Here is a 288358-nt window from a genome sequence, read left to right as displayed (position 1 = left end):
AGCCCACGTATCTCCCAACCCATGTGCATCATCTATTGTTCTAACCTGCTTCCACAAATCTACGGGTAGGAGTACAGGAAATAACAAGTCAATATCGCCTAGGGTGAACACTGAGGACTGCAAGACGGACTCTATCTCTTTATAGAATCCTGTCGGATTTTTCCTAATGTCAGGAATAAATTGCCTAATAGTGTCGTGAAAACGGGACGTGAACAAACTGTGATACATAATGTGCAGGAATGTCCACAGCAGCTATACCTGCTGCAGCATTAGCGGCAATCTCAACTTTTGGGACACATGTCGGAGGTACCTCTCTCATAGGCAACTGAGATATAGGCAACTCCGAATGCTTACTAAGCAACAGGGCTAAGTCATGTGCTAAAGCAGTCAAAGAAGTGTCAAGTGAAAAAGCTCTCTTATACATACCCAGTAACTCTGTGGGACAATTAACCTTCTTCCTCACACATTCATCCTGCAGGTACGCTACCATTACCTGAAATCACCTTCCTCTGCATTTCTAGCGTATATTGACTATATGTGTCATATACCTCAACCGGAGTTATCGATAAATCCGAAATCCATCTAATCGCATCTCTTGTACAAATTTGTGCTTCCTCAGATGCCCATTTACGACACAGAAGAAATTGTTTCTGTACATACATACTCTCCTCTTCGTCATTCTCATTCCGTAACTTCTCCAAATCTCTCCTATACTCAAACAACCTCTCGACATGCTCATGTACTTTCTCCACAGTATCTCTTGATAGTGCTAAAGTATTCAGGTCCCTCAGCCCTTGTGGGAGATCCACATTATTTAATTTACCCTACATTATGCATAAATGAATCCCTAAACCTTCAATAAAAACATTTTTCTCAGGAAAATTATCCATATTAGACAGTGTGACAAAAACACTAGCTCGATGATCTCTCGCCATACAATGCTTAGCCCATGCAAACAAATCCCGCTTTTTATCTGTAGGGACAGTATTACGAGTAACAACCTTCGACCCCGCACCCCGATCAACTATAGTCGGTACAGAACCACTCGGGAGTGGAGGTGCAGGCAGATTCAATGGAGGTGTTATTACTGGTGCAATGGGAAGAGGTAGTAGAGCAGGTGGAGGAACAACAGCCAGAATAATAGGAGAAACAGGTTGAGCAGGGAGAGCAGGAATAACAGCAGGAAGAGGCAAAGCAACAGGAAGAGGATCATACGGAGGTGGTGCAGAGGCACCAGGCCTTCGCTCATTTAACAATTTGTCGAGAAACTCGTCAGTAACATGAAGGTCTTTAGAAGGATAGATTTTCTGAATACCGAGTGAGAAAGCCCTATCCATATTCTTAACTGACTCAGACTGTTTGTCCTGATCATATAACAATGCCTTTTCAGCGTTCGTTTTATGACGGCGCGCATGTTTTTCCCTACTCTTAAGCTGCTGCAACGCTTCTTTTTTCCAATTCTGTAGAAGATCAAATGCTGCGGGTCTGGCCTTTTTCTTTAACAAGACCGACTCTAAGTATTCAATACGAGGGATCTCAAAACTACCATTGATTGGCCACTGAAGTTCGGAGGCATGTCTGGTTTGTCTGTGCCAAATATCATTAAATACTACACTTCCAATGCCATGTTTACAATACATTGTAAACGCCAACGACCCCTCCTGTGGTGCCGGGTGGCTAAATTCCAAAGATTGTCGATCGCTGCGGAATAATGCCCTAAAGCAGCTAGACAATTTCCCAGGCATTTCTCAAAAACTTGGTATAACCTGGTCAATAATTGTGTCTGCAGATACAATGCGCCAAATTCAAATTGTGAGGATTAAATTAAGAGCCGGGTTACGGCTCACCTGACCAAACCTAAGGAGGACCGTACGGTTCATCAAAGAACTTACCTAACGAATTTTACCTTGTGTTTGGTGATTTCAGCAAACCTGCCCGCCTCAAAAGTGGACCCTTGTCAAGATGCCGTCTCAGACCGCACGGCTATCGTCCAAGGATCGGACCGTGCAGCACTGTAGAGGTGTCGCGTCTCGTTCAGTCGGGCCTGTAGTATCACACCGTCCGATCCCGGTCCGATAGCATGCGTCAACCTTCAATGGTCCGGCATCAATCTTGATGGTCCCTATTCGGGCGCCAACTGTGAAAAGAGAAAAATACTATGAGGCCGGGAAACCCAAAGGAAACACACCAAACACTGGTTACAAAGGAACATACAAAGTACTTTATTTTAAGGTCAAGCAATGACAAAGTCAATGACGGGTCAGATAGCTATCGGCCCTTAGTGCAACACAATGAACTTCAACGGGGTTCGATGTATTCAGTGAGAGACTGTACATTGGGACATTCAGGCTTTTATACATTTCTCCACCCTGATGTCCAACCCCTTCGCAGGTTAACCATTCCATGAATGTATTACTGGTCTAGGGTCTCTGCCGGGTCAATTTTAATTTATTAATTAGTATGTGCATAGATCAGTTCCGTTGATACAGGTAATCCATTTACATGCGGGTCAACAGAAGGACAAGGTCTCAGTTCACAACCCTAACAAGTGGCTTGCAGGCAAGTTATACATTAGCTGTACAGAGGTCATGTTGACCAGATTCTGTTCGGAATGGCATCGTCCACCATTTTGATGTACAGGGTGACTTTTACACAGCAAGGGAACCTAAAATGGCGGTTTGATTCAAGATGGCAGCTTACATCAATTTCTAAGGTCAAGACCTTGCCGTAGAGAGTTATTCGCGTACAGTTTTATGCGACTTGGCGTAGGCCAATATACATACAATCGTTTACAATAGGAGGCATAATTTAATATCCAATTTGACAACTGCATGACAGGCAAGAGGCAATTGAATTATACCCATATTAGCCACATACCAGGCCATATATCTGGAGAGTTCCCCTCGGACCATTTGCATATCTATTTGTATTTTTACTTACTAAGCAGGGCATATGTCTCGAAGAGAAGTACTTTCAGACTTTCAACGGTATGCTAGTCCTTTAGTGAGCTACAGCACAAAGCAAAACGTATTGCATGGCAGAGATATGGTATGGTAGTGATGGGGTAGGAGCAGCACATAGGCTGGGGACAAATAGGAAGTAAAGTATCTTCTCTAACAATTGGGGAGGGAAGACCGAGGGTGGGTGACATGGTAGGTCACAGTAAGTGAAGTGGTGATATAGGGGGGTCTATTCATTTAGAGGGTGGGTGCTCCTTCATGGTGGATGATGTGGTGCTTGAGAGCTGATTTGAATGAGTCTATGGCGGTGTTGTTTACAACTGGGAAATGGCCAAGATGGGGAAAAATCTCAAATTTATATTCAATGACAAGTTTTACGGCACTTCGAGTGGCCAACATGGCCATGAAGGGTTTCTTCCAACTCAGAATATGGTGGAGAATTGTCCCTTTTCCCCTCCTTTCCAGGAAGTGTGCAGGCACTTATCACACTGATCTTACCTAACACAGTATATGCAAACAGTATGTATCTGACCCCCCCCCCTAAGTATCCTATCGATCAGCTTCAGAGGGTCCCGAACACTGCAGCCCATCATCTCCTACACATGGGCTACTTCAAACACTTCTCCCATCCACTGCAACAACTCCACTAGTGCACATTGCTTTTTTATAACCTTCGGCTTCACTTCCTGGTGACCACATCTGCTGGCAACACACCACAATGGACGCAGAATTCATCAGCTGATGTCTTGATAACAGTACCCCGTTTCCGATAGTGCAGATACAAAGGTAATGCATTCTCTGTCAGAGCCCCAAATCCTGGAACTTGTATCAAAGGCAGGCAACACCTCTTTCAGAAAAGATCTGAAAATCTTCCTTTTTCTCCACTTGACCTCTACTCATGGTTATTCACATGCGTAGCTTTCAGGGAGAAGCCACTCCTTTAGCGAAAGTGCCTTTTACAATGGCCCTTAATGTAACATAATGTGAAGCTTAAACAAGATGGTACATTACTAAGTATGGGCACCTTTTTGTGGATGCATTCGCTGCCTACATTGGTGGATATTAGATAACGCACCATATTGGCTATGACAACATTTTGCACACAGGGATTTTAGTTTGCCTTTAGTGCTGTCGAAGATGGAGAAAAAAGATATAAACCTTTGGCCAATGGCACCCAGATGCATGGTATCATAATATGGCCAATGGCATCCAGATGCATGGTATCATAATGCAGCAAATGGCTCACCCAGAAGCATGGTATCAGAATGTGGCAAATGACACCCAGATGCATGGTATCATAATGCGGCCAGTGGCTCGCCCAGATGCATGGTATCATAATGCAGCAAATGGCTCACCCAGAAGCATGGTATCAGAATGTGGCAAATGGCACCCAGATGCATGGTATCATGATGCGGCCAGTGGCTCACCCAGATGCATGCTATCATAATGCAGCAAATGGCTCACCCAGAAGCATGGTATCAGAATGTGGCAAATGGCACCCAGATGCATGGTATCATAATGCAGCAAATGGCTCACCCAGAAGCATGGTATCAGAATGTGGCAAATGGCTCACCCAGATGCATGGTATCATAAAGCAGCAAATGGCTCACCCAGATGCATGGTATCATGATGCGGCCAGTGGCTCACCCAGATGCATGGTATCATAAAGCAGCAAATGGCTCACACAGAAGCATGGTATCAGAATGTGGCATATGGCTCACCCAGATGCATGGTATCAGAATGTGGCAAATGGCACCCAGATGCATGGTATCAGAATGTGGCAAATGGCACCCAGATGCATGGTATCATAATGCGGCCAGTAGCTCACCCAGATGCATGGTATCATAATGCAGCAAATGGCTCACCCAGATGCATGGTATCAGAATGTGGCAAATGGCACCCAGGTGAATGGTATTAGAATGCAGCAAATAGCACATTGTGTGTGGATTAACATGACAAATGTCATTGATAAGTACTGCAGTTTTACTTTCATAGATTTTATTCATGTGTATGCTACTTATTGGTGTCATTTAAAAAAAAAATACCTTGATCCTCTAGAAACCTGTTGTAACTATCTTTGAACTTTTTCGGAGGCACACATATTAGCACATGTTCCCTAATTCCTAGCTGTAACTATGCATAGATCGTTGTCATGTGCAACGTTGTGTTCGCATAACTCTACATACTATCATAATGTAATTTCATCTCTGGTAATAATTGAACCACCGCTTGGAATTATAAATAACATTTGCATTCAATGTAGTGTTCTTTTTATTTCATGCCTGTTCAGACTACGGTCTGAAGAAGGCCCATTATCGCCACCGAGCTTCAAAGCCATAACAATGAAAGTAAGACGTTATATAAATATACACATGTCAAGTAACATAGCATACAATGACACAGGTGTCTTCAACCCACGGCTTTGCCTATATTTTGGACTACATATCCAATGATCCCTCACCCTCCAATGTGCTGGTTGGGAATGTTGGCATTTGTAGTCAGTATGACATAACATTTGCCAAGGCAGCTTCCATGGAGTCGTGTTTTATTGCCAGTCGTTTCAACAAAGCTGCCAATAATATTAAGCCTCTAACTGGATGTGGGATCTTCAGTGGAAAGACTGTAATGTCTGCCTTATGATCCTCGGCACTGCAAAGTCATGCGCTGAACAGCTCAAAAACATCTGTTAAATTATTAATTATGCAATTGGTCGTTCTTCACAGGTGTTCACCTACCCTGTTATAATGCGCCAGTCTCTACAGTGTTTATTTAGTTTATGTTCTGGTATATTGAGCATGGACCTAGCTTGGAGAAGCAGCAGACCGCTATGAATCAATGGGGTAAAAGAATACATTTAAGGGAGCACATGTTGAATCATGTCTGTGTCACATATAATTATGCAAAAAGGAGCAGTAATTGGGTGTGAGGTGGAGTCGGCCAGTGGGTGGGTTATGGGATGTCTACAGTAAGTGAAGAAGTTCATGCTTGAAGAGGAGTTTCTTGTGAATTATACAAGGGTAGGTGTGCATCTTATATTGACAGTTGTGAGGTTCTACAGCCAGTGGGGCATAGCTCAAGAATGCCTGTTTACTATGTCTTAATTTTCTTTCGTGCCAGGTCTAGGCTTCTTGTTGAGCGTTGGCCACCGGAGATAGTGACCTTTTCAGCTAGGTAGGGAGCATGCAAAGTGATACGTTAATGGTCCAGCTGGTCTAGAAGGTACTACGGACCCCATTCCTACCTCCCTTATCCCTAATATTTACCCTCTCTTAATACCTTATCTCACCTGCTTCTTCAACACCTGTCTCTCTACATCCACCTTCCCCTCTCCTTTCAAGCATGCTACCATCATCCCAATTCTCAAAAAACCCTCTGCTAACCCTCATCTTGCATACAATTTCTGCCCGATCTCCCTTCCTCTCCAAACTTCTAGAATGTATTGTCTATTCTCAACTCTCAACCTTCATCTCCACCCACTCCCCCCCCCCACCCAATCTGGATTCCGCCCTCTTCACTCCACTGAAACTGCTCTCACCTCCGTTCTCAACTCTCTCCGTTCTCAACTCTCTCCTATCTGCTCGCCACTCTAAGCACTCTTCTATTCTTATCCTACTTGATCTCTCAGCTGCCTTTGATACTGTTGACCACCCTCTTCTCCTCAACTCTCTCTCATCATTTGGCCTCAAAGACCCCATCCTCGACTGGTTCTCCTCCTATCTCTTTAATCGTACATTCTCAGTCTCCTGGGGTGGCCATTCCTCACCTGTCTTTCCTCTCAACCACGGTGTTCCCCAAGGCTCTGTCCTTGGCCCCTTTCTCTTCTCACTCTATACTTCCTTCCTTGCCCCCATTATATTCTCCTTTGGTGTATCACACCATTTCTATGCTGATGACACCCAGCTCTTCCTTTCCTTTTCCTCCTTCACACCTGACATCCACCTTAAGCTCTCTTCTTGCCTCTCTGCCATTAACTCCTGGATGTCCTCTCACTTCCTTTCTCTCAACTCTGATAAAACTGAGCTCCTCTTCTTCCCTACCACTACTCTTCCTCCTCCCTCTCCTTCTCCCTTCATTTCCTTCCCCCCTCCCAACTTCCCTTTTCCCCTCTTGCCCGCAACCTTGGTCTCCACATCGACCCCCACCTATCTCTTTCTCACCACATTTCTCTCACTGCCAGATCTTGCCGCTTCCACCTCTACAATATCCGTAAAATTCGTCCTCGCATAACCTTCCATGCTACTAAACTCCTGATCTCCTCCCTCATCTTCTCCAGACTCTTCTACTGCTCCATTCTCTTTTTTGGACTCCCCTCCTCCTACCTCTCGCCCCTCAAATCCATCTACCACTCCGCTATCCACTCCCTCTGCTTTCTCTCACCTCACGACTCTTATCTCCTCTTCCCTTGACTCACTAAGATGGCTCCCTTTTCACTCCCAGCTTAAATTTAACTTCCTCTGTCTAGTCTTCAAAGCCCTCTATGGTCTTAGCCCTCTATGGTCTTGCCCCTCCTTATCTATCCTCCCTTCTCACTTTCTACACCCCCCTCGCTCTCTCCGTTCTGAAGATCTCTTCCTTCTTTCTCCTCCTCCACCCTCTGCCCCTTCCCGCTTCCGCTCCTTCCAACTTCTTGCTCCTTACTATTGGAACCGCCTTCCCCTCCCAATCCGCTCTACTACCACCTATCCCTCATTTTGCACCTCTCTAAAATCCTACCTCTTCCATTCACCCCCCTAGCTCTCTCTGCTTCCTCCTTCTCCATTGAATCCTCCTCCTCCTCCTTCACTTTCTAACCTTCCTCTCTCACTCCATCTTCACTTAACCCCAACAATATTGTAAATTGTTCACTGTACTGTTTTCTGGTTTGATTCAATGTTATGTATTGCTTGTTGTAATTGCTTGTTCCTCATGTAAAGCGCTTTGGCTTAAAGCGCTATATAAATCTAAATAAATACAAATACAAATACTACATGGGACAACCACCTTAGTTCCATGAGTATCGGCGTAATTTGGACAAAAGTGTGGCTGCATTTGACGAGGTGGGCCGCGGCATGGAGGACACTTCTCATTGCTGCCAGGATGGAGGTGGATAGGCCAGCAAGCAGGATGTTTCCACTTCCCATGTCAGAAAGGATGGGCACCTGCACTGTGGATCAGGATTTACTGGGGCTTGATTTTGTTGGTACCAAGTTCTTTAGGTTTTTTGCTATGCACATTTTGGAGGAGAGATAGCAGTAAGTGTGGAATCCCAGGACCTTGGCACATGGTGTCGGCAGTGGTGTGAAGCTCTCCAGGTCAATGGAGAGGAGGAGGAATTTTGTTTTTGTGGGTTTAAGTGTGAGATGTGGGCCAAACATCCAGGTTTCAGAGTGAAGCGGGCCTTGAGCTGGTGGATGTCTTCCATGGAAGAGGTTTGGTGGTACAGTTGTAGTAGTGTCTGCATATTAGTGGATGTGAATGTTGGTAATGGCAAGGAGTGATCCCATAGGCTCTGAAAAACCCATTCTGGCTGTGATTAGTTGAAATGAGTGAAATGACTGGTACTGATAAGGAACTTTCAGTGCTGTTCCATGGTAAGTATCTGCTCCTGTGTGAATGCTTTCTAGTGTTTTCCAGTGCAGAGTCAAAAGTGCCTTTGAAGGTAGACTTGTCTCTGTAAATATACAGTAATAATAAAGCGTGAACCACCAACTATATCCCTGAACTATAGGAGCAATAGTTATCAGCATAAACACAGGTTCCTACAGGGATGCTCTCTAAGATGATCACTTCTTACTCTGCGTTGGAATGATTCTGTAGAACGTTATTAGAGGGAAACTCATTTCAAGCAACAGGTACTATAGTGTCCAGGTATATAAGCTGAGCAGGAAAAAAGGAGTAGAAGGGAAGAAGCACAGAGGTGGTGCTTGCTGTGTGTAAGCCTCCTAATGCCCAGAGTGTAGGTGAGGATTCTAGCGGACTGAGAGGTAGATTGTGATGTGGTTAAACACTACACATCCCAGGACTTCGGACTAGTGGGGGAGGAGAGAGGCAGGACAGCGATGTGCTGGGTTTCAGGGTTGTATATGTTAGCAGATGTTTTTTTTGCTTGCTACCTTGCAGCGGGATGGGGAGTTTCCAGTTGCCAGGGAAAGGTTGATGAGAGGAGTTATTAAAGAGCATATGAGGGGGGGCGGGGCTTAATCACAGGAGAGGCAAACGGGGCAATGTGATTTGTCAGTACCTTGTATACAGCAGAAGACAGTACACTTTTTCATACATGGGGATCTTCCATGTCAAATCCTGCAAGCAGCTGCAATAAAAAAAAAAAATATCCTTTTGCCCTCTAGGAAAAGGGAAACATGCAGCACAGTCATCAGAGTGAACTACTTGCTGAGTCCGCGTAAGAGGACTGCACTACTTATAAGAACAAACATATATTTTACGGTGCTTTTCAAAGTAATTCAGGGAGATTTTTTTATTCTTAAGGTAGTGGTTTCAAACCTTTTTGGCCTGTGCCCGTCTGAGCAAAATGTGTGCAGGCCGGGCCCCCCAAAAATGCCAAATGGATAGTAAGTACAAATGGCTATGATCTATTGTGCGCCATCGCTGCAACCCTGCTCCCAGTATAGTTCCTGGGCTCTCTCACCTGCTCCCAATAGTCTCTAGGCTCCCTCATTCAGTTCCTAGCCCAGTCCCTGGGCTCTCCCCACTCCACCCCACCACAGGCCATGGGCTATCCCCACTGATACCACCAATGACGCTGGGCTCTTCCCACCCTGCACCCACCACTATCCCATGGCACCCCCGCCCAATCCTGCTCCCACCAGAGCCCCAGGGTTTACCGCACCCTGCTCCCAGGACAGGCCCAGGGTAAGTGGCGGCTGTTGAATGTTTTTAATGGAGGGTCATAAATATTTCCCCCAGATATGCCATAGCGACCGAGCATAACAAGGGAGCCCTGAACAAATCAAGGGGGAGTCGGGGATGGGGAAGGATACACCCCCCAACATTTTTTTAAATAATCGTTTAAAATGCTGCATTTGAGAGCACAGTTTTTTTTAAATGGCTAAAAAGATGAACTTTTTGCAATTGGAACTGGGGCTACACGGAGGAGAGGCATGGTGTTTTGGAGTGGATGTCGGCGACAGCTACTGTACTCCTATAAGATCCATTTATGTTCTAGAAAATATTAGAATTCCACTAACACGCAGTATGCTAAGAAAAAATTCCCAAGATTACTAGAACTTAAAGAGGCTGAATGGAATGTTACAGTATGTCACACGTGCACATGGTATGATTACCCTTTTACCCAAATAGAGCAGTGTGAAATATAGGGTTTGGAATATCGGGAATCTGATGTGAGCTGCTGAATCCAAATAGGACAGGTTGGTGCGTGCTAGCCGTAATACTGCGGGAGTCTGCCCGATTCTCATCCGCATCTTATTGAGAATTGGTTTGCAATTATATCTCTGTACATTGCAGTTTGTGTAGCGCTTACACACTGGGTATCCAAGCGCTTCCTTCTTAGGTGAGTGGCTGAATGCCAGGCGTCCAAAGTCCCTGACAATTCAATCCATCAGTGCAAAGTCTTCATTTTTGAATCAGGCAAATGCCACGCTGCATTTTTAGTTTTGTAAGATGAACAGACAACTCATTTTCATTGCAATACAAGGGTACAATCTTTTATACCATTTAGTTTACTTAGAAGTTAGATATTTTATTACAAATGATGTGTTTTCACAACCTTGTAATTGTGTTCTCTTATCTGAGGAGAGCGACCTCTCTTGCTTACACCTCCTCTTCATTTGAACTCGAACTATCAAAACCATGCTCAATTTGGACAAGTTCTATTAATCGCTCTATGCTCCACCTCTCTGCTTCCGATCTCAATGATTTATGTCCTTGGCACTTCCTAGTGCCAATAAACCTGGCTACCATTATAATGATTTAGATATTTAGGACCTCACCAGACCCGTCATTTATTTTACCGCCGCCTGACTTCCTGGTGCCACTAAGCTATTACAAGTCGGGTGGCCCGGGAAGTCAGGCACCAGTGAAATGCAAGTCCCCATTCCCATGTAGGGAATTGATAACGGTGCTGGTGCTTCCGTGAACGGTCTGGCTACCATGGCTGCAACGCCCGGCCAGGTCAGACCTGTCGGGCACAGCGGCCACAGCAGGCAGAAACAGAGTTTGCCGGTCCAGAAACCAGGGTGCCGGTGAGCTTACCGGCACCCTTGTTTCTGGACCGGCAAAATTCTAATAAGGCCCTTAAAGTGTGACAGTCTGTTTCCAGAATTCCCCTTTTGTACTTTGAGATAAAATGAATTATAATTCACACTTCATGTCCTTACTTTTTATGCTTACAAAGCTATTCTATTTTACTTGGTCTGAAATCTTCCCAAGCATCGTTGGGAAGCACTGGGCTACCTGTGATGTCCGGGTTTATACATACTCGTTGGCATTTGCCAGCTGGCTATATGTGGTCTGTTTGCTAAATTTGGTCTTCAGCTTGCTGTGGATATTATGTGTAACTGCACCAATCCCCTGCATACAACTATCATTGCAGTACATTTCTTTCTGTCTGCAGAACGAAATTTAGTGTAATGATAGCCATATGCAGGGAAATGGCACCATTACACATGATATCCATTGCAAGCTGAAGACCAGATTTGATTTTTTTTCTTTTTTTTATTTTTTTAGTCTACATTCTAGAAAGCAAAATGTTTATTTCTTTCGGACGGTGAGTGTGTGACTCCCTGGACATGAGTTTGTGCCCCCCCTGCCCCCCATGGGGGTCGCACTCCACAGTTTGAATACTGCTGCTTTAGGGAATAAGAAATAGACAACTTACAATACAAATGTATGCTTTTGAAAATGATGCCATCTGATTTTTAACTGAAGTACCCTTGTAGGAATTTCCAATAAGAGCAAAATAATGTGGAGCAGAATACGTTTAAACCAGCCAATGTCCTCTGCACCATCATAGCAAACTATTTGATAACGAATACAACAGAGGGTGGCCCATTAATGTGCAGGCTGCAGCGGCCCTACAAGAGTTGAGAATGCAGATATGCTTGCGAATTCTGAGCGATAGTGGAGGTAGGAGGGAGCTGAGAGGACTGAGAAGTCTGAACAAACCAACAGGCAAGCACGACTTAAACAACTGAAGTTGGCCCACGAGGACATACCAGATAGTGGGTGAGAATCTGTGAGACTGAACTTGGCCCATGATAGCAACCTTACCAGAGAGGGTTAATATCTGGACTGGCTGTGAGATCGAGCAGTGTGCTATATTCCTAGTAGCAGAGGAAGCCAGGCATTTTATTCTTCATTCCGAGTTTATTGAAATGCACTGGGCACTATTGCCCTCTAAGTGAACTGGTCAATCTATCCCTGGAAGTGGGCACTGTACCCTTGTAATTTACTAATAGGGTATATGTGTGTATCTAGTGATAAAGTATACAATTGATCAGGGCACCCCGAATGGACGAAAAACTGTTGTGACTCAGAGATGTTTAATACAATGCTTTACTCATGACAAGTTTCCAGAAGAGTTTAGTCATAACAAAATGAGTTGCCGGGAAAACAACAGAAACACATTTCACATTGGTGCTTCCCAATCACATCAGCAGTGCCACTCACATTACAATGCTGCCCTTCATTGTGAGTTCAGCAACTTTGATGCTATCAAGATAGCAATGTAGCCTACCTTAGAACTATCAAAGTTCAAAGGATAGCCAGGGTAGAGTGACCCCTCACAACTTGCAGGTGACAGGAGAGGGGGAATAGGGCAGACAAGACTCCAAAGTAATTTTGCGAGATACTTTACATGTGCATACCAAATACAGGAATTAGGTGATGCATACTTCACAAATCACTTAAAGGCCCAGAGTTGTTCCCGCTCACAGTACCCTGATTAAAATGAGTATAAGCAGTAAAACAGCTCAGCAAGTTAAGTAACGGACTCGGCCTCTCATTATGAGATCTGTAGATTGAGTACCATTGAATGTTTTAATGTGAACAGACATTATTAAAGCTCTTAGAAGCTCTTAGAAGGATCAGGAATCTTCCAATGAAGCAAAATATAACAAGTTACATTATTATTTTTGGTAATATAATGGGCTAACAATATTTACTTGTGGTGGCTGGTGAATTTTTTAATTGGAAGGGCATACATGGTTCCCACAAATATTGGGATACAATTATGAATTTTCAGTATATTTTTTGTGAACAATGATTAAAAGTCCACAGTTTGAAACTGGTTTTGTAGAGTAATGCATGACTAAATCCAGTAGAGGCAAGTCAGCAACAGTGTGCAGGAGCATTTTCCAACTCATTTTCCTGATGCATTTGCCCAAATAATATGCCATTATAAAACACATGTTCATGCTGGCTCTGCTCATACATATCTATGAAGGCTGCACCAATCTGTACCAGTATTACCATAAAAGTATATACTCCTGTTGGCTAAATACAAAATACCATGCCAGAGTAGCAACATATGCCCATGTTGCCCATTCCAATGTAGGCAAGTGTAGACCGGTAACATCACATATCATGTTTGCTTCACCCTTGATGTTTAGTAATAAAGCCATGCTACAGTTATATCTCTAGGCTAGCAGCGCAAATATAGGCCAGTCTATCTAAGCCAGGGGTCTGCAAACTTTGACTGTCTAAATATTTTGTACTATAATTCCCATCATCCCTAACCAGCATTGTCAATAGTAAGCTATTATTTTTTTAAATGTACTTACATATTTATATAGCGCCCAAGCTCGCAAGCATCATGGGAATTGTAGTCCAAAACATATGTAGAGCCAAAGGTTGCAGACCCCTAATCTAAGCAATAATACTCATCCTGTTGGCTTCACCCTTGATTCCCAGTAAAAAATGCCATATCACAGTATGTTAGGTTATATTGTATTTGTACAGCGCCTACTGCCATGTGTCATGGCTTCGAAGTGCTACAGGTACAATGGCAGATCGTAGTCTGAAGAGACAGGAACAGAGAAGCATCACATAGCATGCAGGTAATTGAAGCAATTCACGTAGCAGTTCAATTATTGTACGTAAAACAGCAGTGTATCAGAGCATGCAGATAGTCAAACTAATTATGCGACAGTTCAACATTTATTAGCAGAGATGACTAGTGCAGTGACATTATGAGGCTGTAGAGAGAGGTTTTTATAGGCGAGAGGTGGTTTACTCTCTGACAGCTGGACCACATTTTTCCGTGGGACTCAGCTGTACTCTATGAGCTGCAGCGCTGAAGGGCGGAAGGCTGCACAAATCAGTAAAACTACCCCGTGATCAAGCATCTACAGTTGCGGGCTCTGCTATATATTTCCTGCAGAACACACGCAGGATGGATGAGATCTAATCAAACGCAAAAGGCCATGCACAGATGTCAAATAGGGCTAGGATACAGTACAGAATGTTACTTGTCATGTGATGTTTGAGAATGACATTAGTTATAAACCATTGACGGCAAATAACTGGTGACAACCGTGCCTGTGTACATTTAATAGAAGCTATTTGAGATTGTAAATGGCCTACATATTGTTCTCATGGACTCAGGGTGGCAAAAGGTTGACAAGAGTGTGAGTATAGGCGCGTGGCAGCCTGCTCAGATCTGCCTGCAGTGACTAGTGACAAAGTGAGAACTATGGTGGGATTGTTATGTTGGCTAAGAATCTGGATGAACACAGTTTCAGCATGCTTGCTTAAGAGTGTAGGCTTCCAAGCACTCTCTGTATGGAAATGTGCACAAAGGATCACCGGGAGAGGTCAACAAAGCATGCATCTGTAGTGTATCAACCATTACAGATACAATTAGTAGTTTGCATCTGTTGTCAAGTGAGACCCACCACACCAGTGCCCTCGAGCACTTCATCCATCCTAGCCACATCCCTGGCATTGTGTTAGTGAGTGGGTGAGGAGTTCGAGGGGTTTCTTGGTGGAATGGCTGGCAGCATGATACAGGAAAGAGGATGTGCTGGGGGTAAGACAAAATCACCAGCAAGTGTTTTGGTACCGTACCAGCCCCCAGCAGAGCAACCCAGCCCGATGCATCCCCAATGCCCATGAAACCCGAGGGAAGAGGCACATCCCAAAAACAATATGCAGAGGCAGAGTTCAATCTATCACCTCCCCCACCGAGCCAACACCCCACTGCTAGAATAACTGCTATGTTGTGCCCCTCTATGGCCGTACTTAATTAAAACGTGCTGAAATATGTCCCATGATTCTTCCCATAAGTAACCCTCCTTTCCCCGACTAGTATATTTATGGGTAGAGAAACTGAAGCGCGGCGAAAATAAGAGTAATCTATAGACCTGCAAGACGGTCCTGTACCAGGTTTCTTCTAAATAGTCCTACCTAGTGCTGTGCAAGGACACCTACAGCTTAAGCAATATAATACCATTTGGACACCCCACCATTTAAAGTGTACCTTTTCAAGGAATCTAACCTGTTTAAACATAACATCGAAAATATCGGAACTGATGGCGAATTCCGCATAGGCATGCCCCAACCAAATGCCTCGATTCTGAGTGTGAACCAGTGGTAGAAGTAGAAGTGTACCAACATTAAGTAGTGGAACTGTGACCTCAGTGGGAGACAGGGTAGGTAACAGCACAGTGCACCATGTGGCAAGGCTGCAACAATGTTCATTAAAGTTACCCCAGGAGTGCATTGCAGTAGTCCAAGCGACTTGTCACTAAGGCTCCTATTACAACTTTACACTTGCCCAGAGGCATGAATTGATAGTAGCCTGCCAGATATTTAAAAATGATCCCATGTGAAAGACATGGACCTTTAGAAACTATATTGTCCTTGCATCTTCCATGAGATAACAACTTGAAAAGTATTCCAAAAATCAGGGTGAGATGGAGTGAGAGGAGAGAGTCCTTCTTAGTGTTAGCAGGACCTCCCCCACTTTCCCCTGGCTAAGATAAATCCAGCTTGAATCCACCCAGGCTATGTCACTTAGAATTCATAATGGTATTGTCAGATTTCAGTTTAGCTTCACCTGCTATAAGATGGTAAAGTGAAGACCTATGTTCTAACTTCAAAATGTAGCATTACGGAATGGTCAATATGGTTATAAAATGTACTGGAACTGTTAACAGAAAAAGAAAGTAGAGGAACAGTCACGATTGATTTGGCGGTCACACTCAACTCAGGGAGTCCCTCCCCCAAGCAAGGTGGCGCACAACAAAGCGCTTTGCAGATTCAACTTCAGTGAGGACTCCAACCTATCTCGTGCCATTCAGCAAATACCCTCTTTATCACCAATGAGCTAGGTACCAGGCCAGTGTATAATATGAATATATATTGATTTAAGGTTTGACAATGAATAAGAGAGCAACCAAGACATCACCCACCAACGCCGTGGCACTACACAATTTCACAATTTCAAATTACTTGCACCAATTGACTGCTTTATTTTTCTAATGGACTTACAGATACTACAACACACAGGCACAATTTAGAGGTGGACAGTCATCACTTTACATCAGATTTCTTGCAATTGCACCCATAAAACAATATAATTTACACAGTGATTGTTTAGTTTGTTATAAGGCTCTTTCCTACCAGCAACCCCCAACCTCAACCATCAATTAGAAATGACCCCTCTGGTTTTAAAGCAAGGTACAGGGAGTGGGAATACAATGGAGAAATTGGTTTGTTTTTTTATTTTATTAGAAAAGCAATGTTTGTAAAAGAAATTCCATTGGGAACATTGTTTGGGGCTTTTTATTTGTAAGGCAAGGTTTGGAAAAGGAACTCGATGGGGAAAATCGCTTTGGGCTTTTTATTTGAATAAAATGCAGGGCCTTGGGATTCTGTTTTGAGATGCAAGTGAATACATGGGAAATTTCGTTTTGCACACTCTACATTCACTTGAATGGCAGAGTTTTAAGGTTACTCATATTGGGAGTATGGACACGCCCCTTCGATAAGGAAAACAGGGGTTTCAGAAAGGTAGAGTCACCCAAACACTTTATTCTCGACAGCGGCTCTAACACACTGGGCACGGACTTTGTTAGTTTCAAACTCTAACAACACTCATCCCATGATTTTTCTAGATGGGAATTCATTGATTTAACTTTAATTCAATGTTCTAATGGTCTACACAGTTTCACTCCCTCCCCCACAATGTAATGGTATCGATTAAGGCAGGCAGTTCCCCAGATGACTATTTAAATGTATAGGGTGGTTTTCTATCGGGAATTCATTTGAGTTATATTAAATCAAATGTGCCAAGGGTCTCCCCTGTTCCACCCTCCTATCCGCTATGTGAGATGAAGATTAAGGCTGGCAAATTCCACCCCACCCCCACACTTTTGTTGCCATTTGGATTAATCAACTTACATGGGAGGCCCTGGTTATGGGGCATCCAGGGAAACAGCAGGGATCTTCTGAGGACAGCACAGATCTGGTCAAAGGCTTCAGTCTAGAATAGTCCCCAGCTACCCAGTCCTCCTCTGCTCCTCAAATGGCAGGACCAACTAGTTTCTAATTTTTACAGTCTCTGTCTCCCATGCACAGTTTAAGGCATTTCCAGGTAATCATCTCTTCTTCTGGCAAGGTTTACCCTGAAGGCCTGGGTAGCTTTCCTTGCCTCTCTGCTAGATGTTCCTTACAAGAGTCCAGAAGTAGACCACCTCCAGGAATAGAGTGGAAAAGTCAAGCCAAGAGCCTCTCTCAGTTTGAAAACTGATCTCTTATAGGGCTGGAGATACTCCATTATTATTATAATTCCCACAACATAAATTGGCTAGCTCTCTTCCTCTCCCTCCCCCCAATACGCCCACTGCCTGCTGATAGGACAAGGAGTTGGGAGGTGTGGATGATGGAGGCTGAGGGAGGAGAAAGATTCATCATCCCAAATTGACAATTGGGTTTAACTTTTTGTGTTCCTAAAAATCTCACAACATGTCAGCTACCCTAATTTTTCATATAACTGCAGGCACATATACATATTTGACTTCTATATTTTATCATGAGTAGGAAAATACTAATCTTATTTTGCCACGCCCTTCACAGGAGGAGCTGCCATTTTCTTCGCTTTGCTCCTCAGCCGAAATAGCTAAAGATCCGACACTTCAAGATTCAAATATTAATGTCCTCCTCTAGCACCACACCAACTTTCCATTTCCTCAGAATTATGAGAACGCCAGATCATAATTTTCTTCATAACTCACGTTGTATACATCACACAGTATTCATGTTTACATGGTACCGATGGGCTTTTTATCCTCTTTAATATAAGTCTGAGATGAGCTCACTTGGACACACAATTATCTTTTTATTAAGGAAAATGTAATCCTATGTTAATCAGCCAATGATTCACATATGCCTCTCTGTTTCAAAATAGCCCCCAACTTTAAGTTTCATTTCACTTCTGTCACATGACATGAACATCTGTTTATCAGCAGGATCTGTCTTTTACAGGGTTTCAAGATTCATTAGTATCTCTGTAGGCCATTTATTGAGGTTGAGTCAGCCCTAAAAAGGTCATTTCTGTTGCCCACTAATGCATAGTTAATTGTGAGGCCTGACCTTAAAAGTATTTTCTGCTGTCCGACTTATCTACCCCTCCACAATTCTGATCTAATTCACTGTAATTCTTAGCATTTAACTGAACACCAGGCCTTTTTCTCCTAGAGCCCCCAAAGTTCTGGAGATCACAGCATTTCAGTGGGGGAAGCAGCAGCTTACAGTTGCATCGATAATTCTGAGAAAAATGGAATTTTAAATTGAAAAGATGTGTTGAAATGTAACAATTCATATTGCCTATGGGGCTTCTGTCCATATGTTAATATACTTCTTGCATCTACTGGTTTAAAATAGATGAGTGTTCCTCTTAACTTGTCAGCACATATGATATTATTTAAAATGGGAAACCAGTGTTGCTTTTTAAAACAAAGCAGGCCTTTCTTTTTTCTATCCTTTTTTGTCAGTTTATTTGTGAGAGGTAAGTGTCTTTCTCCATGTCAAATAAAATATGTCACTTGGCTTGCACTTTTTAAATGAAAGACACAAGTCCTCCTTTTTATTTTTCAAAGGCACAGTATTTCTATGTATATTTTCCCATGTGTACTGCTGCTGTTTTGAATCTGTCAAAAAGTGCATTTTCCCAGTTGACACAAAGTCAGCATATGCAGCACCACCTGTCTTTTCCCATTCATTGGGCATATGCGTCAGTTTTAAGCTCTTAGGTAGATTCCCTTTTACTTGAGCACTTGTCCATTTTAGTAGAGTTGAAATAGGCCAATTTCGTTTAATTTCATTAGGCCTTATGTTGGAAATCGCTGTTTTGAACTCGCTTTTATATTTCAATGGGACTCTACATTAGCCAGCTTCACTCTCACAATAGGAGCCAAGCATGGCCTCTCCATCTCTGTCACTCTGGGCTGTATTTTCACCCCACATGACACCGCTCCAGACCGTTACCATGACCACTGGTGCGAACCATATATCCTGTGTACATACATTGTTTTGAGCAGAAATTTTCAAACCCAAGCAAGTTAATCCCACACGATCAATTAAAATGTATATTCATGTGAATTGTGTTACAGATATTTGTTCGAATTAATGCAATTCTGTTGCAGGAGGCTTGTAATGCCCCAAGGCAACTTGAACGCACCAAGCTGCCCACACTCAAGGAGGCACCCAGCGTGGCCTCCTTTCAGCCTCACCCGCCAGCAATTTAACATTGATCCTCAGTCCCTACAACACGCAGAAGAAACCAGGGCAAAGTTTTCACCAGTAGATGCTTTTTAGAGAAAATGAACCAAATAACAATCTATCCAACATAGCAGACACAGGGAGCAACTGTTCAAAAGCAATTTTGAACTCTTGCCAGCCACACAGTAATCATATCAATGGATGTGTGCCTGCCTTCAGTTCAGATGTACAAATGGATGTTAATACACTGATATAAAGTCATGTTGGCATACATTACATCTCTCTAAGCTGTGTTTGGCCACCCAAAGGTTGACCTTTATTCTGAGAACAACCCGAGGTCATGGGGAGAGCACAGACAGCCTTGGCCAGCGGGGTGAGAGAAAGGCTAGCCACAGCAAACCTAAATGCAATATACCCCTAAAAAAGAAGTTACATGTTTTGTGTTTTCACTGCGGCCTTGTCATTACCCATGCCACTTTGAAGACTCCAACCACCCTCAACCCATCCATAGAGCACCCAGGCAAATTTCTGCCCCAATGGGATTTTCTACAGAGACGACTGAAGCAAAATACCTTGTGCATGAACTCCATGGTATAGCATCTATGATACTACTTCTCACCACACAATAGTTGTATGCAACTGCCATACGTGGAAGGCCCACACACAAGAGTACAGGTGGACTCAGCAATTTTGAGTGTAACACTTCTTAGCTGAAACTTTTCTTTCAAGGCCAACACTTGAAAATACATTCAATCAGCACTGACCAAGCATGGAATTTACACAAAGAAGCACCAACACAGCCTAACTGAAATGAGCAAGCTCAAAATGAGCAGCAAAGACAACATACCTGGGCAGTGGGGCATAGGGGTGTTGGCATCGTCTGCTGCTCTGAAATAGGATGGACTCTCACCAATTAGGGTGGTGCCAAGTGTCAACCCATAACCCTGACTGCCTCTTGTTTTCACCATGAGCAAGCATACTGTAAACAACATCACGTTCTGGCGTCCCTAGCTTTTGTGTGATCAACTCCATCCCACCTCATGGCAGTCCCCACTGCCGGTGAACACAGTTCTATTACAGTGGGATCCTCACTGAAGAACTAACAAACACAGCCGAAAGACGGGCAAGGTTTAGCCCCACTCACACTACCTCCGCTGCACCCCCTGCCTGCCGCCCTTATCATGAACAGAACACTGATACATGAAACACACGCCCACACTGCATCCCATAACAATTCCACACCCCAGTCTCTCACTTTATCCACCAACCCACCCATAACAGAGACTAGAGGGTCCCACGAATACCTCTAGTCCCCACGGATTGGATAGTCTGCTACTAAACATGCACTCCAGCCATATCTAACTGACTGCCCCCCTTAGAGCCCATTTCCTCCTGCCCTAATCCCAAAACATTACACTGTGTGTAAGGCTCGCCTGCAGCTATACCAATCACCCTACCAATGCCAAAGCTACAAGTTCAGTAAACTGGCCATCCAACTATGCCTATCATCAGGAGCAACTCGGTACAGATATGTTCAACGACATCAAGACCTATCCAGGCAAGTCCTCGACTCGAGTTCCCTCCATGCACCTTCACTGGACCTATTACCAGCATAAAACACCCTACCAATTGATCAATACCCTCCCACCCCACCACCCTAGAACAGGTAGCATGCCCAAATCCCAGCGAACTTTGTCTTTGAGACATCTCGTCCCAATCTGAGACCAGAGAAGAACCAATGTTCCGAGCCCTCACTGTACTGCACCACGACAACATGACATGAATTGAAATGGGATTCTGAACATTGAGAAACATCCTGCTTCCTCTTCCAGATGTGTCTAGCATTGGTTAATGAAATATGGAAAAAACACAAAGGGTGGTAGAGAAAGCTTGGCACACAATGCATATGCTGATGTGTAATGGCACTCACCTCATGGTGAAAAAACAGTTTGAAGAACAATACCCGCACCATCTTTGCCGAGAAAGGCTGTGCATGGACACAGACTGTCAAAAGACAAGGCCCGATATAAGAGACACAACAAAGCTAAATATACATTATCAATATTTCCATACAGCCACCATTAATACATCACTTTGAAAAACAAGATATAATGGCTAGATGATGGCGAATCACTCTAGCTAAAAGTGGATATTCTTACCATTTTCCAGGAGCATCTGAAAAGCCCTACTTACTTGGAAGCTGTCTTGGTTCAGAAATATGTCCATAATGGCCCCACCAATGTGGGTCAGTATCACGTAAGAATACACATAATGCAGACTTAGCCCAAAAAATGGCATACCACATTTAAGAAATATGTTTAGACAGGCCCACCAGTGTAGGCCAGTACCAAAATGCCAGGCCGTGGTAAAGAAATATGCCCAAACTGCTCCACCAACGAGAACTAGCAACACACAAGAACACTCATCAGGCTGGGCCATTACCATGTAGGAACACTCATTATGCTGCCTTCAACCTTGATGCCAAGTAAAACATGGCATATCCCATTAAGGAAATATGTCCAAACTGGCCCACCAATGTGAGCCAGTACAACGCAGGAAAACTCATTGTTCTGCCTTCAGCCTTGATGCACAGTAAAGAATGGTATGCCACAGTAAGAAAACATGTCATCCTGGCTGCCATCCCTCTCTTTCCCTAAACAGGGGTGTGCTTCCTGTCCTCGCAAACACACATCAGCATTCATATAGCATAATTAATTCTTCATTCACTCTCACATTCATACATGCACACTCACATCAGCAATTGTATGTCATTCATTCTTCATAGACCTCACGTTCACACACATGCATCAGAAGTCATTCTTCATTCACTCTCATAATCACCTGCACAAACATACAGCAATCCTATATTCTCCCATTTACATGCCCACCCAAACAACACACACACTCTTTCAATCACACGTGCACTCACAAACACAAACCCTTGCTTAGAAGCACACACATACTGTACACATATTCATATGTTTTTTTTAATATTTTCTTACCTTCATCCCCACTCTAGTTGACTCAGCCTAACTCAGCCTGCTGAAGTGAAGGTCTTCCAGCTCGCATGCATCATACAACAGTACCCAGGAAACTGAGTGTGTTCCTTGATCCTGCAATTGCACGATGAAACCAAAGCACCTCCATCACGCTCACCGATAGGGCCTGGATATGTGGGGAAGTACATGAGCACCAACATGTGCATTTAACGATGGAGTACCCAAGCCTGCATCCCCAATTGTCCATGCAGGGCTTGGGCACCAAAATGCCCCCAGCCTCGCATGCCTCATTGGACATGCTTTGTGCGGTATTCAACTGTCAAAGGGGAAAACACATTCTCATTTGACAGTTCAGGCCATGAGCACTGCCTCAGCTGATTGAGGTAGCTGGAGGATTGCTCAATGTTTTCACTGGGCTGGATTGGCTCATCTATAATGAATGGCGGATCAATGTCAACAACATTGGCATCTTCAAAGTCCTCTCCTGCAACTTCCCACTCTCCCTGACACAGTCACCTTCCATCCCATCTACAGACCACCTAAACCCAACACTGCCTTCATCGGAGACTTCACCGACCTGGCCACCACCATGTCCCTCACACACGCAACAACATATCCTAACACAAGACTAACACCTTCCGGCAACAAGCCCACCAAATGGTTGATGGAAGGTCTCCTTAGCCTTTTCCACACCACCAGCCTCACACAGCAAACGAAATAGCCAACACACGAGAAAGGTAAAATACTCAACCTTATCATCATTGCACTTTCTTCCCTCCACTACAGCTCTTCTCTCCCACTTGACTGGTCTGACCACCTAGTTGTGCCTTTCAACATCCTGCACACCACCCCAGTCAAACACTCCCAGCAGACCCCCAGCAAACAAACCTTCAGGCCATTCAAGAATTTCCAGTGGAAGCCCTCACAGAAGTACTCACCAACCTACACCTTACATTGACCGAACATCCCCAAACGAACTGTGACTCTCTACCGGGAGCACTCGCTGCCACCATCTCAGCCTCCATTGACCGACACTTGCCTCAGAAAGAAAACATCTGCAAACTGAAACTGTCTGCACCCTGGTAAACACAAAAACTCAATCTCAGCAAAATAGTCATCAGGAAACCAAAGAAAACCTGCAAAAACTCAGACTGCGTCCGAACTGGCACTCCTCAAGGAATTCCGAACAACCCGTCGAAAACTAATAAACACAGCCAAGACCTCCTACTATCAGATTGCCATAGCAGAAACTGACAACAAAAGCACAGCCCTCCTCAAAGCGGTCAAGCAGTGCATCAACCCACTACTCAAACCTGCCATACCACACTCAATTGAAAAATCCACTGCCATGAACACATTCATCGACAAAATCTGCAAGATCCGCCAGCCCATATATACGCCAGGTCTGCATCCACAGACCCACCTCATATCCCTCCTCACAAAATCTCCACACCCTGGACAACATTCAAGACACTCTCAACAGAGGACCTGGTAGAAACCCTGGCCACCCTCAAAGACACATCATATTCAGATGACATCCTCCCATCATCCATCCTCAAGACCCTCCCTGCAGAAGATCTCCTTCCCTACCTAGAAATCATCAACCGCTCCCTAACTTAAAACACCTTCCCATTGATTCTAAAAACTGGACAAATCTTACCTCTACTAAAGAAACCTGTTCTGGATACCGACGGCCTAAGTAACTATTGCCCCATCACCCATCTTCCCTTTTTAGATAAGATTATCAATAAAGCATTAGACATGCACCTTCAGTAACGCATCAACACCAACAATCTCCTTCAAACCTACCAATCCAGATTCAGACGCTGATGCAGCAAGGGGACAGAAACTATACAGGTGGTCAACGATGCCCTCACCCTCCTTGATGACAGCCACCCCTGCACCCTGGTTCTACTCAACCTCTCGGCTACATTCGACATAGTAGACCCCCAGGCACTTATGGAAACCCTATATTGGTGCATGGGGATCAGCAACCTTGTCCTACGCTGGTTCAAGTCCTACCTTGCCATCCACAAGCTGTTTGTTCAGATGGACTCCTATAGATCGCTAATGCTACCCGTCACATGTGAGTCCCATAGGGTTACATCCTCTCCCCAATGATCTTCAATCTATACATGGATCTGCTGGGAGCCCTCCTAGCCACACACAACATCCAGATTCACCAATACACCAACAACACCCAGTCATACCTCAAGATCGACTCAATCAAGGACATCCATAGGCTCAAAACCTGCCTCTCACTGATCCAGTCTTGGATGCCCAGTGCATACTAGAAGCACAACCCCTCCAAGACTGAATTCCTGCTCCTCACCAACAATACTGAACACCCAGACCTGACTATCAACCATGAACTCTGAGGGCATCACACCCGAGCACACCTCTTGCTCCAGGTCTCTCGGGTTACACATCGACAAACACCTCTCCTTCAAGGCACACATAGCTAGGAAAACTCAGACAGCTTGGTATCGCTGTCTAGTCAAAGGATTGAATCTAAAGGGTCGACGGGTCAAAGAATCGACACCAAAGGGTTGACAGGTCAAAGGATCGAATTTTTTTTATTATTATATATATTTAGTTAGGTTTTTGTTTAGGGGAAAAAAGTGGTTTTTAGCAAAAAAAGGGGGTTGGGGGGGGACACCGTTGGGGGGGACCCCCCCCAAAAAAAATATATATATTCGATCCTTTGACCTGTCGACCCTTTAGATTCGATCCTTTGACTGGCAACCCTTCGTATCAGCTCTGCCTCATGTGGAAAGTTGAGCCCTTCCTGCCTCCAGACAGCTTTATATCCACTGTTCAAGCGCTGGTCCTATCCCAACAGGATGGGGGCAATGCAATCCTCGAAGGCATTCCGTCATCCTCCCTTGTGCCCCTGAGAAGTGTCCTAAACGCAGCTGCATGACTCATCAATGGTTTACGCAGATACAACCACATCACCCCGCACCTCAACGACCTTCACTTGCTCCTACTGCATGCACAACTCACCTTCAAGTCTTGCTGCATCATCTATAAGGCAGTCGCCCTCAAATCACCCAGCTACCTTGTGGAGAAACTTTACATCTCCGGAAGCCACGGCACATGCAGACTTGAAATACGCTGCTGCAAAAAGGAAAGCCTTCTCTGCCTACGCCCCAAGATTATGGAACCTCCGTTGAGGCAAAGATAAGATTAGCTCTGATCAATGGGCCCACTCTTGCCAGGGTCGAGATCCGGTCTCTGATACCCCCCTGGATATCAGATGCAGCTTGCATCAGTGCAGACAAGGCCTTACCGAGCCCCCAGCTTCACAAGGGAAGCTGGGGGCTCTGTCATCTAATCTGCTCTGTTTCTATTTTTGTCAGACTACCACACAAATACCCTGTAATTTGTGTGCCCCTTAGTTTTTTTATCACAGCTTATATTTATAAAGATGTTATATGCTTGTCAAATTGTTTAATCACATATAAATGCTTCTTTGGTGCTGACAGCAATCATTAGGTATTTAAACATTGGGTTCGTAAGTGCCAACTTTTGATTTTCACTGCACTGACAGAAATGCCCCCACCCGCGACCCTGAATATAAGCAATCGTCCAGCCCATCCCATGACCTGGCCAAACACATTTTATAGCACTTGTTTTTATAAGGAATTACAAAAAGTCATATGATTAAAAAACAGTTTTTTTATATGTAACATCTCAGCAACGGTCTCTCGACCTGCTGAACTACCCTGGTAGCCCTCTACTGTTGAGGGCGTCTTTGGATCCCTTAATGTGCTAAAAATCACTGCATTACCAACCGTATTTTGGGTGCGCCACTGCCATGGAAGTGATTTAAAGTGGAATTGATGTACAGTGTGGAGTTTGGAAAGAAGCAGTATAAAAGAAATTGCACCATTTTTAAACTATTATTTTGAACATGTCCTTTGAGCAGAGTTCAACTACCATGGCCGCCACTCAGAACTCTGCCCCCTCCTCCAAACTCCACCCCCACTGTGGGATACCCCTTTCTATTTTTCCCATTTCCACCACTGGATAAGATAAGGGCGCTGGACTTGTGCAGAGGCGAGATGCTCAGCTCAAAGCAGGGCATTTAAGCGCGGCTCCTCTGATGCCATGTTTTGGCACAGCTCCTTTCACTGCAAACAGAAGGACACAGGCACCCCCACTGGTCACCACATGTTTCAGTGCTAATTTGGCACAAAGGCAACTTGAGATTTAGAATAAGACTGAAATGTCAGCAATTCTAAATTGCCCTTGCACCTAATGAAAGATGATTTGGATACTGTACACAGCCTGTGAAAGTGTGAAATGTTCAGGAGATAACTCATCCCTGATTAGGTGCAAGGTCGATTTACAAGTAGGCTTCAATGTCAGCTGCTAAAATTTCCCTCGCACCAAAAAACCTGGCATACCACTGTGCCAGCGCGGAAAACGTATCTGCCACTACAATGGTGCCCCAAAATGACCTGTATTGAAAGGTTGGTACCAAAAGTGGGCACACCATGCAGAGATTGTTCTACATACAGGACCTGTCCAATACCACTTTATTCAAAGCAGCACTGCCTTTAACTGTAGTAAAAACAGCATTACCACATCAGTAATTCTATTACCAATGCACTACCACCACATTACCCTCCCACTGTGGTATGAGTTTGGTGTTAAGGTGGAGGATAAACTTCCAGCAAAAAGTTGGAGGTGAATTGTCCATCTTACTTTCAAAAGTCTAAAAAAATTGAGGAATTACTGCCGGCGGGATTACCAATGATAATAATTCTGCTGAAATCTCCAGTCCTGTGAACTCCAAAAATGGAATTGCGAATTGCGGTGGAAATTGCAGTCGGTGGCAGAGTCTGCTTTCTCTGGCCACCGTATCTTGTGGGAGGACCCACTTCCTGTTGGCAACACAAAGACTTTCCCGACCACGGAGCGAATTGCGGTGGAAATTGCAGTCAGTGGCATCTGTGGTGCTGGGGGTGCCTACAAATTTGTCTCGGCAGACCATGGCTGCGCTAACAGCCCGAGACAGGGGACCTAGCAATCCGCGGCCGGAAACCACGCTGCTAGCCCCTCTTCTGAAACGGAGGGCCGCCAACTGAGGAGCACCAAAAAGCAAAAGCAATCCAAGAAACATGGGCCCGACAGGGAGTTTGGGCACCTGGTAGACAGCAAAGCGGCTTCCGCCACGGCACAGGCGGAATTGGCTGACTCGGCTGACACAGAGGACAATGTGTCCTGCTCCCGACACGTCCCCTCCACTCGGCCGGGTAAACCTCTGCAGCCTGTGGAAACCCCGGGTGCGCTTCTTGCAGGAGAGGCTCCCCCGATGGACACAGGTAAGGAGGCGGGCGCGGGTGGGGAGCGTGACGGGGGGCGTCGGACACTGGTTTGACTTTGCCCTTTGCACAATCTGTGTTGGTCAGCCACCCGGAAGATGCCGAGCCTTGTGTTTGCCTACCCCTGGACAGTATGGCACCCGGGGAGACGCGGACGGCCTCCTCCTTATTAAATGTGCCCTGTTTGCCGCCATATAACCTGTCCATTGTTCCTATTCAGCAGCACCCCCGCCCGTCTTTGGCTGGGGTGGAAGAGTCCTCGGGCAGGCTGGAGGGCAGGTCACTATCATCTAAAGTCCCACAATGGCCTAATGACGATTTGGCAATCCTGGGAGACTCATCCCTAAACTTGTCTCCCCATTGTATCTGACGCTCACAGTAAACTAAAAGCTCCTCACATCTCCAAGAACCAGCGCCTACAGAAAATCAAGTCGGGCCCGGCTCGAAGAAAACGCAGTGCCCATATTCGTCAAAAAACGGGTTTGAAGGCACTACAAACTGTTCGCCCAAGACACTCAAAATCGTCTTCCAGCCCAAATAGGACAATTCTCCAAGGGATTACAAAAACAGGGGCGGCAAGCTCACCTGTAAAAAAACTTTTTGGAGAATTTCAAAAAATGGACAGACCTTGTGTCCGAAGAACTTTCTGATGCTGAAATTTTGACAGTGGTTACCGACCAGGTTTCTCCCCCCACAGTGATGACGGACCAGCAACAACCAAAGGGGTGCCCAGCTAGGGGCCCGGTGGTAGGGCTGAAAGTTCCGGCCCAGCTTTCCCCCTCTGTCAGATGGCACTTTGGGTCTCCGGGTCACCCGGCTCTCCCTCGGCCGCGGCTATTTGAGCCTTGTGTGTGGACGGGTGAGACGGGTGGGCCCAAGGTCCCATTAGGACAAGTGCCCCGGTCTGAGGTGGGGGAATCTCACTGGCCTCCAGTTAACGCAATCCATCATTTTAAAGCCTCCTGCTTTACCTGGAAACCTCACCTTTTCACCCCCACCTCCTTCTGTCAGCCTCAGTCTGGATGCTGTGACTTCCGTGCCTGTGAAGGTGGTAACCTGTGATGTGCCTACAGAGTGTGCGAGACGACGAGTGGTCCAGTTGGTGGTAAGCTCGGGAGCGGTCCTTCCTTTGGCGGCTCCTCCATCGGTCTCTGCACTGCGCTCACCCCCATTGGCGGGCGCACCCTGTCCTCTTCAGGCAGTATCTACAGTGGGCCAAAGATCCTTTTCTGCCGTGGACCATTTTAGAGGTCAGAACACCTTGCAAAGTCCTCCAAGAAATAGACGACTAAGTGAGTTACCTGTAAACACTCCGAAAGACTCGCCGGGGAAGAAGCCCGACCTAATGTCAATTATGTCAGCAGTTACTATCGCTCTTGCCCCGTTCTGCAAATTCTATGAGTCTTTACACGACACGCTGAAAGACCACACTTCAATCTCTGCTATGATGAATAGACGTTTGATTTTTTTGGAGGGGTACATAAACGCACTGATTACAGCAGAAAAGGGGCAGAGGGGCCTGAGTGATCTGGATAAAGCCCCCTTCCATCCCACCCCCACAGCAGCTGTATCCCCTATGCCTGCTATTTCAACAATAACATTCAATATTAGCTCTCAGCAAAAAGCTTGCAAATGGGCTTGCAGCAACCTCCTCAAGCAAAGGACTTGTTAAACAACAAGGGAGAAACTTCTATTTGGCTCCTGCCTAAAGCTTCTGCTGGCACTACTGTGACTAATAAATCAAGCACATTAAAAAACTGGGCAACAAATCAAAAACTTACAGAGGAAGAAACTACTCCATGCCCTGCTCCTTCTAAAACCCAAACGGAGCATGCTGCTGACGAAGAATTAATGAACTTGAGCGTTTATTCGACTTCAGAAGGGCAGGTTGATTCTCCCTCTTCAAATACCATGGAAGGTGATGAATCACAATTCCAGACTCTGGAGCATCGGTGTAAAAAACTTATAGGCAAACCCGTTTGGGGCCTAGAGAAACGAGGAGCTCTCCGCTTGGACACACACGCCAAAATACCAAGACTAGTAGAGAAGGTTCACCGCGATTAGACGCATCAAGCAACAGAGAAGAGGTAGTAACAACGCGCTCCCCGTCTCTTGCGCCTAAATCTAGAAAGACTAGTTGGGTATATGTTACTAGAGACCGCCGGCATCGAGATCCAAGGAGGGATTCCAAAGACTGTACAGACTCCCATTGTAATAAAGCAACCACGCAGCCAAGACAAAACTCAAAGTCAAGATCGCGGAAATCATCTCCACGTGTAAAAATGGACCACACTTTCACGATAGAACAACTTTTGGACAATAAAAAATATATCATTCTAAATCGCAGCTTTGTGCTAAATCTCTTCAAATGTATTCCATCCTTGAGCCGTCTGAGGTCGGACGACATTGCGTTGGTAGAACCAATGCACAAAGGTAAACAAGCCACTACTTAACTTTGTCTCTTCCACTTCGGTTAGAAACATGATTGCGGATGCTGCCGTACACCTCCTGAAACTAGGATACGACCTTTTTGAACTTGCTGTAAACGAGCAATTATCGTCAAAAATGAAGCACACAGACGATGTCAGGCCACTTAATGTCAGAAAAACGGTGCATTATGAGCCTGCCTTTCCAAAAGCGTCTGTAAGGAAGTCCAAGGAGTATCCAGCAAAAGATAAAAACTTAACAGAATTAAGAGTTAACTCGCCTAATGATTCGAGAACTGGCGGCCGTCTCGGCTCGCGCCTTACAAATTCTACGCATCCTGTGATATTGGAAAAGTTGGAGAGCAATGCAAATTATAAGGACCCCTTGGATATAGGCCTCTGTCCGAAGGGGCCCTTTGGTCTGATTCAGCGAACAATATCTCAGGCTTCAACTGCCGACGAAACCGTTGCTCTACAAAAAACAAAGCGGGCTCCATTGGCTCAACTCTGGTCATGGATCCCCAAAGCCCTAACTAGCACTAAGAAGCAATAGCAACGCGTCAGGCTTCCTCTAGAGGTTCGAACATGCCGATTGATGTCAGCGAAAGAGGAGTTAGTGTTGGGGTCTTGGAACACAAGGGGCTTCCTTCACCTGACCAAAGAGGGAAATTTAAATCTAGGATACTTTGACATCCTTTGTATACAAGAATCATGGATGATGAAGAAACCCTCAATGGACGGGTACGTTTTTAGCATTTGCCCCAGCTAACAAAGGGGCCTTGGGACGTCCCTCTTCAGGACTACTAACTGCGATTCATTCCGGCAGTGGGTTACATCTTCAGGAAACATTGCTGTCATCCACGTATCTCCTTGTCACTTTATTACGATGGGAGCAACCTTCATACCAACAGCTGTTGGGTGTCCTGACCCACGTTTGAGCTATCATGCTGCAACATTTGGTGCTTTTGGGCTTAAAAAATCCAAGATGGCCAAAAAGCCCACATGTGCGCCAGAATCCAGGAGAACCACGCAGTTTGTGCGTACACCAAAATGGCTGCCTAACTTGCCACCCACCAGTGCGAGCATGATGGGCCAGGGTGCCATGAGTGGAATGGGTGCCAAAGGTAAAACAGCAGTGCCTGTTAGCTCAAAAACGCTTTAAAATTACCTTTGGTTTCTCTGAATGCCAGCTCAAAATGCCTATTTTCAAACATTGCAACACATCCAAAAATCTCACTGAACACCAGCGGACATCTGGCAGAATGAAGTATGTGTGCATACAAAATCTGGGAAGATGAAGAGCCCAAAACAATGTTCATAACAAAACTGGCTGAGCTATGCATGTCAGCAGCCTAACAAACTGGATTAAAACCACCAAAGTCGAAATGTTTAAATTAACTGAGTGACCTTCTTTTGAGTGTCACATAGTTTGTAACTGTTAAAATGTCATAGTTTTGAACTTAGAATCAGCACTCTAGCTGGATATGTAAAAATTGTATTGACTTAAACTGGGGAACAAAAAGTGACATTTTAGCTGAAACCTGGCTGCATGAAACTGAATTCTGCCTGACATCTACCCCCACAGGAGTTAAAACCTGCTCAGCCACTCTTCCCCTTGCCAAAAGGAGATTAGGGGTGGAGCAGCTGGGGACTACAGGGAGGTGAACAAAGGCCTGTCCTGGACTCCGGCAAATGTTATATTGAGGGTGTCGTAAAAGTGGCTTCCTCGTGGGAGGAGAAGTGCCTCTGGGATCCACCCGAGCTGGAGGCGGGGACAGGCAGAAGCTTCGCCCATATGCATTGGAACCTAAACCACACCCATCTGGGCCAGAGCATAATTTTAAAAAGATAGATAACTCAAGTGCGGACTTGTCAGAATTATATAAGTAATATCATTATTTTTGTGATTTTTCTGTGACCATTTTGAGATGCGTTAGGACCCTGTGGTGTATTCTGGGGGGTTGCTAGCGGAAAATAGGGTCTCACTCCAAATGTCTGCATGTTAAAAATTTGACACTTCATTAATTAATGTCCATACTCCTTGCGCACATGTGTGTAAATTTGGGTAAATGTCCGGTATTGCAAAACCTGTTAAAAAGCGCAAAATGTTGTCATTTTTGAATGCAAGCCCCCAGGAAGATCAGAGGCGGACAAGCATGGACCATGAGGAATATATAATGTGCACATGTAATTTCAACAAATTGTATATCTAGGAAGGATGTATTTGAATCAAATATAGATTTGTGGGAAAACTGACAAGGGGAGGTTCCTCTGACCATAAAACCTACAGCATCACTCTGACTCACATTTCCTCCCCCCAATCATGGGAGAGGTGAGAATTGGGCCAATGACAAGTAGAGAGGGGCAGGCTTAGCTAGGCCCAGGCACACACCCATTTTCAAAACACATAAAAAGAGACTGCTGGGACAGGTAGAGAGATTCAAATCCAGTTGCTGCGGAGCGTTTTGCCGGACCACACAACATCCAGAAGATACCAGTTACAGACTGACTCCAGCTACATACTCCAGAACCTAGAACTTATACTTTAGAACCTAAATCGGAGGCCTAAAACCACAAGCTGAGTTCTCTGCAGCAGGCCTCAAATCATTGCAAGCTACTCACAGCCGGTCGAGCTGCTTGAATCCCTTGCCAAGAACGTTTGCCAGGACCAGTGCAGAGATCCAGGAGCGGTGCAGAGACCGCTGTATCCGGACAGACCAGACCAGAGATCCATGACCCAGACCGCTGTGAGCAGAACCAGAGAGCTGACCCAGATCACTGTGAAGTGCCGAGACCAGAACCGGAGTCCAGTCCAAAACCTGACCAGATCCGTGGCGAGGCCTATTTCAAATTTATATTGTGAGTACCTAGTAGGACGGTGTAAAACCAAATCTCTTAGTTTAAAATAATCTAATCCAAACTATTTTAACCCAAGTAGAGCTGACTCCTAGAAATCGTGTCATCTGTCATTTTTAAAGCTGTACAACTGTCACCTGTCCATTCTGAAGCTGCAAGCTGTCACCTGTCATTTTGAGTTTACTTTAAATCCGAAAAACTACCTTTATTTAATCGTCCGTATCTCTGGAACTGTTTGGGATAGGAACGAAATTGCCACCACATTGAAAGCACTTGGGCCTGTGTTTTAAAACTCATACCTGTTTTCTCTAAGCTTGCTGTGGTGGGAACTGAATTTCGTATTGTATTTGATTGCATTCCTGAGAACTGTGTGCTCCTCTTTCCATCTCCTTCCATTTCTTACATTGCATAAGGGAGGGGGGTGAATTGCCAGAGAAAAAGTGATTATCTTATCTTTTGATAAAATCATCTCAAGTATTTCTGTACTGCATTTTATTCCTCATTGCTTTTCCCTTGAAATCATAAAAGTATTTCTGCTACTTGATCCATCCTATACTAACTCCTCATTGATTGTAAAGAAGTGTGCTGGTGCCAGATTACCCATTGTTGAGTAACATTATATTTATAAGGGCGATATCGATTATTAATTTATTATAAAGTGTGATATATATTGTTTAAATTCTCAAATAAACCTTTTAAACTTGCAAAACAGAACTACTTTTTGGCTCAGTGGGTTCATGGGGTTTCTAAGAGAGGGGTGTTATATAGGGGTAGTCATCCAGAACTCATGAACTGGACATAAAGATATATCAATAAGGGTTTCCATTCAGTATCCCAGACTAGGCATTGACTTAGCTGTAGTGTTGAATTGGATCTTCTTACACAGCCATCTGGGATATCATGGGTGATTGTTCTGAATGCTTATTGGAACCCCTTGAGTATGGCCGATAAATCTTTTCTTTTGATGGTCGAACAGGCCATTGATGCAGCTTTGGTGGAGTGCCCTTCAGCTAGTGTAGCAATATGTGGCGACTTCAATGCTGTTTGCTGCCCGTCGGATGAGCCCGTTCCCTACAGAGAAGTTAGAGGAAACAGCCTGAATGCTCTAATGATATCGATAGAGGGCTCCTAAATGCAGGCAATCTCTTCCCGAGGGCAACTGGAGCTCCCACCTGGTCGCAAGGAAATTCCTTTGCGGATCTTGATCATATCTTTGTGAGCAGCTCCTTAGCTGCACTACCTGCCTCTCTTGAGGTCACCATTTCAACTGCCAGCAGCGACCACAATCTACTGGCATTCAAGTGGAAATCGCCCAAGATCAAACAGCTCTCCATGTTCCACCAAGTGGAGTGCAACCAGCAAAGGAATCGCCTAAAACTTTCTGCCAGATCTGTGACAATGATAACATCCCAATATTTAAAGATCTCGCAGCGCATCCTGCAAAAAACCTCCCTGGCGCTCCTGACTATCAGCCCTTTCTGTTGCCCTACACATCTTCAATAAACAAGTTAAAATCCACGCCTGGTCCAAGAAACCACAAATATTGCAAGATTTTTGTGAATAAACATTGAGCATTAAGGAAATTGAAGCGGTTAGTATGTTTACAGCCTTCACAAGCAAACTTTGACCTGCTTCGCAAAGCACAATCTACCTACAATTCATGGGTCAAGCAACATTGTCTAATTTTGTACCAGCAAGACACGGAACACATGCCAAAACAAGTGTTAAGTCAAAACCACCGTGAATTTTGGTCACTATTGAGGTCAGTTGGGGCACCAGACGAGGTATCTCCATCAAATAATATTAGCGAGGAGACCTGGAAAGATTTCTTTAGCCAGCTTTTCAAACTTCCCCCAAAATCTTTTGCTACTAAGGAAAACACGGCCATGGAACCCTGGATAGACCTGAGTAACAAAGAGGACATTATCGAAGTCATACGCAGACTTAAAACCTCCAGAGCGCCCGGCCCGGGCGGCATTACAAATATTGACCTAAAATAACATCCGTAGGAATGGGCGCAGTTGATCAGTGCGATCTATAATCGCTGTAAAGACACCAAGTCAATTCCTTCTTCCTGGACCTCTTCCGTCGTTGTTCCAGTTTTCAAGAAGGGCAACAAAGAAGTGCCCGGGAACTACCGCCCCATTGCATGCCTGGATGTAATTGGTAAAGTTTTCGGTGCTCTTTTATTAAAGCAATTCCAGTGATGGCACAACAACGCTGACTGTGCGGATCCTTTTCAATCTGGATTCACAAAAAATATTGGGGCAACTGCCAACATCATGTTTATGACTGCTCTAAAAAGTAAAGTCTTGGAGGGGGCACCTGCGTTTTTGTGGCCTTCATTGATCTGGCTCAAGCATTTGACCAGGTCAACTAGAGAGACATTATGGAGGAAACTTCAAGATTGGGACTGCCCAAGTAACATCCTAGAGCCCATTCACGCCCTCCATAAGAACACTTGACTGTGTGTTAGGCTAAACCAAGCCGGTCTTCTTTCCAAAGAAATTTCATCAAGAAGAGGAGTTAAGCAGGGATGCCCCCTAGACCCAGCCCTTTTTATAGCATATATGGGCGACTTTAAGGACACAGAAAAAAACATTCGTTAATTTCCCCCCACAATGGGCTCTGAAAAAACGACACGTCTGCTATATGCGGACGATATGATCCTGATGGACCTTACTCCTATTGGCCTCCAACGCCAACTTGACAACCTGGCAATATTTATACACGGGAACGAACTACAAATCAATGTGGCAAAAAAACCAAGATTTTAGTCATGGAAAAATCCACAAGAACTAAGGAACATCTACGCTGGTTCCTCGAAGGAGTTGCCTTAGAAAAGGTCCACAAATTTAAATGCCTGGGGGTAACACTTGACTGTTCCAGAACTAACGCGGCACTGCAAGAATCTCTCTTGGTAAAAGTAAGAAAACTTTCTGCCCAAGCTTGTGCGCTTGACAAGAAATATGGCCGCTTCTCCTTAGTTCCGACAATAAGAATCTACCGAGGTAAGGTGGTTCCCTCTTTGACATATGCCGCCGAGGCCATGCCACAGACACCAGCGACCCTTTGGACCCGGCTGGAAGGGTACAGTTGGTGATCCATTCTGGGTCTCCCAAAGTGTTCCTCTTTGGTTGTGATCCGAAGAGAATTGGGTCTTCTCTCACTGGCGGCAACCATCGAAATAAATAGCATGATGCTATACAGAAAAATTCTGCTTCCGAACTGTCAAACTATCCTAGATATAATTAGAAAAGAAACGCAAGGTATGAGATGCAACATGCTAACAAAGTGGGAAACTGCTTGCAGATCAAAGTTGAATGAAATCTCGGCTTCTGAAGTGGAGCTCTTACAGAACCCAATGAAAATAAAGAGCAAAATCGAGGAGCTCGACTGGATAAAGACTCTGGAACTTGCCACCGAGTTTAAAAATACTAGCCATCTCCCCCCCTCAGCCGAGCAAATTGAACTGCATTCCGAACTATTTGACTAAATTCCCCAGTAAACCAATAAGAAACCTTTTCCTGAGGGCGCGACCAAACATCCTTGAAACCAATGAGATTCGGGCGATAAGAGGCCTATCTAGCTCCAAAAGCTGTCGCTTTTGTAATAAAGAGGAGGAGACTGAAACAATTAGGCACCTGCTTCTGAACTGTCCGGGAACCCAGCCAATGTGCAAAAAATATCTGCTACCGCACTTGTCGGCATCCTATACTCAAGATGAAGATTTGTGGTGGAAAAGACTAATAAGTGGCGAAAGAACTGCTTGGACTATCGCCACAGTCCAGTCATTGAAACAAATTTTAGGTTCCCTCCCTCCGACACCATTGAGCTCCAAATAGTAGGTCTGGTTTGGCTCAGTTATTCTGTTTCTGGTTCGAGCCCTCCAATCTCCCTGAGTACTCTGAGTTTCGGAGACGTTTGTTTGCTTGCTGATTGACTTTTTATTAAAAAAAAAAAATTGAGTGATTGAATTTTCTTTTTATGTATTCGTCTTCCTTGTAAAAATCATTAATTTGATTTAAAACAAGTAAATATATATATATTTTTTTTAAATGGAACTTACACTGCCCTAGCACCACTTATAATCCTCTGGCAAATCCACAGGACCAAGTGTCATGAAATGCTAATTCCGTTTGGTGGTATTTTGGTAGATTAGCCACCATTATACAGCCAAACTCATAATGAGACCCTTTGTTTGGAGGCCTCGCTACAGCTTTTTTTAGATCCCAGCAATAATTCAAATAGATTGGCAAAGACGATATTTATGCATAAGTAGGTGACTGACTGAATCAATGGATAGATGAGTGGCATGTCATGGGTGTATGGGTTAGCGGGTGCGTGAATACTTGATTGGGTGAATATAATTGGATCGGTGTATGAATGGATGAACAAGTTGTGAATATGGTTGGATGGAAGGATGTGCTTTATTGAGGCGAGGAAGCAATCTAATGCAAGAAAAGAACCAAGACAGGGCCAATCAAGAGGGTGTGACTTGGGTTTAAGAGCCAAACGGAATTGGGAAAGGAATGGAAATATAAATCTAGGAATCAAATATTTAAAAAAAAAATGAAAGTGACAACATTGTATCAAGTGAACATCCCTTTTTCATTTGACGGAGGAAAAAAAATCTTCTAGAAACACTGCTCCGAGAACACTCAGAGCGGTCTTTCTGAAGCGAACTGTCACATCCCTGCCACACACGAGTGTGTGAGGGCTGGCAGGCACAGCCATGAATGCCACAGGTAGGTTTATGTATGTGTGTGTGTGTCTGTTAGTGCTTATGTGCGTGTATTTCTGTGAGGCGAGTGGAGGGTTGGTTAATGGTGTTAACGGGGTGTGGGAGCAAAGGGGAGTTTGGGGGTGAAATCGGCTGGAAAAAAAAAGTTTTTTGTGTGTGCTGCCTTCAATATTAAGACATTTCTCATAGAACCCATAATATAAGTTTTGCATTTGTATACACTACGTGTAGTTCTATTGTCCCTATTACAAATGCAGGGCTTCAAGTACCAAAATGAATTGTGATGTGCGCCAAAAAGTAAGGACTGGATGCTAATTTCCCTGATTTAATGGAGCACTTTGAAAGACCTGTAGCAGCACACTCCTGAAGCATCTGTGTGATAAAGGGCCTGATTCACAGAAGTGTTTTATAATGGTGCAGTCCCATAGGAAATGCTACGGGCCTCATTACAATTATGGCGGTAAGGCAACAACAGCGCTGGTATCACTACCGGCACCGTTGCCACCGTATCGCCATACTACGAGTTGTGCTCGTGGGTCTCGCTCTACCCGCAGGTCCGACTTGGTGGGCAGTGTGGCACCCGCGAGCACAACTCGTGGATGCACCAGCACCGTTCTGAACGGTGCTGGTGCATCCAAGCTCCCCATTCCCATTCAGCCCTATCGGGCCAAATGGGGATGGGGAGTCCCTTATTGCCAGTACCTGCGAATGGGCAATTACCGGGTCTGCCAACCTCGGCATGACTCGGTAATTGCCCATTCGTGGGTGCCGGTTAAATCATGGGTCTGGCGGGAGCCGTGCCTTTGTTACAGGCATAGCTACTGCCAGCCCTGTAATGAGGTCTTATGAGAATCAGGCCCCCAAGTCTATTGCTGCATTATTTGAAAGAGGCATGCTCCTTGGGACCTCCAACAAAAATCTTGAGAAGCTCCAAGTAATACAGAACAGTGCCCTACGCGCTGCACAAGGCATTGCCAAGAGAGAGCACATCACCGCTGCCAGAAAAGCTTCCCACTGGCTCCCCATAAAGGAGAGGATCCTATTCAAGGCCCTAAGCATCACCCACAAATGTGTCCATCTTGCCGCCCCAATGTACCTTTCCCAGATGATCCACCTGGTCTCCTCCACAAGACCCACTAGATCACCTTATGCCAGCATGCTCTCAGTACCCAGGGTAAAAAGGACCAGAGCAGGGGGCTCCAGTTTCCCGTACCTCGCTGCCGTACACTGGAACACCCTCCCTAGCTCCCTGCGCTCTGAACCCTCACTGACCGCCTTTCGGAAAACCCTGAAAACGACCCTGTTCATCTAACAATTACATGGCCTAGCCCTCATAATTCTATTGTATGATGTATTATGTGGTATATCTGATCACAGGTCACTGCCTTACTGTAACCCAAGGCACAACCTGCTCACATTGTAACTAAGTCTTCCTTTCAAGTAACAGTGCCACAATGCCCCTGGGCTGCCTGCGCGCTATATAAATTTAATAAATAAATAAATATGCATGGTGTACATACAATTTAGTAGTCCCACCAAAAATTGAAAACAGTTTTTGCTTGACTCCCCTGAATGTGTCTAATTACACACAATTGTTACCCCACCTGATACAATCAGGTCATGTAGGCTTTATAATGGGACGACAGGGTGCAGAAACGATGCGAAAAACCTTGAATTTGATTCATGAATCGAGTGAGATGAGGGGTGGGCCCGACCGTTCTCTCGGTGGATGCTGAGCAAGCGGTTGATCAGGTGGAATGGAGCTTTCTCGAGGAGGTTCTAGGCAAAGTGGAATTTGGGTACAGGTTTAGGAGAGGCGTAATGGCAGTGTACACTTCCCCAGGGCATCGGTGGCTTTTAATGAAGATTACTCCTGCTGGTTCAAATTAGTAGGGGCACAAGACAGGGCTGTCCCCTCTCGCCAATTCTATTTGCCCTCTCACTAAAACCCCTGGCACAGAGAATTAGAGGAGACTCCCAGGTGGAAAGTCTCATGGTATGAGGGGTAGAGTACAAAGTGGCTCTATATGCGGATGACATGTTGTTGCACATTAGGAACCCCTCAACCTCGTACCAAGGGTGATCCATTTAATTGAAGAGTATGGTGAACTATCAGGCTTTAAGATTAACAGGGCCAAGTCGGACCTATTTCGAATGAATAAGGTTGGGCAAGGAGATGCAAACAGCTTTTCCCCACTGCGACAAATGGTTAAATGGGACACATTGCGATACCTGGGGATTAATCTTACAAGGAAGGCGGGTGCCTTATTATTTGAAGTTTATATCCCCTCCCTCATGGCTGGATTGCAAGCTGACCTTGGAAAATTGGGGGAACTGACCATATCTTGGCTTGGGCGCCTAAACGCCCTCAAGATGGTTTGCCTACTGAGGTTCTTATATGCATTCCAGATGCTCCCCATCCACGTCCCCGAGTCCTCCTTCCGAGATACAAAGGGGGCGATCCTAATGTTTTTGTGGCAGGGGAAGAAAGCAAGAGTGGCATATGATCTCCTCGCATTACCAAAAGATAGGGGGGAGTCGGACTTCCAAATCTGAATAAGTATTATGAAGCGGGACAGCTCAGGGTCCTCGTACCCAATCTCCGAATGCAGAAGGAACTCCAGTGGGTGGAGCTAGATAATAACAACTTAGCCCCCGCCACTGTGGCAGAATGGCTGTGGGTACCGAGATGTAAGCTTCCATGCAGAATCGTGGACAACCTGATTCTGGGAACGATATGGGAGATTTGGCGGAAGAGGGTGAATATGCAAGGAGTCACCTCATGGCCATCTCCCCAGAGTCATATCTCGGCACCTGGTGTCCAGAAGGAGATCCCAAACCCAGAGAGATTTCAAGCATGGTTTGAGGCGGGGCTGGAGACGGTGGCCCAACTCTGGAAAGCGGGCACCTGTATTACAATCATGGACCTGGAAGTGGCATTGGGCATAGGCGTTCTGTCTTTTGCTACCTTCAATTAAAGGGAATCCTCATGAGCGAAAAATGGAAAGAGGATACAGAGGGACCTCAGCCCCTTCGAACAGCTACCAGATAAAAGGAGGGAAACCAAGTGCTTGCTCTCTGCTATGTACAGTGCATTGTTGAATGCAGGGAAGGGGTCAACTTTGAACCTGAGGCAGAGGTGGGAAAGATATGTGTATAGAAATAGAACCAGGGCTCGGGGGGTGACTATGTAGGGGGGCTTCGCGGACCTCGATCTCTAGTCAGTATAAATTACACGCCATTAAGCTTTTCTACATATGGCAATATGACCTGGTCAGGCTCTCGAAGATGTTCCAGTCAGCCAGTCAGCAAGTCCCATGTGCTAGCCTTTATGTGCGGAGAGGGCCGACTATTGGCACATGTGGTGGAGATGTCTTCGTATTACAGTGTTTTGGGACGAGGTGCTTGGTTGGGTTAAAGACTTAGATGAGATCCACCATATTAAAATGCTGTTTCTGATGCTATTTGGGATGGAGGAAGTCGATGGGTAACTCAGAAGGCTGACAGGGGTGGTAGCGCCCCTGCTGCTTGCAGCAGGGGCCTGCCTAGTTATGAAATGGAAAGGCACCAAGACAGCAGGAAAGAAAGAGTGGATCAATGTTGCTATAAACATATGCACAATGCAAAGTATAACTGCAGCACTTCATGGGAAGGTGGTGCCGCACAAGGTGGTATGGGGTGAATTTATGACCAGATATTTGAAAAATGAGCAAAATAATGCTATGTATAAAAAGTTGCCATAGAGAATGCATTGGGTAGTGATGTACAGTGCAGGTGTGACCAGTCCCACCCTTTTAAGAGACTACCCCATCTGGACAATATCGCGTTAGTGGGGAACCTCCTGTGAGGCGGCCAAAGACACTGCTTAATAGCAGGTGGAAAGACTTTCTACCAGACCACAACCAAAGGTTTAGGTTTTTGTTGAATTTTGCTGAAGCAGACACCTTTCAAGGGAGGGGGAGGGGTGAAGGGGGTAGGGAGGGGGCTGATGGGGGGGGATGGAGGGGGAGCGAAGGGGATGGAGAAAAGTAGCTCAAGATTAAGGGAGTGACCTTGGAGGGGGCGGGGGGTTTGAACTGTACAAATGTCATATTTCCATTATTGATGTTCTTAATATATGAAACTTGCAATAAAAACAAAGTAAAAAGAAAAAAGGTACAGTGAGCTAAAATGTGGTTGTAGACCCTCCCAAGTGGGCGCCTATGTTTAGAAGCTTGAGGTTTGACTCTAAATTACTCGGGGTAATCCAGACATGGACTCTGAAGCATTCAACATGGGGACACAGATTCAGTGACCAGGCGGAGGTGGCAAGTACAAAAGGATAGTCTGTACTTTAATCTTCAGTTGCAGGTTAAGATAAAGACAGAAACAGAGGGAGTATACATCTTAACATCTCTAGTCCCATGCTGAAGTCCCTTCCAACAATCACTCTCGGAACTCCCACACACTCAGTCTACATTCCAAAAGGCATTTCATAAGCAGCACCCAGGAGACAACATGCAGAATACCACACACTCCTTGCTCTATGTGCTTAGAGATGTACAGTTTCACCTCAACGGTGAGTCACAAGAAGGCTGAAACATGTGTCTGGGGTTAAAGTTGGTGCTCTGTTCAAAAGAGTATTGCCTAGCATTTCAGTGCTGGACTGCTCAAGTGGGAGGCACGAGATTGATATGCAAATTAATATTTCTCTTCTTGGAAAGGTACAGTGAACTAAAACGTGGCTGTAGACCCTCCCGAGTGGGAACTTTCCCGTTAGAAAAGGTTATTTGGCTGTATTCCCAGATCTCTTTGTGTACCATCTAAAACAGAGATACTCTTCTTTCCATCATCTTCCACCTTTCTCCTGTAAGTGACTTCAACCCGGCACTTCACCTAAGTCAGTGCCTAGCGTGTGATGCACAGCTGAAACCCTTAATTAATTATTTGTGTCAATAATTTCTTTTATTTCTGAACGATGTACCACTTTATAACATGCCCTACTCTTTGAATTCCCCCCCCTCCGGTCACACTGAACCAGGAAGCAGGCTGGTTTGCAAAGTTAAAAATATTTATTTTATGTATTTCACAATATATATATATCACACTATTTTTTAATGGTTATACAATGATCACCAATGGGTGATGTTACACTAAACAATCTCTTTAATCACAAGGAGTAATGATTGCAAAAATAATGCAGCATAGAAATAATACCTGTGTGTGTTCAATCAAATGGCAAAGTGGTTAATATTTTCCCCTGCACACCCCTCAAGCCTCCCAACATGCAATATAAAGAGACAGGTTTCAGGAATGCAGAATTCAAATACAATAGACCAATCCCAATTTCCCCCCGGCAAACACAGAAAGAGAAACAGGAATGATTGCAAACTTGTCAAAAATGGTTTTAAAGTTGGCTTTGCATGAAATGGGGAAAACACTGGAAATGGCTTTAATTCACTGAAATTATTCAAATACTAATGGGAGCCGCTTTATCTGGTTTCAGACACACACTAGCAATGAATTGAGAGTAATGAGCAAGTTGAAAACTTAATTTTGAGGTCGGGTGCAATGAAAAGCTATTTCACATGTTATAGATTTGAGCCAAATGAAAAATTTGCGGCAAACTTTTCTGCGCATGGTAAGCATGATTGCAGAAAAACTATAAAGAGTTTGGATGCTGTTTTGGGTTCTTTATAAAGCTTTGGATGTTAGCTTCAAGTGGACACTTAAATTATGTTTCTAGCATAAACGGTGAAGAAGTTATAAGAGGCAAAATTGTCAAACAAGGATGCACTTTTAAAATTACAAACAAGGTTTCTTTACACTACGGGTAGACAATGAAGATGCAAACTACACGACAGTGCAGCCACCAGCCCAGGATATCTCTGGTTGGTTTAGCCTGCCGAGATGCGCGCCTTCTTCAGAAAATATATTGGCGCAAAGATGATAAAGATGATTTTAACACTACTAGCACAGAAGATAATCGGGATGAGATGGAGAGTTCAGGCAGTTCAAAAATATTCTAACAATGCAGTTTTGGATAGAATAGAGAATGAGTTTGGATATGGATGACTTAAGGACTGTACATATGCTAGTGACAGTCCTATACTAAGGATACTCACTACCAATGTTTGGACAGAACCGCCAGGGATTCAGGTCAGTCAAGATTTCTGGACAGGAATTCTGCTGGGCCACTTGACTGGACAGCAAGGCGCTCTGTACACCGCACGGTGGGACTGGACTAGATCTGCTCTGGTTCTGGTTCACAGCTATCTGGTCACAGCACGGCTCTACTGGGTTGGATCTTTGGATTCTGGCAATAATTCTTAGCAGGAAAGCAGCTACAGCACAGCAAGGCTGTTCTTTGGTTCCCCTTAGAGGTCTGGGGTAAAATCTTGTTTCTGAGAATGGTTCAGCTTTGGAAATGGGCCTTTCTGCTTTCAAAGTTTCTGGATTTTGGAGTCAGGAATATGGATTTCTCCTGCAAAGGGATCCTCCTGCAATCGGCTGGTGGGTGAATGTGTGTGTGTCCTCTAAGCCCTCAGCTTTCTCTATTTGTGCATTTACTAAAGGGGTGGGTATGCTGAATTATCCTAAGCGCACCCCATAGGTATTCTATTGGCTAGGGTCTTTCCTCTCTTGATTGGAGAAGAAAACAAGAGTGTCAACATGACGATGTGGTTTATGAGGCAGGAAAACTCTCCCCTTTGTTTCTGCACATGAAATCTACTTTTCATATAACACATTTTTACAATTTTACGAACTTGATAGCAAAATCATATCTAGATCACATATTTTGTGGAGCAAGTATTCATCCAAGCCCCATCTCTGTAGGATCTTGGGTCTGGATTTGACAAGTTTTTGCACTTTTTTTGTCCGGGATGCAATATCTATTTTGTTCAAACTTGGTACACATGTGCGCATTGCATATGGGCATAAGTGTGGGAAGTTTCATATTTCTGACATCAATGCATTTGCTATAAAACCACAATTACTACAGTTATGTCCCAGAACATAGCACAGAGTTCTGGCACCTCTTAAAATGTGCACCCAAAATTTAGATTCAGAAGTCTGGGGTTTCTATATTTTTAACAATTGTCCACAGTAGAATATCAGTCTTATTAGAAATGTGATTTTTGTCCATTTGTGAATCCACAAAAATGTCTATCCCCGCCTCCAAAGTTTTCTTCTAGCTCAAGAGCAATCCCTGCCTTCTTCCTTCTGGCAGAGAGCACTGTTGACACTTTAATCTGCATATCCTTTCAGCCCAGGAAGGTCCTTTGTCTCTCCCAGGAGCAGCAGCCCAAATCTCCTCCGCCCCCCTTAATCAACACCTGAATGTAAGTTCCTGGCCTTTTGGTGGGAAGCAGAAGGAAGGTGCCTTGTGTTGGGGGAAGCTTGTTTGTTGTTTTGCTGAATCAGCCTTACTTTAAAAGTAAATTTGTTAAATTTTTCTTTGTTGCAAATAAACTTATAATTTTAAAACAAACATCTAGAACACTGATTCGAGGCTCTAAATCATGGAGTTTAAATAGTGACAACCTAGTTTGCTCTTGATAACACGTCACTTAGATTTGAGACATTAGATCTTAATGGTACAACTTTTACAGTTTTAAAACCGGCTTTTGAAACAGTGACAAGCGGCCGCTGGTACTGCGCCCAAATTTTGACAGCTTTCCCAGGCAGGCAAACTGGCTGTGGATGTTTTTGTGACCAATCCAACTTTCCTGGATATTGCAAATGCACCAGAATTCCTTGTATTCCATAGCATGGGACACCCTGCAAGAAGATTGGGTGTTTGCAGGTGTTTGGGGCCAGCATTCTGTATTTTTTAGCAACCAAGAAAAGATTTAAAAGCAGATTTCGGATTTCTTTCCGCAAGCGCTTCTTTTCATCTGTGCTCCATTTTTACATGTTGGACAGCCCAATGACATGTTTCAGAAGTGCGGTCTCCATTCCACCACTGACAACATGCATGGTAGATTTGGCAGCCATCTTTTTGTGCTTGGTGGAGCACAATTTCCTTAGGTTTTGGCGCACATGGGATTTTCACGGCCATTTTGCTGATTCTGGTGCCACCAGCACACAGTGATGCCGCAGGGCAGAGCCTAGTGGGTCAAAACATCCCACACTCCCTCCCTCCCCAGGCCTTTGTTTCCCTCCTTCCTTGCTTCCCTTTTCCTCCTTTGCACGTAACCTCATTATTATCTGTGACATTTCACTCTCTTTTTCTTCTACAATCTCTTTAAACTCCTGCTACTACTGCTTTTATCTTCACAACATTCATCAGATTCATCCTTTTTGTCTTTTCACACTGTAAAACTCCTTAGCATGTCCTCAATTTTCTCCTGCATGGAGAACTGATCGGGCCCCTGCCTTCCTCACACCTTAAGCCTCTCAGCACATTCTTCAACTCTGCTATATGCCTTCTTTTTCCACTTGCCCTCACTCTTCTATTTTCCGTTCTCTTCTGAGTATCTCTCTTCTTCCTTACAACTCCGGTCTTCTTTTTCACTTTTTCTGTATTTTTTTAAAAAAGTTATCACAAACTTGCCCCTCACTACCTTGCTGCTGTCATCTCATCCTATTCCACTTCACATCCCTCTTGCAACCCCTTTACCTTTTATCTTCCCCTAGGCCTCCCAGTGCTTGTTGTTGCTTCTTTAAACACCTGCACTGCCCCACCTTACATTGCCTTGCCAACACTCACTGCAAACACACATACACACTGACCCCCGCGCACACTGGCCTCCAAACATACTGCCACCTGCATATACATTGCCTGCATACAACCTTTGCTCACACACACCCACCAACTGTCAAACACACATGTACTGACTGCCCACTAATGCAAACCCTGCCCATACAACCCACATTGCACACATTCTTTTGCCCACATTGCCTCTCCACATACACCCTCCCTGCCCATGCACACTGTCCAACATGCACATGGTCCCCAAACATGTACACATAGCAACCACATCTACAAATGCAATACACGTACATACACAAACCACGAAAAACTGTCCCCTCACACTTCCCACACACAAGCTGCTCCCAAACACTCCCCATGAACACTAACTGCCACACATTCTACCCATGCTTCCACACTGCCCCCACACTGCCTCTCCACACACATTGCCCCCACACACATTTACCCCATTCAGACATCCCCTCACACATATTGGCTATCTCAAACATGCATTGCCCACACACACACTAAAACTACCACCCACCCAAACCCAGATTGCCCAAACACACGGCCACCTGACAAACACACTAAAACTGCCCCACCCACCCAAACCCAGATTGCCCAAACACACGGCCACCTGACAAACACACTAAAACTGCCCCCAAACACACTTAACACACTTTTCCTACACATCAACACACACAACAGGCACACACTGCCCCCGCATGCACACTGTTCCCAACAAGCATACTTCCCCCACAATCCTCTGGCCCCTACACATACAGTGCCCCCACACATACACTTCCCCCACACACACACAGGCATATACAACACACTTCCCCCCACATCAAGACAACCTCTACACACACACAGACAAACATACACATTGTCACCAGAAACACTCTCCGTTCATACCCATTGACTCTACACACCTTCCCCAGACAAACCGCCCACACAGTTTACACACATACATGTTAACTGCTCACACACACTCTCCACACAAGCACACTGCCCACATACACTAACACTGCCATCCCACACTACGCTACACACCCTGCTCAACACACAGCCCACTTATACACACACGCACGCACGCACACACACACACACCCTCCTGTAAAAACACACAGCACACACTTCTCCCTCACTAACAATCTGCTCATCCTAAAACACACCACCTACATCCACAATCTCCCCATACACAGACCCCACACCAGGTGTATTTTGCCACCCAGGCATTGCCCCCACAAAGACACTGCAACCCCTCACACACACACCCCTGCACACCTCACCCAGGCAAGCACTGCCCCACATGCTGCCACCACACATTTACTGCTCTCACACACAGCCCCCACCTGCACTGTCCTCCCCCACACAGCCCACCACACACACACACACACACACACACACACACACACACACACACACACACACACACACACACACACACACACACACACACACACACACACGCATTGGCTGTACACACACACAGATCCCAAACACACTGCCAACATACAGAACACACACACCCATGAACACTGCTCCCCCGCACAGACGCACATGCTCTCTATACATGCACACATTACACATTACACATAGTGATACAGTGCATTAAAACGCAAACACACAGATAACATTGTTGTGCGTACTTGGGCATTTCAGGGCATGCCAAGGGTTTGTGTATCTGGACATTTGAAGTCAATCCCTGGTGATGATGCAAGTGCATGGACATATTTGGCCAATAGCTGCCAAAAGGTGTAACCAGCTGATCATATCATGGTAAAACCTGACAAAACTCTGTTAGCAATGGCCCACCTTGTGAGGCTTCCTCACAGCTGCTCATTTATTGAGCTGGATTGCATGGTCAGAAGCCATTTACTTGAAATTGGGGTGGATAACCCTCCGGCTATCCCCCGGCTGCCTTCATTGATTTCCACTTGTCTTGCCATAGGAAAAGGATGATGGAATGGGACAGAATCTAGTCACTTACCTACCTGGTAGGTAAAGCCACGTATGAGAAATACACTCACCAAGGTAATTTCCTCGATAGAATCCCGTAGTTACCTTACTAAGTTCCACTCTCCCCTTCTCATACAATTTGTTTTATATTTTAGAGGTGAACAGTTGCCAGTCTTTGCCAACCCAGGTGCCTGTACTGGGGTGCCTAGGGAGGAACGCCCGACATGGGCTCACCAATTACTGCCTCTTGACTAACTTTTATTCTAAAAGTTATGTGAAATGTGGTGATCACTGGTTTGACCAATTATGGAGTGCCATATATTGTGCCGAATCCTTGCTTATTACGGCGGCTGCATACCACATTTAGAACCGTATCGAGGACATGCTTAGTTGACCGATTAACCAACTTTAAATAACTCTGTGGCAAGCTCCTTCCTTTCCCCTTCTCGATGAACTCATATTGATGTATTTGTATTGTTTTTCAACTTCTCTTTTGTATTACGGCTTTTTAACCCTGATGCTTTTTCCTTTTACGTGATTTCATAACATGATGGCCGCTTTTATTTGTCGAATGTTATGGATTCATGTGTCATTCATCCTTTTTTTGATGAGTTATGTTTTCTGTTGAGCTTAAATGTCAGTGTATAAAAGGTTGTATTACCAATGCACAATAAAGTATACAAAAACATACTTATACAGTGCCAAGACAAAATTCAAAACTGTTGGCTTTACCAATGCCTGCTCCATCCTTCTTAGTGCGCGGCAAGGCATTTGAAAGCAGAGACCCCTTCTTTTCATCACAGGCAGCTCTAAAGAGAACTTGGTTTCCATTAGGAAAAGGTTTTGGGATTGAGTCTCAATACTTTACTCTCTGCATGGTTAATGTGCGTACCCAAACGCGCAGAAAATGTACAAACTGCCTGGCCCTCATTCTCTTAAAACAGCACTTGCAAGAAGCAAATCCCTTTGCATTATAAAAAATAAGTGGTTAAGAATTAGGGTCAGGCAGTTGTGTGTAGTGGGCTGGGCAGAGCAGTGAGGTGTAGTTTAAAGCGGTGGAGGCAAGTGATGGGTGTACATTAAAACATATTCCTTTACTTGTCGCGATATTATTTTAATTGCACCTATGATGCCCTACTGTTCCCAGCAACAATGCCTCCAGAACCTGTCACCCGTGGTTGGATCCCAGCCGCCGGGGTAAGCGCCATCCAATCAGGGGTCTTTGCAGCCACCTGACAGCATTCCCTTTCAAGAAATAGACACGGACATGTATTCACCTTTTCCTTTCAAGCTCCCAAACAGCTCGAAGGGGAAAATGCATTAATTCAAGGCATGTCACTGTATATATTGTCAAGGTCAAAATGTCAATAGGGAGGGGGCTGGTCCCATCCCTGCACCCACATGGGAAATCAATTATGGATCAGTGAATGCGCTTCCCCATCACAAGTGGATTCATACGAAGGCTGAATAGGGCGTTTGAGAGTTTGCGACTACTATCTGAGGACGCACAATCCGAGGCGCAGATGCTAAGGTGCCTGTATCACATTGCTTTTACTTGCAATCGTGAAAAACAGACAAGATGCCGCATGAACTGGAGTGGTGCTGGAAGCTTAAAAAAAAAAGAAACCTTTTCAGTGCTTTCGAGAAAATAACCAGTTGGCATTAGAAGTCACTTTCGACAACCGCTGAGATTTGATTTTTTTTTCCCACGTGTGTTCTTGTGAATGTGTAACAAACATTTCAGCTGTATTACACTAAACCTACCTGGGCCAAAAGACGGTATCCGTCTATTAAATGCAAATAATAGTATTGTAAGAGGACACAGAACAAAGATCAGACCTTTTTAAATGGTGACATTTGCGATCCCTGGAGGTCTGTGCAAACCTCTGCCACTGTTTGGAGGAGATGTGCTTACATAGCTACCTCCATATGTGTTTCACTGCCAGCCACTCCTGGCATTCTGGCCAACAGGACTTTGATATGGCTGACTGATCCTTGGAGGGGTCATATGAATAACGTGTGAGCGATGTGATGCTGGCTGCCACTCCAGGACTGACTGAGGGGTGAGCATAGCCGTGGGCAACTTGGCAACATTGCGTATTGCTTTCAAAGGCACATATTCTTAATGCAGCCATTGCCAGTGAGCGCCGCCAGTGTTTGATTTGTAGGTATCACTCTTGCCGTACACAAGTGAGCATAAATAATGTATAATGCATGTGAGCAGAGCCATTTGTAAAGGTGCGTCAGACTTGCATGTTGTTTTGTTCTGGTCTGACATGCAGGGTACCTGGGAAGGAATAATCTAACTGGTAGGTGGCTACATTTAAGGGATGTAGGGTTCACCCAAAGTTGATTCTGTCTGTCGGAAGGATAATTAATTTGGAGCTTCATTTGTTGTTGGTGGGTTAGGACTTGCTATTTTGGTGACTGGTACATCACAGTTGGTTGTCCACTTAGCCAGCACATATGAAGTAATTCTCTGATGTTGTATCATACTAGCAAATCAGAATTAAGGTTACATGACACTTAACGGAGGAAACTGAAAAGTGTGTTTCCTCTGTGGCTTTTCTCTTCCTCCATGCTTGGACTCTAGCACATGCGCCTACCTATCTCCGTGAAACTTTAGGGCATTCTTGAAAAAATTCGAGGGTATTAAAAAAAAAACATTATTTTTTGTAGAATGTGGATTTCTGTAGCCCCCTCACCCTCTCTCCCCAAAGTAATCTTTTGGGGGTATGTTAAAAAAAAAAAAACAGCTTTTTCGTTTTTATAATTTCTGGGATGCACTTAGATCTTATGGGGAACAGATGCTCACAACAACATGCAAACATCGAATCAAATCGTTTTCAGTTATTCACTTTCCAACATGTTCAAATGTACCTATATTTTGGGAAAGCACAGTAGATAACAATACCTCTTCTACAGTACAGCCCATTAAAAAACACAGCCCATAACAAGTGATCCTGACTTTTCTCAGGGACATCATTTCACCAAAATGCCAAGGGTAGTGGTAGTGACATCACACAACCCTTGACCTCTGATGACATCACAGGGAGTGATGTCATTTGATCCCACACTGAAGTGATATCACCGTAAGTGATGGGACATGACCTTTCACCCCTTGACAAAACAGGAAGTGGCATCACATAGCATTGTTCCTAAGTACACTACTAAAAATATGGTTACGATATCACTATAATGTGATATACATTTCATGCAAGAATGGATCAACATGTGTATCGTTAAAATGAGTGTGTATAGGCCCATATCACCAAATGACTCTGAATGCAAGCAGACATCCAAGGCCAAAAGATAATGATGTGCTATTATATAGCACTTACGCTTAAGCGCTTTATATAGATCAAATATACATAGAATATCACCCAACCTGTATCGACCTCAGAAGAATAAAAAGCTGAGTTGAGGTGTTTAAGAACAGACTAAAATCAGTGATTCAACCTGTCTAGCAATTATTGTGTAGAATTTGAGAAAGACAAATTATTTGGTATTCCAATTCTTTCTTATTTAGGGTCACTGCTGAAAGTGTTAGACTTGTGGAACCACTGTTTTTTTTTTTTGTGATGCCTGAACAAGAAAGCCAGCCACTGCAGAAGCAAAGACCCAGATCAAGAAAGCCAGCCACTCCAGAAGCACAGAGCCACAACAAGAAAGGCAAAACACTCCAGAAGCAAAGGGCTACAGCAAGAAAACCAACCACTCCAGAAGCAAAGAGCCACAACAAGAAAGCCAGCCACTACAGACGCAAAGAGCCACACCAAGAAAGCCAGCCACTGCAGAAGCAAAGAGCCACAACAAGAAAGCCAAACACTCCAGAAGCAAAGAGCTACAACAAGAAAGACAGCCACTCCAGAAGCACAGAGCCACAACGAGAAAGCCAAACACTCCAGAAGCAAAGAGCCACATAGTGCTGGCCAGAGCCCAGGTGCTTGCATTAAAAAGAAAACGTTCTTTTTTTAGGGGTAGCCAGGGAGACCGCAGGGGTATCAAGGGAGACCGCAGGGGTATCAAGGGAGACCTCAGGGGTCGCAGTTGCGAACCCTGGCCACCTCTAAATGACGGCTCTGTCATTCCTGCCCAACCAACAGCGTTTTCTGTAAAACACTTCATACTTTGCATGTAAGCTGATGCTGAACAGCTTTTACAATTCTCAATGGATTGAGTTCTTTCTACATACAGTGGGGCTTCAACACAGCACAGAATTTCTCATTGACTGTGGGTTTGCTGCAGAGTTACAGCAAATCCAATTGTCCATTAAACACATTTCCCTCCTTCATATCTCAGTGATGTTTTGCATTGTTTTGTTTGGTTTTATATAGCACACACCTGTAACAGATGTTTTCAAGTAAATTGTTAAGGGTATAGGAAGGATAGGTGTAGCAGATTTCCATCTGCTTGGGTGAATAGATCATATTGTTGTAACATTTCTGGAACTCTAGTAAATTGATTCTGCCATGTTGGGTTTGTCCTTAGGTGGGCCTGCCTGCCATTGGGTGTATCAATTAATTTACCAATATATGTATATAAGACACCCACTGTATACTTGCTGCTGTGCATCATTAATTGGCATTCCAATAATAAGTTTAGCAATGGCGTTTCACTTTTAGAAAATGCTGCAGCTGATTTGTTGACAAACGAGTGTAAATCTGTTTGCATTGCCAAATGTAGTGCAGAATTGGTATAAGGGGAACATGCATGACAACTTCAGGAAGGTGCTCTTCAAACAATGTATTGCTGGTATTTGAAGAACCAAAGCTATTTGACATTTCACATTTCTTTTAGTAAAGCATGAATCCCTTTCAAAATAACCCATTTTCAATAAAATTGTACACCCCCTAGACCTGGTAGCAGCTTGATCAATACATCAGTACAGACTTTATCTGGTTTGATAGGTTGGTCTAGGGGAATATGTAATTATTCTGACCAAAATTATTTGGTTGTCGTTTGATTGCCAACCTAGTTTCTAGTGACTCTCAACTGTCAGGACCATTTGTGTGTCAGCCCTCTGTGAATGTGTTTCAACCGCAACAAACAATTTCGATAGCTAGAAACCAGTACTACAAAGGTGTGTCCTGACAGGACAATGGAGAGGTCACACCAGGGTGGAAATTACTGGATACACTTTGAGGTGAGCAGACTGGGTATCTGGAGGAGTTAGATAGTAGTACGACCAGGAGAATAGTTTCAGCCAAGAGAGGGGTTCCACCAACTTGGAATTTCTTATGCCACTCACCTTTCCTCTGCTCTGTCTCGACTTCCTGCAAACAAAGCGCTCTGGGAATAACATCATTAGGCAAAGACTCTTGGACTGGATTCTCACAGAAGTCATGAATTGGACCAATCTAAAGCTCCTGCAGGTCAAGGCAGTGGTGTTGTGTGATTCAGTTGTGCAGGATAGGCTGCCCGATGATACGTAGCATGCAACACAACTTCCATGCTCCCAAGTCTTTAAGAACCAATGGATTTGACCTCCTGCCGCAAATCCCTTGCAGGACAAGGCTGTGGTGTTGTGCAACAAAGGTGCGCAGGAGATGCTGCCCGATGATACGTAGCACACACAGCAAATTCCACACTCCTGAACCTTTAAGACTGAGGCTCTGCGCAATTTAGGCTCGGCTTCTTATGGGCTTGCACATTCATCCTCTTTCTGCCCATCCCCCTGTGTGCTTTCCCGCTGCACCTTAGGCTCTGCTTCTCCTGGCCTTGCCCTTCCTTCCCTATCCACCTGTCTCAACACGTTTTTTGCCCCGCAATTTAGGCTCTGCTTTTCGGGCCCTTGCACGTCCTTCCCCCATGCTTCTTCGGTCCTTCTCCCTTCTCTTCCTTCCCTCTCCAGTTCCCCCAAAGCTGTGACTATTGTATTGTATATTTGTTGAATTGCTTGTATTTTTCTTCTTACTCCTCTAGGTCCCCCAGGGTTCTAGTGTTATGCGTATGTTGCACTGTATTTGCATTTCCCCTCTCACTCCTTTGTCCCTCCCCAGTGTATTATCACACATTATAGCACTGTCTCCTTCTCTTTAGATCCCCCCAACTGCGATTATGGTTGTTACGGTACTTTGTGCTCACTGTACCTGCCCTCCTCTTGTGCCTCCCTCCTTTTTGTGCCCCTAGTGTGTGACCCCTCCACACAGCCCCTCCTGCTTGGGCTGCCTCCTCCTCTTTTGCTCTCCGCTTTCCACCCCTCCATGCTGCTCTCAGTCTCCCCTATCTTCTCTAACTGCTATTCTATCTAATATCATATCCCTCTCGCTAAGTCTGGTAGGAAGAAGCTCAAAAGAGACATCCTGGTTCACAACCCAGACCTCCCTATTGATGATACCTACACCAGTGCTTTCTCTATACAGACCCTCATTGACATCCTCTTTGTTGTTCCTGCTCCAGGCATATGGACTCCCATATGGTCCCTGTTCTCGCTCCTTTTTCTTCCTCTCCCTTTAATGGTGGCAATCAGTAGGAGGTACTCCTAGCCCCCTGCCAGTCCTCCAAGACCATCATTAATGTTTATCTGAATGGCAACATCTTGGTTCAGGGCCATCAGCCCAATCTCCTACTTTTTGATAGACGCTTTCTGCATCTTATCAACTTCCTTCCTGCTACTCCTACCTACACCTCTCTGGCCCTCCACCACCTTCTTCTTCTGCCACCTCTCTGGCACGCTCCTCAGCTTCTCTGGTTGCTCTGCCTCCTCCTTCCTCCACCACTTCTCAGGCACCCTTTTCTTCCTCTATGACAACCCTGCCATCTCCTCATTCCTCCTCTGCCCACTCACAGGCACCTCTAACACCTCTGCAGGGCATACCTCATTCCTGTACCTCTCCACATTAGTATTTCAAGTGTGGCAATCTGCTCCACGTTGCTACTCTTATCTCTCGCTCTGCTGTCAAACACTCCTCTGACATCGGCCGACTCCTCGATGAACTTGAACTGGATGTCCTCTGGCTCACTGAGACATGGTTCACGGCTAGCTCTGTCACAAGTTTTGACACCTACTTGTTACAAGATCCTCTCCAAACCTTGATCCAACCACCCAGGAGGTGGAGTAGCCCTGATCTTCCTGGAGTGGATCCCTGCTTCTGTCATTCCTACACAGACCTACTCCTCCTTTGAATGCCTGATATGAAGGCTCTCTATCTCTCCTGGCCTCTCTCCTATTGTGGCCACCATCTGCAGGCCACATGGGCAAGTTGCCCTCTTCATCTCTGAGTGGCCCGGCCTCTCATCCCCCCCCCCCGCCTTGCCTCTACCTCTCAACTTCTCCTCCTCTGAGACCTCAAATTCCACTTGGATGTATCTAAGCCCTTCACTGTGCTCTTTAGCAATCTCTGCAACTCTCTCTCTCTATTCTTCCCTCTGGCCAAGCACACTTTGCTGGGCACACCCTTGATGATCTTATACAGTCAGACATCCCCCTTTCCAGCCCTCTCACCAATCCTCTCTCTTGGAATGACCACTTTCTTCTCTCCTCTAACCTGTCGCTCTCTGACCCCCAGGTAAAGTGGAACCAGAACTGCCACCCACCTTCTCAGTCATCGGGCCCATGAAGCATGTGTCAGTGGAGGCTTCCACCGCTACTTTCTCTCCTCCTCCTACTCCTGAGGCTGACTCACACTCTGACAAACCCTCTCCAACCTGCATCTCCCAATCTCTAACACTCTTAAGTCATTGCCCCTGTAGCGAGGATCCGTCTGAAGCCCAAATCCAAGTGCAACTCTTGGTATTATTCCAACCTCGCCACCCTTAAACCCAAGTGCAGGGTGGCTGAGAGGAAGTGGAGGGCATCAGGCTCATTCTCCAAGAAACTGGCCGTTGCCTGCTCCTAATGCAATTTAGAGCTTTTGTCCTGTCCAAGAAGAGAGCTTATATTGTGGGATATGTTTACCCATACCAATGCGCCCCACTGCACCCCTTTGCCAATGGGGAAAGAAACAGCCAATAATGGATGCGCTAACCCCTGTGCGGGCAAAAATCTGCAAATCTGCACGTGGCTCGCCATCACAAAAGGTATACCCCTGAAACACGCAGTCAAAGTTGGGGTAAATACAGAACTCACTGCAGGAGAATGCCAATGGGTGCTGTTACATTTAACATGAAGCAAGGCCACAGAATTGGGCTAAAACCCGAAAATAACTTTTAAAATGCAGCTTCCCCAACCAATTGCAACCTTCAAAGTGCTGTTTTGGTGCTAAATTCAGTCATTTTCCAAGTGAACCATGAAAGTAAAAGTGTACTGAAATCACAGATCCTCCAGGTGGCTCGGAGAAACCGGGCCTCACTGACTGACAGCAGCTAAGAAATATATTTCATGAAAAAGGCAACCCAGCAACCTGTATTTGAAGTTCCATGGGAGAAATGCAGATAAAAGTGGCAACATATAACAATTTCAGCTGTGCAGAGCTAAACTCCAAACAAAAGGCTGGACACATATCTCCAAACTGGAAGGAAAAAAAAAAATCCCAGCCCTCAAGGACAGAAATAATGGTGCATAAAATGTGTGGGTGCTGCAGAGGAAAAGCTGATGTAAAAGAATCAGTTTAAACGTGCTTTTCCCTGAAGAAGTGAAAAATATGCCTGTTTAAAAGCATGTTTTTGTGAAGGGCTTAATTCCTTCAATTTTCAAAATCCCTGATAAACTATGTTCTTTGTATATATTTTAAATGCAAAATTGTAGGTGAATCTTAAAGTAACCCAGTTTGGAGTTAACTGGTTAATTCTAATTGGACAGTGCCCAGCCTGGGAAAGATGACACTTAATGCTGACACTCTGCTGCTACTAGGAAGGCTTAATTGATGCTGGAGGTTCTCGCATATTTAGAACAAAGACCTCATTAGACATTTGTCTTTGGCTGAGCCAAGGACAATGGTAGGCTGGACATTGATCCCTTCTGGGGAGGGGCAGGAAACTTCCCTCTGGACCCCCACCCTGACCAAAGGGATCTGACAGCTGTTGTCTGTTGAAAGGAGAGAACAAAAACTGCTAAAAGAAATCTGTTGTTAAAAATGCCTATTTGTGATTAAGTTTTGAAAACCTTTAACTTTGCAACATGAAGGAGGACAAATCTAAAAATTGGCAGTGATGCATCTAATTCTATGCTCTTTCTGTGGAGACGTTAGTGAACCCTGTACTACATAAGGAACCAAAGTTACATGAAAAGAATAATTGTGGCAAAAATATTAATGCTGCAAGTCTACTATTGTATACCCAAGTTCTAGTAGGGATTGCACAGATATGTACTGAATTCGGAATTGTTAGGCCAAATCTTTGATTAAAATGTACAAAATTCCACAGAATGACAAAGACCGCTCTTACTGAGATGGGAGTTAGATGCCAGGATTCCCCACAAAATATGGAATGTATATGTCCAATTTTATTAGAGGGCATAATTATAGGAATGTGCATTTTTGGGAAAGTTAAATTGTGGTTCAAATCAATGTGGGAGTTCCTGAATCACACCATAAAATATGACAGCTCTTTTCTGTCTTCCAACCAGAACAAGGCAAGTGCCTTTGACCACTCACAGCCATGGGGTGTGGTTTGAAATTCTGCCCCTACCATGAGCTTTGTGATGTCACTTGGCATGATAAATATAGGAACTTCTCCACATACAGACACACACTGATTCCTGACTACATCCTGATTTCCGCGCAGCGCTGTGTTCCTGACTTGTTCATCTTGTCCTGATCCAGACTACTTTGCAAAACCAAGGCCCAGCATTTGCTGAACCCTTTTCAGCTAGCCACAAATCCTGAACTTCCCAAAAGAACTTCAGGAATTTAATTCTGATCCAGTCTGGCTTGCTACCATTAAGGCTTTCCTGCTGAAACTCACCATCCCACTAATCTACCATGTCCAGTGACCAGAAGGGCCAATCCAACCCAAATCCAGTCTGTGGTGCCAGTCAAATTGACCAGAACCGCCCAGCTGACCACCCTGCCAGTGGTGCCCTGCTGCCGGTAGACCCGATCCGGGATGACCAGAACCCCGACAGTCCAATCTTAAATTGCAGTGGACTGTAAGTTTAAACAGAAATTGGGTGTGGCTAACCAGCCATGTAGAAGGCTGGGTTGATCTGGAGCTCCTGGGAATCCGACAATGATCCTGAAGAAATCAGCTGCCTAAATGCACCATCCTAACCCAAAAACCGCAGGCATGGGAACACACATGGCGTGTAACCTGCAAACCGGAGCAGAATCCGATCTACTTTGAAGAAGTTACACAGAATGAAAGGAAAGCGGCGCCCCGGAGGACCTTCAACAAAATGGCCGCCTTCCCACTGAACAAAGGACTTGGGGACAGTATACCGCGACAGTGAGGAAGAGGGGTCCTGCAGCGCAAGCCAGCAGAACAGGGTCTAGGGAGAGCTCTTTGGCAGGACTGGAGGTGCATAGGAAGAAGAAGCACACCCTGCCAGGCAGTTTGACCCAGCAGTGCACACAGGTGAGGATTGGCGCGGTGCCGCCGCAGGAGCGACACATTGGGGCTGGCACGCATCTGGGGGCTGGGTGGCACCGGAGGGATGAGCGGGGCCCCCGGGTTTCGATGCGGGTAGCGCCCAGAATCGAGCCCCGAGGGTGCGCCTGAGGGGTGCGGGCAGCACCATCTGGATGGACGGTGCGGAGATGGGAGGCTACGGAGTGGGCAGAAAACGGGAGGCACTCCTTGGCAAGGAGGGGCCAGGCGGACCGCTGAGGCCCGCTGCACGGAGGCACCATGTAGCAGGACGCCTCCGTAGTACAGCCCCGGGCCGGACAGCACATCCTGACACATAACAGCCCCCACCAACTGTCCACCCCCAGTGCATTCTAACGAAGAAACAGACCTGGGACTCGGCAAGCACACGCCCGGCTCCCAGTGTAGCCCGCCTGCACAAGGCACATGGCTACATTGTAACCAGAAGACAGCCATAGTGGAAGAATGGACTGCAGTGTTGATGTCCCTTAATACATGAACCTGGTGCATCTAAAAAGCTCACAGAGGCACACTGGGAAGGCATATCCCAACGCACGACTACACCAAGATGACAACCTATTATAAAAGTGTGCTACCCCAGAGGACAAATACCCGTGAATAACGGCACACTACCTACAGGGCACATAAACAAGGGGGCACTGGCCTGTGACATATGAGGGCCATTCCTCACCGGGGCCAGTCAGACCACAGGAATACAAATAACATATGCGCTGGGCCATGAGTGAAGCTACGCCAGGCGACAGTGGGGCCGCAGCTCCAACAGTCAGACAAGGGGGACCACTGGACATAAGCCCACCCTGGAGGGCATGTAAGGAGGATGGCCAGCCAAGACACAGCGCACCCTAGGGAGCGCATCGCCACCCACTCAGGAGGGACACACACTGTCCCACAGTGAGGCGCCCCCACCAGAGCTATGCCGAAGAAGAAACTGGCCATATTTACTACACTACAACCAACACACACCCACCTCATACAACCACACAAACAGTACAAGCACAATCTCAAACATCAGATGCAACCAAAAAACCTAAACCATCCACTCACTCTCTACTAAAGTACCCTTTATGCACTATTTCACATTTTAACATAGAACAAGACAGACCTAGAGGCTTTTGCTATGCTTGTTTTATATGTGGGCTTCTTAATAAGCTGTGCTAATACGACTTTCCTTTGTGTTCATTTTAAGTTACTTTTAGGTCTTTCATTATTGGGCTAATGAGTACCACTGGGTTCACAATCAGGTTCCTCAGATCGTGAGCTGATACGATACACCACCATCTTCTCCCCACCCTTCCCATCCTTTATTAACTAATCCCAACCCCCCTACCCAACCTCACTTACCTGATTTTTGCTTCGCTCAAGCCTTTTACTCGGGCTGCCTGGCTGTTACCAGCCAGTATAACCTGCGGAACAGGCACGTTAACACTATATTATTGTGTCAGGCAGTGTTACATGAGATTTTATGAAGCAAACTGAAAAATGTCTACTGTCAGATTTAATCGCATCCATGGATGCTCACTAAATCTGGCAACATTGTTGTATGGCACAGCAGAGTGTGGGCACCTTTTCTGTGTAAAAACTGCCCACATTTCAGTTTTCATAGAACAGGGTTTTCCATAACCCAAAAAATACTACACAACTATCTAAAAGTGGCCCACTTAAAATAGAGATTTTTTGGCATGCATCAACAGCTTATTCAGGGTTGTCTAAAGTTAAACAAATTCTAAGTTGTCCATTCTCAAATTTCAAAATGTATTTGTATTTTGGGCATGGACAGTTGATCCCACCAACACACAGACATGGATGTAAACAGTTAACAAATGTGCAATCCCCCAAATACGTTAGCCAAGCAACGAGTTTTATTCAGACTTGCACTGAACACTGATAACACACAAACAATGCCCTTACATAAACATGGAAAGCACAAACGTGTGTAAACAGAAGCATCAAATAAAGATCAAAAAAACAAAAACACAGAAACAAAAAGGCAACTAAATCCATTTGCTGGGCAAACACCGGAATATGTACACACAAAAAAACATGCATGCATACACACAACCACCAAACAATGTCACTCGAAGAATGACATACACAATTTGGCCATACGAAGATGTGGAAAACATATTAAATTGGAACCCATATGCATAAACAGACCTAAAAGTATAGCCAGTTACCTATGAGCAGTTTAGATTTGGGTATGCAGAAACCAGACATCAAAGATAAAACATACCTGCATACAAACAAGTGGGACAAAAAGCACAAAATCCAAGACAACCATGGGCATATGTCAACCTTTACCCTTTATTTTTCAACATCCTATGCTATTGAAATCCATTCACTGAGCCGCTAGAGACTCTTTCCAGTACCTACACACACTCTCCACATCAAGGATGCTCAGAAATAGTGGATGAACAAAGAACATTTGCCAAAGATGTTTCACTGTACCGCCCTTGTGCCCAATGCATGGCAACACATGTCGCCAGTCTGGTGTAGAGGGCCACAATGTTTGGATATTGTTATATAGCAAACCCAAGGCCATCAACTCAACAGTAACGCTTAAGGCATGAGCCTTAAGTGCAAGTCTGAAGTGGAACAAAGTCTCTAGTTACCTTATACTCTGATCAATTTCCCAATTTGTTCTAGGGAAGGGTTTTCGAAGTGCTCCTCTTCAAGTCTGGCAGGAGCAAGTTTTGCTCCCTAATGAGGATACATACAAGAGAGAGGCTTTTGTGTCCGTCAATCTATCATGCATAACCAGTCCATCTTGCAGAAAACTGCATTACAGCGGCTGCCATTTTATGAGGCCAGTGGAGTTGGTTAAGTTGTCGGGATAATTTCAGTAGTGACAACAGTCCAGAAGAGAGTAGAAGAAAGGAAGGTGCTTGTAAGTTTATATGAGATAAGGCAGAAAGAGGTGACAGGTTGAATTTATCGACAGATATCGATCAAGAACTTAAGCGATGGGAGGGAGAAGAGGATAGGGCTGAAGAGGTAACCCTCGTACAGAGTGAATGGATGGGAGGACAGATATACTACTCAAGTTACATGGAAAAAGCATCAAGGAGGTGAGGTGAAGAGAAGATAAGGACGGGCAAGAAAATAAGGACAGGGAACGAGAAAAGAGATTGAGGGAGTATGAACAAGGAAGGAAAAGTAGGGATCAACTGGGACAGATATGCAGGGAAGAGCAAGAAAAGGACGAAAAACGGGCATAAAAACAGAGAAAGTACATCAATAGAGAAAGAGCGACAGAAGAAAGGGACAGGAAGGAAAGCAAGAGAGAGGAGGAAGAAGCACAAAGAGTGAAGGACAAAAGGTTACAGAGAACAAGAGAAGAAGAGGAACTAAGAGAAGGAGTAAGGAAGGAAGAATGAAGGCAGGAGGAAGAAAAAGCTAGAAGGGATGTGAGTAGGTGAAGGGAAATAGATCAAGAAATAGAACAGAATAGGAGGCAGCAAGGTTTGGATGCCAGTTTCATCCTCATGGAATAAATGAGGCTGAATGTAGAAATACAGTGGGATTGCATAAACGAGATTCTCCCAACAAAAAAGATAACACCAGAAACGCCTAGAGTAGTGCCAGAAGAAGAAATATAGGAAGCGGAAGGCGTTGGAGAATGGATCGATTAAGGTCTATCAGCAATTAAGACGAGGATGTGATTATAGAACTCGCTGGAGCGGAAATCGGTTCCTGGTACCTCAACTACGAATTGAGGAGGAAAACATGTTTAGTGATGAACGCTGAGCACTATCTTTGGGCATATTACAATCTAGATAGAGGTGAGGGGGATGACAGTCACACTAGTTGGGGTCTAGAAATGTCAGATGAGGAAAGATAGTCAGGTCCTGAGGCAGAAGGAGAGGGTGCGTGCGCCCCACTGGAATGCCAACAGATGGCCAAAGAAGTAATATGGCCAGATCTGCAACACCCGAAAGAAATAACTCCAGATCCCATAGCATATCCTGAGCTCCTCGGAAGATGATCATATAGTGAGAAGGGAGAGTCTCCACCATATGTAAGCAGGTTAAAGTCGCTACCAGCAAGAAGGCAGATAGGGATGATTACCCCAGCCATAGATAGACTTATAGTGGGACCAACTATGGGATTGACATTTACACAGTTCCAACTGCTAGAGAAGGGGGGAGCAAGACCACAATACACTCCATGGCCACAGATGGATAAGGATAACTTGAAATGTAAGCTCCCTAGTTTGACTTTGGGGGCTGGGAAATGGATATACGAGCTAGAGAAAATGACAGGAGGAAACACACTGGCCATAGAAGACAAAAAAGGTCTCCTAGCAGCCATTTTTGGGGAGAGGGCAGATGACATATGGGGCAGAGCGGGGTATTCAAGTGTGACTGCACAAAACACAGTGCATGACGAAGCAGCATGTTACAATTGTAGGGAAGATGTGTGAAGGGCTCTCAGGGTACAGTATCATGACACATCGGATATGGGTGCAATTATGGCATAAAAAATGAAAGAATATGAAGACCCTATTGCTAACATTCAGGATATTCAGGAAAAATGGCAGCTTGAAACTCATGAACCGTGGAAAAACACTGACCTTATTTTATCATATTCTGCGTCAGGGATTATCAGACCAGTGCAAAGTCAGATGAAAAAAACAAGTGGGGATAGAAGCGAAGCGTGGCTGAGATACAGTTGACTATAGTACACCACTCTCGGTTATTACAATAGAAGAACAAAACAAAGAATGAAAATAGAAAAATCAAGGAAGCCAAATTAGTTCAGAAGAATTGGGATAGTATTGACAAGTGGAGAAGGATGGGGAATGCCGGAAGCGATAGCTACATCACAGGTGAATAATTCACAACTGATGGATCAAGGTGGATATGTGAGCCAGAGTGTGCAGGGAGGATATAACCAAGGAGGGTGTGCAGGAGGGCCACCCCAGTGTGTTGGAATTGTGGAACAAAATGGCATATTGCACGCTTGTTCGGGAGCCAAGGTAGTGTACAAAATGGGCAGTTTTTAGGGGGAGGCAGTTTATCCACTGCCATACAGTACACAAACAAGAAAGGACTTTGCCAAGGATCACATATCCTATCGGGCACATGCGCCACATACACAGTAGACCCAACAGCAGGGACAAGTGCATTTGCACCCATCGCAAGGAAATTCGCACCAACCATCTATACAGACACACCAATATGCAAACACAGGTCAATTATTGATGCCCAGAATAGGAGGTATCACTGTGGTACAAGGAAATCCTTTCACTGGGATGAGGATGAGCTTGTACCCTCAATATGACGGCTCACAGGGTGACTTGATGTGTTCAGTACTGTCTGTGACACCAGACCCCCAAGAGGAACCAAGGGTCAATGTGACAATAGGGGCCAAATCCTTTTCTTTTCTTGTAGAAACTGGGGCAACTCGTTTCTGTATATGAGAGGGAAAATACCCAATGTCTGGTATTGCCACAAATGCTCAAGGGTTCCCTGAAGCAACACATTTAGTTACTTTTACTGATAAATTAACAGTCTCCATAGGGGAATGTGACATGTCCGTTCCTTTGTTACATTCACGACAGACACCAGTTAACATTTAGGGAAGAGATTTAATGACAAAACTTAACATGACAATTTTATTTACTGATCAAGGAATAGTATGCTCAACTCCAGGAATACAAATGTGGGAGAGTTCATACTAGCATTCACAGGGCAAGTGGCACTTCAACGCGTCCCAGTAGATCCAGAAGTCTTTTTATATGGAGTAAGCATTCTGCTGAAATGGCTACCTGGTCTGGTAGGTAAGATTGTGAGGCTATCTGATGTATTTTTGTTTAGACCACAAATGATTATGGTTGAGGAAGATGGACAGATGATCCCTATAGAATTGGAAGCAACTATAGTTCAAGGAGAGATAGAAATGTTTGAAGGTGTAGATGACGAAGGAAGATCATGTAGAACAGTGATAGCTCTTGAAGAGGGGTACAGATTGACTGACATAACAGATGAAGATATGTTCAGAGATGAACATATCAAAGACCAAGTAGTGTTCTTCATGAGAATTACATACTGAATAAGGATCAAGAAGAGAGAAACCCCACAGCGAATGGCGCTAATGCGGCAATGACCAGCATTTTATTAGGAGGATCTAGAAAAGGTGCTATGAAACATGGGCCCCTATAATGTGGGTGTATTAAACGGAATAGGGGAGATTAAAATAAAGCTTAAACCAGGAGCAATTTTGCCCCGAGCGAAACATTACCCCATGTCCCGAGAAGATGTTGAAGGTATATTCCAAACTATTTCAGCATAGCTGAATCAGGGGATCCTAGTGCCATCAGAGTCATTGTGCAATACTGTGGTGTATCTGATTAAAAATTCTAAATGGGGGTCGTGGAGATTTATCCAGGATTTGCAACCTCTTAACCAGATTGTAGAGGCAGAGTTTCCTTTAGTTCCTAATACTGTGACAATATTGTGCAGCATCATAGTCGAAGCTCAATATTTCATGGTAATCGATTTGAAAAATGCGTTTTTCTGGATCCCATTGCATAAGGCCTCACAGGACCTGACTTCAATTACGTTTAGACAAAAAATAATTAAATATACTCATCTTTCTCAAGGGTACTGTGAGTCCCCATCGATCGTTAATAGTGTCCTACAGATGGATTTAGGAAATATCGATCTTAAGGGTGAGGTGATACAGTATGTAGAAGACATATCGATATGTATTGCAACAGAGGATGAATGTAGGCAAGACTCTGTCCAACTAATGACTATTTTAGCAGGCAAAGGATATAAGGTGGACAAGGAGATCTTCCAGTATTTCCAGGAAGTGGTGTTGTAAATAGGTCAGTTGATTTCACATGTAGCGAAGAAAGTGACACCCTAAAGGGCTGAGGCAATTATGAAAACACCAAAACCAAGCACAGAAAGACAGATGCAGCAGAATCTGGGCTTGCACAATTGCTGCATAGCCTGGGTATTTGATTACAAAACATATACCAAGCCACTTTTGCAAGTGTTAAAGAAGGCACAAGTTGGTAAGGAAAAGATAGAATGGATTGAAGAAATGGAGGTAGGATTTGAGGAGTTGAAAAGAGAAAGTTGTCCAGCTCCAGTTTTAGGGATTCCCAACTATGAGGAATTTTATCCATTCTCGCACACAAATGGGGCAGTTATGACAGCAGTGCTTACATAAAGGACAACATTGGGGTAAAACCTAGCGCATATTACAGCAGGATTTTAGATCCAGTTATGAGAGGATATTTCCCATACGGACAGTCTTTGGCGGATGCCGCTTTTGTAATTGAGAATTCTACAAGTATTGTCATGAGCTGTTCTATGACACTTTACGTGGAGCATGCCTTATTTGTCATTTTATAGAACCCCATGGGTGTGTTAACATACCAAAGAGCTTGCACTTATGAAGTAATGATTTCCAATCCAGTGATTACAATTGTTAGATGTAAAATAGTGAATCCAGCCATGTTTGTAGCTGAACCTGCTGAAGAAGTTGATCATGTGAATGACTGTGCAAACTATTAAGTATAAAGTGTATCACCCATAAGTGAATAGGATACGTGAGAGAGTCAACTGCCTCCTCAAGGAGTGGATCGCCAAGATCAAATTGACTTTTAAGAGGGGATGGCTATATTGCCTAGCACTAGCCTTATATGCCCTTCAGAATCAGCCAGGTTCTGACCAACACCTCACCCCTTAAGAATTAGTGACAGGGCATTGTATGAGAACACCTCTTACATCTCCATCTAGGATTGGGATTGATACCCAGTGTGTAGCAAAGACTCCATATGATGAAATGCATGATTATTTGAGATGTATGGCTGCCAGTATTTCTTTCATTTCAGATCAAGTCAAGCATTGGGGAGAGAGGTTTAAGAACACGGAAGAGAATGATCTGGTGATCAATCCAAGTGAACTATTGCCACCTCCAAGATTATATTTATATGTATAATTATATATAATTCTACGTGTATGAGATTACGCTAGTGTGACTTCAATTACACTGCCACAGTGTATCATTGCTACAAGAGGTCACCAACTCACGGTCACTTCTTTGACAGCTTAGCCTTTGTGCCTCCCCCGTCTGTGCCTCCACTAGCATACACACGAGGCTCGAACAGTGCCACTTCCACTCTGTACCCAATTCAGTATATTGGGCTATGATCAGTACTGCCTGTTATTTTACTGTGAAATCCTTACTTGAATCTCTTGCCCACATGCATGTGTTACACATTGAAATGGCGGCATAATGTATAATGCACCTCAACTGCACACGTGACATTTAGTCAGGTTATTATTGACCGTGCCCTCCAAACAACTTAAATCACATAAGTGGCATAATGCCTTCTCAGTCTGGACATAGTATGACCAGGCCACACCTTATTTAGTCTATCTTTAGCTCAGCCTTGCTAATGCTCTACCTCACAACCACTACGCATGGCATATGTCCGGTATCTAACCTACCTATCCAGCATTGGTAACTATTGTGCACCGTACTCAGCTTGAATTTTGTACTCCATCTTGCTTCCACTCTATTGCTGCATACTGTACCAATGCTTCTAGCCTTACCTCCTAATGTACATCAAGTTCAGAATTAGCCTATGTTACTGTACCTTCCTTGCTCACTTCCTTAAATTCGTAAGTAGCCCACCTTCCTATTTGCTATTAGCGTGCATCTTGCCTATTATACTATGGTGCACTAAATTCGCATCTAGCCTTTGCCACTGCACTATTGTAGCATATAGTATCAAGTTCACAAGCAGCTTATCCTCCTATGTTGTATCTAGTTCGTTTATAGCCCATCTTCCCATTGTGTTAGTATTGAATAGTGCACAAAACCCCCACCTTGCCTACCTACTTAACATTAGGCCACTGCTGCATACTGTATCTAGTCTGTACCCTACCAACCTTATGTTACAAATGTATGATGTATCTAGTCCACCATTCACCAAAACACAGATGCTCTTAAGTAAGGCCAACATGCACACTGTATTCCTTACATTCCTACTTCTGCTTGCCTCTTTTAGCACCATTATCTGGCAAACCTATTTATTGTACTTATCGAACGAGCAACACCACTGCCTCAAAATGATCCCAACTAAAGCAGCAGCTCTCAGGATTGACGCCACCCCCTTCTTACCTTCCTTAACATTATTGATGCCTCACTTAGGCCTACGACATTCCTACCTAAGATACACCAGGACAGTTTAAAGCAATAATAAGATCACTTTACCCAACGTCCTCACAAATAAGAGACCCTTAAGTCCCACCTCGGCTGCACCCTACCAACAGCCCATACATCAAGGACAGAAACCATAGACTACGTTCCAGACTACTAACTGCCTTTCAGCCAGTCCTTAAAAATAACTTCAATAATTCTACCACTAATGTCATCAGATACCCCCCAAGGGGACTGTAGTCACTAACAGGCCCTTGAACCGCCAGAACATGAATCAGAAATAACCTAAATCTAGTGTCGCCTCCACTAACGATACTAACCTCACCAGCAAGGGAGCCTTCATAAATGCCAGGTCCATGGTATCTCACACTACTGACTTAGCAGACACCATTCTATCAAAAAATGTGGATTTCCTGGCAGTGACAGAATCCTGGTTGCACCCTGCAGCAGGTGCTTCACTTTTACTAGCAGTACCAGATAACTATTCTATCATTAGGGTGGACAGACCCGATTCGAGAGGAGGAGGTATTGGCATTATCTTCAGAAGTATCTCAGACTTAAGATGAATTACCTCGCTACCACTCTCTTCATGCAGACTACTCTCAGTTAAACTCCAAACATCACATAAGAGTACTATTACTATCCATCTAATCTACAGACCTCCTGTGCCTTTAGGCTCATTCAAGGAAGATCTAATGACTCTACTATCCGACAACATTAAAACTGCTTCGCAAATATTAATAGGAGATTTTAATCTAGGTTATAACGACATCAACGACCCATCAGCCACCTCCCTACATAATGTCTTGGCCGAACACAGATTCCTACAAAAAATCACTCAGCCTACTCATGTGAAGGGGAGGACCCTCGACTGCGTAGCAGACCTAAACTGCAATATCATAGTGAATGAAATCCTACCTCAACTGTGGACCGATCACTACCTTCTCTCCTTCGAGTTCACTTTCAACAAATTACCAAGCAAAACCTGCCTAACAGTACCACCTTGTCCCACAAGACATAAACACAACATTACCCCAGAGGCAATTATGCCCCTCTAAATGCACTTCTAAACAGCAATGACCCCAACCTATTAGTAGACTGCTATAACTCTACCATGTCTAAAGCCTTAGACACAGTTTCACCTCTCAAAATGCGTAAAGGGAAACCATGAGCACATGTTAACTCCTGGTTTACCCCAGAGTTAGTCACTTTGCGCTGAAAAAAGAAAACTTGAAATACTCTGGAAATACACCCCCTCCCCAGAGAACAAAATAAACGTATCCAACATCTTAGCTAAATACAAAGAAGAGATCATTCACACTAAACGTAACACCTTTAACAACTGAATTAACCAAGCTGGGTCTAGCACTAAAGAGCTCATCATCATTCTGAGAGAAATGGAGACACCCAATCTGCCGTCTGACTCATGCCTAAAAGACAAAACCTGGTGCACCGATATTCAGAAAGCGCTCACCAATAAAATTGCCACCTTGCAGCTAAAAACTGCTGACAGAGTAAACTATCTAACCTGTCGCTACCAAGCCAACTCAAACTCTGCTCTCTCAACAGCCCAAAGGCTTTGCATTCTGCAAGGCATCTGTTCCAGAGCTTCAAAAGATTATCGCCTCCTTGAAACCCTCAAGGTGCCAGGGAGATAGTTGCCTGGCACAGCTCATCAAGAATGCAGCCAGAGACCTGGCCCTATTCATAAGTAAATTAATTAACATGTCTTTCTCAAGTAGTAACATACCTAATAATATGAAGGAATCTTGGATACTCCCATTGCTTAAAAAACTATTTTAGACCCTACTATCCCAACCAATTATAGACCGATTACAATGGTCCCATTCTTGCTAAAAATCTTGGACAGAGTTTCATACTTAAAATCCAAGACTATCTAGAGGCTAACAAGCTTCATGGGACTCGCCAATCTGGCTTCAGACCACAACATGGGACTGAAACAGCCCTCATTGACTAAAAAAGCCAGACTGACGAGCTCAACGACAAAGGATGACTTGCAATATTTTTCCTCTTGGACCTGTCGGGGGCCTTTGACCTGGTCGACCACATGATACTCTTCAACCACCTTGCCACAGCGGCCCACTTCTCCAAGACAGCTATAACATGGATTCAATCCTTCCTAAATAACAGGACCATACAAGTCTTTTCACCGTCTGCAACAGCTGACCCAATTCCTATCACTTGCAGCGTGCCCCCAGGACATGCGTATCCCCCACTATGTATAATATTTTTATAAAGCCCCTGTTTGATCAACTGGACAGTCTGGGTGTCACGAAACTATGCAGATGACGCTCAGATTTTCCTACCTCTAACAGGCATCTATGATACAGATGTACGACTGGTGAACAAAATCTAGACAATCATTCAGGCATGGTGTTACGCTCACCTGGTCTCTGTGGGGATGTTGGGGCATGGTTGCAACCCTCCCAGGAAGTAGAATCCCCCTGTCTGCTTTCTACCGCTGCAAATAGGCTGTTGGCTGCTGCAATGAATTGCTCCTGTGTAGGTATGAGAGGATGTACGTTTGCTGGCCTGTGAGTGAATTTCCTCTCAAACCCTTCTTCACATAGCATGGTTTCTGTGAGCATGCATCAACCCATTAAAGCTCACCTGTAGATTATTAATGGTGAGCTCTCTGTCCTGCTACTTCTGGCAGGGGCGCATTTGGGATGAGGACCGAGTTCCTTCACTGATCCTTCATACGTGATGTTCAGTCCAGCTGCGACTATTCCATGCCTTTCTGGTAAGTGTCTTTCAGTTTTATCTTTTATATTGTCTTTCTCACAGCCTGTTGTCAGCTCTGTAATAATGTCCATCTTTCTCCCAAATAGGTGTGATTGCGGCCCAGTAGAGCTACAGAGCACGAGGTGGCTCCAGATGAGGAGCAGAGGATCCAGCGGTGGTCCAGCAGCAGGTAAGTGAGCTTTTAATGATAAGCACGAAGAATTTAGCAAGCGCGACCTCAAACTGAAAGTTCGTAATGTCGTGCTGCGGTGCCCAGAGCTGAAGACCTGTGTTCCGGAGGATGAAGAAGATGTCGTGCTGTTGGGCCCAGAGCTGAAGTCCTGCATTCCGGAGGATGAAGAAAGGACACCAGGCTCAGCGGTGAAGAATGCATGTGAATGCTGACTCCAGGAGGTAAGCGTATGGGCAGGAGACTGGATGCCCAAAGGTAAGTATTGCTTTATCCCAGGCGGCAGTGAGCGTTACGCTGCATGCGAATGCAGATTAATGCGAAGCGTGCGCCCTGGGGTTAAGTTGGCTTTTATAGCTGAGCTCTCGGGGCCATGCCCACTAGTTATGTTCTGCTTGCCACACCCTGCCACTCCTTGAAGTTGCACATGCATCTTAAGATGGAAAGCCACACTTGCACTGACTGCACACATGTAGGAAGTTCCTGAAAAGCACTTCTGCCCATAATAAAGAGTCTTGCTTATGTTTCTCCATGAGCCTGGCACCAAAGGCGCCACGACTGAGTCCAACTGGGCCCCCGGTGTATAAACGTCCCAAAGGGACCTGGGCAAACTATGCTACCCCTTGCTCCCACAACCTGATGGTGCAGCTCCTGTCATCCTGGGCAAGTCTCCATGACAGCACTCCCCCTCAAGACCCCTCTCAAGGGTGGTCCTCCTCCTGGTCCTGGTTTGGTGGGGTTGTCGCGATGGAACTGCCTAACGAATCGGGGAGCATGGACATGTTCGCTGGGTTCCCAGGATCGGTCTTGAGGTCCATATCCTATCCAGTCTATGAGGTAGTATAATTTGTATCAGACCTCCTTAGAGTCTAGGATAGTTTTGACTTCATACTCCGGCTCCCCCTCAATCCGCATGTTGGATGACAACTCCAATTTCATGGCAGCAGGATTGATTATGGCTTTGATAGTGTAGGGTCCCGAGTACCTGGGGCGGAAAGCTCTTGGTCCTTTCAGAGGGATGGTTTTTTATGCCAACTAGACCTTGTCTCCGATTTGGTAACTGGGAGCTTCCCTTCGATATTGATCTGCAAACCTTTTCTGTCTCTCCTTGGCTCTGACCAGATGCTTGACTGCTTCTTTAAAAACCTGGTTGATGGTTTTGTGCAGGTTTGCAATTGCTGGCATTATAATTTGTCGAGTGGATCGAAAACAGATGTTCATGGATGCTGTCCAAACACAGTATAAAATTGACTTTTCCCTGTACTGGTGTGAATGGAATATTTATATGCATAGTCCATCAACCAGAAGATGTCTTTCCAGGAGTCTTCGGATTGTTGTAACATGCATCTTAAAAGTCTGGTTGGTTTGTTGGGTCTGGTCATCGGTTTGAGGGTGATGACTTGTGGACAGCCGAAGGTCGATTTTGGCAATTTTACAACCCCTTCTCCAGAATGCTGAAACAAACTGAATTCCATGATCTGATATTATATTAATACTGATGGGAGCCCATGCAGTCACACAATCTGTTCCAGCAACACTGTCGCAAGAGCAGAAGCAGTGGGGAGTCCTTTCAAAGGAATGAAGATCGTCCAGACAGGTAGCCTCGACAATCTTATTTTAGATCCGCTCTTGAGGAATGATAGCCACAGGGTCCGGTGTAGTGAAAGCTTCCATTTCCTCGCTCATGCAGGAGATGGCGTCCACTTTCCCGTTCCATACTTTGTATTCCGCAAAGAAGAGGGCCCAACGTAGTTGGCGTGAAGATTGCGCCTTAGCAGACTTTAAGTATTGTAGGTTGCAGTGATCTGTGATGACAGTGACTGTATTTCTGGCTCCTAGAATATAATGTCTCCATTCTTTAAACGCTGCCTTGATTAATAGCAATTCTTTGTCAGTGATTGCATAGTTCAATTTGGGAGCAGAAAACTTACTGGACCAGGATGCCACGGGGTGTAACTGTCCGGTTTCAGGGTTCTGTTGTGACAATACAGCCCCCATTGCTATGTTGGAGGCATCAGTTTCAACCACATACAGTAAGTCTGGTTGTGGATGTCATAGAACTGGTGCTGTGGTAAACGCTCATTTTAGTTTTTGAAAGGCTTCCTCTGCCTCTGGGGACCAGCAGAATTGTTTGTTTTTTCGCAGCAGAGAGTTAATAGGATGGACGATCTGAGAGAAACCGGGTATAAACCGACGATAGAAGTTGGCAAATCTGAGCATACTTTGTACTCCTTTTGTAGATGTTAGTGAGGGCCATTGAAGGATAGCGTCCACTTTGCGTGTATCCTTGTGAACGCCTTGTGGTGTGAGAATAAAGCCAAGAAATTCAACCTCTGTTACATGGGAAACAAACCTATCCAACTTGGCAAACAGTTGATGTTGCCGAAGCTTTTCTAGAACTTCCCGGACATGACCAATATGCTCTTATTTGGATGTTGAATAAATGAGAATGTCATCAATATAGACAGGTGCGCAAACGAAGAGTAATTCAGAGCATGCCGTTCATAAAAAAACTGGAACGCCGCGGGGCATTGCATAGCCCAAAGGGCGTCACATGGTATTCATAGAGGCCAAATTTAATACGGAATGCCATCTTTCACTCGTCTCCTTCTTTGACCTTTACAAGGTAGTAGGTAGCTCATAGGTCTAGTTTGGTGTAAATGTGAGCATTTTTTACCTGATCCAAGAGTTCTGGGCTAGGGATAAGTGGTAACGGGTATATATTCTTCACCGTGATCTGGTTTAGTGCTCTATAATCAATGTAAGCTCTTAAGTTGCCCTCATTTTTAGGCACGAAAAAGAGCGCCAAGGAGGCAGGGGATTTGGATGGACGGAGAAGCCATTGGCTACGTACTGGTCTAGGTAAGATTTTAGGTGTCGGTTTTCCTGCTCAGTTAGAGCATAAATCTGACTGTAGGGTATCTGGGCTCCGGGTATGAGATCAATTTGGGAGTCGTAAGACCTGTGCGGAGGAAGGACGTTTGCTTGTTCCTTTTGAAAGACATCCTGGTAATCTAGGTATTCGAGTGGCAAGGAGCCAGTGAGACCCAGTACGATTCTTAGTCTTCGGGTTGGTGGGTGTTTGAGTGTACCAGGTGTCAAAACAGTCTTGGGGAAAGGTCAGAACTTGTTTTTGCCAGTCAAATTTAGAGTTGTGGGTCTCCAACCAAGACATTCCTAATATCATCTGGAACTGAGGAGCACCGGTGAGATCAAAGGTAATGTCCTCTTGGTGGCCGTCCTGACACAACAGCTTGACTTTTTCGGTATAATGTGTTACTGGGTTGGATAAAAGTTGAGATCCATCTACTGCTGTGACACTTTCCGATTTCTGCTTTTGTCGGAGAGGAAGGCCTATTTGGATAGCCAGATCTTGGTCAATGTAGTTTCCCACAGCTCTGCTGTCAATGTATGCTTCCAAAGCATATATTTTTGACAGTTGTTTGTGGTCTACCAAGAGCACCGAGTTGACTAGATGTGAGGTCTGTACAGGTTCCTTTTCACCACTCGACTAGTGGACCTCTATGCTTGCCAGGCGTTGGAGTTTTCTGAGTTTTGTTCTCCTTCTTCATCTTTGTCGGTTGCTGCGACTATTTTCCTGGGTGGCTTCACGGGCATTCTCGGAGAAAGTAACCTGCTTTTCCACAGTACAAGCAGAGTTGTTGTCTCCTTTTTTTCTCGTTCTGCCTTGGTGAGTGGACTCCGTAGTCCCCCCAATTTGCATGGGTTCAGTCTGTTCATGTGACTTGGGTTGATTATTACGAGGCCGCACATAGACCCGTTGCCCTTCAGCCCTTGTTTGATCCATTTTTTGATCATGCAGCCTGTGATCGAGCTGTACTGTTAGGTTGATATATACCGCACAGCCCTCTGTGGGATTTACCACTTGAGCTAAAACGTCCTTGAGTTCTCCAAGCAATCCACGTTAAAAGAGCGTAGTCCTTTTTCCTTCTGGCCAATTTGTTTGAGCTATAAGACGATTGAAGGATGTGATGTAGGTTAACAAATCCTAATTTCCCCATCTGAGTGACAGTAATTCGTTGTCAAGGGCCTGTCCTTGTGTGTGGCATGCAAACAATTTCTCTGTTTCATGCTGAAAACCCCTAAGGTCCAGAAGGAAAGGATCATCTTGATTTACCAAAGGTATTGACCAGTCCGCTGCACTGCCTCCCAAATACGAGAGTATAAACGCCACTCTGGCTTGGTTGTTGGGAAAAGCCCCACAAACAATGTAAGCGGTATTGATTCATAAATATGGCGTACTTGTTAGGGTTGCCTGTGAAACGTTTGGGCAGGGCCAGAGGAAGTGCTCCTGGAAGAACCATCTGAACTGGTGGTGACTGGTGCAGTGTGGGAGTAGTCCCTGGCAATGGGACCTGGCCAGCTTGTGCCTGGAGCCTGGAATAAATGTCTTTCCAAACCATCAGTACGCTCTCGGTTCAGAATAAACTCCCTTCTTAAGGGATTGGTTTCCTGCCTAGAAGCATGAACTTCAGCCCGTAATTCACCTAAAAGTTGTGTCAATTGGGCAGACTCTGAGGTATCCATAACACCCAGGCAGAGATTCATAGTGGCTTCGCATTCTGTTACACTCTCCTGGTCTCTGCAGGGATGTTGGGGCACGGTTTCAGCCCTCCCAGGAAGTAGAACCCCCCCCTGTCTGCTTTCTCCCACTGCAAATAGGCTGTGGGCTGCTGCGATGAACACTGCTCCTGCGTAGATATGAGAGGATGTAAGTTTGCTCGCCTGTGAGTGAATTTCCTCTCAAACCCTTCCTCCCATAGCGTGGTTTCCGTGAGCATGCATCGACCCATTAAGACACACCTGTAGATTATTAATGGTGAGCTCTCCATCCTGCTACTTCTGGCAGGGGTGCATTTAGGATGAGGACAGAGTTCCTTCACTGGTCCTTCATACATGGTGTCCAGTCCAGCTGCGACTATTCCACGCCTTTCTGGTAAGTGTCTTTCAGTTTTTTCTTTGTCTTGAAGTATTTGTATTGTCTTTCTCACAGCCTATTGTCAGCTCTGTAATAATGTCTGTCTTTCTCCCAAATAGGTGTGACTGCGGCACAGCAGAGCTACAGAGCACGAGGCGGCTCCAGATGAGGAGCGGAGAATCCCGCGGCGGTCCGGCAGCAGGTAAGTGAACTTTTAAGGATAAGCACAAAGAATTTAGCAAGCGCGACCCCAAACTGAAACTTCGTAATGTCTAACCTTGCCTTTTGTCCTTTTACAGGGTCCACCTTCGTGGATGAAGAAGATGTCGTGCTGCAGTGCCCAGAGCTGAAGTCCTGCGTTCTGGAGGATGAAGACGATTTGCTGCGGCGCCCACAGCTGAAGTCCTGCATTCCGAAGGATGAAGAATGGATGCCAGGCTCAGCGGTGAAGAATGCAGGTGAAAGCTGACTCCAGGAGGTAAGCGTATGGGCAGGAGACTGGATTCCCAAAGGTAAGTGCTGCTTTATCCCAAGCAGCGGTGAGCATTATGCTGCATGCAAATGCAGATTAACGCGAAGCATGCACCTTGGGGTTGGGTTGGCTTTTATAGCTGAGCTCTCAAGGTCACGCCCGATAGTTCTGTTCTGCTTACCACACCCTACCACTCCTTGAAGTTGCACGTGCAGCTTAAGATGGAAAGCCACACCCGGACTGACTGCACACATGTGTTAAATTCCTGAAAAGCACTCCTGCCCATAATAAAGAGTCTTGCTTATGTTTCTCCATGAACCTGGTGCAAAAGGCGCCAGGACTGAGTCCAACCATTCTAGCAATTCGGGTGGGTAGGTCTATTTCAACAACTGGAAACGTATTTGTGCACGTCGACACAAACAAAGTGGGGACGCCTTAGCAAAAACAATACCAGGCTATTGCAAAGTCACCCATTGTGTTACTAACATCACTATTGTCTGACTACCAAATATTATGTGAACACATCACAAGATTTGAACTATTGCTTATATGTCTCTTTTTTATTTGTGTTGTTTTATGTATAATGAGTTGTACAATTGTGACCTAGTGGTCTGTTTTTATGAGAAAAATATAATAAATTGACGAAATATGTTTTGCTAGAATTGAGCCTACCATCTCTTTATATTTGCTAAAAGATTGATGGTCTGTGATCACGTGTATCTGGTGTGAGATCCAGTTATGTTGACCTCTGGTGAGGATATGTAATGGTAGTTTGTTGGAAATCCCTCTTATGTTTTGCTATATATCTGGTCCTCGTGCAACAAACCCCTAAAAAGAGGACTCATGCTGTAAAAGCGTGCTCATTATTTTTGTATATACTGTGTGTTACATAAAGAACAATCTATTAACAATCGTGAATTGTCACCTATATGCCTATAGATAATTCGTCTCAATAAGCCATACAGAATTTTTAATTTTGAAAATACTAGACTTACACAGTAATTGATAGCATCACACAATCAACATTGTGTTTATAATATGCGTTTTCATTTTACATATAACCATGATCTGCAGTCACTGTTAGCTGTATTACAAAAGGCGTTCCTCTGTCTTTTAATGCACAACATGCATATGTAATTTATATATGCCACAGCATCACTCTTTATTTATAAATTCTCAGTTTACTGAATGTCCCAATACATTATAATGCTAATTAACCCATTTGCATTTCTCATATGTGCTGCACTCCTGAGAGAACAGCTCCTTCTCACATTATACGCGTTTCCCCTTTCTCTTGCCATGATGAAAACCTTGAGGTTATGCCACATCTCCCGCTAGACACGGGCCACGCGGTTCACCTCTTCCCCTCCTGAGCCCAGGCAAGATTGGCAGTGTCCTTCCCAGCTGATCTGGGCAATGTAACATTTCTTGCCAATGTTACCATCAGACGTCTGTTGTTTACATGTGTTGTCTCAGGTTTCCGTTTTATCAGCAATCACTCAACATGCCCAACTTCAAAGCTCTCAAACTCCCATATCCGCTTGCAGGATGAGAGCCAGTCCTGAATAGCGGAAGTGTCATTACACAAACTCTGACCCTGCCAACCCTCCATATTACAGCTCGAAGCGTTTGTGGAGTGAAATTAAATTGACCACCATGCAGAGTTCCCTGTTCACCCAGGGCCTTCGGGTGCTAGGCGAGCTTCTTTGGCACCTCTGAGAAGCCCATCCTCCATCCATGGATACCAGGCTCTGGGGATTCCATACAAACGTTTACCCGGGACTGCACCCCTCACTCGAGAGTAACTCCCTACCTGACATCCATCAACAATCTTTCTTATGGGGTGCATGAAAGAGGGAAAGCACTATGTTCCAATAACCAACAAGGGAGTACAGTGAAGAGTAACAAATACGTGTTTATTTGGCACTTTCACATATATGAAACACATATGATTTAACATTCATTTCACATCAGAATTAGAAGAGTGCAATAATTTTCAAGTGATTCTGCTGAAGCCTGGTCGAACTTTCTCAAAAATAATCCACAGGCTCCAGTAAATACTAGTGAGACTAGTTGGGAGATTAGCAAGAGGATATAGAGTCCTGTTCGTCTGCCAATGTTATCCAAGTAAGGTAGCACATTCAAATCTGCAGAAAGATATCCAGTAGATTTCTCTGCCTACTGAAGAGATGCACCTGTAACAAACAAGTCCCAGGTTTGATTCTGGGTAAGAAGAACTCAGCCTTTCATTCTTCTGAAGTTGATATAATACATTTGAAGTGGGGAGTTGTAAAATTGCATGTCAGACTAGCAAAGTCAGTCATATTGCACACATGCATATGTCTGCTTTTCATCAATCAGGGGTTGACATATTCTGTATCTGTAAGGTTTATAATATCGCAATATAGGAAATACATATAGACGTGGTCCTCTGAACAGCCAGTGGGCCTGGAGAAGAGTATGTTACACATAAGGGGCGCATCGAGTTACATCCTTCTGAGTTCACTTCCATTAGGACTGCTGAAGTTATTTAATTAACAGTAGGGAGAGCCCATGGGTGTTTGTTTATGACCTAAGAAAGACCTGTAAGGCAAAGGCAGAGTCAGGCACATGCCAAGGATTCATGATGTAGACACTAATGTCCCTTAAAGGAATACTATTTAGTTAGATAAGATTGCAATGTTATGAGCTCTGTACCTTGAAAAAAGCACATTACAAATATATACATTAATAGGCATATGGTTGAAGGGAGCACCATGCATGCTCCTGATGATGTGTGCATGATGACTAATTAGCGGGCAGTCAATGTTCTGCCCTGGAAAATTGGAAGCTTGCTTGCTTTGGAGTGCTGGGTGTGTGAAGAGGAGGGGCTGATTACCCACACCTGCTTTGGAGCCAATCGAAACTGTTTCTTGTGGCGAAGGGTGGAAAAAGACTATCTCTGCAGTCTGTGCTGTAGGCTGTGGGTTTCGGAAAACTGGAGGTAATTGCCATTACATTTCTAACTGCTTACCTGCCTAACTACCCTATGGTGAAGCTCATTAGCTGTGTACATTCTGTGTCATGGTCTGTCAGATTTAGCAGGGCCTTAGCAGGCTCCCCAGCGTGTGTTCTGTGTTCTCAATCCGGAACAATTCTGACGTAATTAACAGGAAAAAAGAAATGCGTGAGCAGTAAACATGAGGTCTTTTGCTGTTGTTGTCTCCCAATTGTTTGCTTCTTTGTCGCCAAGGCTTTACCTCCCATCTCTCGTGATTTGAGGCTCAGATTCTGATTTCAGACATCCCAGGAGTCTATTGAGCCTGCCCCGGAGTTTTAAACCCCTTGAAGACAGGGCACTGGGGAGTGGTGCTTTCCAATTCTGAGGCTCTCTCGAGGTCTGCGTTCTTCCCGAAACCCATGCTGCGAGCCGTGTTTGGGTCTCCTATGATTTGCGTTGTTCTTGCAGTCTCAAGCTGCAAACCCTTCTGAACTGTTATGAAAAGTGTTGGAATTATTGTTGCTTTTCTGAAACTTTGTATCTTATGAAGCCCATCTCTGCCAGACGTCGTAAACTGTGCGTTGTCGTAATTTCACAAGAGGCTGCAGAGTCGGTCTATGGAAGCTCTTTGAGCCATTCGGGCGTTTCTCTGGTGAGCTAATCTCGTTATACTCATCATTCATTTATTTGCTGTATGCATTTTGGGACTGGTTTTTCAGACTATTTTAGACAATTTTGTAGGTGTTTTTAAGTGGTTTGGGGTATGGTATGAATGCAGTATGAAAGTAAGCATGGGTTATATAAATACAGAGTGAAAAGTTTTTATGGACTGGGATGTACTTCTCTATGAGAGAGGAGAGCAAACAACAGATCCCTATGACATTTTTATTCTTAATTAATTGTTAAATTAAGAAATACTACATTTTATTGAATGTGCATAGTCAAATTGAAAAATATTGAGAAAATGTTTGTTGTTTATTAATTGTGTGATAAATTGCTATAACTGTAAAACAGAAAAAGATAAAAAAAAGTTTTTTATTTACAATATGGTGAAAAAATACAAAAGAACTATTTTTGATACAATTTGGCGTGATACATGATAATATAATTAGTACAAATCATGTATAAAAAGGAAAAACCAGATTAGGACTTGGGGAAGCAAGTGACCCTGTAAACATAGTGTATTGTTAAACAAAAGTCTTTGGTAGAGGGCTGTTTACAAGTGGTCGTTAAAAATAGTACCTCTGGTCTCTCTAAGTTGATTTTAAGTGGTTTAGGCCATCTTATTATTTGTATGGCCAAACGCAAAGCCACCTCCAGCATTGCGGCCACCCAGGGTCCTTAAATACACAAAAAAGTCAAGGAGAGGGAAACAATTACTACTGTGGAGAATCCTGTTATCAAGAATGTTACTCTTTCCACGCCTTCCTTGTTGGGCAATTCTGGGTTAACCTGTACCTGTTCCCCCACTCCTGTATAGAAGGCATACCTATACCTATACTTGGAGATTCTGGCCCTGTATCTGCCCTGGTTGCTGCCTCTTTCCTTCTCCCGGTGCATGCATCTATCCCGGTATGTCCAATAGAGTGCCTCTGGAATTACCTGAGTGTCCTGGTGTAATTAGTATGGCAGGGGTGTTGTTTTCTGTAATCCCACTCACCTGACCACTTTTTGGGGTATTGGTCAGAATCTAAAGGGTACTAGTGTTATGCTGTTCTTATGGATTGATGCCTTCTCTTCCTTTGTTGACATCTGGACTTCCTTATCCTTCCGATCCTTTCAGTTTAGAGGTATTGAAAAAAGACACTGTCCCCAATGATGAATTTCATGATCATCTTTAAATCAGGCTTTTTTAATACATTGTCAATCTTAGACGACTCGTTAAGGAAGTACGTTGCATTATTAAGTGCTCCTGATAGGCATTGCTTGAAGTGTGCTTTCTCTGGAAAGTCAGATGGCTTAGGGGCCCTAAGCACCCACATTGGCCAAACAATTCAAATTGAAGAAGGAGGGGGTTTAGGTAATGAGATGGTCACTACCCATGTCTGTGATGTCTCAGTAGATTTACATGTTCCTTCCGACTTACATCTGCATCAATGTTCGCTCCCCTTATTTCCCTCTCGGCACCCCACTTCATCCACACTCCAAGACCCCTCAGGCCTCCAAATAGAGACCAGATGATACTATGAGAAATGCCACTGAGGATATTGGGAAAAGTGGTCAAAAATCAGAACTTTTTATAGCTGCCCCCCGAGGCTTTGCCTTTAGTTGGAGTGATTCTGAATGTGCCAATGTTGGAGATTGGGTCTAGAGAGGAATGTAGTGCCCTGATGATCAATAAATCAACTCAGTGGACTAATACCAATATCCAGGGTAGACCCATTGATCCACATATAATGCTAGTGGCCATAGTGTCCCATGGATGGGACTCATCAACAAATCCATAGTTGGGGACTGTGTGCTAGTGACTTTTAAGCATCCAAATGTGACTAATTATTTTATTGCTTCTAATATAGGCCTACCAAACTTAAGCGTGGGACATGGATGGTGTTGTTGAACCGTTTCTATCCTTGTGGAAGGGGGTGGGAACAACTAAATTAGATGGGTCTGGTTTCAAAAACTTTAGATGGATGTCTGAGATATGTTCGACTGCCATTCCTGTAATTGCTCAGGAGTAAATGAGGGGGTTCCCAGAAGTAGAATGGCCAATGGTCATAACTCAATGCCCTCCCTGAACCAGTTTGCTTGTCTTAGCGATATGGATGATATCAAACGACTTTCGCAGTCAGGGCCAAGTGTTTTTTGTACCTCCACGGCCAATAAAGGTGCTCTCCATGGACCCCTAAATGCAATAACACAAGCTGAGCAAATGTCATTCCTGTCATGGAATCTGTCAGGAGTTAAAACAAGGTGAGCATGGGCGAATACGCAGTCTCTATTTAAAGCAATGGTTATCATCTTGTTGCAAGAGATGTGGTCCCTGGAGGAAATGAATGTGTATGTTCATGTTTCTTATCTGGAGAAGACCCAAAGAAAGTCGAGGTGGCTGAACCATGGAGGTTTGTGTATTTTGGTTATGTAATCTGCTAAGTGAGTTGGTGGTGTTGAAGTTCCCAGTCCCCTTTATGTTAATGGTAAGGATTATATGCTAGTTGTTACCTTTGATAACAGTCTGCACACACAATATGAAAAAAGAAATGTTTAAATGTCCCCTCCTCATTACTAGAGGATTTTACTTCACTGATCTCCTCGAAAAAAAATGTGTGCTTGGTGGAGACTTCGAACTGAAGCTGGGAGGAGGCCCAATTTTGTTTTAAAGTGGATTCTATTTTTTCATATTCTTCTGAATAACACTTGTACACCCGCATGCACCGTCAGCATCATCTATGATCAAACACTAGCACTGAATTCATTTGAGATGTTAATGTCACCAGCATTGTGACCTGTCCCTACAGCATGACCACCTCAATTTTGGCATCTGTATTGGCACCTATACGTACACCTGTTTCACAACCAATATTACTGACACCCGGCTCATGAACATCAAAAACAGGCACTGAAATATCACCCTGTTTAGTTGTACCAACAGTATCACTAGCCACAATTGTGTGCCACTAACTTGCACCCATTCCTCTGCACAGTGGTCATCAACGCATCTAACTTGTTCACTGTGTTAATATGTATAACAGAAGTAAAATCCGGTTGTACATATCTCACGCCCCCTCACCCACCATCACCACCTGAGTGTCTTCCCGCAGAGACGGTGTAAGCTCGCCCTGTTGGATAGATGGCGAATGAAGAGCTGAGTTGTCAACAGGGTGCAATGATGCATTAGCTAGGTTGCCTACAATTTTGACAATGGCGGAGCTGTATTATTCTTGCCTTCAAAACTAGCAAAAGCTACACTCTTAGAAATACTTAATGGTGCAACACCTTCATTGTCGCTAATCACAAGCAAGCCACTCGTGACACCCCCCAGCTGTACTCTTGCAGTGAACACCACCTTCTGCCTCGGTGTAAAATCCCAGGCCCCTCGATTGTGACCATTTTTCCTTGAGCAGCAGTCGGCACTCAAGACCCTTACAACATTGAGCTTGTTCTCAATATTGTGTTGTAACTTTTGCCGCTCGGATCATCGAAAATATATATCGGCACACCCCCACACATGCTTCAACACTAGTCTGGCCTGCGCTTGTATAATTTTAAAGCAGGTTTCACCCCCACCAAACCAGCAAGAGGTGTGCCTGAAGTCACTGATAATACAGGGTCCCTGACCCATGCCCTAACCAAGGAAGTTTGGGGTTTAAGGATCTGGTAATATCCACCAGGGTCCTTAATCATGCCGTGGGTTCAGGGGCAACTCCATGGACAGGGTTTGAAACCAGACCCCCACCTGTGCAGCTCCAGGTTTGGTGACATTTGAAAGCTGCTACCCTGTTTCCCTTCCCCTGGCGCTGGTAGAACACATGGGGAGGGACTGCACCGGCAGAACACCCATTAGGCGTCCCTTTGTCTGGCCATTTCCAAGATATTGGTTATCACGGGCCAATGTGAGTATGCACTGAGAGCATAATACCCCCCTGGATCTCAGACACTCTTCTCCCCCTTGGTGTGGCCTCCAATCCAGCCTTGCCCATTCCAGCATGTGAAGAAAAACTTTATTGCATCGAGACAGTCAATCCTTCATACCTTGCAAGATGTTGCTGATACTTCAGAAACACATGTCCCCATCCTCAGATCCCAGAACATCTGTGATTTGGTGATCCAGCTGCACAAATAACCATAGATCCAACCGATGCCTGGTGTAGGGCTTCACAATCCACATCCAGAGGGTATACAGTGATCCAATCATGGCAAAAATGTCACCTGTACAAATAATTGCAGCAAAAAAACGGTCGTTTGACACCATTTAAGGGGAGCGGGGATTGCGGGGAGTCCTCCACACCCCTTAAATGGTATAATGGGTCCGTGGGTTGTGGGGGTGTCCCCCACATCCTTTACATGGATTGCGGTGGCAAAACCACAGCCTTTTTACCGCAATATGTTGTGTCCATGGCCATTTTTCCCATCATTGTTACACATGGAACCCATCCAGAGACTCTGCCCATTGCATCATTCAGTTGTTGGAAGACATGTTGGTTCTAAAAAGACAAAATATAGATTCAGGATAGGTCATCCTTTACACTGAAACAGACCACCATCAATACATGACAGAACCCCATACATCTCAAGCCTGGTGTAACACCTCAGCACACGTCCCCTTAAGAAAAAGAAATCTGTTATGCCGGCTGTTTGTACAAAATAAATATCTGCTATAACATTTGCACAACATGTTTGATCTCTGGCACATACTCAAATACAACTTCACAATGGCAGCATTGTCAAGAGCGCATAAAACAACGCAAAAGTAGAACTATATTTAAAAAAGTCTGGACACATTTCTATTTCTCAGTTGTGTTTTTAAATTGCACAGTGCAGTTTTCACATGTAAATAAAGATGTGGGTTAACAATCTGTGCTTTCCCTTTAGACAGGGCATGCACAAATTCTGTTTTGTGCCACTCTGCATGCAGAATGAACTAAAATGTAGTACCTGCTTGGAAGTACAAAATGAATTTGGCATAATCTAAAACATGCACTGGCACATAAGCCAACTTTTACACATTCACAAACATCTCAAGCCCTGTATAACACCCTGGCATTTGCCACCTTTAAAAATGTCATCAACTCTAGTACTTTGCACAAATAAATCAGGGCTACAGCATTTGCGCAACATGTGTCATCTTTGGCACATACTTAGCCCTCTGTGCTGAATATTTTACACACTATAAATATTTCATCAACCTATCGGCACTGTGAAGCTGAAACACAGCATTATGTGCATGCAAATATGGTACATCATAAAAAGAGTGCACCGAAAGTGCAGTCAGCGTTTTTTTAATGTTTAATTTAATGTTTGAAATGTTAAAAGGGCTGTGGGTTCCAAGCTTTAATATTGAAGTGTCTCAATGATTGTGTAGTAGCGCCATAAACACTAAGCATGTACAAAACACTCTATACACATTTTCAACTTCTTCCAAAGCGTTGTAGTCAAAATCTCAAAAACAGTTTTAGAACATAGGTTCCACGCTTAGAAATAGAATCTAGCGCAAACAATATCTATGCGCTATCCAGATTGACATGCATTACCACAGAGCATTATAAGCAAACTATACATTTTCAAACACGTCATTAAAAGTGCATAGCTGTTTAGTATAAAAAATCACAGCCTGTCTCTGAAACAGCCTGCCCCATGGACTGTCTCAAAAAACCTTTTCTATCGATAAATACAGTAATAAAAAGCCTTATAAAGCATTAATTAAACCAGATAAATTGTACAATCCACAAACATATTCACTGTATATCAAAACTGATATAAAATAGAAAACACTTACATTCAATATATATTTTATATAAATTTGATATCATCCATTTTTATATCCTCTTTATATCAAATTGATATTAAGTTTATATCAAAGCACATCAAAAGGGGGAGGAACTAAGACCGGAAGCAAGGGGCGTGACCACCTGTCAAAATGGTGACTTGTGCAAAAGGGGGTCTCATCTACTAGTTGTGATCAGTGAAGGCCATAGCTGTTTAATAGGGAATTATAAAATAGAGCAAGTTTAATTGTGCCATTTATACTCCCAAAAAAACGATGTGGATGCAAATTTTCTAAACTGCACAGTAGCACTAAATTAGGGAGGTGAGAGGGGAGGGACACTTATACCTGTGTAATAAAATGATCAAACCAAGTAGAAATAGCCTGTGCAATCTACATTGAAATGTTTGAACTCAACAGAGGATCTTAAGTCTCAACTGTTTATTTATGTCATTATTTATTTATACATGCTTGGCAATTGACAAAACTTTCACATTCAACAATAAGAGGTCATTGAATATGACACAATATGTGCATACACAATCACTAATATTTCTCACTTCATTACAGTATTCTAAAATGTTTCTTAAAAATCCATTAATTACAGTCTAAAAATCTAAACATGTCACCCAAATGTTTTACAGGTGCTATAATTAGTGGTACACAATTGCCCTTCCAAATGTGGTACAATAAAGCATCTGTCTATACTCCATTTGCATTGCACACAGACTTTCCAAGATATTTATCCCTTGTGTCATTGTCCTGGACATTTATGAATGAGATGGTATATGGCTTCACCAGGAGCATTCAAACTACACAATCTGCAGGCTTGATCTTCCTTTGGCAGCCTCAATCTTTTAACAACAATTGGTTGTATCGAATAAATATTCAGGTGTCATCTTAAAAAAATGCTTGCCTTAGTTTAGAACATAGAGTTATCTTTAAGTATCTTAGGATGCTACCATGGTTTGATTTCTCCCACACATTATCTGTGTGTAATTTGTAAGATTTGACTTGTGTCAGTGTTCTATCCCAATCATAGTCCCACCATTTCTCCTTTGGATTGCTTATTAATACATCGGTTTGCACATATAATTCTTGTACTTTTTTTACATACATCTACAAATTCTGTGAGACAATTGACACAGAAGTCAATTGGATAGTTAATATCTTTTAAGTAGTGCATTTCGAAACAGATACATTATTTTTGCATACATCTGTGTCTCCAAGATATTATAGCTAAAATAGATAGCAGTCCAAGCTCCTTACAAATTACAGATATCAAGATGCAATGAAGGAGTTCTAATACAGATCTCTACAGAAGTCATTCTAATGCATTAAGAAAGAGCTCAATTAGATTCATATAAAATTCTAATCCATGAACTAATCCTGGGATAATGTTTTGTTTTTAAAAATTCAATGCAGGGATTACTGAAAATCTCCCATAACAATGTTTCTTTTTCTTTAGTTGAGCTAGTGTGACTCTTATTCTACGATCAAGAGCCCCCTTACTTGTTCTTGATGTCAATAAGAATCCTAAATAAATTAGTTCTTTCTCTACAATGATTTCATCTCTTTAATCTAGGAAGCCTCTCAGCCACTGATCCTGCAAAGTAAGATATGACCTTTTGTTTAATTTTAATTATTAGGCCATTTTGTTTGGTATAATTCATTAGGCTAGTAAGACTTCATTGCTTATCACGATATCATCAGCAAAGGGTAGCCAATGAATTTGTGTCTTCCCCAAATTTGGTGGAAAGGATGTTGCCCTTACTAATGCTTCTCCTTGATCAGAAAGCTATAAATGAAACCGGCTTGGGGCCTTCCCTGTTTAGATTCCATTTGTAAGGTCCCCCTTTAAGTTGATTCTCACTTGAAACATTGAATTAGTGTGTGACAACTTTACTAGTAATAACATGCTAGTGGGCATCTTCCACTCATTTTGTTTCCTCTAAAGGGTATTACAATAGTCGGTGGCATAATCGCCTGATAAATCAATACTATAGAATTAAATGTTTATGCCAGATTTAACTGCCTTTGCCTGTATCAATGCCTTTATTAGGCCATTCATAGAAATAGCCTGCTATGCCTATTGCTTTTCAGAATTAAACATATGGAAGTTGCATAATATAAAAAAAGTTGTTTGTATGAGAGAAACAGTGAGATTGATGCATGCAGGTTATCTTTGTGCACACAAGCTGCCTGTGATTGTGTAATATTGTAGTAACTTCCCCTACATACATATTGGGGACCCTCTTTAATGTATTTATTTAAAAAAAAAAAAATGGATCAAACCATGCTTTTCTTGCCCAGAACTGTGGGGGGGAGGTTGTTTACTAGGGGACATTAGATCATGGGTTCCTGCTTAGTGAAGGAGCCATACATTACGCCAAATATATCTTCCACACCCCACAAGTTGGTGTGGAGTGAGACAATCTTTTATATTACTGAAAATAAAAAAAAGTTCGATTTAGAAAGACCTCTCTGAGACCGTTCAGAGCAGTCTTTCTAAATTGAACTGTCACACCCACCCCTGCAGTAACAATTGGGTGAAGGGGCTGACAAGAGCAGTCAGCCAGGAAGATGGAAGACACGGGTGAGGAATGTGAAGTGTGTATATATGTGTGCGTGTGTGCTAAGAGGCTTTGTTTGTAAGTGGAAGGGAGGGACGGGGAGAAGGGAAGTGTAAGTAGGGTTGTGAGAGGTTTGAGGAGTGTTCATTGCATTGATGGAAGGGAGGGGGTCGGGGGCTGAGTAAGTGTGTGCATTTTGTTTGTGTGTGTGTCTGTGACGGTGAGGGGACGGCATGGTTAATTTCGTGGTTGGGGAGGGGCCAAAGGTGCACTCAGGGGGTAAAACCCCATGAATTAAAAAGTAAGGGCAGACGTGGATCAGTGGTTAGGGGGTTTGAGGCGTGAAAACCCCTCCCCGAAAAAGTGATGAGTCCGAATATTGAAGGCCGCCCCAAATCAGCTGAAAAAATCTGCCTTTTTTTGCATGCAGACTTCAATATTCGGAAAAGTCCCAACGAACAGCGAGTTAGCTGTTGCACTATGCACTTTCAAAGAGGTATTGCATGGGCTGCTTCCTCTTTGTGAATGGTTACCGCAGTACCTGGACAGTCAGTAACCATGTAAAGTGTTGTGACGGCGCAAGTGTTCACAAATGAGGGATACCTTTCCTTCCATGTTCCAAGGAAGGGGGTGATTAGTTCCCACACACCTTCCTCATACAATAGTTAGCAAACGTACACACTGCAATTAACAATGAACTTTGCAAATTACAATGTTACATCAAAACATTGTGATTGTTGGAATCTCACATTGTGCTGGGTTTGCATATTCAAATCCAGTTTATATAAATGCTAGTCGTCTGTGTCATGCTGCGTTCCCTTCTCGGCCCCCCTTAGGACTAGCCAGTCCTTTTTAGGACTGGCTAGAAAGAGTTACATCGTTATGCCAGACTTCCTGAGGATATATACTACAGGGTCCCTAGATTCTATAACGTGCTGCATGATGCAGAGTGAGTGCATCATGCTATTGTGGCAGTCATTTTCTACAAATGAGTGGAAGTGTTTAAGATGGTTAGAGAGTTGTCAAACGTTATTTTCAAGAGCTTCTTTTGTTTCCAGGCTTCTCGGTGGAATATCTTGTTCTTGTAACAGCATTACATCCTTGTGTTGATATGGAAAGTGCTGGTAGTTTCAGAGTTAAGTGCCGTGGACCAGTGGGCTTTGACTAGCAGAGTGATAGAGGTTTCTGTTTAGCATTTGAGGTGACTGATATCACGCATTTCAGATTTAATTTGAATATCTTGAGTTGTGTTCTGATTTTAGTTTGAGAGGTTTTTTTTTTTCTTCTGTGTTTAGGTTTAGGACCTCAAACTGCAAGGAATCTCCCCCCATGTCTCACTGAATCTTTTGAACCTGGATAGTAATACATTGTTAGTATGTGTTGGCCTTAACACTCTTTGGAATGTATTTGTTTATAAGTGGGTTAAAATAGTTTGCACCAGAAAGTTCAGAAAAATGTGAAATTACATGAGCACTTGGTTCTCAAGGGGAAGCAAGACACAAACTTTCAGGCCTTCTGAGATGTGATTACAAGGTTTTAGAGGCCAGCGAAGCGGTACTGCTTTGTTTAGTAATATTTGCATGGGGTTGATTTATAAATATAATTAAATGGTTAAAGATAATTAAAGGGTTAAATAGTGCATTTGTTCCTCTGAGTTCGGAGTGCAGGATTTTAAGGCACCTGTACAAGTATACACAGTGTCTGATGCAAGTGTGTTTGGTGGGTTCCCATATTCCTGGAGGAGGTGCTCCAGGTGGCATAGTTGCCAACATGATCCATTCCAATCTGTAGGTGCTTATGCAGTTCTGTTTTTGTTTTTGCATTCTGGGACTTGCAGTTAGAGTTTTATACTGGGAAAAGCAGAACTACCAGTGCCACAACGCAAAGAAAAACAAACAGGTCTGGATAAGCACCTACAGAATGGAATGGATCAATTTGGCACCTATGATGTAGTATAGCGTGTCTTTGCCTGGCATGCACTGCCCATGCTGCATAGCATGAATGCCAGTATTTAAGGATATCGTTCATGAATGGGTACTGCTTTTGTTTGGTGCTTCAGTGATTGACGTCAAGGGAAGGCAGTTAAACTAGTATTTATTTTTCATTCTAGTTCTCATAGTTCCTCATTCATACATGGAAATTGCCTGGCCAAATACTGTCAGAAGCACCAGCATTTCTCTTGGTGGAGCAGAAATAGTCTCTTTACAAATCCCAGCTCTTGACATGTGCTCTTGGGGAACAACACGCTGCATTCAGTGGGCAGTGGGCAGTGTTTGGGTATGAGGCGTTGTTGGTATGTGCTCATTATTTCTTTGTCTTTCTATGAACATTGTTTTTTAAATTATATTTTATTTAAAACACACGGGAACATTCTATCTTGTAATTGGTTATTTCTAATGCGCTTAATACCCGGAGGTTTCTGAGCGGGGAACAGGGATCCAACCTGTCTTACTCCTAGTCGTCTTGCTTCCAAGGCATACACTTTGCCCCTGAGCTATCCTCCCGAGACAACCTATAACAGATATCTTTTCCCTTAAGTTGGGTTCTGCACTGAATATGTTCAGCACTTGACACGCTAGGGAAGCTCTGATTCTGCCTTTACATTCGAACCACTGACCTGTACACAAATCCATTTGACAAAGATGCAACAGCAGAGGAGGAAGCAGGGGCGCCCTACAGAATCAATGACACCGATGTGTAAGACTCTGCTGCATGGTAAGGCATGTGCTGCAGAGCAGCCCAAGAAAGCTAGCGGCATCGGTTTCATCCAGGGCATGAGGCCTACTAATTGCTTTTCTGGGAAGGCAACTATCGTGCAGAATGTTCTCTATGTTTATGGATGTTAAAGTGCTTTGCTTTAAAATTAAAACAGAACCACACCGCACCCAACGTAGGGTCTCATTGCAATTTGGGTGGATTTTCTTTGTAGGAATACCACCATAGATAATTACCACTACCACTGGTGGTATTCCTGAATATCTGACCAATTAGGACTTGACCACTCACCCAGTGGTAAGGGCTTTGGCACTGCTGGAATACCAAACGTAGTACACCAGAAACACAATTTTTATATGTTCTGTACATTTTTACATTCAATTTGATGTTTAAAAATGTACATGAGTGGTTCAGAAATGCCCACGTTTTGAATTCTCTCCCCTCTACCCCTTAAAAACGTTTGCCCAGGAATTGAAGGGGACTCCCTTTCTTTAAAGGAAAAGAGCTTTTCAAGATTTCTGGGAACTTTTTTACAATTTTGACTTCTGCATCTAAATTGGAGGTAGAAATTGGCTGATTAGCACCGAGTGATCCTGCTGCATTTACTGTATGTATATACCTCTGCAATAGGGGGAAAAGGCAGTATTTGAATAATTGCACTGGTTCTACCATTACCTTCCAGCTTGTAATGGGTCCATAGCTTTACCTGGTGTTGGGTGCTCTGTCTTTTTAACATTCTTCCCCATATTACTCATAGCTTCTTCGTCCTTCCTGAATTCCTTGACTTTCAGCACTAACTACCCCTGTGTTGTAGGATGGAGTTGCATACTGGCCAATGGATCATCGCCTCACCTGAAACAGACCCATGTCAGTGTCCTACACAGATACTGAGGTCTTTTTGGTAAAGAGGAGTTTCTTGGGCTTCTGCTGTAAAATAAAAGCTGAGTGAGACTCCAGCGTGGAGGCGAAGTTGACAAATATGGGCAACAATATCGGGTTTGCAGTCTGCTACACCTGATTGTGAGTTACACCATGATTTTGCAGATGAACTCTTAATTCGGGTGAACTTGTGTATATATACGTGTGTATGTGATTTATAAAGTGTAAACCTAGCTCGGTGGTAACGAAGCACTGTAAAAAGGGATGCAACCCAGGGTTACACATAGGAGGCAGGGGTAGCAAAGGAGCTGAGATGGGCAGGGCGAGCGGGGATGGGAACTTCAGCGGGGAGTAAGGTTTGAGTGGAGTGATTAGTGATTAGCAAGATGCCTGCTGAAGACTAAGGTCTTCAGGCCATCACTGAAGCGTAGGATGGAGGGGGCAGTCTTGTCTGTGTTGGTCATTTGTTCCAGAGCCAGTGTGCATAGCAGAAAATGTCAGTCTTCCAGTCTTTTCCACTTGCAGTTCTTTGTTTGCAGCCAGACGGCGCTGTGACTTCTCGTGGCATGCTGGCCTTCGAAGATGGTACATTTCTAAGTCAAACAGAGTAGTGTTTAGGTTGTGACTGCTTTACAGGCTTTGTGGGCAGTCTGGAACATGATGCATGCACCTTAGATCCAAGTGTTCAGGTAATCCATTTTTACTGCATACTGCGGGCTGCTGAAATTGTTTTCATCTTTTGGTGCAGAATCCTGCCTGAAGTAGAAGTCTGTGTACCTTTGGTCTCTTTCAAATAGCTTAAAAGTAGCAGTTTCCTCCTGGGTGAAACACAAAGTGCCGCGCTTTGAACTTAGAGGCCCCCTTTGCCTGTTGAGTATTCTCGTTCAGCTTTTGCAATTACGCTTAATATAAGATGATGGCTTTGTACTCTTGACTTTCCTGACCAGCATACTTGTAGAGGTTTTCCCTCAGGCAGGGTAGTCTTATAATTCATACATCTTTCGATTTTAGCAGCATCCTGCATCCTTAGCGCATTTTTGGCTACCTTTTGCACCGATCCTTTAACTACAAATATTTCTTTGTACCATATGTCTCTTTAAGCCACCTTTCTTGAAATGTTTCCTGCGGTGTGGTGTTGTCTACCAATAGCTACAAAGGCTGCTGATGCACAGCACTTTGGAAATCCCTGCTTGCATTAGGCACTGACTTACTTAATGCACTAAAACTGGTTTAGAGCATCGTATATACCGATTGCTGAATAACGCACTCTGTTCCACAGAGTGACTACTGTCGCACCTTACACATTCTTAGGTCATTGTGGCATCCTACATTCGTTCGCCATGCTGATGATTGAACTTTGATACTTGATTGCTGCATCTCAGGTGCTGACCCTCCATGATTGTTGAAAACTGTATGTTGATCTTTGATTGCAGGGTGACACTGTATAGAGGACTAATAGCTCAATTCAGGCTTTACATACAGTGATTCTTGATTGACTTTTTACAAATGTGCCTGTTTGTTAGTTTGCATCCTTCACTAACTTGCTCACCATTCTCTTTCCCATTTTAAGTAACATTCCTACTAGCAAATCGAATCTGGGCCATCTTAAGCACTTTTGGGGCCCTGGGCACGGACATCTTTGGGCCCCCCCCTCCACCAAACCAAAGGAATTAAGGGATCAAGAATACTCGTCGCTCCCCGAAGCCGTCACGCTCACAACCTATAGGTTGATATGCTGACTTGCGGCATAATAAGCATGTTTACTCCCTTTAATTCCCTTGCGCTCTTCATTCTTGCTCTAATCAGAATGATAAACAGGTAGGATTTGAAGACCAACATTAGGGTTACTGTTCTAGTACAGACAGGATACTTTTTTTTATCAATAGCATCCAGGAAGGTAGATGGAGTATTAATGCAGGACCATATGTAAAAGGTACATGTAACCCATAATAGACAGAAAACTCACACTAGCTGCTTCACAGAATGCAAAAGTGCTCATGCATGGATAGAGACCTCCGATTGGAAGGAAGGAGAACGCTACACATACCGTAGCATGGATAGTGGAGGCAGATTAGAAGTTACCAGTAAGGTGTCTTTATCCAGACAGACTGAGATTAGATGTAGGATATGGTTTTCAAATAGTGTTGCCATTAGATATCAAATGAAAAAATGCCTGTGTTGTGCAATATAAATATGCTCACTATTAACACAGTGAAACCATGAATACGGCTTTTATGAATATCGTAGCATGAGAAGGCAATCACTCAGAAGGGCTGACAATTTTGAAAGGTTTAGGGACTGGCAATATTGAGAGGTTTGGCAATACAAAATTAAATTAGATACTTAGGATCACACATTGGTTAAGGGGTGAAGCTGGCATTTGTGCCAACTCTGCATTTTCTGCATTTGAACACTTTCTTTTCCAGTTCTTACCATGAACTAAAACAATCTTATTTTATTTAAAAAATGGACTTGGAAAGTACACAAATAATATTACCAAACATGACCATTTTTAAATAAAATATTATAGAATGGTGTTATGCAAAAGGAGAATGATTCTAGCTTCATTCTCTCCATCCTCGAGGGAAGCATGAAGAACCAGCATACCAATCGATGTAATTTAACACATTTAATGTGGGTTTGTCTTTTGTATTTTAAAGCTTTCAATATTTCCAAAACAATGGCTTGTGACATTTTCATTTATAAATGTGCATAAAAAATCTTTGACTTTTACCAAAAAGCAAACCGTTTTTTGTGTCAAACAAGCAGATCTTAAAATATGCTTGCCTGAGGCCTGCAACATACGGTCTGCTCTCTTCTGTCTACCAACTGTCAGGTGTCTTGACCCAAGCTCAAGTTATTATGCTGCAACGTTTGGTGCTGTGGGCTTAGAAAATCCAAGATGGCCGAGAAGCCCACATTTGCGCCAGAATCCGGGAAAACCGCGCAGTTTTGCGCACACCAAAATGGTCACCTAACCTGCCACCCACCAGTGCGAGCGTGATGGGCCAGAAGCGCCATGAGTGAAACGTGGTGCCAAAGGAAAAACAGCAGTGCCGGTTATCTCAAAAAGCGCCTTGAAATCACCTTTGTTTCTCTAAAATGCAAGCTAAAAATGCCTATTTTAAACATTGTAAGATATTCAAAAATCTCACTGAACACCAGCAGACATTTGGCAGAATGTGGTCTTGTGTGCATACAAAATCTGGAAAGATGAAGAGCCCAAAACAATGTTTATAACAAAACTGGCTGAGCTGTGGATGTTAGCAGCTTAACTGAAATTGGATTTAAAACCACTAAAATCGAAATGTTTAAAATAAATAATTGACCTACTTTTGAGTGTCACATAGGTTGCAACTGTTTAAAGGTCATAGTTTTGAACTTAGAATCAGCGTTCTAGCTGCATGTGTAAAAATTGTAAGTTTGATTTGAATGAAGAAAACTGGAACAAAAGTGACATTTAGCTGAAGCCTGGCTTGAAGAGATTGAATTCTGCCTGGCAACTACCCCCGACAGGAGTTTAAACTTGCCCCGCAACTGCATTCCAGGCCTGGCTGCCTTCTGCTGTTCCCACCAAAAGGAGATTACTCCTCTCTGATTGAATCAGGGGAGGAGCACCTGGGAGCAGGGAAACAGAACAATGAGCTTTCCTTGGCTCAGGCAAATGTTAAATTAGGGGGGTTGTAAATGGCTTCCTCTTGGAAGAAACTGGGAGGAGCAGTGCCTCCGTGAGCAACCTGAGTTGGAGGAAATGGACAAACCAGAAATTCCACCATGTGCTTTGGGAAACCACACCCCTCTGGGCTAGAGCATAATTTTAAAAAGATGGATAATTCCTAGTACGGACTTGTCAAAATTATATAATGAATATCATTATTCTTGTGATTTTTCTGTGCACATTTTAAGAGGTGTTAGGACTCTGTGGTATGTTCTGGGGGGTAGTAGCGGAACATAAGGTATTACTCCGAATGTCTGTATGTTAAAAATCTGACACTTTGTCATCTGATGCCCATATTCCTTGTGCATGTTTGTGTAAATTCTGGAAAAGTTTAGAGGTTGTGTTCTTGATGAAAAGGGCATAATTCTGTCATAAGTGGACACAACATCTTACAAAGACAGGGATTGGATGGTTTGGTGCTGCAGAAACTATGTTAACTGGACATATAATATTAGAAAAATGGTACATAGATAAATATGTATTTGGATCAAATATATATTTGTGTGCAAATTGACAAGGGGAGGTTCTTTCTGTATGCCATAAAAATGACACACAACTCAGTTCCCCAATCAAGGGAGAGAGGAGGACTTGGCCAATGATAAGTTGTGAGGGGCAGGCTTAGTTATGCCCACGCACACACCCATTTTCAAAACACATGAAAAGAGACTGCTTTGGACATGCAAGACACTCACTTTCCATTTTCTTGCGAAGCATTTTGCCGGAACAGACAATATCCAGAAGGACCATCTCCAGAACTTAGAAAACCAGACTCCAGATTTCAGAACTTGCAACAGAGAGGCCTAGTCCAAAAGCTGAATCCTTTTCAGAGGCCTCAGCATCCAGCAAACCTAACCAAACTATTCAACAGACGGGCAAGCTGTTTGATTCTGGCCTAGAACCCTGTGCCAGAAACACCCAGAAAGCAGAGCTGTATCCAGAACCAGAGACCAGACCGCTCTGCAGTGCCAAGAAATTTTGCCAGAACCAGAGACCAGACCGCTGTGAAGTGCCGCTAGCAGACCCAGACCAGATCGCTGTGAGCAGAACCAGTACCAGAGAGAGCAGACCTGACCAGACCCTGACGGCCTATTTCAAATTTATAGTGTGAGTACCCAGCTAGAACTGTGCCAGAACCAATCTCTTAGTCTAAAATAATCTGATTCAAACCATTTTAACCTGTCCAGAACTGCATCATAGGAATCGTGTGTTCATTCTGTCATTTCAAAGCTGTAAAAGTGTCATTTTGTCATTCTGAAGTTTACTTTAATTTCGAAAAACTACCGTCACAAAATCGTCCGTATCTTTGGAACCGCGTGTGCTACTCCTCATAGTTCTTCCGTAATCGCGCTCGACGCACTCAGGAAAAAGTGCCGCGATTTGCGATTTGGCTCAAATTTCTTCACCTGTCAAAATAGCCGCTTCTGCTTGAACTGGTAAAATTCGTTTTCAAACTACTAATCCCTCATTGAGTATTGCCAGTGTGACGTGAACTAATCATAAATAGCTATCACCTACCCTGAACCTCCTACAGGGAATTAAAATCATTTTTAGCATATTTTCCCTTCTTTGCATACCACATTTAAAGGTACGTTTGCCTGTGTTTAAAACCATCCCTGTTTCTCTAAACTTGCTAGGGGGGGAACTGAAATTCGTATTGTATTGTGATTGTATTCCTGAAAACTGTGTGCTTCACTTCCATCTCCTTATATTGCATAGGGGGGGGAGTGAATTGCCACAAAGAGAAAAGTGAACATATTATCTCTTGTGAAACCCTATTGGTTTATTTCTGTACTGCATTCTTTCCATCATTGTTTTTCCTTGAAACCATAAAAGCATTCTCAGTTACCTTTTCCTTCCTATACCAACTCCTAAGTAATTAAATAAGCATACAATTGTAATATTATCCATTGTTGATCACTGTCATACTCTTAAGTGTGATATCAAATATTAATTTATTATAAAAGTGTAATATATATATATTGTTTAATTTTCCAATAAATCGTTTAAATTGCAAAACAAACCTACTTCTTGGCTCAGTGAGGTCAGGGGGTTTCAAAGAGAGGGGCATTATATAAGGGTTTGTCATCCAGAGTATAACTTGTCATAAAAATATATAAATAAGGGCTTCCCTTGGGCGTCCCAGACGAGGCACTGACTTAGTGGGATTGCTGAATTGAAGTCACTTAACACAACCCTTCCACCCAAATGGCTGACATAAGAAAAAAGATCAAGTAATGGGCTAAATGATAGCAGCAGCATGCAAGAAGGCAAACCTCACAGAAGACAGCAAAGTAATGTAAGATCTATTAGATGATTTGACCACGATCACTGTACCGTCTGTTGGCAAATCCAGGATACAAACATGAACGCTGTCGTTCCATAGTCTTCAATTTTGATACTTATTCATCTCTTGGCCTACCAATTTATGCCACCATTGGAGATGATTGCCTAGGTTTTACTACACCCCATCTGAACAAACCAATTTCCAGACCTTCACCATACGGATGATATGTTAATTTTTATAGAAACCCTTATCTGGTAACGGTATATTGCTGATAATAGGAGATGTTGTTCTGCAAAACCAAGTACATATGAAGGCGGGTTTATAAACTTCAGACATAGGAAAGGCTCAGCCAGCCTTGCTGGAATGTGATATTCTAGTTTTACATATGAACACATATCTCTGCAATAGGTGCTTCACACACTGAGCTAACTTCTGAACCATTGTGGCACTCAATTTATAAATATGCATTTCACCATTGCCTATTGCACATGATCAACATACTTTCCACAGGAAGGAAAGAATGCTACAGAGTTGTGCCATAAGGAACACACAACCTATGTATACCACAGTGAACACAGAAAGCAATATATGATGTGATCAAGGCAGAATGCACTTGCCTAAACAGAAAGGCAATGGGTTTGGAGCCTCAGCAGAACCCCATAAAATATCCTGACATATGCTATTTAAGACTGATGAACAATGGAATCTTCTTCAGATCAGCTAACTTTGTGGGGCCCCCTCCAAGGTGGGGGCCCTGGGCAAGTGCCCCTTTTGCCCTCCCATAGAAACGTCTCTGAATCGAATACTGCAGAAGACCAACTGCCGTAATCCCGTCCCCTGCCAACACTGGCACCATCCAGACTGAACGCGGCAACCACCAGCTTGTCACACACAGCACTCTAAAAGCACTTTTGCAATCTTTCCTCTAAGGGCAGAGAACATCATTTGCAAGCTTAGCAGGGTCGCTACTTCTGGGGGGTCCTTTCTGGATACACACGTGCCATCGCCACAGCCACACCTAGAATCATAAAGGCACACAGAAAACTGGTTATTTCAATCCATACTCATAAACACTGGAGAATGTGCATCTTGCCTCTCCTCTCACTATTTCCTGCCCCTCTTTGCAGGACTACTAGCACTAAGAAGCCAGAGAAGAGTCAGAAGTTGGACTACGCAAGGCCATGTTACAATACATTACATTTCTACTGGAAGATGAATTGTCTTCCAGCATACTGTGGGCCATAGTTCCATGTGGTCAAAGGCTCTCATTACATGTTTCCAGGAAAAACGCTGGTAATTCCAGCCTGCCGGTAGTATCCGTTTCCAGCAGGCCGACTGCCAGAATTACCAGAACATTATGGGTCAGGAGCGTGCATACCCCACTGCCGAAACGGTAGTACCAGTGCGCTGGCATTACCAGCAGCAGCACAAAAGTGCAGGCGTTTCCAGCAGAAATGTACTCAAAACACTGATACCGACACCCAAACTGGCCGATTCACTGGGGCCTGTATTTCTGATGGCAGAATTTCCGGCTCTGGTGTTGTTGACACTGGATATAGCATCATCAAAGGAATGAGAAGCTTGCTAGTGGCCATTTTAAAATCCCAATCCACTTTAAATACCCCACTTCCTGCTGCCATCTACCACATCTGAAACTGCAGACATGTAAGGAGATGGGAAATCTAGAGTCCCAGAGGTATGTCTTCATAAGCAGAGGTTTACAGAGCCAGAACTGACTGCCCTTGTGGATAATGTGGTCGGGAATGCAGAGGGCTGCTTTGTGGCTGCTAATCGCAGGACCTGGAGGAAGACAGCCATCTGGCAGGTGGTGTCCAACAAGGTCACACCTGTGGGGACTGTCCCACACACATCACAGGACTGCCACAAAGGCTGGGACGATTTGCAGTTAAGGGTCTGGAATATCCTGGCTGCCAATAGGAGTGAATCTGCTGCCACAGCTGGAGGGTCGGTGGCACCCCGACCCTTATTTCCTGGGAGAAGATGTGCAGCTCTATCTTGCACATGGAGGGCATCAAGGGAGTCAGGGCAGCAGAGGCCAGAGCTGGGACCCAAGTCGATGGTGGTAAGTATAGCAAACCCCATGTAATGCAAATGTTGAGTCCAAATACATGCATCCCCAGGCAGAGAAACACCAAATGGGCAAGGGAACAGGTCCAACATGTGTCAGCCACAGCAAATGGGCCAATCACACACATGCCAGGGGTTGCGGGCGGATGTAGTCATGTACAAGCACCATAGCCAAAATGAATTGCCCCATACATGGACTCATGACATGCGCCCATGTGCGCCAAAGGAGAACAGGACAGGAATAATAGGTCCACCAGACACACAACAACAAGCCACCTTGGCAGACCAACAGTCAATGTGCACTCCCAAAGCCCACATGCAGAAGCACCCAATCAGAGCAAACAGACCAAATAAACAGCATGAAAAGAGCAGGACACACACAATGTTGCATGAGTGTAATGCAATGTCGCAAATGTGACTCCAAGAAGAATAACTACATGCTCATCTCACCCCAACAGGCACATTCTCTGACAGAGACATGGCTGGACCATCGTCAGGCTGAGCATGTACAGGTGGGACAGCTGTACCACTACCTCCTGCAGCATAAGCATCACCTCCTCCTGCAGGTTAAGCGCCACCACCTAGCACAACCATCACCTACTGCTGTGACAACTGTGCAACCAGAGCTGCCACAGTCTCCTGCTGTGGCAGCTGCACAACCAGCACCACCACTGCCTCCTGCTGTGATAGCTGTACAACCAGCACCACGACTGCCAACTGCTCGAAACAGCACACGTGTGATCAATGGCCACACCGTCCCTCCTGTGCCCTACACAACTCCATTGCCGCACCGGGCCACCACCCTATTGTGCCAGGTAGAGCATGGAAGAGGAGGAGGAACTGCAGGAAGAAGATGACCACACCCCCTACCCAACCCTGTCCCTCAGCCAGGCAAGAATGCACAGACCCCCTTCTCCTCCCTTGCCAAACATCCAGGACATGGATGTGTGGCTCTGTGAAATGGAGGACAGGCACAGGGAAATCATGGTGCCTGCCCAGCAGCATCTCCATGAACTGCGACTGCTGCGGGAGTGCATACAGGCCAGCAGCTGCAGGAGCACATGGGAACAAGGCTGCACCCTGCAGACCTGCTCATGCTCACATAAAGGGTTCACAAAGGGAATGAGGGGATCTCTGCCATGGCAGATCCCCTCTCACACAACCTGAAAGTCACCCTAGAGCACTTGGGTGCCCAGGGGTCTGACCCTCCATCCAACATCACTAGCCCTGGAGCTCACAGCTGGACAGGCCAGATCGCCTCTCCCAGCATATTTCCTCCACAGCTGGGTCAGACAAGAGACAGCCAAGATGACTCTTGGCATGACACTTTGGTTCACTTATGGACTATGGGGTGTTTTGGGAGGGAGAGGGGTTTGTGTTTGGGGAAGTGGGGGGGGGTGTGAGTTTGGGGGTGTAGAGAGGGGAGAGGGTTTGTGGGGAAGGGAAGGGTGGTGAGTGTAGAAAGGAAGGGGTATGTGTAGAGACAGGGTGTGTGGGGAGGGGGAGGTTGGTGTGTGTGGGGATGGGGTTGTGTGGTGATGGGGTGTGTGGGGAGGGGGAGGGTGTCACAGGTGTTTGATTTTGCCTTTAATATTTCACTACATTGTTTTCACTTGGAGCAATGAGTGGAAATTCCTTATTTGGGTGAGAAAATGTTATTTTGCGGGTGCATCATATGCAGTAAGGTGCAAGGGAAATGCAGAGTGAAAGGGGTACTCGGACAGAGTTATCAATTAGTTATTGACGTGCTATGCTCCTATCCCTGGCCTCCATGTGCACATGCATTGGTCTGGCTGCCGCAGCATCATCATCATTCTCTGGCCAAGGAATGTACACATCTGGGGCAGGGTTATGTTGCATCTGATGCACATATTATGCAACACTGCATATGCCAGGACTGTCTGCCCCACATTCTCTGGCCTGTACATGAGAGCTCCCCCAGACCGGTGTAAGCATCTGGAATGTGACTTAAAGAGCCTGAAGGTCCACTCGATGGTCACCCTGGTCCCCACCTGCGTCCTGTTGTATGCTATTTCCTCCTGCATCTGGGGATCCCTCAGAGGTGTCATCAGCCCCAGGAGCAGGGGGTATCCTGAGTCACCCACAAGGAGTAAGGACACAAGGTTAGCCTTTTCTTGCATGTAGCCGAACCGTGTAAATTAGCAATATTTTACACTTAGCCTGTATGTGTAGGTTAGCCACATTCAGCATATATTCTAATAGTATGTCTAAGCCTTATGCTCCCTGCTATGTCTGTAGAAGGCACTGTGCAAGATCTGTATCGTGCTGGGTTATATTCCCTGAGACGGATTCTTGGGGAGGGAAATGCATCTCACTTAGATGGACTGTTGGAGGCAGGAAATGTATTGTCACTGTCGTCTTTATTAGTCAGGTTGGTGGCAGAACTGAGGTGCATTTTCTTACTGCTGTGAGTTAAATCTGCGTGTTTAGGAAGAGAATAACAGGGGCAGGAGCGCTCCATGCTGTGTACCGGGACCAGTGGAGGCAGAGTGTGGAGTCTGCAGGAGGCAAAGTCTGTCTTCCCTGTTCATTTTTGGAGGAGGCCTTCTGGCGGGAAATTAGTATGGAAAAAAAGTAGAAATGAAGAAGTGAGAAAACCGAGACAAGAACAACGAACGGCAAACAATATACAAGAAGTAACAGTATGCTCATGGAATACTAGGGGACATACACATCTGTTCCAAACAGATCGACCCGAATTAAATTCAACACAGGTGATATGTTTACAGGAGACATGGCTATCAATCCCCCCAGTATGTGAAGGATTTCTAACATACATGAACCCGGCTATTAACAACATAGGAGGAAGACCATCAGCAGGCCTCATTACTTTAATCAGTCAAGATTTGGCAACTGAAATTACTGAATATCAGAATATTGGAAACTGGGCACAAAATACTCTAGTCAAAAGACAAATGAGGACAGATCCGCAGAGGAACAAAGAGCCCATAAGCACCCAATACCTAAACATCACCAATATATATTGGAATCCAAAGAAAGTTCCAGAAGAAACGATAATTGATTCTATCTTCACTAAGATAGACAGCATTGCCCAGGAACATAAAGATGTAGAATTTATTATATGTGGAGATCTCAACCTGCATATTTTTGATGACAAAGGAGACCTAAAAGCAGATCAACTGTTGGAAAATAGAGCACGAAGATGGAAAATAGAGACACGCAACAGAAACTTTGAAAGATAGGATGCCCTCAATGCAGTAAAAAAACCAATACCAACTTGGTCAAGAGGGGAAAATAAATCAATCATAGATTACATCTATACTAGTACGGGAATCACCCAAGCAAAAGTCGAAGCAAAAAATCTATTCAGTGAACATAGCGACCACTATATACTAAAGTGGTCTTGGGTAATGAATAAAGAAGAACGACACAAAATAAACATACCCAAGTTGATGCTAGTAAATAGAATGAACCGGTTGAGAATTCCGCAGAATAGACTAACTGAAATAACAGAAACATTAATGAATTCAGAGCAGAAAGATTCCAACAAAATCAATTATGGGTGGCTAACAGACCAATTCCAAATGAAACAGAGATCGAATCAATCACCAAAACCATAACAGAAATATATCTACAATAAAGAGATTGCAGAAAAGAAAAAAGGGAATCTATTAAAAGAGCAGAAAAGGAAACCCCACAATCCAAAAAAAGAATAATCGGCCAAGCAAAACAAAAATTCAAAAACTGGCACAAAAACGCCAAAATGATGCAAGACCAAGAAAATGCTGAATCCATGATGGCCACCCTGAAAATTCGTAACACCAGAAATTTGTGGGATCTCTTGAAAGCGAGTAAAAAGGCTGAAAATGCAATGATAGTGGATGTCCCAGAAGCAGCGTGGGTTGACTATTTTACAGCTCTTTATGAAGAACGAATAACAGTGATAAAGGAAATTCAACAACATCCGCCAAAGCAATGGAACTTTATTTATGACATTGAAGAGATTACCAAAATAATAAAAAAACTAAATATATCAAGGTCACCAGGGCCGGATGGCATGTCGAACGCAACATTAAAACAAAATCCAGAAGCTTGGGCACAATTCTGTGGCAAAATTATAGATCTGATCAACTGCACGAAAAACGTGCCCGAGTCCTGGAAATTAGCAAGGCTAATCCCAATATACAAACAGGGATCATCAAAAGAACCGAAGAACTATCAACCTCTTGCACTTCTGGATCCACTAGGGAAAATCTTTGCTAACCTTATACTGACAAGACTAAACATATGGACAAAACAAACGAAACATCAAGCGGTGCGCCAAACAGGATTTGTGCGCAACGTCGGAACAAATGTGAACCTCATGATTCTAAATCTGATGAAACATGAAGCTGAAAGAACAAAAACAAACACAATAGTAGCATACGTCGATCTGAGCCTGGCATATGATAAAATTAATAGAGATCTGCTGTGGAAGAAATTGGAACAATGGGGATGCCCTAGTGACATCCTAGAACCAATTAAACTTTTGTATACCAACACAAAAATACAAGTAAGAATGACACCGGATGGAATAATAACAAGACAAATAAACACCTGGCACGGCTTAAAGCAAGGGTGTCCGCTTGCAGCGGCCCTGTTCAGTTTATTTACGTCGGATTTTGAAGAGGCTATAAATACACCAATCATCAGTCCTCCAAAATTAAATGCGATTGCGGTACCTTGTTTGATCTACGCGGATGATATCATTTTATTAGCAAAAACACTGTGTGGATTACAAAAAGCTCTTAACCAAACCTACGAATACATGGAACAAAACAAACTGATAATAAACACTAAGAAAACAAGAATCATGTATCTAACAAAGAAAAATGCAAATGGGGAAAAAAGCATTCCAATACTACCTCCAAGAAAGAAAATGGATCCAGGTTACCACCTATAAATATCTAGGGATATGGATAAACCAATCATTGACAGAAGCACCATGGGCAGAACAGCTAAAAGCAAAAACTAGAATGCTAGCCAGTCAAGGCCTGTCAATTCATAAGAAATTTGGAAAATTTTCGCTCATACCATCGGTAACTTTTTATAAACAAAAAGTGACAGCGATCCTCGCATATGGGGCAGAAACCATGATTAATCATGATAGAACCATATGGATGAAACTGGAAGCGATGTATTGGCGGAAAGTATTGAGTCTACCTCAGAACACGCCTATGATACGGATACGATATGAACTGGGTCTCCAATCATTAGAATCAATAATCGAATGGAAAATAATAGATCTCTACAGAAAAATCAACAGCGAAGAAAGGATACCGGCATTAGAAATTCTAAGAACTTCAAAAGTACACGTCAATAATGTTGCACTGGACAAATGGAAAGAAGCATCCTGGTGTATATGCAACAAAAAAGGGATTACACTGGATACATTGACGAAAATGCCTCAAATCGCAAAAAAGAAACTGAGTTGAACTGATTGGATTGAAACCCAAGAGCAGAAAGATCTATATAAGATGACACTTAAATGTGAGGGAGAGGAAAGAGCACTTAATCAACTGCCAAATTACTTAAAATTATATCCGGATCGAAAAATCAGAGACATGTTCCTGAGATTCAGACTAAACCTACTGCCAACAAGAGAAGTGTTGGGGAAATGGAGCCAAAATAAAAGTGCAAGTAGTGACTGCAGATTCTGTCAGAAATTAGGGAAAACCGAAACACTCTATCATGTAATTATGGAGTGCGAGGCACTAAATCAAAAAAGACTGATCTTTAGCGCCAAATACGCTAGTGCCATAATCGAAAGGGGAAAAGAAGAAAGATGGAGTCAAATCTTAATGGGAAATAATAGAAAGATGGTCGCAACCATAATTCACTTCTGGGAAAACATCATGTCGGACAATAATAACAATAAGGAAGAAGGATAAAAGATAAGACATTGGTGTTTGTAATTGGATTTTTTATGAGGAGAATAATGTAGATTGAATGTAAACGATAAATGTAAGGTTTAAGATGTAAACCAAATGCATTTTAATTAAAAAAAAAAATGTCACTCAACTGCACTAAAAACTCACCACTCTGCTTATGCACCCTCAGAACTAAACTCAACTATACATCTACTGGACCACTAAACCCATGCTCTTTGCTACACCCGAAATGAAACCAAAGCATAAACAATCATGCCACATCACTGCATGACAGCTACCGAACGAAATGCCCCAACAATCAGTGACCGGTGTCTCTGAACCTGTAGTTCATGTAGTTCATTACGTGTGGATGTCCTTTTGAGTTTGAAATGGCTTGGTCAGTGACTGCTATATGTCCAGTCATGTGCTACTCCTCTGTGTTGTGGCCTGTCAATAGAGGTGTGCTCTGGTTGGTCCTGCATGTGCAGGGTGCTTGGCGAACATGCATTTGTGACATATCCCCACAACTCCTTTGCCTGTGACCCATGCTGCAATGTAGGTGTAAATGTACATGTACTCACCCAATATTGAAGTCCTTTGTCCTCTGTGATGCACCATGTAAGCCTGCAGGGTGCTGTTCTGCAGGACCATGGAGTTTTGGATTGATCCTTGGAACCAGGCACAGCAGTGCATAATGGTCGGGTCAGCGTCACAGGTCGCCTGGACATTGAGGGAATGGAACTGCTTTCGGTTCCTGTAGACATCCTATGAAGTGTGGTGGGGGCACCAGCTCTATGTGCGTGCAGTCCAATGCTGCCAACACATTGGGCATGCCCGTGTCTTGGTGGTGTACATCTGTGCCTGGGTGGTGGGGAGGGCGATATGCTAGCCCACATGGCACAGGATGGCCTCCAGTACCTGCACAAGCACTCTGGAGAATGCAGGCTGTGAAACGCCATTCAGCTGGCTCGCAGAGTGCTGGAACGTGCCATTGGCCAGGAAGTGGAGGACAGAGACCAGCTTCAGCAGCAGTGGTATAGCTATCCTGATGCCGATCTTGCTCCCAATGTCCTCCTGGATAAGGTTCAGGAGGTCATGAATGGTCTCCCTGTTTAGGTGGTACAAGGGTGTGCATCTGGCTGCCTGTGAGGGCCCAGGGTAGACCCCTGTGCTAGGGATAGTGACACACCTCCAATTCACCACTTGCATCACCTGTAACCCTATTCTCCTCCTCTTCCTCCTTGTCCTCCTCCTCCTCTTCCTCCTTCTCATCCTCCTCTTTTTTCCCTGGCCTCCTGTTGCCACTGCTGCTGCTCCAGCACCAGCAGCTGGACCTCGGCTTGGAGCAGCTCCAGGTCCATGGTGGTGGGAATGAGTGGCAGCGTGGTTGTGTTGGAAAGTGTTCTTGGAGAAGGTGTGGTCCTTAAGTACGACTCTTGTGTGTATTGGGTGCACCTGAGTGGATTGGGTGCACCTGTGACCTTATTTCCCACACCTGTGTCCATTTATTGGATGCTCTGAGGTGATCTTCTTAACAGCTTGTTTTTGCTGGTATTTCCAGCAATTATCTGCCGGTATTAGTAGCAAATCCGGTCTCGTAATACCACTGTGCAGGTATTACCAGTACAGCTTTACTGCATTGCCAGTATTTGTTTTGATGGAATTACCTGCCCTGGTGATTAAGACGAAATGCTGTTGGCCCTGGTAATCCCGGCAATGTAAATACCAGCAAACATATACTTTGCTGCATCAGTAAACGATTTTACCAGCACTTTTACCATTTTTCAGCAAAGTTGTAATGAGGGCAAAAGTATTCTGGTCAAGGTGCAGTTCTTGGCTCTCTGGCAGAAAATTAAATCTGAATACCACTTTAAGGATGGAGGGTAAAATGCAAGAGTTAAATCGAGCAATAAACTTTCCTTTTTTTTTTTTTTAAATTTCATTTGGTGGACTTGTACCACGCTAAAACAGGCTTAACTTCACCCAGGTGCAGATGAAAGGAAGGACCCGATTCATACCACAGATGTCTAGTTGTCCAAATACTTTGAATGTTTGGAAGCAGTAGGCTCCATCGTCCTGGTACATAGATTGAAAAACGCTGATTGGCCCTTTGAATAATTTGAATGGTGTAATCACTAAAAGTTGTTTGTCAAAAGATCGTAAAAGGCGACTTGACTCATAACGGATCAACTTGGTTGATAAGCATCCCTGCTTAAGATTGTTTAAGCATTTTTAAAACCAAGCAGACGATTGTAAATGTATTCCTCTGTCTAACGGGAAGCCAGCGTAGTGATCTGCACAGTGGGTAGGTTAGTGCAATTTTACGTGGTTTGATTATCAAATGTACTGCAGCATTCTCTGCTCTCTGAAGCCATTTAATTTGTCTATTACTAATACTGGAAGGGTGACATTCCCATAGTCCAGTTTGGAATTAACCAATGCTTCTACGGCAATTGCAGGATCTTTCTGAGGGACAAATGGAAGGGTGTATCGAAGCAAACAGAGTAGAATGCGAATGAACCGTATATGCTGCTCGCACCCAAGATTGGACTGCCATAGGCACTCTAGATTTTTGACCCAGAGAACAAAGGTCATGGAGGAACCAAGCATACATGGTGGAGGCAGAAGATTAGCACAGTCGGATGTTTCAAACGGGTGTTTCGGCCAAAGCAGAATCAACTCTATTTTGTTGGGGTTGAGCTGGAGCTTGTTGGAGCTCATGAAGCCACCCACTTCTTCGATGTATTCCACCATGTTGTGCAAGGTCTCCACTGTGTTATTCACTCTAACAAAAATCTAGGTATCATCTGGATAAGAGTGATACCCTAGATTGAATATCCTGAAAATAGACATAATTGGCTGCAGGTATACATTACATAATTAAGGTGACAGAGAGGAACCCTGAGGGACTCTGCAATACAGTTGATTTACATCAGATAGGTAACCACCAAGTTTCAATCGCTGGTATCGGTAAACAAAAAATGTGCTAAACCAGTTTGGTGCATGGTCCGAAACGCCACCCACCGAAGTGAGTCTAGACAGCAGGATCTTATGATCCACAGTGTGAAATGCCAATAAAAGGTTGAGCATTAGCATGAGGGTTAGATCCCCTTTGTCAGCTTTTTTAGGATATCATCCCAGACTGCAACTAGGGCAGTCTCGGTTGCATGATGAGGGCTAAATCCTGATTGGAAGGTGTCGAGCAACAACAGCAGTTCGACATGTTCTTGCAGCCGATCAGTAACCACTTTCTCCAAGACTTTAGCAGGTTAAGGGAGCCCTTAAACATTTTGCCCGGAGCATATTATTTTGCAGTCACTCACGTTACTGTGTGCCAGATGTATTGGAAATGTTTTTGTAATGTGCACTGCATATTTTTGTGGAATACTTTCTGTTCTGCTTCAATAAATACTCTAGCCCTATCATACATTTGCTCCAAACGACATTGTGTATTGTAACTAGAGGTTTTAGTTTTAATTTCTCTTTTTATTCATTTTAGCACTGAGAAATTGAAATCATTATTAATGATGGGTGTCATTTATTCATGTTACGTGTAGTAGTATATGCTTTCGTAGTGATCTCTTTATGAGAATTTTCTGCTTGCCACTGTTATGTATGTTTATAATGTTTTGCACACTAAATCCAATTATTTGCAATTCTTTTTCATCTTTTTCTCAGTATATCACAGGACACTTTTATAAGACGGTTTTGTGACTGGTGTCAGAAACATAATGTATACATACATCATTACACACTGGTGTACTTTCAATAACATGACTTGTGTTATTGTTGCAGTAAGCATAACTATGCTAGTATGTGTAGTACAATTGGTGTTGAATGTCTCATTAGATCTTCTCCAAACAGAAACCTCTGCCCACTCTTTGTGAGTCACAAAGGCCCTCATTACAAGTCAGGCGTTAAGGGGTTAACGGCGCCGCCGGTGCCGTTAAACCTTAACGCCTGATTACAAGTGTCCCTTTGCGGGTTGGTGTTTAACGCCTGCTTTTAGCAGGCGTTAAAAATCCAACCCGCAAAGGGACTTTGGAGCTAATTACGGCACCGAAATTTACGTTGCCGTAATTAGCGCCTTCCCCATCCCCATTACGCCCTATGGGGCAAAAATGGGAATGGGGAAGGGCAAATGGTGAATGGGGAATTACCGCCCCACTCACCTTGGAATGGGGCGGTAATTCCGCCATCCACCATGGCGGAATCCGGCATGGACCATGTTGCTAATAGCACCATGGTCCACCGCCTGACTTGTAATGAGGGCCAAAGTGTCAATAATGATGTGGGGAGCTGAGTATGCAAACTACTAGGACAGTGTGAGGAAAGTAGGAATATTGGGACAGGAGGCAGAAAGAAGGAAACAATTGCCATGGCAATCTCAACAGAACTCTTCCAACAGCTAAGTTATTGCAGAAAAAACATATTTGTGGCAGTACCAATCCATCTGTGTACCACTTGCAGGACTTTCCAGATATAGTCAATTGTCAGACAGCCACTTTCTTTTGCCAGGATTTCATGCGCAGTGACGAGTTCAGTAGTTATTTGTCTTGTGCACCAAGTACAGATACCATTTCAGTGCTACCCTTAGCATCTCTGTGGGATGCAGGGAGTTACTGTGGATGAGTGTGTTTCCAGTTAATACCCTTGTTTTCAATTAAAGGTGGTGCCAACACAGGGTTTAAGTCATTATCCAGCATGGCCAAGCATGTGTGCCTTCTGGGTATTCTGTATTCGAGTGTAGTACCCAAGCTCAGCTAGAAACTGGCTCTTTAAAGAAGTGTATGCCAGTTATCCTTAAAAATATGGGTATTGGTCTGGCACCTCCCTTTCAAAAACCTCCCCACATGTGCAATTTCACAAAATGCTTTGTCGTGCTCATTGTTTTTTTTTTCCCCATGTCTTTCTGGAATCCATATGATATCATTGACCACATTTAACTCGTAGTCTTCTACTTTGACTCTTCTTGGTTGATCTATTATTTCTTTTAATCGGGGTTCCTCATATAAGAACAAATAAAAAGGTTCACATTGATCTGCACTAAAATTCAGGTTTCAGGAGCCCTTTATCTTTGGGCTTCTTTCACATTATATACAAGGACGGGCATCTATTTGAATATACAATGACACAAGGGTCATACAAGGACCTTGAAAGCATTAGCACTCATGTAAGCAGATCGGGATAGCAGATAAAGGACTCATATGAGGCATCAGTGGCATTAGCAGAACACACGCACATGCTCGAGTTGGAGCATATGACCCTGTTCATAAAATATATGGCTAGAGCGGTGCAACAACTGTTAGAAAGTGGAATGAAGATGGGTGGGGAAGAAGGTTTGCTCTAAATCTGAAGGAATACTCTTTGGGTGTGTGATGCTGGAAATGCCTTATGGAGGGACAGGTCCTCCTATTCCTGGTCCTACTACTTCTCTGTGTGTGTTTTCTCTATGTTTTCTGTGACTGAGGTCCAGTCTGGATCTCTGGCAATGCAGCTCTTCATGTTTCTGTTTTGGTGAACAACACCGTGGGATACCCTTATAGCACATGTGGGTGGGGGTACACCACTGTACCCCCTTATGTGTGTTTTTGGGCACTGTGTGTTGTCCACAGAGCAGGTTATGGGCTGGTGGCACCTACATGCTGACCTGGCAGTGTCAATGAGTGTCTTTCATTTTTGGAACACCCAGGCCGCACCACATGAATCAATGGATTCCTCATAGAAGGCAAGATGGTCACTGTGGCCCCTGCTTTCTATTGCCTTTTACCTTGTTTCCCAAAGTTCTGTATGGCCCTGATTCTGCCCCTTCCACCTGACTGGCTGTTGGCTGGAAATACCATTTATGGTTCCGGGGCTGCCTCCTGTCAGACTGACTGGAGCCCTCACAAGGGCTGTGTGTTGTGGGAAAGTAGGGGTGGGACCTGTATGAATGGAAGTTAACTCACATTCTGTGTTATGGGTGTCTGCTTTCTATGTGTATGTGACACAATGACTTATACAGCCCTGACTGAAACTGACATGTGGCATGTGTGCTGAAAGGCTGGGTTCTTACCCCAATCCACATTCTTTGTTATAGTTGTCAGTGTGGAGTGTATGGCCTGAATGCCTGTGAGCCTGATTGGCTACCTGCCTGCATGAATGCCCTTCTGCATGATTGGTTGACTGAGCCTGACTCTACCTAAGTGAATGGGAACTAATATGTAAAAAGGGGACCTCTCACTCACCAATTTATTCAGAAGCTGAAGTCAAAGCTGAAGCAAGAATACGTTGTTCCTTGAAGCCCAGCTGGAGGAGAAGTCTGCTGCTGCATTTCTTTGTGTAATCCAAAAGCTGCCCTGTTCTTCCAAGGACTGATCCAGAGAGGACCTACAAAGGAGACCTCTCCCTGAGCTACGAGGGACCATTGTGCAAACTGCTACTCTTCATCTGAAGTGTTGTGGAAGCCAGTTCTGTGTGTCTGCCGTATGGAGAAGGGGTTTTCGTGCGTCTTGAAGAAGAGGGACCGGACAACTCGAGTCAAAGAAGTCGATTGGTGTCACCCATGGTCTGGAGGTGCATTTTGTGACCGCTGCAAGCCGTTGCAGACTACCGCCCAGAAAAGGGCGTACCATAGCATAGTGCTGCTCAGGGGTGTTGCTAGGTCAGGAAAAGATCCGGGGCTACGCTAACATCAGGACTGTTGGGACTCGGGGCTAGCTAGCCTTTTGTTTGTAGCCCTTGAGCTTTTATCTGGGGCTACAACCAAAGGACCCGGGGCTATAGCCCCCTCAGCCCCCCTAGCAATACCTCTGGTGCTCCTGGACACCTGGAGCTGCAAAAGTTCAAAACTGCCTAAGAACATTTCAAGCAACATCCTTCCCATCATCACTGGCCACTTTTTTCCACTGGGGAGAGTCCAGAGTAGCTGAGTGCAGAGGAAGGTCCTTCGGTGGGTCACCTGAAGCTAACAAAGATGATCCAAGGGTCCACACTTGGTGAGGGTCTGTAGTCCACTCCAGCAGTCGAGTCCAGGTCACCAGAAGGCATCCAAACGTCTTTGCTGTGTCCACAGCATCAAAAAAATGAAAGCCAGAAAACCGCGATATTCCAAAACTCGACACCAAAAGTGACCTATGCATCCGTCACCGTCAGAAGTCATCAAATGGTCCCAGGGGTCTCACTCTCATCTGTCAAGCCTTAAAGGAGCCCAGAGAAAGTTTCTTCTTCACAGGACTCCTACAGTCAGAGAAATACTGCGAAGGAGAGTACTGTGAAGAGCAAAACGGCTGCACTTAGAAAGACATTGATTCCATTTGTCTTCTTGGACTCAGCATCCCAGTGGCTCCTTCTTCCAAGGGGGGTCAACCCTCGAAGGGAAATATCGAGTGAAACCGAGAAACTCTGCCACTTCGCCTGCCAAGGCACCAAAGGTACTGTGACGAGGAAGAGCATCTTCTAGCCTCAGGGGTTGTCCATGGGTCCCAGATTCGTCTTGGATCCTGTTCTCTTGTGGCCTTTCAGGTACTTTGGGGTGGTAAAACCTTTTAAAGAAAGCATAAGGTTATTGAACATTATTGGACTGGGCTGTAAAAGACAAAATGCGTTACTTTAAGGGGCTTGGGGACTCACTGTACTTAAAAACCTGCCTGCATGACCTCCTGGGAGCTTAAGTCTTGTTTGCTCATCCATTCTACCATAATATAGAAACTTGGCTGGGTTACTCTGTGTATTTGCAAGGGTAGTATAGCTCAGTGGCAACATGCCTGTCTTGGAAGCAAAACTAAGCAGAACAACACAAGTACGAATCCCGGGTCTGTTCCTAGAAACCTCTTCGGCATTAAGAGTGTTATAAAAAGCTAATTATAAGAATTATAATTTGTCCCAACCCTATGAGGGGCAGAAGGACAGATATGCCCCACCAGTCTTAACAGGGTGAAAGGATAGAGAGTACTTATTATGATTATCACAGGCATATTGCGGCTTAGGACTATGTTGTCATTAGAAACAGATAGTGCCAAAAGGGATGATCCCTAGAAATGTAACATGACTTATGCTACCCTCTCTGTCAAGTACAGAGATTCCACACGAGCATAAGACTCCTGCCCATGGGGGCAGACCTTCTCTGGAACCCAGCATATATTTAAATCCTGTAATAAAGTTCTGATTTCCTTTCTAGTGCTCAGATCTCCTGGAAAAGTATGAAAGACCAGTCTACCTCTGGAATGAGCACACTAATAGTGAAACGACCAAGAACTTTGCCCTTGGTGGCTAGCCTGTCTCTGGACTCACCCAAACCAAATGTGTACATTGAGGTTAGTCCAAGTAGTCCACTGTTCACTTTTCTCATTAAAAAAAAAAACACACAAGGGACTCTATGTGCTAAAGCGGTATATTTAAATGCTCTTTCAAAAGGAAATCTGTTGAAGTTTAGGGGTTACAGCACTCTTGACCTTTGACATTTTCGATGTAAATGGGCTGCAATATTACCTGGATAGCTGGGCTTGTTAGTCTCTGTTACATCCGTACAGTGTCCTAATTTGTCCAAGACAGAACATTTCAACCTAGGCGCCATCACTGATTCAAACTGAGACCCACAGGAAAAAAATAAATTAAAGCGTTGGATATGGATAGACAACAAACCTCTTGGACATTAACATAAATCCCATTCACAGACTTGGAAACAAAGACTAATAAGAGCAAAGATAAATCAGAGCACTAACCTATATGTGTGGAAACAGCACTCTAATCATGACAAATTAGTGAGACTGTACTCAGTCTAGTAAGTTACCCCTCTTCTCTTCCATCAGTTGTAAGACACAAACGCCACCCCACAATCGTCATAAAATGGAACCCAGGACAGGAAGAACCCCTTATGTGGGCAGAAAACAAAATGGCAAACTTTCTCTCGCAGATCAACGGTGGACTAGAACTCAAATGGTTTGGTCTAACACTAAACTCGAATAGCGGGACTTTGCATGGACCACAATCCCCTCTCCTCCCCCTAAATTACCAACTTCCCTTCCTCTCTTCTAGCACCCTTATACCATGCACATGGACCCCTACACGAACAGTAGTATATGAGCGGAACCCCCACCACCTTCATCTCAGCAGAGGAGCTCACAAGTGACTGCATGGCCAGCTACAACGTCCTCTGAATGCGGCTTTCCCAGTGGGTAAGTGTTCTCATCTAGTTGCTCTTTGGTTCTCCCCTCCGGATGAAACACACTGCCACAAACCAGAGAGAACAAAACCAGCACTGATAACTCAGGAAGAAATGGCACTCTTCCACAATTCAGGTTTCACCTCTACCGCCCCCTCTATCCTACCAACGTCCTGAGTCTCTCCTCTTTCCTTGCAGAGACACACAGAACTAGACCGCCAAGATGGCAGAGGTGTGCTATACAAGACCACTTTACAATACACTTGATTATAGTAAAGCATTAGCTTGTGTAACCTATTTTGGAAATGTAGATATAGTTTTGATCTGCACTGTCCCTTTTCAGCAAGGCTGGATGGGTGACATTTTTCTTTTCTTTGCGAAAAGACAGATGAGAAAGATTTCAAGGTGGATGTTAATTCTGAGGTTGGTGCCATGAATCAAACTGCATCCTCTATTGTTGGTAGACAGGTTCAAGCATTTTAAATTGCAAGGATATTGATTTCACTTGCTTCTAGTATGCAACGAGGACACCTGCGTAGAGGTTCCCTGTGAATTCTAAGTAGATTGTGAAGGTCCCAAAAAGTGTTTGACCTTCGCACCACTGAACTTTCACTTCTTTAGCATGTCTTTTACAAATGAGAAGGACTTTACCTTGCCAGAGGTAGACCTATATAGTGTGCTTGGAATATATGTTGCTAACAGACACTCTCAGAAGTAAACCCATTGTACACGCCTTCTTTGAGAAGTGCGCTTATCAATCTTTTCCGTCAGTACTTATAAAGATTAAAAGTAAACATGTCTCAGTGCTTCTATTGTAAGATAATGCTACATATATCAATACTTAAAGAGACAGGGACGAGCGTAATAATTTCTATCTTACTTGTTTGATAATTCACATCAAGAACAGCTTGAAATGAAATTTCAGGCGTACTTTCACCACTGAAAGAAAAGTATGGCATGTTAACATGCTATTTACATTGTTGTCTTTCTAAGGATGCTTTGCAAGGCCGACCAAGGAGAATAAAGTGGCTATATTTCACGGGTCTGAAGTAAATTAGGGGAGAGCATGTTTGAACTAGTACTGGATGAATTTGCAATACCAAAAAGGAGTATTGGAACCGTTTGATTACATTTGGATTTGGGGTTGTTTTACCGCGGATGAAATGTCTGCGATGGAAATGACCGCATGAGAAATGTATATTATACAAAATTGTTTGTACATTTCCATTACGGACATCCACGGTAAAACAACCCCAAATCTATAGAAACATTAGCCCCCCACCCACACCTCTGCCCACACCGCCAACACACCCCCACGCCCCTACTTACCTTTCATTGCGAAGCACTGTGTCCCTGCAACGCTGGTTCCCTTTCACTTCCGTAATCAGGAACCAGCGCTGCAGGGTCCTTTCCTTTTTTTTTTTGTGTGATTGCAGGACAGCTGCGAGGGTCGCCCCTGCAGCCCCCACAGCCCTTTTTTCCGAACTGCAGGACAACTACTGGGTGTCACCCCCGCTCACTGTACTATACAGTACAGTGAGTGGGTTGTTGCTGGGGACACCCTTGCAGCCTTTTTTATTGGGGGGGCTGCAGGACTGCTGCATGGGATACCCCCAGAATCCCTGCTCACAGTATAGTAAGCCCCCCGCAGCCCCTGCAGCCCCCCGCAGCCCTAGGCCAAATCCAAATTACCTACCCAACCAAAAGTCGAACCTTTGGTAGGTAGAACATTTGGTACCTATTTTCGAACTTTTAGTAGGTATTTGGATTCCGTCTTTTTGGCTGAAACCTACATTTGTTATGTTTTTAAGTTTTTGATGGGTCTAAAAATGTTTTTTAGGTGGCACTTCCCGACAAACAGTTGCAAAATCTTAAAAAGACCCATGAAACATTTGAATTAATTTACCAAACAATTCTATGGGCCTAATTGAGCAAATAAAAAAGAGAAAAGCCTTAGTTCCCCGCCTACGATTGTACCACCCAAAACAATTGGGCGGTGAGCTCATTCACACAAAATATTCTGTGCTAAATCCAATAGAGTAAATTAAAAACATTAGCACCATACACACCCCGAGCACGCCCCAGATCCAGATTATGCCTTGGGCCTGCATTGCGCCAGGAACATAAGCGCTAAGCAGGGGATTATAGCAATTGTGTGGCACAATCAAACGGAATGCTTTAATGAATGATCAAATTAAATTTCTGTAGTTGGTATCACTTGTACACCCACTCTCCGTCACCATAGTACTTACTCTATGAAGGCGCTGAGCCTTCCCACAGAACACCTTCCTAAAATGTTACATTCTCCTCATTTATCTCCCTCCCCCACACAGACTGGGGTATAAATCACCTGACCAATATCATTAACCACCAGATAGTGTAAACGCTCTGGGACAATTTTACCACTGGGGATGGAGAGGAGGGTGTCAGAATCATGATACGGAACAGTAGAACTACGAGTAATGAAGAATACTGGTAAGTAATCCAAGCATTACCTCCACATGCCTCTTCCACATCAAAGTTATTACTCCATAAAATATAGCATTGGTCCACATTCTGGACTGGCATGTACCTGCACTGCAAAGGAAGCACCCTCCTCCACCACGGGAGCAGTGGCCAGCTCATGGAGAGTCACAAGGAAACCACCCAAACGTGAAAGAGGGAAGTGTAGAGGAAATCCCTCAAAGAGACAAACGAGACAGCCACAAAGCCACTTGCAATGGACAGACACATATCCAGACCATTCAAGAGGCTGATGTCAGGCAGGCTGAGGGCCTTTTCCTTGGTTAGACCAAACCCAGGGACAACCTTATAACTGCAGAAGTCCCAGGTAAAGACCAGGGTAGAAAGCAGTCCTACGTCAACATAACGTGCACAAAGCCAAAAGGAACTACTGAGCAAGACAGAGGCTCAGCACTGCCTGTTAGGGAGAATGCTCATTCTATGGCTAATTTCCCTCACCTAGTGAGTCCCCAGCAGCTTTGCTGGATTTCTGGAGTTTACTTTTTCCACTTGGTAAGAGTGTGAGCCTTTTTCCCACCCTTACATGTGTATTGCCATGTGTATTTTTACTGTTTATGTGATCGTGGGCTCGGGATGACACCACTCCATGAGCCCCACTTGTATGTGTGTTACACAGCACCTTCAGTGCAGTAACGCGGGGTTGTCTTTGAGACTTCCCACTGACTCAATTTTTCTGGGGCTGACTACTGTCCCCCAGAAAACAGGTAAAGTTGCCATTTACTTTACATAGTCATTTAAAACTACAGACCCAGTACACCCCATCTTACATGGAGTACTGGAAAGGGTTAACTCCTATCCCTTTTTGTCTGTGCCTCTCTGAGGTTTGTTTTGCTCTTTTAACAATTAGACTTGGCTGGTGGCAGCGGTATCTACCCTAACTTTTCTACCGCGAGTATACTATATAAACGTGGTACTGTTCCAGGCTATCATATTAGCCTCGAACATTAACCTGCTTGACCAAATGCTCTTTCTTTTGGCTCTGTTAGGGTTTAGTCGCCATTTCTTTTTGTTAAAGTCCTTTTTGTGTTTTACTTTGCACAGTAAACCAGGTTTGCCTTCTTTGTTCACTGTCTTTTGGCAGGTTTCTCTCAAGAAGCCCTCCTTTTGGCGCCTGGGTATCTAGGTGGGCTGAATGTGAGGGAGGGGTGTAGTCACCCCCTGCACAGGGTATCCTTGGAAACCCAAGTCACAATTTGTCATGATTGGCTGAGGTGGTTGTCCGGGCCGGACAACCCCCCTGCTGTGTGATTGACAGCCAGGCTGTGTGAATGGGGGATTTTCGCATTAAAAGGCAGGACTCTTGGGCTGGAAGTCAGAGTCGCCACTGGAACTGCAAGGAACCAAAGAGAAGCAGAGAATAAGACGACTGCTGCAACTACCGAGTCCCGTCGGAGCCCTGCTGCAGTCCTGAGCTATCTACCCTTCAACGACAAGAGAAGATCCAGTCCGGAGTCTTCTTCCCTTGAGCCTGGCGGGATCAACCAGCTCATCTTCAACAGGCAGAGGCTCCTCTTCTTGGTCGAAATCGCTGCACACAGCTGTAGTGGTCCGGATAGCCATCTAAAGAGCCTCTCCTGTTTTTAAAGGAGCACACCTTTTATTCACTGTTGCTTTTGCTTCTGCTGGCTTCATCCGTGGGTAGTGCAGATCGATCCAGACATCCTCTTTCTTTTCCCCACGACTGAAGCCACAGGAACCGTGAGTCTGCAGGAACTACCAGGAACAACTGCCGTAGCACCAGCTCTTCTTCACTTGAATAAGGTACTGTGTCCGACCTCGAGGAACTAGGGTGAACCCCTGTCTCCTCACCAAAGGCTTGTCCTTATCTTCCTTCCCTCTTATAACTTTTGCTTCCTCTTTTGACAATATCTAAGTACTCCTGGCAATCGTGAACTGTACTAACTGTGTGATCCTCGACAACAGTATCCCTGGTCCACTTGACACTGGCGAAGGCCTATTGACTTTTATTCACTTGTAGGAAAGTGCCCTCTGATTCTATCTGCCTTGAAAAAAGTATTGCCTATGATTTTTTATCCCCAACTCTCTTGTGTTGATTCATGTGCTAAGTGTTTTTTGATTCCGGTGACATTTCTTTCCGTGGGTACGCGTATCTTTAGTAAGACCGAACTGTCATCACTGTCAAAAAGTAATCTCATCTGTCCCCCCGGTAACGTCTTTGTTTCCCAACACCGGTCTGCCAAAACCAATGGTACTTACCTTGAATTGTGGTGCACAGAGTGAATTGGTTATGTGTAGGGCATTTTTCATGTGATTTTAAACCAATAGAAGTGAAGTGTTTTACGAACAGATGGTCTAGAAATAAATGTACTTTTACTTTTCAACCAAAAACCTTGAGCCATATTTGCTTGAGTCACGGTAATTGTGGTCCTTTGTGTAATCTCTACTACTGCTCATTTGCTCTTGAGATAAGTCTGGCTGCTCTGCTACTGCTACCACTCTAACAGTGTAGTACAGGCTTGTACCAAAGGTGAATTTGTATTACCACTTGTAGTCTTAATTGTGTGTAGAGGTCCCTAAGGGCACTGCACAGGATTCTGCCTAACACTGCCTGATGCATAAAAGGTCAACAACTGCAATACTGTTTACATAGCTATACGATAAGGAAGATCCTAGCAAGAATACCCCTATCAAAGAACACTACACTGACACATGGCCAGTGGAGCTCCAAGTGTGGGACTGCCTAACCATTGGACGAGGGAACCAAAGGGATTAAAAAGAGGTGCCAGGGTTTGAGGTTGACAACAGAGAACCAGGACATGTTATACCAAATGAAGCAGGAATGGAGGATGAGGCTCCCAAGACTCTCACTCCGTTATGGTCTATTACCAATGAACTGTGTTCACTGGTGCAGAAAATTCCTGTGAATGAAGGGCATGAGCTGAAGTCCCCCTATCCAGTAGCAAGTGCCTCAAAAATAACATGCACTTATTCCAGCCGACCAAACCTCAGTCCCTAGAGTTGAATGTCAGGTAGGATGAAGAAGCAGACACTGAAGTGGGCAACACTGGTTGAAAAGGTGCCCAGAGGCAGACCCCCATCGACAACAGTTAACATGTTGCCCAAGCAGATCCTGAATGGCACTACAGAACCTGAAAGATCCGTGGTGGGAGCATAGGAGGGCATAGGCTGTTTCAATGTCCAGGCACCACAAATGTGCTTCAACAACTCAGGACCTAGCCCACCAGCATGCTCAGTATGAGAATGACTCCACCCTGAGAACTAACAGCATGGTGTTGGGGGAATGACAAGGAGAACGCTATTTACCATTTCCCAAAGTTCTAACCATGACACACTATCATACTGCAAGACCAGGCTATCTGCCTTCAGCTGTAAGAAGCTAGGACAGTGGAATTCCAAATGTTGGGCTGCCTCCCATATCCAGAGCCCAAAGGATGTCCATGGGGGTGTGAGGCTCGTTCAAAAGAAAATATGGTGTGTCTAACAGAACATATATGCAGGTCTGCCAAGGGACGGGGCTGCCAACAGCAAGGCTCCTTTCTGAAGTCATAGCTGAAGCTTAGTCGCCAGCGACCTCAGGCACTGTTGACTTTAGTTGCTTTCCTCCAGCACTCTGCCATTTTGCAGGCCTTTGGATATCCATCTGCAGTCACCTACACGCCCACAAACTAGGCATCTTGGTGCTCAGCACAGCCAAAGCTCATGGGCTGCCCTATCCTCACCAAGCCTGAGACTGCCACCTCTTTTGAAGGGTTCCATGTAATTTTTCCGACGGTAATTACTTCGAAGAAATTTACTGCAAAGTAATTAATTTGAACAATCACTTCAATTTTTTTTATGTTGGGCCCAAAAGCATCTTTTCCCCATACACTAGTACCCCTACCCTAAGCCTCTGCCCACCCCATTGAACCCTTAACTCACAACCCCCTATATAATTCAAAGTGTTTTGGAAGCAAATTACTTCAAACTAAATACTGTTCGAAAAACCACGGGATAACCTCTTGAACTACAAGCATTGCAGGAACTCGGGAAGAATTCACAAATCACATACTTAGACCCATAAAGCCCTGTAGTGGGGTCAACCCATTGGAGAAACAAGAAAGCAGCCCAGCTGCCCTCCCCAGGGTCCACTGTTTGGAAGGCAACTGGAGAGTCATGGGATTTGTCATGTGCAATATACCCCTGGCTATGAGGGTGTGGGCCAAACAAAGAATATAAAAGAAGATTTATTTGAATAGGGTTCTGTTGGAAGGCGGAGCATCTTCATACATTAAGTACCGTGTTGAGAATGAGGGATGTGGAGGAAATAGGTACCCCCCTCCCCCAATCACCAGCCAGAGACAATCTGTGACAAGCCCTATCATGCAAGTGCTTGCCATACAAAAATCAAGTATACCAAAAAGAGGGACTGGCAAGTGTGAGTCACTTCAGCATGCAGCAGCATGATGTGAAAAGCTATTACATCACAAACTGCCCAAACATCAGTTCTCATGGTAATACTGCCTGTGACACACCTAGCGCTGAGGCAACATTGCTAATGTTGATAGATGTAGTGGTCCTGCCTCTGTTGGAGCACGTGTGGCCACTCAAACCTTACGCTGGAAACCCATGAAGGCAAATTGCAGCTGTACTTGACGGGCCACTTGGGGTCCACTCTTGGTTACTTGACTATTGCAAGCACAGCCCCGGCTTCAGTGGTAAGGTGATGGTGCCTTGATAGAGTGAGATGTGGATGATTATCAGCTAAGGGGTGACTGCTGGAGGTGGAATGGCTAGGCGTACCAATGCAGGGAAGATGGCCACCATGGACAATGTTCATGTCACTGAACATAAGCAGTCAGTTGTGCAGTTTATGACTTGTGCGCAAGAGGTCCCATAACACCAACTACATTATGATACTTCCCATGATATCTGAAAACTCTTCGGGCAACCGGATGTGTGTGTGTTGTGGAAACACTCCATTCAATGCATCACAGCCTGAAGAGAATATGTCTTTGTTACTTTCTTTGCCTATGATGCCGGTGCATCATTAAGACATTCCACTGGACAACAGTTCACTGTGTGTAATGCACACTTACCTGAGGTGACCATGGATAGTCACTCCTTCTCTAATGATGCCTCCATTGTAGAGGATTGGGCCTTCAGTGTACACGTCTGTTGAAGTGCAAACCCACAGAGGCTGTTGGCATACAGGTGCATGGTGGTCCAAGTTGTCAGCATGTTGGGTGTCTTGATCCATGTTCAAGTTATTATGCTGCAACATTTGGTGCGGTGGGCTCAGAAAATCCAAGATGGCCAAAAAGCCCACATTTGCGCCAGAATCCAGGAAAAGCTTGCAGTTTGCGCACACCAAAATGGTCGCCTAACCTGCCACCCACCAGTGCAAGCGTGATGGGCCAGGAGTGCCATGAGTGGAATGTGTGCCAAAGGAAAAACAGCAGTGCCTGTTAGCTCAAAAGCGCTTTGAAATCACCTTTGTTTCTCTGAAATGCAAGCTAAAAATGCCTATTTTAAACATTGCAAGATATTCAAAAATCTCACTGAACACCAGCAGACATTTGGCAGAATGTAGTCTTGTGGGCGTACAATATCTGGAAAGATGAAGAGCCCAAAACAATGTTCATAACAAAACTGGCTGAGCTGTGGATGTCAGCAGCTGAAGTGAAATTGGACTTAAAGCCACTAAAATCGAAATGTTTAAATTAAATGAGTGACCTACTTTGAGTGTCACATAGGTTGCAACTGTTTAAAGGTCATAGTTTTGAACTTAGAATCAGCGTTCTAGCTGCATGTGTAGAAGTTGCAAGTTTGATTTGAATGAAGAAAAACTGGGAACAAAAGTGACATTTAGCTGAAACCTAGCTTAAAGAGATTGAATTCTGCCCGGCAACTACCCCCGACAGGAGTTGAAACTTGCTCAGCCACTGCATTCCCAGGACTGGCTGCCTTCTGCTGCCCCCACCGAAAGGAGATGACACCTCCCTGATTGAATCAGGGGAGGAGCACCTAGGACTGGAGGGAAACAGAACAATGAGCCTTCCTTGGCTCAGGCAAATGTTAAATTAGGGGGGGTCGTAAATGGCTTCCTCTTGAGAGAAATGGGGAGGGGCAGTGCCTCTGTGAGCAACTTGAGTTGGAGGAAGTGGACAAACCAGATATTCCACCATGTGCTTTGGGAAACCACACCCCTCTGGGCCAGAGCATAATTTTAAAAAGATGGATAATTCATAGTACGGACTTGTCAAAATTATATAATTAATATCATTATTCTTGTGATTTTTCTGTGAACATTTAAGAGGTGGTAGGACTCTGTGGTATGTTCTGGGGGTAGTAGCGGAAAATAAGGTATTACTCCGAATGTCTGTATGTTAAAAATCTGACACTTTATCATCTGATGTCCATATTCCTCGTGCATGTTTGTGTAAATTCTGGAAAAGTTTAGAGGTTGTGTTCTTGATGAAAAGGGCAGAATTCTGTCATAAGTGGACACGACATCTTACAAAGACAGGGATCGGATGGTTTGGTGCTACAGAAAATATGTTAACTGGACATAAAATATTAGAAAAATGGTACATAGATAAATATGTATTTGTATCAAAAATATATTTGTGTGCAAATTGACCAGGGGTGGATCCTCTGACCCATGAACACACCTCATCACGATGACTCACAACTCAGTTCCCCCAATCAAGGGAGAGAGGAGAGCTTGGCCAATGATAAGTTGTGAGGGGCAGGCTTAGTTATGCCCACGCACACACCCATTTTCAAAACACATCAAAAGAGACTGCTTTGGACAGGCAGGACATTCACTTTCCACTTTCTTGCGACACATTTTGCCGGACCAGACAATATCCAGAAGGACAATCTCCAGAACCAGAGACCAGACCGCTCTGCAGTGCCAAGAGCTTTTGCCAGAACCAGAGACCAGACCGCTGTGAAGTGCAGAGCAGAGCTGACCCAGAGAGCTGTGACTTCAGAACCACCCGCCAGGAGTCCAGTCCAAACCTGATCAGACCTTGACGGCCTATTTCAAATTTATAGTGTGAGTACTCAGCTAGAACTGTGCCAGAACTAATCTCTTAGTTTAAAATAATCTGATTCAAAACATTTGAACCTGTGCAGAACTGCATCATAGGAATCGTGTGTTCATTCCGTCATTTCAAAGCTGTAAAAGTGTCATTTTGTCATTCTGAAGTTTACTTTCATTTTGAAAAACTACCTACACAAAATCCTCCGTATTTTGGAACCGCGTGTGCTACTCCTGATAGTTTTTCCGTAATCGCGCTCGACGCACTCGGAAAAAGTGCCGCGATTTGCGATTTGGCTCAAATTTCTTCACCTGTCAAAATAGCCGCTTTTCTCCACAAAATCGTCCGTATCTTTGGAACCGCGCGTGCTAGGAACGAGATTTGACTTTCATTTTAAAGCTAAGATTCTAATCCTTCCAACAAGCATAGAACCGACTCTCTATTCATTATAGTTATTCCGTAATCGCGCTCGACGCATTCGGAAAAATTGCAGCGAATTGACATTTTGCTTCATTTCAACCACGTGTAAAAATATCTGTCTTTTGCTTCTGTTATTGAATTCCGTTTCAACCTGATAACCATGCCTGAATCATTGCCAGTGTGACTTGAACTAATCTTAAGTAGCTATCACCTACCCTGAATCTCCTATAGGGAATTAAAATCATTTTTTAAGCATATTTTCACTTCTTTGCAAACCACATTTAAAGTATTTTGCCTGTGTTTTAAAATCATCCCTGTGATCTAAGCTTGCTAGGGGGAAACTGAAAAACATTTGATTGTATTCCTGAGAAGTGTGTGCTCTCCTTCCTTCTCCTTATATTGCATAGGGGGGGGAGTGAATTGCCACACGGGGAAAAGTGAATATATTATCTCTTGTGAAACCCTATCAGTTATTTCTGTACTGCATTCTTTCCATCATTGTTTTTCCTTGAAACCATAAAAGCATTCTCAGTTACCTTATCCTCCCTATACTAACTCTTAAGTAATTAAATCAGTGTGCTAGTGTAACATCATCCATTGTTGATCACTGTCATATTCTTAAGTGTGATATCAAATATTAATTTATTATAAAAGTGTGATATATATATATATATTATTTAATTTTTCAAATAAATCTTTTAAATTGCAAAACAAACCTACTTCTTGGCTCAGTGAGGTCAGTGGGATTCAAATAGAGCGGCGTTATATAAGGGTTCATCATCCAGAGTATAACTTGTCATAAAAATATATAGATAAGGGCTTCCCTTGGGCGTCCCAGACGAGGCACTGACTTAGTGGGATTGCTGAATTGAAGTCACTTGACAAGCAGCACCATTGAACTTACTTTGGAACCGAAAATTGAAGTCATGACATTTACAGAAACATCTACCCATGAGACAATGGCATTGTTGATTCTACACTGACAGCCAACACTGGAAAATGACTGTGTGATCTCAATGCCTGTTTGCTGCCTTGTCCATGGATGTAGATGACTGGGCTGGTTTGAGCCAGTGAACATCATTTATCACATTCATCAATAACTACAGTGGCATTGGGCACTATGTCAGAGGGTGAAAAGGGTGTTCATAAGGAGTAAGGGATAGACACTTCAATATGTCTTGACTTTATGGTGTACTGTGACTGGATCAGTGAGTATTGAGATTGCACTGACACCTTTCTTCAGATAAATGTCACAGGATTGCCATGAATGTCACACAATTGCTATGAACATTGAATAGAGTGAGGAATGAGGTGTAGGTGACAATGAGAGACATTGTGGTGAGCAAGTCTGTGAAATCTCAAATCGAGTAAAATGAGGTTCAACCTCACTGTGTCTGTACTTGAAAGTGGGAGGCTGCCAAATACTACTAACAGCAAACCTGTGGTCTAATGGTGTTCATGAGGAGAGGAATTCACTGACGGGCCCATAGGTCAGCGCTCACCCTCTAGAACTTGTAAGACAAGATAGCTGTACCATGTGAGGATTGGGGGTGCAGGATTCACTTACTCCAACACGACTCAAAAACGAGGACGTAATTTGGCAAAGGGAAGTCTGTTTAATTACATGTACATTAAACAGGGAAACAAAAGGGAATCAGCATTGTTGTGATCACCTGTCTCACTCCAACTTCCTCGAACCTCAGTTGAACAGCAACTTTTATGCATAAAACTCGTCATCATTGACATCTAACTCTACAAAAATTGTCATGCAATATAATTGGTTAGGAAAGGTAACTTAAGTATAGGTGCTATATCTGTATATGGTAATAGAGCAAGCGGATTGGATAACTATTATCGGGTGGGTGTCAACACCCAACCCTCTACATCACGTGTGATAGACGTCACTATAACTATGACGTCCCATTGGTTCTATGATCTATAGGACACTAGATAACTTGGTCCTTTGTGATTGGGCGGGTTACACCCCTAGACATAAATCCCCATTTTAATTAGCAGCACGCAGAATGGACACCCAGGTGCCTGGTGTCCCAAGTTTCACCATGCCTCCCTTCCATCAATCAGTAATTTAGGGCTATGTGTCAATTAGCTGGCTGGGTATGGCCTCGGAACTGTAGCCTCTTATCGGGAGAAGTTATGGCATCCTTGGGTTCTGGATGACATCAGGCGGTTTTACTTCTTCGTGCCTAGCTGGTCACATGTCTGTTCACCATGAATCTGCTTCAGTTTCCAGCTTTTATTGTATTTAATTCTGCTTCGGCTCTGCCACCTGCCTGGGCCTCTCTTATCTTGACCTTCATGGGCGAGCTGGTATGCTCCGGAGTTTGATTCTTGTGAGTTGACGCTCTCCTCCCCTTCGATTTCCCAAGCATGAGCCGCTCTCTGTTGAGTTTCGATTCTGCTCTTCCTCTCTGTTCTGTCCTCTCTGTTCTGTCTGGGTCGTGAAACTGGGCCTGTTAAACCTCGGGCAGCCTGGGCACATTTCAGCTTCACAAAATGGAGTTGCACTTGTATAATGTGCTTCTTGAGGTAGGTACATAGTTGGTGCATGCCGGTTCTATTATTCTACTAAGCATTGCAAGCAGTATCGTTTTCTTAGCTCCTTGCGTTCCAAGCCTATTTATACATGTTTGGCTGGTAGGTTACTTTCATCCTGTCTTGTAACACGTTTCCTTACATTTTAGCATCGTCTCTCGTCTGTGTCTATTACGTCTATTTTCATAACTGCTCACGCTGGCGTGTTATCTTCGTTAGCTGTTTTGTTAATTGGCGAGTCTGTTCAGGCACTTATGTCATTTCTACTGGCCTTCCATTAAGGCTTTTTGGGTCTCTTCATGGATCACATGAGGGCACTCTTCATTTCGCATCAGCGGCTGGTATGGCTGTCTGATAGGGTACCGTGCTGCCCAGGGTTGTCTAGTTATGGGCACTTCAACAGGCACAGATCTTCTAATGTACACTGGGCAGAGTCCCAGTGCGGCTCTCTGTTGGTTCATTTGTTCTTCATATGTCACGTACCTTGGCAAGTACCTTCCTGGTAGCTCGAAATGGGGGGCAGGGGTGCAGGTTGTGTCTGGAACCTTCTCTACTATGGTACAATAAGGTGCATGCACATTAACCATAGTGAATATAGGGGATGCTTCAACACATCTTCAATGTGTGAACTGAACCTAGTGAGCTGTAGGCAATGTGGGTGGGGCCCTCTAGCATGTGGGTGTAGGGGGGTGACATGCCACTGTCAGTCATGAAGGAGTAAATGTAGTGTGTGGGGCACAGCTTGCAAATGTGTGATGCGTGTCATGTAGTTGAGTGCATGCAGGGGAACATTACTCATCATGTACTGGGTGCTGTTGTAATGCATATCTGCCCTATGAGGACATGTGTGATGTAGCTGCAAAGTCTTGTCCATGACGGTGTCTGTGAGCACCAACCTCAAAAATGAGTGCAGATGGCCTGTCGGGCTAGCAGGGAGGCAGAGGGGTGTAGACATTATTACAGGAGGCACACTTGAAATTTGAGGAGGCTGACATGTAGATGTGCTAACTCATGGTCCAAAGTGGTCCACACAATAACTATAACACTGTATGTCAGTACGACCCGTAGGATGGCTGAAAGAGGGATGGCCAGTGACCTAACAGTGAGAAACCGAAGGCAGGGGCATGGAAGCACCGGTGGGTGGGGCAAAGTTCTCATAACATACAACCACTTCCACCAGCTGTCCTCCTGTGCAGTGGCATTTGTTTCCCACAATGTGAACAACCTCTCTTTCAAGGTGCACATAGCAATAATCAAGGAAAAACAGCACTATCAATATGTTAGTTTCCATAATGAATCACAAAACACACATCACAATAAATTAAATAACACCTGCCTTCGAAAACCTGGTCCCCTCGCACATTCATCTCCTACATTCATCACTCAAACCCTTATGGACACTACACTTACATACTAGAAAGGAGTCCAACACGTTGCACCATCGCCCATAAAAGGAATGTTAAGTCTAGCACAGTTAAACAACCTTCATTAAACAGCATTGGAACACACCTCAAATACAGGTCAGCTTCAAAATAGCATGCACCATTTAGGAGCCTTTCTTCCTCAAAATTCAAAGGCACCCTTATGGTAATATGTGTATCCCTAAAGCAGTAATAAGGAAAAGGCGCCTATTTGGCTGCACTCCCACATTGTCAATTCTCCACACTCTGGCCCTCCCGCATTGTGAGTTCCCCACACCCTTGCAATAATCCCTTGCCAACTGCTCCCCTCCATTCACACATTTCCATATGACTAAGTAAGTGCACTGTACCTTCTTGAATCAAATTCCACCATCGAAGAACAAACACATGAAATAAATAGCTAAACCTCCACCAGCCCCCATCACCGCCTTACAGAACCTTCCACCCACCCTTTGCAGAAATAAACTGACTGTGTGTCTACCAAAAACTGGAAGCTGCAAATCAAGATGTGTGTAGGCCGGTCAATCAACAACTGATGAACACATCACCTGTAAACACTGATCAATGACCTTTATAAACTGAGATATACCAACATGGAGCCATGAAGCATGGACACTTATCCTCCAGGACCACGTCCATTACCACAATCACCCACAGAATATTGCACCAAACCTTCGGATACTCATACTTCAGGAACATGGAGATTAATCAATTAAACAGATAGTGTCATGCACAATAAACCACTCTTACAAACATACATCAGCAAAGCCAACAAATACACCAAATGCTACAATAACAAAACCACATCTGTGATAGAAAACTAAATAATGCATTATAATGTATTAAAAGCACAGTTCTTGGCCAACGCTCCCTTCACAGTGGCCTAGGCCTGGCTCATTCTTGCTTCAATGTCTTGGCCACCCCTGCATTATCCTCCATGATCACAGCCTGAGCATGGGATATGCACTTCTCAGCCTCAGCCACAGCCCTAGCAATGCAGTCTCTCATGCTGCAGCCCTTGCTGCCCGCCCTCCAGCTTCTGACTCATGTCCTCATATGTATGCACACCCTTGCAAGGGAGATGGCCCTCACTTGTTGTGCCTTTTGAATATGCCTTGATGGAAAAGTCCTGCCTTCTCTTCCGTGATAACGCTCGCTGACTGGCAATACTCCTCTGACACTGGCTCTCCCTCCACAAAGATGAAGAGCTGTGGAGAGAGGAAGGCGTGTTTGCACAATTCTGGACAAGGTCTTTGGCCACCACAGCCTGTTCTCCACTGTGCACCATGGCAGGCCCAAAGGCCACTACATCTGTCTCTATATGGACCTCCATCTTCACCAGGGACAAAGGCACATCCAAAGGAGCAGATGGTAGTTCAGCTACAGAGGAGCCAAAGGAGATGTGAGTCATAGAATCATCACTTGAGGTTGCCTAAGGCACAGAAGTGGAGGAGGAGGAATTCATCATTAAAGTGGCCTGTCTGAAGAGCCACCTCTGAGCAGTGTATCTGCTAGTTACTTGAATAGGGTGAGCATCTCTCTGTAATGCAGTGTAGCCTGCTCTTGAGTGGCAACCACTGCATCATGGAGTGCAATGATTCAATGCAATCCACCTACAAGCACTGTGTCAAGGATGGTCGCTTTTCTATGATATGGCATTTAAAACGTGCCTGTACACAAGACAAGGAGCGGGAAACAGAGGGAGAACAAAACAACAATATTACTGGACCCTGTGTCATTCAGATCACGCGAGTGCAGGCAAGTGTAAGGGAAATAGTGCTGAGGTCAGGGGTGAAAGTGCAGGTAATTCAATAAGTGAAGCCAGTGGTTGGCTCATAAGTGCAGAGAGAAGGGACTGTAGGGTTGCAGACACAGAACATAAGTGCTGGACTCGCCAAGAGGCAGTGCGAGGGTAACTGGACATGCAGGAGCCTCCGCCCGAGTTCAGCGGGTAGACAGGTGACAAGTGCATGGAGCAATTGAGACATCAGCAGGGGAGAGGAAGAGAGAAAGCAGAAGTGAAAAGGAAGGGCTTGAGTTGCTTCCGGAACCGGTGGTGGTTTGAGAGAGGCATGGAGGCTGTTCCAGAGAGAGGCTCTAGACGAAGAGAGAGAGATCTGACCCCAATTCTCTGGTTGGAAAAGGGAAAAGTGCCTGACCGTCAGAGAGTTGGAAATGGATGAGCGGAGAACTCGGGAAGGAAGATTTTTAGGGAGAGAGAGTTGGAGGTAGTGTGGTCCCAGGCTGCAGAAAGGCGTGTGGATGATGCAAAGGATCTTGAACTTGATAGTTTCTGCCAAAGGGGGCCAGTGAATAAGTTTCTGAGCTGGAGAGATATGATCCCTGGGCTTGAGACCGAGGACATGTCTTGCAGTCCTGTTCTGGATAAGGTGTAGAGGTCGGAGAGTATAGGCAGGCAGGTTTAGAAAGAGGCTGCTGCAGTAGTCCAGCTTCAAGAGTATCAGAACTCAGGAAACAGAGAGCTTCTGGGGGAAAGTGAGGAAAGGAAGAATAGCTCTGAGGAGGTGCAGCTGATATTTTGACTTCTTAGAGACATCAGAGATGTGAGGAGAGAAGGAGAGGGTGGAGTCAAAGATGACACCAAGGTTCTTAGCCTCTAACATAGGAGCAGGAAGAGGGCCCAGAGTGAATGGCCAGAGAGAGAGGAAAGGAGGGAGCTGGTGTTCCGATGAGGAGAATCTCAGTCTTACTGGCATTAATGCAGAGATCATTAGTGGCACACCATTCCTGAATTGCGGCTAGACAGTTTGGTATAACAGAAGGGGAAGAGGCAGCTAAAGGGAGCCTGAAAGAGATCCGGGTTTCATCCGCATAACACTGAAAGTTGGAGCAGAACATAGTGGTGCAGTGGGCAAGAGGTGCCAGGCACTGGTTGAAAAGCCAGGGAAAAAGGTTAGACCCATGGGGAACACCTCAGGTCGAGAAAGAGATAGAAGAGAGGAAAGACCCCAGACGGACCTGAGAAGGTCGGTCAGTGAGAAAGGAGGTCAGCCAGACCAGGACCTGATCAGTGATACCCTGGTTATCACGGAGATGATTGAGCAGGATGTCATGGTTGAACATGTCAAAAGCAGAAGAAAGATTGTTGAGAATGAGGACAGAAGGAAGGTTAGAGTCAAGGTTAGAGATCATGTCTTCATGAGCGTTTAGGAGAGCAGATTCCGTTCATCTGGTAGCTCTGAAGCCAGACTGATGGTTGTGGGGACAACCAACAGATTCAGTGTGCAGATTTAGTTGGGAGATGGCCAGCTTCACCAAGAGTTTGCCCATGAAAGGAGTGATGGAGATCAGGTGATAGCTGGGGAGTAAGGATCGGCAGAGGGCTTCTTTAGAAGGGGGTGCACAAAGGAATGCTTAAGGGGAGGGGAAGGTTCCAAATGACGAAAGAGTGATTACAGACATCAGCCAAGGCTGTAGCAAGAGTGTCAATATAGTCCTTGATGGTTCTGGATGAGCAGGGAGAACCTGCTTTGACGAGGCTTTCATAGATCAGACTTGTCTAGAAACATCATCTGGGGTGAACAAGGGAAAGGAGTAGAAAGGAGGAGAGATGGCCGCACGCGGGCCACGAGTGGATGAGGAGAAGGAGGAGGTAGAGGAAGAAAGGGTGGACACGATGTCCTGAGTTTTAGTGATGAAGTGAGAAACCAAGGCTGTGCAGGGGGCCTGGGATGGAACAGGGGAGGTAGAGACTGCAGCAGGAATGGCCAGCTCCTTGCAGATTTTGGAAGAGTTTGGCTGAGTTGTTAGATGCCGTAGATATGCAGGCTTGGATATGGGCTCTCTTCTTAGCGAGGACAAAGAGTCTGTATTGCCTTTGGAACAGGCGGTAGGCCAGTTTGTCACGGTGTGTGTCTGATGCCCTCCACTTCCTCTAAGCCACCCTAAACTTGCATTTAAGGGGGACGAGGTCAGAATCGTGCCAAGAGTTACACTTGGATTTGGGCTTCGAATGGATCCTCATGACAGCAGCAAGGATATCAAGAGTGATAGAGATAGAGAGATGAAGGTTATATAGGGCTGTGTTAGCCAAAGGTGCAGGAGGACAAGTAAAAGTAGTGGCAAAAGCCTTAACTAACACACGCTTCATGGGTCGGATGACCGAAAAGGTAGGTAGCAGTGCTGGAGTTGGCTTGGCCTGAGGGGTAGAGAGAGGGAGAGGTGGGAGGAAAAGAGAAAGTGATCACTCCAGGAGAGAGGAGTGGTGAGAGGGTTAGAGAAGGGGAGGTCTGAGGAGATCAGAACATCCAGGGTGTGCCCTGCAGAGTGAGTCGGGCTAGAGGGGACAATAAAGAGAGAGAGAGAGAGTCACAGAGATTTGTGAAAGCATCCCAAAGAAGGGCACGTAGCATCCAGGTGGATGTTCAGGTCTCCGAGGAGGATAAGTTAAGAGGGAGAGACGAGGAGGGAGGAGGAGAGGTCAGCCCACCCAGAGAGGAAGAGGGCGACCTGGCCAGGCAGCCTGTAGATAGTGGCCACAGTGAGAAAGTGAGGCCAGGAGAGATTGAGAGCCTGCAGGCCAGGCATTAAAAGGATGAGTTACCTGTATTGGAATGACAGAAGCAGGGATCCACTCTGGGAAGATCAAGGCTACACCCCACCACCTTCAGCAGAAGGAGCGGGCATTGTCTGGGTGGAGCCATCAGATAATGTTCTTAGTACTGCAGTTGATGAGCCTGGGATAGAAGATTGTGCAGACTCCTCCATGATGTCTTGCACAGACTCCTGTCCCATATACAGGTTCGCAGCCTGTGCATCCCCCTCTGATCCTCCACCTGACACCAAGGGCAGGTGTTCAATGTCCTCTTCCACTCCCCCAAAACCCAACCTTGACACCCCAACTGCAGTCACCTGAGAACACTTCCCTGTCCCTCTGCTGCTGCAGTGCCCATCACAATGACCGCCCCCGGGTACCCTTCTTCAACAGCAGTCCCATTGGATGACACCACCTCCACAGGCATATGCTTCTCTGTGGGCGAGAGGACACATGGCATGCCTGTGGCTAGGGTGCTATCTGGAGAGCTTGCCACTGGCATTTATCTCCTCTTCATGTGCGGGACCCTCTTCAGCTGCATACGCACATCCAAATGTCACATTTTATTGTACTAGTAATCCATAAAACGTCACTACACCTCATTTACACACATACACACAGCACACCATTGCCTACTAATCAGGTGTCAAGTTTCACCAGCTAAATGGTAGTGCCAAGTGCCAATAATGAGCCCTACACATGTCATCAGGAAACCTTGATATGTGGCTATGCAGCCATTACAACAACATGTCTCACATTCTCTCGGCACAGATGTATTTCTCTAATGTTTGTCTGCTCACAGTGTGATAGAAATGGCCCATGGCTAAATGTACACATGATCTCAGATTCAAAGCGTGATGTCTGTTCTTCTGATATGAGCATCGCGGACAGTCCTCAATAACTGTATGCAATAGATGTGTAATTGGCAAGAGTATACGGTGGAGTCTCCAAGAGACTTACAATAAAGGTCATCATGTACCCTGACACCCTGAAACATGCTCTGTTTACTTCTTTTTGTTTGCAATATCATACAGCAATGGAGAATGAAATGTTTACCAGGAATGGGAATTTCAAACAAATGGCATCTATCCATGTGTATTATACACTCCTGTCCCATTCAGCTCTCACAGCACCCAATTGCAAACAACCCTCACATGTATGCATCATACTGCAGCACATGGGTGTACTGTGAGACTTTGTCGAAAGGACATGTCCTTCAAGACTTCAGTTGCATGAGCACCACCTCATGTGTACATAACAGAAGAAAAACATGTGCATACAAGTGTTCTCACATTTACATGACCACATGCCTTGGACGGCAGCCAGAGCTTACATCTACTATTTGATGACTTGGCCACTGGGCCTCTATGTCCCTTACCATTGTTGCAGTATGCCATTAAGGCACCAGACAGGTAACATATTTGACAACACCCAGTTAGAAGTAGACACACCCTTTCGTCACATTCCTGCCATCTCATCCATAAAATTATAACAATGTAGGAACCAATTCCCTTTGAGTGCCTACCTGCAGTTTGGATCCAGGCCTGCAGGTCAAGGACCCGGTCATGAAAAACTGGATTTACCTCCTCCAGGACCTGTATTGCTGTTACACATTGGTGCCATGATACCCACGGTGTGTCCATCAATAATAGGCACCCCCACCTTCTTCTGGCTCTGGATTTCCATCCCAGTGCTTATTGATGTTCTCTACAGTACAGACTGCCAACCCCACCACATTGAAGGACATTGTGATGTTGTCCCAGATTCAAGGAGAGGCAGAGACCCCCAAGATTCTTGTCAGCACTAACAAGTGACTTGTAATTCCTCATAACCTGGACACCCAGGAGTCCAACTTGATTGGTAGAGAGTTTGACAGCCCTCAGCATCACCACCTTGGTACTTGAGAAGATGGTGTTGCCATTGCAGAGGTGAGGCTGGTAGAGAGGAGAGTGGTCTGTGACATTACCGGAACAGAGGAGCTGTAGTGGTACAATGGCGGTATGGTTGTCCAGATAAAGCTGTGACAGGTTGTGGTGTCAAACAGTCACTCCAGGGGAGTGCAAGTGGCCATCAACCAATGACAGACTACCACAAAGGAAGAGTTTTCATGCAGAGAGGGAAAATAAGGAAGAAAGAGGCAATAGATGAGGCAAGGAAGAAGGAAAACAAGGTATGTGTGGCATCAGGGGCTGTAAGAGGCACCAGATGGAAAAGAGTAGAGGATAGGCCCTTAGCATGTAAGTCATACATGTCATACTGTAGGTGCAATGCATGCACAGTGTATTCGCGTGATGATGAAAAAGGGGTCACAGGCACATATTGATAGTTAGAAGTGCTATCACAAAAGGAGCAGTTTGATTTTAAGTCATGCAAACACAAGGATTCTGCAATGCATTTGCAGGGTGCACACTATCACATGCACGGATATGATCAACAAAAGAACCATGAGTCAGAGGGAGTCACAGAAAGAGAAAGGGCCACAAGAGGAGAAGGGGCCAACTCAAAAAAGGCCCACATGCACAGAATGGTCCAAATCCAAAAAAGGGCAAAACTCAAAAAAGGGGCTAACCTAAAGGAAAGTCCCAAGCTCAAGAAAAGGGCCAACCTCAAGGAGTGGGAAAAACTAAAGATAAGAGGCAACCAAGGAAACAAAGATTTACAAGTGAGGAAGAAGTCACCCTCACTGAATTTGTAAATGAGCGTCAGGAGGACCTCTATCCTTGGCAGGCAGTCACTTCTTCATTATGCAAAGTGGTACCTGTGGAATGCGTTTACAGACAAAATCAATGCTTGTGGGGTTGAGCATTGCACTATCAAGGATGTTTCAGAGTGCATTGGTTGATCTCACAAGGTGAACTAAGTACAACGTGAGGCGAGTTAAAATCTCAATTTAGCCCGCTCAGCAGGTGGAGCATCCTCCCAGATGGAGGAGCTGACCAAAGTTGAAGAACTGGTCAGTGGGCTCATAACAAGTGATTAGGTCATTGGTGTATGTGGCATGGACACATATATGGATATCAGGTGAGTTACATGTGTGCTTGATGTATTTGCTGTTGTCCACACATTATATGTGTGCATAGGTAAATGCAGCATTTTTCAGGGCATTTCTCTTCCTCCCCTCATTCCTCATGTCAATTGAACATGTCCTGTCCCATGTAATGGGGCTGTTGCAAGTGTGATGAAGGCATCATCCCAGGGAGAATGTAACATAGCTGTCCTTTCACTCATGACTCTTTTGTTCACACATGAGAAAACGAGTCACTGGTAATGTGACATTTGAATGCAATACATATGGTACAGCGGGCATTCCCTGTGACAAGTCTGGGAATGGGCATGTGACCTGACTGCAGTTGCCTTTTCCTGGGTTAGACCTTACAGCTGTTAATGTATGATTCATATCTTCAGGGGCACTAGCAGCCACTGGGCGAGTAGCTGGCACAATGAATGTTTCACATTCCATCTGGTGCCTTGTGCTCACCCAAATTCCTTAGGTGGCAGGGATGGAAAGTAGGACATCATGCCGTAGCCAGACTGTGAGTGGCAAGCAGGGACTGAGTAGCGATGTCCATTGTGGCCATAGGCACCATGAGTCATGCCACACATGTTGTGGCTGCATAGGAGCATGGCCACAACTCCAATGTACTTATCTAATGTATGAAGGTTAAGCTGATGATGGGGAAGTTAGTCCCACATGTCCTTTCATGCGTGGTTTTGTAGTTAGCCAGGACAGCTGAGCCTCAGGGGGAGAGATTAGGTAGAACCCATATACACATATATGCCACAACACACAAGTTTAATACTGCCAGAGGACAATGTTGCACCTGGCATGCCCATGTATGTAGGTTTGATGACAGGCACATCATCTAAGTGCCTTGATTCAGAACCCCTAGTGTGTGCACATGATTATGCTGTGTGTACTGTTCAATGTGTTGGTGTTTTGCACATTTGTTCTATGAATTTGGGAGTGTATCACATGATAGCCAGTACATGAACCCATAGCCCCACAGAAGTGTCTGCCATTTTAGATGTCCATCCTTTGATATTGGGTACATTTCCAACACTGGTTGCTGTTCACCCATCCTCAGTCTGGAATGTGTTCTTTCTGCTTCTGGCACACGCATTGGACAGTGGTCAGGGTAGAAACCGTAGTGATTGCTACTGAGTAGGTGTGTTTGACATGGCTGTGTGAGACACATGTGCCCTGTCACATGATGAGGTCTGGGTGGTTTGAATAGGCCTGCCCTTACAGGGCAATCACCATACACTGCTTTACTGTGTATGGTCTTCCAAATAGCCTATCAGGAAGTGTCAGGTAAAAGGCAGCAGACTGTGGTCAGTGACTCTTCAAATCTGTGATTGTCGTTGATTGGTATTTTAAAGGCCATAACAAAGCTGCCAGGGTATACAGGACATCAGCATCAGGGAATATAGGATGTGGCATGTTTTTTGTGATTTTTCAGCATGAATTGTGCTCTGAGAGTAGGTCATATGGGTTTGTTGTAAGGCGCCAGTAGGCTGTTAGAATGCATTTGATGGTGTGTCATTGTGGGGCATTTTATAGTAATGTTAGCATATCTGTGTAGGCGTTGAGGTGTCTGATAGCTTTGTCTGTTATTTTGCAGGTGAAGATTCCCCAGAGGAAGTTCAGGCTGGACCATGGACCAGTATAGGGCAGCAGCCGGTGTCTGGTGAAAATCCACAGTGCTTGCAGGCAATGGTGAGCAAGCCTCAGGATTTTTCCTCCCTTCAGGGAATATGATGTGGGTGACATGTTTGGAGAACTCATGCATGGGCCTGAGCACCCAAGATGGGATGAGGAGGAGATTATCTGGTTAATGTCAGAGGCTGAGTCGGAAGAAGAGAGCCTGAACACCTTGGACGTGTCTCGTGTGACCATGGCACAGCAGCCATCAACTGGAGTGGAGCCAGGGGCAATTGGTCACCTATGATTCAAGAGTCAAATGTGCTTGAGCTGGTGTGACCACAGCTGCAGTGCCTGCATTATTATCTGCAACATTGCCAACTACTTCAGTGAAGTCTGCAGTGCTGGTTGGGTTCAATACATCTTGTTTAAGATGCCATCCACAGACAGTTGTGTCATTATGACAGGGCAGACCATTTTCATCATGCCTGACTTTTCCACACACCCATGGGGGCTGCTTGTCTGGCAGCCATTCTGAGTTGGAGGAAGAGTGGCTGCATGCAAGCAGCAGAAAGGGAGAAGTCTGCACATTTTGTTTCAGAAGATCTCCCAGATGGGCAATGCAGTGGTAGAAGACAATGGGAATCTTCGCCTTGATATGCACGTATTGTGAGTGGAAATGCACCAGGACATGGTGACATTGAGGTAAATCATACAGCAGGAGATATTAGCATTGAGGGAATGCATACAGCAAGAGATGTTGGCATTGATGGAAAGCATGCAACAGGAGATGGTGACTTTGAGGGAAAAGATTCAGCAGGACTTTCTGGCTTAAATGGACAGCATGCACTAGGACATGGTGGCATCAGAGGACAGCATGCACCAGGCTATGTTTGCTATTGTGGTGTTGATACGTGCCACACTGTCACACATTGTTGGGGCTGCAGAGGCTCGGTCCTTGGCGGTGCATGGTTTGAATGGTCTCCCAGTCGATCATGCACCATTGGATGGTAGTTCCCAGTGACTGTGGACATCTGCCTCGCTTCATTGGCTTTCAAGTTGTATACATGCTATTTGTTTGGGCCTGCCCAGTCAGTGTGTATGATGTGTTTCTCCTTTATGATGTATATTTGTGATGTGGTCTGCTTATGTCGTGGCCAACATTTTTATTTTCTACAGTTTTGTTCGTCAGAGTCAAAGTTATGTGCCAATGTACAGGCTTGTCTGTGATCTTTCATCTGAAAGTGTAAGTACTTAGATACAGTTACAGCGAGTGGACTGCTCTGCAACACATACGGATGCAGATGTCCTTTTTCTGTATCTTTTGGGGTTATGAGCTCTCACACTGATGAATGCAGTTTTCTGCCAGTGTGAAGTGTGGTTATGTGTATTCTTTTCCATGTTCAAGGGCTGTGTGTCCTTGTGTTTTTTTGTGTGAGTCCTTAAGATGTTGGTAGCAGTGTTTCATCTCCTGACGTATGTGTGTCTCTGGGGTTGCTGCATTGAGCTAGCGTAGTAGGTGATTTGGAGACTGCTATGTTATGTTCAGTAATGTGATATTGTATTTGTTTAGCATTGCCTGCTAATGATAGGCATGTAAGCACTGCAGGATGCTTGTTGCATCAGCAGACAATAGTCTGAAAAGATAATGCAGCTGAATTTGTAGTTTAAGCACTCTCCTGAATGCAGAGACATGTAGTGTGGTGATGTCTGAAGCCAAAGAGAGGATAGAGAGGTGGCAAGGAATATATCGAAGAGGATAGAAGCTATGTGACAGCTGGAATGATTTTGCATACAACTCTGCTGTATGCTATGGGTCAGAGTGCTACTTTCAACATATTTGCACAGTGAATGAGATGCCCTCACATGCTATATGATTTCATCTGATCTCTTTCCTTGATTCAGCAGTGCTGTTTCAGCACACCTTACTGTTTATTGGCAACATTGTCTTTGCAGCATGGCACATGAACATGTGGTAAATGGACCGTAAGTGCTCTTGTTAGCCCACTGCAACTATCTTGTTCTGAAACTATTAGTGTTCTTTCTGCACTTTGCTTGGTACGTAAAAGGGAGGCGGGTATTAGGTGGACAGTGGGACAGGCCCTTGCAATACAAGTGGTGGTGATGGGTCCAGTCAGAAATACCTGGTTCCTGTGTGCAAACATGTGTTCTAAGTATATTCACAATTGCGAAGAAGCCAAGGTATGATAGAGTACAGTGGTGTGGGTCTGGTTAGCTGCTTGTGTAGGACAGATTGATATAGCTAAAGAGGAGAGATTAGTCATGGTTTGGTTTGTGTGTTAATGATAGGCCTGTGGCAGCCATCTGTTGAGGGTATGTGTGTGTGCAGTGGAAGGAATTGGGAGATCTTAGAAGGGAGTCAATAAATCAGGGGAAAAAGCGGAGTAGGCTGAAAGGATGAACATTTAATGTGCCTGTGGTCTGGGATGAACAGAAATCTTCTCTCATTTCCTTTCATTTGGACAACATAAGGGACATACGCTTCACAGGACTGGAAGTGATCCCTCCCAATTTCTAAGGTGGGGAAAGGGAACTACACCTCTGACAACACGAAGTGAGACTAATCTGCAGACACAGATTTTTGTCCACTGGATTAAACAAGGAACATGAATTTAATGTATTCTTGAAAATGTCCATGTACAATGTCATAAGATTCAATTCTATCATACAAAAGTGTACCTAACCCTTTCCATTTCTTTCCCTCTACCCGCCTTCACCTTTCAGCTGACTGACCCCCGCTCCCCTTAGCATCCATCAGCCTGTTGGAAGCAGTCCGCCATGTATGGCATCCCGCAGTCTAGCCCCCAGGAGGAGACCTTTTAAGCTGACTGACCCCCTCTCCCCTTAGGAACCCTCAGCCTGTTGGAGGCAGTGAGCCACTTATGACATCCCGTAGTCCACCCCGCCCACCCAGGAGGAGACCCCCAGTGGCCCTCCACCATCCACTTGGCCCTCTGTACCTTGCTACCAGCACAAGCATGTGACTAACCTGCACTAGATCCCCAGAGCATTCATATGATCTTACCAGGTCTATGGAACACTCCAGACCCCTTTTCTTCTCCCCCCTCTCTAATCAGACCTCCCATGTGCTGCTCTGCATTGAACTCACTATTAATAATGACATGGAGGGATACTCCTCCGCCCACCAGCACCTCAGTCACCTACAACATGCTGATCAGCTTCTAATTGGTTGTGCATCATGTCAACCACGTTATGACGTTGACCGTGCAACAGCTCTTTTAAGGACAACATCCAACATGGTGGCTGACACTGTATTCAGTGCAGCTGGCCAGCCATATGATCCAGCCCCACACGGCCCATCCGGTAAGGAGTCCACTCCTACAACTCCTCTTGTTCCCTTCATACATACCTACCCTGCACTGACGCTCCCTCTGGCTGCCCGTTACTTTGAGCGGTCTGCTGCACACATTTTACTTTCACCACTGAACATATTGATACGTTGTTAATTGGACTATGCACGCTCTACTCACTAGAGCTTGCCACTCTGTGTTATTATCAATAGCCCAACCACCCCTCCACAGTGGCTGCCGCATCCTCATGCGTGGACTGTCGTCAGGGTAACATCAGCCTCTGTTGTGCTGTCAATTGGCATAACAATCATGCCCTGTGCCCCCAACATGCACTCTTATTATGTCCCGCTCAGTCGCCGTTAGGGGCACAAAGCCCTGCCACGACTGAAGTTGGAAGTCCCACTTCGTGTTGGGGCCAGCACCCCAAAGCGCATGCCTATTGTGTGTACATGTTCCACTTAGCACACCAGGTGACGCACCACCACCCTCTGCAATGAGTCTCACCATTTAAAGAGGCCTAATCTGCTTCTGCTCCGAGGTCAGCCACATCACACCGGCGGCCACGCATTTCACCAGCATCACTGTGGAACATGCACCCAGCCCTTTGATAGTCCACGGGTTGTACCTACTCTCAGTTCACCAGGTACTGGAACCAGGGCACCCCTGCCCAGACACTATTACTCACATGCAAATTCACTGGCTCACAGCACCTTGCTAGCCCAGCACAACATCACCAATGTGCCAGTGGCCTGTTGGGCGGCGCATAGTTCACAGAACTTCACAACACTCAACACCTGCCCACTTATAAATGTATGTATGCTCTTTTGAAATGTATGTACTACAAGCGAATTGCCAACCACGATCACTCTGTATTGGTATAGTCATCAAAACGTAATCACCAACGGGCAATAACTCACTTTTCGATGATTCACTGAATATAAATTGCCTGTAGTTTCCAATGTTTAGCCTTGAAAATTACCCCTGAGGATCGAAATACGTGCTGCCTACACAATTTAATTAAAACACTTGTACACCTAAACCAACGATTTAGATGCAATACTAAAAGAGAACACACTCTCACCCTCATTTTGATTCCTGGCGTGAGTGTGACGGTTTCAAATCCCCAGTGCAACTTGTTATCCTAGGACAGTGGAGCACCGTCCTCAGTGAACGCTGACACACATAGAAGGTTGTATAACCTAATCAACAAATCAAGTGCAAAAGTCCCGTGTTTCCAGTGGTCCAACCCACTCCTCATGTTATGCTCCTCCCCTCCCACTACTTAATAATGATGAAGAGTCCATTGGATGATACAAATCTTCAAAGAACTAGCAGTGGACAGGGATGCTTAATGCACCCCTTTTGTGATACTGTCTTTACTTAATATCCTTTAGTCTCTCTCTGTCTCAGTCATTATCACATGCACATCTAAGAGAAATTACACCAAGCAGCCACCTATACCAATATAATGCCCTGCAGCTGCATGACTTTCTAGTCCTTTCATGTGGACCAAGGGTCTTTCGACTGTTTAAGAGTCAATGGGCCTCATTACACGGAAGGCGGTGAACCATGGCGCTAATAGCGCCATGGTTCATGCCGGTAAAATACTGGCACCGCCTTGGTGGAAAGGGGAATTACCGCCCCATTCCAAGGTTGGCGGGCCGGTAATTCCCCCTTCCACCATTGCCCTTCCCCATTCCCATTTTTGCCCCATAGGGCTCTATGGGAATGGGGAAGGCGCTAATTACGGTACCGCAAATTGCAGTACCGTAATTAGCTCCACTGATCCCTTTGCGGGTTGGTTTTTAACGCCTGCAAAAAGCAGGCATTAAATTCCCCAACCCGCAAAGGGACCTTGTAGTAAGGCGGTAAGGATTTACCGGTACCGGTAAAATACCGGTACCGGTAAACCCTTACCGCCTACCGTGTAATGAGGCCCAATCTCTCTTGTTACCTTCTTTGGCTCTTTGCAAGTGCACACATTGGGACTCATTATGAGTCTGTCGGTCAGGAAACAAGGGTGCTGGTAGAAACATACCGGCACCCCTTCCGGACCGGCAGACGACACCTCTGCCCACCTGAGCAGATGCGCCCAGCAGGTCTGACCTGCCGGGTGCATCGGCCCCGGTAGGCAGGGAAGAACGAGCACCGCTGACAACTTCCTATGGGACTCAATGGGCACAACATTTTCTGCTGCCTGATATCCTGGACCACCGGGACTTGTCTGGTGGCACTGCGATCTCTAGCGGCGGAAAAATTGTGTTGCAGGGTTGGCGACAATGGCACCGGTGGTTTATGGCCAACCTCATAATGAGGCCCATTGTCAGAACTCAACATTGGTTCGACAAGGCATGATAATCATTGGATGTTTCCCTACTGATGTTCAATGGTAAGGCACTTAGTTATAAAGAACATTTTTGTACCATCAAGAATATTAGTACCCGGCAAGAGTCAAGCAGAATGCAACACGCATTCTGATTGGCTCTCACCGGGTCCTTACCCGGCCGAGAATCTTTCAATTCTCGGCCCGGATTCCAGCCGCCTTGTCCTCGGCGGGGGGCATGGCAGCCCCTCAGCCAATGAGAAGAATCAAAGCGGGGCCATCCCCGCTCCGAGCCTCTCTGCGGCTGAGAGGATACCTTCGCCTCTCAGGTAAGCTTTTTTTTTTTTTCTTTCCCTTCCCTCCCTCCTCCCTGCCCTCCGCACCCCACTTAACTTCTTGCCCCTGCGTCCCCGGTGGGGGACGATGGCAGCCTGCAGCAGTGTGGAGACTCGGAGCGAGGCCATCCCCGCTCCGCGCCTCCACACTGCTGCAGGCTGCCATCGTCCCAGGCCCGGGACACAGGCACGTTTTTTTTTCCCTCCCCCTTCCTTCTGCCCTCCTAACTGCACTTACCTTCTATTTTTTTCGGAGCAGACGCGCTGGAAACGCTTCTGTTTCCAGCGTGTCCACTCCCGATGGCCACCATGTAAAGGGGAAACAGACTCCGTTTTCCCTTTCCCGGTGGCCATTTTCTTTGTCGTCTTATTTTCATTTTTTTTGTTAAAGCTGCAGCGTTTCGGGACATAAAAAAAGCTTTTAGTGCCCCGGTCACACAGTTTTTGCGGGCCGGGGTACTAATAGCTATATGCCCCTCGCGGCGGGGGCATTACCGACTCTTGTTATAACTATGGGCCCCGGGGCATTACCTGAGTCGGTAATGCCCCCGCCTCTCGGGGCATATTGCTTTAGTAAAACACTGCCAGCCATATTATGGTCTTCAAAAAACACACATTGTTATATATAATTGTGATTATGTTTCTTGCGTGAATTGGTAAGACTTTTGACAAATAGGATTATGAACTGAGATGGTTTACACTGTGAAATCCATTTCATATGTGTGCAATTGAAGTGAGCGGACCTTGAATTGCCCCGCAATGCGCGCATGTGCAAGATGTGAATGACTGAGAGCGTAGCAATGGACAAGCAATGCAAATTAGGAACAGATCTGCAAACCCATCCAGAGAATGGTCATTTCTCAAATGCGTAAGAAATCACTTGATGCTTTTCTCCCAAGTTATAATTTGCCCCTGCACCCCTACCTGGCATAGGACAGGGACTTCGGTAAATCTACTGGGAGTATGTCTACTATATTTAACACATTTAGGAACGGTTTCACGTACCACGCTGATTTCCGTTCTGTGTAAGTTAACTTTATTCATGGTTTACCTTATCATATGCAAGTTCCATGCGAGGATCTCGATTTTGCAACTGATCTGAGCCCTGCAAAAACTGTAAACACACAGAGTTACACAAAAAGCATCAAGGAGCGTAAAAAACATCTGTCCCAACCCCAAGTGAAACACCCTCCAAAAGACTCTTCAGAATCACTTTATGCTGCCTCAAAATCTATCTGTCCCCCACCAATTGTGAGGCTACCATATTAACCTTCCTGAAACAGACCAACGAAACACTAATGTGAGCAAAATGTGCAGCTGGCTTTTTGTAGAGCCTCAAACCTCCTCTTGGAAATTCAAGGCTTCGGATTTGCGACTTAGGAGCCCCCTGCGAAGTCTGATAGACCTGTTTATTTCTTTCAATGACTATGAGATTCAAATTCCAAATTGTCATTTAACCAAGAATTTGAGAAGCGATTATCTCACTAGATAATTCAAATCACCCCCTCATGACACAATAGGATCGCCAGTCTATTTTGGGGCAATTTGAAAACTGTGCTGCTAAATCAGAAAACAAGATTTTATAATTATAATATGGTGCAACTAGACATTAATTAATTAATTAATTTATTTATTTATCTATTACATTTATATAGCGCACCTAACCCTGGGGCATCTGGGCACTTTTACTTAAGAATATGTTTACAGGTGCGAGTGCATTTAGATGAACATGAAATTGGTTACATCCAGTTACATTCAGACTTAGATCAAAGGAGATTGCATGGGGCAAATGTTACAATCAGTTACTTTCTGCTTAGTCCTTTTCGTGTACCTTGTTGCCACTGGGTACAAGCTTGCTTAAGGATTAGGTTACATCCGGTTACATTTAGCATAGTCCAAGTCAATGCGGATACATCCAATTACATTTAGCACAGTCATAGTAAGGTACATACTTTCAAATTGATCATAATTTGCTACGTAAGAGCTAGGTTGTCTCCTGCTGGAGTCAAGCAGGGTTGGGGTTCGCGTTCATGGGTTCTCAGAGTGAGCTGCCATATTGCAACCCAATCAGGTGAGGCTGAGTGTGGACGGGTGGTAGGCTCAGTGCTCATTTTTTAGGTCTTGTTTGAAAAGCCAGGTTTTGAGCTTTTTTCAGAACAACCAGAGTGAAGGGTCTGTCCTGAGCTCAGGGGGCATGGCATTCCAATAGTTGGCGGCCATAACTGGGAAGCTGGAACCGTTAGCTTTTTGTCTTCTGAATCTTTGGAAGGACAGCTGGCCGATTTATGGTGATCTAGTGGGTCTAGAAGGTTGGGCTTTGGTTATTAGGCTGCAGAGATAGCGAGGTGCAGTGTTGGATAGGCATTTGTGCGTCAGTGAGAGTATCTTGAATTTGATCCTATCTCTGACTGGAAGCCAGAGGATGTCTCATCTGGTGGTAGTTATGTGAGCTGATTTAAGGATGTAAAGTGCAGCTCGAATAGCATTGTTATGAACAATCTGAAGTTTGGATATGTTTTTGGGCCGAGGAGCCTGCAAAGATGGCATTGCAGTAATCGATTCTGGAGAGGATCAGTGCTCTTGCAAGTGTGATGCGGTTCTCTACAGTTAGTAAAGGCGTGCAGGCAGTAATGAGCTTTTCTGTGTAAGCAGAGGCTGATGTTATGGCAGTAACTTGGCGGCTGAGAGTTAGAGCAGAGTCGAGGTAGACCCCAGGGTTTTGAGCTCTTTGGCCACTGAGATTGTGTTCCCATCGATGATGAATGAGGTGTAGGTGGGAGAGAGGTTCTTCAGTCTGGCAGGGGTGCCTATGATCATGATCTCTGTTTTGTCATAAATGAGGCAGAGTTTGCATTGTGCCATCCAAGCTTGGATGGCAGAATAGATGGAATTCAGGGATTTAGAGTCAGTGTCATGGTTACCTGTGATGGGTATGAGTATCTGGATATCATCATCATAACTGGTGTATGTGACACACAGTTTGTCAAGTCGGTCAAAGAGTGGTTTGGTGAATGCGTTGTAGAGTGTGAGGGAGACACAAGAGCCCTCTGGAAACCCGCAGGTGACTGGGGATGGGGGAGCTGCTGCTGTGGGGGAGAAGACTCTCATGGAATGGTTTGAAAGAAATGATTTGATCCAGTTTATGGTATTGTTGGAGAAGTGGGCATCACTGGCCAGGTGACGGCATAAGATGTTATGGTTAACCATGTCGAACGCAGCCGAGAGGTCCAATAGTAGGAGAATGGCCAAGTCGCCTCTATCTCCATTTGGATTTTGAGATCAACCAATGCTGTTTCTATGTTGTGGCCGGGTCTAAAGCCTGATTGGCTTAGTCCAAGTAGGTTGTGCTTTTCGAGATAATTCTGGATTTGTACATATGCCACCCTGTCTAGGATTTTTAGAAGAAAGGGCACTGTGGTGATGGCCCTGTAGTTCGTGGGAACATTTGGGTCCAGGGTGGGTTTCTTCAGTAATGGAAGTACCCATGCTTCTTTCAGATTTTTTGGTACTTTGTTGGACGTAAAGGAGTTGTTCATTAATGATGTGATGAAAGGGGCAATGTTCTCAGCACAGTCTTTGACTAGGGTGGCCGGTAAAAAGTCGCCTTGACATTTTGATGGTTTGAGGCCGTTTATGGTCTTTATGGTCTCTTCAACTGTGATAGGTGAGAATTCAAACCTAGAAAGGAACTTTGTGGGGTTGGGTTCTGTGGTGGATGTTTGGGCAGGAGGGGTGAGTATCATTTTCTTGAGATTGACCTTCTGTTGCAGTGAGATGATTTTGTCTAGGAGTGCTCTTTGAATGCTTTCGCACCAAGCCTGATCTTTGGTGGGCGTGTCTGGGGCCTGGGATGGTGATTCTCTCGTAGTACGGAAAACAGCTTTTTGGAACTGGATTTTGCATTATTTATGCGTGTATTGTACGCATTGCTCTTAGTTCGTAGGATGGCTTCTTTGTATTCTGTGGCTAAAGAGGCAAAGTGTGTCTTATTATCAAGGCTGGGGTTAGACTTCCATCTGGATTCTGCAATTATTTTGTTTTTGTGCAGGTTCTTAAGCTCTGGGGTAAACCAATGGTTGATGTGGGCTTGAGGTTTGGCTTTGCAGGTGCCGAGGGGGGCTATTTCATTAATGGCTGTCCCCATGGTCTAATTGTAGACATCTACTAAGGCTGTGGGCTCAGTGATCATATCATTGTGATCTGTGATTGTGGTGAGTAGTGGGAGCATATTGGCCGGTGTGATGTTGCGCAGGTTGTGAACTTGTGTAGCAGGTGCGATGACAGTGGATGTGCTGGGGTGTGCGGGTATGTTGATGGTGAACAGTATTTTGTTATGATCTGACCAAGGGCAGGCGTCATTGTTAGAAATGTTGATGGCACAGTTGTGGTCGGCTAGCCAATCAAGGGTGCGGCCGTTGGTGGGTGTGGGGCCAGTGGTGTGGATGGAAAAGCCTAGAGCTTCAATAGTGTTAGCTATTGCGGAGGCTTGATTGTCATTGTTATCATTAAGGCCAAGATTAAAGTCACCTAAGATGATGACCTTGGATGTAGGCTTGAGGTCCATTGTCAGTAGTTTGGCTATGTGCTCCTCGAGTGATGAGATTGGTCCTGGGGGTCTGTAGATCAGGTGAAGGAGGATGGATGTTGTGGCCAAGAGTGTTATGTTGGCAGATAAGGATTCCCCTGATGTGATAGCTTGGTTGAGTAATTCTCTTATGTTTAGATTTTTTGGTAATGGAGGCGACTCCGCCTCCCTTGGAGGTGGTTCTGTCCTTTCTAGTAACCCTCTGGTAGAGCGAGCACAAGGGCTGGACCAGCAGCCGGGTGTAGCCATATTTCTGTTATGGCGATGAAATGTAGGCCATGGATGGCTATGAGGTCAAAGACATCTAGGGCCTTTGCATCTGGTGTTTATGAGGCCGCCTTTGATGACAGAGGGCTGGATGGGTTCTTTGTTTTTGTTGAGGGTTCTATTTGTTGCAGGTGTGATGTGGTTGCCTCACTTGGTTTGATAGGTGTTCCTAGGGTGATGGATGGAAGTAATCTTATTCAAGAGTCTTTCATTTCTCTGTGTGATGGAGGGTGCGGAGGAGGCATTGGCGGTTGGTAGGGTAGTGTTGTGGAGTTGATTTGTTTGACAAGTGGAGGGGTTGATGTTTGATGTGCATGGCTGAGTGTCAAGTGGACACCGTCGGTGTGTGTAGTGATGCTCAGCAGGCAGGATGCAGATTTCAGTATCAGGGATTGTTTAGCAAGGCAGGCTAAATGCAAGTTTCAGTTACGGGCACATTTAGAAAGGCAGGCTAGATGCAAGTTTCAGTTACAGGGCACATTTAGCAAGGTAGGCTAGATGCAAGTTTCAGTTACAGGGCATATTTATCAAGGCAGGCTAGATGCAACTTTCAGTTACAGGGCACATTTAGCAAGGCAGGCTAGAAGCGCATTTCAGTTTCAGGGCACATATAGCAAGGCAATCTAGATGCAAGTTTCAGTTACAAGGGCACATTAAGCAAGGCAGGCTAGATGTACATATCTGTATCAAGGCACATTTAGCAGAGAACTGTGCCGCACACTGCACGTCGGCACAAACAGGCACTAACAGGGGTCTTATGTGTGGGTCTTTGGTGGGGGCTGACTTTCACCTGCCGGCTCCCTATATTTCCTTTTGAGGCGATGGTGGGCCAATCGTGTTAGCCCCCTGATCCCAACAGGGAATTCAGGTGTGCACTCCGGTGCCGTGTGGTGAGTACGCCAACTTTGATGTGGATCCTTACTGCAGCGCTGTGTGTGCTCGATAAGCACAAAGGGCAGGGCTTCTAGAAAAAGGCCTTCAGGAATATCGGCCATGTAGCGCTTTTCGATGGGCATCAATTGAGATAATTTGGGTTCCAAAGTATTCCAGGCAAATACTTTGTAGGACTCGTTATGTTTAGAGCATGAAAGCCTCTTAGGGCTTACCTCGACTGTATCACAGCGTGTAGCAGGCAATCTGTGCGCTCCCTCATCATGGCGCAGCTGCGTCTCCCTCTGCAATGTTGTGGGCTCTCTGATGTGTTCTAACCAGGATCATTTCGGCACCTGCAACAAGAGATTATTTGTAGGTTTTTGAGCATAGATCTTCTTAGGGCCATTTCCTGCAAAACAAAGAACAGTGTATTGCTAAGTGTTAGATTACTACATAAGTCTTAAATTGTTTTCAAGGTGCATATTACTCCCTGTATGTCAGAGACTAGCAACAATTCTCTACAATAGTCATGTATTTGTTCGAGTTACATGGCTGGCACCAACCACAGAAGCCCCTCAGCTGCTTGTAGTCTTGGGTAGAAGGAATGTGACCGAGTAGTTCGGTCTAGACAATCCCTTTTGTCTGATCTGCATATGGTCTTTGACCTTCTTTAACAGCACTGCAGGTCGAAAAAATGGATGGTCTGGAGTATTGCCTAAAGCAATTACCAGTGGTAAAGATATATTCATAGCCTTCCAGCCATCAACATCCTGTTTTGCATTTGTCACCCCGAGACCGCCATGCCCAGATGAGAGCCCCAGATCTGCTGTGCCTACAAACCCAGGCTGCACATCACTGAACACTTGTGTATGAGCACGATATAAATACATTGTCATATCACCTCACTGATGATGCCCAATGAGTCTGAAACATGTCTGGGGTTGCTTGCGGTCTACTGCGGAAGGGATGTGATCAAGCAGTTTGGGGTATGTTGTCTCTTTTGGGGTGTAACAAAGCCTAGTTTTCACATGGTCTTTCTCCTTCTATAATGGCATGGTAGGCTGACTGTTGCCTACAGCAATTGCCAATGGTTAAGATTCATTACTATCCTTCCAGCCATCAACATTCTGCTTTATATGTACACATGGCAACATTGTGGCCCTAAAATATCCCTTTAAAATGGGTGAGACACCCAGGTTAGATGCCCTCTATCGTCTAACAACTAGTTGTTTACTTTTTATTCAACAGGGACTGAAGCGCTTGTCCTTGCATACCCTGTCAACGATGCACACACGCCAACACTTTTCACTGGCACATAAGCGTTCTGGTGCACAGCATAGTGTACTTCACAGTCAGTGTAACATTTTATTTTGAACATTGGGCATTAACCTATCTTTGGGAAGTAGCAAAGCATTATTGATCAGTAAGGTTACATTCATAGTTTAGATATATATGAGTGGTGAAGGCACAATTTTTACATCTTAACATTTCCTGCCAGTATTCCATTTCGGTTAGCAGGGCATACTTAACCTTTGCTGTAAGTGTGCATATGGCAATTGTTGGCGGCGGTAAAACTAAGCCTCTGCCGGGGATGCAGGTAAAGCTGTCCCCAGCCACTGCATTGATGGTCTCTTACTGTTCATCCGTTTTTATCTTTGCATTTTAAGTGCAAAAATAGAAACATTTATGTCTATTAGCAGAGCATTTTAAAAATATGATTAGCGCTAGAGGGTTAGATGGCTGCAGAAAAACATTGAGTGGGTAAATGGGAGTGACTTTTCTTAATGGGTGCCTTTAAGAGTTGTGGAAGCTGGGCGCCTCACGTTTTGAGGTGAGAATAAAACTGCAAGCTGCGTGAACCAATGGCTACACGCAGGTTGGCTTATCATACATGTCCTTTCCCTGCCTCTTCCATATGAGTAAAATAAAGGCCAGTAGTCCTGTTTTGTTCAACATGTTCATGCAACAATTTATATTTTGTCAGATTCGTTTATTATGGGAGTTGTGCACTTTTCAAGTCAATGCCATAATGCAGAAATGTAACCATTGGAAGCCAAACATGAGCACAAAGCTATACCAAACCTAGCTGGAAGGTGTGTGGTAAAGTGCCTCTATTGCATACTGTGCTGAAAGCCCAATTTCACCACATAACCAAAAGCGGCAGTGATTATCATACAAATACAGTGTACTTCAAACAGGCCCACATGGCGACTGATTGCAGAGGTTCACAAAGGAGACAGGAAACCCCAAAAACCTTTGATATGTAACTGTGTCAACCTGAAGCCAGATCCTGCTCTCAGTATCATTGACAGTGAAGTGTCATGTGTGGGACTGCACATTTACAGTTATCCTCCCCGGTAGGGGGACGACATTCATCAGGTACGAGGATGAAGTATGCAGGAGCCAGAGAGTATGGTCTCGCTGCAACTTAAAGGGAGACCTGATGCTTTCAACAGGAACCACAAAGAGATCCATTAACCAGAGAGACTCTTTGATCAACAACAAACAGGAAGATGGGTGGGACTTAGTATCACATGTTTTCACCCCTTTACCTTTCCTGTTGCAAAACACTCTGGTTATGACCACATGCACACAGGAGATTGTTGGTGGGGACCACAAGATTGGTTCATTAAAATGGGCTTAGCCTACACCAATTACTGTGGCCCATTTAGTTTTGAAAGAGGGCTGAGCTGAGGTATTTTGTAGTTTTGCTAGACTGTCTGTTGTGATATAAATAAAGAAGAAAATGTTGATACAACCTTAACTGGACAGTCCCTTTTATCATTGTTTAATAATTTAATTTTTGCTCTGTTGCAACTAACTAATGATGGGAGATATGCCTGCCATTTCGTCCATGTTAACAAAATTGGACAATGAGGTTTATAATCTGCTATTCCATTCTGTTTGGATCTCTTCTGGTCTACTAGAGGTTTAGGGCTGATTGATGGTTTAGAAACTGATATTTACCCAGAACCACCGATGCCCCGGAAGCTGATTTGTCACACAATAGCAGTACCTCTGTTCTCCATGTCCACATTGACCTTTTTGGATAATCGATTTATCCAACCTAACAAGAACTTGTCCTTGTCTCCACCTTCCTTCCTCTGTCTTTTGCCTGTCTATTCACTTTTGCATCAGTTTCCCTGTGCTAGCTGCTAAATGGTGGAATGCCCTGCCACACACCTTGAGAACAGACCCGCCTTTCTCATACTTTAGAATGAATCTTATCAAACATCTCAATGACAAAAATATGTAATGTATTGCTAGACACCTTTGTCGTGCTACTTTATCTGAACTGTATATATGTATTATTAGAGATATACCATACATGTAAATAATTATAGTAACACTGTATATAACCGACTGCTTCGCTCGACAGCAGTGCCTTAAACTTTTACCAGATCTGCATCCTGCTAAATTTGTACATACTTATCTCTCTACCACTGTAAATGTTGTAACCTTGTAATTCCATGTAACATTGAAAGCTTTGCATATTCTCCTCGCTGCGTCCGGTTACCCATGGGTCTGGCGCGCATTACAAATAAACAAACAAACAAACAAACATTTGCCTGCTCTTCATTTCTCTGCTGCCGTAACAGCACTACCTCTTCCTCTGTAAGCCTCAGTGCTTCTTCCAATTTTTGCAACTCCTAGGCCTCTACTACCATTTGCAGTCTATCCTCTATCCTGTTGGTAAAAGTCCTAATGTCCTCTTATGCACTCTTTCTCTACTCTTCATCTCCTCTTCCGACTGCCGGCCTCATTCTCTCTTGTTCCTCCACATTTAATCTCTCTGCTAACCTAACAGTCCTGGGAGATATTCCTTTCCTGCTCTCCGTTTTCAACCTTTCTACAACCCTAATCATTGAAGGAATTATCCTTCAACTTTCCTCAATATTCAATTTTCTAGGAATTGTAGCTGATGGAGACATTAGAAGTGTCCATCTCAAATCCACAGGAGTGGTTGCTGGAGAAAATGGATGTTCGAACTCGGGGTCTGTATACCCTTCTGCAGGCTTTGATATGATATGATATGGTATTTGTAACGCGCCTATACACAGGTGTTTCAAGGCGCGACGAGGCAGGGAGGGGAGGAACAAGGGGAGACAAAACAAACAATCCTACTAGGCCAGGTGTCATTCAGATCGCGCAAGTGCAGGGGTGGGGGAGGGGGGAAAAGTGCAAGGGGAAGGGGAGGGGGGAAGTGCAGTAAAGGTGAGTGGCGTAAGTAATAAATAAAAAAGGGCCAGCTAGTGGCAAGTGCAAGGTAAGTGCAGAGCAAGTGCTGGGGAAGGGGGGGGGGCTGTAGGGATACAGAGACAGTCCCGTAGTGCAGAGGGGTTCCAGGGGATCAGTGACTGGGACCAGGACCGAAGGCAGTTTAGAGTGGTCCAGTTGCAGGATCAGTGCAGTTTAGTGAAGAATTAATTAGCTGTTCAGCAGGGGAGAGGGAGAGAGAAAGCAGAAGCAAAGAGGAAGGTTTTGAGGTGCTTCCGGAACCGGAGGTGGTTCTCCTCAAGAAACTTTAACGGATAGCACCCATATTGAGGCGGTGCAGAAGGAATTCCTGCCCCCTCCTTTTTTCAACCCTTCGTCTGAGTTTTTAACATTACGGACCTTCACACCTTTTTCATATATGGTCATTTTTGAAGTCTTCACCTTATAGCCAGGAAGACCCTGACACAAATGATTCAGCTGAGTCTCCATACTCCAACCCAATGTATCCAAAATCATGTCACAAAGCATCACACCAATGTCAAACCTGCAGCACAAAACTACCACCAAAGGAACCCTTTTTATCCCACCCTGGTTTCTTAGTCTTCCCCCACAAACACTCACCTTATTTGCTTACATCACAATCACCTCACTTAGCTATTTACTTTAGTTATACTTCTCACTCTTGCACAAAAGACAGCATCTTATCCAAAGAACACATGTCGGCCAATATCTCTGAGATATCTCCTTCACTCAAGCATAGAAGGAGTGCAATGTTTTCCACAACAACACCGCTGTTCTTGCTCTCTTCATCACTAGTATGGTATTCTCAACTACAATACCATCTTTTCCTGACTACAAGAAGATACCTTTCAGTAATAGGACTAACTAAGAAAAGCGAGGTGAGGGCTCAGTCTGCACAAACATTACAAAATGAAGGGTGCCAAGGGTATTCTTCAGGAAGGTATCTACGAGTGGATTTACTATAAAGATGCCCCTTGTAGCCTAGATGAGGGCCTCAACCAAACAGATAAGTAAACTGAAGGGTATTAGGACAAATCTCACAATGGATGTGCTGGTGCAGGATACCACCTCACACCTCTAAAATGTGAAACTAGGTAAACATATATACAAAGAACTTACAACATGAAACAGTTGACTCACTTCTTCAAAGCATTCACCCTTTTAATCCCTGTAACCTCAGCTAACTCCACACTGGCACTCCAATTCTACCCTTACCAAAACCCTGTAAATGAAAGTAACAGCCCTCTTTTTCATCTTTTCCCCTTTTGCTTTACCTCCAAAAGTGCACTCAAATGAACCCAAAGCGCTCCAAATTGGTGTTCCTTCAATGCACCCTGCACAGCTAGACCATGGTACCATGCCTTGAGGGAACAGGCAGGCCTTAAACTAATATGGTGCCCATAAACCTCTCTTTTTCACTGTGCATGGAAGACTGGAACCTGCACAGAAGTGCTGCAGCTGAGCTATGCAGACAGGAGACTCCCAACATCTAGGAAAACTTGAGGTCCCTTCGTGGTCACCAAAAATACAGGGGTAGACCTCCAATCACCTTAACCCAGAGTAGGCTCACCTCTTAAGAAGCGAGTGCAAGTTTATTGTACAAATGGCCTGAAGGGGCTAGATGGGTCTATGGAGTCAAACTAACCCAAGTCTCCCTGAACCACAGAAGTTGACACATCAGATATGTTTGCAACAGTTAAAACACTCCCATATATTTTATTGCAAGCCACCCTCACACGTGATTGGTTAAAACCTATACTAAGAAATCCAATCTTTCTCCAAATCCCCCATTCTCATTGGTGACAGTTATCTTAACAACTATCTTCAGCTCATGTGCAGAACACACCTGTTTTTAGAATTTTGTCATGGCAAGGTATGACATCACCATACAGTTACATATTCACATTCAAACATAATGTCACGCTCACCTGGTCTCCATGGGGGCGTCGCACGAAGTTGGACAAATAATGTCTGTACTGGCATTACACAGGGCTGAGTGATGAGGCTTGCACGCAACATCTGCTTCACTGTCACTTCCCAGGAAGCGTTTGCCTAAAATGTCGAAATAAGATATTAGCCAGCCGTAAGGAGCGGGTTTGGTTCCCACCTCCCGTAACCTTCTAATGCCCCCTCTCTGCTTCAGCCTCACCTTGGGTTTTTTAATGGTGGACTCTCCGTCCTGCAATCTCTAGCAGGGGCGCAATATGTTCAGTCTTTCCCTGGATCGAGTTCCTTCACTGATCCTGCGGGGGCTGTAGCAGAGTCTTGAATAGCTTGACTCAGCAGGTAAGTCTCTATGCCAGTAGATGCTTGGTATAAATGCTTAATGTCTTTATTGCCCAAGTTTTGACTTTTGTTTCTCTTTTCTTTCAGGCGTGGCCTTGGGTGGTTTTCAGATGAAGATTTGCCTCTTCCTACAACGCTGAGCAGATATCCTGTGGGTGAGTATAGCGCGAGTGCGTGGCACTAAATGTCTTTAATAATGGTTCCTTTCCCGTGCGCGACTAACCTGCTGTTTTCTTCCCTTTTCTGCAAAGCAGATGCAGCGCGGCTCCGGAGTGGCGACCGGACAGATCGCCTCAGAGAAACTCCAGAAAAAAGAAGTCTCCGGGTGAGTATTGGCTATTCTTGCAGGTGCTTTCTTTTAAAAAAAGTGGTTGTTCTCCCGTCCCCTGCACACTTTCTAATGTCTGAAGATCAGACCAAACATTCAAATAGGTAATCAATAGTTCATATTAACCATTTGGCATAATTGACAATTTGATACAAGAAACTTTCTTTTTCAATATTTCAGTAAAATACAATATTGTATTATACAAATAAAGAAGCCCAACGCGTTTCGAGTCACAAACTCTTCTTCAGTGGCAATATCACAATTCATCAGATTTCTAAAAAGTAGAAAAGAAACATCTTAGTGTAACATTTCACACTGTAATTCAACAATAAAGTATTCTTTAACACAGTAACTACTTTTTAGCAATTTTTTAACAAATCACGTATTAATGCATACTTGGATCAATCAGGGTCCTCTATATCCTAGAGGTAAATCAGCTAGTGTAGCTATTATTAGAAATGTGGAGAAAAAGAGCTTGGCTCGGCTCAAAATAACCAGAATTCTATCGAATCAATCCGCACATGCAGTCAAGAGAGAGAGATTGCTGTCAAAAGGTCTTAACTCAGTATGGTCGGAAGAAAAGCGGACAGCACTTACCCCAGCAAGTGGGTGTCTAGATAGGGAAACAATCCTAGAGGTGTATGTATTCATGAAGTAAATGATTGATAGGACCCCGCGTCCAACAATAGATCAATATTAAGTCTGCAATACAAGTAATAGCTCTAATTAGGAAAAGAAGTAGAGCCTCGGTGGAATGTAGTAAAATAAAATAGATAAACACTTACATCAATAATAATGTCCTGCTCAACGGTACCCAGAAGAAATCCTAACCGCAAAAAGCTGAAAGTAAGAAGAAAAGGATAAGTGCTAGTTCGAATAAAGAGTCAGTCCATGGTACAGGGAAAAGTACCTAAGCTACTTACAGAATTCGCCAAAGATCAACGAACGTGGGAGCCGAGGAGCGACACATCTCACCAAAGTAGGATGCGTTGTTCCAATGGGTGCCTTTTATTTATACTCAAAGGAGTGTAAAGGAGTGCATGCGCAGAAGATTGCGCGTGCGCCTAAGGAAAAGGTCAAAGAGCGTCATAAGGCTTGCTTATTGTTGGAAAAATTGAAAGAAAGATTGAAAGATAGGGGATACCCTAATGAGGATTTACAAATAGCAAAGGAGAAGGTGGATGCCAAAACCAGAGAGAGCACACTTACACCTAAAGACAAGAAACAATCACCAACTCTCGTATATGTATCGAAATACTCATCACAGAGCTTGCAAATTAAAAGATGCATTAACAAGCATTGGACAATATTACAAAATGATGAAAGAACCAAAAATCTCTTCTCAGATGCTCCGACCTTTGCCTATCAAAGATCCAGTAATTTGAGAGATATGTTAGTGAATACCAGAGATACAGTAAAGAAAAAGATCAATCCCAAAAGAACAGGAACTTTTCCTTGCTTCAGTTGCAGCAACTGCAATAACATCATTAAAGGAGGGGTGGCTCCTCACAAATACTCTGGCGAAAAGATCACAATTAAATGCTATGCTACGTGCAACACAGAGAACTGCATTTACTGCATACGACGCCCATGTGGGCTATATTATGTAGGACAAACGGTCCAAAAATCAAAACTCGCATGAACGAGCACAAGTCATGTATACGCAACCAAAATATTAACTCGGCAATTGCGAGACATTTTAATGAGAAGAAACACCGTATCACACAAGTGAAGTTTCAGGTATTGGAAACTATGGGGACACAAGGCTCCCACGTGGACACCAGAAAAAGAAGACCGCAGAAAGAAGCCTATTGGATGGACCGATTAGAGGCACTGTGCCCGAAAGGTCTTAATGAAGAATTGGATCTAAATTGTTTTTTATAAGCCCAATTTGTTTTGATTTCTTTTGTCCTACCAACATAATATGATGATGTGAAGAGTTACATACATATAAACATTTTAAGTTTCAATTGAATGTAAATGTCTAGACATCATCACTATTAAGATACAAATAATAGTACTGGGCCCTTTAACAAATGGCTAAATTGGTAATTCCCTTGCGCATGTCATAAGAATAGTGTATCCCACTTATACCGTATTGACTTCTGCTCACGAATCTTTACCCGCTCTGCTAATTCATCCATTAATTATACATATGTGTGTACTTATCCATGGATTTATAAAACTTAATATTGACCCTCTGTGGAGCACTGCAATAGTCCTCACCAATATAGAAATAATGTAAGAAAGTACGCTTTTGATGAGAGCCACGATTATTGACAGGATAACCAAAATGCCCCTACCAAAATGGCCGACACGCTCAACAGCGTGGGGCCATATTGGTACCGAGCGTTGACATAGCAACACTTAGAATCGTAAGCAGCATTTTCTACCAGAGCGCAAGCGAGAAAGAACGTTCAAACGCCTCCGCAAGGTAAGAGATCATGTTCGAATAGAGAGTAGCGATCGCTACTCACAATATATAGTCTATCCAGCCATACCTTCAGCACAGTGCTAATACGATCGGCATTTGATTATCCTAGAATGCAACTAATGAAATTAAGCATCTGCGTATTGAGAGAACATACAATGGCAAGCAGGTCAGTGGCCTCCGTAGAGTACACAACCCCACTGGAATGATTCACGACTTCAATTAAGTTACCACTTAAGGGCAGCACAGACAATACATGGATAATACCAAGTGAACATGGACATGGTTTGAAACAATATAGAAAACACAGTGATAGACATAGTCACACCTACGAGCATGTCGAGTTATGATAAGAACACGGTGTATAACGATAAGTGCAAAGTACAGAATAAACACAAAGGAGATAAAAGTGACACAATCCACTGAAGGATTACATTTGCACCAGGCATAATTAATGGAGCGGATTCACAGATGTTATAACAAATTGGAATTACGATTTGCCATAACAAATGCACTGATGAGACTTTCTTGTTTATGTTTTTCTTACCTGTTGATTGTATGTATGTAACTGTGGGCGCCCTGTATATTGTGAATTGACTAAATGTGTCACACACAACGTTAATATATGAAAATTATGCAAATATGTGAATATACAATATATGTCTTTTTGTGTTTATGAATTAATCACAACTTTATAATCAGGCTCTGAAGAAGGATTTTTAATCCGAAATGCATTAGCCACATAGGGTTGAATTTTTTGCTTGCCTCAGTAACTGCCTAAATGGTCAAGCTATACTTTTTTAGCTTTGAGAAATTGAAATAAAACAAGCATTTAAGAAAATAAAGGATCTTAACATATCTACACTTGAATGAAAATGTATTGATTTAGTAAACAAAATTGCTGAACCCAAAAGTGGGTAAAGGGTGTGCGGCCCACACCGAAGCCTCAATAGTCTTGGTCTTTTCTTCTAGTTCACTTTTTTAGTGCCCTACACGGTGGCACGCAGTGATTTCTGTTTTAAAGGGGTTGTTGGTATGATAAACTGATTTTTGTTCTAAGTCATCCATGAATAGGTTGGCCAGATCGGGTGCGAACGTGGCCCCCATACTTGTTCCATGCAGCTGTTGGAAAAATGTATACCCTCCACACATCATTAGACGATCAATGAAAAGGCCACAGAACACCGAAAGATCTCGCTGTTTAGAAAAACAAGATAGGGCACAAGAGGACAAGATCACTTGCGTGTCCACTTTCTCGCCAATCAGCAACGACTTGCGCTGTTGCATTTTAAAAAATTGGTCTCTAATACAAACAGAGGATTTCTTTGTACAGAAACCACGTTTTGCCTTCAAACGTATGCCCAATTTACACGACAAACTAGTACACACATATAAGGTTCCAAAGACACCTCCGACTTCATCACAAACAACATTATGGCATCTACCGCCAGTAACTGGGCACTTTAAATGTGGCAATTGCTCAGTATGCGAACTAACAGACAACCTAAAATCTGTCGATTTAAACAGTTTCACTTGGTATCTCAAGAAGTTCATGAATTGCAATACATCGTGGGCTATTTATGCCATCACGTGCCCCTGTGGGCTTATATACATTGGCAAAACAAAGAGACCTATAAAACAAAGGATCTGCGAACATCGTTCATGCGTAAAAAACGCAGTGCCTGAAAAACCATTAGTGGCTCACTTTGTCAAAGCCAAACATACTGTCAAAGACATCCAGTGGGTTGTACTTCAAACAGTACCATCCCCTTGGGGGAGACAGAGACCGAAAATTGAGACAGCTTGAACAAAAATGGATTTATAACTTGAACACAGTCCAAGCTGGCCTAAACATTGGGATAGAATAGAGTTTGTTTCTTCACAAATGATCCATCTCTTTTGTCTGGTTATGGGTGCCGCTTATATTAGTTGCCGTTAACCACACATTTGATCAGTTTTTGTGGCAGCGCGACATTTTTAACACCCACTATACTGTCTAGTCCGCTAAAATAAATCATTCAGTCCTTTCCTGCAGAGACTTCCGCGTGCATTATAATCATTCCCATTTATTTTCACTTGTACTGGAACCATTCAGTTCCTCTCGCCGCGATCACTATTAAGAATTATAATAGTTTCTTTTCACTCACAATAATCCGTTTGTGGGTGCCAGCAACACTGTGACAAACAACATAATGCATGTAACATTATATATTTCTTTCACTGAAATCTACTACACTTCGCAGTACTGTTATCTGCCATTTTTTCATCTAAGATGGCGTCAAATGCGATCCATCTCGGTAGCACATTTACGGTCTAGTTTCGGGCACCCAAACATGGCTTCACCCAACCTGCATCTCTCAGTGTTTCATTCAGCGTTCGGCACCGCGACAGTCTGCAATCCTCCGGCAGTGAACTCCGGTTTCCTAATAGGTAAGCGGACTGAATACTCGTGCTTTCACTAGGCTTTAAATAGCGCTTCTAGTCACTTACCAGCTTTTTTTCCACTTCTCTTCAAAGAAGCCACACAGCGTATTTCGCACTAGCTGCACTATTCTGGTCAACATCGGGTCGATTGACATCAACGAACAGGCACTCTCCCGCCTGTGCATGAAGGTAGTAATCGTTACCCGCACGCTTGTCAAACTCTGCACGCTAATGTACAGGCCTTTTTAATCTTCTAACTGTAGGACTATCAACAAAATAAGCGGACAGTTTTCCAAGAATTAAAATTCAATGCCCCAAGCTGCCCACTCAGCGAATTTGCATCTTTTCACACACTAATGAAAATACAATTCATTAAAAAACAAAAAATTGAGTGAGTTTTCACAGTTATAACTATCGAATTCGGTCTACATGGTCACCAAATCCGATGCCACACACAGCTGCAAAGTAATTGCAAGGTTAGTGCTAATAGCTGCACGTGTACACCCATAGAGATTTCCACCCAGCTTTTAAGGTGCCACTAACACGTTGTTTTTTTGTGTTTTGGTTTTTAGTTTAATCACTGTGCCCCTGACATTTATCCTGTGGCCTCACAATTTATTGTCCTGAAGACGGGTTCAGCACACGTCTCATAGCAGTCTAACGTCAGCTAGAGAGTGTTTCTTTACAAAAACATCTGCTGGGACCCAGAAACACATTTCTCTGTGTCGACAGAGTCAAGGACAAATAATAATAACAATTGAGGATATATGAAATGTTAATATCACACTTGTACTAACCCCACGACACTGTTTAAAAATGACGATTGCAGTTGTTGTCTTCCTGGTTAGGAAAAATGCTGATTTTCACAATATGTTTTGTATAAACGAAATGCATTGTTGTTTTTTAACGTGTCGAGTTTTCTTATGTACTAATTAAAATATGTTTCTCTCTATTCTTTTTTTTCCTGTTTGGATCTATAGACCAACACGATTTGTTAACACTTGGTGCAACTAGTTACACCTAGCATGTGTGTAGGCGGGTAGCTGTATTTAGTTGCATTCCGTTTATACACGTTCACAAGGGGTTCTACATGACAAGTCCCCTTCCTAGCATGTGCATTATGAAAATCTCTTCGCCCAGCTTCTAGGTACTTCATAGCACACCGTATCTGGATCGCGTTTATATTTCATTTGGTGATTTTGACATCTTGTTGCGCGTGTGCAAATCTATATGTATCAACTTGAACACAAAGTAACACTTAAAGTAACACAACCCATTCACAGTTAACTACACTGGATACATATAGAAAATTGCAACCGTGCCCTTTCTTTGCCGCACCCCCAGTCACAAATGTGGCACACACAACGTGAACCTCTCTTCATCATTGGGACCTTTCCTGACCACCCCAACACTGGTGCTCACCAAAATGCTCGATTTACTATTTAGTACTCCATGAGTCTGTGAACTCTATGTATTTAAGGGAACACATTTCCAATTTAACAGGCCCAAGAATCTACTCACACTCTTTGAATTCGTTTACGAGGAGGAGTTCCTGAAACAGTGCTACAGTATGCAATACTAGATTCAAATGAATGGAACCTGAGGGTGGTTTTGGAATGCTGGGACAAATCTGTGTCAGTGTGGACATATCAGTTCCAAATCTTCATCACCATGGGAATGACACCTCTTTACCACCAACAGGTAGTGGGGTTTGTTTTTCTCCAGAGCTAATGGCAAGCAGCAGAATTTTCTGGAAGTTGAGTTATGATATCGGTTGTTGTCAAAAAGGCTTAGTCTGAAAGGATACCAAAGATATAGGGAGTCAACTTGAAGAGAACCGATAGAAAAGGTAGGTATGCAACTCAAGAGAGGCAACATGAATTACGGGATTCTGTGGTACCTCAACCGGTGTGGTGGAGATTTGAAAACAAGCAGCTTAAAATTAAAGGAACCAAAAAAGCCAAAAGAGGACTGCAGTAATGCAGTGTAAATGCAAAGGTCTTCTTCCATGAGAGTCGTATGTGTATACAGTCACACTAGAAGTGCGTAGTTTATGGGGAATGAGAATTTGCCACATTGCTATCAGTATTGTGCACAAGCTAAGGAGACATGTCTCTGTTGTGTGTCATGGAAATGTGCTTCCTACTTTTCCCCTTAATAGTAAAGAAAGGCCACGCAAGAATGCCACTGCGTGACTGAACTGTGCTCCAGCACAAGGCATGTTTTTTCAAGCAGCAGCAGAATGCATGATTCGGTATTGACAGAGAAAAGCAGCGATTTTGGCTGTGTGAGCACACCTTTGACCAGAAAGTGCCCAAGCTGAGATGCATTAGTCCATGTTTCAGTCACTCTGAATCTTTAGATGAGTGGTCTTCAGGAGCAAAGTCATGAGTGTGATAGTTGCTTAAACCCACGAGGGATTCTGGGGGCCCGATTAAAAAAGATTTCGATTTGGAGTGTGAAAAGTGTAATAGAAAAGTGGAAAAAAACAAGTGTAACATTTTTACCTGAAAGCAGTGACACATATTGATCAAAGCGTGGATTACTTTGACTGTGATGTAATGGAAACAATTTGTTACTCAAACAATTTTCATTTTTGGTGAATAAGGTTTCAGGTGTGTCCCATATTTCAATCGGCCGCACATTGCTACAACTCCAGACACACACATTTAGGATAGGCAGGATGGGTTTTAATGGTGGTTCGGAGTATCCTGCCCATCAAGTTACATATCTGGATGTGCGCAAATGGCACAGAAACGCTTGGTGAAAAAGGCCCACTGTGCTTGATATCACACAATCCTAAACGGGCAGGACGTTATGACTGAATGAAGACACTGAAGCTACAGGAACAACCTACAAACTGCATGGTTTGGACACACTTTGACAGCTTTCCACAATCACATTGTCAACATACACTTGAGCGCAATGTGGTTCTTAGCCAGGTCACCAAGAATGCACAGTAACACCAGAAAAGGACAATCTATCCCACAGATGAACTCTATGAAAATCATTGACATGACAGTTCTTCGCATGGGTCTGTCAACACTTGTCAAGCACAAGAACTAGAACTCATTGGGTGTGAGGAAAGTGCCATGTTTGGCCTTCTGTAAAATTCCTAAATAAAAATAAAAACTCTAATTCAAGAATGTCTCATTTAAGGAACCATTGGACAGGCAGCGTGGCAATGAAAGCAGCAGTCTATTTTGTCATTCTTTCATGTATTTCCTAACACTGGCAATGTGGCTGCATGAACGACCTTCAGGGGAAAGCAACTGAAGGGTAGACAATTCTGTCTGCATTTTAAAACCTGTGCACTGAGAAAGAAAAGCAAATAATTGATCAATACACAGTGATCATAATGTACATGTTTCAAGCTGCGTAAGAACTATGTCAATCAAGGCAAAAAGAGTGACCTTGCCTTTGCTGTACTGGACATATAATTGTCATTTAAAAAGCTTTATGCGGATTGGCCATTAGCAAAAATCAACAACATAATCAATTATACAAGGGTAGTCAATAAATAGATCTAAGACACACACACATATTGTAACAATTAAGAAAAAAAGAACAATTTGATGAACATTTTTATAAAAAATTCTCCTGGAGATGATACCTCCTCCCAAGGAGTCCTCTGTGAGGAGAACAAGCTCGCAGCTTCACGAGGATACCCAACAATAATCACAAGGTACCCAGCAATCTACTTATAAAGAGGCAAGCACGGTGCACGTATCTGGCTGTAGAGAAAATAACTTTTTAGCTTCTTATGCTCGGCTCCAGCAAAATGGTTTCAAATACCTTCGTTCCATATGAAGTGAGTCAGCACAAATTAACATAAAATGCAATCAAGTTTAATTAGATGTTCTACAAAGGGGGCAAACCCCAGAGTTAGAACCGGACCATAGACAAGGGTAATTAGCAGTATGTAGGAACATATATTTGTCCTTGTGTTAGATGGAAGAAGCACTATAATATTTTAGGATCATTTTACTACCACTTACATGAGCCATCTGAAGGTCAATCACCAGCTATGATTATAATGTAATAAAATGGTGAACTGAAAATGTTTTTAAAGATATAGATCAGAAAACCAACTTTGGAACAGAGCAGGCTATTTACATGGGTGTAAGGCTTTGTAAGTCCAAAACAATGACTACTCAGAGAAGATTTTCTTCTCCACAAATGCAGTTCTGTACGTTTCGGAAAAATCAGTGTAAAATCCCCAAAAGGTTTAGGGAAGACATAATGATTTTAATGTTATTACAAACTAAAGACCTTCGGGTGAAGCAAATTCTCTCGTTTTATACAAACACAGATATGAAGACAGAGGGACATTGTGACTCATGGTGCACACTTGGTCCTACACTGCCATGCATGTTCACTGATGGACACACACAAAAAAGCAATTGTCTCCATGAGTATTTGAATAACTGAAGACTGGTCAATGAAATAATTGGAGCCTGGGCCACAGAATGAGTTTATTTTATGGTGACACTGAGGAGCTTTGTGGAGGCTTGACCATATTGATCCTGAAAGTGAGATAACTTATCCAAGTTTCTGATAGACCATGGCTTGTGAACCCATCTAAAAGCAAAGTAAAGTTGTGTTTTCATAATAACTTTAAAAAAATCCTGAGGAAGGGACGAATTCAGTCTTGAACCCTAGCAGCACAGAAATACTTTTCAGCCTAAGAAGGGTATCATCTCTGTTGCTTTTTCATTATTGTTATTTTTTTCATTTTCATGAGTATGTACTTCTTATGCTGGTAACACAGTATTTCTCCTACTTTATCAAAAGGCTTTGAAAAATGTTGCTAAGGAAAAACAGTGATATACATTCATTGTGAATGCACCGGGAAGTTCTCTGGGTTTTGCTATTGTTTGGATCGACCGGCTCATTGCTAGTTTCTTATGATGTCAACTGTACTGGTTTCAAAGCTTTTTTATGTGGTAAATGCAAAAGAGACTATGGAGAGGACAGAGGAGTGACAATTAAGACCGCCAACAAATTTGAAAATAAAATTCAAAAAGAAAAAAGAGGCATGCCTAAATCAAAGTATCAGATTCGTTGTGAAGTCACCAGAAATAATTCAGAGTTACTTCTTAAGATTATTCTCAATACATTTAAAGCATAGGTTTACTCCCCTTCCACTTGAGGCAGAAGGCATCCCACTCTTGTTATGCCCAGCCATTCTATGATACCAAAGGGTGCAATGGCAAGAGCCTGACAAATTTCTCCCCTCGGAGAGCAGCATATTAACCTTTAAATAATCATGAACTTGACAGCAACAGCAAAAGCAGTGTCAGAGGGCAAACGCCTGCCTAACAATATAAATACAGCCCCTATGATGAAGCCAACTGCCCAGATCACCTTTGAGATGGCCCATGTCTCCAATGATTAGCATCTTTGTGAAAATAAATAGCCAAGAATTGGAATGAAGGATTATTTTAATGAACCAACGGAAGGCGTAAGAGCTTCCTGGGCTCAGAGGAAAGGGGCGCAGATTCAACAGTGCAGTGTGTATAATCGTTGCACTCACTACCAGCTTGCAAAACTGCCATCGTCCAGACCCCCAGAGGTTTGAGGCGGGCGTCGACCTTAAGCGACTGGTAGTAATTATGATTGATTCCTTATACATTCTTGTTTTTCAGACTTACTTCTGCTAACTTTCTTTTAATCTCGCAGACCTCTGCAGGAGTAAATCAGGCGTACACCGGAATTACAATAACCGGTGGCTCCTGAATTTTGAAGGAGACTTTGCAAGATGATGTAAAGCAAATGTCTTATTTTGAATAAGGGCCAGCACGCTCTGTAGCGCGGTCTTGTCACATGGCGTGCATCTGGACTTGATGTCGCTCAGCGCTCTGCAGCACTCCCGCAGTCGGACACTAATATGGGCTGTCAGGAAGCTGCGGCGGACATCAGTAATGAGAGGAAACGTGCCAGGCAGTATAAGGAAGGGGGAGAAACATGGAAAGAATGTATGTGGGGAGTTATTTCAAAATTCTGTATTTTTCCATTCTTGTCATGGTGTAAAGGAAAACATATGTTCTCTACGCCTGGGTCCCGGTGACAGTTATATGGATTCTTGTTTAAAATGCAGTCATTTGCTATAAGTGTCCTTCCAGTGGGGGAGGGGAACATCTGCTTACCTTAGTCATACATTTCAAAGATTCTTCGTTAGCAATATAAACCTGAAAGAAATGTAGATAATGCATCAATACATTGGAATATACAGCATCAATACATTGGAATGTAATGTTCTATTTATCCCCTAAACGGCAGATACAATGTTAAGTGGATAGGACTCTGCATGTGTGTAAATATGCACATTTATTGAATATCAGTTATTTTTTTAGAGGGCAGTGTGGTTTGTAGGAAAATATATGACAGGTATTCACAAGGTTTTTTTTTAGAAAATCAGTCAAGATGAAGGGTATGACTGCACCTCGAGCAGGGAGGGATTTTCTCATTCTGCTAGTAACCGGAAAGATACACGTGAGCAGTAGTAACATCACACACCTGTGACAGGATGCCTCACTGCACACCAGGATTGAGGGAAGCTGTCTCTGGCTTTTACGGCACCATCAAATCACTGCAAGATGGTTTGAGCATCCCCAAAGCCCTTCCAGCCACTGAAAGGACCCCAGGCAGCTGCTTTTGACATTCTACATTTTCAAACCTCTTCCAGCAGCAGAAGCCACATTGCCTGCCTGTTCTACATCTTCTTCGACTTTGTAGACTATTGTTGCTGCAGAACCACATCGTGTCATTGGACCCAGTCGAGCTGGCTTGCCACTGAATCTGAATCACGGCATGTCCGCAATTGTGCCCTCAATGAACCACATGGATCGCTGGTTGTCTCAGGCTTCTTCAGGACTTGAGCTGTTGTCACATGGTAAATTGTCCTCTTTACTATATCCTGTCAAACCAGCTCGACTGACTCAAATCTGACTCTACTCACAGGAAAGCACCCAGAAAGAAGCCCGGCTCGATGCTGTGGAGTCATTGGGCCTCATTCCGAGTGGGGAGGTAAGGGATACCGGGCACCGGTAAGGAGACCGGTGCCGGTAATCCCTTACCACCCTACTACGAGTTCCCTTAGCGGGTCCCTCCTTTAACGCCTGGTCTGACCAGGTGTTATGGATGGGACCCGTTCAGGTACTTCAGAGCCAGTAACGGTACCGCAATTTGCGGTACCGTTATTAGCGCCTTCCCCATTCCCATTGAGCCCTATGGGGGCTCAAATGGGAATGGGGAATGGCTTTTTCAATGGGGATTTACCGGTCCCCATTGAACCATACCGGTGCCAGACCCAATATTGGAGGCAGTCATGGCGCAAATAGCGCCATGACTACCACCAATCTCGGAATGAGGCCCATTGACAGAATATTACAGGCATAAAACAGTGGTCCTGTTTCACTGGCATTGTTCATTGGGCCCTAGTGACAATTATATCTTCAAAGACTTAGGGCCTCATTACGAGTATGGTGGTAGGGGTTAACAGCACCGGTAAGGATGACGGTGCCGTTAACCCCCTACCGCCGCATTCCAAGGTCCCTTAGCAGGTCCCACTAGGGCCAGCTGGTTTTACCAGCCGCCCTTAGTGGGACCCGCTAAGGGACCAGGGAGCTAATAACGGGTCCGCTATTTGCGGGCCCATTATTAGCTCCTTCCCCATTCCCATTGAGCCCTATGGGGGCTCGAATGGGAATGGGGAATGGTTTTCAGAATGGGGACTTACCGGGTCCTCGAAGGTTGGAATGACCCGATAAGTCCCCTTTCCAACTACCAGGACCCGGACACAGGTTTGGAGGCAGCCATGGTGCTAATAGCACCATGGCTGCATCCAAACTCGTAATGAGGCCCTAGTCTTGCAATTGCATTTTCTCGAAAAACTGTTTGTTTGCATACCCCTCTGCTTCAAACCCAGAGAGCTCTTTCCACTCATAAGTCTGCATTATCTGGGCCAGATTCTCCCCCAAAATGTTTGGCGTAAATGAAGAGATGCAAAGTGGCAAATAGCAGCCCATTCACAAAGGCCATCAAATATGCACTTATTCCGATGCCCTCCCTCCCTCCCTTTGCACATTTGCACACAAAAGGGGTCCTTTCTGCGGATTAAAAATTGCATCCCAAATTCACAAACTGAGGAGCTTTTAAATGCACAGGAATGTTTGTAATCTCCCGCCTCACATGACTACTTAACTAGCAGTGATCACATAATGAAGGGTAACAGGCACAGGTGTAACTCCTTCATCTATTGCAGTAGTGTATGCTTTGGGCAGGCTGCACTTTTCTAGCTATGTGGGTTAGCAAAGCGTTAATCAAACTAAAATACAAATAACGAATAAAAACACCAATCCCCTTCTCTTAAAGGAATACACAGAATATGTAGACTTTTGCAGGAAAGGGTGACCTCTGGTTCTGAAGGAAGGAGTAGATAGGCAGTAATCTCTGCAGCAATATTTAAGACGTTATTTCTTTTAAAATGTATCTTCTTCTTGGGTGGCTCTTCTGTGTGGATTCACACTTCTGGACTATTTCAATGGGCCAAAACAGTGTTGGTATGGTTGAGTAGGGTGCTCCCAAGGGACTGAATCAATGTTTAGATGGCACAGTAAGTTGGGCTCAGTCAAGCAATACGGTGTGGTTGTGCAGCGGTGATCGGCTCAAATTGGCCAAAGAACAATCGAGTCTGTCTGATGAGTATCAGGCAATGAGATGCAGTTCTGCAGTGGCAATTATCTCGAAGACAGCTGGAGTGCAGGCAGGTTATGGTGGAAGCAGATTGAAAGAGCAGTGCCTGTGAAGGGCAACTGCAAGGGACCAGCCACAGCTTGAACATGACTCAAAAGTGCTCAAGTCTGCCTGGAAATGGATTTAGGCAAGAAAGAGATCACATAGCTGTTCCTTTGCTTAATGGTTGTTGGGGACCCAGTCCAGGGTCCCCAGGGATATGCTCAGTCTTTTGTCTGCCCTACCATACCTACAAGGTTGCCAGAGACCACTTGCAGGAGCTCTCAACTGCAATGATCAGTTTCCTGGTTACCTTGTTCAAGCAGCAGGCAGCCCTTTTCCAAACTCCAAATGATCTTCTAAGGCAGAGAACTTCGGTCAGAATGTACCCCAATACAATTCCGTTTCCTCTAATGTCCAAAGTTGATCCAATTAACTTATAATCAATTTGCAACACCAGATTGGTCCATTTCAAGCCTCTGAAAGTGTTAAGTCCTGGCTGGTGCGAGCAAAGTGCTTTCCTGGATATTTGTTTATTTATTTATTTACATTTATATAACGCGCAAGCAGCCCAGGGGCATTGAGGGGCTGTTACTTGCAATAACTTAGTTACATGGTACAGGCATGATAGCGGTTGTTGACACATTGTGAATGTTACAGGAAAACATACTGTTGTTACAGATATTGCTTTTGGTCATATAATACAGTATACATGAAAAGTCTCAGAGTGCTTTGTCTGCAGGAGGTGGGGAGGCGGCACAGGAAATGTGTATGGTCTAAGAAATCCCAAGATCGTGGAAGCCCTCTGTGGACTCCAACTACTCTCATTGAGTAATCTGACTCCTCCCTCTCCCCTATCTGCCCTTCATCAAAGGGACACCAACATTTACTATATTTGCGTACCCTCACCATTATTCTGCCAACTCTCTGCTTTGAAGCACTAGTTCTTAGCTAACCCAAGGTGGCATATGCTGTCCTTTGGGGAAGGCAACCTGTCTTCCCACTGAAAACAAAGCAAAGCTTCTAGGGCTCACTCAAAATGGTTGGTTTTGTGTGAAATCGGCCCCACCCGGCTGATAGACAAAAGGCTCTGACAGCAGAGTATGTCGCTAGAAACTATGCAGGCAATCAAATTACATCAAAGGCGTTTGGACAGTAGAATTGTGTATTGGCGTAGACCACCATATTACAGCAGATATGCAGGGATGTCATTTAGGGAACGCCAGAGGTCGCAACTGTGACCTCATTTTCTCCCCTGCCACCTCTGTGGTCTCCCTTGCAACTTTTTTTTTTTTTGTAATGCAAGTTCCTCGGCTGTGGCCAGCACCATGTGGCTCTTTACTTTTGAAGTGGCTGGCTTTCTTGTTCAGGCCCCTTAAAAAAAGAAGAAAAATAAGAACAGAAATACCACAAGTCCAACACTTTCACCAGTGACCCTAAATAAGAAAGAATAGGAATACCAAATAATGTGTCTTTCTGGAATTCTATACAATAATTGCTAGACTCATTAAAGGTTTATTTCAGGCAAACGTCAGGGGGTGAGTCACTGAATTCGTCTATTCTTATACGTCTCAACTCAGCCTTTCATCCTTCTGAGGTCGATAAATGAGTACCAACACAGATTGGGTGATATTGGGTGTATATTTTTTCTATATAAAGCGCTTAAGTGTAAGGGCTATATAATAACACATCATTATCATTTGGTCATAGAGGTCTGCTTTTATTCACGGTAATTTGGTAATATGGGACTGTACACACTGATCTTAATGATACATATGGCGATCCATTCTTGTATGAAATGTACATCAAATTATAGTGATATTATAAACATATTTTTCGTAATGTACAATGCTATGTGATGACACTTCCTGTTTTGTCAACGGGTGAAAGATTGTGTTCCATCGCTTCCTGCGATATCACTTCGGGATGTGGCCAAATGGCATCACTTTCTGTGATGTCATCAGGGATCAAGGGTTGAGTGATGTCACTTCCGCTTCCCCAGACATTTTAGTGAAATGACGTCGCTGCAGATATGGCTTATATTTATTTATTAATCTACCACCAGATTAATGAAGACATATATCCTAGCAAAGCCATGCTATCACCCCGCTTGGAAGGTTTACATCTATGAAAACGTATAGATGTATTCTCCCTCAACCTTTATATCTTGTTCAAACATTACTTGTTTGAGCAAGAGAAAACACACTCAAATCTATGTGGAGGGATTCTCTTCACAGAGTGGCTGGGGCTACCAAGTATCAATTCAGGGAAACTGTGTGATGGCGCACTATCTTTTCTGTAGGTATTTTCAGGCAGTTCAAATCCCAGTTTTAAATTGACTGAGCACAAATAACAGTTATGATTGACTGAGTCTAAATCGTGGCTAACTGTTGAGCACTCATTAATAGCATGTCCCCTTCATCACATGATATCAAAAGAAGAAACTTCCCTGGCGGTGCATGAAATGCTCAAACTTCAGGCTATTCTGAAAGACCAATACTCACCTTGCAGCCTTCCCTAAACCTGTAACACCTCTTCACTTCAGCCCAAACTTTTTCTAGGCATACTTTGAGGCGTAGAGAGGGGGGTAATGTTTATGTCCCACTTGAATCAGATCCTTTTTCAAAGATACCCTTTTCAGATATTGGGTAAGAACATCCACTCTGCTACTAACTAATGCAATGGGTTTTGCACAGAACACTGAGATCTATGAGTTAGCTCACCCGCTTATGTAGATTAATAATTTACTCTCCAACGTGTAAGGGTTTGTTCTTCAATAGGTATACAACACTTACTTTCCCCCCAGTAGTCAGACCCCCGGATCAACACCTCTGCATGGCATGAATACTTGCAGAGTCCTTGACAAGGAGCCAACAAGTTATAAGTATGTAGGTACATGCTGAGTAGCCCTACAAAACACCACTAGGTCATATTGCACCAAGCACTTTCAACGCAATAAAGGAGGTCTATGCAGGCAGTGATGCTGGTGGGGGTGAACATCTTCCATATTTGCCATATGTGTTGGAGATGTCCTAATCTGGGTTGGTTTTACAACAACATTACATCAGATATTTAAGGGAGTACAGATTCTTCTTTACTGCTTATGCCACAGTCAGCTTTTTTGGAGATCAGCCACAGGGATATATCCAATAGATCATGACAGCACATTTCAAATAACTACATATAGATAGGACAACCACAACTTCTCAATGGAAATCTGCACAGTTCCCTGCCACTGCCAAATGGCTTTCAAGGATGTAGGCAATGCTGAGTGAAAAACAGACCTTTATGCTACAATGAAACCTTCCAACATTTTTCAAGATAAGCGGCCCATTCCTGGACTTTAATAAACCTACCATCAAATGCTTCACTTTCCCGCACAGGCTTTCAACTTTAGACCTTATGCTTTTATATTATTTATTCATTTGGTGATTTGTAAAGCCCCACTGGTATTCAGGATACCTATGGAGTAATGGGCCGAAATCCGCTCACCCCTTTGCTCTGGTAGGGTTAAGGATGGGAGTCAGGCTGGTCTTTTACTATAATGTTCGCAAGGGATGCAGTAAACACACCTTGATACCATCAGGCAATTTATGTAATAATATACCACTATACAGACCCTTTAAGAAAGACCCTTATTCTGTTACAAACTGGCAAATATTAATTGGAGATTTACAATGATTCTCTCATGGGACTTTAACTTTTGGCTAGAAGGCAGACAATTAAAGAAACATTATCTCATGGCAGGAATAATATTAAGAAGGTGTTGGACCGGTGAACAAAAAGTGTCATCCTCTTACTAGACAATCAACTGTAGATTAAGTCGGCCTCCCCTTTGATCTGGTCCAAACACTTTTCCCTCCCTTTTAATATTTGTATTGCCCTTTGGAACGAGCCAAAACAGTGGGCGATGACATGTGGTAATTGAGGAGTACCTACAAGCAGTCTTCTTAGAGACTCCCCTTAACAGAGCCTCCCACTGACCCTCTAAAAGAATAAGGAGTAGATGAAGTGTTGTTTTCCAGTAGAATGAGGGATACATTCAAGCATTACTTGGCCAGTGTAGCTTGCCCAATCTGTTGTCAGTGTTTGATTGTGCAGGTGAGGCAGATCAACATTCTCAGTAAGTAGAGAGGGCAACGGGGTGATTTCCTTGTGCCTAATTATACCCTATGTGAAATCGAGGGATGAAGTGTGACCTTGAAGTGAGTCGTAAGCCATTTGTGGTTTCAGGGTGTAAGGACAAGCATTTCACATCTAATGACCAATGTTCTTGTAGAATCGCTCGCTGTCTTCAAGTCTGCCCTCTGTCTGATATACATCAAGCAAGAGCTCAAGACATACATGTTTTTGCGGTGTATAATCTACTCTGCATGTGCACTCATGCAAAATAATCTTGCCCCCCATAACAAATGAATGTTGCTTGGTTCTAGAGGTATGGACTCGGTTTCTTAATATTGCCACACACAGAAGATTGAAAATAAATCTTACCTTGCTCCTTTGCCGTAATCTCCAAAACCCTTAATAAAATCAATATCAACTGGATTTCACATGTGTATACCTGCCTCGTCAAATGCAAATGATCCATTAATCTTGCGTCCCTTTGACTTTTCTCAGCTGCTTGGGCTTAAATTAAGTTTCTCGCCCACTTTATCTATGGTGATATGACATATTTTAAAAGATCAATAATGATTTCATATTTGGTTATGACTACTTTTTAATTGGGGCTAAATCACTTATTGATCACATTATTTCAGCATGGAATCTGTGTTTTTGTTAATTTGGCAACATGAAAGACTTATATAATGATTGATGAGTAATTAAATGATATTAAGGCTACCGTTTTTGATAGAGACATTTGTACATATCACTTTTTTATGTGACAAATCAGCTACCGAAAAACGTTTCCACTATTTTGGACCCAATTTATCTCTAATGCATGCTGGATGCAGACTTCGAAGAGACTGTTTATCATTTTACCACTGGATAGTTCCGAATTATTTAGAAGAATTTGAAGCTCCTGATACCTGCATCACCCGGCCCTGCCCCAAACACTCTGTGATGGGGAGGAGGAGAAGGCAATGGCAGTGCGTTTTCTATTTAACACTACAACGTGGTGAGAGTAACAATATGGCATTAATTTCTTGCTGGGCCCATTGGCAACGGGGAAAAAAGTAATACATTTACTAGTGGTAACTGATACAGGCAAAATATCTCATAGCAGATCAAAGGGGGAATCAAGTGTTGGACAATTTTACAAATGTTAATGAAAAAAAGGTGATGGTAGATAATGGTTTACGTCACTGTTCATCACATAGCAAATGGGAGCGGAGATGTGGCCTTCGTTGGAAGGCCAACAGTCAAAGTATTTTTAAACAGAATTGGGTGATGATCTCTCTAGTTCCTGAACCTTTATACCTAATCAAAAAATCAGGTCATGATGTGGTACACTGATTTTGCTTGGAATTCCACAAATTGCTGAAATCAAGCCCAAGTTAGTCATGTTCATGCCAAAGCGTGTACTTGACCGTTATTATCTCCATCTTTTCAAAAATAAAAACCAACAGTATAATGATTTTTCATTAGGAACATTTTAACTCTATAGATTATGAATTTGTAGAGCGATTTTGGATTGTAACCTAGGGGGCAATGCATAGTGGTGATTCACAAGTTTTTTCTGTCTGTTTTGCATTTCATGCAGATCTTTTGAGTGGACATATTTGGGGCTGTCTGTGCCTCTTGACTATTGAGGCTGTCATGACAAACTGATAAAACTGACACTAGTCCTAGAGCCTCTGACTTTACAGTGAATATTGAAGGCCTTTGGAAATAAGACATCTCGGATAGCAGGGCAAGCACCAAACAACTAGCCTTCAGGTGCTAAATAGTGTCACATATGTTGTCTTGTCTCTTGAATGCATATCCAGTGACATTTACACCCACTTGGAAACTGAATACTTGGTGTGATGCTCAAGTGTTATGTATCTGTATAGGTTTCGAACAGTGCTGGAATAAGTCATCAATGACCAGGAGTGAACCAAATTCATTGGCATATATAGATTGGTTCACAAGCTTCCTTTCGGCCCTCTTTGGTCCTCTGTTCTTCTAAATATTGCCTTTTGTACATGTTAATGAGCAGTGGATGCCCTTCTCCCACAGTGTGCAGGTGAGCCGATTAACTTAGGTTAAGAAATGGTAGCAACCATGATCTGGAGTCATCTCTGCCTCATGGATCTGTTTATTTTTCGAGGCATATTGAAAGATGAATTTGGTGAAGGTCTTGGCACAGTTGCATTGTAACTCTGAATGCCTGAAGTAAATCCAAGCTTCCCTATGCTTAACTTGCTAACTAGCGATCGTGATGGGATAAAAACGGGTTGCCAGCATGATGCGAGTGGGCTGGGTTGGTTCATTTATCCATCACCCGATAGGAGTCAGCATTGGCAATGTGATGCCTCTGCCCTTATTCAAGGTTTCACCAGCGTAACCCTCAATTGGTTGGAGGGGCCGGTTTCAAATGAACCGTTGTTGATATTACATCCAAAGCAGGGGTCTCTGTTGCAGTCTGGTTTTGTTGGTTGGACAAAGGCAGGTTAAAAAGAACAGTTTCTGTATACATTTTTTAGCAAGTATAAGATGCTTATAATTTTTTTAAATGTCTTACTTGCATGTATATATTATTATTATTATTATTATTATTATTATTATTATTATTATTATTATTATTATCATTATTATTACTAGTAATTGTATGATTATTATCATTATTAATATTATTATTATTATTATTGTATTTATTAAGTGTGGGCCTAGCTTCGAGAAGCAACAGAATGCTTTACAGAGGTATACAGCAGTACAGATACATAAAGGAACACTTTACACAAGTAGACAACAGTACAGATCCATAGTGGCATGGTGGAGTGCTTTCTAGAGGTAATAGCAGAACAGGTATACAGTGGGGGTAGGATCTGAGGGGCACAGGGAAGGGTTGCAGATGTACTGGGTGGTGGGGAGGAGAGGTGCGGGTGGAGACTAGCGAGTCAGGTGGTGGCGCAAGGGGCAACATGATGGCCTATGATTTGAGAAGGAGAGACTCCATGAAGAAATTGGTCTTGAGTTCTTTTCATAATTGTAGGAGCGTGGGGGTGAGTCTGATGCTGACGGGGAGGAGGTTCCATAGAATTGGGGCATAGGCGGGGAAGGCTTGTTTTCTGGTCCTTTCCTTTTTTGCAGCAGCAGAATTCAAGTCTGCACGTGCCTGGCTTCTGGTGGTATGCTCTCCGCCGAAGATGCTGAGTTTCTCCCTGAAGTAGCAAGGTGAATCGAGGGCGTCTGCCTTACATATGATGCAGCCAGACTGGAAGTTGATTTGTGTATGCAGTGGGATCCAGTGAATGTCACTGAGGGTCGGGGTGATGTGGTCATATCTGTGTAGACCCTTGAAAAGGCATGTGGCCGCATGTAGGATAACAGGAGACCATCAAAGTGTGCATTGCCCCCATCTTGGTGGGATGCAACCAGTGTTTGAACAGTGGATCTAAAGCTGTCTGGAGAGAGTAAGGGCTTGACTTTCCATAGGAAGCAGAGCTGATACCAAGCTGTCTGAGTTTTCTTAGCTATGTGTGTTTTGAAGGACAGGTGTTTGTCGATGTGGAACCCAAAGAACCTGGCGCAGGAGCTGAGCTTAGATGTGACGCACTCAGAGTTCATAGTTGATAGCCAGGTCTGTATGTCTAGGAGTTCAATTATATTGGTGAGGAGTAGGAATTCGGTCTTGTAGGGTTTGAGATCAAGTATGCACTGGACATGCCCGACTGTATCAGCGAGAGTCTATCTGAACAAACTGTTGGTGATTGGCGAGGTAGGACTTGAACCAGCGTAGGACAAGGTTGCTGATACCCATACACGGATGTAGGCTGTCCGTAAGCACCTCATGGTCTACTGTGTCGAAAGCGGATGATACTTAAGTTGGTAAATGTTGGTTTTGATCTGCCTACTATAGCTCTCGCTTGGGCCTTGGTCTGGGCTGACATAGATGTGAATGGCTTGAACACATTCTGCTGGGATAGTGTGTTGTGTGATAGTGGCCTTTTTTAATGAGGTGGCGGCAAATTGGCATGTATATTTTGTTATTTCTAAGGACAGCGGCTTTGTGCACATTTTCTTTGGGTAAGGGGCAGTGTCAGGTGGGTCAGGGAGTCTGCAATCTGCTTTTCTGGGCTTGTTGGAGGAACACATGTGTGTACAATCGAGGCATGTTGTGATTGCATTCAATTTGCCACCCCTTCTGACATGGAATTCTTGGGTCTCTCTGTGGATCATGCAGTTTTATTAATGATAGCGAGCTCATGCAGTCATCTCATATTGAAAGCAATGCAAATGCCCTAAAACAACCCCACTGTGATTGTGTTGTTCATAGGGTTAATTTACAGTTCACTCAGCAGTTCTTGAGGATGGGAAACCCATGCCATTGACAAATTCAAGACAGTATATTAAACAGATACAGATTATGTATAAAATGGGTATATACAGTACAGGGCCATATGATATGATATGATATGGCATTTATAACACGTCTATACACAAGTGTTTCAAGGCGCAACGAGGCAAGGGAGGGGAGAACAGTGGAAGACAAACAACGATCCTACTAGGCCAGCTGTCATTCAGATCGTGCAAGTGCGAGGGTAGGGAGAAAAGGGAAGAGTGCAAGGGGAAGGGAGAGGGGAAAGTGCAGTACAGTACATGTAGGAAGAATAAATACGAATAAATAAAAAAAAACAGCCTGATGGTGGCAAGTGCAAGGTAAGAGCATACATAAGTGCAGGTAAGGGGACTGAAGGGATTTCAGAACCAGCCCACAAGTGCAGGGGGGTGCCAGGGAGGCATGGCAGGTGAGCAAAAGTCGTGACCTGGCCCCAGGATCAGAAAGGGTGGCCAGGTAACCGGTGCGGAATCAGCAGGGAATTTCAGCAGGGGAGAGAGGCAGAAAAGGCGGAAGCAAAGAGGAAGGTTTTGAGGTGTTTCTAAAACCGGAGATGGTTCTCCTCGAGTTTCAGGGAGACAGGAAGGCTGTTCCAGAGGGAGGCCCCAGCCGTGGGGAGAGATCGACCACCAACTCGTTGCTTGGATAAGCGGCTGACCCTGAGGGAGTTAGAGGCAGATGAGCGAAGAGCCCGTGAAGGAAGGTATTTAGGAAGAGAGAGAGTTGAAGGTAATGAGGTCCCAGGCCCCAGAAGACCTTGTGGATAATGCAGAGGGTTTTGAACTTAATCCTTTCAGCCACTGGGAGCCAGTGCAGGGATTTCAGTCAGTTTCATAGACACTGGCATGTACACTGTCATAAAACATGAACACACTGGTGGTACCAATTTAATTGACAGATCATACAGTAAAAAATGTCCTTCTATGCACATCCTTAAGAGATGCGCGAAATCGGAGACCACATTAGATGCCAACAATTGTCAAATGCGTGTTCATCGTTCTGTTTATTGAAAATATGTTATGCCTGATGAATACTACTGTACATGCTTATTGATAATACAGATCTAAATTTAAAAGGTTGACAAATACTATGCAATCCTCATTGACAATCTGTCCTCTGTCGAATTAGGACCAATGGCAGAAAGAAAGAGCACCTAATTTATGAAGAATGAAAATCAAGATGTTTGCACCCAAGCTAAGGCATTGGAACCCTGGTTGCCTCTCGGGTTACCCCTAGCAAGATGTTTCACTTTGGATAGTGCCTCCTGGCCAGTGCTTTAGCTGAGGCTAAACCCCTGGGTTAATAAATCTAGTATTTTACCCAGCTGCAGAGCACAGGAGGTCTGCAACCCAAATTCCGGCCAACATGCGCCCCTGCAAGTGTGTTACTGTTGCACTCAGACAACCTCCAGCCTGGTGGAGAGCAAATGCAAATGTACCCATGGCATCTTCAGCATAGATGGACCATGCACCCGGCATGGGATCCAAGGCGGCATCATGTTTCTCCCCCTCCTACACAGCAGATGAAACTGGGGGACAGCAGAGATATATGTGGGCAACCAAGTTGTTGCCCTGGCTACAGACCAGCAGGTTGCTGAATCCAGCCACTCTAGGACTCTGCACCTGTAACGGGAATGCTGATTAACCTTCGACTTGACACATTGGCAAATTATATTTTTCACAATTAGGAGTTCGTAATTATTCCATCACTTGCAGAAAGTACTTTTATCTGAGTACCTATCCTTACATTGGAGGGAGTGGGTCGGGTGTGGCCATCACATGATGTATGTAAATAGTGCTGGGAGAGTGGAAATTCGCTAATCCTCTCCAATGAATTTGTCTGTGTTGAGAATTTTGTTTTTATGTTTCACTTAAATGACCAACTTTTATTTCAAATATGTTTTTAATGTGTTTATTTAGGGTTTTCATAGATCCACTCTACCTTTGAAAGGCAAAATCTATCATATCACCACAGTAGTGTTCTCAAAGCATCTAAAGTTGTCCAAGCTTTAGGCCATACTGTGTTCCCTGCCCCAGATCACCAGCTCTTAGTCTGCTGTGCTGGAATAAAATGAAATCAAGGGAATAAAGATGGGAGATAAAGGATAGGAAGGAAGGAAAATAGAAATGGAAGGAAGCTTGAAGTGTGTGGGCATGGGAATGCAAAAGATGTACGTAAATAATTACATCAGGATGTATTTTTTGGTTGCATGATGAGGTCAAAAGGTGCTCATGTTATCCTACATATAACGAAAGGCATGATTGACTGGGTCACCAATTGGCCAGACTGTGCCATTTGAAGTTCTGCCAAGGCCAAGGATGTTTTTTGAAGAAAGGGTAAAATAAGAGGAGGGCGAGGGTTCTAGGAATTATCTTTGCTTTGAAATACATATTTAGAATTACGGGGTTTACTCCAAGGAACCAGTCATGTGTAAGTGTTAATAACAGTGGCCATGTTTTCTGTTTGTGAGAGTAGGATCTAATCTGGTGCAGTTAGCCCATGAATATCGAATTCTCCAAAATTAAATGATTTTAGCACCCAGCAAAGGGAGTATGGCATCCTCCCAGCCAATCAGGAGAATCAGAACAGGGGCTTTCACACATGATGTTAAAGCCCCCATTCTGAGTCTCCTCGAAGTGGAAAGCTGCCATCTTCCCCATTGGGACTCAAGTAAGTGCGTCCCTGCACTCCCCCTTCACCAAACCATGTAACCTAATTTCTAAATCACTAATCAACCTCAATTCCCCCCTACCACTTACCTGGCACTCCCACTTACCGGTGCAGGGAACACTCAGTGTTGCCAGCGCATCCCTGTCATGACAATGGCTGCTAAGGAAAGGGAGAAGGGACAATTTATAGTTCCCTTCTCCCTCTTCCATGGTGTCCCATTTGAATTGATTATTTTTTGCCATAACAGAAACGGTAAATATGCATTTTCTCAACGTGAAAAAAACCTATTAGCATCCCAATATAACATGCCGCTATGCTAATAGCAATAAACCTGACACTGGGGGGACAATACCAGTCAGGTTATGCCCCTGGACTATCTATAAGGTCCTTGCTTCACTCTGGCCTGTACTGTACACCCCTGTTACATTACTTGACCGGTAATGCCCCCCCAAAATCCCCCAGTTTAGGGTTTATTGCTTGGGGTTTATTGCTTAAATAACTCTAATTTAACATCAGACAAAGTGCACCAAATTCCCACCCTGTCCACCCTCCTCTATAAAATAGACTTTAACATCTCAAACATCTATTGCAATGTAACACCACATAGGCGGGTATAGCCCACTTACATGGAAACATGCACTAAAATAAAAACAGATTCTAATTGGATGGAAGTTCTTTTCTTCCCTTCCCAGGTAGTTGGTTTATTCCCAACCTCCTTCCACTCAGCCAAACATGGCATCCTTTGTCATGTAGGTGTTGATGCAAGCATAAGCAATGCTGCTGCGGCAACAGCTATAAAGATACTTGATTCAGACCTTAGTCAATACTCTTGGAAGTTAACTGTTCATTATAAGGCTCACATGCAGAGTGTGTCTGGTTCCTTAAGCACAGAATGGCCAGCTATGACAGACAGGAAAGCTTGGAGGGAACACAGGCATTCTTAAATGAGGGTCAACTTTCCTCAAAGGGTACATAAACCCCACCTTGATCTGTCAATTGGAGAGATTGTGAACCCCCCTTCCTTCACCATCACTCTTTCCTGACTTCCTAAAAAGGCCTGTGATCCAAACCAAATGTTTATGTTATGGATTGTTTTAACTAAAGACCCAAATTCCTCTAAGAAAGATAATGCTTTGAGAGAGTAGACCCCAGCAGCTGCTAGCCAACAACAGAAGGAGGCAGCAAATCTAGCCATAAAGACCATAGAAGAGTTACTGAGTGTTCTGGACATGAACCAATCAATCACCCTTATTCTGCTGGAATTATCTAAAGCGTTTCATATTGTATAACAATGAAGATCACTCCATTCTCCTTCATGACCTCTAAGCCTGTATTGGAATTGCAGACCCTGCTCCAACCTACATTAAGTACTGCAACCAGAAATGCAATCGCCATAGAAAGATAGCCTGTTTCCGAACATGCCACAAGATGATCTGTGCAGTTCCTTAAAGTGATTCCTTGTCACTACATCTTTTCCACATATATATGCACGTACTGGCCTCCCTCATCAACCACTTTTGGATGCAATTTCAGATATATAAGGATGATAGAACAGGAACTTGTTTCAAGACATCACACCGTGTCCCCCCCCCAAAACCTTCAGCAAAATCAACATGCCCAATACCGTTCAAATGTCTGCTGCCACTGGACTGTCCACAGGAACCAGTTACTAAGGCCAGCAATATGTCTGTTCTCATTGACATGTCAGTCACTTTAATCCCACAGGTTAAATTAGTTACTCTGAGTGATCACTGCCAGTTGGTCACAAAGCAGACTTGGTTCAACAATGAACACATCATCCCATTAACACCCTCACACCTGTGCACTGTCTCCTGATAGAGCCAAGAAATACATGCCATCTTTCTCTTGGTGCAAGGAAGCTTACCCAGCATTACCCAGCACTTCACATGCAATCGGCCTATGTCTGTATAAGAGGCAACTGTCCTATTCACGTGAACTGGAAATGCTACAGAGGCAAGACCTTGACTGCAATGTGTTTGAGAACTTGGAAAACCTGAGTCTTGTGGTGAGATTGAAACAGATCTATATTTGTATAAGCATTTGGGGTCTTTAAGCAAAAATATAGCTAGGAAGAAACATAGCGCTGTACTTGTCAAAGTGCGTAACAAATGAGGTAAGGAGAGGAGGGGTTACAATATGTGGCTTAGAATGTTACACCCTAAGTTACACAGTCTTGCAGCTGGCTAGGAAGGTGTGCAACTGGTGGTTAAAGTTCTGGGATATAGGCACTTTTAAAGAGTACTCTGGGAGGGGTGGGAAGCCAGTGCAGCTCTCTTACGATGGGAAAATTATGGTTGAAATTCTAGTTTCCATTTATGAGTTCTGTCGTTGCATGTTGGGTGACTCCAAGTGGGGGTTGCTGAGTTGCCAGAAAACCAGTGAGGAGGTTATTTTCACCACTGATCTGGGAGATTAAGCAGGCCTGAATTGTGGTTCTGAAGTCCTCAGGTGGAAGAACGGGTTTTGTCTTCTGGAGGAGAGTTAGCAGGTAGCAGGCGCTTTGGGCCTTTTTCGATGATATGTGTATAGAAGGAGAGAGTGCTGGCTACAATGAACCCAAGTGATTTGGAAGTCGGAGCCAGCTGAGGTGCAAAGCCATGAAAATGCAAATCATTTAGCCACCCTTAAATGGTATGCTGCTTGGATGGGTGAATGAGTAGGACAGCGTCAGTCTTTGTGGGATTGAGATTGAGCTGTATACTTGTCATCCAAGATTGGATGGAGGGTAGGCAATTCCTGATGTGTGAAATGTTGTGGGCACCACTCACTTTTGGTGCTATCCATGTATTGGTGCAGTGAGATGTTGGAGTCAGTGAGAAGTAATTCCAATGGCACCATGTATAGATTAAAGATAATCTGGAAGAGTATTGAATCTTGCGGGACTCTTCACGTGACTGGGCGGTGGTATGACCTGAGGTTGACCATGTGGACAACTTGGTGGCTTCTTAAGTGGTACTATGCGAACCATATGAGATTTGTTTGCAAGATGCCCATTGCATTCATGTGTAGGCAAATTCATGTGAGGTGGTTGACTGGGTTGAACGCGGCAGGGAGGTCACAGAGGACTGCGATGCATGCATCATCTTTGTCTGTGAATTCATCATCTCTGGACTGGATGATGCCTATTTCAGTTCTATATTTTGGCTAAACCCTCAATTGGTAATCGTAGTGCAGGGCCTGTTGGTTAATCCAATCATGAAGCTGGTTGGCAACTGCCTTCCCAATGATGTTTCCAACGACTGGGGTGCTAGTGATCTATCAGTAGTTTGTGATATCATCTGGGCTGACAAGGTGAGTTGTTGTTTAGCCACCAATGAATGATATTCTGCTTAGATTTGTGATCAAGTGTGCTTGTCATCCTGACCTGGATGGAGGTGAGGCGATTCCTGCGGTGTGAAACGTCCTCAGTACCGAGGGATTTTAGGAATATTTTGGCATCATCCAGCTATTGATAGAGTGAGATGTCCTGGTCATTGTGAAGTGGTCCCAATGGCTTGATGTATAATTTAAAGATCACCAAGGACTAGCCTGTTCTGACTCAATTGGTGGAATTTGGGAATGAGCTAAAGACCATTCTCTTATGCCAAATATTTCCTCTGTGAGTGCCAATATGTGACACAACTTGTTGTCCAAAGTTTCTTGACTACATAACATATGCTCTTGCTTGGCAGGTCAGTTCCAAAAAGCAGGGGTCAATATGATTGGCTATGTAGCTCCCAATGTGTCATTGAACAGCCTTCTTTAATTGCCTTTCTCCTTCACTGAAGACAATGGAATGAGGCATTGTGTGCAGCTGAGAAGGTTACCATGTCCCATCCTCCTTTGCCTCATTTCTAGTCAGCACTCAGAAACATTTTGCATGATGTGCTGAAATGTACAGTTTTACAGACAAAGACATTATCTAGGAGCAGTTTGAAAGATAAGGTGATTTTCTGGGGTTTACGTGAAAGTGCAAGCAACAATTTTCTCTGTCAATGATGAAGAGTCATGGAGCCATCTTTTTTAAGGGTAATTTGAAAAAACCATGGGGAAACATTCTGTTGCATTGCAAAATAATTTTGGCACAGCATCATAATTGTTCTTTTCTAATTATAATTGTTCTTTTATAATACAGCTAGGTTTCTGAGAGTGGTATCAGGATTCAAACCTGTGATGCTCTTCGTTGTCTTGCTTCCAAGACAAATGCATTGCCCTGAGTTATCTCACCTGACCAGTATTTTGGAGGGAATGGCAAAACATGTTTTCAGGGGACTGTTGAAAATAGCACGGCATGTTCTTAAGTGAGGACATGCTGACATAGCACTTTTGAAACCGATATGACATTTTTGTGAAGATAAAGTGTCATTTGCATTGTTGTTTTCTGCAGGGCGTTTTGGAAACAAGCCTGGCACTGCTGTTAGCTGGGGAAAGACTAACACGGCACTACTGAAACTGACTTGGTAATTTTCCTGAGGCAATGAGCAGTTGGCATTGGCATGTGTGGAGCAATGGGAAACCTAGAATGACAATGTGCTTAAATAGTAAAGTAAACCTGGCTGGCATTACATAAACAGGCAAGGATATTTACAGTGATACATCTGGAGTTCATTAAATATTTACCAAGACAGTGTGAAACTGGCCTAGACATTTGTTTGTTGGCAATGTATAAAATAGAATGACAATGTGCTAAACTAGAGAACCACTGGCAAGTTAGATGGAACATGGCATGATAACTTTCGGAAGGCAATTGAGAACATTTCTTGACAGTGTCTGTAACTGGGATAAATCAAGGATGCACGAGAGAAACTGCCATGACTTTGAGGGATTAACTGGAGCAGGTTGAAGCCGGCTTGGCTTCACTTGTGTAAAGTGACGTACGAATGCTTAAAGTGACAAACTAGCACACTCAGCGCATTAAGGCATATTTGAGAATACAATGATTAAATTGATCAGCATTCTGGAAAATTGGCAGCTTGAACATCCTATTATTGTCAGCAATCTGAATTATGTGAGCAACACATTTAAATTTAACTTGCAAATTGATGAAAATAAACTTGATTGTATTTTATTTGATGGCATTTTTTCGATCCATTCTTGTGTATATGTTCACAAGTAGAATATGAACAACGGTTTGGACCATATTCTCCGTGGCAGTATTTTCAACTGTTGCAATTGTATCTCACTCAACAGTACTCAACATTGGTGTAATTACCATTATTAGCCTGGCAGGGGCAGCTAGCCAATCAGGTGCCTAGGAAGGCAGGCTTGAATCACCAGTGAAGCCCACGTTCCATCCCACCTGATGGCCGTCTCCACCAGCTGCCATCTTCCCCCTACCCTATATCCTGTTATTTTAATTTGTTTTGTCCCGTCCCACCCACCTTATTTCTGTGGCAGCCATATGCCGTGCCACCGCCGCTCCTTCCTCTCTGCTCCTGTAGGCCGTCATTGAATAGGAAGAGTAGCCCCGCAAGGAGCCCCGCTTCCCTTTCCATGACTGCCATCTTAGAAAAATATTTTCCTTCGTTCAACGGGAAGCCATGTGCTTCCTGTTGAATGAAGGAAAATACTTTTTTTTAGCACCGTGGGTTACCACTTTGGACGCTCGGGGTGCTAATGGCCTTAAGCCCCCGTCCCAAGTACTGGAATGGGGGTAACGGGCCGGAGCCCTCGTTAATGGCCCTTGCTTCACTTGCTCCATTAAATTGGGTTGCCCGGCCGTTACCCCTGAGTCCAGCCCTCGGAACGGGGGCTTAATGCCACTTTATCCCTTAATTCATAGGTTTCCAGTGTGAGATAGTCCATATTGCACTTGACATTATTTCAGTGATGTGGCACACATTTATGTGTCCACTATTCATCCAGTGTTTCTATTAGACCCAATTTTCTGACTGGCACATACATGATTTGCTGAGGATTGCTGCCCGGATCCCTCAATAAAGAGTACTGAATTGTGCACTATTTGGGCTGACTGTCTTTGTTCTTTTCAGGAGAGATCCCCTGCAAATCCATCTGGCGACTGAGGGGCTTTTTTGGGGCAGATGTGCATCTACTGCCTGCTTGAAAATCATCCCCCCGCCCTGCAGTGTGCGCCAGTACGGGCCAAACCAGTGGCCCACATTTTCCATTGAGATAGATACGTGCCCTTTCCATATTACATTGACCAGAATGAAGAAGCGATTGATGATAAAGACAAGTGGAATGCATGTCAGCTGAGTGATGCTGAAGGATACACGAGCCAAGGCCTCAGGAGGTTACAGAAGGATATTAATCCAACAGCATTAATTTACATGAGGCATTAAGTAGAAAGGGCAGTTGTAAATTATAATTGTTCAATGAATCAATACATGCCGTGCTACTGCTTGTTTATCCCGATCAATCAACATTATCTGGATAACAGACTCGTCGGCATTGATTTTTTGAAAGAGACCTTCAAAAGTGATGCATATTAATTGTCTGGCGGTTGATCAAATCCTGAAGGGGAGCTGTTTTTCTCCATCCAATATTACACAATAGCTCCTCCAGGCCGACCATTCCGGTTTCTTTGGATCCAGTAGTAGCAGGATGGCCACCATCCAAATTGTCAAGGACACCATATGGATCAACAGAAAGGGTGACCCTTGGTCCTTCTGGATATCTCTTATGTGTTGTGGCTTAATAATCTCCTTTGGGGTTTGCTAAATGGGACAGTTCATTCCAATAATCGATAAACCTTTTGGGGTCTTTCTTCCAATGACAACCATCTAAGTATCTCACTGACAACTCAACTGAATGAGAAAAAGAGCAACTTGTAAAATCCTGCTCATGGTACCAGGTTCAAAAGGTGTTCCCCATAGGCGCTGAGATTCAATCATGTTGTTTCTTTTCAAACTATTAATTTGAATACTTGTAATTTGAAGAAATAAACAAGAACAGTACAGGCATCAAACGATTAAAATTAAACCAGAAAGCAGCATAGCCTGTAGCTTAGCAAATATCAGTTAAACACCTAAGCTTATTAAAACTGTAATAACTTTGATAATAATCAAAAGGATTTAATATAATCTAGGCTTGGAAAAGTTACGTGCAGAGGTGTACAGGGAATTGTACACGTGATAGGGTGTAAACATGTTCCCCAAACCGGATTAGAGTGGGGATCAGAATTTTAGAAGAGTGAAAAGTGAGCTATTGACAGATTTTCCTGATTTTTGGAATGTGGAGCCTGGCAGCTGTTGAGGTAGGGGTAATAGAATGGTGGAGTTTAAGATTTTATATGAGAGCAACTGTAGGTTGTGATTTCATGAAGATTGTATAATTTGGTCACTTGCACCCTGTGTTTTTACAAAAGAGAATGTATTTTATATTCAGCTAGAATCCTGTTTTTATTTTCAAATTGCACTTTTGGTTGTATGTGGCTCAGTGCTTTCAAAGGAAATCGCATTTTGATTGGCTAAACTACTGTGATTTTTCTAAAATTGCATGTTTTGTTTCCTAGGGCCCTGTGTATTTAACTTAAAGTGTTGGGTTCCTAGGACTCCATACGATCATCTGACAACCTCGTAACTTATCTTTCCTTTCCATGCTTCTGCCAGTCCTAATTCTCCTCCTCACTGGTTTTCTTTTGCTCTCTTCTATGGCCTATACACACTTCCCCCTCTTCCTTCTCTTTCCCTGTTCCCCTCTGTCTGTCACCTCACCCTCCTCCTTAACACTCCTCCCACAATCAACTCAGGCCACGTCTCGGTAATGGCCAATCTCTAGGCAAACAAATCTCCTTTCTTCCCCTCACACCAAACTATGCATGATGGGTATCATCGAAAGATGGATTTCTTCCAATGACATGACCACAGTGTACTTACTCCTTCACACTGACTTTGACTCTTCGCCTCTTTCTCTCACTCCCCTCATCTCCGAAAAAGGCTTTGGTGTTGGTTTCATGATTAGCAAGAAATATCATTGGCCTGCCTTCTCCTCTCCGATTTCACTCCCTTCTCCTTTGATCTTATCTTGCTCCTTGATTACACCCCATTCTATAATCCTCATTTACAACAGCCGTGCACCCAAAAGTCCTTGACACCATAATGAGCAACTTCACCCCCTCCAACATGACTGAGGTCCAGCAGCTCCAATTTGTCTCTACTCTCTCGGTAAACTCACTAGTAAACCTACATAAACACATGAAAGGCAACTCTCATCAAAGAATATTCTTATCTTACACCCTGGACCTCTCTGCATGCAAAATTCTCCTCTCCTCCTGTCGTAATTCCCTCGTTTCCTTTACCATCTCTATTCCTTCCCCACTCTCCTGTCCCCCTCATTATATCATGAAAGGTAAATTCAAGGTCAATACCATGGCCCTCTACCTCAATCATGCCAACATCTCATTCCAAACTCTCTCACCTTCAATTGCTCACTCCATTGACTTTGGTTTTACTGATTTAAACTCAGCACTGTCCACCCCATAAAACGATCCTTTATTCCTTACTGCCCAAGTCCTCTGGACACAGCCACATCCTCCTATTGCACTAAGCTTGTTTCTTCTATATGATCACATGCTCTCAAACTATAAAGAACCATCCAGGCTATGCCACCCTAAGAATTACTCAGTTTGCTCTTCTTTCTCTGCCAAGGACTTTCTCCACTAAATCACCAACATATTGGACACCCTTTCCACACCCTCTTTCATACTCCCCACCTGCCACCTTCTGCACACTCTCCTCTCTATCCCAGTCTCTGCCATGGCCCCTCACTGAATATATTCCAAACCTGCCCCCACATGAAGCCTTTTTCACAACAAATTGTAACACAACAAGCACCTGTCACCTTCTCTAATCGTTCTGCCGTATTCAAATCTCTCTTTCTCTCTCTCTGTTTCTCTCTCTCTGTCCCTCTCCCTCTATCTCTTAATTAAGAGTAATCATTGTGGATAGTGTAGGTGTCTATAGATCCAAAATTGTCTGGTAATTTGTTATGGTGTTTCTTGATTTTCATAAAGTTATAGATTGGACGGCAGATTTATCTGCAAGTTTTATTAAATTAAAGAAACAGGAAACAGAATTGGCTTACTGGTGGGACAGAGGATAAAACCTGAATAATTATTGAAAATGAAAAATTATATGGAATACACAAAGCAGAGTTTCCCTTGTCTTTTGACATTTAATTACTTGAGATATATAATAGACCCTTCTCTGAGACGGTTCATGATGAGACTGGTTCTCGAAGGAAGATTCCTCATGAAGCGTGCATATGCAGAGTTTGTCAGATAGAACTGGAGACTATACGTCATCTACCGACACAATGCCCCACACTATAGGAAATCGATAACATCCATTACTGCAAAATGTAAGTAATGCTGCACATATTAATCTGGATCAGTTTTGGTATTGTGTGTTCGCTAGTAACTCTGTAAATCAACACATATTTAGCCTAGCAAAAATACCCTGTCTCTGACTGGGTTCTGTAGGCAGACATGATAACACTGATCCTGTAGGTTAGTGTTCCGATTTGCTTATCGCTTGATGTGCTTTGCACCATGAAGAAAACTGCACTGAGAATGGGTATGTGTGGCTGGGTGGCATACCCCGCAGCAGATGTTGGGGGGAGGTGACAGCTGGTGTGCTGTTGCATACTGGTTCCTTCTGAGCCCTCACCCCAACTGTCTCCTCAGCCTGTAGTGGTGCATTGCAGTCCAAATATTTTGGAGACCGTGCATCCTAGGGCCTGGACCTTGTGTTTTGCTCCTTGTGTCGGGACCAGTTCTTCTACGACCACATTGAAGTTTTATGCAACTGTCTCATGTGTGAAGATGCTGATATCCAGGGAAAGGGGTGGGGTGTAAAAATGTCATGTAGCTAGTAATGTCTGGTGGGTCCTCACAGGTATCTATGTAAAATGTGGTGCAGATTGATGAAACAGTGTGGAATTGTATATGGAACAATGCTTCACAAAGTCACAAACACATTTTGACTTGTGCTGAAATCCAGGGAATGGGGTGGGGTGTTTAAATGTCCTGTAGCCAGCAATGTCTGGAGGGTCCTAACAGTTACTATGAAAAATGTGATGCAGATTGTTGAAAAGGTGTGGAATTGTATAAGGAACAAAGATTCGCCAAGCCTCAAACCCACAAACCCACACATTTTGACCTGTGATGAAATCCGGGGAACAGGGTGGGGTGTCCAAATGTCAAATAACCAGTAATGTCCGTAGCATCTTAAGAGGTAACTATGCAAAATTTGGTGCAGATTGGTGAAACAATGTGGACTTGTATAAGGAACAACGCTTCGCCAAGCCACAAACCTACAAACAAATGTTGACTTTTGCTAAAATCCGGGAAAAAGGTGGGGTGTCCAGAGGTCATGTTGCCAGTAATGTCCCAAGGGTCCTAACATGTAACTATGCAAAATGTGGTGCAGATTGGTGAAACAGTGTAGAATTGTATAAGGAACAACGCTTCACCACAAATCCTGCTACAAGTAAAAAATGTTTAACTTTCTTATATATAGATAGTTATACACAGAATCTATGGTAGTCAAATCTTAAGGGAAATGCATATTTTTAAACTGTATATACTTCTGGAATGTGATCATCTACATAATTGTAGTTCTAATCTTTTTTTTATAGTATGAAGCATTAAGGTTTGTAATAAATCATCAACTCTAAAACAACGTCTGATCCCAAAATCCCCCCATTCTTCAGGTTTGCCTCTCTCCTGCCCTATACTCTCAAATACTTTAGAGGGCTGTCTTCCGCAGCATTGTCAACTATCTAGAGGTATACTCACTTGCTGACCCCTTTCAATCTAGATTCCTGTCTAAACACTCTAATGACACTGCTCTCATCCACTTCACAACTTCTCTTACCACTGACTATCCCTCTCATTGTGCTTCCATTCTCAGCCTTCTAGACATCTATGCTGCATATGACACTGCATATCATGTATACCTCCTTCTAACTCTTCCACTCCTTGGCTTCAAGGGAACTGTACTCAATAGTATGTCCTCCTATCTCACCACTCTTTCACCATCACATTGGACTCCAGAACCTCCTCCCAGACACCTTAACTAGTGGGAATTCCCACAGGATCAATCATACGGCACTCTTATCTTCATCCTATGAACTTCCCTTAGCAGCAATCTCATATTCTCGTTTGCTTGAAATATCACCTCTTTGATGACAATACTCAGATGTTCACCTCCTGCCCCTCATTTACTCCTGCAATCTCTCAGCGCACAACCAACTTCCTGACCCCCATCCACCACAAGATGGATCCATGTTGCCTCATGCTAAAATACTCAAAGATGAAAGTCATCTATATTCCTGACTCCAACACCAAGCCCACCATTCCCACTCCTGTGTCTTTCCCATTGAACTCCTCACCTGCTGACCCATTGCTCATGATCTTGAGGTTCTCTTCAACAAAAACCTGAAATTCTTCCAGTTATTTATGCCTAGTGCAGCCAGATTCAACATCCAATCAATAGAAACAACTGTCCATGTGTCATGGAGCCAAGGCTATGCCCCCTGGGACAGAATAAGGGCAAAGTGGTTGCAGGAACTGTGGGGGGAACCTTTCTGAGCAGGTGTCATCCCTGCCACCTTTGTAGATGCACCTGGTGTGGAGGAAAGGGTCTTTATAGTGGCAAGGCCCAAGGAAGACTACACTTCCCAGCAGCCTCATGCCCTAGGACTACAGCCCCGGCACCCCGGATCCCTTGTGAAAAGAAATCAGGCACACGGAGCCTGCAAACAGCTCAGGGAACACCCAAGACAACACCCAAAGCAACCCGCATGCGCAAGGCAGCTAATGTGCATGCGTGATCCTGGAACGCTTGTTCGCGCTCTACACAGCTACCGGGAGGATGCATTCATCTGAGCTCCAGCAAAGCCACTCGCGGAGCCGCCTCGCTGCTGAATACAACCCTCTGGCCCTGCGGCATAAAAGATAAGTACATTATTCATCTCTATGTTATGAAGCATGTCATGAAACTTACCTGAAGACAAGTAACGCCCATAGAGACTCTGGTTGTTGTTAAAACAACCAACGGAGTCAAACAAGTTCTAGGGAGATTGCCTGAACTAACAGATGCCGTACTAACAAACCTGCATACCGAAAATCACGGTCACCTTTTGCGGGTGTTGTAACTTTACACTCGCCAGTTGCGGGTGCTTGTAACTTCACACTCGCTTGTAGCGGGTGCTTGTAGCACGAGATCATAGACTAACTGTTTCCTTTCTTGTCAGGAGCATACCGATATCCTTCACTTCACAACCCTGGTATCCACTGGCCCACAGACTGCGGAGCCGGCAGGCGAGCACAACTCGAGTAACTCGTTGGAAAACTGAGCTAAGTGTTCTAATCATGTTTAATGTGTAACACGTTTGCCTGATGTTATTTCGAGTCACAGGTTAGAGGTTCGAATCCCTACTGAACTAAGGAATATAACCCTGTGTCAATGTTAATTCGAGTACCTTGGGCAATACATGTTTGAGGTATCAGTTGCTGAACCAAACTCAGTGCCAAAACAAACTGAGTGGTAAAACTCGCCCAGGGTAATGCATGCATGAGAGCCATTACGGAGCATAACTCTGTGCAGAAGTCAAAACAGAGTGCTGAGTCTCGACAGGGTAATGCATGCATGGGACATGAGTGCTTGAGTGAATGGTAAGAAATTCAGAGCCAGTATTAGGCAAAACAGACTCTTTAAGGTCAGAGTCAAGGAGCATGTCTTCCCCATTAAACCCTTCCCTGTCCATAACTACTCCCTAACCCTCTGACCGGTTTACCTACCACCCCGAAACCCATCCAACCCGTAGACCCTAACCCTCTTTCCCCGTGCTGGTCACGGTGTCCAGTGTTTATCCAATCCAGGCGCCAAGACCAGCTGCCGGGAGGAAGGAGTTCTTGCTGCTTCTGCGTTGGGACGGATCTCGCCTTGACACCATGCCTCATGCACCACTCAACTAAAACACATATCTCTACTCTTATGCCCAGCAAACCGAACAACTGCACAAGCTTATTTACTACTTGTTATACTTGCCTTTTTTTTCTCCTCTCAAGAGTGTCCTCGGCTTTGAAAGATGCACCCTTTTCAACATACTAAGGTCCTCCTCCAGTTTTTACCAACTGTTACCATGCTGGACGAGTTTTCCATGCGAAAACGCTCTTGCTTTGAATTCCTGCTACTTGTTTATAAATCCATCCATGCTCTTGCCCCCACTACCTCTATGGTTGAATCACGTTGTATACTTTCCCTCTTGAATTCTGCACTTTCAGTGGAACTGTTCAATAGATGATGCAAATACCACTTGCTAGTGATGGACAAAGCCCCCCAAATCTTTCCACCCTCTTATAACAAACTAACTGCTAAACACACCTCTTCTGCAATCTGTCCTCTCAACAACTCTGTGGTAAGTAAACTACTTGCAGGTCTGACCTGCTGGTGGTTCTGGCCCCTACCGGCAGAGAATTGCCCCTACCACCGGCGCTGGTACTTCTGGGCAAACCCATTTCATGGAGTCCTATGGGATGCCATGTAATGTAATGGGAATTTACAGCCACTGCGGACACCCGTTATATCCTGGTAACACTGGGATATCGAGCACCAGTAACGGTAAGGTTACCAAGAAACTCGTAACAAGGGCCAAATGTGTCTGTGCTAGTTAAAATAAACTGTTTATTGCTTCTTTGTATTTACTTAATTCTGAAACTCACGCTGTACAGCTTCATTATTGTCATAATTGACAGACTTCAGTATGTGTTATTCACTATAGCACAGAAGTTGATATCGGGAAACAGACAATACCATACCACCTCCATGTACAGAGAGGCATGGTTCTCCTCACCATACCAGGGTGGGCTGACTGCCAACTTAAGAATAGCTTTAAAGAACTTCTAATGGCTTTGTTTGACGCCTTGGTCTGAGACTATTCCTTTCGGGATAAAGGGAAATACCCAGGTGATGTGGATCTCAGCTCGGATAAAACCTTTTTACTCCCCGCTTGTTAGAGCAGCTTCCAGCACTGCTCAGGAAGGTGTGTTTTTTTAATAGTGGCAGCCTCCACTCAATTGCTTCATTTTCTGATCATTTTAAATCAGGCCACATTCCTGCTCTCCGGGTCAGATATTTATATATTAGGGATGAATGAGGCTTCACGTGCTCGACTTGACAGCTACTTTGAAACTTTGGAGAAAGTCATTTGAGCCTCCAATGAGCTTGCTCACAAACTGAATTGAGCCCAGTCCGTAAATGTTCCATTAAGCTTGAATCACTTTGAGCCAATTCGAACCCATACATCACTATAGCTTGAATTAGTTTTAAAAACTTTAATATAATTGTGGGTTTTAAGACAGAAGGGGGTAGATTCTCAAAACTTTCTTTGGCTGATGTGTACCACTTAAAGCACCCCCTATTATCAAAGTTCGGCTAAATGCACACACCCAGAGACCATTTTTCCCCACCTTTGTGCATTTGCATCAATACGGGGGTGCCACACTGACGTTAACTAATACTCGAGGTCCGTTGCTGGCTACCTGCTATAATTGCATGTTAGAGGAGGAGACACACAGCTGAGACGAGTAGATGCACACGTAGCTATAGTTTACTGAAGAGGAGAACCTGTATTTGCTGAGACTGCTTTGGTTGCTCTTGCTTAGCAGACAGAGGATATCCTGGTGAATCGCATAGACTTGAAAGCAGCTCCCATGGAAGTGCACAAGCCTCAAAGTGGTGATGAGAGGCTCCTCCCCCTTGAATTCAGAACAGCATATTTCAAGCTTCCACACGCAGCACCGCAGCACCACGCACGCATCGAGCTGAGTGCTTCGCTCGAGTGCTGTTTGCAGTTTGTGGGTTGAGAGGGAGGGGGAGAAGTTAGAGAGTTAATTATTACGCTTTTGCATCCTCCGTGATGGCGGCTAGTATTGCAGAAGGAAACATATCTAGCCTGCAAAATACCAGCGTGTGTGTGAGCTTGAACGCTGTGAAGGGAAATGGCCTACCAAAGGAGAGAAGTGGTTATGCATAGCCCTTAAGACACCATAAAACCTGCACACCTATGGCGATTTCATCCTTTGCACCAAGTGCCATGAAACACCCTTCAAAGATGACCAAATATTATCAAATGTGACCTTGGAAACAGCCTCAAGGGAAATAATGCATGACCTCAATCAGTCCCTACAATGTGTTGGGTCAATATTTATCTAACGAGTTATGAGCCCAACTGTCTCCTGTGAATATACTGATATCCCCTGGGCTGAGAACAGAGGTAATACAACAGCCATCAGAACAAACTTAAGTGTTGATGGTGACGATCTAGCTGCAGAGCATAGGGTGAGTGTGAAAGCGCCCAGCAGCAATTTGCCAAAACTATGAATGTGCTAACAGATACAACTTTAGCCGATACTCCATCTAGCCATTCGCAAGTGGTGTTGCCTAATTGTGTGTTCTCTGAATCACCAACTAACCCCACAGTGGTTATGATATCCGGGCTTCTGGCGATAGCAGCACTATCACCACTTGATGTTAATATACTGCAGTGTAATAAGAAAGGAGACAGACAGATTGTTAAATGTGCAGTGATCAATATACTATCTGCCAGCAGTGCTGAAATATGCTACAATAACTTGCTGGATGGCTTTGAAGTAATTGAAACTGAATATGGAAGTGAATGTGTACCTGAGCATGTGCGTAACAATGGAATAAGGTGTGAGAGTGAGGAAGAAACTCTGATTAACCCTCCTTTTCTACTACTATTAGTAGAAACAAGCCATTCTATGATGAAATCCCAATCTACTTTAGTCAGCGACACTATAGCTACACCTGCTAGTCTTACTAATTTTGAAAATGTCACAGCCCTAGCTGCAGAAAACCCTCCGATTAGTAATGAGATTCCAATAAAAAGTCCTAGGCACTTAAATCTGGAACTATATCAAACTTGCAGTGTAAATCTGCCTGACACACTAGTTGACTGTGAGCAAACTCAGAATTGTAGCGATGATAGTTTGATAAGTATTACATCGAGCGTGATGTTTGACATGCTGGAAACATTGCTAACATCGGAAGTAGGTTGATGCATATGAATGAATAATAAACTTGATGTGCAATCCTTATTGCTATAGAAGAGCATAACCCGTCAAAGGAAAACTATCAAAGAACAAAGTACAAATATGCCCATTACAATATGTGATGCGTGCCTTGCTCTGGAAATACCTGATAGAGATATCAGTTGCCCAAATATCAGTACCTTACCTAGACGGAACACAAATCCACTAGAATCGATTGAAATAGCGCCACTTCCTTTGATTCCACCACCAAAGACATTGGCCCTCATTACGACCCTGGCGGAAAGTGACTGACCGGACCGCCACAGCGTAAATAGCGTTTCCGCCATTGCACGAAGGAGCAAAGTGCGGCCCATTCCGACCCATCGGGCACGAGCACCACGCCATGGCGGAAGTGCAAAGTCCGCGATGGCGGAAATGACCCCAAAACGGCCCACACCGCCGCCGTACGGCGCCCTAGGTGCAATACCGCCACCCCTCTTAGCGGTCACCGCAGTGTGCGCCTACCGGAAAGTACGGTGACCGGAAATATACGGAAACGGAAGCTAAAACATGGGCCCGGAACGGGAAACATCCCGCCGTACACCTATAAAACCACTAAAACCACACAACCACTAAAATCACTACCCTGAAACACACCCCAACCCGTCATCCACCCTAGCGAAACCAAGAAAAATGGGAAAAGTAGCGAAGAAAGCGTGCGACCGCAAGCGGCAGGTCCACTTCTCCCGTGAGGAACTCACCGTGCTAACAGAGACCCTCCAGGAGAATGCTGCCGTCGTCTTCTCCACGCAAATGACCAGAACGGCACTTGCAAACAAGAAGGCCATATGGGCTCTGGTGGCACAGCGGGTAAGTGCGGTGGGGACCGCACCCCGCACCCCACAGCAATGCCGCAAGCGATGGGACGACCTGCGGATACGCGTCCGCAGCATACTCTCTGCCAACCGCAACATTGCCACAGCCACCGGGGGAGGTCCTGAATCACCCATCAAGTTGACCCCCTGGGAAGAAATCTGTGCCTCCACCATCGGAATGGAGAGCATAGAGGGAGTCGGAGGGATGGAGAAAGGAGTGCAGACATCCGAAGAATCAGGTAGGTGGGCCAAATAAAACAATGCCAAATCCACACAGTCCATCCATGTGAAGTACCATGCGTCCACATAGTGCAACAGAAACACATGTCCAGGAGAACGTCCACACACATCGGCCTGATAGCGCACGTTAAAACCCACAATAAATACATAAATAATTAAAAACCCCTAAAACACGCACTACACGTGCAGCAGGCACACCCTAACTGCAGGCTGCCAAACAACTGCACCCTCACTCCACACACAAATGAAAGCACCTCCAAGGCCCCGACCCAAATCACCCTCAGGTACCACCCCAATGCATGTGATACAATGCCATTCCAATTCCCACAGACCCATCAATAACCCTCGCCCTCCTTTACTCCACCACAGGGTCCGATCCAAACGACGAGCTACAGGACACCCCTACCAGCACACCTGCAAAGAGGGCCAAGACCAACGGCCAGAGACCCTCCACCTCAGCTGCACGCATCAAGACACGGCAGCAGCACAAATCAGGTGGCAGCACAGAGGAGGGAACATCAACAGGCACCCCAGCAGCCAGCATGCCCACAACACCACCACCACAGGTGCCCCAATGGATGCCACAGAAGGCACTGCCTCTGGTGGCAGCAGCACCATAGGTGACACCCCATTGATGGCAGCATGCTCCGACACAGAAAACGGGGATGTCGAAGTCAGATCCATCCATGACCTGTCCCAATCCCCCTGTCTGTCCCATCCCGTACAACATGAGGATACCACGCAGGGGCACCCACAAGACGACGACTGGCCATCCCCCACAAGCCCTGTGGCAAGGCAACATGAGGACAACAGCCCCTCTGTGACACCCCCGCAAATGGCCATGGCCCAGCAGAGGCAACAGTCCCTCGACCAGTTAATCGTGCAACAGCAGCAACTGGCCACGCTCCTCAAGGACCATGCCGATGAATGTGGGGGCACTAAGGCAGACATAGAAACATCAACTGAGACACTTAGGGCAGAAATGGAGAGAGGTACAGAGACGCTAAGGGCACAAATGGAGAGTAGCACCGAGAGCCTGAGAGTCCAAATGGAGAGTAGCACCGAGAGCCTGAGAGTCCAAATGGAGAGAAGCACCGAGAGCCTGAGGGGGGAACTGCATGCGACGTCCAAAGACGTATGTGCCGAACTTGCCGCAGTGCGCCGTGTGCTCACTGAGCTCTCGCAAACCCTTAGGGACATGCATGGACGTGAGCAGGCAGACACATCATCCGTTGCAAGTTCCGTCCAGGGCAGCCCCCAACATAGATCTGGGAGGAACCTGCGCTCCACAGGCAGGGGTGCCCCTGATACCCGCAGAGGGGGCTTGCAATAGCGACAGCCCACTGACAATGAGCATCTTTGGACACTGGTGTTCGGGGGGGAGGTAGGAGGGTGGAGGGGGTGTGTTGGGCTCACTTGGGTGGCGGGTCGATAGGGTGTTTAACATGATATCACATATGCCATAAACAGTGCACGATCAACCAATGAGATGTGTGGACATTGATCTTTGTGTACTAGGCCATCATAGGCGTACAGTCCATATTGTGCATGTCCCAGACACACACAGTGCCACGAGTCCCGTGTCCATGTATCAGCCACCAGGCGTGAGTGCTAGAAGCATGCATCAATGAGATGCTGACGAATGTCACGGGCCTCCGGTGCCTCGCAGACTCCATGAGGTGCTGCCACATCCCCACCCTCATCATGACCATCATCAGGTGCTTGCAGTTCTGCGTCAGGGGGCATGGGCACATTTCTACGTACGCACATGTTGTGGAGCATGACACATGCCATCACCATCTTTGCAACCTTCACATGGCGGTACAGGAGTGCCCCGCCAGACCTGCTGAGGCAGCGGAAACGACCCTTCAGTAGGCCGAATGCCTGTTCAATGACTACACGGGTACGTGAGTGGGCATGGTTGTGGTCCTCCTCATGCTGGTCCCGTGGGTTCCGGACTGGTGTGAGGAGCCATCTCTTCAGTGGATATCCAGCATCACCTGTATGTGGACGAGAAACGTATGATGTGGAATGCCATTGCTACGTACGCACACCCCCCCCCCCTTCCTGCCAGGTCATTGCCAAATCACATACCCCACATCATCATGCATGTAATGAGACTCACCGAGTAGCCAGGATCTGTTCCCTGCGTGTCGCTCCATGTAGCGTGGTATTGTAGAGTTCCTCAAGACCATAGAATCATGGGTTGATCCAGGGAATCGGGCACAACAATGTGTAATGATCCTGTTGGAGTCACACACCATTTGTACATTCAGGGAATGAAATTGTTTTCGGTTGCGGTACTGGGCCTCCATGGCATGTGGGACGACCAATTCCACATGGGTGCAGTCGATGGCACCAATGCAACCCGGTATGCCGGCAAGTGCATGGAATCCCACCTTCGTGTTGGTAATTTCCTGCTTCGAGCGTGGTAGAGAGATGTAGTCGTCTGCGTGCTGCAGGAGGGCATCCAGCACTTGAAATAGTGTCCGTGAGAACAGTGGCTGAGAAATGCCATGCAACTGTCCGACTGTGTGCTGGTAGGTGCCTGTGGCCAGGAAGTGGAGTACAGACACCACCTTCAGTAGGGGTGGGATGGCGGTTGGGCTATCTATCATGCTGACAAGGTCAGCCTGTGTCATGTCCACAATGGCGGCTATGGTGTCCCGGTCCAAACGGTAGAGGGTGTGGATCTGCTCATCAGTGAGGTTGAACGGATGTGCTCGGAGGCGTGGGATTGCGGGCTGCCTGCGTGGTGGTAGTGGCTGTGCTGGCGGCCCTTGCTGGCCCTGCCTTGGCCTCCTCCTCCTCCTGCGTCTCCTCCGTGCGGCCGGTTGTAGTTGGTGTTCGTCTTCTTCTTGGAGTTGGAGTACTTGCAGTGCTATCAGGTCCCCCAGGGCCAACATCGCGAGTCCTGCCGGTAGCATTTCGGTGTGGTTGTGGGAGGAGACTGGCTGTGCAATTTATGTGTTTTCAGGCTGTATGGCCTCCACCTGTGGTGATTCATTCCACCTGTGCAAACTGCTCTCCCCTTTGGCCGGGCACGTCCCGCGCACAACGCTGCAATTCAGGGAATGGCATCTTGCTATTGCAATCATGTATTTGTACCCGATGGCCGTGTAAGATTGTTTGATATGTTCATTCTGCTGTGGTCCCATTGTTTCACATACTATCTGTGCAGTCGCGAACAGACTTGTGAAGGGTCAGTGGAACGTAGTACTCGAGTAACGGTGGGCCCTCATGCATCACTGTACCGAGTTGCAACGACGGGCGGGGCGTCCCATTTGTGGGTGAAGGCAGTTGCCATTTTCACACACAGCCGCACTCGATGGAATAATTAGTGATTTCAAACGGCCACAGATGCCTCTTCGACGTGATGTTGCAAATGAGGAATTCGAAGGGCGGCGCTTTCGGTTTTCAGCTAGCGGCGAGGAAATGCCCACAGGTCTGACTGCAAATATAACGTACTATTGTTCAATGTCCTTGAGACAGGGGCCATGGCGAGGATGCAATGATTGATATGAATAGTTTGGGATGCGCAATTGCGACGTGGGCGATGAGGCCGGACGTTCCCAAATACATGTTACTTCACTACACTGGAATTACGGGCTGGGGCACGGTGGATTTTGCAGGCTGCATAACGCACAGACTCAATGGATATTTCTAATGTTATGTGAGTAAATATTCAGGCGTTTTAATCCCGGGATGAGGGAATGATGAATGGATGCATGGGCAGGTGATTTGATACAGAGTTTGCCATGTACAGGGCTTCTTGGGATCTATCCGCCTCCCCTACGCTATGTGATGCAGGGCTGCCATAGTGGGACCATCGTCTATGTGGCCTTGTTGAGCCCTCCCTGTCTCGACGCGCCCTCAGACACTTGTGTCCATGCACGTTAACATTCCCATCTGATGGATTCTGTTTTGACAGACGCATGCACAGGTACACTCGTTTGTGATGGTGTTTGCACCTCGATATAGATGGTTATGAGTCGCAAGTGGTTTTGGGGTGGTGATGATCCTTTGGAGTGGGCTAGCATGCATATGGCTGTGGATTAAGTGTGATCATTGTAGTGAGTTGTTGGAATGTAGTTCTGATGGCCATTCTGTTCTTTTTCTTTTCTTTTGGTTGACAGGTATCTCCTCCCCTTTTGCCACTGCCATCTGTATGCCACTCCTGCAGATGGGTTTTACTCCCGACACCTGCTGCTTCGTGTTAATCAGTGGAGCAGCATTACGATCTTATGGGACGATCGCCAATGGGCCACATGCCCTTACGCAGTACTGGTGGCTCGGAGCAACATTTCGGCCTTTCAGCTGGACTAGTGCCTCCCCATTGGGACGGCCCTGCGGTTCTGTGCGCTTCCATGTTGCCTTTTCGTACGTGAATGTGGCTCTGTGTACCATGATGGAACAGGGCGTCACACAAGTAGTGGCTGGTCATTTCTTGCGGATGCAGCCCACAATGGTGAAAAGTGTTTTGGAGTTCATGGCCTGATGGCTGTATGGGCTTGATGATTTTGATGTGCATTAAATTTCTATTCTGATTTGGCCCGTGTAGCGTTTTTCTTTGCAAGTGATGTGGCATGTGCCTATTTGGGGGGCGATGTATTGTGAGGAGATATGCATTGGGTTCCAGCTTCGGAGTTTAGTTGCGTGGTACTGTACTGGGCGCGTTTGCCTACGAAGCCCGTGTGGTCAGGGATGGGGGCTGCCAATATGACAGTTTGAATGTTGTCATGCTCAGGGGCGGGGGATTGGGTTTTGTGTAACAGATGCCGGTCAGCCAGGTGGACTGGTGGAATGATGTGATTCTCGGAATATTGCTGGTCACAGGTGCCTGTGTTTGCGTGCGTTTCTTGGTGGGGGACTGTGGTCATGTCCATTGGGATGGCTTCTGTATTCGTGCCATCTGTGCCCTGCAGCTCCCATTGGCCCCTCTTGTGTTTCTTTTGTTCGTTGGCATGCATGGGTGACTTGTACATTTCACTGGTTGCATTGTGACTTCATTGCACCTACGGGGAGTTGTACTTTGTGGGCAGGGAGCGGTGTACAGGCACTCAATGGGGCCGTTTACGGTTGATTCGCGATGCCGTACTTCTCACCATGGCGGAATGGTACATTCCGCCATGCTTGATGGCGTTAGGTACATGTCCGCTAGGGTCGGAATTGGCGTACCATTGCGCCATGGTGGTGTTTGCGGTTTGGCATGGCGCGCGCGCGCGCGCGCGTGCTTGGTGCAGTTAGCGTTGGCGTTCACTACGGTGTCGCTAATGGCTTCGTACTTTGCGGTGACGGGTCATAGTCGCACCGAGCGCTATTCGATGGCGGTATTGCATTTCCGCCATCGTTTTCCGAATTCCGCCAGGGTCGTAATGAGGGCCATTGAAATTAATCACTGCAGATATTGAAAATGTACCAAAAAAAAGGTGACCGGTACAAAAAAGAGCCAGAACTATGCCCAAGCTGCCATGTATGAGCTGCAATCTAAAAACACGGTAAGAATCCCTAAAACCAATGAATTAGATCTAGTTGAAATAGTAAAATCACCCAACACAGTAATAGAATCACCTACTCAAACGCGGTTCTGTAGTGAGAACTTGCCAAAGACACACAATACACAGAGAATACAAAACTCGCAATTAACACAAGGCATACATGGCAATATGATTGATGATCACTAAAATAGCAACACAGTAGGGATACAAAATACCTGGCAATACAAATATAAGTAGAACAAGGCAGCAAATGAGAAAGCGAGCTGCAAGCAGAGACGAAGACTGTGTACTGAACGATGTCCAATGTTTGTTTTTGGGAGCTAAAGACAAGCAAAAAAAGAAAGTAAAACAAAATGAAGACTTGTGAAACCATTACTACACAAACTGGTGGTCCCTGTCAAGTTATAGTACCTGTAAAAGTGATACCTAATAATAGAAAACCGAATGAGAGACTGAATGACAAATGCACAGTAGACATAGCCCATATGGAAGTGTTGTGCCTAGAATATATATTCACAGATGTTCTATATCCACCTTTGAACCACGCAGCTATCTTTCGAATACTTCATAGTATAGTTCCGTTACAGAGCATAAGAACTGAAGACATCAAAATTGTAGATCAGGAAGTGCATTCTACCGATAAAGTATCCTCTAATATATGGTTCACACAAGATAGCACTCTTGAGTATATCTTACAATGTGAAAGCAATCTCTATAAGCTTGCATACTGCAGTAAGATTGTCTCTATTAAGCAGATAAAAAATAGGCCCACTGTGCAACACCTAAAAATATCACAAGAGAACCAGTAAAGAAGTAATACAAAGATAAACATTGAAACCGGAAATCCCACCGTAATGACTAGTGATCAAGATTGCAAAAAAAATGCAAGCAAGTTGAGTAATAGTATAAAAGAGGTCACAAGGTATGAAGAGGGATATTGGCAATGGCTACTGAATGCTTTCAAACCACATTTTGCAACTTTATCCCATTGACGACACATGTTAATGTCATGGAACACTAGCGGCTTCAATCATCTGACTTCAGACAAAGGGCCAATGGGCATAATGGGGCAACGTTGCAAAAAATATGGATGACAGAGACATGTGAACTCGACAGTGGAAGTAATGCCCAAATAGTAGCTGTAAAAGGTCCAATTGGGTGCCGAAAGGTGGTCTTCTGATAGCGATTAGACATCCGTGACACATTATTGAAACATTGACTGCAAACTCAACGGTTTTAGTGGTTCGAATTAGGAAAGACATCCTAGGTGGTAAAGACATTGTTGTTGTAATAAACATCTACAATCCATCTACTCGTGATCTGTACAAGCAAACTATTATTATAGTAAAAGACAGTATTGATGACCTTGCTTGCAATATACAGATCTGGTTAGCTGGTGATTTTAATGCCAAAATTGGTTCTCATAAACTGGACACTGTGACACAAAAATAACAGACCCATCTATTCCATCACAACAAAGCAAGCAGGGTAAAGCATGGGGGGGAGACATGTCGTACCGCCTTCATTTTAGCATGTCAAATAGATAATACACGCAGAAAGGTGGGCAAAGTGCATCAACTATTGACTTTGGGGGTCATTGCGAGTATGGAGGTAACCATGCCGCTATTAGCGTATGGCTACCCCCATACCGGGTACTGGGTCCGGGTTCCTTGAATGAGGAATTACTGGGCCATTCCAACCTTGGAGGGCCGGTAATTCCTCATTCAAGGAACCCAGACCCGGTACATCCCCATTCCCATTGAGCCCCCATAGGGCTCAATGGGAATGGGGAAGATGCTAACAACGGGCCCGTTGTTAGCATCCTGGTCTGCTCGAGGGACCCGCTAAGGATGCCTGGTTTTACCAGGCGTCCTTAGCAGGGTCCCGCGAGCAGACTCGTAGTGGGGCGGTAAGGGGTTGACGGCTCTGGCACCTTTACCGGAGCCGTTAACCCCTTACCGGCAAGGTCGTAATGACCCCCTGTGTTGGCAAGGACTCTGTCTTGCATTGCACATTCGCTATTCCGTGGCTGCAGGGGAATGTGACAAATTTCTCTGCATTTCAAAGAGCATTCCATGTGTGTTTTTTAATGCACTTTGAAATATGCAGAAACACCCCTGTATTTCATTTTATTTTAATATACTTGTAGCCTGATAAGTTTTGTATATACAAACATCGCACATATTAAAACGAATATAATCATCTCAAACATACCTTGGGAAACAATCAGGTATCATAAAACAAACCAAATCAATTCATATTAGATTCATACACAATTTAGGACTGGCTAAATGACAGACCATCTAAAATATCTACACAAATACACATTTAACCATATAAAACTTCAGATTAATACCTTTTCCCTCCAACAGAATGCTCCATATGATTTCCGTTTCATCACAATTCAACATGTTGTCAAATGATGTACAGTAGGTTATCCTTAGTGTGTGTAGACTTTCACACTTAATTAGAATGTGTTTTATTGACTCAATTTCCTGACAGCCGCATAGGCGACACATACACTTATCCTTACTTAAGCCATTTGTAGGCCCACGTATATCAAGGAGATTAGTGACATTGAATTTAAGTAACAGATATTGCAAACTATGTAGCTGTTTGGATATGCGACTATATTGCTTGGTTTCTGTTCACGCTCTAACAAGTATTGGACAAAATTGCCACCATTGGTTTTGGTAGCTAACTGTATGAAATCTGTTTCGAGACAATAAACATTTAGTCTATATTTAAGCCATTTTTTAGAGCCAACAATCGATATCCCATTACAAGTTGTACAAAACCAGATTCCCATTACTTGTATTTTGCTTTTATCCTGTTCAAAGTTCCAAACTGTTCATGTTTGCATAAATTCAAGAATGCCTGAAAAACATCGACAATGATTGTATCATTATTCAGATTACTCAATTTTACATAGCACATGGCTGTTCTACAATTATAAACAACAAATAGGTTTTTTTGTTCAAACTCCAATCGTAAATATTCTCTTGATAGATTACGTGGCATTCTGAATAATAAACTTAAAATCTTGGCTTCAAGATTACCCAAACTCGATATGTATTTTTCACCCCATGCTTCTACTCCATATAGCATGCAAGGGAGGATTTTGCTGGTATATGACATCAATATCGTACAAATAGACCAACCCCCTTGACTACCAATGAACGCACTTATGGCATATGCACTTCTCGTGGAATTAAGCATATGTGCCTGCCAATCAGGCTTCCAAGAAAGTTTATTGTCAATGAGGACACCTAAATATTTAGAGGAGCTCACTTTTTCAATTGGTTCCAGATTAATCTTTCAGGTATATTTAGATTGGGCTGGCTTGATTTTACTAAATAATATTACTTTTGTTTTATTTATATTTATTCTTAACCCATTCTTGGTTGCATAGACTCCCAATGCATCAAGCATACACTGTAGTCCCTTTGGAGTGTGATCCAATAGTAATAGGTCGTCTGCATAGCCCAACCATCCCACCATTAGTGCACTTATCTTTACAGGGTGTGCTACTGGAATGCATAGTGCAAGATTTAAATCAATCCTGCTCAACTCCGCTCTGAGTGTAGAAGGCATCAGGCAGGCTACCTTGTCCATCAAGATGTATTCTCACACTAGTGTTCTGGTACAGCAATATTATCATGCTCAACAGTCCTGCTGGAATATTCCAATCTGTCAATTTATTCCACAGACGATTCTGCATAACAGTGTCGGATGCTGCACTAAAATCTATGAATGCAGCTTATACAGGTAAATTACGTCTCTGCCATGCGTATTCCACCTTTGTAACCAATGTTAAGATGTTATGCACAGTGGAAGCTTTCTTCCTAAAGCCTGATTGGTTTGATGGTCGAATGCTTTTCAATGTGATCCACTCATTTAGTTAATCCAACAACAATCTTCAAAAATGTTAGCCGGGATGTCAAGCATGGCTAACATGCGATAGTTACATGGGTCTTTTCAGCATCCCTTTTTATATACAGGCAGTTTATTACTCACTGTCCAGGATGCTGGGAGTTTACCATATCTTTCTTTGTTTCCAAACAGAATAAGCCGCGATTTTTCCCAAATCTCAAGGGAAGACTTAATTAGTGCATTACATGTCCCATCTGGACCAGCTGCTCTAAGAATGTTTAGCTTCTAAATAATCTTTACTAGGTCTTTTCATGAGCATGAGGCTTTGCATAACCATTGACTACACAATAAATTATCCCCATGGTCGGCAGGTTCTTCAGCTCCTGATGTGTTTGCCATATGATTAAACCATATTTCTGCAGGTACACTAATTATGGGGAGGTCTCTTTTCCTCTCACTTGCAACCACCCTCCAAATACCAGTAGCATTGCCCGATTTAGCATATGAAGCAATTTGTTGCCAGTGATTAATTTCACATAGTTTACAATAGTTTTGGAACCAATGACGGAACCCTATTTTCAACTCTTTTATCTTTTTACTAGCATCTATTTCACTTTGACCATCATTATTATTAGATATTACTTCTGAGATTTTTTTCCCAAGGCTTCTTTTTTCTGCCCGTATTAAGTGATCATACGGGCTACAGATTTTTGATACTATGTCCCAGCAGTCTGATGCACTTTTAGATACCCGTTTCTGATGGATTGTTTCTTTCATCTTATACGTGATCTCTGAAAAGGCATCTGTACTCGAAATACCGTTAGTCATGGTACTACTTTGATAACGTGCACTGTAAGCAGTTGCTACAGCTTCTGCCATGGTTTTCACTTTAGCTAGATTAGTAGGATTGCACTGGACGCTATTGGCTCCATCATTCACATGCACATTACCATTCATATCAACATCACAATGCTTTTGGTTGGATTTCAGTAGCACACACAACGGTAAGTGATCACTTTCCTCACAATGTATAATTGACATATCATCTTCTAATGCTAGAGCAGCACAGTTCACACACACAAAGGGCCTCATTATGAGTCTGGCTGTAGCCGTGCCGGTAAAACCGGCAGGTTGCTGCCGGACCCGTAAGGTATTACCGGCACCTGACTTCCCAGTACCGCCCGGCTATCCCGAGTACGGCTGCCAGAGTCCTGTAATTGTGTAATGCCACATTCCCATTGAGTCTGATAGGACTCAGTGGGAATGGGGAACGCGGAAGAACCAACACTGTTAATAATGGTGCAGATGTTTCCGTGAAACTCCGCGGGCGGGTGTCGTTCCGCCCACCAGATCTGACCCTGGCGGGCGAGACGGCATCCGCCCTTAGAGCCCTTAGAGCCATAGTATGCCGGTCTGAAAACTACGGTGCCGGTAGGCCTACCGGCACCGTTGTTTCCGTACCGGCACACTCCTAATGATGCCCATTGAATAGATTTCTAGCAATTGCAGTACCATTTGTGACACACTTAATTTCTGCAACAATCAAACCAACTTGCTATGTTTTTGAAATATTATCAATTTGGTAAAATATGTTCATTGTATGTTATGATTTCAAGAGCAAGAAGCCATTTGTATTGTTGTCGTGAACAAGGTTCTTTTTTTACCCTGCACATTTCTTCTCTCATACCATGGAATCAGTACAAGTCTTACACACGCAGCACACATTCGGTTGACAGAGAGCATCCCCTGTGGGTGATATCGTAGTGTATAACTCGAGACCTTTTTACTGCGCTCAAACTCATTCAGTACCACCATAAGGTGGTGTGCTACCAGCATAGGTGCCAGATGTGCAAGAAGGGACTAAGACCATTATTTCAACAATGTTTCACAGAAAATGATGATATCATCTGACAGTTTTTGCTGCAGGAGGCCCATCAAATGCCACGGGGCACAGACTCCATATGATTTTAAAGCCACACTGCAAGCGTCCTCTTAGTATTCATGGCAATTCACTTTTTGAAGCATTTCAACTAGGGAACGCAGAGGTTAGAGAGATGTTTTTCTTTTTGAACGTTTCCCCCTTACGTCCTTTGTGTCCTTCAACACTGCTGCTGAACGTTCATTGGCTTTTAAGGTGAGTGAGGTTGTTCAGGCTTGCCCATGGTGCTTTCTTTTTTTTCTGGAACACAGCGGGTAGCCTTTTCAGATCGCCTGTGTTGGTAAAAATCTCCCTCTGCTCTGGACGCAATGTTTCCTTACGACAGTGCCGCTTGCCTTCTCTGAAATGCTCCTGTGTCATTTTGAGTGCGCTGTGTAGTGCATGTGTCTACCAGTGCAGGGGTTGACGTCCCCTTTTTATGAAATGGACTTTTCCTGTGCAGTGCAAGTCATCTTCCATGGAGTGCTGTGGGGACACGTTGTCTTCCATTTATTGTGTGAGGGGTAATGCTGTTTTGACTTCCCATGTTTATCCTGAACAGGATAGTTGCAGTTGAATACGTTATAACCATTTCTCTTCTCAGATGCAACATAGCATGCCGCCCTGGCCATCATTCTGCCTTTTCAGTTGGTTGAGGACCTCCTTCCTTCGGGTATCTTTGCAAGCTTTTTCCTGAAATGCCCTGAAGGATGACCTGATTGCCAGCCAGCCGTACGTGTAGTGGGGGACTGTTTGTCCCTAATACAGTTTCCTTTAGTGTGGCTGTTGCTGATCAGATTCTGGGAGGCTGCATGTCCACTATTGGAAAACTAGCTCCAAGATTGAATATTGCAAAGTCCCTTACTGGAGGCCTGGGCTAACCTCCAGTCTGATTTCTGGATCTCGACCACTCGAATTAAGGAGATCTGAAGAAGAAAATGAATGAGGGATGCCGGAAAGGAATACACATTTGCTCAGCCAAAACCACTGCGTTTTGGACCTCGAAAAAGCCAGCTTGACAGGGGTGACCTTTGCAAAGTGTCTCCTCCCTTTCACTGGTGGGCCTAACCAGACAGCTGCTCTGCTCAAACTGCATTACCATTACTCGACCGAAGCAGCTTGCATCTTTGGAATTCACCTGCAATTCCTGGTACCAGCTTGGCTCCTCTGAAAGGAGAGCACTCGAATCTGTGTGGACATCTTCAATGGTCTGCAGTGATGCTACAACTGTGCTGGTCTGACCTTGCTCAGAAGAGGAGCCTTCAAAGGACACAAAGTCCAATGCTATGTACCTGTGCATCCTGTCTGGGGTCAATGCAAGACGTGCATCCATCCGGTTGTCCATGAGGGAATCTGTTATGTCATGAAACTGACCAAGGGTGTTTCCACCACTGCCCAAGGTTTCCAGAGGAGCCAGAAGACCACTGCCGGGAAACAAGCTCAAATCTACAACCTGATGGCCCAGCATGACTACAAAGATGGTGAGACAAGTCTCCACAGTGATTCCCAATTGACTGGGGGTGTTTTTACCTTTGTGGCAACTCCAAGGGCTGAGACCCCTTATATCTCTGGAACCTTACCATCCCCATTGGGTTTGCATTTGTTAATGTCTCTATAATTTAGTGCTATCTCTGGCTCCTCAGGACGGTGGTGGCCAGGTCAGTACACCAAGGCTATGCCTTCTAGGATCCTTAGGGAGGTGTGATTCCTATGACATCTACATTTTGAATTAAGTCACTTAAGTCACACTTTGACTACTACTTTTGGCCCTAAACTGGCTGCTTATTTCAAGATAATGGTTACGTGAAAGTCTGCTTGGGACAACCCAAGAATACAGAAATAAAGGCTGTGGGGAACAATGTTATTCTTCAATAAAAATATTGCAATGTATATCCGGAGTCCATCGTGAGAAGTGTGGGAAGCAACATGCTGCCATCAGGGCATGGCCAAGTCGATGCCAAACTGACAGGAAGATGAGGCAATGCAGTTATTACACACGGAACAGAGGGTCAGAGGAGAGGGGAAAGAAGAAGGAGCAAAACCAATGGGAAGTTTAGATGAGAAGGCCGGAGGGTGGAGAGATAGATGCTCACAGCAGCCTCAGGGAAAGTGGCATAATGCCACTGAACCAAAGGGGCGGCAAGTTGGGACAGGCAGTAATATTGCTATGCCTTAAATCTAAAGTATCAAAACATAAGGACTCTTTATGAGCATGTAACCGGATAAAGAATCAAATAAAAATCATTGTGATATTTATAATGCAAGATTAGTGAGATCAATCAATCTTTCAGCTAAATAGTCTATGTGGACCCTATTTAGGAAAATGTGTTTCCAGGTAACAGCCTATCGATTGATACTTTAGTGGGCATTCATTCTAATGAAGGATGAGAGTAGGGGCCTAATTCATGGAAACTTTAGCGCGGTGCAAAATGACTTTGCACTGCCAACAATCAAGTTGAAGCAGCCCTAATTCACAGAGCGGTGCAAAGTGTATTTATGCGGTCCAAAGTCACTTTGCAATGCAAAAGTACTTTTTGCACTGCCCATTTAGCATGGTGCAAAGAGTATTTTAGCACTGCACAGTGCAGTCCAACACTGAGGCTCAAGTTTCAGGAAATTAAGTGAGAATAATTTTAGGATCGATAGAGGAGTGTGTTGTTTATGTCAGGTGTGAAATCTGGTGGCATATTTTCAGAAACATGCTAAGCAAGTGTGTGACAGCACAAAAGCAACCCAAGTGCATCTCCTTTTGCAGCAATGAGAGCAGGACTGCATGGATTTAAAGGCATAGCATTCCATATGTTTGCTGCAAATGAGTTAAAGAATGTGAGACATCAAGAGGCTGTTCCATTGACCATGGTCACTATAATTGGTTGCACAAAAACCTGCTTGACCACCAGATTCCTAAATCCCCTTTGAAAATCCCTTCCAGTAAATTCTCTTATGACACAGATTTACCTCACTCCATTTTCTCATTTCCGTTTGTTTTTCTGGAGACCTCAATGCCGTTTCGATGAAGCTCTTCTTGAAGAGTCTCACAGGTCTGAAATAGAGAAGTTCACTACTTTTTTAAAACATTAACAATAGCCTTTTCAATTATAGCACCTCAGGGATTGTTAGAAGTGATCCCTGCAAGTTAAATGGCTAGAAAATGTGCAGGGTATTTCGGTGTAAGGATATTCCATGTAACATTTCTGGTAGCCCCGCTGGCTTTCTCTCTGATGACTGTTTTGGTTTGCTCTGGGAATATCAGGTATTTTCCTTGCTTGTTTTACCCATTGGGCTGATCATTCATTTCCTGCTCTCTATCGTCTTTAAATAAACATCTGTTGAATTGTTTTTATTGTTAGATTAAAATATAGTAATATCATGTTATCTTCCAATTTCTGTTTACTTTGATTTTGTACATTTTTACACTCTATGCCCGGTCCTAATTACCCCTATTACATTTTTGGGCTATGAAGAGGTCATTGACATGTATAGTGAAGATATATCGGAGATGACATGTGCCGAGGGACACACATCATGAAGTGGTTGTTTGGTTATGTGTCTTCCCCATTGACGCCCATGGCCATGCAAAGGCCTACGTGACTACCTCCCCATCTCTACCCAAACACGGCCCATTAAACAGACTGTTACCATGTTGTCAGTAAGCTTCATGTCTCACAGTATCATTATGAAGCCTGTGATGTTCAGCTGGTTGACAGTAGGGGAAACAGTAAACTCAAACATCACCTCAGAGGGCCAATCAATAACTCCTCTCTGTGTGGTCCCTGCACATCCCCACCCAACCCTGGAATCTGGCAGGCAAACTGCCATGTGTTTTTTTTTTTGTTTTTTTTTTGCCTCTTTAGCCTATTTCCATATTTTTGTGAATCTGTATTTGTTTGGGCCTTTTTCTGAACTGATAGAACTTTTTTTAATTAGCACTCTCTCTATCAAGGCCTGATATAGGCAGCTCTGAGCTGCTATCCAATGTAGTCTCATAGCAAAGCATTTGGAAAGTGAAGCTACATGCAAAGCCTATAAACAAGGCATGTTTCCTAAATTGCTTTGTTCTTATTTCTACCTGCTCCACAAACACAAGATATGAGGAAGGTTCTGACTCATGCTATTAATACGATGTTGAAACAAAATCCCCTGTTCACTCACAAACACAGTGTCCTCACACACACACACACACACACACACACACACACACACACGCTGTCTTTCTCACACACACACACCAATCTGCCCCACCCACACATCTCCACCAAACACTCACATCTCCACATACACACAAACATCTATTGTCCTACACACTCTGACTTCATCCATACTTATTGGACACATACATAGCGCACACTGCCCCCAAACATGCTAATTCCTGACACTGGACTCACACAGAGACGGCCTCCTCACACCGTGCCCACACAACAATTATATCACCAGAATTGCCCACATACACATTGCATCCAACACACACAGTGCCCTCACACACAGTGTGGCCTAATACAAATACTGCCACTCCCCCACCCATGCACTGCCCCACACATGCATCCCCACAACACACACACAGATGCACACACCTCCACTACACAAACACACTACCCACACTCTCATCATATGTCCACACACTGTTCATCACATGCACCCGCCCACACACACACAAACACGCACACACATTGATTCCCCACATGTATTGACTACACACACTGCCCACACAAACAATGGCGGCACACACTTTCTTCCCACAAACACACTGGCCACAGACACTCACACAACCCACATACATTAACAATGCTCCACAAATACACTGCCCACTCTGACACATCCACTGTACCTCCACATGTGCACTGCCTACTCTCTCCCTCTATCCTTCTCTCTTCTAAAACAGACACACACACACTGTCCTTCAGACACTGATCGTTTCTGCACAAACATAAGAACACTTTCTCCCTCTCCACTGCTCCCGCACACATACTCTCACCCTCCTTGCTCATCCCAAACAAAAACTGCCCCCACACACTGCCTTCCATTTACAATCCTCCCTCCACACACACACACTGACCCCACCCTTCTGCTGCCACACCCACTTCCCCCACACATTATGCGTAATACACACTGACTCCCACATACACAGTCCCCTCCAAACAGACACACTGTCCCACACACACTGACACTACAACGTGCCCCTGCATGCACACTGCTCCCCACACATTCTACACATTGACACACATACACTTCCCCAACAGGCACACAGACTATCTGCTCTCCACACTGCCACATTCCCCTGACACACACACTGACACTTCCCCGCAAAAACTGCCACTCCCCCACACACACTTCCACTTATAAACATCTCTGACAATTCTTAATTTAATCTTCCACTCCATGGCAAATATTGTCTTTAAAGGTTTTGTGTGGAGTACCTCTAAATCTCTGAATAATCAAGAAACGAGGAACAAAGTTTTTGAAAACCATTTTATAGATGTGTACCTCTCAACATTTTGACTCTCGAAGCAGGTGAAAATTGGTATGTTTGGCAGATTATGACATTGACTTCAATGGGAATAAATATACGTCTTAATGTTACCAAATGTTTTTTTCGACAAGTGAGCCACTGAAGTCTATGGAAGACAACTGGTTGGTTTGGACGGTGTAATATCCCAAACTCAGAGGTAACGTTCCAAATGTGTGAAAGTTCAGAGGTATACAATATAGGCATTGCTGTGCAGTTTAAAACATAGGAGGCCGGAGCTCCGACCTGAAGTTAAAAATACCCTTACAAAGATGGCTTCTAGACATCCACAATAAATAGTTGGTGTTTCTTGGTAGGGACTTGATGAAGAGTAAAATGTACACATCTGAAATGTTCCCCTTGTTGCTTCCATTTCGTTGTTCCTTCAGAAAGACTAATTACACCAATCAATTTAATTTGAAACACAACAGTTAGGGCACCTTGCACAATATTAGGATAAGTAGTCAAACTCAATCAGGTGGCTGGGATTAGATTTCATCAATGACATTTATGATGTCATCTTGGGTGTTAGTCTTAGCAGTGCACAGTGCTGGCGCGAGTTATGGTTGCTTAGCTTACCATAACTGGCGAATTGCTGAGGTTTTTCGGTTTTACCTGTAACCATAAAGTTAGATATGAGATACCACTGGATGAGGCAGATGGGACAATTCCATCTATAACAACATTTTTCCATTTAATTGCATAGGTGTTTACTAGTGCAACTAAACCAAATGTCCCTTTACCAAAGTTTTTTCATTGAATTTCATAGGTTTATATTAGTGCAACTTAACCAGAAAGTCCCTTTAACAAAGTTTGTTCATTGAATTGTATAGGTTTTGTATTGGTGCAACTTAACCATAATGTCTCTTTAACAAAGGTTTTTCAGAGAATTTCATGGGTTTTTGCCAGTGCATGCTATTTTCCTACAACTTACTAATATGATACTAACCCCAATATAGCAAGGTTTGTGTCCAATTTACGTTTCACCTTAAAACTCTGCCATGTCCCACCTCGTAGCATCATTTTTCATACTTCTATAATTTTTCCACTGTTTATCCTTCGGTCGGCGTCCGTGAACATCTGACATTACTGTGGACCATCAGGACAGTGCCACATGACCATACGTAGAATCAATGCGTTTTTCCAACATTTCCATAAGCATTTTGTGTTATGCTAATGGGAATAATGTGGCATTCATCCCCCGTTCCAGACACTGTAATGGGAGATAACGGCCCGGCAGCCCAAGTTATCAGCCGGCAGCCCAAGTTATCGGCCCAAGCGAAGTGTGTCTGTGTGCACCCTGTTGCCTGAAGGCTTCAGCACATTATAAATAAATAACAAGGGCTCCAGACCATTATTTTACATTGCAGCCCCTGCAATGGCGGATAAAGGCCATTAGTACCCCTGGTTCCCAAAGCAGGAACCCGGGGTGCTAAAAAATAGATTTTTCTTCCCGCTGTAGGAGGAAAATCCTTTTTCAAGATGGCCACTATGGAAAAGAGAAGGTGAGACTCTGTACAGAGCCCCTCTTCCCTTTCCATGGCAGCCTGGAGAAGGCAAAGTCAGAACCCTATGACCATATTACCACAAGCACATTTGTTTCCCCTTTCAAACCTATCCTACTTTCAAATAACTTTATCACAAAGCCGATCCCAGGTGGACATGGACTTTAACACCATTTTTCATCCCTCACGGTCAAGGCCAGTAGCTAGATTGTCCGGGTCATGACCTTGTACCATGACTCGGACAATCTGGCCACTGCCCATGGCCACAGGCTATACATCAGTCACCAAAGGTATATCATTATTTTTCATACCTTCATAATGACACTTGTCAAAAAATAAAACACAAGCACGTTTGCAAAACCATGCTTTCAGGTCCTTGCCAATGCTCCTTGCAAGAGTTTGCTTGAAATCTGCTCATGTTTATTTTTTTCAAAAGTGTCAAAATGTATGTACATACAATAGTCATATAGCTTAGCCCCTAACTTGACAAAATCCATTCAGACAAACATGCAAGGTTGGTTCTATAATCTATCTGAAAACTTTTGTCCACATTAGTCAAACGGCAACAAAGTTATAATTCATCTAAAAAGGTTGAGACCCCCTCTAATTTAGCCCCCTCTTGTGAAAATCCCACTAAACTATAAAAAACCATGTATATGTAGATTTAGAATCGCCTTGCAAACTTGTGTGCAGATTCGTCAAATGGCACCACATTTAAAAGCCTTTACATTAATTTGGCACCCCCCTCTAATTTCGCCCCCACATTACAAAATCCCACTAAACCTTTCCTTTCAGTACCAGGTCTAGAATAGAATTCCAAAATGTCATGCACTTTCATTGAGTGGTGCCAAAGTTATAAGCCATCCAAGAACTGCTCCCAAACATCTGAAGTGTCCCCGAACTTCACAGGACTGTTCGCCAACATCCGAATCGTTCACAAACTTTAACGGTGAAAAACAACTGTTTTTTGGCTTCTTATGGTCATATCCCATCCCATCCCCCCTCACCTCCCAGAAATTTTTTGGTAACTTTGAGTTATTTTATATGTTCTTACTGCGCTGTCTGCAGATATCGGTCGAAGTCCGCGAATACAACATGGCGGGTCTTTCCAAAAATCTGATGCACTTCACGCTTTTCACCATCCAATCAGGGCCTGCATCTGATGTCCGTTGACATCACGTCACCCTCCAGACCAATCGTATGCCTGTCCACGGAGCGAACAGGGAAATGGGACCGCAGAGCCAGATATCTCACATTTTCTTACCTACATTTAGCCTGTTTAAAAAAAACGAATGGACGGATTTTCACAAAATTTACAAAAACACTCTTTCAGGACCAAGCCACCACTCCTTCCCCAAATTTGGTGAAAATCCGTCCAGTGGTTTGGGGTGTAGGCATGAGCAAAGTTTTTTCCATTCAGTCTATGGAAAAAAAAAATTGGGGCCCCAACTATAACTTTGCCCCCCCCCTCCTTGACGAAACTTCACCTAACTTGCCAAAGAAATTCAGAGCGGGCCATATACTTTTTTGCAATGTTTGGTGAGGATTCGACCAAGGGGAGCAAAGTTATAAGCCGCCCAAAAAGTGCTCTTCCTATGGACTTAGCAACTTAAGCATAACTACAAGCCCGCTACCGCAGGCCGTGTAATTAGTGGCTATTGTGTTACATAAGAGGTGGGTGCATAGATGGTACATTTGAAAGCAAATGCCTTTGTACTGCTTCTTTCACTTGTGAATCTGCCCTGGTTACCTATCTAAGCAGGAGTGTTCAGTGAAAATGTGTACTGAGCTCAATGATTCTGCCTTATATATTGTGCCCAAGCGTTCTCCATGTGGAATGTGCTCTTGAAGTTGAGGACAACATTTTGATTGGAACGGCGTGGCATTCATGGATGTGACATACAATCCATCTTGCAGCAAAGCAATCTACTGATAGAGCCTGGAGCTTGCTGACCCTTCTTAATGAAATGATAGTTATTAAAAAGCTACATTGCTTTTTTGTGATGTTTGAGTGAGATTTTGTTAAAGGTTCTAATAATGGTCCCATTAATCTCTGTAACACTATTTGAAAATCCCAACATGGCACAGGGTACATCATCCTTACTCCATAAAGGCTTTCACTAAGAAGACCTTCCACAATGAAACATTATCTTTGCTGCAGTATATGCAGCCAATACTGCAAGATACATCTTAAGAGAATTGTACACCAGTCCTAAATACAGCATATAAAGAAGGCAGGTCAATCTTCTACTAAATACTTTGATGTGGGTTGGCTGTGTGTTTGTTACGTGCAATGAATAATTTCCACTTCCCTGATGAATAAATTCACCTTGTTGAAGTAGCAGGGTTCTGTGTTTGGTTTCTGTGCTCCCCTGAGAATGTCCATACAGCTGGATGAAAGATGTACATGTCTAAATGCTTGACTTTGGGAGACGGGCTGCTGTGTTCATAGCTTAAGGGTCTGGGTGTCTTATCTGCTGTTGCTGCTGTGTTAACAGAGTGTCAAATAAACTTAGTAAAACGGGTGTTCTGACACCATGTGTAGTAAATTGGGGTGCCATATTCCATTTTGCCTGTGTTGGAGTTATCATGAACAGAGTCAGTTTCTACTAAAGCATTTTCTGAACTGCATTGTGTAATAAGGGTGTTGGTGGAAGAACATAAGCAGATATCCCTGATCATGTCATTCAAAATACTTTGCTTAGTGACCCTATGTCCGCGTACCAGGAAGTGATGGTGTGCTATTTTGCATTTATACTTTTTCCACTTAAATTTGAAGTATTCCATTTTTAAATCAGCCTCAGAGCATTTTTGATCTCATCTCCTCCCCCTTTTCCTTTAGTACGTGGTGGTTGAGGCTTCTTCGCTAAACATGTGTTCCACTCCTAGGACATAGCGCCTTGTTAATACACTGATAGCACATTATTTTAACCACATGGGGCAGTGCCTGAGAGTGTCTGGCCCCCTGTTTGTAATAAGAAACCATTTCTGTAGTGCTGTCTGTCTTTATGAGAACACTCTGCTCTCCTATCACCACATAGAAACTCTGCAGTGCTCGGCAGACTGCCATGAGCTCTAACATATTGATATGTATGTAATTCCACTTCCTGAGATGTCTATGTCTCTTCTCCTTTGGAAACTGACTCACCACCCCATCACCGAGGCATCAGTTGTGAGGGTCATTTGAAGTAGAGGAATTGTAAATGCTTGTTCTTTTAACATATTTCTATGGGAGCCACCATTGCAGAGCTTTCACAAACGTGTGTATTATCACAACTAGATCTTCCCAGTCCCCTGTTGACTGTGACCATGGAACACTGAAACATTCTTGGAATTGTCTCATGTACAGCCTTGCATGTGTGATTATGTCAATAAATGAGCCGTCACCCTAGTTGCCCCAAATAATGTCTTTACTCGCTGTGATTATAATCCTGGTTTGGGCACATTGATTGCTAAGCCTAGTTTGGGCAGCAGTGCAGTGGTTCTTTGTGTATGTGTGTTGCACTCTCAAGCACAGTTCCTTTTTATGAGCCAGTCATTTAGATATGGATCGACGAGAATGCCTTCTCTCTGCAAAAACAAGGCCACCACAGAGAGAACCTTTATGAATACATATGCTGATGATGTCATCACATAAGACTCTATTGTGAACTGATATTGAAAGGCACCTACCTTGAAAAGGAGGCATCTTCGAAGCTTCTGCAGCAGGGAAATATGAAAGTATGCATCATGCCCAAGATTGCCATGAAATCCCCTTTGTTCAGCAATGGGGTTACTTCTTTAAGCATCATCATTTAGAACTGTTGAACCTAGTCAAGACTGTTTGCTGGCAGTATTTTTCTCTTTATCTTGTCTTCCATGAGAAGAAGGAAGTAGGTGGAATATATACTTGGGTTTCTGTTGTGGCAAGGGACCGCCTTCATAGCCCACTTTTCTTGGAGAAATATGACCTCTGACTACACTATGTGAGAGATGGTTTGTTTTTATATGCATCTTTCCTGGCCGGAAGTTGCAAGAGCAGTGAAGCTCTGTGGCACATTATGTCTAGAACCCACTTGCCCATTGTTTTTGCCTGCCTTGAGGTATTGCATTATTCTCTCTCCAGGGTGACATGGGAGGAAGAATTCTGGTTGCATTCTTTGTTTTGGGATGCCACTGCCTTTGACAGGGGCTCACCATGTAGGGCCTCTCCCTTGTTACTGTGAATGATAATGCCCCTGCTGAAATTGGGACAGTCTGAAAGCCTACTGCCCGTGGTCCCACCTCTCGTGAGTGGATGGGACACCTTAGTAATGTTGATGATCTGAGTGGGAGTTCAGGGCATCATAGTGTATTATGGCGGGCCATGGCCTGGACACTGGAAAGTACAGTTAGAAAACAAGCCTAGAGACTCTGCTTTCAAATCACGTTTTTACACCTTTCATTTCAGTATGTTTCTTAAACAACATCAATCATTTTTCAAACTTAGTGTGTCCCACTTTAAGTTTGCTTATGCCTACTTTTGTGAACATATGTGCAACCATATTTTTGTGAATAATATTTGCTTTCTGAGTATGTAATCCACAGCATTGCTAGAATTGTGAATCAGTTTAAATGTTCATCCGTTTTAAATGTTCTTTGTTTCTTGGTGCCTGCCTGATTTATGCCTCTTTAGATAAGTGGACATCACATTTCTGCATTTTGCATACTTTTGCTTCAAACAACAAAGAGTAGAGCTACAATTCTCGGTTTGTCTTTTAGAAAGAAATGCCCCTTGTGGAATTATTGTTACTTATGTGCTGTTAGGCAACCATCTGATGTAAAAGTTCATGAGACTTCAAAAGCTAATACTTTGCACCAGCTAAGCATAATATTTTCATTTTAATAAACAAGTATAGAAACTTGGATGTTGTGTGATCTTGTTCATGAAATATGTGGTGATGTCCTTGATCTCCTGAGTTTTCAGCATGAGTTGCCTGATCTCAGACCAGAGACTTCATTTAGGATTTCAAAACCTCAGGGGACTTGTACTTTGCCCTCACAACCCTGACAGTGGAAATATTCCTTCTTTCTCCATATTCCTTTTTTCTTAGATCCTGACTGTTTTAGTTTTGCAGCCCCTATCACAACCTTTCAAGTGCCTTCCATGCCTCTTTGTCACCCACCAGGTAAATGTCAACCCATTTATGATTTAACCTTTCCAGATGTGTCTCTTGGATGCTATAGTGGCTAAGGCATTGATGCAGCTCTGAATCTCTTAATGGTATGCCTGCAGCCAACACTCGGTAACATGTTCATCATCATGTTGTGTTGTAGGTGGTTTGAAGAGGTCTTTGTGTGCCTCTGTGAATATTTTCTAAAGGTCTCTGAGAGATGTGGTGCTTCTTTGGTTGACTGGTTTGTAGTCCAGAGGTTGGCTATATCTACTTTTGGTGAGTGCATGGTATTCCCAGAACTGTTCAGTAAATGAAATGTTAGCCAAGGAAACATGCGGCATGAAGTTGGAATGAACATCGGACCTTTCCTGCATGTGGGACCACTTACCAGTTGAATGCAGCCAGTGTCTTGAATAGGGCTCCTCCACTCTGACTCTTTGGAAGTTGGGTCAACAATTTGGAGTGTTCAAATGTCCTGTGATGATCATCTTATTTGAAGATGGTATAATCATTTCCAGAAGGTTCACTCATTCTTCAAAGAAATGGGTGCTGCATAGCAGTACATGTATGAGATGATCATGGTGATGGAGGTGTTGGGTTTGGACGAGCATCACACAGAGATGTGCTGAAATTATTAATAGGATTTAGTGAGGATGACAGAAGAGCTACTTGCCTCTGGAAAGAACAGAATAACTGTTCCATCCTATGGTCTGTTGGCTCTGTTTTTGTTGACGAGTATGTCCGCTATGGAGAGTAGAAGGTCAAACAGGGTAGGCAAACTGGTGCCAAAACATGTTTCTGTGATACACAAAATCAAGGTTTTTTTTTTCCTTGATGATGTTGATTATGCTGACTGCATTCTTATTTGCTTAGTCGTCTTTAATGAGGTCTTGCTTGAGGGAGGAAGGATAAGGGCTTGAAGAGGTTTGATGACCAGGTTGGGTGGAAGTCTAGTGTCTTCATCCTGATATAAGGCATTCAATAAATAAGGTCATCCAGTATTCTTTCATCAGTATGATTTTGAGCCTGTTTTGGAAGAAATGTAAGGGTACTCATGTTCGTATTAGTCTGACCCTCAAATTTGGTCATGTGTGTTCCGCCTTGTATAGTAGCAGGATGAGGCACAACCTGATTGCAGGTCGAGGAGACACCTATGTGGCGAGTGGCTGAGGAAGAGGGGGTTGGCCACTTTCTTCCCAGGCATGACACAATAGCATGTATATGCATTAAGAGGTTCTGGGTTCTCCATCAGATTGTTCTTTGTAAAGGTGTTCCGTGACTTTCTATGTTGTAGTCAGGTAAAACTGCACCCCCGTCAAACCCCCCTCTCACACACAACCTTCAGAGATGCTCAGCACGAAGTGTGTTGAGTGAAGGTGGCTAGGCACATGGATGGGAACTCTGGGGTGTCTGAGAGAACAGAACATATACCAGTGGAGGTGGTGGGGGAATCACAAATAGTTTAGGGGCAATATTATGGCAATTGTGCCGAAAGTACCTCCAAACAAGTAATCTGTCCAATTTGTCTTAATACAATGATCATTTATTTAAAACACTCCGTTAGTTTGGAAATTAGCATTTTACAAATTGAAACCAAACTTTGTCTGATGATGATTTGTGATTTTCTAGTTCTCACATTTTAGTTCAAGGAGTGATGCTGTCGAAAATTAGGCAAATGCAGGACACATGATAACATGCACTAAGACTTTTTAAAAAAATGTTTTTATAAACCTAAAGTATAAAACATAAACTGATTTGTCTCTTCATTTGATTTCTGCCGACTGTGTAGAAAATCCGTGATTTGACTGCACCTCCCTCCAAAATAAGCCAACACACAGACAGGTAAGGGTGCACTGTGGCCCTTATTATGCGATTGTCAGATGTTTGGACCCAAATTCTGCATGCACTAATTATCATGGATGCACATGGGGAGCTACGCTACTCTGCGATTTAATAACGTCTCCACCCTACAGGAGGAAAAACATGGAGATTTTTAGAAAACTTATGTATCATTGATGGACATCTGCATGTTTGCTTTTGGAACCACAACAAAATCAATCACTGTCTCTGTTTGAGTGACAGAAATGTATCCCATACAGTACAGGATCATATTGGTACTGGTACATTTACTGGGCTGTCCCTTTTGTGGGTTAAATTGCAAAGGGGATGAGAAGGCATCAGCGATTGTATTGTATTGTAATGTATTGTGTTTGTTATTTATATACCGCTCTTTCCCCACTTGTGTGGCCTGAATGCACTTTTTTCCCTTGGTTGAATGCCCTTGGTGACCGTAGTCAATGTCGTTGGAGTTGTAGGGGGTTTAGTTTAGGAGATGCGTGTGTGCACGTTGCCGTTCTAGGACTTAGGTGACTGGCAAGACTCGACTAAGCAGCCCTAGAGAGGTCAGACACATGGGTGGGTGCTGTTCAGGGTGAGAGATAGATTGCTATTGTTGAGAGAGTTTATGTGGGTCAGCTATACCAAATTCCTTTCGGGTGGTGGTCGCTGCATGCTAGTGGTAGAGGTCTTGAGGTACGTCAGGTGTTTCAGTCTGGATGGCTATGTGTGCCATTTTGTCACACCCTCGTGGGGGCCCACTGCATCATGTTGTCTATCACGGGTATGGAAGCTCCTGCTCATGCCTACACATAAGGGACACACATTTTAGAAACGGGTGGTGGGGGACATATCGGGGGGAGGGCGTTTACCATCTGTGCATCCCCTATGTGTGTGGAGGTAAAAAATGGCAGATTGTTGATTTCAAATTTGACATATAATTCAGTTGTATTTAGTGTATCAGTGTTTAACTCCTGGCCCATAATCAGGTGGTCTTCTGTAAAGTCCGCCACTAGTGCGGCCTTTAGCTGAAAAAAGAACTAAATGAGAAATCTTGGTTATCACTGACTGTTCAGTACGAGGTAAAACCTGCAAAAGATACGCATTGCTCGAACCAAGTCCGGATAGGCTTCCCCTGCCTGTAGCAAAGTACTATTGTAAACTGCAAAACGGCAGTCGACAGAAAACGCGCCAAACGAGCCTGGTCTAAAATATGACTAATCTGTTGCATCCATCAGTGAGATCCTGAAAGCAGGCAGCACGTTAACATTTAAAATTCCAGAGAAAGGCTTTGACATACAGCCCCTGCTAGAGTACAGGCCTTCCCATAGCTCTGCCTGACAGGCGCGAGGAAATCTGTCACTTAGGGCTGTGCGGCCTGAAGGCTTTATGTACGAAACGAGCGAAACACATTTCATTTATGGGCTAGTTGTGTGATGCTAATTTTTCCCTATTTAACGTAATTAATGAAGAGCAGCCTGGCCATGGAGCTTGTAGTACAAGCGATATTTTGTGCTTTTGGTGGGTTCGTGGAGGGGCTAATTATGTAAAACCGGGACATGAATATTTATGCGCCTAGGGAATTAAATGAGGGCTGCTTTCCACACAGAAAGATTCATGCATTGCATTATCCCCCACCCCCCCGCCCCACCCCCGGTCTAGTTCCAGGCAAGCATAGAAAGCACCTACTTACTCTGACATAGCTCTCAACGTCTGGCCAAATTTAAAAGTAGAAATACCCACAATTGAACAATGCCCCCAATCCACACAGCCTTGAAACTATGCAACCGATGCAAGGGTATTTGCCGCCATAGCTGCCCCCACATGGACCTGCATGCCCTGCCCCATACTCTTCACCCGCATGCAATGCCCCTCACATGCCGGGCCGGCCTTATGATTTGCAGGGCCCTGGGAGGCAAAAGGTGTGTGGGGCTCCCTTTATTTGCATAAATAGTGACATCATTGATATTACAGAAAAGATGATAGAGTCTTCAATATGCAACAGTATAATGTGAAATTAAATCAAACACATTTTGCCGTGATTAAGTCAGAAGAAAAATAAACTGTGATGTGCAGTATAGCCAACACAGTGTTTGATTGGGTAATAATGGACAAAATGGCTGCGGCAACAACCATCGAAGATATAACCACTTGTGTAGAAAATCTTTTAATCTCTTCTTCAGTGGAGAATAATTGGAGATTGTAGCCCATAGATCTCAAAGTTGATTGTGCATACAAGGCCAGGCGACCTATAAGAGGTGAATAAAAGTAGCTAATCAATTGATCCGGACCATGGTCATTGAGGGCTACATAATCAATGTCTCCTGAGTGTATTAGTCTCAACAATGGTAAGTGATGAAACATTTTCAGCAATTTTTGCTGATTCATCTGCTGGGACCCAATTTCCAGTATCAGGTTTTCCCAGCCAATAATGACCAAAACTTTTTCATTTATTCTAGATGTTAGACCACACTGGGAGGACAGGGGGCTCATTGATGTATGAATAAATATTTGATTTCAAGTCTGTCGTTGCCGATCTCTTTTGCTTTTGGACTACAGAGGCTGCAATTTGGCACCAAATTACTTTCCAAGTTTTTGATGACTTCATTTTTAGTTAGAACGTTGTCATCGGTAACTAGATTACAAGAGTGATGCACGGGATCACATGCTGCATTTTTAGTTTGCCTGAAATAGGTGGTAAGTTCGGTCTGATTATCAGACAGAACACACATTTCTGAGGCTAGCTTATCCTCTCTGCTTCTAGGACTGATGATGAAGTTGCTGCAGTAGTAGAAGCTGCCCTCGCCTCGGTATTCAAATCGATGCTCTGCCCCTCAACAGGTAAAGACCACAGAAATGTCAACCTTGATTGAAGTTTATTCAAGTGAGTGGGCAAGGTTTTTGATTTTTTTGTTTATCTGTCATTTTTTTTCCTACTTTTGCTTTTCTGATTTACACAGGCCTGGAGAGAATCCATTACAGTGACACTCTCCTCGGAACTCAAGCATTAATGGAGAAATGCTTAATTTGGTTTGATTATTATTTTTTCTTTTTAAATGTATAATGCGCTTAATACAAAGGGGTGTTTCTAAGAGCAGGATCGGGATTCCAACCTTTGTTTCACTGTGCTGTCTTGCTTCCAAGACAAACGCATTGCCCCTGAACTATCCTTGCTATAATCAATTAAAGAGGTAGGACTGCTGGATGTTTGACTCAGTGGGGATGCAAACAAAATGGTTCTCAGGGCATTGGGAGAATTACAAATGGGAGACAATTCCCAGTCCTCCTGTAGCACTTTTTGTGTTTTATGCTCCACCATGACAATTTTCCCTGCATTATCTTGCAGTCCTTAATGTTATCATAAAGGTGTGAGGATTCTAGAACTAAATGAAGGGCTGGTATCGAAGCCGCCCCAAGGAATCCTCAATTGGCAAGATATTAGGTGATCTTCTAGATTGTATATTCTTCGATGTAAAATAGTAAATGGGTGCTCCAGGATCAATGTATGATGGGACATCGGGCTGTATGCAATGCCCCTCCTGTGTGTGGATCTAGTCCTCATTCCTCGTGCCTCATAAGAGTGTAATAACAGGAGAGTCTACATTGTTTGTTATATTTCCCATATGCCTGCAAAGTCTCAGGAAGGATTAGTCCAAAACCAGGCACTCATTCTGCCTCATAAGGAAATCCTCACCAGTAAACCCACAATCCTTGTTAACTTTAGTAGTCTGCAAAGACCCAATATGCGTGAGATGCTCCCCATTTACCTTCTAAGTGATATTACTGTCACACCTCTCCGGAGACCGTGGTCATTGTGGCATCTTTGGTCCCATAGGCGGATTTCGGCCATTTTTACTACCAAGATGGCTGCCTCTACGGAAGATGTGGGTCTAGACGTTGAACAACCCAGAGCCAAGGAAGGACCGCCCTCCGGCTCGAGATTCAGTTCATCTGTTCCTGTCAACAACACGCGGACGCGTTGCTTCTCTTCATTGACAACGCTACGTGAGTTTGTTTCTAGGAAGTTTGTTACTAAACCTTTCTGTGTTCTATATTCCTTCCTTCTAATCCTGTCCTACATATTTCCCTCATTCAGACTCAACCCTCTCTCCCGGCTCTTTCCCAAAGCAGGGGACTGGAGCCCCCGCTCTTACACTAACCAGCTACATTCTGGAAACCGCGGAGCAGTCCACCAAAGAGTTTCACCCCATAGTGTTCGGTACGTAGGATAGAATAATCAGGGATTCCAAGGTCCCGATAGGGAATTCAAATTGACTCTTTTTTTCTGTTTACAATTTTTAGGAGCCTTGAGTCCTGTGGTCCAACCCGCCCTCTCGGTGCTTGTTCTTGCTGTACTTCCTTATACGTCCCCGTTTTTGATCCCATCCGGTAATATTCCTAAACAATTATTTTTCTGTTTATTCTGAACTCAGTTCTGAGCTAACTATTTACTATACACATCAGGTTCTTACCGGAGGACTTCCGTTCCAGCCTGATAGGTCAACCACTCCCTTTAACAGGTATTCCTTGCTCTCTAACGTGAATTCCCTGTCTCATACTTACATACCACTTACTCACCATTCTCTTCTGCCTTTTCCATTAGACGGCTTTCAACCTGCCGTTTCCTGAATCTTCGCCGTCTAGACGACATCACTCCAGCAGCCGCCGACACAGGGTTTTCTCCCCCAGAGGGTTTCCATGAGGCCTTTCCCCTCCTCTAATCTTGACCAAGAGGCGGCGGAAGGGACTTAGGGAGGCCTTCGCATTCAAACCCCTGTTGGACACATTCCCTGGGTAAAGAGGAAGCAAGGAAAGGAAGAAAACTATCAGTGAGTCCTTGAGGTAACCATTCAGTTATTTATATCACTGTTCAGAAAACATATATATTACAATTTCAGAGAAGATTGTACAGTCTTCAATATGCGATGGTATAATGTGAAATTAAATTAAAAACATGTTGCCTTGAGTAAGGCAGAAGAGAAATAAACTTTGAGGTTCAGAATATGAATTGTCACTATTCATATTCACCTATGTGGGAATATCGGGAGTCAGACTTTTTTGAAGGCGCTGACAGTGTGAGCTGATTACCTTAATTAGAGTTTTAATTATGTTATGAAGAACCCCGGCTCTGATGGCGGCCACCATCTTGGAAATAAACTAGACCAGTAATTGCAGTTACCGGTCTAGGGTCAAGGAATCATGTTGTGTCCCCTTTGCTACCATTGGCAAACTGATGAGCGCGTCTCTGTGACAACAAGGCACACTATTTACAATCAGTACTTTGGTGGGGCACGTGAAATATTCCAATAGATGCCAGGTGGCTGACAGTAGGTATACAGCATTGTTTTACAATGTATTTTCATACTGGCCTAAGAAAACCATGAGGCCCTGTCACAATATATGCCAGCATTGGGACTGTAAAACATGTTCTGTTGGCACTCTAGATGCAGCAGCCCCGGAAGCCTAAGGCACAAAAGGTTTTACACAAATGCGTGACCTACTGTGTGTCAGGCTTCCGGGGTCATGGTATCCAGACAGCATATGGGAGGCAGCTGGAGCCTGCAGCAGGTAAGTCAGGGTGTGAGTGGGTGGGTTTCAGAGGGAGACTCCCCAAAAGGGACTAGTAGAGGGCCGTTTACAAACGGCCAAACCTGTGGAATGCATCATTTTTATCTAGAATCCTCAGGTTCAGCCATTTGTAAACAGCATTCGGACATAGATCCACATTTTCATGCTGCTAGGGCCTAACTAACACCATGAGATATGTTAGAGCAACATATATGCCATCACTGGTTTATGTGATTTAGCTAGTGACCAAAGAAAATCACTAGGTCTGCCACTTTAATCCACGCCAATGCAAGCTCCCTGTTCATGTTGCTAGTATACAAACAATATAAGGAGGCCTGTCCATATGCCAGCCCTCACCCCTGGTCATTCTGTTAGTATGCAAAGAATACCATGAGGCTTGTGAAAACAATATTTTCAAGGTTTGGCCCAGCTAGCATGCTGTTAGTACCCAGACATGTAGTAGTCACCACCAAGAGGTCTATCAGAACAATATATGCTGCACTGGCCTCCATGTCATGCTGTTAGTGCCCAAAGAATATCACAGGGCCTGTCACAACAGTGGATGTCAGCTGTGGCTTCCTATCATACTGTCCGTGCCCATAGAATGTCAGGAGAACTGTCACAATACTGGCCCCACTTTCATGATACTAGTTCCCAAAGAATGTCATGAGGCCTTTCACAACAATATACGTCAGACTTGACCCTCTGTCAAGATGTTAGGGTTAAAATAATACAGTGAAGCTAGTCACAACAAGATATGACAATGCTGCTCCCAGTGCTTTATTTTTAATAAAATAAGTGCCAGGGCCCAAATATTTTCTAGCACGCCTTTTGCATATTGGGATGGGCAGCTCCCTGCCCACTGTTGACACTATGCCCGGCTGCTCCATACTGTGTCAACATATTTGTGGTTAAAGCTGCAACTCCCACCGGTTAATTAAGGGTGATGGATCCACTGTGCAATTTACAGATATCAATCGACATATTAGTTGTGTCTTGAAATAAACAAAATGTTTAAGTGTTTCTTAAAACACATCATCGTTAACATTTTGCTCTGGTCCTATCAATGGCAAGTGGAACATGTTGACCATCTATCGACAGAAAATAAAAACAAGCATGCTTTCCTGCTACAGTAAATTGATGGAAAAATACAGGCAAAATGACTATTTAACCAATGAACCTGCCTATCATACACTGCAGCACGATTGTCTTTATAGGTTGTCATTCACGGGAGAAACTCCTCTTTGATATTGGCCTTTCCACTGGCCTACCCATGTGTTGGGGCTGCTGGCTGGTGACTGAACAGTTGTTGGCAACAGCTGTCCATGATTTAATCGAATCAGAAATGTCTGAGGGTGAAAAAACCAAAGTAATTTCAATGACAATGACTTCCACTTATTTCTCCCGTGGACATTTCTGGTAACCCGCACTCCCCAAACCCCCAGAGTACTTTTGTCAGTACAAAATGACTTTTAAACTGAAAAAATACACTTTGTACATTTCCATGAATCAGGGATTGTATCGGAAGCGCAAAGTCACTTTTCAGAAGTGCAAAGTTTCTTTCAATGTTGCAATTAATTCCGTGAATTGGGCCCTTACTCTTAAAACCTATTTGAACTTGTTTCACTATGCCTACCTCTCTCATTTCCTCCTTTGATTTTATTTCTGAAAAAGAACCCCTCCCAGATACAGCATTATATCACTTTTTATATCATCTGCCCATTACTTCCTTTGCCTTCTTCCTCAGTCATCTTTTTGAATGTATCTCTTTACGTCGGATTGAACATCATCATTATTTTATTTTGGTGGGGTTCATATCTATGGGTGGGGGCACCTTCTCCCTTATTGCCCCTAAAATTTCTGACCTTTCGAATTTACATAATTTAGTACAACTGATTTCTTATACAATACACTGCCCTGTCAATAGTACCAACCATTTCTGATCAAATTCTCATATGAATGTCTCGCATTACAATTCCATGGACTGTTCATGTTTTTCTTTCCTTGTCTTTATATATTAGCTCTACTCAGACCTATTCCGGGTGAAACAAAGCTCTCTCAGAGCATAGCCCGCTTGTTTAATAACTTGACACTTTTCCTTCAGTATGACCATCTCACTATTTTGCACACCACATTCTCAGTGGCTCAGGCTCTGCTAGCAAGTATTGTAAATTAATGTGGTAAAACCCTTGCATAAGGCTTTTTTGCCAATCTTTCACATTACAGCTCATATGCAATCATTTGTGTGGCAGAGGGTAGGGGCAGAAATGCTACTTGTATTTCTGTTGCCTCCGTTCCTCTCCGCCATACAGATGCTCCAACATTCGCGCTGGCATGGATTTTCATGCATAAAGCAGGTGGAACACATAGGGATCCATTGTACACACTGCCTGGCATGCTTGCATGGCATGCAGAGTGTACGATTACAATTAAACCCTGGCCGACATGCAATCGTGTCGGGAAGGGTTTAATAGTAATTGTGAACACTGCTTACCATGCAATTGGAATGAAATCCGGCTTGATATGCCTGTGAGCGTCACTTGCCATGCAAGCATGGCAGCGGCGCTCGTAATTAAAAGTGAACATGCCTGGCTGTGTTTACTCACTTTGCACGGCGGAATGCAAAAGTGCACAAAAGCAGCATTTGTGTAGCCGGCTTTTGCCCTGCACTTTTGCACTCCTTCGTACATGTGAATACAATTTGGTGGCACAGAGCCATACACGTTGCAGTGTTACACTTTTGATTAAAATGAGCTCCAAAGTGTTTATCTTTTGATACGAATTCAAACCTATTCCACAAAATATCTGCAATAATTATACACCCCTGCTCTCTCAAAATATAAACCTGAAATCCGCTGTGCCTTGGTATAGTCACAATACTCACAATACACACCTTACCTCACCTTGCCCTATAAAAGAGCGTAGTACACCAATCCAAGAAACCATTGCTAAAAATCAAGTCATCCATCACAAAAGATAGTGTACCTGCATTTGGAGGACGCATAAGCGTTTGTTTCCACTGCCAATCATCTAAGCCTCGACCAGCATAAGCGGAGCAACAGAGGACAGCAGTGTGGGCAGTTCCCACAGCAACATTTGTGGGTAGTGTGGAGAGAAGAGAGTGGAGCCTAGAAGGTACCCACACAACATCTGATGGTAACACTGAAGCTGAGCCTTAATCTGAACCTCAACCAGCATCAGTGGAGTGGCGGCGGGCAGCAGTGCGAGCAGTTCCTCTGTTCCCCGCAGGGTCTGGTGAGTCCCAGGTGAACCATCGACACACCTGCTCTCCTCTTTAAACAATTTCTGCAGCTGCCTTTTCTGGTGAGCATTGGCACATTGAAACTATGTCTTACTTTTGCTCCTTGTTTGTGAATTAGGCGAGAATTGTTATGTGTTCTCCAGTCTTCCTGTCTCTCGGTACTGTTGGGCTCCTCTATTAAGATGAGCTGTCTGTTGGCCCTTGCTCCTACACATGGGCATGTTAGCTCTATGTGAACATATTGTAAACCAAATGTTATTAAAAAACTAACCAGGGTTATGAATTATCTCACTGGATGTTGGACATATCCAGCACTCTGAACTTTTCTCCAGTATTTGGTGTGTATTCATGCTTCTAGAGCATGTATGTTCCACTAGCCTTTTGGGATATGTGTTGACAACATTGAACTGAACCGGGCATCCTCTGCACTTTAGTATTTGCACTTTGCATCATGTTGATTGATGTGTTTGGTCACCTAAGATATTGCTAACTGATCACGTTACCTTTTTTTACACATTATAAAAAAACATCTAACTGACTAAAAGCATATTGGTTTAGCCAGTTAAATCTAGCACAATAAGTGGGAATTTTACCCTGACTGCCAGTGTGTTCTTTGATGGTTGCCCTTCACTGGAGGGGTGTTGGGGTCAGACACTAGATGCCCCTTGAGCCAGCCGGGCATTCCCCCGGGTCTTCTTCATTTTGCTTGTATACCCCCAAGGATACCCCATCTGTTGCTTTAAGCCAATTGTCTGCCAGAGCAAGAATCTACTGTAATGGGGAAATGTAAAGCAGCATTGGCATCTAATGGATTGGGGACAGAGAAACATAGAAAGTCCACCAAGCCTATGGGAACGATGCAGTATACATTTCCATGGACACGTATTTAAAGGAAGTCACTGGTAAACTAGACGAACACATTATGCAGGCTGAAAAAGCTTCGCTGAAAAATGTTACTTGTTTAACCTGCCTGAACTTGTACTTAATACTAGTGGACATAATGTAAGAGACTGTGGCTTTGTGCCGCAGGGTCCTGCTACTGTGTGTGTCGCTGCCAATGATAAGTCAGTATCCCCGCAGGATATCTATTATTAGTACCCGGCAAGGGTCAACCAGAATGCAACATGCATTCCGATTGACCCTCGCCGGGGCATTACCCCACCGGAAATCCCTTGCATGCTGTACTTGCCTTTGGTCCCGTCAGGGAGGCGCGGTGGCCCCTTAGCCAGTGAGGAGGCTCGAAATGGGGCAATCCCCGCTCCGAGTCTCCCCATGGCTGGAGGCTGCCTTCGTCCCCCGCCAGGGACTCAGGTACGTTTTTTTTTCCTCCACCCCCTCTCCCCTGCAAATGATCCCCTCCCAACCCCACTTACCTTCTATTTTCTTGTTTTCTCTGGAGCGGACGCACTGGGAACGGTTCCATGTAATAATGTCGCCACAAAAATCTCGCCATGCAAAAATATTGCAGAAAAATGACTGGTTTTTGTGGTGACATTATTGCATGGAACATGCGGGGGACACCCCCGCAACCCCCACATTTTATTTTTCTTTTTTTTTCTTTGCCCCTGTCCCCATATTTATGGTCACCCATATAATATCGCCGCAACCTTTTCCCGGCAGTATTATTTACGGCGACCATATATATGGGGATAATATTACCTGATACCCTGGGAACAGATGGCCACCATGGAAAGGGAAAACAGACTACGTTTTCCCTTTCCCGGCTGGCTTTTTTTTTTTTTCTCCCTGTTCCGAAACATGTTTTGGAACCGAAAAAAAGCAATTAGTACCCTGATCTAATGCGGCAGGGTTCTAATAGCTATAAGCCCCTCGACGGCGGGCCAATACCACCCGTGGTAATGCCCCTGGGGCTTCGTTAAGAACCTCGCTACGCTCAGGCCTTTAACTACGGCCCCGCGGGCATGGTGGTATAGGCACGCCGTCTCGTGGCTTATTGCCATAATGCAACATGCGTGATTGAGTCTCAGGGCTCCCTTCTGAGGTGCGTGAAAACGTAGGAAAGTATTCTTCCATGAAGGAGCAACACTTTCCTTACAAACAACATATTCTGACAAAGAAATAATATGGTGCAGGGACATAAAAGCCTTGATATTTGCATGTGCCAGATTTATGTCCTAACAATAGCCCTAGCAACCATCAGGAATGCAAGGAAGCCACATGGGGGGGATTCTTATTCCAGCAGCACTAGCTTATCACATCAAAAAAGGAATCAACATACTTTACTGCACACTTTTCCCTTAATAAAAATATAATTTCTTGGACTGCAGCACAACTTTCCTAGTTTAATGAAAATGTAAGTGAACTTTCTTTAATTAGAAAAGTGCCAGTATTTGAATAAATGCTCACAATGCCACTGGAGTACATATTGTCCCCACAACGAGAGATGTTAGCAAATGTTGCTGCCGGAAAGCACATCCCCTCTCCAATACTGGAGTGGAGAATGTCGTATTTCCACCCTCCTTTTATCATGAGCTCAGAATTGGACCCTAAGAGGCAAGCTGTCACAGTTCTAACTGATGAGCCATGGTTTCCCCTCTTAGTGACCTTGATCAATCCCCCCCTCAGAGTCCTTTTACACAGTCACATACCAACATTGAATTCCCCACCCCCCCCATGCACTCTCCCTCACTCAAGCTGTTGAGGCAGCTCTGTATCTTCAGTTTCAGACTGATGTTTAACCCCCGTGGGGGTCTTCATGAGGAGGTTGATGTGATGAGGAGCAGGAAAGATAAAAGGTGGAGGGTGAATTCCTCAAAATACCCTACAAAACTGGCTGCACCAGCCCTTGGCCGAGGAAAGCATGCTGATGCTGAAAGAAAGAGATTTTGGGTCAGTCCAACAACACTTCATTCGCAAACATTGTCATCTCTGGAGGCTTATTAGAAACTGATCTCTGTCAGCACTCACTGAAAAGCACTCACTGGAAAGCTCCATGCAATAGCTAAAGAATGGGACGTGTGGAAAGCATGCAAAGCAGCTATGCAGTGTTCATCTTAGTTTAAGCAATCTCTAGCAGCAGGGGACTGCCAATGACCAAATCCACCTTTACATCCCAGATTCAGGATCTCTGGGTCTGCTCCTTCTTCAGCCCAGCTTCCTGGCACTTCCCACTGCTTCCCACTGCTTCCCCACTCCCATTCAGCGTTTGGCTACTTGGAAAGCTTGAAAAGCCACACTGCTCTCTGTACAGCGGGCACGTGAGGCAGTTCTTAATGGCATGAATGTAAGCTATTTTCAAGATGGCGCTCCAAGTACCTGCCAGTGGGCACCATTGAAGGTGCCTGGAATGTAAGCCTGAATATTAAAGTGAAATTGCTCCCACACAACGAGGACACCGTCTGATGTGACCCCCTTCTCTACTGCCTCTGGGTAACCTGTGCTTGGACTAGCTGGGCTCCTCAAATGTTCCTTGACATGTGTGGTGCATAAGTGGCAACCCTTCCCATGCTGGCTGGGAAGAGACCCTACATACTCATAGATCTGGCCCGTGAGTATGTTTTGTGGTGCTATAACGTTTCAAATATGCTTAATGATAGACAGTCCAGGACTTTTAAAGAAGCATCAAGCATCTAAACCTGCATGTTTTATGAATCTTCCTCTCCAATATATAAACTGTACTCGATCGATTGGAATAATCACAATTAGATATGTAAGATAATACATCTCCTTTAAAAACAATTCCAAATGATTCCCCTTCCAGGTCACAGAGAGGAAAAGATGCATAATGTATTATCATTGTATGCACAAGAACACGTTAGGAGGAGGCCATTTTTACAGGTCTCAGGGCACTTTACACATTGAAGAGTATGTGAAGTCTAAATCAGCTATCAGAAAAGCAGTGCCTATATTCAAGCTGGTCTCAGCAAGAGCTCCATTGGGAGGGAATGGTAAATCACAAGCACCCAACAGGGTCTTAGATAAGTGTCACATGCCTGCAAGCCCCTTACTCTCTCGCCCTTCAAGGTTGCGGCAAGCGCCTTCTATACTCATTGGGTAAATTGGTCTGATGCAGAGTAACTACCTTGAAGACAAACAGACAGTAGGCTGCAAGCAAAGGAGTGCTCGTGATGTACACACATCACTCTGGCAGAAAGGCATCACTCTGGCAGAAAGGGATCTGTGTAATTTCCTCACAGCAATTTGCTTGAAAGCCACTTGCTCGCATTTTTTATACCACATTTAAGCGCAAAAAATGCAGGGAGACCACACCCGCAGTTCCACCTCACATCCTCCAACCTTTCTAATTACCGCCAGCCCACATTTACATTTTGTGGTCAAATGTGTTAAACTAGTGTACGAGTAAATGGGCTTTGAACAAAGTGGCCTGTGAGGAAAGAGGGTAGTTCTAGGAGAAAGTATGGACACGGGTCGGCTCCATAAACAAAAACACAAAAGTGAATGCAAACTACTGACTGGACTTGAAGAAATGCCATCATTTCAAGCCAGACCTTAAATGTATTAGTTGGGACATACATCTGGTGCCCTTAGATGTCTGCCTCTCGCATAGATTCTAACCAAACACCTCTGATTCTGACTCCTCATCTGCTACTGTAAAGTCACATGGATCAAACACAGCGGCTCCGTTTTCAGGATTCAGTGATCTTTAGAGACAATTAGCATCTGTGTAGGAAACTACATGGGTGCTAAGTGGTGAAGGGGGAGTGTGGAAGGGAAGGGTGTAGTCCCAGGCTTGTATCATACAGTACAGCCCGTGTTCCGAGCCTCCCGATTGTCCTCCCAAGTACTAATGTGTATTAAAGCAAGCAAAGTTCACAGGTCACCAGTCTGTCTCATTTGCATGGGCAGAGCCACCATATACACGAGGGATCACCCTCTCATGAATGCAGTCTGCTTATGTAACAGGGTTTATTCAGTATTGCAGAATTGGAATGTTGACCTCTTCTGAAATGGCAAAAAGCACCCCAGCACTGCAGCACATATGGCACAATGTGCCATTTGACAGGGGGTGCACTTCAGTTAATCAGGCCTCGGGTGTGTTCCAATGACATCAAGGGGCTTTCGAGAAAACATGATGGAACGTTGGGCAACAATAAGAGCATAATGCAAATACATTCGAAAAAGAAAGCAAAGAAGACTAGTTCAAGGCACTATTCTTATCCTTGAACTTAAGAAATGATGCGCCTGTCGATTACATGAAGCAAAGCTCTTCTTCAAGGGGCATAGGACGGCTATCGGGCGTGGAAGATCAGAGCCCTTGTGCACGTGGAGCACATCTCAGCAGAGGGAACAATTAGCCATTAACCAAACACTCTGTCAAGATCGTCCCTTGCTCTCCTGTATCATGGCCGCAGATAAGCCCACAGCAATGCGGTCTTAGCAAGTGCAACTGTGGAGGATTTAAAATAAATATTTCACAAAAACCATTCAAACAGAAAAGAACCACAGTATACTATAGAATATATTACGATTCCATACTTGGTAAAAATGTGATACATCAAGACATACACAGGGTAACAGCAGGCATTTCTATAAAGCAGACGGTTTCATGTGTCCTCATATAAATACAGAGGGCCCGATTCATGAAAGTCGTTGCACGGTGCTTAGTCGCTTTTCCATTAGCAGTACAAAGGAACTTTGCACTGCAAACGTACACTTTGCACAGTTCCATGAATCAGGGTGGGTGTTGACAGTGCAAAGTGACTTTGCAGCAATTAAAAGTGACTTTGCACAGTGCAAATAATTCCATGAATCGGGCACATAGTGTTTTATTCAAATTTCAACCTGTCATTCTACAAAACCTAAGCATTTAAGGAACCTCAAAACTCTTATGGTTAAATAAATCAATCTACCCGTGTAACATTGGTGCCAAAATAGATCAGCCTCCACGGTATATTCACAGCCTAGTATTCTCCCATAACAACGTGGATGTTTCAATGACTCATTCTTAGAATCCATTTTACAAAAGAGGCAACGTGGGCTAGGATAGTCACAGTTGCTAGGAATATTTTGGATTGCACCCGTTAGAATCAGATGAAATCGGAATCTCATGAATACTGATCCTAATCTAGTGTTTAGAAATGTTGCCAGATAGGTGAGCAATTGACCCCATTTCGTGTGTGCCCCTGCCAGGTCATAATACAATGTATAGTTCCCCAATGCTGAGTAAGTACCATTCCCACAGACGTTCCTTCACCAGCATAGGGCTCTCAAAAAGTCATTGTTGAGTACAATGCACTTCCGCCATTATGGCATTGCACTGTGATCTAAAATTAAAATATTGTCTACATATGCTAATCATTTTATTTAAGTGTCACCCAATCGTGGGGACCACAAAGCATAACAATCTACGGCTTTTCCTTTTATATGTTAGAAAGAGAGGTGCCCAAAACACACCCCGGTCTCAGGCGTTTGTTTGCAGGGTTCATCTCTGTTACATTTCCTATAAGATCCAATCAAACCTGTGTAAATGTATTTGAGTCTAAGAAGACTGTGATATTTAGCAGACCAGGTGGAAGGCCCCATTTAGCCATTTTTACCCAGGGTCATCCCTGGTTTACTAGATCAAAAGCATTAGAAAAGTCCAGGAAAATGATGTAGAGAGTGTGGCTCTGTATACATATGTTGAAAAATGCTCATAATCTTTGAATCAATAGTGGTGCCAAGAAAACCCTATTGGTTTCCTGTGAGGCTCGCTACCTTAGTAGCCCATGTTTCCACCACACTTAAAATCAATGAGGAGATCATCTTGCTCTCTGTGTCTAACACTGTTATTGGTCGATAATTAATTGGTGCTAAATGATTTCCTTTTTTGTAGGTGGGCCCAACATACAACAATTTCCAGAAATCAAACGTTTTACTACAATAAATAATATTACCAAACACTACACACAGTACAGTGTCCAAACTTCCAGACAAGCTTTCCTGGTATGATTTGATAAACCACTCGGCCCCACAGCTCTCAGTCTATTTATTCTTTTGAGCAAGAGGAGAATATCCTCGCAATCAAAATGCAGCTCCCATTTACTATTTAGTATCACATTCGGTGTGTACCGATCTACTGGAGTATAAATTGCCAAAATGCAGTTTCCATTTCTACTTTGAGAAAGGATTTATTTGCATCTCAAATTGGTTACACTCCATAGAGTTAATTATCAACCAGAAATTCCTCACCTGCTTTACGGTAATCACAGATAACTTAAGGTCAGCTTTTTTCTGAAACAATTAGTGGCAATGCAGAATTATCCAGTTTTCTATCTCTGTTTACAAAGTTGAAACAGCAAGATTTTTTCTGCTTGGTTCACCAAGGATGATTTGAGATCCATCAGCCCTCTCCTCATCTGTCTTTTTTCGTTAGAACTTTTACATGAATGGTGTGAGAATGCTCTTTCGCAACATACAATGTTTTAGATTGGAGACGATCCATTGTTTTTCCTAAAAAGTATTTAATCATTCATAGTGAACATACCCAACGTAACTCCTCCTCACTTAGGGGCTGATTCATGGAATCTGTGCGCCGAAAAACAGGGATTTGTCCGCCATTCTGCCCGCAAATCCCTGTTTAACAAATAGGGATTTGCGGGCAGAATGGCGCACACATCCCCATTTTTCGGCGCACAAATTCCATGAATCAGCCCCATAGTCTTTTTAGATCCTTACTCAAACAGACATTACATTAGGGTTCCATGAAATTTGATTCCTCGCGGGATTAATGGTCAGATCCTTAGTTCTAATATCTGCCGAAACACCCACATTCAATGAGAATATTTTTGTAAGCATATCATGGTCACAAAGTTCTGTTCGTTCAATCATAACACACTCAAGCTTATGGAATAGATTTGAGCTTACACAGTCAATGTGGGATGCATAGGGTCCTCTGCGCTAAGTCACCGCACCATTTAGATGGTCCAAAACATTGCCCTTCAATTTTGGAAAACATTTCTTGGCTCTGTCCACCATTCTGCTGTCACTTATTAAGTGTGATATTCTAAAATTATGCACTTTGTACGACTGAGAGGTGTATTTTAGTTGGTAGTCTAACCTCTGACACCAAGTAGTGATGTGGTTTGCTCCACCCCAACTCCAAACATCCAACCAAGATGCATACCCTTTTCTGCCATTGTTCTACTGAGCTCTCAAATGTGCTGGTGGCATCATCGGGATGTGATGATTTCTAGGAACGTATAGGGGTAGCCACACTTGACTCCTCTCAGCAACATGCCCTTGTGGAATGGATGACAAGTTTTTCTTTTTTATGTCAACAGCCCCTCTTTAGGGAATCTTTTAAATATTTGTTTTACGTTGTGTAATGTACTGGCACTCTCTTTATATACAAATTGCCAGCATAGTTATTTCAAGTGCATAGCCTTATCCGTGAATTGCATATCTTTTCCCCTCCCAGGGGTATTGTAGGAAAGTAGACCCCGCATTTCAACATCCACATTTTAGCGAAGTTTTTAATTTTACACTCATAAATGTGAATCAAGGGTATGAGATTCAGGCTGAATCTAAATAAATGCCAATGCACAAAACACATGCTATAAAATAATCACATTGCTCCACAATGCTATTTTAATGGGCTGAGTTGCACTAAAAAAATGAAACTAAAATACTAATTTACCCTACCAATTTAACAGATAATTCTCATAATAACATGTAGTGCAAATCAGTCCATTATATTCTGTATACAGGGTAATGGAAATGCATGATGCTCTGGAATGGAAAAAATAAATAAACTTCAAACGTGCATGCTCAAAGCTGTGCTGTGTTGTAAAGTGTGGAATGTAAGATTTGTTCTACTTTTGTTTCGGGCAGGAAGTGCCATAGGGATGTAACAATTTCTATTCAGCAATGCAGTTTGTATCTCGGGTAAAAGGCACAGAGGAAATCACGTGCTATTTTAATGGGACGAGTTGTCATGGGGATGTGCTTTTTGAGTGAAAAAGGTTTGGGGCAGAGAGGGCTTGGTCATTCTCTCACTCACTGACAAAGGGAACAGAAGGCTGGTTCCTGAGAGACTGAGCCTTCAGTGCTGCAGGATGTCTGTCTGTCTCCTGTGTTGGCATTCCTTCGAAGAGCTGCAATCTAGAGCAACCTTATCTGTGATTGACCCGGCGAGCAAAAATGCTGGGGAAGGACTTTGTGATTACTGACAAACTGAGTCAGGGAATATCGCCAGCCTAACCTAGTTAATTATGCTGTTAAGTGAGGGGCATGTTAAAGTGGATGTTTGAAACTATGTAGAATAGGTTAAGTAATTCAGTTCATTAATAGCTGCTGCATTAGTAATAACAATTAAAATGTCCATGACTGTGTTTATATTTCTCCATGTTTTGCTGTGATTCAGAGTGACTCCGACTCTGCCATCTTTGTGGTGAAGTCAAGGTCGACAACTAGCAGAGCTTTGCACATTATCACAGATAAAACCTTGTTTATGTTTGAATTTACAACGTGGGCACATATGTCATTCTGTGTAACTTGCATAGTTCTAGTTGACGATAAAGAAAAATGATCCAAAAAGGTAGTTTAGTCTCGGTGTATTTATTCTGCTTTCAGTCTCATTGAGTTGGTATGCATAGAAATGTAAAATGTGCAGTAAGAAAAATCCCAAAGCAAATTTAGCCACAGTAAATTGTTTTACTTTGAGAGGCTGAATGAATGTTTTGTATTTCATTTGCATGTTTACTGTATTTTTGAAATACAACCAAAAGGGCATAAGAGTAACATTGTAGATAAAATATCAAAGGAGAGCATGAGCTAACATTCTGAGTGTACTAAGTCCAGTGTTCGTTTACCATTAGTAACCATGGTGAAATAATTATCAGGCAGTATTCTGAAGTTAGTCTCACCACTATAGAAATACCCCAATAAGTGTACCACAATATATTGCCAAGTGCTAAGAAAATACCACCATACCACTATACCACTGACAGGGTAGCCGATCCAAGTTGCCCACGTGGTATAGACGATGAATTCTACCATGCAATGTAACCCTGTGTCTGGATAAAACAAACCAGCACCAGGGATCAATTACTTGGAAGAATGGACCCAGACGCGATGCCGAAGAACCTCTTCTTGAAAGGAGACGATCTTCCAGGTAACCCCTTGTTTTACAATCAATCAACACCAAGAAATACTGCACAACAAACAAACAAGAGGTCTTAGTACTTACAGAAAACCCAGGAGGAATGCACAGACATGAATTTAGGAGTAAGTACAGACACTCTTACCATAGGAGTAATGATCTTCCAAAAAGATGCAAGTGCTCCCTGCAAGACCACCAGGTGCAGAGGTGACTAGGACTGTTCCCGCCGGCATGCGGACACCTGGGGGCAGGAAGTCCAGTAGGGAACACCCGATGGCACGAGGACGCTCCCCCCATCACCCTACATGAATACTCCTGCAGTCTCTAGTTCGTTTTAGGGCGAGGGGAGGAGAAGAGCACCAGCGGTCTTTTCGGGGCACTTGCAAGAGCGTGGATCCAGGAAGGCAATCCAAAGAAGTCCGAGTCAGCAACACGGGGTATTTCCGAGGACAGAGCGTGAAGCAAAGGCAGTCCAGGAGGAGTCCGGGTCGGCAACAGGGGATCTTTCCGATGACACAACGTGGAGCAAAGGCAGTCCAAATGGAGTCCGGGTCGGCAACAGGGGGTCCTTCCAATGATAGAATGTGAGACCAAGGTAAAGCAAAAGACAGTTCCGGGAGGTCAGCCAGGGGAAGGACTAAGGCAGAACAAGAGAGGAACAGGTAGGTAAGGAACGCGGAGAGAGCGCTCAAGGGAGGACGTGGAGTCAAAACACCAAACACAGAAGGGCTAGGAACTTGGCAAGGAACACCAGGAAAAGCGAGATAACAACAGGCTACAATATCCAGGATAAGTAGCGTACTTCAGCAAATTCAGAAGCAACGAACAACACAGACGGCATAGTTTTATCAAGCCGAAGTCACAAGGTTTTGATAATCCATCCACCATGTTCAAAGCAAGAACTCTGCCAATAACTGTATCAACAACAAATACTAAACTGCTTTAGAAAGTGATTGGCTGGTGGAGTCTGGAAAGTAATCAAAAGCTGGTATGGCTGATCAAGTTCTATCCTTCGCTATTCTCTGCACAGGCACCCAAAAGAGTCAACATCCCTGGAGCTTATGGGGATGACAACAAACGTGGGTGAATGAATGCTTGTCCCTTAATTTCATACTGTACATCTGGGCATCAATGGCCTTCTTCATCCTTCTCTAACAGGATCCAAAAAGTTCTGTAGTCTTGAAACAGCAACCGTGGGCCCTTGAGCAACCGCTGGGACCTTGATATGGTTGAGGACCACATATAAGAGTATCTGGACATGCCGCTCCACAGAGTGAAACAGAACCATCATCACCTGCATGAATATTGGTGTAAAATAATTGAAATCTATTTGGAATGCAATTTTAAATCTGCAGAATATTCTTTTGACTCGATAACCAGATTGAGCCACAATATAATCTTTCCAAGGAGTCATAAATAAACACTGACTGGGGGGAGCATTTTTCTGAGGTGACCACTGGTGGTCAAGCCAAACTACAAGCCCATTCCCCTCCCTGATAATATTTTACTTCATTCCTGGAAGAAGAAAGGGAATCTTAGATTGCAAAGCTCTCTGAGAATATGAAATCATGAGAGGAAGTTGGAGCCCTAGATTTTGTCTGTGCTTCTTTAACATGCCTTGCAGAATCTCATTTAAGGGATATCTCCTGTTATGCTCACCTGTTGTAGCCAATGCTGCTCAATATTAGCATGATGCCCAGGGTCATCTGATGAGGAAAATTATAAGAACATTCTGATCCTATGATGGGATCCTTTGCAAGAAGCTCTAAATATTTTACTGACATCCCCTGACACGGTGCATCCAATCAGACATCTGGCTTGTCAGCCACAAGATTAATCTAGTATGTGATATTAGCCAAATCTGACATCTCTCATGACCTGAAATAGGAGATATGGACCACCAGCTGTGCAAAATCCCCAGCATATGTTCAAACCTGCTACTTACACTATTTCTATTATTAAATACTATACACAACAATCGCCTCTCAGATAAATATTGTAATGCAATTCTTTCCCCCATGCCTCTGCTACTGTCAGAGGCCAACTCTCACTACAGTGATGCCAGGATTATGTTCACACCACCCCATGCTGAACGTAACATTGAAGAAGAGACTAGAGTTCCAATGCGTCCCAGTAGAACGACATGCTCATGTGATCGGAGCACTTATCAAACCTTACCTACACTACATCAACATTCTTTATCTGAGCAATGCCTACAATTTATTACAGAAGTTCAAAATGCTGCTGTTGGCTTAATATTCAAACTCCCTAAATTGGCACATGTTTGTGTGTATCACAGAAAGCTTCATTGGTCACCTGTACAGCAAAGGATTATCTTTAAATTGCCATGTCTTACATTTAAGTGCCTGCATGATTTTCATATACTAGTAAGAAAATGTCCTGATATTGTTTGGCAAGATCTCTTTCTTCCAAGGACAAGAGCGCTTTTTGGGGTGTGAACCCATAGACCCAGGGCCCTTTAAGATGAGGTAGCAATACTTAGAGATGGGTGGGGATGCAGAATTTAATCAAACATCAATAATCAAACTGACTCGGGAAGTTGGCAAAACTTTGTCTGTTTTATTTGCAAATATCTAAAACAGGGAGTTACAACGGACATCAATGGATGTTTGCTCGATTTCTCTCAATGCACTTTATAAAAAACAGAACTTTTAAAGTCAAAACTCATCATATGTGACGTCACACTACATGGAAAACTACTAAAACCTACTTGGGAATGTGATAGGCTTAAAGGGAACGTCTAAGTACACTTTCCATACTGACAGGGGAAGTGATTGGGTCTATAACATCAGGTGGACAACTAAGCCCTCCTCTAGTGCAAGTCATCTTCATCGTCACAAAATATACTGAAGAGGAAGTGCCAAGCACGATTCACACTCCTACTGCCCATTTTGAAGTACCAGGAACATTCACACCGAAATATGTGATGTATGATGAGCAAATAAGCCAGCAGAGAGACGCAGTGGGGCTCTGTCTAGTAACTATCAGAATAACTGCACCTATTGAAGTACCGACACCTAAGAACACCTGGACAGTAAGGTAACATTGAGAAAACCATATTGACAAATGAGACAGAATGATGATCGTCAGAAAATAAATCCAGAAAAAGCTAAGAAGATGCTGAAGGAAGACAAATGATGACATCATAAGAACCCGGACTGACTCATATATAGAAGATATAACAGCCTGAGCATGATGACAAACGAGACGAAACACCATGGACAAGTGACATCCTAAGCCTAAAGTGAAACAATTGATGTCAAGATGTCAGAAACGTGTGCCATATGCACGAGGAAGATATTCAGTTTGTTTAAACGTGTACATATGCAAAGTAACCGCAAGAAGCACATAAATTATGAGGCTTGCTTATGCTTAGTAGTAAGATAGATTGTGGCAAGCGCCAACTGTACCTATAGCTACCTCAAGAAAGCACTTTATGTAAAGTATACTTCCACTACGCACAAGAGGAGAATCAACCAAAGGTTACTAAAGGTCTCAAGAAGAGAGTTTCTCAGCAAACAAATCTGGAATTAAAGACGGAGAGAAACTCAGACGAAGGTGACCATGCCAAAAAGCCAAGGTCGTATTGTCTGAAATAGGCCAAGTAGGTAGGATAAGAATGGATGGAGGAGGGAAAGAAGGTGGGAAGTAGAAGCAGGAACGAACAGGATTTTGGACTTTGAAGCATTGACATGTAAACATTGAAATTTCATCAAGGATTAGATGGCAAAAAGACAGTCAGGGATAGTAGTGTGAAGGGTATCAGAACAGGAGGAAAAGAAAACAAAGAGCTGAGAATCATCCACGTAGAAATTTGAAGAAAACCCAAAGGATGAAACAATGGAAGACAAGGGGAGTTGTAAAGAGAACATAGGAGAGAGCCCAAGATCAAGCCTTGTGGAACACCAGGTGTCAGCTGGAATAAAGGAGACTTTTAACCACCCCAGAAGACAGAAAAGGAACGATTGGATAGATAAAACTTAAACCATAGAAGAACAGTACATGAAAAGCGCAAGGTGTGTAAGGTAGAGAGGAGAGTAGAGTGATCGACCGTATCAAAATTAGCTAAAGGTTCATGTCGGATAAGAATATAAGAGCGTAGAGTGATAAGCAGACAGATTAGAGTTGGAGACAGAAAGCAGGGCAGTTTTGGTGGAGTCGAATGGGCCAAAGCCAGATTGCGTTGGTGGGAGAAGGGAGTGTTGGTCAAGATAAGATGTAACTTGGATATATACCACCCATTCTACAATTTTAGAAAGGAATGGGAGAAGAGAAATGGGATGATAGCGTAATGGTAAAGACGTGTCAAAAGAAGGATTAAATAGCTAAATCAGTAGGAGTAAGGGAAGATGATAGTCAAAGATTGGGAGGGTGAGAAGATAAAATAGTGTTAAATAGTTGAAAGAGATTGTGGGGATGAGGAGAGTATGAAAGAATACATTTGGAGAAATATTGTTTTTCTGGCATAGACCATGGCAGAGTTGTAGGTAGAATGGATAGAAGAAAGAGAAGCAAGGTGGTGGATGGGATTTTTCCAAGGGCGTTCATTCTGCCTCGGTGTTGTGCGTACAGAAAGAAGATCTGGAGTAGATCAAGGTTGGGCAGGTTTGCAGAATAGAATATGATATAATGGGAGGAACCAGAAGTATGAGAAGTGGGAGTGGGATATTGGGAAAGTTTGTATGAATCCAGTATAGAGAGAAAGGAAGAGGAGGCATGAGTAGTCAAAAGATGAAGGTTGAAGTCGCTAAGAAGAAATAAAACAGTGTGTCAAGATCAGCACAGGAGGAAATAAGGGCACCAGGGGGATGATATGTAGGGGATGATATGTAATGAGAAAAGAAATGTGATAAGGTTTAGAGAATTTGAGGAAATGATATTCAATGTTTGGAAATTGTGGCACAGACAAAATGGGAGTTAGAAAAGTATAACAGGAGTGATACAGTATGCAAGTACCTTCCCTCTGCGAATTTGTTGTGGGGAGTGAGAAAAACTAGAAAGGCTAGTCGTGAGTGGGGTAGATGTAAATGTATCTGTACGGGAAATCCAGGCTTTGGTGAGACATAGTAAGTTAAGGTTACGGCGAAGAAAAGAGGCAAGGATAGTGTGTGTTTTATTACAGATAGAACTTGTGTTTAGCAGTCCAATAGTGGCATGTGAGGAGAAGGCATCAGGGGTTTTGAGTCCAGTTACCTGGACTGCAATGGTATTGGGAGGTGAGGTGTGAAGAATGCAAGCAGACATAGCTCGAAGAAAAACAAAATAAAAGGTAAAAGTGAGAAGTAACCGATAGGAAGGTGGTAACACAGGTCGAGGGTAGGTGGACAAGCATAGCATAGCCATATGAACAGTTGGCAAGCCAAGTCCGAAACCAGTGGAAGGCATCATGATAGAAGTGTGCAGATTATGGAGGGTGAAAGTATCATGGCAGTCACTCCAGTCATGATAGGACCAAACAGTAAAGAAGATGCCCACAGAATGGTGCCCTTTGAATGGATGCCCAGGGCTAAGGACGCTCTCGGAGGACTTTCTTTATGCGGTCAGGTGACAATCACGTGATTGTGACTGCACTTTTGGGGGGCTAGGGGCGCAGCAGTTCCTCTTCCCCCTAATATGGGAGACAGCAGATGAGATAAGCAGGTAGGTAAGTTGCAAATCCAGGGGGGCAGGTGATACACAGCAGGCTTCAGACTTCTCACGGACCAGTGAAGGACTTCCTAGTATTCGGTTAAGTGTTAAGTCACGTGACAGTTGCACGTCTGTTGGGGGTAAATGGATTAGCCTGTGGCAGCGGAAGTTGTACGGCTATCAGCAGCTCATCTTCCCAGAAGGACTACAGGCAGCAGATAACACAGGCAGAGGTTTCAAGCCCAGGGGGACAGATGATAATCACCAGTCTCCGTGACCAGTTGAGGACTTCCTGTTATGAGGTCACGTGACCAACCACATATTGCCAGGTATGTCTGAGGTGGGGATGGGGCAAATGGAATAGTGGCAGTGACAGTGGTATGGCTGGCAGCTGAAGACAGCAGCTTCTCTTCCCAGCAGGAAGGCAGGCATCAGATGACACTGGCAAGCAGGTAAGCTCCAATAATACATAGCAGGCTCTGGGCAAGCAGTGTAGCAGGGCTGGGTGCACATGGCACTGGAGCAGGTTCTGGAAACAACAGAAATGTAAGGTTCAACGCATGAAGGATGAAAGCCAACTCAATGCAGGAGCGTATGTTTCGTTGCTCAAAAAATAAAATACCTGTTACGTGAATCGGCATACACCTCAAAGTTATATAAAATCCACATTGATTTGAAAATGTGTGGAATAACGCAAATTAGCAGCCTGGGTGTGTAGCAGAGTCAGACAGAAGGTTCAGAGTGTAGGTGTTGTTTGGGGCATCAGACCCCATTAGAATTCCACTGAGCTTCTCTGTGAACCTCCCTTTGCTGCAGACATTTTTCCTGCATTTCCCTATGGCGTGACCAGCTCCCTTCACCCTATGCAGCTCGTCTCCATAATAACGTTTTTTCTTTGTAAATGGCCTCGCTATCCTTTCTCTTTCCCAGGGCTGTTTCTCTTTCTCTGATGGCTGTGTGAGCTCCGAGCGTATAGCCTTTGGGGCTCGTGCATCTTCAGTGTTTCAAATGATCGAGCACCTCTGCATGCCTGGCTGTACTGGCTTCTCAAAGTCCCTCAACACATGTAAATACACTTGCTTCTCTCAGAGGTTGCCTTCTGGACCGTTAGCAGCGGTACAGTACAGGCTACAACGCTCCCAGAATCAAGGCTGCACCAGGCTACACGACTTCATTAATTCATGTGTGCCGAACACCCCTGCATAGTCATCAATTCTAAGGCTCACAGTTGGGCAGAAATGTTTACTCTTCAGCAATCGTCTTCTTCCATGGGCAAGAAACAAGTGGGACAAGAAAGGTGAAGCTCTGGCTTTCTTCCAGCAAACGCTATCGTAATGTAAGTAGTTGATCGTTGGTAGCATTGCTGGTCCGGGAGATAAATGGTATCATGTGTGACTATGCCAAAGCCATGCTGAAGCAGGAAACATGGTCAATTTCTCTTCCATGAGTTTCTGGCCAGTTGTAATTGCTTTTCCCTCAGGACAGACATGGAAAGAACATGATCTTCCACTGACACGAGACTCTGAAACTTGGGGGAGGACAAAGCTTGTCCTGTCTTTTTCTGGAGGGAGATGTCAATGGGCTACATCTTAGGACACCCAAAGGGGAAAATATAGAAAATAACGGTCACAGAGTCCTGACATCTCAGATTGATGTCACTATCTAGGGTAGGAAGGATAGCTCAGGGGCAACGCGTTTGTCTTGGAAGCAAGACAACGCAACGCAGCACACATTCGGATTCCGATCCTGAGCGTCGCAATCACTTGTTGGTATTAAGCGCGTTATAAAAGAACAATTAAAATCATTATAAATGCATAATCTGTTTAAGGGAAGCCAAAGTGGCCTCCCGCACTGCAGTGTTGAGGCCCTGCATTATGGGTCCCTCATGCTGCAAGCTAAGCAGAAATGCGGCATGGCTGGAATGGGGGCTGTAAAAGATGACACCAACCGACACAAAGGAGGAAATACCTACACCACACACTTTAGCAGGAAAGGGGTCTTTCCCAATGTGTTGCTAATGGTCGTTCTTGCGGCATTTGAAAAAAACATATGCTGGGTTCACGGTTTGGCGGTATTTCCTCTGTCGTTATAAAGTTCTCCTGTGGCATTTCAACCTAAACTCCACATGTCTTTACCTCTGCCACAGAGTAAAAATGGCAACAGTCATAAAATCTTTCTTTACATGCTTAAGTGTGTTGAAGGCAAGTGCAATTTAAAAAAAACTTTTAAATGTGGACATTGGTGTGAGAAAGTTGCCATCTCACCACATTCCCCAGGTAATGCATAAGAGGGTCAGTCGCCCTCTTTTACATTAATACATTTAAAGTAGTCAGAATATCCACTACTGAACATGAACAATTTCCACCATCACAATGAACATGAACATGCAATATAATCCTTCAGCGGTTATAATTAGTGGCATTGATGAAATAGGTGTTATTCCAGAAATACCACTTCCTCCAATGCTAAATCTGCAAAACTTTTGGGTGGATTTTCAGAATTACTACTTATGCAGGTGGTATTTATTGCCAGTGGTATTGTTGCACAAGAATCTGTCCAACTAATAATGACCCCTTAAATACCTTAAATCCTCCAGAACACGACTAGAATTATTCTTGAAGGCTGACAGAACTATTTTTCTGTGGATTACCAGCCAAATGCCCAACTCTAGGTACCAGTGATCTCACGCTAGGTTATCAAAATAGATGCAATCTCAATGTCTTACCCTACAAATATTAAATTAAAAAATAATAAGGCAGAGGAGAGCCTAATGTAGAGATACACAGGACCACATTCAATCCTCTAGTGTGCATGGGACAATTAAATGGACACTGCGCCTCATTACGATCCTGGCGGTAGAATGATAACGGCTCTGGTAGTGCTGCCGGCGCCACTATCACTTTACCGTCACATTACGAGTTCTGCTCGCGGGGACGCTCTTCACGCCTGGTCAGACCTGACGTGCAGAGCGGTACCCGCTAGCAGAACAGAATGGTAGCAACGGTCCCGTTACAAACGGGTCCGTTGTTACCATCCTCCCCATTCCCATTGAGCCCTATGTGGACTCAAATGGGAATGGGAACGTACCGGGTCCGGGTCCTGCAAATGTGAATTACCCGGCCCACAAAGGTCGGAATGGCCCGGTTATTCCCATTTTGCGGGACCCGGACCCGAGTTTGGGGGTAGCCATGCCGGTAAAAACGGCACGGCTACCTCCAAACTCATAATGAGGCCCACTGTCTTAAAACACAGAACCAGATAAAATCTCTTCAGAATTAGCAACATTTTCACAAAAACTGGTCCCATTTGGGTTTCATCCACAGAGCAATATGATTCGTTGCTGAACTGCTGGTACTATAGCATGGAGTCTGATTTCTGTGCAGAGCCCCCGATCCTCCACACCCTCCTCTTCCATTATTAATTATTTTGCTATATTTTTATATTTTTTATATTGCTTTACCTATGCATGGTTCAGCTGTAGCTATACAGTGCTGTTTAAGGTAGGCAGATTCACTATGCATTTTGAGTGTTTAAGTGGGGAATATAGGCTCTGACCTATTAAGGTCTTTCCCCTTCTGTAATGGCTTGGCAGGCGAAGAACGATGGTCTGGAGGGTTGCCCCGAGCAATGCCAGTGGTTAAGATTCAGTCTAAACCTTCCAGCCATCACCTCTTTGTTTTTGCTTTGTCACCCTGAGTGGGACGGGTATGCCCAGACGTGGGTCCCGTGCCTGCTGGGCCTAGAGACCCAAGCTACTCCTCACTGATGAGCCCCAACAAGGGTGAAACATGTTTGGGGATGCTTGTGGTCTCGTGCAGAAGGGATGTGACCTAGCAGTTCGGGCTGGACTACCCCTTTTGGGGTGGGGCCAACCCTGATTTGCATATGGTCTTTCCCCTTCTGTAATGGCTTGGCAGGCGAAGAACGATGGTCTGGAGGGTTGCCCCGAGCAATGCCAGTGGTTAAGATTCAGTCTAAACCTTCCAGCCATCACCTCTTTGTTTTTGCTTTGTCACCCTGAGTGGGACGGGTATGCCCAGACGTGGGTCCCGTGCCTGCTGGGCCTAGAGACCCAAGCTACTCCTCACTGATGAGCCCCAACAAGGGTGAAACATGTTTGGGGATGCTTGTGGTCTCGTGCAAAAGGGATGTGACCTAGCAGTTCGGGCTGGACTACCCCTTTTGGGGTGGGGCCAAGCCTGATTTGCATATGGTCTTTCCCCTTCTGTAATGGCTTGGCAGGCGAAGAACGATGGTCTGGAGGGTTGCCCCGAGCAATGCCAGTGGTTAAGATTCAGTCTAAACCTTCCAGCCATCACCTCTTTGTTTTTGCTATTGTCAGCCCGAGTGGGACGGGTATGCCCAGACCTGGGTCCCGTGCCTGCTGGGCCTAGAGACCCAAGCTACTCCTCACTGATGAGCCCCAACAAGGGTGAAACATGTTTGGGGATGCTTGTGGTCTCGTGCAGAAGGGATGTGACCTAGCAGTTCGGGCTGGACTACCCCTTTTGGGGTGGGGCCAAGCCTGATTTGCATATGGTCTTTCCCCTTCTGTAATGGCTTGGCAGGCGAAGAACGATGGTCTGGAGGGCTGCCCCGAGCAATGCCAGTGGTTAAGATTCAGTCTAAACCTTCCAGCCATCACCTCTTTGTTTTTGCTCTGACCTATTAAACAGCAGTTCAGTTTCAGGCTATTTTTCTTTAAAAGTGTGTGTCAGTATAAGAAAATATCTAGCGACAAATGTGTAACTAGGAAAGCAGGCGTCCTCTTGCCCACGAACATTAGGAACAATAATAAAGCATGCAGACAAAGCATTTCATGGGATAAATATTTTTAATTGTCAAATATATAATAAATACAACAACATCATCTACAGTTCAGCAAACATCACACCTTAAGTATCACAAATAGTATAGAAACATGGCCAAACATATGCAAAACAATATTTTTGCAATCGTATTGTATCCAAGACAAATACAAAAACCCAGTCTTCATAATTACATTAAAAATCAACACACCCTTCAAAACCTGCATATTTCCCTCTTTAATTTCAAACATGAATTCCTAATACCACATACAAATTACAGAGTTCGTAATCATCTTTAGACAACAATAATTAATTTCTTAAACAAAGCTTTCGCCCTAATCAATATGGTTTTGACGTAAAAGCAATCTAATTATTGCCATGTGTTCATTATGGTGAGCCTGCCAGTTTTTTTTTCTTCTTTTTTTTTTAAATGAATGAACACTTAAGAGTGTAAATGCCAAACTATTGTTTGTTGCCACGAAACTCCCCATTTCTTACCTACAGTTAAAATCACAAGGAAGACGTGACATTAAAAAGCCATCCAGGGGTGATTTGGAATTGTCCACCCCTAACCACCCAGTGATTTAGCATGTGTACCAATATGTGGACACCCACTCACAAAATATGTAAGTCCAACTGTTTTTCAGGCCTATCAAGCTTCAAAAGTATAATGCAGCTGCCATTAAAAACATTTCAGAATGATAATTAATTGAAGCAAACAAAGCCCGAAGTTGAAGATAAGTAGAGCACCTATTAAGATGCCATTCTCCGCTTACCAGCTTTGTTGGAGCAAAAACTCTTTTTTTCAAAATACTCTGCTGTGCAATGAGTGCATACGTATGTATTTATTTCATATAGGCTGCCACTACGGTCATCACTTACAAATCAGAACTCACTAATCTATCAATGGTGCCTCTCACTTTCACATGTCCCAGTTTCAATGCAATGCAAGCTGAAAACCGGTGTCTTTGAAGATAAGATGTATACATAAATTAGTAAAAAAAAGAAAATAGCCTTCAGAATACATACATTGTTAGGTTCCCCAGAGTCTGGGAAGGAAGGGTTGAGGAATAGCATCTGGTCTTCTCTGTCTTTCAAAACTGAGATACGAAAAGTTTGAATAACTTATCTTCTCAGCAGAGGCATTAATTTAGACTTTCTCCACTGACATCAGAGGCCCCAGATGTCTTTTATGTTTTACAATATAGTTGTTTTGCAGGCTTAAATAACAAGACCTATTCTGTTCAATGGAGGAGACAAATGCGTTTTCATTTGCCTCCCTGTCACCAGCTCGTGGGGCGTGAGGTGGTGGTCCGACCCAGGCAGATTACTTAATGCATATAATCCAAGGGGCAGGTCATACCTTCTTCAGTGTCAATTTGAGTTTTGCAATCCTTTCTTTAAGGAGACGATTGAGTCTCTCACCAATCCCGTTCGTCCCGTTCGCTTGTCGGTGATAAGCAGAAGAAAACGTGTGCTTAATTGTTCATAATAGACTAATCTGTTCAAATAGCTCTAATCGAAAGTGTGGAGTCACAAACGAAGTACTTGTGCGCTATTTATCACTACTCAATCCGTAAAGGACAATATCAATCTAGAGGGTGTTAGCAGCAGTCCAGTACCCACCAACCAATCCACATAGGCTGGCGTTGAATTAACAGTAGTATATTGAGAGGGGTAGGATTGCGCTTCACACCATTAAACTACAAAAGATCAACAATCTGGGTACAGTATTTTAATGAAGATATTTTGAAGAACAGCCGACACTTGTTTCGACACTTGGGTCGTCTTCAAGGCTGAATAACAAACATCATTAACAAATAATAATTTACAAATTCAATAGATAACAATAAAGAAATTGTTGTTGAAATAAAGTGCAAAAAAGTGATTAAAGGATATTATAAAATAAAAGACATACCAAGAAACAGGTTAGGGGCGAGGTACAGCAGTTGTGGATCAATGTAAGTACACAATTGAAATAAAAGAGAAAAAAGACAATAATCAGAACAGGATTCATCAATACAAGTTAAGGTTAATACCCTATTGCCATCTCTGGACTAGTTATGACCAGCACCCTGTGGCACGACCACATGCGACTCCAGACACCAAAAGAGTTTAGGTGATAATCATAATTCTGGATGACCCCAAAACATTAATTATGTAATTAAAGGGAAAATACCGGAATTACAACATTAACCACTAATTGGTGACAAAAAGCAACTCGAAACACCAGTTATATAGAATCACAAAATAATATAGTACGAAGTCCGTCAGAGAGTAATAGGACACAATAGAATCACTTACCACACAAAACTACAAATCATCAGTTCAATGACGATATCCTATTAAGAAAAGAAACAAAATAAACCTCGATTAGAAGGCTTCAATGCGTACTGAGTCAAATAATAGAGATTTTAAATCAAGCCACTCACCGATTGTATATGCTGAGTGGTTCCCGTCAATCAGGACATATTACAGGTGAAAGAAAACAAATTACAGGACGCCACATTGGCCAGCAAAATTATATAGCCTGAAAGATGACCAAAGTTAGTGAGAAACTGCGGTATCACGGTGAGCAAGAAGCAGATACTCACAAAAAGATAATTACTTACTCGACAAATCGAGTGAGAATCAAATATACCAGGACAAATCCAACCTTCAGTGATCGAAAACGCTCTGAAATAATAGATGCCGCCGGAGACGTCACAGGGGTGACGCCGACGGAAACGTTGACACGTTGCGTCGCTATGGTGACGTATTATGTCAACAAAGTGACGGTAGCAGAAAGAGAAGCTACCGCAGTCGCAGGCTATGACGTGTGGTGTCAACACAGCACCGAAAAAAAGTTCCAAAACCCGGCAGTTGCCGGAACTCACTACAGGATCACGTGTTTGGACCCCTTAAGTACAGTAAACATAGAGTATCCAAATTACACTATGAAAAGATATGGTAAGTGCTGGCGATTGGACGCGCATCAGTGGTGCTCTCAGGTTCGTGTTGTTTAGTGTCTACAATTGTACCCGTATCACTCTCCCACTCCTCACCTGCGGTTTCTGAGTTGGCTTCCGAAGGCTCGTCTGAAGAAGTCTCCACATGTTTCTCTCTCCAGGCTCTTGGGTTCTTCTTTTTCACCGTCTTGCCCTTTTGTTTGAAGAGATAGGGCCGAGCTCCCCCGGAGGCCACTTTGCCAGTAAGGCTATATGCCCGGCAGCGGGGACTCCGGGGAGCCCACCCCAAATCAGGGAAAAGCCGCAGCAGAAAAACCCTGGGTAGTTTCAGGTGCGTTGGTCTGTTCAAATAAGTATTCACTATCCTTCTTGGAATACTGCTAAGCAAATGGGTAATTTGCAATCCTTCTTGGAATCCCACTTCTTTAGAGTACTACATTTACCAGAATGCACTTGGGTGCAATGTCTAAGCTTTGGAAAAGATTCCAAGAACTCCGTGAGCAAGGTTAAGTAAAATAAACAGAAGGAGAGGTTACACAGGTCAGAGGAAGCACACAACTCAGGGGGCACGAGTTGAAGTGACAGCTGCTTGGAAAAGCGTGTGTTGAAAAGAACTGCAGATAGCAAGTCCCCGCTCGCTGAGTAAAAAAGCCCCAGAGCGAACGCAGGTGTCTGCTGACCCCAGCAAAATAACAAACACACACGCTGGGAAATTAACAAGAAAGTGCGGGCAGGGAAAGGTCCAAAATAAAGAAGAAATATTCCCCACAGGAAGCGTGGTGGCAAAAATGTACGATAAAAGGCAGGCAGACAAACAATGGAAAGGCAAATGGGTAGAAAAACAAGGAGTAGCACGAGACAGGAGCACTGTCAACTAGCGTTGGGAAAGAAATCAGTTGCAACGCACCGGTTGCCACACCTGACAGTTAATTATAGCCTCTGTTCCAGCGAGGCTAGAACGTAACGTCCAGGTAAAGGAGGAGCTCAGTCCTTCTTCCATTGTTTCCATCTCTTCCACAGGCTCCATGGGTGTTTCATGACAGTATGACCCCTTCTCAAAGGCCTTCCTCCAGGTTTACCCGGATACATCCGATGGAATCTTTGTATGAGTCTGGGTGCTGATATGTTGCGAATCGGTTCCCAGGAGCTTTCTGACCTGGGGTATCCTTTCCACAACACAAGGTACTGTAATGTACCCTTCTTGTATCTGGAATCGAGCAATCTAGAGACTTCATATTCCTTATCCACATCAAGGGGCTGGTAATTCGCCTTCTTCATCTTTCTAGCATGAGGATCTGGTACATATGCCTTCAGTAAAGATGTGTGGAATACTGGATGGATTCTCCCCAGTTTGGGTGGTAGAGCTAAATGAAAGGCGACTGGGTTTATCTTCGCCGTTATCTTAAAAGGTCCAATGAATCTAGGTGAGAACTTGCCATGATGTACCCATCTGGGTAGAAACTTAGTCGACAGCCATACTTTCGTACCGATTTCCCATGTGGGGTTAGGTCTTCGCTTCTGGTCAGCCCATCTCTTGTAGTCTTCACGAGCCTTTTGTAGATTGGTCTGGGCTTCTTTTTGTCGGTTCCGTAGATTGTTCAGAAGTGTTTCCACAGATGGAACATTAGATGAGACATGTCCGAACAGTGGTATGTGTTTTGGATTGTATCCATAGGTACAATGAAATGGACTCATACCTATGGTTGAATGTCTTGTGTTATTATATGAAAATTCAGCCCGGGGTAGAAGATGATACCAGTCATTCTGTTCTTGATTACAGAAGCATCTGATGTATTGCTCCAACATGGCATTTAGGCGTTCGGTCTGTCCATTGCTCTCTGGGTGGAATCCTGAGGACAGGGATCTTTTTATCTCCAACAATTTACACAGACTTGCCCAGAATTTGGATGTAAATTGTGTGCCTCTGTCAGAGACTATAGTGTTAGGAAGTCCGTGTAACCTAACCACATCTCTTAAAAATACCTCGGCTGTAGTAGAAGCCATTGGTGTTCCCTTGAGTGGTGAAAAATGAGCCAATTTACTGAAGGAGTCCACCGTAACCATGATAGTAGAGTATCCTTGAGAAATGGGTAAATCTACTATGAAGTCAGTTGAAATGTGTTGCCAGGGACCTGCCGGTGGAAGGTCTTGTTGTAGCAGACCCAAGGGCTTGCAGTATGGATATTTGTTTTGGGCACACGTAGGGCAGGTAGTGACATACTTTTTAACATCCTTGGTGATCGTAGGCTCCCAGAAATGACGAGAAGTTAGTTCCAAGGTAGCTTTCTGTCCTTTATGTCCAGCGGCGGGAAGGTCGTGACACCATGACATAGCAAGATCACGTAACTCCTGAGTTGGTAGATATAAGAATTTGTCTTTGAAGAGGTAGTCACCCTTGTATAGTAATCTTAGATTGGTATGCTGTCCTTGCTCCCTTTGAGCTGTTTGTACTTGTTGGAGGAAGGAATTTACTGTGTTAATGAATCTTTTTCCTGCAAGCAAGATTTCATGGCCTTGAAATCCCTCTGTATCTTCTCCCATGCTTCGGGATAATGCATCCGCCAATTGATTGTCCTTTCCTGGCAAATAAGTGATTTCAAAATCGAACTGGGAAAAGAAGTAAGCCCATCTTGCATGTCTAGAATTTCGACACTCCATCTGCTGAAGGACCTTTAGGTTCCGATGATCGGTACGTACTTGGAACGGGTAAACGGCTCCTTGAAGCAGATGCCTCCATTCTTCACAGGCTTGTCGTACAGCCAAAAGCTCCTTTTCAAGTACAGAATAATTCCGTTCGCTGGAACTGAGTGTTCTAGAAAAATATGCGATGGGATGTTCCAACCAGTCCTCTTTTTGCTGCAACAGAGCTGCTCCTATTGCGCCACCTGAAGCGTCGGTTTCGACTATGAAAGGCTGGGATTGGTCTGGTTGCCTCAGAATAGGGGCTGAAACAAATGCTTCTTTAAGTTGTCTGAAAGCCTGCTCTGCCTTCAGATCCCATACAAACTTAACCCCTTTCTTGAGTAGGTTTGTGATCGGGAGCACTATGTCGGAGAAATTTGGGATGAATTTTCTATAAAAGTTTGAGAGTCCCAGAAATCTCTGTATGTCCTTGACACAAGTGGGTACAGGCCAATGTGAGATGGCCTTAGTCTTGGCTGGATCCATTTGCACCTTGTCAGCTGAAAAACCCCAGGTAAGGAACTGTGGTTGTCTCAAAAACGCATTTCTCTGGCTTGGCTAGCAGACTGTGTTGTCGCAGTCGTCGTAAAACTTCCTTAACATGATGACAATGTTCTGTTAGGGAAGTTGAATAAACAAGTATATCATCTAGATAAATCACTACTGTATTATACAGCATATCAGCAAAGATCTTATCCATAAAACGCTGGAACTGTGCAGGAGCGTTGACCAGCCCAAACGGCATGACCCTGTATTCATAGTGGCCGAGAGGAGTTCTAAATGCTGTCTTCCATTCGTCTCCTTCACAAACTCTTAGAAGATGATAGGCTCCTCGGAGATCAAGCTTTGTGAATACACAAGCCCCTTGGACAGCCTCTATGATGTCTTTCATCAAGGGCATGGGATATCTATCCCGTACTGTAAGGCTGTTTAAGCCCCTGAAATCAATACAGGGTCTGAGTTCTGTAGTTCCCTTTTTGGAAATAAAAAAAAAGAGAAGCTCCGGCTGAAGAGGATGACTCTCTGATGAGGCCATTTTGTAAATTGGTTGCCAAATATTCTTTAAGTGCTTCCTTTTCAGGTAAGGAAAGCGGGAACATCCTACCAAATGGCACTACTGCATCCGGCACAAGATCAATCTTACAGTCCTCCTTCCGATGGGGCGGAAGGCTTCGTGGTTGAGTGTCTGCAAACACATCAGAGAATTCCTGATATTGTATCGGTACTGTGTTGACACTGCAGGAAGTATCTTGAAGGGACGCGTGTATCAGAGGAGGTGTTTCCACCGGTACTAAACAATTCTGCTCGCAATATTGAGACTGGAATCCTACTGTGTTCAGTTTCCAATCAATACAAGGGTTGTGCTGTCTGAGCCAGGGGATTCCCAGTATAACCGGGAAATGAGCTGCACGTTATAAATCGGAAGTCATGTATTCTTGATGAGCCGCCATCCTGATTCTTAATTCCTGGGTTTCATGAACAATTGGACCTGAAGTTAGAGGTGTGCCGTCAACCCCTTCCACGGGTATTGGGAGTATCTTTTGGCGCCTGGGGATTTTATGTTCCGTTGCCCATTTGTCGTCAATGAAATTGCCCGCGGCACCGCAATCCAGCATTGCCAAACATTCCACCGGGCTTTCCTGTTTCCAGTCTAAGTGGATCTTAATGACCATCAGGCTGCAATTATTGATCATAGCTGGCTGAGTAGTTTCACAGGGATTCACTGTCGAAACCCCTCCCTTTTCCCTGTTCAAGGTCGGGGTTTGTCGTTTCCCTGTCTCCTAGGTGGAACTTCAGGACAATCTCGTAATAAATGTGTATCGGATCCACAGTACATACACAGTCCTAGATCCTTACGCCTCTTTCTTTCGCTAGCGGTGAGGGGGCCTCGGGCCATACCAATCTGCATAGGCTCATCTGCATACCATTTTTCAGGTAAGGGAGGGTGGTGAGGAATGGGTACAGTAAGTCTGGGTCTCCTCCTTTCTGCCTTCCTTTCAGCCATACGGAACTCAATTTGCAGATCTAAGGAGACTAGTTCCTGAAAAGTAGAAGGTCTGGCGACACGAGCTAATTCATTTGATATCGTCATGTAAACCGCGACGGAATATGGCTTGCTGTGCCGTCTCAGGCCAACCTGCTTCTGTAGCAGCCTTCTGGAAATTGGTAACATAGGTTTGAACATCAGCTGGTCCTTGGCGTATGTCTAATAAAGTCTCAAAAGTAGAGTACAAAACTTCGGGTCTTTCAAACCTATCCCGGAAGCGTTGAACAAAATTACTGTAATCATTAAGAGCTGGGTCAGAGTTGGTAACTAGTGGAGTAGCCCATGCCAACGCATTCCCCACTAAGTTAGAAATCAAAAATCCCACCTTGGCCCTATCCAGTTCATATGTTTTCGGGCGAAAAGTATAGTGTACCAAACAGGCATCCAAGAATTCCTTCATTCTTCGGGGATTGCCGTCAAACTTGCCACAAGGTAATGCAATGGGAGGTAGATCTCCTCGGTTATCTTCTCTCTGTTGTACCTGTTGTCGCAGAGCTGTATTATCGGCTCTTAGTGACTGTACTTCCACTGTGAGGGCTTGAATAGCATTAACCAATTCCTGGTATTGCTCAAGGCTTGCCATGTTTTCTGGGCGTTGCAATCTCTCAGGTTCGTGCTGTTTAGTGTCTACAATTGTACCCGTATCACTCTCCCACTCCACACCTGCGGTTTCTGAGTTGGCTTCCGAAGGCTCGTCTGAAGAAGTCTCCACAGGTTTCTCTCTCCAGGCTCTTGGGTTCTTCTTTTTCACCGTCTTGCCCTTTTGTTTGAAGAGATAGGGCCGAGCTCCCCCGGAGGCCACTTTGCCAGTAAGGCTATATGCCCGGCAGCGGGGACTCCGGGGAGCCCACCCCAAATCAGGGAAAAGCCGCAGCAGAAAAACCCTGGGTAGTTTCAGGTGCGTTGGTCTGTTCAAATAAGTATTCACAATCCTTCTTGGAATACTGCTCAGCGAATGGGTAATTCGCAATCCTTCTTGGAATCCCACTTCTTTAGAGTACTACATTTACCAGAATGCACTTGGGTGCAATGTCTAAGCTTTGGAAAAGATTCCAAGAACTCCGTGAGCAAGGTTAAGTAAAATAAACAGAAGGAGAGGTTACACAGGTCAGAGGAAGCACACAACTCAGGGGGCACGAGTTGAAGTGACAGCTGCTTGGAAAAGCGTGTGTTGAAAAGAACTGCAGATAGCAAGTCCCCGCTCGCTGAGTAAAAAAGCCCCAGAGCAAACGCAGGTGTCTGCTGACCCCAGCAAAATAACAAACACACACACTGGTAAATTAACAAGAAAGTGCGGGCAGGGAAAGGTCCAAAATAAAGAAGAAATATTCCCCACAGGAAGCGTGGTGGCAAAAATGTACGATAAAAGGCAGGCAGACAAACAATGGAAAGGCAAATGGGTAGAAAAACAAGGAGTAGCACGAGACAGGAGCACTGTCAACTAGCGTTGGGAAAGAAATCAGTTGCAACGCACCGGTTGCCACACCTGACAGTTAATTATAGCCTCTGTTCCAGCGAGGCTAGAACGTAACATCCAGGTAAAGGAGTAGCTCAGTCCTTCTTCCATTGTTTCCATCTCTTCCACAGGCTCCATGGGTGTTTCATGACAGGTGCGCCACAGTGATGACTGGCCACAATCAGACAGATGGCTTAATCAATGATGCACACACCTGAGAAAAACATTTAAAAACGTAGAATTTAACGGTAATAGGTAAACCGGATTCAGAAAAAAACATGCATTTCATGGTCTGAATTTAATCCATGTGTGGTGCATCTCAGAAGACATATTAGTTTTGCTTCCATCTGCCACAGTTTAAGCTGAAGATTCCCGCCCCTTTTCCCCTTATGTGCTTTCAACAGTCCAATAAAGCGCAGATCAGCGATTGAATCTAGTTGATGCTCCAATTGCCAATGAATTGCTAGAGGAGATTTGGGTTCACACATCCGGAGACTAGCCAAGTGTTCTCTGATACGAATTCTAAGCTGGCGAATGGTACTGCCCACATAGAGTCTGCCACAGACACATACAATGGCATACACCACATGGGTTGACCTGCAATTAATGAAATCCTTGATAGTCACTATAGATCCAAATTTATCGGTGAAGGTTACACACTTGGGAAAAGCCCAAGGACACTGATTGCAGTTCCCACATTTGCGAAAACCCGTAAGTTGCTGTAGCCATGAAGGTTTAGCCATTGAATTTGTAAATTATTATTTGTTAATGATGTTTGTTATTCAGCCTTGAAGATGACCCAAGTGTCGTAACACGTGTCGGCTGTTCTTCAAAATATCTTCATTAAAATACTGTACCCAGATTGTTGATCTTTTGTAGTTTAATGGTGTGAAGCGCAATCCTACCCCTCTCAATATACTACTGTTCAAATAACTTATTAACAAAATGGAGCCCATTGTCTGATCTCAGCACCTCACACACTACCCATCTGGGAAAGACTTCTTGGACTAAAAACTTTGGTACCCAATTGGCATCGGGGTGCGCACAAGGACCTGCGTCGATCCACCCGTAAAAGGTACACACCACCACTATCATATATCTGTATCCACTACATACTTGCAGCATGTCAGCATAATTGATATGTAAATGCTGAAAGGACCGTTTGGTCAAGGAATCACTCCTGTGATCATTCGCAGTGTATGCCCAGCAGTAAACCTTTGACATAAGATGCAATTTACTACATCAAATGCAACATGTTCTAACAGGTTGAGTCAAACGAATCCTCCACAATAGCTGCTGTGAGGCTTTCCCTAGTTTCATGTGCAGGGCAGTGCAGCTTTTCAAGTACTACCTTTAACAATGCTACTGGCATCACTGGCTTTCCAGTGCTGTTTTGCCACCATAATGCTTTAGAGGGGGATAAAGAACACCCCCTTTGTTTCCCTAATTTTTGCTCTTCCTGCCATGCACTTCTCTGAACTTCCATCAACTGTGTTCTCGATAAATGATTAAACCATTCATTTACTATCATGATTGTGACTACTTTCTCCTTTACATCTGAAGTATCAAAACATAAACTATCTGGCGAATATGCAACTCTTTTGGCATCTACGTCTTCGGCTTCTTTCCCTCAAGAGATGAAGTCAGTTTGCTTGGTATGTGCTATGCACTTAACTATTGCAATGGCTACTGGGAGTTGTAGTGCCTGAATAAGCCTGTCTGCTCAGAGGTAGCCCCTTCTTTTCCAACATTCTAGCCCTATGTGACGGTTGACATCACATAGCCGGAGTCACAGTAGACCGTCACTTCCTGCCCTGCGTGTTTCGCAAGCATGACAATAAATGCCACCAATTCTGTCACTTGTGCTGAAAAGTGAGACGTAGTCTTGCACTTGCTAAAAGCTTAAATTCACCATTTGCTCTGTGTCTTACCACAGCTGCGCCAGAATGCCTTTCCCCAATAGTTTGATCGATTTTTGAAGAACCATCAATATAGAGAATCTTCCCCTGCTAATGCAGTTTTCTTTACGTGTGGGATGTAGTTTGTGCAGTCATGCACATGCTCACCCTCTATAACCAGCTCAGCTACAAATGTGGCAGGGGTCACTATTTTACACCTCATACGCAGAAGCTCTCTGTGATGTCAATGTACCCTTAGGTTTTTCCAAAATGGCAAACAAACCATGCTCCACAAAGAGTGTCATAGAGCACACCATAACAATACTGGTAGACGGTATTACCCACATTGTTCGTTTACAATTGTTCGAATGAACAATTGACCGAATTTAAAGGGTCACAATTGACCTTTTCACAATTGACCGAATATATATATATGGCGCGAGTTATGGTTGCTTAGTTTACCATAACTGACGAATTTCAAGGGTTTTTCGGTTTTACTTGGAACCATAACGTCCCTTTAACAAAGTGTTTTCATTGAATTTCATAGGTTTTTAGTAGCGCAACTTAACCATAATGTCCCTTTAACAAAGTTTTTTTCACTGAATTTCATAGGTTTTTAGTAGCGCAACTTAACCATAACGTCCCTTTAACAAAGTTTTTTCACGGAATTTCATAGGTTTTTAGTAGCAAAACTTAACAATAATGACTTTGACTTTATATACATGTCATATGGAACTGACTAGATCTCTTCTTATGAACTTGATGTCCGCGAACTTATTTAATGTTCGCGGACATGTTCGGAGAACAGTACCACTACCTAAAAACTGTGGGGGGGGGGTATGTTTGATTGTTATATCATAATATAAGAACATTTAACAAATTCAAAAAGCAGCACACAAACACATTATATATAGTAATACATAAGAAATGTAACCCATATATGTAACACACTAACCATTCATTTAAATACAATATGTTCTGAAATGGAATATACCACAAGAACATAAATTGGCTTCCAACATAATTACCTCACAGACACAACAGAACTGAGAACAAGACCAGACCCACTGAATACATAGGACTTATCTTACCAGAAATAGTAAGTGTACTTCATTTTTCTCATATATGTATAAACTTTCTGTATTAGATTAAAAAATATATTATCTTTTCTTTTTTTTCTCACAGAAATGTCTAGTACTCTGGAATGGCTAGAGGACAATTTCCCACATGAAGAAATGTCACAAGATAGTGAAACTAATGGTAAACACTTTATAATATAAACCATTTAAATATTATTATTTTGTATACATTTAACATATATATATTTTTTTCATACAGAGCATAACAAAATAGAAACTACCTCTGAAGAAGCTGTTATGGAAAACACGCTTGACAACATAAAAGAAAAAATTGATTTACTGTTGACCAATTTTAATAATTTGAAAACTTTTGTTGAAGATCATTTTAAAACAAAAACGTCATACCATTGCCCCACATGTACTTGTCCCTCCTCACCATATCCCAGTCAATTATCCCCTCCATAATCCAAAACGTTTTGATGAGATTTCCATCCCTTCCTCACCTAATACCAATCATGTTGAAACCCCAAATTCTCCTGTTTTTGTTTCTGTTTCTGCCTCACCTTATCTGTCATAAATTATTAATATATGTTAAATAAAGTTAAATTTTTATATTTATTGTGAACAGTTTCCGTTTTTTTTTTAAAAACAATAAAAGTGTCCGCGGACAGTGCGAGTGTTCTGAAATGTTCGTACATAAACGAAAATGGAGGTGTCCTGAAGAACACCACACCTGTTTGTACTGTTCGCTAGCAAGTTGAAACTGTTCTAAGAACACAAGTGGTGTCCTGAAATGTTCGTAAAGAAACAAAAATTAAAGTGTTCTAAAGAACACTATATCTGTCCGTAATGTTCGCTATCAACTTAAAACTGTCCTAAGAACACAATTGGTGTCCTGAAATGTTCGTAAATACACGAAAATGATGTGTCCTGAACAACAGTACAACTGTTCGTAGTGTTCGCTACCCAATTGAAAGTGTTCTAAGAGCACAATTGGTGTCCTGAAATGTTCGTACATAAACTAAATTACACGTGTCCTGAAGAACACTATATATGTCCTTACTGTTCGCTACCAAGTTTAAACTGTTCTAAGAACACACGCGGTGTCCTGAAATATTAGTTTCACGTGTGACGCACTTTTAATTACTTCAGAACCCGAACAGTGTCCGTAGGACATCAATGCGTATGCGCTAACCAATCTCCGTGCACTTGGTGTCCTGCGGACAGGCGCTTCCTTCGCAGACTAGTTCGCAAACAGATCATATGACCGCGCCCACGCTCATCGTGTGTCCTGAAATGTGGACACTGTTCGTGTCCCCGAACAATTTAAAAGTACATTTTCAGTTAATCCATAATATTTTTCAATAAAATCTCACCATGCCACAAGTCCCACATAGCAATCTTGAGGTTCTATATACCTTTTGAAACTTTCCGATCCTTTTTTTGTGTTCGATCTGTCCGCGCACAGTGCGCATGTCCGCGGACCACGCACAAGCACCCCTATAAAAGACCACGTCCAAGAGCTTATTCCCATTGTGTTTCTGGCTATTCTTCAGAACACAGTGATTTTTGCTGCCACCTGCAGGATACACCATCATCGACATGGCATCCTTGGCTGTGAACTGCCACTTGGTGCTGCACCTGCTTCAGCACCACCACCACCCCCTCCACCACCACCACCTCCCCAAGGGCCTGAAGAGGGGAACAGGACTGAGGATGCGGAGGAGGAAGAAGAGGATGATGAGAATGAGGTAGAGGAAATCCCTACTTACCCGCATTAGGCGTGAGTCTTGGGTGTGGTGGTTATTTACCATTCATGGGAATGGTCCTAAGGCTCGTGCGAACCATGTTACCTGCAATGAGTGCAAAATGATACTCAGTCGCGGGAAGCACGGTAACTACAGCTTTGGGACCACTACTATGAAGCGACACCTGAGGTCATTTCACTCTGGGGCTATTCGCAGGGTTGTACCTTGCGAAGAACGTAGCAGGTTGATTTCCTCTACTTCATCCTCTGTTTCTGATCCTGTCACCACAAGGACCACCTCTGTGGGACAGCGTCTTTCTCAAGCTGCCTCACAGGCCATACAGAATGCTGATGACCCTTACCTTTCGAGGGTCACAGTTGTATGTATGTACTGTGACACAGTACTCTGCAGGGGGGAGCGACTTCGGAGTGCTTTTGAGACTATCGTCTCAGAGCACGAGAAGACCTGCTCACTACCCAAATAAAACCCACTCTACATCTTCCTCTCTCAGCTCGCCCTTTCTTATCCCTGTGGTTGGTGTCCCCCCTTTACCCTCCTTTACCCTCCTCTCCTAGTGTGTCGTGTCTGAAAAACCAAAAAAAATACAAAATTACAAAAATCAAAAAAAAAATAAGGCTCTTTTCAAAGCCGCCTTTCCTAGTTAGAAAATAGAAGTGAAACGAAATGAAGCAGGGTTCTTTGTATTTTTTAGAAGTCTGCGAACAGTTCGCGAACATTAAAAAAATTGGGTTACTACTCCATCACAAACATTGTAATTTTCTCTGGAAAGAAGTGGTGGCTCTGAAAAGAGCCTTTGGGTGGTGTTTGTAAGTCAAAAATTGTAAATGCTTAACATCTACTTCAAAATCGTTGTTGTAATTCCAAAAAAGGTTGCAATGCATTTTGTACATTTCTCAGAAAAATCTGATTGCCAGCATAAGTAAGATGGACTCCATCTCTGCGAAAAATGTATGTACTACAAAACATAATATTTTCATTGTGAAAAGAAGACATGCCAAAATCTCTTAGAAAGCCACAAACAGCCTTATTAACATTGCGCCTTGCTTTTTCCATTTGTGGACCAAATGAAGAAGAACGAAGCCACATTTGTCTCTGCGCAATCCGTGAAAATATCACTTGCGAATTAGGAAACATGTCCATAACCTTCCTCAGTCCTTCTTTCATAGCAAATTGCAAACAAATTCCAGTCACATGCCCTAAACTCTTCCCTCCACAATGAATTACAATTATGTCTGGATGTTGCTCTGTCTCCAAAGTAGCACAGAAAGGTAGCAAATCCAACCACTTCATTCCTTGTACTCCATGCTAGTGTACTTCCACATGTGGGAATCCAAGATCTACAGCTACTCCACAGCTTTCTGTATGCACCTTCAACCAATGTATCCACAAATCTCCTAAAATCCAAACAATCTGTTTTCTGAAACACACAGCCATAGCTATCTTTTGTTCTCTCAGCAAAAAGAGTATCTCAGAAAATCTCTCCTGGCACAACACACCCACCAAACTTTCCTGACCAATCCCTTTCAGTGCTTATTCTCATTTGCATTACTTCTGAACCCAAAAATCCCCGGATGTAACTCCCGATGTCCTGGAACTACCGCCATGTCCGCGGACATTTCGTAACATGAACAGCCCTTCTACCATTTTCACTACACTCTCTCTGCCATTCCCTCATTGGATGCACCTCAAAAATCAAATGACCATGCACCAATCACATTCAAGACCTCTACATCTAACTGCATCATCATAGATCAGCACTGCAAATGTACTCTGAATCTCTCTGAGTACAAGTGTCATATCATTGGCAAGCAGCATCTACCACAAATACTGTACAAGTCTTCAAGATTTCTACTTGCAGCTCCATGCATATCCATATGCATGAACACAAACTTCAGGTATGCATATGTTCTGTACAGTACATGACATAGCTCTCAACCATTTTTGTTTTACAGGCGGGTGAAATCACCCGATTTTGTTTTTAGCGGGTGAGACGCCCATTGCAATGAATGGGCGTGCAGGAGGCTTGGCGGGTGAGTCTGCCCTTTACAAGGCGTGTGACACCCGCCAAAAGCGTGTGACTTGAGAGCTATGGTACATGAACACATTTTCAAACAGACTTTCACCTTGTAAAATCTGTTAAATGAATTTACTGTACTTTTTTCAATTTCCTAAAATCAACTACCACTTATACACCTTTATACTTTTTACTTTCTTTAAACACACACACTCAAATCATGTTAAACTAACATTTTTTAAATGAAATATATAGACTACATATATTCAAACAAAATTGCATGCAAACACAATCTATGTTTAAACCTTTATAAAAATACTTATACAATTTCATATTTTTTGTTTTTATTTATTTATTTACTTAATTACTTTAAATTAGACATGACATTGAGGCGCTATTACCTAGAACAGTTTACTTACAGAAATAGTGGTATTCACTAATATATTATAAATTTCACAAGACATAGTAAAGATATTTTATTTTTGCTACAGTTAGTCATTCAATACAATTTGTTCATTAAGAACATATCATATGCACTGAACTGATGCAATGTATCTTATGTAAATAAATGAGTTTAATGGTTTTACAGAAGGCACTGAGGATTTCAATTAAAAAAATCAATATCTAAATTAAAAACAGTGCTATATACAAACAAAGTTACTAATTTGAAGCTTTCACAGTTGCAGTTTCCTGAAAAGAAGCAGCCGAATTCGAAGAAGAAAGAAAAACTAAGAAGTTACCTGTTAATTTAAAAAAAAAAGTAAGTAAAATATCATCATATTATTTATATTATTAATCAAATATACTATAACATTAATACCAGCTATTTTGGTTTCTTAAAATAGAGATTTTGTACCATTTTGTCCAAAAATTTCCATGTCGTAAACAGCGATTTACAACCAGAATGGCCCACAAATTTCCATTTTTGGACACACAAATTAGCCAACTGAACCACTACAATTTTCATATTATAGAACAAACAACTGTTTTAATTGTATACATTACATTTACTATTTGTACTTTTCCACACCACTAGCTTACTTTTTTTTGTCATCTGAACCCCAGTTTAGTGACACATGAATTCAAGAATACCTACCCCTACTAGTTTTAGTTCCCAATGCACAATCACACACCATTACATACATCTTTATCATCTTACTCAAACACTCATGCACACAGCACACATACATTCCAGAACACCCCAACCCATATCTTCTTTATTTTTTTCAACAGACCCTAAAGAATGCCTACCAAAAGACAACTCCGTAGAAAGCAACGCAAAATTAGAGCAAATGAAAATAAAGGTGTCCAACATAAGCATCCATCTCTAGCAGAATTTGTAAAAAAAGTTGAAACAAAACAGCTAATACAATCATTTAGTGAAACACAAGAAGTTTCAAGTACAACTTCGCTTCCTCTATCAAAATGTAAAACAAACCAAAAAACAATTAACAGAAAATCACCTATCAGTACAGATAAAACTACTTCTTCAAATTTTAATATAGTGCAAAGTAAGCATACCAAGAAAAGTATTTTAGCCAAAATATACCGTCACAAAGTCCTTCAAAATCTTATGAAAACAGGAGAGAAATCAGGTTCAAAGCTTAAAACCTATCGTAGGAAATTAATCTTAGAAGCATTGATGGACAGTGCAATTCTTCTCAAAAGAAATGTATTTATTTTACTGTTAAACAAAATGAAACCACTAACAAAACTAATAACTAAATTACAAAAAAGACTTCTCAATAAGCGAAAAGTCAACAGAAAGAACTTCTTAAGTATCTGCGGAGGTGAATGGAATCACACTACGAGCACAGAACCATATTTTAATGAAGAAGCGTACAAACAAAAGCAAACGAATACAATTGCGATAAATAGCAGTGGTCGAGGTTATGAAAAAGTGAATAATACCATAATGGAACAAGAAGTACTCCTTACAAAAATATGCCCTGAAAACTTAGAATGACCCCTCCATTCAACTGAATCAGAACGTCTAGTGTACAAATGGCCATGCACGTCAATGTGTAACATTCCCAAACAATGTTTCAAATCTTTACACCAATTCCTCAATAAATATGTAAAAAGCAAAGACAAAATCAAAATTAAATTACTGCAAAATATAGATACCTGTCCAGTGTGCAAGTACACAGGACTACAATGACATTCATTGGCCTGCATTACAGGACCTACTTGTAAAACCACTTTCCATGATATCAAAAGGATATCAACACATCATTCAACTATAAGAAATCTAGTCTATAAACTGTACTATGCTAAAAGTCCTGATTTAGCACTAGCAAAGTAAAATAACATCCTTCTACATGGTACAGCAAAAGACCTACTTCAAGAAATTCACTATATCCAGAAAAAATATTTTGGAAGTGAAAGCCATTTACAGAATGAAATAGCTTTAAACCAATTAAGCAACAATTCTACACATGGCAACCTTTTGCTAAACACATGCAAAAAAGAAATACTAAAATTTAAAAGTACATCAGTTGAAGTACCAAACCATGTATGTGTATGTTGCCGTAGAATTTTTTATAAAAGTAACACAAAAACTGTGGACCTATCATACAAAATAGAAGACAATGAAGATTCTAAATGGTTTGAACTAGCTCTCTACCTTCTAGCAGAAAACAAATATGAAATAACTGAGCCCTTAATACTTTGCAGTTATTGCACTACAAAACTTGACAACAACCAAACTCCTTCACGTTCTATCACAAATAATTTGGAATTATACCCAGTACCAAAACCTCTACAACAACTTACTTTATATGAGAGCATCATAATTCAAACAGTACACCCATTTCAAGCAATAATACGCCTTCAACCAAAAACAGCAAAATTACCTCCCTCTGAATTGGTAAAAGGCATTCGTGGAAAAGTAGTTTATTTACCATTAAATCTAAAAGAAAATGTGCATACTCTAGGAGTGCAACGTCCAATTCAGCAATCTTTAATTATATTAGTAAATGGAGTACCTACAAAAGACAAAAACATATGGCAACAGCTTGTAGATTTATATAAAGTTAGACAAGCCTTCCAATATCTTAAAGAGAATAATGAATATTACAAAGAAATTAATATTGAAGAAAACTTGAAAGATACAACTGAAATAATTCAAGAAACACAAGAAGCTGGTCAATTTGAGCTACTAGATCCTGCTACAATATCAAATACTTTAGACCAGTATACAATTCATCCTTTGCACTGTAATGACACCGTACAAGATGTACTGGAAACTTAACAAATGCGTCAACAAAAGGATCGCCAATCAGTATATGGGAAAAAAGTATAGAAGCATGTGCTTTTCCTTTACTCTTTCCAACTGGCAAAGGAGGAAGATATGATGATAGACCTATTCAAATATCAGCTTCAGAATACCGCTCATTACGGATGTATTCTGAAGATCCCAGATTTAGACAAAATGTGGAATACATATTCCACCTACTCTTTGAAAGTGAACTAGCAACTTTATGTTACGGAGTTGCACACATATTAAAATCAGGATCACACTTTCAAAATATGACAGCTACACAATTATTAGAGAAAGTGCAACAAAAGGATGAGGTTTTACAATCAAATATTACAAATCTATTAGCAAATATGCGCGGTACTAAAGAGTACTGGTTTCGACGTCATGGAGATGTACGTTGTATGATCAGAAACCTTGGCCCACCCACTTGGTTTGTTACATTAAGTTGTGCAGAATATGCATGGGAAGATTTACATGATTTCCTACGCATATCAAATAAAAACAAAACAAACATAGATATTCTAACACCTGGAGAACTTTGTTCTTTGGATCCTGTTAATGTTTCAAGATATTTTCACCATCGCTTCATTGCTATGCTACATTTTATTTGTAATAAAACTGTTCCTCCCCTTGGAGAAGTGCAACACTTATTTTGGAGAAAAGAATACCAAGCCAGAGGAGCACCACATATCCACATGCTTTTATGGATTAAAGATGCTCCTAAATTTGGTCAAGACAGTGATGCCACTGTTTTACAGTTTATTGAAAAATATGTCACTTGTCAAATTCCATCAGAAGCCACAAATAGTGATCTTTGTGCACAAATTTTACAATTTCAAAGACACAAATGTGGAAAATATTGTCGTCGCAAATACAAAAACAAAGGCAAATACTACACCAAATGCCGATTTGGTTTCCCTAGACCAGTTACAAATACAGGTCAAGTAAACAACCTCATGTCTTCAGTTAGACATACTGTTAAAGGAAAGTCACCTAAAAATACATATTACATAAAAAGAAAAGAAGAAGAAAAATATATCAATGATTATAATGCAATCATTGCCCACTTATGGAATGCAAACATAGATGTGCAGTACATTGCAGACAATTCTACTGCAGTTGCACGATATGTCACAGCATACTTAACTAAAGCAGAAAAGACAGAGCTCCAAGACCTCTGGAATGACCTGTCATCAGATAAAACAGTATCTCAGAAATTATACAGCTTGGGCATAAAAATGCTCACCCATAGAGAATGTGGATCTTATGAAGCAGCTGATCGTTTAACTGGTACTTCATTGTATGGTAAATCTGAAAATATAGTATGGCTAAGTCTTGGTCCAGCTAAATTGTCACACCGCTGAGACCGTGGAAGTTATGGGCAAGATGGAGGCGTTATTAGGTCCATCTGGTCTGTCGGTGAGCGGTCTAGTCTTTCTGGTTGCCGCTGCATTTAAGGAAGCCACGCCCCCCCTGCGAGTTGCGTTGCAACTCGCTATGCTACTTTCGGATTTGTGCCGACGAAAGCTTTGACCTCCCGAGCTCCTCTTTAGTTTACCTGGGTACTCTCACCGGCCCGCCGCCCTCTCGCCTGGCGACGGCCGTTCTCTCTTGCCTTCCCCCTTTTCTTTCGGTCTTTCCATCCTTCTCTTTCTCCCCTAGTTTTTTTTCTTTCGCGTACTCTCGCATTCATTCGACCGCGCATTCGCGCGCTCTCATAGACACTTGCTCTTTCATTCAGACTCTCTCGCATTCACTCTACCTCGCATTCGCGCACTCACATAGTCACTTACCCTTTCATTCTTTCTCTCTCGCATTCGCTTGCCTCGCATTCGCGCACTCACATAGTTACTTACCCTTTCATGCTTTCTCTCTCGCATTCGCTTGCCTCGCATTCGCGCACTCTCATAGTCACTTCTCTCTCATTCTTACTCTCTCGCATTCTCACTCTCCCACGGACTCTGGGCCACTCTCACATTCTCTCCCTCCATCCCAACTTACCCTATCAGCAGTCTTCGGAGCCGCTGTTGGATACTTCGGAAGCCTGTTTAGTCTTCCTTCGTGGCTCTTCACTCCAGCGCCTCATCCAAGGCACCCTCGTTCCTGCCAAGGAATCAAAGTCCTGTTTCCGGTGATATTTGGAGTTATCAACTGGACATTATTCTCAAGACTTTTAGTACTTCTGGAAGTTACCCAATCCATCCCCGCCGGCAGCCTCACAGGGTTTTTTCTGCCTTACTGGCTTTTTCCCTGTAGTAGGAGGGGCGGACTCCCCAGGGTTCACCTGACGGTTTAGTCTAATAACGGTCAAGGTGGCCTCCGGAGGAGACCGTCCCTATCTCTTCGAACGCAAGAAGGGTAAAGGACTCCTTAAGAAGGACACGGAAGAGGAGAAGACCCAGAAAGAATGGAGGAGAAGACAGAAAGCCACCAGTCTTAGTGAAGATCAAGGTGAGGAGACTCCGGGTAAAGAAATATTGGGAAGTGGTTTTGACAGATTGCAACGCCCAACAACTACGATGGCCTCTTTGGAACAATACCAGGAGATGGTAACGGCTATTCAGGGTCTCCAGGCGGAGGTTCAGAACCTTCGAACAGAGAACATCAACTTACGGCAGCAGGTAGCCACTCGAGAGGATTTCCGAGGCGACCTGCCTCCCCTGACATTTTCCTTCGGGAAGTATGATGGCAGTCCACGACTCCTGAAAGAATTTTTGGATGCCTGTATGGTTTATTTTACCTTTCGACCTAAGGCCTATGAACTCGATAGGGCCAAGGTTGGTTTTTTGGTCTCCAACCTAGTGGGCAATGCCTTGGCGTGGGCTACTCCATTGATAGCGCAAGCTAATCCTGCGGTTAATGATTACGCACAGTTCCTTCAATTGATGCGGAACAGATTCGAACGACCGGAGGTCCAATACTCCTCATATGAAGCTCTTCTGGATCTCCGTCAGGGGAATCAAGGTATACAGACATACGCCTCAGCATTTATGAAGTTGGCGACTGAGGCAGGGTGGCCAGACTCTGCCCAGCAGACCCTCTTCCGACGAGGACTACATGATGAAATTAAAGACGAACTAGCCCGGATGGCACGTCCTGCTTCTTTCCCGGAGTTGGTCACGCTGTCCCTGCAATTGGAATTTAGATTACAAGAGCGAAGATTAGAAAGGAGGAGGTTCAGACCACATCAGACCATCGGAGTACCCGCCTCAAACCCTTCTACTCGATCGCAGCCAGAGGAACCTATGCAAGTAGGATCTACTAGGGGCCCGTTGACTCCCGAGGAACGAAAGAGACGCAGAGAACAGGGCCTCTGCATGTACTGCGGATCCTCTAAGCACCTACTTCGGAGTTGTCCCGAAGTTCCCCCGAGACGGTCGGGAAACGCGTCTCCCCGGTCTTAAGCAGGGAAAGGTACCGGGCGGAATCGATTGATCCCTGCAATTCCAGACAGCCGGATAAACCGAAGGAGGACCATAGACTCATGGTGTTTACTGTCCATCTAACATTCGGATCTCTTGCTTCATTAGAAACATTGGCTATGCTAGACTGCGGAGCTGCTGGAAATTTCATAGATATTCAGTGGGTTCAAGAACAAGCTATTCCCCTAATTCAGAAGGATTGTCCTTTACCGGTAGAGGGAGTTGACGGAGTTCCTCTCTCTTCAGGACCCATCGTTCAAGAGACTAGTCCAGCCACTATGTCTTTGTTCCAACACCAGGAACAAATTACCTTTGATGTTATCAGAGCTGCCCATGTTCCAGTCATCCTCGGCATACCCTGGTTGCGCAAGCATAATCCCAGGATAGACTGGGCTACTAATACCATAGGCTTTCAGTCTTCGTATTGTTCCACTTCGTGTCTTCCCCAGACATCTCATTTCAGGGGGAAGGGAGTTGCTATTCCAACGTCCTCGGCTGTGGTTCAAACAATCCCTCCTTATTATCAGCAGTATGCCGAGATTTTTGAGGACAAACTACCTCGTACTCTTCCTCCTCATCGAGCTGAGGATTGTGCCATCAATTTGAAACCTGAAGCATCTGTACCCTTTGGACGCATGTATCCGATGTCACTACCAGAAAGAAAGGCTTTGAAGGAGTATCTAGATGCAAATCTACAGAACGGCCTGATCCAGGAATCTCACTCTCCCGCGGGGGCTTCAATGTTCTTCATCCCAAAGAAGGGTTCTACCGAGCTCAGGCCGTGCATAGACTACCGGGGATTGAACAGCTTGACTATTCGGGACAGGTACCCTATGCCTCTCATAAAGGAGGTACTCGAAGCTGTAGAAGGGGCCTCTATATTCACCAAATTAGATCTTCGGGGAGCCTACCATCTGCTGAGAATAAAGAAGGGGGATGAGTGGAAAACGGCCTTTCGAACACCTTTGGGACACTTTGAATACAGAGTCATGCCCTTTGGACTGGTGAACGCCCCGGCAGTCTTCCAGCGCTTCGTTGATAAGATTTTCTCTGACTTGCTGTATGCCTCAGTGGTAGTCTACTTAGACGATATTTTGGTCTTCTCCTCCTCTCTGTCAGAACACCGAAGACATGTCTCCCTAGTCCTCCAAAGATTAAGGGAGAATCAGCTTCTGGTCAAACCAGAAAAGTGTATTTTCGAGGTTACCTCAGTGTCATACTTAGGTTTTATCGTCTCCAAGGAAGGGGTTCAGATGGATCCTGAGAAGGTAAGGGCAGTCCTTAGGTGGTCTGTTCCGAAGAATCCTAAGGACGTACAGAGATTTTGGGGTCTTTTCAACTTCTGCAGAAGATTCATCCCGAACTTCTCTGACATAGTCTTACCCATCACTCGTCTTCTAAAGAAGGGCCAAAGGTTTGATTGGGATAAGGATGCCGACCAAGCCTTCCTGGTACTCAAGAAAGCCTTTACTACAGCCCCCATTCTGGTGCAACCTAACCAATCTCTCCCCTTTGTGGTTGAAACAGATGCCTCTGGAGGGGCTATCGGAGCCGCCCTTCTACAAGCCGGTAAAGAGGGAGTTGAACATCCGGTGGCATATTATTCTAGAACCCTTACACCTAGTGAAAGGAATTACTCGGTTTTGGAACGAGAGTTATTGGCTATCCGACAGGCTTGTATCGAATGGAGACATTTGCTACAGGGAGCTGCCCATCCCTTTTTGGTTCGTACTGACCACAGGAATCTGAAGATATTGCAGCAAATGGAGTGCCGCAATTCCAGACACGCTCGATGGGCCTATTTCTTTTCCCAATTTGACTTTGAAATCACATATCTTCCCGGAAAGGAGAACGCCTTAGCGGACGCTCTCTCTCGAAGCCTGGAGTACCAAGAAGAACAGAAACAGGGCCAGAATGAGATACTTGCTGGCAAGAGAATCCTGGGAGTGGTCAGCTCGTTCCTACAAGAAGTAGAACTTGCCACTAACCTTATCGAGGTGTCTTCAGAGTATCAACCGCTTTTGGTGAGGAAGGGTGGATTGTACTTTCATCAAGGCGCTCTATTACTACCATCTAAGGAGTTCCAAACGCAAGCCCTATATTGGTGTCACGACCTGCCGTCTGCAGGTCACAAGGGACAGAGGGCAACCCTAGGCTTGGTTTCTAGATATTTCTGGTGGCCGACAATGGTGAAGGACACTAAGACATATGTGATGAGTTGTCCAGTATGTGCTGCCAACAAGAATACCACTCATAGTCCTTTGGGCCTGCTCCAACAAGAGCCTCTACCATCCCAGCCGTGGATACATGTATCTACCGATTTCATTGTGGATCTTCCCCCCTCGGGGAAATACACAGCAATTATGGTGACGATAGACTCCCTGAGCAAGATGGCACATTTCTCTCCCTTACATGGCTTGCCTTCTGCCCCGGTGACTGCCGAGGTGTTCCTGAGAGACGTTGTGAGACTACATGGCTTGCCTAGGACCATAGTGTCTGATAGGGGTACCCAATTTACTTCCCGTTTTTGGTCAGCTTTATGCAACTCTCTGGGGATTCAGAGGGCATTGTCGTCGGGTTACCACCCCCAGAGTAACGGCCAGACCGAACGCCTCAATGCCACCATTGAACAGTATCTACGCTGTTTCTGTAATCAGGAGCAGAATAAGTGGCAGTCCTATCTCACACTGGCAGAGTTTACATATAATAACACCCAACATTCTGCTAAAGGTATCAGTCCCTTCTTTTTCACCTACGGGTATCACCCGAGACATATACCTCTTTTCGAGAGTCCCTCTACTACTGTGCCCTCGGTGGATTGTCATCTTCATGATCTCCGTATCATCCAAAAGGAAGCGGTACAGAAGTTGGAGGCAAGCCGGATACGTTACAAGAGGTATGCGGATAAGAAGCGCTCCCCTAACCCTAACTGGGTCGTAGGAACCAAGGTTTGGTTATCTACCAAATTTCTCCCACGTTGGGTTCACCCAGGAAAATTCTCGGCCCGCTTCATAGGTCCATTCCCCATTTCATCCCGAGTAAATCCTGTGGCCTTTCGATTACAATTACCACCCAAGATGAAGAGGATTCATCCTGTATTCCATACGTCTCTCTTAAAGGCTTATGTCCCCGATCCTACAAGTCATCGTAAACCCTCCTCTTTAAGGATTGAAGACCCGGACCCTGACGAGTATGAGGTGGAGAGACTGGTGGATTCCCGTTACAGACATGGCACTGTACAATACCTGGTCCATTGGAAAGGATACTCCGCCGCAGAACGCTCTTGGGAGCCCAGACGTAACATCCATGCCCCACGCCTTCTCAGATTGTTCCATCGCCTTCACCCAGGGAAGCCTGGGGGAGAAGGGATAAGGAGAGGGCATACTGTCACACCGCTGAGACCGTGGAAGTTATGGGCAAGATGGAGGCGTTATTAGGTCCATCTGGTCTGTCGGTGAGCGGTCTAGTCTTTCTGGTTGCCGCTGCATTTAAGGAAGCCACGCCCCCCCTGCGAGTTGCGTTGCAACTCGCTATGCTACTTTCGGATTTGTGCCGACGAAAGCTTTGACCTCCCGAGCTCCTCTTTAGTTTACCTGGGTACTCTCACCGGCCCGCCGCCCTCTCGCCTGGCGACGGCCGTTCTCTCTTGCCTTCCCCCTTTTCTTTCGGTCTTTCCATCCTTCTCTTTCTCCCCTAGTTTTTTTTCTTTCGCGTACTCTCGCATTCATTCGACCGCGCATTCGCGCGCTCTCATAGACACTTGCTCTTTCATTCAGACTCTCTCGCATTCACTCTACCTCGCATTCGCGCACTCACATAGTCACTTACCCTTTCATTCTTTCTCTCTCGCATTCGCTTGCCTCGCATTCGCGCACTCACATATTTACTTACCCTTTCATGCTTTCTCTCTCGCATTCGCTTGCCTCGCATTCGCGCACTCTCATAGTCACTTCTCTCTCATTCTTACTCTCTCGCATTCTCGCTCTCCCACGGACTCTGGGCCACTCTCACATTCTCTCCCTCCATCCCAACTTACCCTATCAGCAGTCTTCGGAGCCGCTGTTGGATACTTCGGAAGCCTGTTTAGTCTTCCTTCGTGGCTCTTCACTCCAGCGCCTCATCCAAGGCACCCTCGTTCCTGCCAAGGAATCAAAGTCCTGTTTCCGGTGATATTTGGAGTTATCAACTGGACATTATTCTCAAGACTTTTAGTACTTCTGGAAGTTACCCAATCCATCCCCGCCGGCAGCCTCACAGGGTTATTTCTGCCTTACTGGCTTTTTCCCTGTAGTAGGAGGGGCGGACTCCCCAGGGTTCACCTGACGGTTTAGTCTAATAACGGTCAAGGTGGCCTCCGGAGGAGACCGTCCCTATCTCTTCGAACGCAAGAAGGGTAAAGGACTCCTTAAGAAGGACACGGAAGAGGAGAAGACCCAGAAAGAATGGAGGAGAAGACAGAAAGCCACCAGTCTTAGTGAAGATCAAGGTGAGGAGACTCCGGGTAAAGAAATATTGGGAAGTGGTTTTGTCATAAATCTAGAAAAAGAGTTCTAAAATCATATGAAGATATAGAAACAATAGCCAAACATGATCCCAACAGCCAAGACATTTTAAAAAACAATGTATTGGACAGATACTACCCAAACAGGAGTAATACTTTTGAAAACATGTGTCTATACCAAATAGTCCAAAACTACACATACAAAAATAATATGAAACCCGATGAAAAAAAAGGTAAATATAGAGTGACAGACTGTGAAGGCAGCTTAGAAACTCACTAAACCAAATTTAATTAATCATATCAAATTGTCATTGAAGACTCCTCAACATAAAGAAGTATATTACATCTCCCTGCTACAACTCTTCAAACCATGGAGAAAAGAAGAACAATTACTAGATAACTATGACTCATATGAGGATGCTTTCAAAGCAAATGAAAGCACTATAACTGATGTAAACTTTACACAGTACAAAACAATGTTGCACAATGAACAGCAACATGAAGAAGAACTCCAAGCTCAACTAGATAAGGATACTCCTGAGGGGCGTGGCTTGGCGGCCATGCAAGCGTGAGCAGACTCCGAGAGGCTCCCACTAGATCCGACTAACGATCCTGAGAAAGGCGAAAATACAGTGTAGAAAACCGAACAAACGCCAGGAAAAGGCATCGGAAGACCCAAGGCACACACGGGAGAAGACCCGAGAAAAAACGGAGGTCGGAAGAGTGAAAACGGGAAGAGGGAGAGACGCGCGGCACCACCAACAAAATGGCGGGCGCACAACGCTGAAATAGCGACCCGCGTCCCAACACACGAAGAAAGACCGAAGGAGAAGAGCGGTGCCGGGTGAGATAGCCGGCCAACATCCAGCCCAGGCAGGACCGGAGTACCACCAGAGCGGCGGAAACACGAGGCAGCAACCGCAGCAGGTGGTGGAAGAACCCGATACAACATTGCACGCAGCAACGCGGTACCGAACCGGAGAAGGTAAAGACGGCGTGGCTCAAGAACAGGAGGCGGCCCACAGATCGGACTGAAGGAGAGCCCTTCCCTGCCGACGCAGAGGTGAGCAACAGCAACGGAGACCCAGCAGAGCAACGAGGGATCCCGAAAGGCGAGGCAGTGGAGAACGTGAGGCAGCCCACAGACCGGACCGAAGAAGAGCCCTTCCCTGCCGACGCGGAGGTGATCCCGAGGGGCGAGGTAGTGAAGAACGGGAGGCGGCCCACAGACCGGACCGAAGAAGAGCCCTCCCCTGCCGACGCGGAGGTGTGCAGCAGCAGCGGAGACCCAGCAGAGTGACGAGGGAACCCGAGAGGCGAGGCAGTGGAGAACGCAAGACGGCCCACAGACCGGACCGAAGAAGAGCCCTTCCCTGCAGACGTGGAGGTGAACTGCAGCAGCGGAGATCCAGCAGAGCAACGAGAGATCCCAAGAGGTGAGGCAGCGGAGGACGAGAGGCGGTCTACAGACCAGACCGAAAAGAGCCCTTCCCTGCCGGTACAGAGCGGAGCCGAGGGAGACAGCAGACCAACACCCGGCCCGAGCAGGACCGGAGCACCACCCCGAGCGGCGGAAGGACAAGGTACCGACGGCAGCAGGCGAAGGAGGAGCCCGAGCACTGCAAGAAATCGCGTGGCACCGAACTGGAGAAGGTAAAAACGTCGCGACCCATGAATGGGAGGCGGCCCACAGATCGGACCGAAGAAGAGCCCTCCCCTGCCGACGCGGAGGTGAGCAGCAGAAGCGGAGACCCGGCAGAGCAGCGAGAGATCCTGAGAGGTGAGGCAGCGCCGAGTCATCAGAACGAAGACTGGGGAAACAAGAGACAGACTGCGGAGCCTGCGAGGGGAGCCGAGGCCCAAAAAGGACAGCACAGAAGAGAGAGGTAGCCACCGACATAACGAGGTGTGCAAAAAAAAAATACACACAGACCCAGACCCCGGCCCAATCGGCTGCCCCAAAGACCACTAGTAAGCGGGTGAGAGAACATAACTCACGGGGCAGTACCTCAACAGTAACTACGAGCCACAAATCCACCCGACACGACGGACCCCCCGCCACAACACCAGAACAAAGGCAGAGACTAGGGGAAGAGCCGCCCCACGCTAAACACAGACTGCAAGTACCCACAGGCGTGCGGGAAGAGAACACTACAGAGAGACACGGCAAAAGGACAACGGGGGAAAAGAAACAGAAGGAAGACGCTCACTAAAAGCCAACACACGCAGGAAAGTGCAAAAGTGAGTGCGAGGACCGTGTAAGAACTCACCGAAGCGCAAACAGACCCCGACCAAGCAGGACCCAACTGCAAGCCAAGAGTAGCAGGTACCGGCATGCCAGACAAGCCAAAAAGCGGCAGAGGAAGACAAACAGTCATGGAGACATTTGCCCGCAAAAGTGATGACCAGCAACCGGAGGCAGGGGAGAAAGCTACGCCGGAGTCATACGCCACGCAAGGAGAGATCAGGCAAGTGGAAGGCAGCATATTAGAAGCCATAGGGGCGTTAAAGACGTCGATAGAAGGCAAGCTGGACGCAGTGATGGTGGATGTAGGACTCCTCAGACAAGATACGAGGAACCTGGCGGAGAGGATGACAACAGTAGAACAACAAGTACAGAGCAACTCAGTGGAAGTAACCACCTCGCGAACACAAATGTCGGAGGCACTGGAGAGAATCAATATACTAGAACGCAGAGCTGAAGACGCAGAAGGCAGGGCCCGGCGCAACAACGTACGCATAGTGGGGCTGCCAGAGGGGGAGGAAGGTAGAGACCCCACGAACTACATAGAGAACCTCCTGATCCAAGAAGTGGGAGCTGAGACCCTGTCCCAAGGCTTCGTAGTAGAGAGGGCACACCGGGCGCTAACTAAGAAACCGCGCCCAGGAGCACCACCAAGACCAATGATAGCAAAAATCATGAACTTCAAGGACAGGGAAAAAATCCTGACTTTCTCAAGAGAAGGAGGGAACATAACAAGAAACGGGGCCAGGATAACAATATATCCAGACTATACGGTTCTCGTACAAAGACAGAGAGCCCAGTTCTGGCAGACCAAAGAGCGCCTTCGAGCGGCAGGGGTGAAATTCATGCTGCTGTACCCAGCCAAACTAAAAATACTGCATGACGGAAAGACACAGATCTTCGAGACAACGACCGACGCCCAGGAGTGGATGGACCAACGAGGGATTCCGCAGTTGGCAGAGAGAAATGAGCGAAACAGAAACCCCCCCCGGCAAAACAGGGACTAGAACTGAACACGACATGCGAATCCAACACTACGGGAACAAGGCGGTAGAGACACCCTACCGGGAAATAACGAAATGGGGAAACCGACAGCCTCCAAGTTGAAAAGCCTACAGTAAAGAGACTTACAAAGGGAGCACAAGACTCAGGGAAGTGGAACCGCCAAGACCCACAGAGAAACCCCAGTAAAAACAAAGTCTATAGTGTCAGTTTCAAGACACTACGCCGCGACAGGCATGCCCGAGGAGGAAGAAGCGGCACCTGGAGAGCGGTGGAGCCCGAGCAGATGGGGGGAGGCTGGGCGTTTGTTGATGTTATTTAGGTTAATAGTTATAATAGTTCGAAAGTTAAGGCTAAGCCCGCAAGGAAAGAAGAAGAGCAGAAAAGGAACAACACACAAAGAATCGGCATGAAAAGCAAATTCAGGGAGCAGCACCCACAAACAAAGAGCTGGTGGAAAGCACAAGGTAAGACCGTCCACAACAGAGTGCAGCCAACAGCAAGAGAACCAACCCGAGAAAGCGGACGAATAGACGATTCAAAACTCAACAGCCAGAGAAAGGGACACAAATCCCCGACAAGAGCAAACCAAGAGAATAAGACACTGAGCGGGCCCATGGGAAAAAACAGACCGCGAGCGCTAATCCCCACAAGGACCGAGATGACCTGAGGATTGTCACGTGGAACGTCAGAGGGATGAATGCATATGTCAAGAGGCTGAGAATTTATACCTGGTTGAACAAAACGAGGACCCACATTGCACTGTTGCAGGAAACGCACCTGACGGCCGAAAAACAAGCTAAAATAAAGAAAAAATGGGGAGGTCAGATGTATAGTGCAACATATTCTAATTACGCAAGGGGAGTAATAACCTGGGTCACCCCGGGCGTCCCATTCCAGCTCATCAACCAGGAAAAAGACGTGGAAGGCAGAATCCTGGTAGTCCACGGGATGCTAGAAAATCGGGAGATATGCCTGGTGAACACCTATGCTCCCAACCATGACGCCACGGCCTTCTTCAGGACGCTTCCGTCCCGGCTGGCCCCGTACAGGAATGCAACGGTGATCTGGGCAGGCGATCACAATTGTACATTGGACCCCCGGCTGGACAGGTCGGACAATAAGTACAAGAGAGCGGCGCCACCAGCGAGAGCACTACGACAGACACTAGACCAACTCGACCTCGAAGACATCTGGAGGAAGGTACATGGGGAAGAGAGGGGATACACGCATTATAGTGCCCCACATGGGACATTCACACGGATAGACTACCTGTTTACGGGCAAGGAGACACTAGGGGAATTTACTGAGGCACACATACACGCGCGAACCCTATCTGACCACGCCCCCCTGAGAATCACATGGGCGCACACACACAGGAGAGCCCCTATACCCACGTGGAGATTAAGGGCAGAGGCATTATCGGACGTAGGCTTCCAGGAACACATCCAAAACGTAATAGAAGACTATTTCGAACATAATGTGGGTAGTGTGGAAAGCACAGGAACGGTCTGGGAGGCCTTTAAGGTGGTAGTCAGAGGTGAGGCGATGGGGAAAATGGGAGGTCTCAGGCGAGAAACCCTAGCACAACTAGATGAGCTAGAAAAGAAAATCGAGAAGGCCGAAGGACAAGCGGGGCAGAAAGGGGCGGAACGAGAGAACCTCACCACCCTGCGACAACAGTGTGCGGAGACCTGGGAAAGATTAGGGCGGCTCGACTATGGGAAATATATACAGAAACTACATGCTGAGGGGGACAAGCCTGGCAGGCTCCTGGCCTGGCTAACCAAACAGGAAACTAGGCGGGAGCCGATTAATGAAATTCAAAATAGACAGGGAGAGGTGATTAGATCCCAAGAGGGAATAAACGAGGTGTTCTCGCAATTTTACGAGGACTTATACTCCAGGGTCCGGGAGGCGGAAGAAGGGGACCTAGAGGAAGCCCTCGCGGAAATCAGACTCCCACAATTGACGGAGGAACAGGCCCAAATGTTAGACGCCCCTCTCACTGTAGAGGAACTAACAGACGTGATCGCCCAGCTGCCGACAGGGAAATCTCCGGGGCCAGATGGGCTCCCGGGGGAATTTTATAAACAATACAAAAACGACATAGCCCAGAGACTGCTAGAAACACTAGAAGAAGCATATGAGAAAGGAAGACTCCCAAATAGCATGTCAGAATCTATAATAATCCCGATCCTTAAACCAGGTAAGCCGCCCCTCGAATGCGGCTCCTACAGACCGATCTCCCTAATAAACCAGGACTCCAAGATCCTGACGGCGGCATTAGCTAACCGCCTTAAAAGAGTGCTACCCACCCTGATCCACACAGACCAGACAGGGTACGTGCCAGAACGAAACACGTCCTGGAACCTACGCAGACTCCATTATGTTATAGAAAAAACGAACCAAGAGGGAGGGAAGTGTGCCGTAGCCTCACTAGATGCAATTAAAGCATTCGACTCAGTGGGATGGGACTGGCTCCTGGGAACGCTCACCCATTACGGGATCGGACGAGGGTTTACACGATGGATAGAACTACTATACAAGGACCCGAGAGCAAGAGTCAAGACGGGTAGACAAGTTTCTAGGGAATGGAGCATAGAGCGAGGCACAAAACAGGGATGCCCCCTGTCCCCAATGTTATATATTCTGGCCCTGGAGCCGTTCGCAGTATTCCTAAGAATGCACTACAAAGAAATGGGCATAGAGATAGATGGGGAAATACACCAGATATCCATATACGCAGACGATATACTCCTCTACATACAGAATCCACGCACCCACCTGCAGGACTTGCTGGAGGCGCTGCGCGCGTTTGGTAGGCTGTCCGGAATAGTGGTCAACAGGGAAAAATCCTTACTGTTTCCCCTGGCAGGCCTACGCGCAATACCGACGGATCAATTGCCGCACTTGGGTATCACATGGGCCCCGAACACCTTCAAATACCTGGGAGTGGACATTTACCACGACACCATGGAAACACATGCAGGTAACACACAAGTAGCCCTAGACAAAATCGAAAACGCCATGAAATTCTGGCAGACGTTGCCGTTGGGCATGATAGGCCGGGCGGCACTGCTAAAAATGACGGTCCTACCCCGACTCTTATATTACTTTACAAACATCCCATATAACATACCAAGGTCCTTCTTCAAACACCTACACACCATGGCGAGAACCTTCCTGTGGGGAGGGGGGAGAAACAAGGTGGCACTAGACACACTACAAAGAAGCTACGAATGGGGGGGCATTAAACTCCCAGATTTTGAATACTACTACTTGGCAGCACAACTCCAATTTGTGGTGAGATGGCTGGGTGAAGAGACCTCGATAGACACAATACTTATGGGACCAACACTCCGGAGATACCACCTGAGAGAACTACTATGGATAAAAGCCGCCCAAGCCAAAGACCTACCCAATATAGCCCAACTAGGCCGGACACTATGGAAAAGAGCCTGGAAGACACAAGGCATACGAGACCCCTGCTCAAGACATATCCCACTGGCGGGGCTGGTAGACACCCGAGTGGCCAGCCTGGCCACGTATAGAGCACAATGGGAGGACAGAGGAGTAGCACAAGTAGGGGACCTGTGGCGTGACGGACAATGGGTTGAATTCCAGACCCTGATGGATGAACAAGATGTACACAGGGGCCAATTCATCCTGTACAATAGCCTAGTTCGGACAATAAAGGAGAGGTGGAACACCATGCCGGAGCCTGAGGACACCGAAGGAGAACTAGATGCATGGTATGATGTTTCCGAGGGAGGACACACTGTGTCCAGACTCTACGAGCAACTACTGGGATACACCAACAAAAAGACATTAAAAGCACGAACGAAATGGGAGGAAGAACTACAACAACCCTTCGAAGATGAGGAATGGAACAAAGTCCTCACGTACACAAAAAAGGTGTCCAGGAACGCCAGGTTTAGACAACTGCAAATCTACATAGTGCATAGAGCATACCTAACTCCCAAGAGAATGTCGAGGATGGGAGACGGACAGACCCGGTGCTGCCCGCGCTGCGGAGACGAACAAGCCGACATGGTGCACATGTTCTGGTCATGCCCGCAGATAACAGACTTCTGGAATATGGTGAAAGAAAAGGCGCTGACAGCAGATATACATATGCCGGCAAGATCGCCAGCAACATATTTATTGGGCCTGTTCCCAAGGGGGCACCGGCAGATGTCACATGTGGCAAAAATGAAAGACTTGATGACAATATTAGCGAAGCGCCGCATAGCGATGGCATGGAACAAGAGCGAAGGCCCCTCGAGGGAGGGCTGGTGGGCCGACCTACAAAAATGGGCAATAGCAGAGACAGCAGTCTGGGCGAGAGCCACGCAAAAGGGGGAGAGCAACAGTGGGATCAGACTACTGGCATGGAACTCTCTGGTGCAGGACCTGTTTGGCAGCAGATGCAGGGATGACACGGACGACCCAAGCGACTCAGGAAATTAAGAAATTGGCCCGCCCACGCCGACGGGGCACCACATAAC

This window comes from Ambystoma mexicanum, chromosome 4p, assembly GCF_040938575.1.
Source record: "Ambystoma mexicanum isolate Mex_15411 chromosome 4p, UKY_AmexF1_1, whole genome shotgun sequence".
NCBI classification, from domain to species: domain Eukaryota; kingdom Metazoa; phylum Chordata; class Amphibia; order Caudata; family Ambystomatidae; genus Ambystoma; species Ambystoma mexicanum.
The sequence above is the reverse complement of the archived record's forward strand: the minus strand, read 5'-3'. Positions refer to the sequence as shown.